This window comes from Suillus discolor (genome assembly GCF_016758755.1).
Source record: "Suillus discolor strain FC423 chromosome Unknown F5147scaffold_47, whole genome shotgun sequence".
NCBI classification, from domain to species: domain Eukaryota; kingdom Fungi; phylum Basidiomycota; class Agaricomycetes; order Boletales; family Suillaceae; genus Suillus; species Suillus discolor.
In genome coordinates this window covers 17,944-286,936 of record NW_024541294.1, presented here as the reverse complement: position 1 = coordinate 286,936, position 268,993 = coordinate 17,944, and the positions used below count along the sequence as shown (strand labels likewise).

Below are 268,993 nucleotides of genomic sequence, written 5' to 3'. Positions count from 1 at the left end.
GAACGACGATCGTATCATTCGTGGACATTTCTCCATCCACACTGATAGAGTTGAAGGAACGCTCGACTGCATACGTGAGTGCAGACTGTAGGGCTTGCGGAGAAACTGCAGCATCCGTCAAGATACAACCCAGTAACGTAGCATGAAGTTGGCCGGGGTTAGTGGGGGGACCCATGTTAGGATGTATCATGCCAGCGCCTTTGTCCATCCCAGCCATACGGAACGTCTGTCCGCCCAGGCTGAAAGTCCGAGCACGGAGTTTGGGGAATGTATCAGTGGTCATGAAGGCTTTTGCCGCACGCTCCCAGGCTGCGAAATCTGAGCCAAGACTCGAGGGTACAAGAGACGAAATTCCGGAGAGAATCTTGGAAATGGGAAGATTTTGGCCGATCACACCTGTCGACATTACGACTGTTTCGTGGATATCTTCGTTAGACTCTGACTTGGTTCGTTTGGGGAGAAGGGCATCGGTGGCCTTGACCATGGCCCAAGCATCTTCCAAACCCTGCTTGCCAGTCACTGCGTTGGCACATCCACTGTTAGTCACGATTGCACGGACATGGCCAGCACTTTTTTCAAGTACATCCTGGCTGACAAGCACCGGGGCAGCAAGGAATGCGTTACGAGTGAAGCATGCCGCTGCGGAAGTAGGTTTTGAAGAGGTCGAAAGTATAACTGTTAGATCAAGGACAGATGGATTCTTTTTCACGCCGCAATGTACACCAGTCAGGCTATAGCCAAGTGGAAAGGAAGTATCTGGAATTTGGACATGATGACGTGCTTTGGAAGGTGCAGGTTTGGCTACGAAAGTTGGAGACGAGGATGTAGAAGAGAAGCGCCGCCAAACTGAAGGGCCAACCCGATTCATTTGGCAATCAAACTGACTTTGAGCTCACTGAAGCCTTGGAAGAGTATATGTAGGGTGCTTGAAAGTCTGTTGCGGTGGTGTTTGGGTTATAAAGTCTCGACTGCTGTGAGCCTAGGATTAAGGGCCGGACCAAGGCCTAGGCGGCCGGACAATAAAAGAGCCAGTATGAGCATCTGAAGTCGTCATGTCTTATTGTTATTATTATTGAGTTTTGAACACGATTGGCCAAGATCCCGCGAAGACACATGATAAGTTGAGAAGGATGTAGTTTCATTCTGTGGTAAACTGCAATGCTATCGTAGAACAAGTTCTACTACAGTCAGCTGCTTATACAAAACGAAAGCTTCTATGTCCCATCGCTCCGTTACTCGACAATGTCTGGTAAAGACGTCGTCAAGTGCAGCACTAGACGTCTGCAACGATGACTAGTAGATCAACAAGATATTTGACGTCCTTTATACTTTGTGAAAAGTGACATGGTCACGTGTTACGTGTTACTACACTGTGACGTTGTCACGCTACCTTCCATTCATCCTCAAGTTCAGCGACCTCGACACGGCGGAAGATTTCTAGACGGCAAAATGGGTTCAACAAGGTCAGTATCTACTTAGCTTGCTTCGCTGTGTCGTATTTGCGTACTCCGTTGGCGAAGATCTCAGTGGATGGCTTGCAACAGGGTGGATGGCTTAGATCTGATACGGATGAAGTGCTTCTCGGTGCAAGGTCAAGACTGTACTCATGCTTCCTCTTGATGCACAGGCTCTACTCCAAAGGACGCGTCCTCAGCCACAAGCGTGCTAAGCGCAACACTCGCCCCAACACCTCCCTCATCCAGATCGAGGGTGTCACAACGAAGGAGGATGCCCAATTCTACCTCGGCAAGGTACGCATTCATTCCCCTTTTCTACATCCAAAGATAGACTCAGTTGTGTATACAGCGTGTAGCATACGTCTACAAAGCTAAGAGGGAGGTACAGGGATCGAAGGTTCGTGTAATTTGGGGGTACGTCTGTCCGTTATTTGCAACAGTAGTGCAGTTGGCCTCATAACTGTGTTTGTAATTGCAGTCGTGTCACCCGTCCACACGGCAACTCCGGCGTTGTGAAATCAAAATTCAGATCCAACCTCCCTCCACGCGCATTCGGTGAAAGCGTCCGCATTGTGCGTTCCCCTGTTTCCTCGTTGCCCAACCCTTATATTGATTCGAATGTAGATGCTGTACCCCTCGACAGTTTGATTGTACCACCCTCCTGCTTCGCATCTTACGTATTCATATTGCGTATGACATGTCATATGAGCCGCATGCACACTATAAAACGCATCCAAAGACACGTCTGATTGGAATTTAAGTTACAAACGGCTCCTAACCTACCCTTTTACTTTTTCTACAGCATGAAACGTTATCAAATGTGCGAACGTCCCTAAATTCATGTTGTTGGACCGGATAGTTCCTACTGCCCCCCTGCGGCAATCCAGCTTGTTATTCAAACGCCGTTTTCCAAAAGAGAATTGCCTGCACATGTATGACAATTAGCTGATGATCATGCCCACATTGCAGCCAGGAAGTCATCCGTGCCCAGTGGCGGTATTAGCAGGTCCAGTGGGCTGCCAAACACATCATAGCCGATAGCTTCGCCTGTTGAGTAATGACAACCGTCGTGGTTGGTGTTTGGCCTCGGCAGTGATCATGATCACAAGGCATTGCTCATTCTTTACCGGCACTAGGGCTGGTGTTTGGGATTTGTGCAGTGGCAGTGTATACTTGTGCGGTTCGCCCATCCAGCCGGAAGGAAACAATCTCAGCACAGCGAGTCGTCTGTTTGGAGGAAATGCCCGACTCCAGGAGACAAACACATTCGCAGATAGACGCTTGTAGAGACGCCAACGTAGGCGCCATAGGCGAATCAGGTTTAGGCGAGCTGCTTGTAGACTTTTGATAGCAAACGTCACTAATATTCAAGTTAGCGGTCAGTCCAATAAAGGACTAGTCGCCGCTGCGGGCGCAGGATACCAGCTTGGTGGACTCCGTCACTCCGTTTGAGAAAGCTCGCAAACTCTTCATTTGACATGTATGTCTCAATCGAGGTTGGCGTATTCTGGTATGTATTATGACGAGCGATTTTATGATGTCGCAATGGGAATTTAATTGTACCTAATTTAAGATGGCCTTCGGGGTTCATGCTACCATCAGTAAGAACAGTACTTATTCGTTAATGAAGGGCATCTCCACATCTGGGTGGAGTAATTGACCCAGTTGGTCTATTTTTGGCTCAATGACGGACAATACCTGCGGCTGCAGCGGGGTTGAGGGGGTCCGGAAGAATGCCCAGACGACTGTTGTCTAGCAAATCCATCACCTCCGGATTTTATCAAACCCACACGGTGTTAAAGGGTGTTGATGGCAGAAAAGACGCACGGAGAAATGGCTGCACTCGCAGAACGGAGCATTGAAGAACACCGCCAAGCCCAAAAAACCCTTAATTCACCGTTGTAAACGGGCATGAATAAATAATTGGGGAAGCGACCCCAAGAATGTTGGCGTGATGGGGCAGAGCAGCATCCACCAAAGTGCCACCCAGCCTTCATGGTTTGGATGGCGATGCTGCTTTGCATTCATACAAGGGCAGTGCTCAGCAATACTTTGTGAAGCTTGTTACTGACTCGGATTAGCCTGTGCCTGATTAGTGCACTTAGTTCCATCAGATTGATCTCGCAGTGACCAGCCCGATCACCTTCATATATGTTATCACCGAAGTATAACGTCCCGTATTCCACGGAGAATTGCAGTGCTAGCAATGTCATCCAACGCTGTTCGCCGAAATGAAAACATCATTTTGCTGCAAATGTGCCAATGGAGCATTTGAGGAAAATAAGACGCAGAACACCGTTGCGAGGTCAAGACATAATCACCTCCCAAATCAAAATGGACTGTCTCGGATCTTAATACGAACGTGGGGCGCCTGGCCAAAGATTTGATATAATGATTACCAATTCTAGTGTCCTCTGGTAGTGCCTTGTTCATTGGTTTGATGCACCAGCCAGATGTGGCATGAACGGCGGGGGTAGGACTCGGATCCTGTGGTCTCTAGACAAGTAGCATTGACTTGTGGTACGGACATTCCCACCCGCCCTTCAGAAGTTCAGCCCACATAGGGCATGTCCATAATTGAACCGCCTGGTAGCTGGCTATGAGGATCTGCGCCTAGTAGTCCATCCCATAACCAAACTCATCACATGTTTAGTAGTTTGCAACGGCCTGGACGTCGGGGAAAATTTGAACGATTGGATAGAAGCGGCAGCCTGAGGCAGCAAACAATGCGAAATGTTACTATTTTATCAATAGTGAGACGCCGTGCATCTCACAGTGTGATGCACATCAGTTGTCAGTGTTTTGGGGAGTCAATGGGGAGTTGTACCTGTTGGGCGATATGCTGGATGATCTAAAAAGCCGGTTAAGAGTGCTTTGCTTCGAACTTTGCCAAAACATTGATCCCGAAAAAAAATGAGAAGACTCGTCGTTCCTTTCCATCGCGATTTCCACTTCCGAGGGACATTGTTAAGATAGTGAGTTATTGTTCTGTAAAGTTCTCAAGGCAATGTCGTCTTGTCGTCTTGTGCATTAGAGCGCTTGAGCTCCAACGAGTGAAAAATGTGCAACGGTTTGCATGTATATTAAGAGTCAATTTTATGGTGTTAAGTTTGAGGGAGGTGAGTGCGAGATAGTGCACCATTCGTAGGCGCGAATGTCGGTATTTGCAATAGTTGTGCACTGGCAGTGGTGCAGTCACTTCACATGGCCGGAAGGGAAGAAAAAACCGCAGAAGCCGGGACAGCCGTCATAAGTGAAGCGACCAAGTTTGTGAATAATGCACTCGAGGTGCTATTTCTAAGGAATGGTGATCTGCGAATTTGTTAACATGGAACTTGCAGTAAGCCTCAAGTAGAGTTAGAGTCTTATGGAACGTACTTGGTTTTCTCTGGGACAGATGCCTCGCCAAAGATGGGCAGCAAGTGAGCTGCGCGAACGATCGTGTCGACATGCACTTCTGATTGGGAGCTCCGGAGTGTCCGGCTCTAAGTCGTTGAGAAATGATGACTTGACTATCTACATTCCATTCCAGGATCGGGTTCGTCAAAAACAAGCCTGAACAATTGTGCCGGAGAATAAGGCAGATATATCTGAATTACAGACATAACGGAAGGGGGAAAATGCATAGTACACGAGTGACTTCCGTGCCATGTATTCCATCCTCGCCATTAGTGACTATAAGCACCTCAGTCTCGACGGAACGGGCTAATATTGAATGCCTAGACACCAGTAAACACTCTTACAGTGCGTGTTAGTGTCTAGTGGTCGTAGCGAGACAATGGGATGGACGTACCCTCAGGTCTGAGTCTCGATAGAGTGGACTGAGTCGGAAGAGGCGCCGGTACGAAGGGAAATAACTATATATGGTAAGAGTCCGTGAAGTTGTCAATCATACTCCGCTACTGGACGTTATGTGTACTCATGCACCAACACTACTTGTTCTGTACTAAGCTATCCACGCAGATTCTTCCGTGACAAGTGAGGCCCATTTGTCTTTCAATGTGAAGGTACACTTGCACGTTTCGGTGCTAGTACTACAGGAGTTATCCACTATCCATCACGGTACGAGCGGCGGTATTATGTGCGGTAAGAAGACGTCTTTGTTCTTGTTTTCTTGATACCAGTATATATCATGTGAAATCAGAACCTGCACCCTCAGGGACCTCTAACAGTGACCTCATTCTACGGATATTCTCCTCTGCGGCTTCCTTATCTTCGTGCACGCACATCACCGAGCACGTATTCGGGTCGACACGGTACGCAATCTGCATTTTCCCCGTGATAAGATCGGGGGGATGAGCCGAATCTGCACCTAGCAGGATCCAAGCACCATCTTGGGAAGTGCGCGCAAGAATGTTAATATGCCCGTCAACATGCCCTGCAACAAACAAGCCTAAGTGATGTTCCCTAGTCCCATACGTGCACTAGAGAGAGACCTGATGCATCAATGATATACATGCTGCCATCGCCGAAGATATCCATTGCGCAGGGGTAGGGACCGATTGCCACGTTTAGGTCCAAAGTTGTGATAAAACGCAAACGGTCTTCCGGTACACGAACAGATGTAAAGGCTGCAGGATTGTGGCAGGAGCCAGGGTCCGCTAAAGCTTTCTTCGATCCTTCCCCGAGCACAAATTCGGCTGTAGTAAATAGGGAGGGATCTCCGACGCTGGGGGAAATTAGGAAATCCATACCACCTTAGACGCTGAACGGCTTACTGATCCCAATGGAGGTGACTCAAGACTACCACGTCAACGGAGGAGGGTTGAACACCACCCGCCTCCAAGGACTCTGCCACCGTCTGCTTTACAGTAGGCAAGAACCTTTCTGTTGCAGCAGGCGCAAACTCTTTTATGTCTCTGCGAATCCCTAGGTCGAAAACGACTCGTTTATTGCTCTTCGAGTGACGTAGAAAGAATGCAAGCGAGGGGCAAACTATCGGTTCGTCCGGTTGATCACCAGCAAAAATTAAATCCAAAGGAACGTGCATGTGTCCACCTTCAAGGGCAGATACATACATGTACGCCTGTTCATCAGATGGAGCGGGAAGTGAAAGCGTTTCTCCGGACATTGGTATCGAAGGCCAAGTTAGGAACAAGCAGAATCAAGACTCAAACGTGCCTTATAAGCAAGAGGTGACGTTAGCTGGCGGTGTCAGTGAAATCGCCGTGTCTCTACAAAGTCCAAACTTGACAGCATAATACGTTACACTAATAGCCTGTTTGACGCTAAACCAGGAACCCCAATCACAAACTGTTCAATTAGTCGAGTTGCGAAAGATGCGCGAAGTCCCTACCACCCTACGACCAAGGGAAGGGTGGTAGGACAAGCAGTCATAATAAGGGGAGATGAAGCGGTAAGCTGGAAGCAAGTCCACCAGAGACCAGGGAGAAAATGAAGCAGAGATAGGGGGAATGAATGATCTTGGCGGTGGAGAAAGATGTAAGACGTAAGGACAACAATCAAAGTAACGGATCGACGTCCAGCGCAAATTCAGGACACTACAGTGGACAATGAGAACCACACTTGGACCATTCATCCCACGAAATGACAGACGGCGACTCACCGTTGCTGGGCACCAGGCCACTCTAAGGTACTATGGAAGGAGCGCGCAGGCGAACAAGCAAAGCAGGCACCACAGGTCCCATCACAACTCCCAAGGTCGCTCGAGATGCGATACGGTCCAAACGGACAGCGGACATCCTTATCAAATCAGCAGATCAACGGCGAGTAGTTTAAAGAAAGATTAAAAACGGACGCCGATACCTTTATGACGAAGTCCCCTCTACCCGCCATATGACAGCGAAACCCAATAGTACTAGTATACCCCTGATGACGCCTACAGAACCTTCGGAGTTCGGCCAGAAGTCGATGCGACTTCTTCATTGTATTAATAGCTCCAAACCTGACCTCTGGTGCGAACCCTGATGGTGCTAGAAAAATCAAGATTGCGGGCTGTGAACACAAGAAAGACGAACTGGAGTGAATCAGGTAACACAGAGGCATAATGAATCACAGTCACTGTACAACAAGTTCTCAGTCAGTACATGCGCGAAAAAAACAAGTCCAAATACGCACTGCAGGAGTCGGAAATTCTTGGACGATTTGCACGAGCGAAGGCGTTTGTAGCCTAGCACGAGATGCCCACTTCTCGTCAGGCGCAGAATAAAAATGTTATATATATGCATCAATTCACTTTACTGAAGAAGACGCGGACACACCTGTGCCAGCTATTTGTGCATTTGGCCGCGATATGCCACGGACATGCACCCAACAACACAAAACGAGGAGAAGGAGATCCTAGATGGCATCTATGACTTGGCATGTGTTTAGGGTAAAATTAGCGAGAGTTCATGATGTGTTCTATTAGTGTGTATAAAGTGGTGGACAAAATGGTATGCTCAAATACGATGACGTAGCCTCAGTGCACGAGGAGGAAGAAACAGGAAAGGTCACGAGTGATTTCATATGCATCGACCATTGGGAACCTGTTCTTAAAAATAACAATAGTTTCAAGCATGGCCGCAGCCTTTCCCCATGGTGAGTGCATGTGTGCCAACTTGAATGGAATTGTGAGCACCACACCGAAAACCCACTGCGTAACGTATTTCTTGCCGTTCGATAGCTAGCGCAACAAAAGGCGTAGTCTGTCAAATCGCGCTCAAGTTCGCACATCAATGAACCACGCTAAAATCGTGCGAGGTTCTTCAAGTGAGACCCCATTACGGCTTCTAGTATGGTTTTGTAGAAAAGCATTCCCTGACTGAATCAGAATACCCTCATAAAAAGGCAACGTCAGACCATCGATAGTGCGCACCCAGATAATATAAAAGTTATGCTTTACTATGCTGACATGGACGACAACAATCCCTTCCAAACAAACGCTCTTGCATTCCCGCTAGCCTCGCTATATTTTGCCAGAAATAGCTCATCATTGGGTTCTGTTTTAAATTGTCAGACCCTCCCAAAACAAATGAACGAAGAAGATTACTCACTTGAAGGCACTGCCCGGTCCTTCATCCACACCTCGAAAACCGATGCTGCTTCGGGCACGCTCAGGCTAGCGGGTACTGCCAGCCTCTCGAGGCCGTGAGCGTATTCTACGAGCTCCGGTTGTCGCTTGACATATGATCCATAGGGTCGATCATGTTCAAGAGAAAGAGCTTCGCGGAGCTCTAGAGGTAATGGGAATGTTGTGTTGCTCATCGAGAGCGCGCCAAAGACTGCACCACGGGCCTAATTTTTATTCTATTCAGATAAAGAGGCGCCCAAATTTTCATAGGCACTTACAAATGACTTCTGTCCAGATGCGTACTCGAGCAGAAGGCGTGGCATTGAAAGATGGTACGACTTGATAGCCGAAAAATGTTGGTCACGATAGTGCGACTTGCAATATAATGCCTGGAAGTCATCAACCGCCAGAAGCACCGGGAAACTATGATCCATCCGTTGAGACTATGCTTGTCTTGGACACGGAGAAGACGAAATGGCTCACATTGTCTGCTTCCCAATTTCTTCTAGCACAGCACCAAGCACTGTCGGAGCATGACCCTGATCCTTGAGGCCAATATTAATGAGCTCCACGAGGGGTGTGCCAGGGGGCACCGGAGGGCGACGTTCTATTTCTATCTCGGTCTGGGTGCGTAACTGTTCGAGCCGGGGTGCATTGACCTTGAGAAAGCGCTGGAGAGTCTGATAAGCAAAGATTGGCTGAGAGTATGTTCGAGTTCGCATATCGTAAGTGTAGGCAGTTGTGGAGTTGACAAGATTAGTTGCTATGGGAGACATCAGGGATTAGCCTTGTGATAGAAGTCTGGAAAGCACAGACCTCGAGGGATGTAGAGGACTAGCCAATCGCGAGCATTGCAATATTGTAAGGCTTGTAGGAGAAGATAACTCTTTCCACAGCCCTGGGGTCCAGCTGAAAAGATGTCAATGAAAACCTGTGACAGGTATACTAGAAGCATACTCAAAACAACCCTAGACTCCTTGCTGTTCTTATCACTTGCCGCGTCTAACTTGCTAATTGCGTCGATTGTCACAGAACGTATAACGCTGCAGGGCTTGGAAAGCAGGCGGAACTAAAGAGTAAACTGATCAATTTACCTGTGCGTTAATGTGACATTCCACGAACCTCGACAAGGATATTTCTTGGCAACCCAAAGATACGGAAGGGATCATTTTCATTATGGGGGAATTTGAGTGCTTGAGACTCGACAACCCTCGTAAGCATTTCCTGTTAAGAAGCATCAATCCAACATACACGAAAAAGAAACCTGAAGCATACGGGATGGAATGACTGCAAGGCAAGGGTGTCTGGACAATCACTCTCAAATAACGGGTGCGGAAGTTGCGAGGCGGGCAACGGTTGGAAGGCCTAACGGAGGGAAGTCGGGCTATGATCAATATTCGAAGAACGAGAACAGACCATCATTTTCTTATCCTTCTTTGCATGTTCCATCTGACCCGAAGGAGTGTTCTTCTTCCCCTTGAATCCCTGCGCTATAGCCCACATGCATTTTGAACGTTCAATATTAAATTAACGTGAATGCGGACTTACAAGCCTGCTTTACGATCTGTCCTTTCTTTGGCTGTGTTGCATAGCTACGCGTCTGAGCGAGCGGACTCGTGGACGACGAAGCAAGCAGTTGGCAGGAGACGCGCTGGCAGCGCACCGAGAGCGTCAGCATTACAAGACGAGTGTAAGTATGAACTTCCGGTATATGAATTTTGTTGCGATCCGAGTGCCACCCCCCTTGAAGGGGTTATTTAAAATCACGTGTTCCGACGCGTCGCCAAAATGTTACTTGATTTCCCAAAGTGTTTGTAAGGCCAGATTCAACGTTTCGTAATGTCGCGGTTACCGCGCCTTAGGTCCTCTCCAGACCCGTCAGACCCGCCAATCCCTTCTATCGCTACTACACTGGGCTTCTCTATGTCGACGTCGACGTTGGGCTACAAACGCAAAGCAGAAGATGATCTGGATGCAGAGGCTCTTGATCAACCCCGCAAACTCCCAGCAATTGGTAATGGTGCCACAGCGCGTCCTCTAGCTGCCAGCCGAAGCGCTCTCAATAGACCAACTACAATTACAGGCCCTGTGGCGAAACAGCCGTCAGGTCCACAACGCCTCACAAGACCCGAACCACCGAAATTATCAACGTCAGCACCACGGCGGACAACTCGTGCAACTAGTGCACCACCAAAACAACTTGGTTTGTCAACAGGACTTATACGTCCTTCAGGACGTGTCGTTTCAGCATCGCGAGTCGCTAGCGGAAGCGAATTACAAACAAAAGAGTTCCGTGACCTGAAAAACCAGGTCGCTTCCATCGAATCCACACAGCTTGCCAATGCCGAAAGGCTAGCCCAAACTATGGATGCGGAGCGCGCCAAAGTAGCCGAGCTCGAAGCGAACCATCGTGCTCTATCACTCGAGCTCGCCAACGCCAAGTCACTTGAGCTTGATAAACGGAGAGAGTTGGTGAGCGCAAGCGATGAAATCGAGAAGTTGCGCATGAAGCATGCTAAGGAGATTATGGAGCTCGAGATGGAAGCAAAAAGTAAAGCTCGAGAGGCAAGAGAGCTTGCAGATGAGTTGAGGCTGGCGAAGAGTGATTTGGAGAGGGAGAGAGATAACGTGTCAAACCTCAAGGCAACACTATCACATCAGTCTACCTCACATATTGCTCTCAATGCGCAGATCAATGCTCTCCAGGCACAGAAGGCTGCTACGCAGATGCAGCTCGATGCTTTAATGACCACCTCCTCAGACAAGACGCTCGACCTCGAAACCGCGCATCGACGAATATTGGACCTCGAGCAAGACGCCAGGGAAAGCGAGATGGTACGCCGGAAGTTGCACAATATGGTTCAGGAGCTCAAGGGCAACATTCGGGTGTTCTGTCGAGTTCGCCCTGTCCTCACATCAGACTTGTCGCCCTCATCTTCGTTCACCAGCAATCTAACTCCTGATGACGAGGAAAAGGGACGGGAAGCTGATATAACATTTCCTGACAAAAGGGACCACAAGGAGATTGTCGTTTCCTCTTCGAGCTCCAGCGCCATGGGATCTGAGCGCAAAGAAATCTACAACTTTGGTTTTGACCGGGTTCGTTCTCTCCTAACAATGCTTGCACGATCTTGAGGTTGCTCTTCCTCAGGTATTCGAACCTGAATCGACCCAAGTCGAAGTTTTTGAGGAGATTTCATTCCTCGCTCAGAGCTGTGTGGACGGTTATAATGTCTGCATATTTGCTTATGGCCAAACAGGTTCTGGCAAGTCCTTCACTATGGAAGGCGGATCGGTATACTTTTTTGTTCGTGTAGGCTTCATATGTCTCACCCACTATTTTTTCAGACCGAGGCCACGACAGGTATGATACCTCGCGCAGTGAATCAAGTATTCAAAGCTGCCGATGACCTAAAGTCCAAAGGATGGGAGTACAAGATGGACGGCCAATTCCTCGAGATTGTGCGTATCTTGTCGTTATACTGCAGGGACCCAATTGAGAAAATGCACAGTACAACGAAACAATCAACGACCTCCTCGGCAAGGGTGAGTTCGACAAGAAGAAGCATGAGATCAAGCACGACAAGTCGGGTACTCGTGTCACTGATGTGAACGTGATGCCTTTGCAATCTCCAGCGTCTGTTACCTCCCTCCTCCGTGTCGCTAACTCCCGGCGCACCGTGGCAGCTACCCTGATGAACGAGCGTTCGTCGCGTTCGCACTCTGTCTTCACACTCCGAATCTCTGGTACAAACACCCACACCGGTGAGAGCTGTGAAGGCAGCCTCAATCTCGTGGACCTGGCTGGTAGCGAGCGCCTCAACTCGAGTGGGGCTGCGGGGGACAAAGACCGACTGAAAGAGACGCAAAACATTAACAAGAGCTTGAGTGCGCTTGGGGACGTCATCGCTGCACTAGGCGAAAAAGCAGAAAAAGGAGAGAAGCACATTCCATATAGGAATTCAAAGGTGATTTGCGGGCTTCTTGGCCCCATGCCTTCTGATCGACGCTGATGAGGTTTCTAGCTGACGTATTTGTTGCAAAACTCGTTGAGCGGAAATTCCAAGACCCTGGTAAGCGCGGGATCTGATTATGGAGATGTTAGTATGACATGATTTTGTGGCAGATGATCTTGAACCTCTCGCCGCTGGCGGCACATCTAAATGAGTCTCTCTGCTCCTTGCGATTCGCGACGAAGGTGAACCCCATCGTTGTTCCATGTGGTGACTTCTAAACCTTTTGTAGGTAAATAATACCATGATTGGAACTGCCAAGAAACAAATCCGAGGATCAAGTTAGCCGTCCGTCTAATGTCTGCCGCCCCACGTCATCGTCGCTGCTGTCGTGCAGGCGCGTTTCGTATTTTGTTATTCTATAATATAGCCGCCGTGTCGTACGCAAAAATTTTATGCATTTCGCTTAACGTCAAGAAAGTGATGGCTGCCGTGAAGCGTATTTGCCGTGCGCTAAAGGGGACAATATAGTCCCGGACCAGCAGCATACATAATGAACATATTATTATCATTATAGTCTACGCATCCGCGCGTCGAGTTGTGGATCATAGCACTCAGGTACAAAAGGTATAATCATCTTCGTGGATTTGTCGTGGATGGATGTCAGCCTCGTGGTTATATCGTGTAAACCACGCACCAAACACGTGTCTGATGCTCATGCAATGACACCCTAAAACAAATGCCTAATGAAGGACAAGAGCAACCGTGGCCCGAGGTATGTGTGTATATGCAACCAGTGTAATTTGCTTCGAGGCCGTTTTTGATTTCATGACGCGGAAAATTTGTCTTTGGCTTCCCGTCTGACGTCGTTGCCCCATTTAAAAAAATTGCATCGGTATCGGTGATCCACCTCTTCGCGAAGGCGTTCGCTTTTACCTTTGTCGTACCCCGGGCCGACAGGTCTAAATGAAAGGAATTAGATAGAGGCGAAATGAAGGGTCATGATGGGACAGACCTCGAACAGAGGAAAAAAGTTTTCCCCTTGTTTGAACCCGGCTTGGTAACGGTGTGCTCCTTTGCAGGTTCACCGTGTACAAGACAATTTGGTGGTTGAATGGGAGCCATCAGCTGTGACCACGCCGCTTTACTTTGCGAAGCTGAAGGCGTCGCTGAGGTAGCTAAGTCCTGTGAAAGCGGATTTTCAAGTGAAGCGGCAAGCTCGAGTGCGAGCTGATGGTCGGAGTCTATGTAGTCCTGGTAATCGGTGACGTCGCTTGGAGAAATTTCCTGGCTGCAAGGATGCGAGACTGTCGGTTGCGCAAAGAACGAGGAGATTTTGCTTTGACCACCTTTCAATTTCTTGGGCGCTTTCTTGGCTGCATTGTCTGATGACTTGCGTTTGGTAGAACTAGCTGGGGGCACAGTTTGGCGTGACGGAGTGGGATTTAACTGTAGCGATGGTTCGGGTGGCTGGCTCGTGGATGCGCACGCCGAATTACGAGAGCTCAGCGAGGGATTTGGAAGTGGAATAACAATGGCAGACTGCGTGTGATCGGGCTGTGCAGCACCAGAATAATCCCTGGGCAGTTGTGTGTCTGGAGTGGGCGAAAGCGGAGAATTGCTAGGTGGATGCAGCTTGTTCCCTTTCTCAAAAAACATGGACAGTAGTTTCTGCTTCCCGGAATACTCTTCCCATCGTCGTGCTGCGAGCCGAGGCAGGTCTTCCCGATTCCCGTTGATTGGCAAGACGTCACGAAGGAATAATCGTTCGCCAGCGTCAGTTGTTATTTCGTCATGAAGATCGATATATATTGGACAGTGATCAGAGCCTTTGAGTGATGGCTGAATGTCTCCGTGCTTGATCCAGGGAAGTATACCGGGTGTAACGAGAATGTAGTCAACCCGGGTACCATAATTGGTCTCTCGAGCTGAAATTTTCGTGTTCCAACCTAACATAAAAAGTATATTAAAGATGGGAAGAGATCAACCACACTTGCGTCTTACATGTGTACATTGCCTTTCTGCCAGGCCAGAATGTCCGCACGGCATCTGTCATGCAACCAATAGGACTCAACCACCTATGAAACCACGCACGAGCAGGATGGTCGTAGAAAGTTGCAGTGTTACTAGCAAGATGACCGTCGCAATGGTCCAATGGCGTTGCACAAACATTGATGTCACCGACGACCACAACTTCCCGGCCTTCATTCATGAGCTTTTCGACTCGATCTTGCAGCATGACGTGGAAATTTATTTTGAAAGGAAGACGAGCATCAGAAGTTTCGTTTGGACAATAGACGTTGATCAGTACGAATAGGCCAAAGTCTATGATCAGGGCACGGCCTTCACCATCTAAGGCAGCGAAATCGCTTGGGGTTGATCCATGCTCGTCCGGCATTAGTTCGATTTCATGTGCGCAGGGATATGAACGAGATATCCGATCATCCGACGTCAGAGGTGGTTTGGGCTGCAAGATGCCGGAGAGACCCTCCTCTGCCCGGAGTGGAATGACAGTGCGGGAGTTAGCGTAAACAGCGACACCACTATACCCTCCTTTATTCTGTGGGAAGGAGAAGAAAGCTTCAAAATCGTCTGGTAAAGCAACACAGCGTGACAGGTTGGAACGCGAGGTTTTCATTTCTTGGATAGATAAGGTTTGGGCATTCGACAGGGGAAGGTGAAATGAATGAACAACCCGCACCTTGAAAGCAGATTATATCTGCCTTGAGATGTTCCAGAATTGCCTGAAATGAAGTGAAGGTATTCCATCTACGGTTTTTAGGCCCTTGGAAACCAGGTGGAAATCATGGATAACTCACGGGTGATATTGAGGAAGAGTTCTAACACCATTCTGTCGGCCCAAGCAGAATGTCAGAGTACATTCTTTCGTGAAGGAATTGGGATCATTTCTTACAATGTTCCATGAAAGGATCCGCATGGTTCATGAGTGCGTTAAGGTGTCCTCTACTACGGATGAGTTCGACTGGATCTACTGTACTCAGTGAGAGAAGGAAGTAGTGGAAAGAGCAATCGAACTTCCCTTTTTTGGCATAACGAGCTGGCCAATGTCACATGCTCCGTCACATGTCCAATCGATTGAGACGACAACGATGCAGCACGCTCCTACCACATTTTATTGAAGATGGCACTATGGCAGAAATATTCGAGGGCCCTCTTACTTTTCCACTGAAACAACCGGTCTAAACGGTTTCGGCATATCTTTCACCAGTTGCGGACCACGTCATGGAGCCCTTTTGATACCTCACTCCGTAGCAGCCTGAGAAGTCTGAGATCATGGCCTCCTTTTACGGAGTTCTCCGCGCAGGAGATAGAGCCGTACTGGAAGCTATGATAAGGCTCTGAAAGTGTATGTCCTGTACGTGGTCGTTTGCTTCTGACTGAGCACTGACCATCGCGTCTCTGACAGCCATATCCGATTCCTGCAGGCTACCTCTTCAGTTCACCCCAAATATGTTAGTCCATTTAACAAAAGTTTCACCTCCGCGGCCACAGGCTTCCACTAGTCGTCCATCTATAGTCATCCTTTGATAATTCACTTACTCGCAAACACGTTGCTTCCGCACGTCTGATCCATCAGTACCCGATCACACCGTTTTTACGTCTACACGTTGCCCTTGAAACCCGTCCATATTATCTCGCCAATTTTTTTGCCCATTATTCTGTCCCGTGCTTATGTATTTTGAGAATGATTCACCGTAGATTCACTTATTATCTTCCTATCAGCTTGACAGCACTCTACTATAGATCAGCGCAGCTCCACGTCAGGGTCACCGGTGCTTCGTATTCTTCCTCGAGGCTGTCACGCTCCGAATCGCTGAGTTCAGTGAGTCTAGCGATAACATGCCGTCATCTTAAATAATTCCTCACTGAGACGTTCAGCGTATGAATTTCGCATTTCGCTTTCAAATCACGACTTCTACATGCGGTGCTCGCCTAGGCCGTTCTGCCGTTTGAAGCATATTTCAGAGCCTTACTTTAGTTCCCCATTTCAACATCAAAACTAGGATCCGATCCTTGCGCCTATAATACCCAGGGACGATCGCTGCAGCAAACACGGTAGTGTTTTCTCTCTATGTTTCGTGGTACGTCCTCCAGCAGAGCAGTTTTGACCATTCTCACTTATGTTGAAGGCACAGGAGCAGCACATGCTGCTCGTTCTTTCCATGACGCAACCTCAAGCCCCTACACTCGAAGTGAAGCGTTTACGGACCCGAGACGGAAGCAGACAATCATTAGTCTTTTGGATGTCCTGAGCGAGCTTAGCAACGAGGCGTCTTCAGACCATGGTCAGTCGTCCCCGCTGGCCATCATACACTGTTAATTGTCTATTTTAGATGCCAACCTTCCTTCTAATTTCGAAGATGACCGAGACGTCCGTGAGTGGTCATCAGCGCATCGCTCAGTCTTGGCCTGAGTTGTTTTCAGCTACTGTGGATGAAAAACTGCAAGTTGCAGGGTCAGAATTGTTTAATAAATTCGAGAGGTAAGACCCACATTGTTGCTTTGTCTCCTTGCACTGACTAGTCTGCACAGGCGAATGGATAATCTTGACAAAGAGGTACGAACAGGTGCAGCTCTCATGCTTTAGCGCTCACCTCCTATGTAGCTCCGGAACTTCGCTAACGCTGCCCGCCAACTTGGCAGTTCCGTTGGAATATTGTCCTCTGCTTTTCGACTACGGGAACGCCTCACAAAATTATTGTTTCTATTTCGCGAAAACGCAGCTACACTATTCCCTCGGAAAATTTCGCGTCAACCTCGGGAAACATTAGTTAACCCTAACTTGATGGACCGACGACGTACATGGAGAGGTCAACAACCCCCGCTCAGGCCCATACATGATGACGGTCTTGATCCCGAAAGTTTTCCTGGTCAATTCGCTAGTTTCGCAGAAGATGTCGTAACGTTCCTGAACTGCTTGAACGAGTTTCCGGAGTTTACAGATGAGGCAGTCAATACGTCAATGCGTGCTTTCGAAGTCGATCTCAAGGTGAACTCTTCGGTGTGTTACATTATTCTCCGTTAACCGTATTTTTTAGTATTGGGCCTCGTGTCTTCAGGAGTACAAAGGTAAGATGTCTGCATGGGGTTGCATTGGACAATCTTCTCAACTAGTTTCAGGTCAATTTCGGTATCCAGCAGTGCAGCGCTATATCCACGATTTGACATCGGAGATTGGGGAGCACATCGACAACATCACGGTCAATCTGTCGATGTTTATTGAAATCGGTATACATACAATCCATCCTTAAGCACTTCCAAACTTATGTTCTCCTCCAGGCGTACCGACGATTAGGTTCGCCCAGCAGCATGCAGCAGCAAACCTGCTAAACCTGTCGACAGTCGCGACGTTCTTCTCAGCTGTGACAGCAACGACCTTACAATTCTCATACCAGTTGACGGATGGAGTGCTGGAGAAGTCTGTTAATGCGTTCTGGTTCTCCTCGTTGGTTTTCAGTATAGCAGCCGCAGTGAACAGTCTTCTCGGTCTCACCTGGAAGCAAGCCATGTAGTAAGTCTGTCATTCGTCCTACCTGTACTCGTGTCTAATGACAGTCGTTCAGTCGTTCTCCGGGACATAGGGTACCTTGGTGGGTATTGATATGGATTAAGCGATCGCCTTTAGTCTTTCTCGTCATGTCTGTGGCATGCTTTTCCGCGGGCTTGATGCTTTTCACATACGCTACAGATCAGGTATGGGGTCTTATTCTGCTGATGAACGCGTGTCTAAGACGTCATATTTTGGTCAGGGTTTTGTTACGTCCACAATCACCACTGTTTTTACAGTAAGTCTATTGATAGCTCGGCGCTTCTGAATTGCGTGCTTACTTATTCCCAGGCTGTCACTTCCTTCGGCCTGGCTGCCGTCTCCGCTTGGTTCGCCTCAGAACGCTGGATATTCGTTCAGCACCGCGGTCATGTGTGGCTGGAGGATGTGATAAACGAAACAACCCACCGCATGCTCCTCCTTTCTGCTGTTGTGGAAGTGCGAAAGATCATCCATTACTGCAATCAACGCATCTTGGCGATCCGCGGCTTGATAAGACGAGTGTCTTTCAAGAAGGTAACCAATGCGATTGCGCGGTTCAGACATAAGCACCATACTCTTCCCACCACACAGGAGGGCCCGCAGATGCTTGAAATTTCTCGCCACCACGAACCAGCTTTATCTGTGTGCTCGGAATACACCGAACGTCCCAATTCTTTGGATGCACCTGCGAGTGAGGAGAGCGAGTCTTCCCGTCGATCCATTGCCCGTCAGCGCTTTAAGGGAGCTGTTCGTTCTGTCATCATGATGCAGCAACAGCAAGCGGGGCAGGTCCCGCTGTATCTACGGCCATTCATGCCGCCACGGACACCTTCCTTTGACCGGAACTCCACTGCGGGAATGTCTCCCACCCGATTCTCGTCCATCGGTTTGAATACCATTCGAGGACAGAGAGTTTCCACGTTGATACCAAAGCTGAGAACTTTGGAACCCTTACAGGACCTTTCCATACATACTGCCCTTGTTCGACATCTACAGTTCTCCCCAAACGGAAAATATCTCGCTACGTCAAGGTGCGTTATGATTTCTTTGTGGCTTCTCAGGCTGATATGCTGCGTCAAGTTGGGATAGGTCTTCTATCATTTTTCGTGTCGGGGTAAGCATATGAGGCATCGCGCTTTACAAACATTGTTTACATTAATCTTGCCCAGGAATCTTTTTCCACTCAAGCTGTTCTGGTACATGTGCGAGGTTTTATCGGCCAAGTTGCATGGTATGCAGCGAGTGTTTCACTATTTTTAAATGCAAATGTTCAAATGTGATCGGACAGGTCTGCGACCGGTACCATTCTGTTGACAAGATTAACTCGTGGAATCAAGGTCTGGACGGAGGATGGACTCAGTAAGAGAACAATCGACAGGCCGCACTCTGTGTCATCTATTGCATGGTTGCCTAACAGCGACAGTAATTAGTTTTATCGTCCTGTCTGGTTGTACGTTACTGATGCTTTACAACAGCGCATTTCTTCTCCGTCGAAGGTAGTGATGTTTTTAAACTGGTTAGCGCAACTGTCATTATTTGTGTATGCACTGATAAATCGTGAACTCTTTCTTCAGGACATCCAAGGAAAGGTGTGATCAAATTACTCGGTGTCAGCCGAATCCCGACTGAACATATTTCAAGGTTCTTGATTCGTATCACTTTGGTCGCATCCAGTTGCACAATGTGGCTGTGACTCCAGATGGTCAACGGCTACTGGGTGTGGGTCCACTCCTTGCCGCACCTAATGGATTGCATCCGAGCCGCACCACTAGGGTTGAAAAACGCATAATAGGTGAGCGTTGTGCATGTCCATAGGCCATCTGGTTAACTTCGTATACCCTAGTTTTCAATATTGAGACTAAACAATTCGAAAGGTGAGCTACCTTCATCTTTTCGAATATCTTTACTGATGGAGTTCAAAAGTCAGACACCCGTCGTGAACGACGTGCGTGACATCACGATATCCAAAAGGGGTGGAAACGTGCTGATTTCTTTTGAGCGCAAGGTACCGAGAGTCACGATACCTTTACATATTCTGATCACTTATATCGTATTCGTAGACACCGCCACAGTTGTGGAAGATGGAGCTGGTACGGGATGCCAGAGGTCGTGAACAACACTCGTTTGCACAAGTCGCTAGGCTACTTCTCCGTCATACGTATCTGCCCAAAGCTCAGGTGGATATCGCGGGCTCTAGCTACTTTGGCGGCAAGGAGGATCAGCTAGTGTTATGCGCAGGAAAAGGTACGTCTGTCGGCTTCGTCTAAAAACTGTACTTATGAATACTCGGACACAGCGGGCGATATCCACATCTGGGATCGCGATAGTGCGGCTTTACTCCATTACATTAGACCCCAAACATTCGGCGGGGACTTGACATGTGTTGCGTGGAATCATTCCACGGACGACCCATTCATGTTCGCCACGGGCAGCCACGACGGTACTGTGCGCATATGGACAACACCAGCGGGGGACCGCTCTTCCGATGACGCTTCCTATCTCGAGCGGCGCACTGATGCCGGTGCGACAAATTCGGATCAGTATGGGTCTTCGCCTATCCTGAGCCCGCCACCTGTACCTGGATCCAGTCGTCGAGAAAGAGCGCCGACCATACGGACCACATTCTCAATAGGGCCTCCTGGGTAGAACATCGCGGAGATTCAGCATGGGCACCATGTAATAGATGTGTGCGGGTCTGCATTTTCGCGTGTTCACCCAGATTTTATATATATTGTCTCTGTTAGTATCTTATTTAGGACGGCATAGTTTAAATACAACACTGTAATCACGCAACCATTCATCCTTAAGCTTAGACCCTCTTGGTGAAGACTACAGCTTGAAAATACAAACCCAATATTAACAACATGACACAGGATTCCAGTCGCTTAATTCCGACTAATTCTGCGATGGCGTGTATCTCCAACCTGGATGGATTTTCCAATCATACCGCGAAGAAATCGAAGAAGAGTACTACGTGTCGAACGAAAGGATTACCATATGGCATAAATGCAATTCATAGTAGGTGGTAGGAGGGAGGGACTAGGGGGCGTGTGAGTGTTGTACATAGAACGTTTGGTCTGATTTCAAGCTATGACCTGTCATGCGGTAAATGTGATGTCGAGTAACCGTACGAAATATCTTTGCATTTCAAAATGCAAGAGTGACTGCTCGCAGAGAGGACTGTATCTGGCAAGACGTAGCATACTTCAGTCTCTCTAGAAAGCTGAGAAAAAAGTAGTTAAGGATCGCAGCATGTAGCATCACCGACGACTTACTGGCGAGCCACGCACATAAGCTGGATTTTGTAGCTTCATCACATGCCTCCATCGTGGATTGTAACGTTGTGGATGCCTCTCCAATTCTACCCGCCCGCATGAGAGCGCGGTATAGTTGCTTGTGGGCGGTGAGCCACAATGACTCAAGATTCCACCCGAAGAGCTGCCAAAAAAAACACGCAGTTGAACATGAGGAAATACTGTTGACTTTATAACACCAACGTACCACGGTAAAATCCCCATACATACGATGAATTGGCGATTTGGAAAAGAAAACGCTAGCCTTGACAGCGGAAGTGAAATGGTTGACAGCTTCAAGCTTATGAGACCAGCTACTCAAGGCAATGTTGCCTAATTGGACGCGTAGATACGTCTGATGCGAAATCATCAAAGTCAGCACACGAAATTGTACTTAATACTCACTTCAACGACACGGCAAGCAAGAAGATCGGTATCAGGAAAATCATTGACTAGTTCTTGGACGCGCAGCATTGCCTCATCGTGTTTATTTGCATTAAACAGTGCGATAGCCTGTGACTCGTAATGAAGCGCGGAGTGTGCAATAAAAGAGCAACATGCCTTGATCAGGAAAAGTAAATGTGTTGTCCTTGCAACACCATCAGCCGATCTGAACGCAAGGTCAAAAACTTTCGTTGCGTCCCGGAACTGCCTTTTCCCATAGAGGGCAATGCCCTTTGCAATATAGCCTGTTAACGATGGATTAATGCGTATTGACTATGCCAGGATCAATGTTAGCCTATGTGAAGTGCATGACGGATGACTTACTCCATTTGCATCTTGAAGTGCACGGTCCCAGTTGCGTTTGCGTGCCATAACAAATGAGCGAGTGGCATAGGAAGTGTAGTCGTTGGCGTGGGCCGTGATCCCTTGCGTGGCTATCTTTTCAGCCGTAGGCAATTCCCCCAAAAGAAGGGCGTTCCGGGCACTCGTGGTGATGGTGAGAATCTAAGGTATGCTCGAATTTAGTTATTAGAGTCAATTGTGGAAATATGCCTTTGAATCAGAGCTTTGAGCCTGGAAACAGAAAACGAAACGAGACGAGATGAACAATCAGGACGGACAGGATAATAATGGGAAAATACCTTTAACTTAGCATCCTTGGGCAAAGCATCCTTGGGTACTGCCCACTCTGATATCTTCTCATCGTCACCTCCACTGAGTATATGCTTGCCATCCGTGGAGAATGTGACACAGCACACCCGGTCAGAGTGCTGGAAGATGGAGATAGTTCTTTGATCTGAAAGGCGCCAGAGACGGACTTGCTTGTCATCAGATGCAGAAGCGACGAGCGTTCCAGCAGGACTCGGATGAATTGCAATGACATTGACATCCTTGGTGTGTCCCACCCAGGCATCACCGACCTGCTCCCAGGTGGATGCATCCCACTCTCGTATGGTAGGATCCTCATAATTGCCTGATGAAAGAAGGCCTGTCCCATCGGGTGTCCAGGTGAGCGAACAGTTATATGAGCCGTGAGCATTAAACTTCGCGATACGGTGCCTGGTCCCCGGATTATAAATTTCGATGTTGCTGGCTGTCGCAATAGCAAGATGTTCGCCAGAAGGCGAGTAGCGAACGCAGAAGACACGATTACCACACGTGATCGGTCTTCCTTGTAACTGCCAGGTTTTCGTATCCCACAACTTCGCCTTTTGGTCCATTGAAACGGTGGCTAGCATTGTACCGCTGGGAGAAAAGTCCAGGGATATGATCCCGGACTGGCTTTTGATAGCTTGGATGAGAAATTCCCCAGTTGCTCCCTGCCAGGCGATGACCTCTCCCTTCTCATCACCGCTTGCTATCAATTGCCCGTCTCGCGATACCGCTAATGCCCACACCTCACTCTTGGTATGCCCCGCCATCATCTTCAACAATGTACCTGTCCTCAAGTCCCACATACGAAGCCAGGAATCCGACGAGGCAGTGACCATACGCTGTCTATCAGGGAGCACTGCGACGGCGAGCACCGCTTGATAGTGATCTTCAAACGCTCGAATGGGTGTAGTGCTGGGAATTAACCGATTCATTTTGCTGGAGGCTGATGGTATCGAGCACGGTCAAGATCGACTTGCTAGAGAGATTGTAGCGGTCTCGATCCAAGTCCTGAAGGTGCGTCCACCGAGCGTCTTTATACTGCTTCACAGCATCAGCCCCATCAGAACTCTCAATACATATAAAGCTGTGATTATAAGCGCCTTCGTGTTGCCGCTGATGAATCGACGAACTTTCTTGAACACCATATATCAACAACAAAGCTATCGAACAGACTCAGTTCTTCAACCGTCGAGACACCAACTTAATACAAACGTTCAAGCCCTTGCCAGGTCAAATGCACAATAACAGTCTTTCAATCTCCACTAGTGGCGCGTCCCGAGGCAGGACGCTTCCTTCCCACATGTTATAGTGATATTTATAATTGTTGAACAACAAGTAAGCCAATTGAAGTTATTTTGTCCTACACTAAAGTGATTCGACTGAACATCTCCGTCTAAGGCCCTTCACTCTTACGACTTCTATCGCATTCAAACGTGACTGTCACTATATATGGCTAGCGGTTGCGTCCACCACAGGCCAAGCATCTGATAGGTGAGTCAGGTGAGTGTGGGGCCACGGGCACTGAGTACCGCAGACATGAATAACCACCTCGTTTGTCTTCGAACTATCTACTGATGTAGCTCAAAACTCCAATTCCTCGCTGTCGACGACGGGCATGGCATCATGGAAATGTATTGATTTTGGTCGAGCACGCCGTAGCGAGGGTCATTAAGTACATCTATTCATGCAGTTTGCATTTGCGGAAACGTCCGCGGTAGGCTCACACGTGATCCTAAGGATCATGAGAACTCTTCGCAATTTGCGTGGCTAATTATGCGTTTCACGTATCTGCAATAGCTCACGGGATATTGCGGTTCGAGTCACGTACTTATGCAGGAAGGAACCTACCACCACGTGTGCGTACATATACATTCTATGTATGCTTGTAACGACGGGCGATGTCCATATCTAACGCGGTACTGCAACTTTGTTCCGCTACGTTGGACTTGTGCATTTTCATGAAGGAACCTTCTTCAGATACTTTGGCTCAATTTCTACTTGACAACCAAGGCCAGTGATGCGTAGTTGTTCTACGTATGTTCTCAGCCTTTTCCCACGACACTGGCTCACTTCCGGTGTAGATCCAAAGGCATTTGCTCTCCTCTCGTGCCATGAGCAAATACATATACCGTTGTGAATACGACCGACTGTTCACTCTTTGTTGGCACATTCATATTTACCTTCTCTTCCGACCGCAATCCACACGTTTCTGTTGGCATCATCGCTACATTGACATGTGCATATACTTCCTCTTTTCCCGTTCAATGAACTCCCAAGATGCACTTCTTTGCAACTTCCCATTACACTTTGTGCGATTCCGATCCGATGGACGCATGGTACTGAGCCTTACTGACCAGAAGTGGGTCTTTTGTTCTGCTTATCTAAGAGCATCCACTTTCAGAAACTCCTCAAGTGGTCTGTTCTTGCTGCGCACGCCACCTTCATACTGAAGATGGACCCAGGTGAGGACCAAGATGAAAGATTCAGCATCATACGCATACGCATGCTTGACCTTGCCTGCCATGACTTTTGGCGAGGGAAGGTTTACCGCCATGAATGGTACCTGCTCCTGTGCGCTCGAGGCCGCTAGGACTGTCTCGTTGAAATGACGATAAGTCGTAGTCTTTGAGAACGCCTATGAATTGACCGTGTACGCGGTATCCCATGAGATTGCTGAAACTGACGTTGCAGTGGCGTACACCCCTTTTTTCAGAGGGCGCGATGGCCTGTCAGAATATGGAATGCATGTACAAAGAGCATGAGAAGGAAAGAACACCTACACTTTACCATTTGCCACCACGCGGCGAGGAACTCCCTCTTGGTGAGCAACGTGATGGGGAGAAGCTTTTTGAACACCATAATGCCCAGGGCACGGCTGCTCCGTTCAGCGTCCTTGAGTCCTAGTGTGCGCCTGATTTTTGCCGTGGATGTTCCTTCAAGCTTGTCGAACAAGATCATCTCTGGATCAGCATGCCAGTGGCCCAGCACCTCTAATTGATCTTTTTTTTGCAATCTTATAGACTTCATCGAGGATCTGAGGCTCTCTCTGTTGTCTCCTCTGGCCAATAGAGACTTTTCCGTGCTGAGCGACCGCCAACAGTGTGCATATTCGCAGGATGGGAGGGAGGGTTTGGGTGGTTTGTAGTTTGATCGGAGAACTGCAAGGAAAATGAATTGGATAAGGAGATGGTGTTGCGGATGCCCACGGAGATCAGTACTGAAGTACTGATCAGTCAGAAGATGGAGTTGTATGCTTGAGTTGCGCTTAAATGAGATTGATTTCAAGTTGTATAAGGCTGGGACCATTCTCAGGAATCGCACTCCCCCATATCTCACTATGATGTATGAAACCGAAAGAAATGCGATACCCAATGTTCGGTGCGAAGCTGAAGCAGCGTACATTGTAGATATATTCAGATACTTGCGAGCTACTGAAAGTCGTGCGATGGGCAGAGCAAGAGGGGTTAAAGAAGAAGCTTGATCATAATGCAAGAATGATTCAACGACGGGGGACGAAGCGCACCAAACAATTTTCAACCGACACGTTGTGCAATGTCGGAAGCGAGATATGCAGCGAACATGTATGAATATGGAGCACGATGGTGGCGAACAGCAAAAATGGTGGGGCAATCATGAAGGATAATGAAGGCACCCGCAAACACGTAGAGTACATCACCAACTTATAAATAGATAATTATGGGTAGAGGTCCGCCTAACAGTTCAGGAGACATAAGATTTGACCGTTCTCCCGAGCTCCCCTTGGTCGAGGAGACGATAATTCGGATCCTATGAATGAACAAGCAAGAACATCTGTCGAGTGGGCCTTGCCTGCAGAAGTGGATCAGCGCCTCCGAGTCTTGTATGGTGATCGACAAGTCGCGAGTCTCAGCGCACTACCGTTTGACACAATATTCGTCCCATGAGCTCCGATGTGTAACCTTGAGGACTACAGGGAAGTAATTCTAAGGCTCATTGAAGGAGCAGGCGGGTCCTCTTCTCCCACTTTTACTCCATACAAGAAAGATCGCACAGCCAGCTGTGGAATGCAGACAGTGACTTCTGATGAGACATCCTGAATCAGATCCCTCGGTTATTCGTGTTCAAACTTAGAACTGTTAGAAGTGTTCGGCAAAATGGAAGGGTGATATTTGTAAAATCAGAATTGGTGGCAAAGGCTGCCGATCAGTGAAATTCTTCTACAAAATTTTCTTGTGCGACGCACGGGGTGTCAAGACGGAGCAATGAAATGTTCATTGAAGAAGGAAATCGTACCCGATAAGTGCCAAAGGCAACAACCACAGCATAATCCGAGGATGAGTGATTTCGATGCTCCCTGGGTCCTCGTCTCATACTCTGTTATAGAAAAGATCGCGCAGTGACTCCAGTTGTTCGGATGCAGAGAGAGATATCTAAAAAGAACATCGAGAAAGACCATCAGATTCCTTGATTACTCGGGTGTTCAACGTTCAGGGGGACTACTGAAAGTGACTTGTCGTCCGAAGGTTTGAAATTTGTAAATCAAAACGGAGGTAAAAGGCCGCCGTGAAGGTGACAGCTGTACAGCCTATGATTCTTCAACGCGCCCACAAGCCACTCCTTTGCGGAGTGCCAGCCTGAGAATCCCATGCGAGCCTTTCACCTGTATGGAGGTAAAACTTGATACCATAGCAAACCTTTTTTATCGAGATTTCAACCGATACGTGTTGGATACATGGCAAAGAAAACAACAGGATCAAGTAGGAAATTTAGGGATACATGATTTGGATTGAAAGAAGATTGAACTCAACCGGCGGACTTGTCGAAGGTGATTACATAATTGCCGGTGTTTACTGAACCGTGAGTCTGGCTCTGCCCATCAACTTCGTTCAACTACTTATCGATTATCAATTGTGGACCTTGACTTGAAATATTTAACAATGGTATTTTGCTAGTTTAAAAGCTGGCTCAGGTTTGCGTATTCTGATTCTCAACCCGCTTTCTTTTCCATCCGAGCCTCCTTAGGCCTCATCATCATGGCCGACAATGCTGACGCCACCGTACACAAGACACCTCCCCGTAACTCTACCTTGTCTGCCAATTCGGAGACTGGGCTCAAGTCTACCCCACTCGCAGTCGGTTCCGCTGCTGTCAGCGAACATATCAGTACTGTTGGCGTTGAGTGCGTCAATTTCCTTTTGTTCTCGCCACGATCACCCATATCAGTAAATTTCGCAGAGTCAATGATGTCCGCCCATGGATCGCGAGGGACGTCCAAAACTTTGAGAAGTGTAAGGCAGATACGATGCTGCAAGAACTCCTTGCAAGATGCACAGGTTCCTCTCAAAACCTTTCTGGCAGCCAGAAATCGAAGCTACTCGAAACTGCCCTCAATGCTGTCCTGCCTATCTGCAATGTGGGGGCTGTAGCGCAGGAGATAAAGGGACACCTGACTGATTTGTAAGTCAGCATTTCGAGCAGTGCGAAAGAAGACTGACGCTATTGTCAAGTTGTGATATCGAGCGCGAACCATCAACATATGCTCCTTTCGTCAAAGCCGCCAATTGTGCGCTCCGTGAACTAAGCAAGGTGAATGTAGATGGGATACCTGCATTCAAGGTCGACGACAAGACCAACGTTCTACTTCATGTCAATGATCCAAAGCCTATATACCAGGACCACCAGGACAAACAGTCCGAACGCAAGCCTGACCTTGTCGTCGTCTCTCATCAAACTGCCCTGGGTAAGAAATCACACGAAACGCAAGAATCCCAGGTTTTTACCGAGACGGCGTGCAAATCGCCCAAAGACAACTTTCAATGGACCGATGTTCGATCGACATTGGAGTTGAAACGCCCCCGGAAGTTTCTGACCCATCCGCCGTCCGTTTATACGACAGATTACGTCGTTCCTTCTCCTTCTGCGCAGTATATGGAATATAGGAAGGACGCGAACGGCCCTGCTAAGCCAACAGGTTCAATATCTGCTACTGGGTCTGCTCAGACCCCCCACGAAACATCACATGAGTGTAAGCTGTGGTATGTTCGCTTTCTGCTTTCTTGCTGACATGTGCGAGGTAGTAAGACCCTCGTCGCAATTGAGCAGAGGAGTCAAGCGCAAGCGAGATGAAGATCGGACTGAAGAGAAGGAGCCGATAAAACCCCCTCCTATTGTCCAGAACGGCCTCTACGTTGCAGAGATGTTCGCGGCTCATATCGCGCGGCAACACGTCATCTCCTTTATAGTGAACAGTAAGTTGTTGATTGGATGCTGTAACCTGGCGTCAAACTGACAACTCCTTCCAGACGACTATATCTATGTCTGGGTTTGTGATCGCGAAACCACGATTCAAGGCGCCGCCATCAACTTCGTTCAGGACCTTCCGCGCTGGTTGGTCTTGCTTCTCATCATGCAGCGGATGGGATACGAACAGTGGGGCCTTAACCGCGTGTTTGAGCCTGAGCCTGGATTTTCGGGTAAAGTGATGGTTGAGGTTGAGGATACCCAAATCGACCTTGAGTTGGATGTGAAGTCTAAGGAGCGCGTGACTCATTTTGGTATACGCGGACGTGCAACTACCGTGTTTCCGGTAAAGAGCGAGGCACTATCAGGTCTGCAGCGGGATCCCCGTTTTCCCAACGAATCTTCTGAACTGGTGGCCAAGCTCTATTGGCCAGAAGAGACGCGTCAGAGCGAGCCAGATATCCTCAACGAGGTCTACAAGATTGCACAGACAGATCCGGATGTGCAAGGCCACGTCCCAGAGCTGGTCTGGTTCCACAAATTCAAAGAAACATCCACGTCCAAAATCAGAGTCGCACTAGGACTGAAGGACGCTGAACGGGCCGAACAGGGCAGCCGCGTCCTGTACATCATCGTATTCAGAAAGCTTATCCCAATCACGACGCTTTCTGGCGAGGAGTTCATTGCCGCATGGTGGCAAGTTGTGAAGTGTAAGTTTTTTTCCCGTTCTCCTGCTCTTCATCATTCATCCACTACTCGACAGGCCATCGCGCCCTCTGGAAGGGAGGCGTGCTTCATCGGGATGTCAGCCCTAGCAATCTTATGGTGTACCGCTTACGCGGTCAATACATAGGCGTTCTCAACGACTATGACTTATCGTCGTTTAAACGTGATGGTCCCAGGGGCCTCGAGCGCACAGGAACGATACCATTCATGGCGATAGACCTTCTCACGCCAGACGCCATGGCAGGCAAGGTCGAGCATGTGTATGCGCATGATGCTGAATCGTTGATCTGGGTCCTCACCTGGGTCTGTCTTCGGTATAAAGATGGCGAACTCCTTAGCAAGAACAGACCACTAGAAGAATGGTTGAAATTGGATGCTATCCGATGCAGGAAGGAAAAGAATGATTTCAGATCATCGGAGCTTCCTACCATGTGTCCATCCGAATCGCACGCAGTGTCCTGGAAAGTTGTAGAGAAGTGCTTTGAGGGGATCTACTTGCTTTACCTTCCATCAGGGTACCGCAAACTCGCCGATGAATTGGCTTTTCAGTTGTTACTTGAGGGGCCTATGCTAGAGCATGAGAGTCGTAGGCGTACTTATAGTTGAGGTAGCGTGCCTCTCTTACAAATCGCTTTGTAGAATAAACAGTCGTAGGCGAGAAGCGGTCTTGGGTACCGCCATGACTTTGTAATGAATAGAATGGTGCAATACGACAATCATGGAGGCTAAGCTCGCGCATTTGAGGACACGTAGTTCCTCATACCCATTATCACTTATGCAAGGACGGGCTTTCGGTCATCTTTTACAGTAGCAAGTCAGTATTGACAACATAACACAGGGTTTCAGTTGCTTAATTCCGACTCAATGGCGTGTATCTCCATTCTAAGTGGATTGCCCAATACCGCGAAGAAATGGAAGAAGAGTACTACGTGTCGAACGAAAGGATTACAGTATGGCATAAATGCAATTCACAGTAGGTGGTAGGAGGGAAGGACTAGCCTAGGGCATGTGAGTGTTGTACATAGAACAGTTGGTCTGATTTCAAGCTATGACTTGTCATGCGATAAATGTAATGTCGAGTAACCGTACGAAATATCTTTGCATTTCAAAACGCAAGGGTGACTGCTCGCGGAAAGGCTGTATCTCCACGGGCAAGACGTAGCATACTTCAATCTTTCTAGAGAGCTGAGAAAAAAGTAGTTAAGGATCGCAGCATGTAACATCACCAACGACTTACAGGCGAACCACGCACGTAAGCTGGATCTTGTAGCTTCATCACATGCCTCCATCGTGGATTCGAACGCTGTGTATGCTTCCCCAAATCTGCTCACCCGAACAAGTTCGCGGCATAGTTGCTTATGGGCGGTGAGCCACAATGACTCAAGGTCCCACCCGAAGAGCTGCCAAAAACATGCAAATGAACATGAAAAAATATTGTTGGCTGTATGACATCAACGTACCACAGTGAAATCCCCATACATACGATGAATTGGCGATTTAGGAAAGAGAGCGCTAGCACTGACAGCGGAAGTGAAATATTTGACAGCTTGATCCTTGTGACACCAGCTACTCAAAGCAATGGTGCCTAGTTGGACGCATAAATACGTCTGATGCGGGACGCGTGGAACCATCAGTGCCAGCACGCAAAATTGTACTCCATACTCACTTCAACGACACTGCAAGCAAGAGGATCGATATCGGGAAAATCAGTGACTAGTTCTTGGACGCGCAGCATTGCTTCCTCATGCTTATTTGCGTTGAAAAGTGCGATAGCCTGTGACTCATAATGAAACGCGGAATGTGTAATAAAAGAGTAACCTGCCTTGATCAAGAAAAGTAGATGGGTTGTCGAATTGCCATCAGTCGATGTAAACGCAAGGTCAAAAACTTTCGTGGCGTCCCGGAATTGCCTTTTCCCACAGAGGGCAATGCCCTTCGCAATATAGCCTGTTAGCGATGTATGTATGCGTAGTGACTATGCCAGGATCGATGTTAGTCCATGTGAAGCGCATGCCGTATGACTTACTTCATTTGCATCTTGAAGTGCATCATCCCAGTTGAGTTTGCGTGTGTTAACAATTGAGCGAGTGGCATAGGAAGTGTAGTCGCGAAGGTTGGCCGTGATCTTTTGCGTGACTATCTTTTCAGCCGTAGACAATCCCCCCATAAGAAGGGCATCGCAGGCGCTCGTGGTGATGGTGAGAATCTAAGGTATGCTCAAATCTAGTTATCAGAATTAATGTGAAAACATACCTTTAAATCGACGCTTTGAGCCTTGAAATAAAAAAAGAAGGCAAGACGAGATGATAAACCAGGACGGCCCGGGCGGGATAACAATGGGAAAATACCTTTGACTTGGGAGCATCCTTGGACAAAGCGTTCTTGGGTACTAACCACTCTGATATCTTCTCATCGTCACCTCCGCTGAGTATATGTTCGCCATCCACGGAGAAAGTGACACAGCATACCCGGTCAGAATGCTGGAATATGGAGATAGTGTGTCCATCTGAAAGGCGCCAGAGACGGACTTGCTTGTCATCAGATGCAGAAGCGACGAGCGTTCCAGCAGGATGAATCGCAATTGAATTAACATCATTATTGTGTCCCACCCAGGCATCACCGACCTGCTCCCAGGTGGATGCATCCCACTCTCGTATGGTAGGATCCTCATAATTGCCTGATGAAAGAAGGGCTGTCCCATCGGGTGTCCAGGTGAGCGAACAGTTGTATGAGCCGTGACTGCTAAATTTTGCAACACGGTGCCTCGTCCCTGGATGATAAATTTCTATGATGCTGGCTGTCGCAATAGCAAGATGTTCGCCAGAAGGCGAGTAGCGAACGCAGAAGACACGATCATAACACGTGATCGGTCTTCCTTGTACTAACTGCCAGGTTTTCGTATCCCACAACTTCGCCTTTTGGTCCATTGAAACGGTGGCTAGCACTGTGCCACTGGGAGAAAAGTCCATGGATATGATCCCGAACTGGCTTTTGATAGCTTGGATGAGAAATTCTCCAGTTGCTCCCTGCCAAGCGATGACCTCTCCCTTCTCATCACCGCTTGCTATCAATTGCCCGTCTCGCGATACCGCTAATGCCCACACCTCACTCTTATGCCCCGCCATCATCTTCAACAATGTACCTGACCTCAAGTCCCACATACGAAGCCAGGAGTCCGACGAGGCAGTGACCATACGCTGTCTATCAGGGAGCACTGCGACTGCGAGTACTGCTTGATAGTGATATTCAAATGCTCGAATGGGTGTAGTGCTCGGACTGAACCAATTCATTTTGCTGGAGGCTGGTGGTAGTGAGCACGGTCAAGATTGACTTGCTGGAGAGATTGGAGCGGTCTCGATCTAAGTCCTGAAGGTGCGGCCACCGAGCGTCTTTATACTGCTTCACAGCATCAACCCCATCAGAATTCTCAATACATATAAAGCTGTGATTATAAGCGCCTTCGTGTTGCCGCTGATGAATTGACGAACTTTCCTGGACACCATGCATCAACAACAAAGCTATCCAACAGACTCAGTCCTTAGCTTCAACCGTCGAGACACCAAATTAATACGAACGTTCAAGCCCTTGCCAGCTCAAATGCACAATAACAGTCTTTCAATCTCCACTAGTGGCACGTTCCGAGGCAGGACCCACATGTGATAGTGATATTTATAATTCTTAAACAACAAGTAAGCCAATTGAAGTTATTTTGTCCTATACTAAAGTGATTCGACTGAACATCTCCATCTAAGGTTCTTCACTCTTGCGACTTCTATCGCCATTCAGACGTGACTGTCACTATATACGGCTAGCGGTTGCGTCCACCACTTAAGCCACTTTAATACGCATCTGATAGGTGAGTCAGGTGAGTGTGGGGCCACGGGCACTACCGCAGACATGAGTCACCATCTTGTTGGCGTCTTCGAACTTATCTGTTGATCTGCGCCCGTGGGTGTTCCTTCAAGTTTGCCGAGCCAGATCGTCTCTTGATCAACGTGCCAGTGGCCCAGCGCCTTTTGATCTTTTTTTTGCAAGCTTGCAGACTTCGTCGGGGATCTGAGGCTCTCTCTGGCGTCTCTCTTCTGGCCAATAGAGACACTTTGCAACCACGGCCAGTTCACGGGGTTCAGGGTTCACCAGAGATTCCCATAGCAGAGCCGGTAGCGCTTTGCTCTCCACTGGAAACACATTGGTCGCACATTCGGGTGCAAATGCAATTCATTCTGTGGTGGCGACTTGGATCTGAATTTGTAGCCATTGTCAAATCCGTGGTCTGCTTTTGTGTTACAGATGAGCTACCGCGATACGAGTACAATGGGGATACTTAGGTGTACAAAGGCAATGCATACATGACAAATAGACCTCCATGTTGCAATATGCATCATAATGCCTAAGAGCGGTAGCGTCATATCTGTCGATAGCGGGTGCGCTTCATTCAAATTCATCAAGAGTTGATGAAATATTTACGAGTGAACATCGTGGGCACGGGTGACATTATGAATCACTATATTGGGGCAATCAGCGCACAAGCTATAGCGGGTCTGCACGTTATCTCGACTGTGAACAAAGAGGTGGAGTCACGTATGCCAAGCACGAGCATGAAAGCTGCTCGGTAGCGCGAGAAGAAAATTTTGATCTGTAAGCCAACAGACTATACGAGCACAAAGGGCAAATTGTGTATACAAGTAGGTGACGTCAAGGTATGAATGAAAACAGCTCAAAGTACAAATTCCTAGGCGGCATAGAGCACGCTTCGCCTCCCATTGAGAGCTGAAGGAATTTCGGGTGAGCATCGTAGCACAGGTAGTGTTTCTGACGACTTGCCAGGGATCCAATCAAGGAAGATGGCCTTCGTGGGTTCATCACTCATGTCCATCACGTATCGGTATGCTTCGAAAGCGGCTCCAGCTTGATCGTCCAGGAGAAGTGCATGGCAGCGTTGCTGGTTTACGGTCTGCCACAAGGACTTGAGGTCCCAGCCGAAAATCTTCACAAACATACAGTTGAGCATGAAAAAGATTGTCGGTCGCGTCATATCAACGCACCACGACAAAGTCTTCGTACATAGAGTGAATGTCTAACTTGGCAAAGGAAACGCTAGCATTAACAGCGGCAGTGAAATGGCGAGCGGCTTCCCCGTAAAGGGCGCTCTCCATGGCAATTTTTCCTAGTTGGCCTCGCAAATATGCCTGATGTGCGAAGCGCAGAAAATGTAGTGAGTATACAAAGCCGAGCTTGATTGAATGTATGATACTCACTTCTACAACATGACAAGCGAGAGGGTCAACATTAGGACGGGCAGCTAGCTTTTGGACAGGAAGCACCACCTCCTCATCTTTATTTGCATTGAACAACGCAATAATCTTGAAAAACCGTAATGAAGCATAGTGTCAGAATAAATAAAAACACATGCCTTGATCAAGAAGAGGAAATAATTCGCCTTTAAATCGGTGTTGGTGAATGTGAACGCGAGGTCGAATGCTTTCGTGGCGTCCCAAACCTGCTGTTTCCCGCAAAGGGCAAGGCCCTCGGAGACATGGCCTATGAAGGAGGGCTCAATACTGACGGACTATGATACGATCCAAATTAGCCTGCATTAAGAGGCATCATGGGCCAGCGTATCTTACCTTGATTGCATCATTGAGTGCATGATCCCAATCTAGTTGTCGCGCCATGACGATTGAGCGATTGGCATAGGAGTTGTAGTTGTCGGCATCAGCATCAATCTCTTTGGTTAGCAGCTCTTTTGCAGTACGCAGGTCTCCAGCTATGCATGCATAATGGACTTCTGCATTTATATCGAGGATCTACGTAAAGTATGTTTGCATTAACTGTAAGAGAGCCAAAGGTGGATACATGCCTTGAAATCAAACGGACGTGAAATTAGATGATGAAGAGACGTCGAGATGAAAAAGGACGTACCTGATGTATCACTTCTTTGTTGGGACCATTCTGCGGCAAAGCATCCTCGGGTATCTGCCACTTCAATATCTTGTTGTCCGCACCTCCACTGAGAATGTGCCTGCCATCTGTGGAGAAGGTGACGCAGTGCACCTCATTGGAGTGCTTGAATACGGCGATGTTTTGTCGATCAGAGAGCCGCCAGAGGCGGACATAGTTATCCTCAGATGCAAAGGCAATGAGTGTGCCATTAGAGTTCAAGGCAATGGCCCTGATGCCGCGGGAATGGTCTTCCCAGGGATCACCGACCTGCTGCCAGGTTAATGAATCCCACTCCCATATGGTACAATCCTCCCCAATTTGGCTCAATGAGAGAATACGTGTACCATCAGGTATCCATGCGAATGAAAAGTTCTCGAATATTCCGTCTGTCTCCAACTTCAAGACCGCGACCCATTCGCTCGTGTTTTGGTTCCATATGTAGATATCACCTTCTGTCGCGATGCCAATATGTTCACCAGACGGCGAATACCGAACGCAGCAGACAGGATCCCCACATTCCAACAATTTTTCTTGCTGCCACGTTTTTGTATTCCACAGCCTCACTGTCTTGTCGTGTGAACCGCTGGCTAACATCTTGTCATCTGGGGAAAAGTCCAGCGATGGGATCCAATCGGTGTGGCCTTTGATGACTGAGTCAGTCAGAGGTTCGCCAGTGTCTCCATCCCAGGCAATCAGCTCTCCGTTCTTGCCGCCACTTGCTATCAATTTCCCATCTCGTGATACCACCAATACCAACACAACGACGCTATGCCGTTCCATTTTCTTCAATATAGCACCTCTTTTTATGTCCCACAGGCGAAGAATCTTATCTTCCGAGCCCGTCACCATCCTTCGTCTATCGGGAAGAACTCCAACACTAGATACAGATCCATGGTGACCTTCAAATTCTTGAACGGGTATAGTACTTGGAATGAGAGATGTCATTTTACTGGAGGTTGAAACGTTGACGGTGTAGGTTACCTTGCGGAGCAAGGTCATATAAATGTAGGGCAACTTCCTCATACGAAGGGGTGGACCATTTTGGTGTCATGTGACACCAAAATGGTCGTGCACGTGCAGGACCAATCTCAAGACCATTCTAAATAGTCACGTGACGTATGGTTAAAAAGGTAGAAGGGGGGACAGTAGCATGCTGGCGCTGTGGTAATGGGGGAAGGAGGAGCATAAAAGCAAAGGGAGAAGAGGCTAGATAGCGAGGAGATAGTGTAATGTACAAAATCTACCTGAATAATTACTAGCGAGGGGGAAAGGAAACAGTGAGTAACTAAGGAACCAAAGTGAGAGCGCATTTGAATTGAAAGATGTAAAAAATACTACGAGTCCCAGTGCTCCTGGAGGTACTCGACGCTGAAGATGCTTGATGCTGTTGTGCACAGTCAGCAGGGCATCTGGCGTCGACTCGTCGATCTCGAGCTCCTCGTATAGCTTGAAGAGCACCATGCCTTCTTCGAGTGTCGTGGACCGATCGAGCAGCATCATTGCAAATGCCTCCTGCTCGAGGGCAGGGCTTTCACCAGATGGCCAGAGGAAGACTTGCTCGTAGATTTGCTTGACGGTTTCGAGGAAGGCGTGCGGATGGAAGTGCTTGCCTTCGGAAAAAATGCCAGGCGGCTGTGGCCAGGGTGGAGGCGGCTCGTTCTTGGACACCTGTTTGGCGCCTGTCAGCGCAAAAGCTGCAGTCTGTGGTTGTACCCCGAGTTCTCAGGACCGGGGTACATGATGGTCTTGCAGCATGAGCACAGTGTGTGCCTTGCGAAGCTGTAGATAGAGAGTGTAAGTGAATGAATACGAAAATTTTGAGAAATAATTGCGCACCTTCTTGCCAGGCTCGGCCTTGACGAGCTCAATGACGTGACAGTGCCTTCTCCAGAACGTTTCCGAACCTGAGCGAGCTGTATTGTAGTAGTTAGTGCGTGAAATGAGATGCCAGCGAGCAGCTGAACTCACACTTGAAGTCGTTCTTTGCTACACTGGTTCATCACAGCCACCTTGATCTCGCCAAGCTTTCGGAGAAGGGCCTGGGGGTTCTTCTTCACTGTTTCGAGCCCAATAGCGCAGTTCTTCTCCTCGAGACGGCAGTTGTAGGTCTCCGTAGCTACAGCCCACTGTCTGGGCGTCATCTTGAAAGAAATCCATGTGCACTTGGCCCTCAAGTCCATGAACAAATGAAACTTGACGTCGCCAGAGATTTGCATGGCACGGGCATCAATCCTTGTTGCGATTGTGAAGAAATGTTGAGACTGTGTCATCCCAGGAGGCCTCAGGATGGGCATGAAAATGTTTGCGGTGTCCTCAGGTTGAGGTTGGCTGGGAGTGCCGGCGCTGGTGGCCATCAGTGGCCGTGAGAGAGCTTTTGAGTATGGCAATCTGCTCCTGGGCTTGAGGTAGTGGTCCAAGTTGAAGGTGGCTGGTGGAATCCCCTGTGATGCCTGTGATGCGTGTCAGTAAAGAATAAGAGGATTTGGAGGTGAGGAACTTACCTGACTCGAAGATGGAATGACTTGGACATCTGGAGCAGCAACTTCTGTAGGTGTGGCAGTCAAATGCCGCATAATTTTGCGGGGCGGCAGCTCGTTAGTTTCACTGTTGGAGATGACAATGGTGTCATCATCTGCCTTGCGCTTCCTCATTGCTTGAGGCTGAGCATCCGTTCCGATACTGGAAACTGGGGTGGCATGAGGGTGTGCCAGCAAGGGCCCAGCCTGTGCCTCCGGCATAGAGAGGAGCTGTGGGTCGATGTCGATTTCTTCAAGGATTTCGGCCCTTGTTGACTGCAGGACAAGGTCCACTGTGTCACTGTCATCGCCGAGCACCTCGAGCAGCTTGTTTCCTGAACATGTTGAGATCGACTGGTGAGTCTTCGGCCTTGACATTGAGTAACCTGCCAAATGTGGAGGCGAAGCTCAATTCGACTGAGCCCAAAGTGCTCGTTTGACGGCACGTCTTGGAGCTCTGGTAGGCAGCATGCACTAATGGTCTTCTCCTCGAGTCGGAGATGGTTGAAGAGCTTTGCGATTCCGTCCACTGAGGTGTACATGGTGCGAGCCGTGGTGGATGAGAGGAAGTCTGACTTTGTTGCCCTTGAGAAGGCGACGCGAATGTTGTGGCGGAGGACGAAGTCGTGGCAGAGCGCTGTGAAGGTCACAATCCCACTGGTGTGCACTCGCTGAAGCGAGTTCCAACCTTTGTGGGAGCCCTCCACATGACTTCCGTCCATCCGGATGTCTTGCCGTGGACGCTCGAGGCACCCTTTATGCACATGCTTAAGCTGCTCTTTGTGAACCTAAGTAATGTGGTCAGTGTTTTGAAACAGGCTTCGTATGTTACAAGGACTTACCTTGTGTGCCCCCGCTGACCATACCGTACCTTCATGTGACCATTTCTCAAATACGGAGGTGAGTCTTGTCTCTTGCTCGTGTCGGTCCCAATACTCTGCCGGGCTCCCTCCTTCAGCGTGCTTCTTCAGTATGCATGCAGAGACCTCCGCAACGACTTCCTTCCAGTGAGGGTTCTTTGAAGGATTGAGGATTACAGTCGCGTATCTTGTTGTGAGGGTTGGATTAGCTCAGAGAACAATGTACTAGTAGCACTCACCTCATAATAAAATGCCACACGTCCAGTTTGATGGTAGCGCCAGGGAAAACGACAGTGACTGCGCTGTGCACATGGCAGCAATTGTCGGCAACAAATATTTCTGGTGGAGGGACATCGAGTGCACCACAGTGTGTCTTGAGGCCTTGAAGGAGTTCGCTTATCTCAGCGTTTGACTGGCCATGACAGAATCACTAGTAATACTATTGAGTCAGTTGCACATGCTCAGATGCACTCAAATTGACTCACCCAGCCAACAATCTCCCCATTCTCATTCATCAAACTGATTATCCCGCCCTTCAGGACCCTCAACTTCTTCTTCTCTTGGCTCATTACAGTTGCTTTCGTCGCAGCGCGGAAGGTGTTGTCAAATGAGATGCTCACACCTGTGCATAAGATTTTAAGGTCAGTTTTTAAAACCAACGAGTGTAGTAGAAATGTTCTCACCTGAGAGTGTGCGAAGGTATTCTTCTGACTCACTTTCCTGCGTCGCTGAGACAAAGTCCTGGAAGACCTCACTGACCACATCGTTTGAGATAGGTCTGTCATTGTAGTTGTTTATGTCATATGGATCTGAGAATAGCCGAAGTGGGTTGGGACTGAAAAAGTCCATTCCATGTCAGCATCGTTCAATGGGATTTCCAAGCTTGAAGATAGCTGAGCTTATGCCTGTGGTACTCGAGAAGATGCAGTTCTTTAAGGTGCGTCAGATCACTAGCATTTGAGAGACGGACTAGCACTACTTACATTGGATGTTTTCAGCAAGAGATCCTGCTGTGGATGATGGGCGCATTTCGACTAGTAGATTGAACAAGTCCCAGGTAACCGCACATCTGTGGAAGAACACTGGTATGTCGCCTGCCCCAGCCTAGCATAAGAACTTGGCAATCAGACTGAACTAAGGAGCCCACCAGGAATGGACCAGTGGGGCCAGCTGCTCCAAAAGTCAGGGTTAGTTGTTGCGAAGCAATATCCTTTGAGGTCAGTCTTGACACTGCATCCATTGTCCAAGTCACTATGCTCATGCTCATGTTCCTTTCTTGTCGCATCGTTTTTGCAGTTCTCACAACGAAGCTGCGTACCTATTGCAGCCTCGTCAACCATCAAACCATGGACATCGCAAGGACCTGTGCCGGTCCATCCATCCCACTGAACGTTGTCGGTACCATTGCATCGCGGACACTTCGCAAGTTCGGGATAGTAGAACGGATGGATGGCACAAAGTGCTTTCAGGTATAAGATCTCAGGGTTGATGGCTGGCTCGGATTGATTTCACTTCCGGGCATGTAGGTAAGATGGCGGCAGAAAACGAGGGCCGAGGATAGGAACCTTGCTGTCTAGGCATGGTCGTGTAAGTGCCTTTGTTGACCGAGTGCATGTCTTGTCTGATATATAGTTGATATACTCGACTACCTCCGCCTCCCATTCATACTGGTGTCGTGGTTGTGGATTTGTCATGCGTGCAGTCGCATGTCCAGTCCATGACTCGACACATTTTTTGACCTGTGGTGATGCTCAGGTCAGTTCCTCTTTGTTTTCACATAGTACTAGCATCCTTCTGCCTGCTTACTGCGCTGTTCCAGCTTGCTTCAAACTTTTTCTGCGAGTTCTTCGGCTCCAGCGCTGACAGAAGTTTGCGCACCACAGCCGGTTCGTACACAGACATACTAGGAGGGCTAGTAGTTGACGTGTTTCTCTTGTCTAGGAGGGCTAGTAGTAGAAGGTCGCAGGAGGGCAATGAGATTATGTACTAGTGTATGTACGGTTTTGTGGCAATTAGGGGTCGAGTCTCTCTCTTTTTCCACCACGCTAGTGTCTAGCAATTAACTCTACCCGACTATTTACGAAGTCAAGTCACCGTCCTGTTGAAAATTTTCTCGCTTCCAGTGATTGGTGGGATGAAACAAATTGAATTTATTAGCTCAAGACTACTAAACAGTTCTACTAGTAGTTCAACAATGGCCCCGCACTTGCACCATGTCCCTTCCTCTGCGTCTACTCAGGCTCAGGCTGGGGGGAAAGCTACTGTTGTGATCAAAGATGAAGATAAAGAGAAAAGCATTGAGGTATTCAGTGGTGCAGACGCTGACGCCGTCAGAGTCCAACTGGACCCTCAGATCCACCCTGTGGATATTGCACAGTTTACGCAGTTCGGCTTTGACAAGCGGGTCAAACAACTGGCAAACCACTCGGGCTTTCAGCCAGTCATGATCCGTAATGTGTACAAGCATGTCAGCAACTTCAAATGTACCAAAAAATAGTGAAGGCCATGCACACTGCTGCCTTGGAATGCGCCAAAGCGGAGATTGAAGGGCAAGAAGTAGAGGAGTTGTATGCCAGTGACGAGTCCGAGAATGATGGCGCCGGAGTCATGAGTAAGAGTTAAATTGACAGGAAACATTAAATTGATGGAAACACGTACATGACTCTCTGGCGCATCAGCGGGACAGTAGTATCCGTAATGACTGTGCAACCGTGAACGGCAGATGCACAATCACATAACGACAGAGTCGGCATCAGAGAGGCACAGGAAGCGGGGTCTGCTGTCAATAAACTCATGTATAATTCAAACAGAGAAGTAGTAGTACATACATTAAATTTGACTGTCTTGAAAGCCTGAGACTCTCCAATGAATGTGAAGGTTGCGCCGTGAAGACGAAGAAGTACCTGTGCTTGTCGCACCAGAACCCATTCTAAAACTGTCTCCTCCATAACGGAAGGAGTGCCAGGCGTGTTAGATGTGCTTGGGGGCTCGATGAGGGAGGAGCGCTGCGCACGAGTGTCGTGTCGAGAGCGCTTCCGAATAATATCAGATTTCATACTAATGGGACAAGCAGAGCCATGAAGCTTATAGTAGAGGCCGCATCTGTATGTATATAAGAGATTGGTATGAATATAGAAGGAACAACAAATGAGAACTTACACATTGCAAATGGTCTTGCCTTCATCGTCCTTCCTCCACAAAGGAGTTGCAACCAGGACTCACCACCTCCATGACTCAGGACCGGTGTCGCAGAAGAAGAAGAATGCGGTGGTGCTGCAGCCGAGGACAGCGTGAACAATGCAGAAGCCAAAGATGACGCACCACCCGCGTCGTCCTTCTCCATGACTAGCATGCATGGACTTTGGACGTGGACATTTATGCTACCAAAGAGAAGAGAAATGAGATGTCCACTCAGCAAAGTCCATACGACGTATATAGATAAAATAATACTCACCAATTTACAATAGAGACCGCAAGCATGATGAGTTATGACACGAGTGACTACCCACTATAAGGGTACGGGTATGGGTATGGGTGTCCAAAGGTCATACCCCCACCCCTACCCACGAGGTACCCATACCTGCGACCCGTGCGGGTGGCCAGTACCCCTGTCATTGCCTAGCGCTATAGTACCGATGATGTTTGGATATTGAGTCAGTTGGATGCGAGAGCAATAGGGAGGCAGAGTACATACCTTCAGGCCATTGACTCTAGAATTACCCCTTCACACCCCTTCACGAGATCTCCGGAATCCGACAGAGCGACCCCTTTGCAACTCTCCTGCGAGCCTGTGGCGCATGACCCCTTTGTATGACCATATTTTCAAATGTAGCTGACCTGTGGTCACAAACAACACAACACATTCACGTGATCATCGCGACCATTTGACACCGCAATGAATTGCGGTGCATTGTTGATAGTTTGCGATGATGGTGACATGAGTTCTCATTACAGCGTAACGCCTACAGCATTTTAAATCATTTATAATTTTGTTGACACTACTAAATCCATCCAGCTATTACCATGTGACTATTGAGGTTCGCACGTTTGCAAGGCCATGTACCTGTGCGAGATTCGATAGGAATAAGAAAGGTAAGTGTCAACATCTCTTTGACCTTTATCATGATGAATAGCATTGGACGTCAAAGATTGGTTTTGAGCATCAATATCCAGACCATCAACGACCAGAATATCGAGTATGTCATATTTAGTTATTTGTCTCTATTGATCTCTATCCAAGATCTCGGCTTGACCAATCGATCTCAGTTGACCAATCGACTCCAGTGCATGTACTTGAAGTGAGGAACACAATACATTAAATCCTACACTGTGCTCAATCAGCCAATGTGAGATACATCCAATGACAAAATGTCTTGTCCATTGTCAACCGACACCGATGAAGCTACCCTTCGCCAGCTCAGCCGCGCACAGTTGCAAAAGGTCGCGAAAGTATGATTCGGATTACTTATTCAGGTTCATTTGCTCACTGAAGTACAGGAACACAAAGTGAAGGCAAATATGAAGAGCAAATTGATCATCAAAGAGATAGTAAATATGACCATTCCTGGTCCTTCGTCGCGAGTATCAAAGATAGCGGCAAAAGCAAGTGGTGAGAATCATGCGCGAGATCACTGTAAGAGATAGTCTAACATTTTTCCAGTGAACAGTTCTCTTGTCGAGGAAAACGACACCTCATCCAGTGCCGCACATGCAGATACAATCACACACTCTCTGACCATTGAAGAAATCATGGAGTTCGCGGAACACCTTACCATCAAGGACATAATCACTGAAGGTGGTCCCAATAGCTTTTCCTATTCTGCAAAACATTGACAAGCTGATCTTCTGGAAGTTGTACGAGGTTCAACTGAAATGCAAAAAGTGGTCATACGGTGTCTTCTTAGATAGATGATCTATAGATAAACACCTACAAAATCAAAAATCTCCATGGTCAGTGATTCAGACAAATACCAATGACTGATAACGTGGTTGTTTGTGGGTGGCTGTTTACACTTCCCCAAGCTATGTTCAGACAAAAGTACTTCCTGTGAGGTCAGTAGCAATACCAGTCAATCCAACAGTATGGACGCAATAGAAAATAAAATAAACAGAATGTAGTCAGCCCAACGGTATGGTGATGACAAAAAGAAATTGATTCACTCCAACGGTATGGCAGTGTTTAGAGAACAGAGAAAAGTCAGTCCAACAGTATGGTACTGATAAAAAAAAGAAATAGATTGATAAGGGAAACCCTTCCTTCAGTAACAATGCTTCTTGTAATAAATTTACTACAGAAAGTCGTGCGAAATTATAGCAATCACCCCCTCAGCACAAACAGGTAGAATCAAAGGTCAGGACTAATCAGTGATCAGTAGAACTCTTAGTTCACTATTGAACCTGCTGCCAAGGAACTCACGATGAGTATTAAACAGAATCAGGAACGGACATCCTTGGATTTCAGTACCAAGTCCCCTATTCAACAACTAAAGTCTAGCAGACAAAGAAAACCCTGGCTCAGTATCACTACTCAGATGAGTGAGGTCAAGCGTCACTATCAACTTCTGAAGTCTTCCCACTAAGCCGGTGCTTAGATGAACGTAAAGACAACACAAAGATCTTGAAACAAATTCAGACAATAACACTGAGACGTGAACGAACTGAACAGAAAAAGAGACAAATGAAAAGAAACAAACAAACAAAGAAACAGAAAAAGAAAGAGAGAAAGAAGAAAGAAAAAAAAGAAAAAAAAGAAAGAGACTAGAGGTTCACCAGTAGAAAATCAAAGAAAAAGTTTGCTCACTGTTGAGCACAGTGAGCTCAAGATATTTCACAGTTGTTGACGATGAGCTAAAGGTATTGCTGGATGTTGCTTACAATGACCTCTCAGTTAGTTGCTTAACAGCTCTTGTCACTGTTGTTGATACTGATCACACTTCACACTCAAATTTATTTTGTGGGGCTTAAAAGTTCCCTATATGCCTCCTTTTATTGGCAAAAAGTGGGGTCTTATATAGATAAATTATGGTGGCTGTGTTACTATTTCCCACGTTCTAAGGGGAATAGGCTTAGTCAGATTGTACCAATACTATTTACTGTAGTCATGTGCTTTATAATTTGTGTCATCAAGCTTTAGTCATCTCAAAAGGTTGCTTTGTCATGATTTGGTTTAGGGTCATAGGTCACCTGACTGTTAGAGTCATATAACTTAGTATCATGTGACAAATATTAAGTAACAGACTGATTATGTTATTTGTTGGTGTCTTGTTATGATGTTGCTTTATTGACCGTAGAAATGACGCGAGCCGTGTATTTAGAGTGTTAAGAAAGTTCCCACAAGGCAACTTATGCAAGAACTATTTTACACTGTTACTTGACATGTGTGGGATTCAGTCTGAGTCATTGTTATTGCTGACTAAGCAGAATTTTACCGCAAAATTAAATATACAAGAATATTCAGCCTATCTGAGTCTGTCTGAGAAATGAAAATACTATCTGAACTGCAGTCTGAACCATAAAGTAAAGGAAGATTGTTCATAATGATTTCTAGGGTATCAGGCTCGTGGGAGAGCATTAGTCATCCATGCACCGAACTGGTTTGGTGCAGGTCAGCGCGTTCCACCGAGTTTGTACACTGTTTCGAGGTGTAATCAAAACTGCATCATTCCAGGGTGATGACTCAAAATCTGGCACAATACATTCGTTATTGGTGAGAACGAGCCATTGGATTTCCACTAGGTTGTAGGAGGTACAATCTCCTGTTCTTGCTCTCTGAAGAATATCGTGCCACACAGAGTCCGTAATGTGAATCTGCTGGTGTAGTTCAATGACGGTGTCAAATTGAAGGTAAATGTTCCTTCCGAGCTGGCATTTAGATGTTTGGGGATGTTGAGAATATAATGCACAATTTTGACCTGCTACTGGAGGAAATTGGTGGAAGTCACCGATCAGAATGATGCTGAGTCTGGTGAATGGGGAATTTAACAGAATTGGAGGAATTCCTTTGAGCAAGGATTTAACCATTGAGTCAAAAATTTTGTAGACTTCCATTGATTTACCTTTGTTTGCCCGAAATGCTGTCACTACTTGTGATAGAAGCCATAGGAATTCAGTGGTCATGAGACTAATTTCGTCTGCAGCAAGGAGAAATTTGCCCTGCATATTGGCATTGCGGCGCTTGGCAGTCTCTGTTCCGGGACGAAATATCCATTTGTCCGTGTGGGGTAGGCCTTTTCCTGCTGGAATCGTTGCCCACGAATGAAGTGTCTGACCACCGATTTGACTAGCTGCAACACCTGATAGAGCCGTTTTAGTGAAACGGTCTTTACAGCCCATTTCATCGAAGAGGGAGGTGATAGCTTTCAACAGGCGCGTTTTTCCCATTCCACCTTGACCATGTATTACCATTAGTAGCTGAGGAGGGTTTTGTCCGTGTAGTTGTTGAAAGAGATGACGAGATATGATACTGAAAGCCATTGCTTGCTCTTTGTTAAGATATGCCAGTGGTTCAATAGTGGCAGGAAGTATGCATGATTGCTTCGTAGTTAGTCTTGACACGGATGATTCGATTTGAGTGATGGAGGGTTTGCCTATTGTTACAGAGCTCACACAGCTTTCTTCTGTAGGGAATGCTGATGGTGAAGTTTGACAAGGTTCGTCCGATTTTGCTATACAATGCTCCCAAGTGATGCTGTCCTCCAAGTTTTCTTTGGAAGCGATCTGGGCAGGTTTGTTGACAGCAGTAGAACAAGATTCTTCGCAGAAGAAGTTGAATTCTTCGGCTATGTTCATCGTGACATCTGCATACACCATCTCTTGTGTGTTCGAGGCTTCCTCCATTGCTCCTAAGATGTCGTCGTCTGAAATGAATTCTTCTTTCGAATGTCGTTGATCTTCTTCAAGACTGGATTCATTCTCTTTGACATCCTCGTCCAATTTCTCTCCTGTTTCTAGGTAAGCAAACGTGCTGCTGTTCAAAATACTGCTTTTTTCCTGTTTCTGATTTGGCTTTATCTGAACATTCATGAAAATACTGGATGTTAGTAATGATACGCAATACATCTTCTGAAGCTGATTCGAGAAATAGTTCGTAGACATTCAAAAATGTTTCATCTTCCTTTTTGAGGTCAAGGATACTGCGCCATGGTTTCAAGAGTGTGAGCATAGACGCACAGTATAGTGGATAGTGATCAGGATCATTAGCTTGAGGAAACCATTCTCCAGGGATATGTGGCATCATCTCATGTCCATCCGCTCGCAAGATATGAACATGACCACAGTGAGCAGAACCTTCTCTATATGGTATGCACACACTGGAACTGATTATCTTGTGCACAGTAGAAGGTTCATATTCCCCGTGAATCTCATAAGTGTTAAGAAAGAACTCGAGATAGCCATAGTTTTCCAGTTCATCTCCTCGATCGATGTATTCACGTACTTGATCTCATACTTGGAGAGAGCCTTCATGGAGCTCGAGAGATACATAATCTGTCTAAACTACATGTGAGTGTCATAGAAAAGAATTAGGTATAGTAGGACCTCGCCAGTATCGAGTGCATTATTGGATACTGCATTGTGTGAACTGTAAGAGATCAAGACTAGCGATCAGAATGCTACTAATGTGCATGGATTACTCATGACTTACCGAACATTTTGAAGGAAAGGAAAAGAGACTTTGAGCAACTTCGTGACGGAATACCAATGAATGGTGTGGAAGTGATGTGAAATATATCAGTCATCCCAACCAGCAAAATACAATACGACTTCAGGTGCACTAAATTCTTGTTCGCGACTAAGTGTGTTGGCACAACGCTGAATAAGTCTTTTATTGAGCACATGTAAGTCGGCGTTATGTGATTCGTCATGTCAATGGTAAGCGAGAGATTTTGCAAGTAAAGCAGATGCATTGGAGGAGTGTCATTGGCGTTTCGTAGCATAAGATGAGATATACCATGATATGTGCTTTGTTCCTTCTCCATTCGTCAGAAGTTTGACATCGTGATTGGACCGGGTTGCTAACAAAATCCATGGATTCCAGTTGTTGAGAAAAGGATAGGTTCTGCGTGGTCCCCAAGATCTATCTGTATTGATCCATGCTTCGGGTGATAGTGGAAAAGGAGCACATTGTTTGCACAATAGACGGCCTTTATATGCTTTCAGGCAGCCAGTTCCGCACTTGTGCAGTTGAACCGCATGAACCAAGCGCTTTTCGACAATTGGATGATGCATTTTGAAATCTCAAGAACGAGGATCCAAAGGTCGGGAATAAGAAACAGCTCTTTCACATGGAGAGTTCATTAATGACTCTTCCGTCAGTTCATCGTGATGAACATGGATATTGCTCTCGATATAAGCAGCAACATGGGCGCAAAAATCAGATGATTCCAGCTTTTCTTTCATGTTTGCAGCGGAAGGAGCGCCATGCAGCCACACAAGCATATGTAGATGTAGAGTGCCTCATCCTTGGGCTTCAACAGTTCCGATATATCCTTCCACAGTCCCAAAAATGCCTTCGCAACGTACAATATGTCCTCGCTTGGGTTTCCGGACTGTGATTCCCATCAACTCTTCGAGAATAGCACAGATGATGAAATGGAAGAAGTTTGCTGCAGCGTAAGGATCACTTGCCACGATAAGTGCACGATGCGAGGCATCAGGACCTGCAGTAGAGTCAAATTCATTGAGGTTAATGTCCTCTCCAGCGAGCACTTGCACGATAGGGTCATGAGTGTCCATTGGATTGATTGTGATCCACAATGATGGTGGGTTCTTCATAATTGTCATACCCCAAATATACGAGCAAATGTTAATTCTTGATTCGTCTGTGCCAATTACATTGGCTCTCACAGCTGAAATGTGCTTCTTCAATGAGCGGATAATGGGGTTGGACGGACTTTGTCTCTTCACCTCCTCGCAACTTGCAGTAGCAAGATCTTCCACTGTCAAACGAGCGAAAGCTGCTTCATTTTGATGGAAGGACATTTTCTGAACTTGTCGAACAGCTGCACGACACACCTGCCTCTTCTGTATGATGCCGAAGACTTGAAACATGAAGTGGAAGTCTTTTCTGAATCATTTATCACCATATTTCATCGTCCATTTGGCTTGAGCTTCATATGAGATAAATCGGGGATATTGAACCTCAAAGCCACTGAATCCAAAAGGAAATAGACAAGGAAATGCACCTAAAAGATGATTGGGATCATCTGTGCTTCCTGCAAATCATTCTCTGCTTTCATTGACATGTGGGTATTCATTTATGAAGCCTCCAGCATGTTGGACAAGGTAAGATTCCTCCTTTGCATGGCACGTATTTGCAAATGTGTTCGCAAGAACGTCTTGATTGGATAGTTGACATCCTTCAGCATCAATCACTCCATGAGCTTGAATAGGAATAACTCGTGGATCTAAGTTGACGACAATGAATGACGGTAATTACCACATCAATCCAGCTTACCTGCTGATACCTCCTCAGATATGTCTACCGTATTGGTAGTAGAGTCCAAAGTTTCGAACATTGGATCAGAATCTGTAGTTTAACTTAGCGTAATTCCGCATGACGGTCTGTTGAGTTGTTACCTGCATCGTCATCACCAATTACGTATCCTTCTCGTTCACGTTCGAGAAGAATCTGTTGATCAGAGTACTTGATTACTGTTAAGAGTTTGGATGGTAATCCATCTTCTGGCAAGAGTCGTAATTTCTCCTCCAAAATGATAATATCACTATACAGATGATTCTCCTTTTTCAGGATCAACAACATGTTCCTGACTCGACTTCGATTGACAGAAAGGAATGACAGTAACAATTTTACTGGAAGGTTGTTAGGTCCAATGATAGAGATTGTGATGGTTGCAGCGAGAAGAGCAGGAGGATGAGGGAGCAGTTTTCCTTCAATCATTGCTGCAATATCGGGTGTATTTAACTGGTAGGTTGAAACATTTCCGTGTACCCCGCTATTTAGTGCAGTAGGGTCCCAGTATTTTGCGCCTTTCTGCTGAGGATACAGCTTGATGACGTAAACCACAGGAAAATATAGGCCCACTAATAAACGTTCCGGTAGATTGAGAATTCGGAGTTCATCTGGCACTTCTCCTACCCAAAGGCCATTGACAAGAGATAACAAAGGAATGTTGCTGGCTTGAAGATCGTCGAGACAGTTTGAACAGATACCTCCCGACTGTCTGTCATCCGAAGTAAATATTCCTGGTGTGTACAGCAGCATGCCAGCTACAAGCTTTTGAGCCGGATGTTGGTAGACGGGTGTGAGCAAGTGTTAGTGAGGTATTTCGTCCAAATATACATGATTCATTTTGTCGATGAAGTGCTCTTGTGCGCAAGAGATGCAACTCGCTTGATGAGTGTGGTAGTTACCCGTACAATCAATAAACCTTGCCAGTGCCTGTTCCTTGACGGTCTCATCTGGATTATTAAGAAAATAAGAATTGGTAGTGCTGCACCGTCATTGAACTACACCAGCAGATTCACATTACGGACTCTGTGTGGCACGATATTCTTCAGAGAGCAAGAACAGGAGATTGTACCTCCTACAACCTAGTGGAAATCCAATGGCTCGTTCTCACCAATAACGAATGTATTGTGCCAGATTTTGAGTCATCACCCTGGAATGATGCAGTTTTGATTACACCTCGAAACAGTGTACAAACTCGGTGGAACGCGCTGACCTGCACCAAACCAGTTCGGTGCATGGATGACTAATGCTCTCCCACGAGCCTGATACCCTAGAAATCATTATGAACAATCTTCCTTTACTTTATGGTTCAGACTGCAGTTCAGATAGTATTTTCATTTCTCAGACAGACTCAGATAGGCTGAATATTCTTGTATATTTAATTTTGCGGTAAAATTCTGCTTAGTCAGCAATAACAATGACTCAGACTGAATCCCACACATGTCAAGTAACAGTGTAAAATAGTTCTTGCATAAGTTGCCTTGTGGGAACTTTCTTAACACTCTAAATACACGGCTCGCGTCATTTCTACGGTCAATAAAGCAACATCATAACAAGACACCAACAAATAACATAATCAGTCTGTTACTTAATATTTGTCACATGATACTAAGTTATATGACTCTAACAGTCAGGTGACCTATGACCCTAAACCAAATCATGACAAAGCAACCTTTTGAGATGACTAAAGCTTGATGACACAAATTATAAAGCACATGACTACAGTAAATAGTATTGGTACAATCTGACTAAGCCTATTCCCCTTAGAACGTGGGAAATAGTAACACAGCCACCATAATTTATCTATATAAGACCCCACTTTTTGCCAATAAAAGGAGGCATATAGGGAACTTTTAAGCCCCACAAAATAAATTTGAGTGTGAAGTGTGATCAGTATCAACAACAGTGACAAGAGCTGTTAAGCAACTAACTGAGAGGTCATTGTAAGCAACATCCAGCAATACCTTTAGCTCATCGTCAACAACTGTGAAATATCTTGAGCTCACTGTGCTCAACAGTGAGCAAACTTTTTCTTTGATTTTCTACTGGTGAACCTCTAGTCTCTTTCTTTTTTTTCTTTTCTTTTCTTTCTTCTTTCTCTCTTTCTTTTTCTGTTTCTTTGTTTCTTTGTTTCTTTTCATTTGTCTCTTTTTCTGTTCAGTTCATTCACGTCTCAGTGTTATTGTCTGAATTTGTTTCAAGATCTTTGTGTTGTCTTTACGTTCATCTAAGCACCGGCTTAGTGGGAAGACTTCAGAAGTTGATAGTGACGCTTGACCTCACTCATCTGAGTAGTGATACTGAGCCAGGGTTTTCTTTGTCTGCTAGACTTTAGTTGTTGAATAGGGGACTTGGTACTGAAATCCAAGGACGTCCGTTCCTGATTCTGTTTAATACTCATCGTGAGTTCCTTGGCAGCAGGTTCAATAGTGAACTAAGAGTTCTACTGATCACTGATTAGTCCTGACCTTTGATTCTACCTGTTTGTGCTGAGGGAGTGATTGCTATAATTTCGCACGACTTTCTGTAGTAAATTTATTACAAGAAGCATTGTTACTGAAGGAAGGGTTTCCCTTATCAATCTATTTCTTTTTTTTATCAGTACCATACTGTTGGACTGACTTTTCTCTGTTCTCTAAACACTGCCATACCGTTGGAGTGAATCAATTTCTTTTTGTCATCACCATACCGTTGGGCTGACTACATTCTGTTTATTTTATTTTCTATTGCGTCCATACTGTTGGATTGACTGGTATTGCTACTGACCTCACAGGAAGTACTTTTGTCTGAACATAGCTTGGGGAAGTGTAAACAGCCACCCACGAACAACCACGTTATCAGTCATTGGTATTTGTCTGAATCACTGACCGTGGAGATTTTTGATTTTGTAGGTGTTTATCTATAGATCATCTATCTAAGAAGACAGCGTGAGTGACAGAAAAACATAGCTTGCAGTCCAGTCAGATGATGTACATCTGTCCTTTGGAAGATTCCATTCACGGCAGTCCTCTTTCATCTTCCCAATGTCTGGCTCTTGCGCAGTTGCCTTTGAAGCTAACTGAACAATTGCCTACTATGATCCGCATCGTCAAAGGAATGCGAGTCATGGTCACACGTAATGTGTCAACATCAGCTAATCTATCTAATGGATCCCGTGGTCGTGTCGCAGAGATCATTTTAGATCCGAGAGAACCCGCGATTGGAGTACAAGCAGTAGAAGAAAAAAGAGCATACCTGCGTTACCCACCCGCAATTGTCATCCTTCAACTTGACTTTTGCGAATTAGCTCCATTACCTGGACTTGCGCGAAACCACGTCCCTTTATTGCCTATCCAATGCAAGTTCACCAACGATTCGACTAGAATATCTCAAAGACAGCTACCACTTACTCCTGCTTACGCGTTCACTGACTTCAAAGCACAAGGACAAACGCTAGACCACGTGCTAGTAGACATTGGCAGAACGACATGTTTTGCTTTGTCTCCATTCAATGTGTACGTGGCTCTTTCCAGAAGTCATGGACATGATTCCATTCGATTGTTGAGAGACTTTGATGACGCTGAAGGTACAACAATTCAGATGGTGAGTCTGAACAATGTTGGGTCTTGCAGAACCTAGCTGCTATTCGACCCTAAAGGGTTTCTGGACCAGGCTCAAGGCTCAGGGGAGAGGAAATGTCATAAAAACTGCTCAAGACTCAGACAGACTCATACTGGTAACTAGTGAAAAGATAACTTGATTATGTAAGCTACAAAAGTGCAAACATAACACTAAGGTAAAAACAGTCTCTACAAGCCCAGCCAGAAATGAATCCCTACATCTCATGGGAACTTTGAATCATGACTGTCCCCAGTCATCTACCTATGCAAACCAAAGCTAAGCTAAAAAAACTAACCTGGGGGTCCTCAAACACCTTTTGTTTCCTTGACGCGTATGCCAGGTAAACTGCGCCAGTGAGTGAGGGTCAGGCAATGCGATAAAACGATAATCTCCAGACTTTGCTTTGAGTACTGGAGGAGCAGCGACGATAAAGTGATGTAAAACGCGATGATGGTTGCATGGACGACGATGGGGAGTAGACGGATAGAAAGAGGCGAACGAGGGCTTCGAAATGAGTATAGGGTCGACTAGGATTGGTGGAGAACTGGGTGAGAAATGAAGGAAATGGTGGAAATTGGAGGGAAACGCGAGAAGTGCGGATTGCGGAGGAACGCGCAGACGTATCTGGAAGCGGGGCGGACGGATGGAAAGCGGCGGCGAATGCGGTCAGAACGAGTATAGGGTTAATAGGTGCGCGATCGAGGGGCGAGGAGATATAGATAAAATGGTGTAAATGTGCGATAAAATAGAGGGGCGGCGGAAAACGCGAATGGTGGGCGAACGACGGAGCGGATCGGGGCGGCGATGGGCGCGAATGAAAGCCATGAATGAGGGCTTCAAAACGGGTATAGGGTCGATGGGGTTCCGAGGCAAAATGGGCTGGTGAAAGTGCGAAAAAGTGCGGAGGTACAAGAGGGAGGAGGAGGAAGGGGTATGGTGCAGGGCAACAAGAGCTGGTCCTATCAAGAAGCAGATTGGGGCAATGGACAGAGCCACTGAAGGATAGTAAATGGCCAAAAGAGCTAAAAGACACAGGCCTTTGAGCACCCAGAAAACCCTTATCTCCCCTCAACTTCTCAAAAACACCAAAAACTCGATAACTCCACAACTACTGCTCCAAATTCGATGAGCGAGGGCTCAAAATGACCGGACGGACGTGGGGAATACGACCCTAAGTTTGCGAGAGATCCGCTCGAAAAACGCGTGAGAAAAACGCTTATCAATGCGCTGGGGAGGAGGACAAGATGCTGAAAACTTGGGAATATGGGAGAAGCTGATAAGGAATGACTGTGGTAGGATAATAAGCGAATTTGGGGGATGATTGGAGAGCTGGAAGAGCCTAGAAACACAAGAAACCCTCGCGGTGGGCTCCAGTTGAAGGTACAACAATTCAGATGGTGAGTCTGAACAATGTTGGGTCTTGCAGAACCTAGCTGCTATGCGACCCTAAAGGGTTTCTGGACCAGGCTCAAGGCTCAGAGAAGAGGAAATATGATAGAAACTTGCTGAATACTCAGACTCATAGTAGAACTGGTGAAAAGGTAACTTCATTATGTAAGCTACAAAAGTGCAAACATAACACTAAGGTAAAAACAGTCTCTGCAAGCCCAGCCAGAAATGAATCCCTACAACGCGCTTTTCATCTGACATCCATCAGAAGATCTATGAGTGGAAGATGAGAGAATTAAAACACTTGTGGAAGACACAGAGACACGTTTTTCTGAAGGTCAATATGGACTCGGTTAGTAGTCTTAGTACTATCCTCGGAGCATATGCTGATGTGGCTGAAATCTGACAATCAGGAGCCGGAACACTACCCTTGGACCCAGCTGACAGAAGAAGATAGTCGTTGAATACTCCTAGTTTGGGGTGGTCCGCAGAATATCAATTTATTGATGGGAAGAGGAAGACTGGATGGCAGCTCAAGCACAGTGGCATAGTCACCGGCGTGAATGCGTCATGGGGAATTAGGGAACAGAGATAGTTCAATAGACTGATAGCAGAACCATATGTATATTTGCAAATATGAATGCAAGTCATAGGTTGTTATGTTGCGATTAGGTAGTAGTGTTGACGCTGGAAGCGCAGCTGGTAATTGTCACGTGATTTATGATGCGGGACAGACTGAACATGTAAACATTGTAATGAGTTCATCTTTAAGACTTACCATCATTCTCTGGCGACGACAATCATGCCTCATACTACTTGCACTCTGCCAGGCATGTATTTGATAGGTGATGTACATTACTCCTTATAAACTTTGACACTGATTGGTCATCGATTTAGTTTTTAGACAATCACGTGGTCCACAACATATTATCCCCTATCACAGCTGCAGCTGTGTTGCTGCTACTGAGCAATCCCACACTGCCATCGACATAACTGAACTCGTGTGACAAGGGCTCGAGAATCATTGAGTTCTATGTAGGTCATTTCGGTCAGACATAACATATTCATCTAACCCTTTTTCAAACAGTTATAGGGTTTCTGAGCCACTTAATCTGTCTCGGTTTTACGCTATTCTTCATGGACGAGGAAAACTTGGCAGAAGAACTTGTGCGTGCATTCAATGAACACCAAACGTGAACAGCAACAACTTGTCCCTGATCACACGGAGCAGCAATAATAATGTTACTATATAATATTCCATGCTTCCTCTAATCAATGAAAATATCTTAGCATACATCATTGCAAGAAAGTTTTGAAAAAAGATTCCCACTGGTCTCCTTTCCTCCTGACCACCATGACTTTCGATCCTAAGACATATCACGACGCTCATTTGACACTCTCAAACCACATTTCCTCGCTAAACGTTCTGGACGGAACCATTTGGCAACATGGCGAATCTGGACTAGAGCTCATCAACAAAAACAATGAGCTTCCTGTCAAACTTGTCACAGTTGGGCGAGTTTCCACCTATCGGCTGAAATGTGGACCTGCAGGAAACCACATTGCAAATGGGAAGAGCCCTATTGAAAAAGCCAAATACCAGTTCCATATCTCGAGACCCACGCATCACGATGTCTTCTTAGATAGATGATCTATAGATAAACACCTATAAAACCAAATATCTCCACGGTCAGCGATTCAGACAAATACCAATGACTGATAATGTGGTCATTCGTGGGTGGCTTTCTTATGCTCCTAAAGTACAGTCAGCACAATGAACAAGAGTCAGTAATCAACAATCGATCCAACAGTATGGATATGAAACACAGCGATCAGAGAAACAAAGAACCAGTCAGTCAGCGATCAATAGCAACAACAACCAAAACAACAAAACAACAGCAACACGATAACAGGAAACACAGTCACCCTAACAATATAGAGATGACAACAAACAAACAGACACTCTTCCTAACACTTCACACAGCAACAAGGATTCGTACACAAACTTAGTGCAGCAAGTTGTGTGGAGTTACAATGAGAGTCCCCCTCAGTTACAAAAACAGGTGAAACTACCGTCAGACCTAGTCAAGCCTCTGTAGCACTCTTAGCCTAATATTGATCCTGCTGTCAAGGAACTCACAATGAGTATTCAAACAGACTCAGGAACGGGTGATCTTGGACTTCAATACCAAATTCCCTTTCAATAGCTAAAGTCTAACTCGCAATGACTACCCTCGACCAGTATGACACACAGATGTATGAGGTCAGGTATCACCGTCAACACCTAAAGTCTCCCCACAAGACTATCCTAAGTCTTCAGTGGACAAAAGAGACAACACCAAACTTCTGGGTAAGAATGAGACTGAAACTTTGGTACTTGAGAGAAAGTTGATAGGTCAAGACAATCAACAACACAAGACTGCTACAACAGAAACACTAATACAATCATGTTCACGTAGACTGTTAGTAACAATGATCACAACACACAGAGACAGTGATCACAGAGATGGTCAGTACAGTTAGTCACCAACACACCACACACACACACACACACACACTTGTGACAGAGAGAGACAAAGAGACAAAGAAACAGAAACATGAGTTTCAGTCACGAATCTCAGACACAATCTCAGAGAAACAGAGAAAAGAAAAACAAACACACAGACACAGAGAAAGACACAAAAAAGAAACAAAGAAATTCAGACAGACAATCAAGAGAAAAACAGAAAAAGAAAAACTAGTCTTGCTAGTCGTCAGACACAGTGAGCTCAAGGTATGTGCTAGATGTTCAGCACAGTGAGCTCAGAAGTGTGCTGCTGGTTGTTGAGCACAGTGAGCTCCAACCTTTTGCTACACTTGCTGAATGCTGAATCACACTTCACTCACAATTTTATTCTGAGAGTATAAAAGCAGGGGAATTGCTTGTTTTATTGGGCAAAAAGCAGCTCCTTATATAGACAAATTAGGTGGCTATACTACTAGTTTCTCACACTTAAAGTTGTAACTTTAGTTTGATAGTACCAAGTTACACAGTATCTTTGAGCCAAAAGTAAATATTCATAACTCTAGTTGGTATAATGATGAGTCAGCAAGAGCTGTGCATGGCCCATGTGTCAGGTGATCCCTTGATGACTCAGCTAGAGAAGAGTGAGAAATGATTACATAATGTGTGGATAGATGTTTGACATCTGTGGCTGATAAATTATTTGGTAGCATAATGACATAGGGTGTGTGTTTAGCAATTTGTAAGCTTTCCCACAGGGTAACCTTATGCAAACATATTTTTCACAGTCACCTGATATGTGTGAGAATGCTTCTGAGTCATCTTCATGGCTGACTAAGTAAAACTCATCGCAGAATTAAATGTACAAAAATATTCAGTCCACTTGTGTACAAACTTGTAAAATGAAAAAAATGCGAAAAAATATTCCCTGAGCCTCAGTTTGACTTCAGATCAAGAGAAAAAAATGTTCATAGTGATTTCTGAGGTATAAAACTCATAGGAAAGTATTACTGGTCCATGCACCGAACTAGTTTGGTGCAGGTCAACGACCTTGCAGAAGACTACCAAGCTGGTATTTCCACCCTGGAGGCGTTGCAGTCACAAGTCGCCACCATGCAACACCGAGGAAGTATGATCGTGGAGGACGTGACAGGGAAGATGATACGGTTTGTCAAAAATGTATTCACCTTGAGGGTAAGTGTCATATCCCGCATTCTGGACCCGGACCAATCACACATGTCATTTCCAGACTTCTGGATCTGGCCGACTTCTATCTATCGTCCAGATCTGAACCACGTCTATCTTCCATGCCTTATCCCTTTGTACGTTCCTTCTCCAGTTAGATTATACTCATTTTCCGTACCTTGTTTCATTTCCACCTTTATTTTCCTATGTCTTCATCTCCGTCTTCATTTACTATTTTCCAATAGACTAGTGTTTGACTTTTCTATATGTTCCGTCCACAGCCTCGCATATCTTCGGACTGCGCAGACTGACTCTCCGTTAAGTCCTCAGTAGTATATAAACCCTGTAGAATCCTTGTACTTCCTCAGTTCGAATATTATCTCAGACTCTGCTCATTCTCTTCTCCATCCGACTTGAGTTTCTCCTCTCGTCGTCCTCCGCTAGTCTTAGGATCGATTCCTATAGACTTCTCACCTCTGCCTCTACCTCTGGTAGTCCTCCGCTGTTTCCTTTCTAGTTTGGACATCATCCGGATTAGTCTTATCCTTCATTCCTGAACGTCCACCGGAATTCCTGCGCATCGGACATCGGACTCCGGACTCGTCCGACAACCTTTGGACATCGTCCAACAGCCCTCGGAAGTTAGGGGCACGTACTCAGGTAAGGGGTGCAGCGCACGAGCTGAAGCCAAGCCCTTCGGATCCGACCCTTGAGCATGTTCTTAACAGTAAGTGCACACGTTAAACAAGGAACTTGAGCCTGAAATCATATAGGAAAACACCATACCTGACTCCCCTCATGGACAGGCAGTCAAAGGAGCGCCACAGATGGACCAAGAAACAGCAAACTGGCCCATCCTGGATGAATTCACATTGCCCTTCGATAGCATCAAATACATCTACAAACCCACACCCCTTCCTGTCTTCTACGAAGGAGACCTCATTGATCCCATCCACACCAATACAGCTCTGAACGGATCTATAGCGAAGATTGAGTTCACTGTACGTCATTGGAAAATCGAAGACCATGATACTTTTCAAGCCTCAGCGGAAAAGATCACCATTCTGAGGCTTGGCGCGGTCCATCACAAGACTAACTATAAATGCCCACACGTTAACGACAACAAAGACCAACCAGAAAAGAAGAAAATTCATGGAGATGCTGACACGAATAGTTCAAAAGCCTAGGATTCCAGTGAGTGACTTGAAAACCAAGTTGTGACAAATCTGCTATGTTTGTTATTGTATTTTGATGTTGAGTTGATATCGTTCCTTTGATACATGTAACACTAGGCAACAAGCATGTAGTACAGAATAAAATCGGGGATGAGAAAAGAAAACGAATGTCAAGGTGCTGACCTACAGCACTCAAGACATTGGAAAACGCGAGAGTCACATGCAAAATTTCGTTTGACTTCGTGATGACAAACAATTTCTCATGCCTCGATTGTTGGTTTGGATGACCTGTGGTCGCAAAAATTAATATATTTTTGTTTGTTTATTAAAAATATAATAATCTCACTGCCAGAGGTGGCATGCTTGGTGTTGTTTATTTGTAGATATCACACTGAGTCATATCCGGGGCGGATGCTGGATAGGGTCGGACGGTCGGATATCCCAGGATTGAAATATTCTGAATCGAATGACAACCACGACAAACAAGCTACATACACCAAGTTACAGAACTCGTGGGAACAACCGGAGCAAGGTTATTAGTTGGCAATGCCGGCCCCTAGTTAGTGGATGACTATCCATAGGCTGAAATAATGCGGAATAAAATAAGATAGAATAAAAAAGACCATTTAAGGAAGTCGTGCCGCGATGCCACTGTTCATTTGCATCGAATTTGCAAAACATTATTTTTTGACCCCCTTACAGATTAAATCTGTTTTGGGCCACTACGCCTAAGCTATCTGCTGACTAATCCATGACTTGAGGTCCGCCTGACACATGTTCAGCATGGCGATGGTCGCCACCTGGTCCAAACATTTTCCAATATATGGAGTCCCATCCCTGAGCTCCCTGGCGAGGTTTTTAGCTGAAATTTGAAAATTGCTATCAGCAGACAACGCTGACACATACCACTGCAACCAGCCAGGGTACAAGGTGAGCAGTGCTGACACCATTCTCTCCCTATAAGTCTAGAATTGCGAAAACAACTCATTCCCCAAGCTACTGCGACTGTTTCTTTTTCATTAAAGACTTGATTTCATGTGTGTACTAACATATTCCTGCAACCACCGCTGGGCACGACAAAGGTACTACAGCCGCTTAGGGTTCCAAGTTTCAACACGATCAAGTCAAGCTAGCTCTATTCCAGCAACGAGTGTAGCTGCTAACATCCTCACATCTTCTTCATCATCAAGAAATGCTGTCTCTTCTCCATCATTCACCAGATTGTGGTACTGTAGTAGTAGCAGTCCATTCAGTCAATTTTGACGTAGAACCGGTACCCCAGACATGCCAAATGTCCGTAGATTTTGTCCAGCCGGTCACTGGCCGATGGTAGTAAATATATGTAGATATGGTACTGGCCAGTCCTGATTCTGCTCATGTGTCTTAGTGTAGCAGCAGGTCTGGCCAGGCATCTTAGACACCAGAACACTGGCCAGACCCGATGTTACATGTATGTATGATTGGTCTGGCCAGCTTTATATTTCCTGACCAGATTGTAGCACCAGGTCTGGCCGGTCATGCAGGGCCAGTTCTGGCCGGGCATAGATAAAATCACAATGTCAGCCAGAACTACTATAACCTATGGATAGAATAGGTCTAACCAGGCATCTTAGACATAAGAACACTGGCCAGACCTGGTGTTACCTGTGGGTAAGGCCTGTCCCGCCGGGTTCATATTTTCTTAGCACATACTGGCCAGACCTGGTGGTACATGTGGGTATGGCCCGTCCGGCCGGGTTTATATTTTCTTAGCAAATACTGGCCAGACCTGATGTTACCTGTGGGTATGGCCTGTCCGGCCGGGTTTATATTTTCTTAGCAAATACTGGCCAGACCTTGTGGTACATGTGGGTAAAGCCTGTCCGGCCAGGTTTATATTTTCTTAGCACATACTGGCCAGACCTGGTGGTACATGTGGGTATGTCCTGTCCAGCCAGGCTTATATTTTCTGAGTTCAAGTTGTAGATATACTATCTTAAACAAAGCATGCGCGAGATACAAGTATGCTAATATTTCATTGCTTTCTTGGAGGGCAGCCTAGCTCTGGAAGAGCGACGGATGTCGTCAGTCTTGGTGATCTTGTGTGGCTTTCCAGATTCACCCGACTTGCTCCTTTTTTTCCCCTTCACCTCCACTCTTACCTCTGCCTCCGACTCACCATTGTGCTCCACTTCCACTCTCTGTCTCTCCAGGGACTCATTTTCCTCCACGAGCTTCTTCGTTTCCTCCTGCAGCTTCTGCATATCATCCTTTAACCTCTTATTCCTCGATTTCGCCTCCTCCAACATCCTCAACTCTTCCTCCAGGTGCTGCCTGACCTCCAACTCGTGATCCCTTTCCTTCTCCTCCTGCTCTCCTGCAGCACGTTGCTGACCCTCCCTTCCCTTGAGCATTGGAAGCATCCTACCTCTGACAGTATCGACCAAATCTTCAACAAGGCTGAGGATCTTGATATCTAAGGTCGAGGCACCAAGGTAAGTGGGGGTGTTGTGAGGGGCTTCGTCCGCCTCATACTCGATAGCACGTTTAAATTCCCTGAGCAGTAAGCCGAGACCCAAAGTGATGCGCATTCCTGAGGGCAAGCTGGTGATCTTGGCAGATGCGATCATGTCCAAAAAATTTTCTACAACACCATCTTCGGAGTGCACAGCATTGGGAAGGTACGATTCTTCCCAAGACCATGTTGCCCAGGTAGGCCAGTCCCTTTGCTCCTCAGAGCTTGGTCCCTACACCATGTGAGTATTGAATTCTGCTCATTCAATGACGAACATACCTTCTCCAAGTCTCTGACCCCTTCAACCAACAGCAGGTATTTATCATTATTGCTCAGGGACTTCAAGAACTGCACGCGATCCTTCATTGGAACTGCCGCGGGTGCTCCTTCTTGAGCGCCAGATGGCCTAGCAGCCAGCCCTGTTGTACGTCCTGCAAAGGATGTTGTGGCTAAGTCATCTTCTGAAGAGTCATCGTCAGCTGGGCTGATGGTACTTGGTGCAAGGTGTGTGCTGGCTAGGGCGCTGGAGGCAGCCTTGGTCCCGGCCAGCCCTTTCATACGTGGTGTGGGGCGTGTGCTGGCCGAGGCACTGGAGGCAGCCTTAGTCCCGGCTGGCCCTTCGGTATGTGTCGTAGGTGGCTTGGCTGAGGTATCGTCCTCGTTTTCTTGACTGATTTCCACATATACCTTTTTGTCCCCCTTATAGGGAACTGCGTTCTGCAGGCTCTCTTTGCTCATATCAGCAAGCTTGCCTGCAAGGAAAATAATCAATCTTTGCTTGGCTGCCTGTCTGACTTCCCAATGGTCCCACAGCTTGGTGATGTCGTCAGCCCTCAAATGAGAGGGATCCCTCAACAAGAAACCCTTGGGGTGTTACGACAAACGGTCGTGTGCGACTAGGATAATCTAACAGCGACAACCACGACAGTGGTACCGAGTGCTGAGAGTCGTCGGCCTTTACAGACAAGCAAAGGTTGCGTACTCAAATGTAGCTCATGGTGGTTAACGAGGGGTTACACCGAGATGATAGCGGTTTACAGACAGTGAGAGGCGTCACTGAAGGTACAAGTCGATGTCGAGCAGGTAGCTTTAGCGGGACAAGGAGTTCAAGGGTAAACCTAGTAAGATTAAAGTAAGGAACGTCTACTTGTAATCTTCGACCTTATATAAGGCTATTCTTCGTATCTAAGCTCAGCCTAAAGCTGGGTTCTAATCTGCTTATCTACATGAGTCAGAGATAGCGTCCATGAGGCGGGCTTCTATCGTAGATAGCGTCCATGCGGTATGCTTCTATCAGAGATAGGATCCACGTGGTATCCTTCTATCAGTACATGAGGCAGCGCGTGGCTTGCCTTCTATCTTCTATCAGTCCTCGAGGCAGCACGAGGCTCGCCTTCTATCTTGATAACATTAATAGGTCTTCTAGACCTATGTCGTCATGTATCGTCACATGCGGTCCAGACCGCTTATCTAAGCCGGCAGTTGCCGCTTATCGTCTATCGTCATCTATCATCATCTGTCGTCACAGAGCTAGTGAGGCTCCGGTATCGTCTATAGAGCTGGTGAGGCTCTGGTGTCGTCTATAGCCGTGCAAGTGGCAGAGGGCTCTCTGCTGGTGGGGGACTCGTGCCATGTTACTGTAACATGGGGAGGCACTCCAGGTCCAAGTACAAACTTGGCTTAGCCACAACCTCACGCCAAGGTACTGGCTTGGTACTGTCAGTGAAAACTTCTACCCAACCAACCTTAAGTCCCATCAAAGCTGACCGAACAGACATTAACTCACTGTATGACACATGGAAGATCCGTTGGACTAATTCTTGCTGTCCTTTCGCATTGATACCAGCATGTGAAGGAAGCTTTGCATAGCCTGTCTTGTCTAAGACAAGTTCAGGCAACTTATCCTTGGTATCGTCCTCGTCGTCCTCATTGTCTGACACTCCATCAGAGTCCTCAGGGTCTTAAGATTCTTTAATTATTGTGTAGTCAATACAAAATGAAAACTCACAGAATTCTGACTTGGACCACTCCGCAAATTTTGTAAAACCATCAGATGTCCATTCTTTGTTGCCGTGAGAACTTTGTGTGAACACTTTTTTGCCATTCAAGGGCTTAGACTCATGGCTGAATAATAACATTGAGTTATTTTACTTCGATAAGACAATATCACTCACATGACGACACTTAGAGTCTGATCAGATTTGTTTTTGTGACTGACTAGCATCACAACCTGACACCCTATAGTACGACGAATTTGTTCTGTAAAATCGTCCAGGACTCTTTTGAGGTTCCTCTTCCGATACCTGCCAGTATATGTGTTACAGGCATCCGTAACACCTACAGGAGCCCCTGCTCTGCCTACACCTGCCCCCGCTCTGCTAGACTCCCCGTGCGGCGGTGCACCGCCTGCGCCTAGAAAGACAGTGGTCTGGACTGCTGTGACCCCGCCCCTGGCGCTATGACCCCGCCCCTGGCCTAGATGGCCTTGTACCTGATCCATGGAGGCTGTACGCCTCATGGTCACCCTAGATCAGCGCATGCATACCGCATGTCGCTTCATGAAGATATGGAGCGCTCTTGGCGCTTCCTGTACCCACGCGCAGCTGCCCTTGGCGCAGCATGCTTGATCAGAGGTTAAGCCTCATGTATCTTATCTGACCTCATGTCTTGTTATCATAGATCCTAGATATACTATAGATTACAGACTGAGCTAGAATATTTATATGTAGCACATATAAGTAGACAGATTATTGTACTTAGACTTTACTTTAATCTACTAGGTTCATCCCCAGAACTTGCTTATCTAAGCTTTACCAGCTTCCTTGTGTGAGACCGCACTTCTAAGTCGCCCCCATACGACTTAGCACGTATCCGCTAGCCCTGTATCTCGACGAGCACCGTCTTACCGAGATCACCGGAGGAACCCTTGACGTTCCGTCAAGCCGAGAACCACCCTCAGCTTCAGTAGACTCACTCAAGTCGTCGCTGAGAAGACCTATCCTAGTTCGCACACGCCGACCGACGGTCGACGTAACAATATGTAGTTATAGGAGATACTGAGTTGAGAATATAAATACTTACATTGCCTGCGCTTCTGCTGGTGCGCCTTCCCTATTCCACTTTTCCTTCGTGTCCTCTACCTCCTCACGTTGCGCAGGAGTCATATTGTTAAACCAGTCCCTCGCGTGTCCTGTACAGAATTTAATCAAATGTTTTCCCCCCAACTTTGATTGCTCCTCCTTGTCATAGTCATCAATTTCCTGCTTGAACAACTTCTGTGCGACATCCCAGTCAGTAATTTCCTTCTTGTAAAATGCGGCATCCTTTGGACGAGCTGCCATCTCCCTCTCCTCAGGGGATACACCAAGTGCTTCATTGTCCTGTTCATCTTCCAGGAACTCTCCTTCAGCTTGAATATCATCCTCATCGGTTAAGAACTGGAGATAGTAGCGCCTAATGGCCTTTTCATATACAGGCAAATAAGTACTATTTTCTATACAAAATAAGCCATACAAACCTTTCTTAAAGGCTTCGGCAAGGCAGCAGGATCCTCCAGTGACTTATGTTTTGTGACAATCTGATCGCGTATTGTCTTCAAAATACTTTGACGTGTTGGTGCCGAAGCAGTAACAAACTTGTCCTGGTGGATAGCTAGTATTCCCTCGAAAGACTCATACCATTTGTCCATGATATGTTTAGTAGTAGAAATAAGGATATGAAGTGTTTGCGACACGTAGTCAAGGGTCGGCCGCACAAATGTTCCAAACACGATCACATGTCAAAGGTGACATGTGATCGTGTTTGGAACATTTGTGCGGCCGACCCTTGACTACGTGTCGCAAACACTTCATATCCTTATTTCTAAACCTGTAATTAATGAAACCACTGATGAATGCACAAATGGAGGCTAACAAATCAAATCAATTGCAAAAACATCTATCTAAGTAACTAGTGTGAAATAATTCAGTTGCGCGCCTTCTTCCTAGTAGACTCAGTCTCATCTAAACTCTCTTTGCTACTCCTTGGACGTTTGGCTTGGCTGATGGAAGATGTGGCCGAAATAGGTGCAGACTGAACAGACGGAGATGGGAAGATGGCAGAAGGGGACTGAAACCAGCCGCTGTTCCTGCTCTTAGCGGCATTGACAAGGAAACCCGGAGGTTTGTCAATCTGGAACCTATGGGGAGACTTTCCCTGGCTCTTACCACATTCAGTATGTAAGCAGGTATATATGTACCTACTGACACCTGCGGCCTGGTCTTGAGCGGCGACACCTTGAGACTGTTGTGATGCTGTCACACTGACTTTCTCCGACCAACTATTGGTCGAGCCGCAGAGGGGACACTGTGAAGGCACCTCAATGCCCCATGGCTGTGTCTGTGGATGGGCGCGTGCGTAAGTTGTGACTAAAAGCCTGGGAAAATGGGCGGCGTTATCCCTGGTCATTGATATGATCTTGGAATGTAGTCCAAGGTGGTTGGAGAGGGAGAGCAGAGAGGGAAAGACTTTGTGGAGATCCAGCTGTTCGATGATGACAAGTTCCGCTAGGGCCAGTAGGAAGTTGGTGGCGACCAGTGGCTGGAACCTTTTGGCAGGAAAAATGATAGCGGATGCTACCTTGATGTCCAGGATGGCCTGCTTGAGCTCAACAAATGCGTCCTCATGTGTGACAATAGAGCCACACACAAGGAGCACCATGTTGGCGGCCTTGAGAAGAGGAAGATAAGGCCGAAATACAGTAGATAGTACCTAGATCACCAATTAGCCAAGAACTTGCAGAATAGATGGATACATTACCTGGGTGACGCTCATAGCAATATATCTACCATTTACCTTGCCCGCGAACAGCCACCTGCTGTCTTGTTCGGAATGGTTCGAAAAAAATGCAAAAATGCGTCCAGCTCATCCAAGGTGTTGCGTGAGTTGAGTGACACGCGCTTGCTGCATCTGAGTGTACGCGTCTATCTTCTTGTGTGCCGCGACGTCGAAGACAACCTCCAGGTAAGTGTACCCACCGTTGGGGAAAAGTGTTCCAAATAGTGCGACAGGAGGGGGACAGGCGTTATCACTTCATCAGTTGCACTGATGATGAAGTGAATGATGGTGACCGGCATGGAGGCCAACAACGTGCATGACGCGGCCTCAAACTTGCCATTGAGCCGGAGGAAATGAGGAAGGACAGGATGCCCTCCTCTGTCAGGCAAGTTGGCGCTGTAGAATCCCTGTAATCACATTAATAGCGTAGTCAAAAGAATTAAAAAAAGTACTTACAAAGTAGGGTGCCGGCTTTCTAAGACTGCGCAGAGAATGGCAGGATAGGCAAAGAAACAAGACGTCGACACCTTGTACAATGTTGACATAGCTGGTGGGGACTTCAATACAGTGACTGCACATAACGCGCGGGCAAGCATCGCACTTGTACAATACAACGTCACCTTCGGCGCCATCACGGCAGATCATACACCACTGACTAAATTAGCTAAGATAGACATTATGAAGGAAGAACTTACTAGGCTGTGGATCTCTGCAGGCAGCTCAGGTGCCGCCGGTCCACTTGGCAATAGATCCTCCACATATGGATTGGGAGAACCAAGGGGAACACTGACTTTGAGGGCAACACCCCCAGCAGCGCGCTTCTTGGCAGTGTTCTTCTTGGGTGGCATGAGCTGGGGCTATGAGATGTAGAAGTGGTACCGGCCGATGGATTCAACAATAAGAAATCGGACTTACAATAATTCGAACATGGGTGTCACATGATCGCGTGAAACCGGCATTGTGCATACAAAAAGACATGTTGTAAGTCCAATTTCTTATTGTTGAATCCATCATGTCTTTTTGTATGCACAATGCCGGTTTCACGTGATCATGTGACATATGGCACGCGTGCATTGTGGATGAGTCGTGTTTTAAACGCGTCTTGTTTGATCATGTGACCCGTGGCACGCGCGCATTGTGGACAAGTATTTTTTGTATTTTAAACGCGTCTTGTTTGATCATGTGACCTGTGGCACGCATGCATTGTGGACAAGTCTTTTTGTATTTTAAACACGTCTTGTTTGATCATGTGACCCGTGGCACGCGCACATTGTGGACAAGTCTTTTTGTATTTTAAACACGTCTTGTTTGATCATGTGATTACATGAAACCGGCATTGTGCGAATACAAACACAATCAAATATTGCGGCATATAGTGAGCAGGTAACACATTCCCACGGTTGAATTTCTTGTACCGCTCGCTCACCATTGCTCACCATGTGCATCCTCACTCCTCACCACACTTCAGCGCTCATCCCATTAGCCACTTACACAGTCTGCAGCTGTGTAAGTGGCTTATGGGTCACTGAGCATTCTACACTTCAAGGTAGATGTCTTCTTTTCTCGCGTTCCTTGCTGAATATGTTCTTTTCTACAGGTTATATCCTCTCAGGTGAGTCTTCTGTTAAGTTATGCGGCGCTTACCTTCTTTCTTTTTGATAGGATTCCTTCATCATCCGCCTCTTTACTCCACTCATTCACCAAGGTTCGTCTTATCTTGACGTCTCCTGCGCTGACTATTTGTCTATAGTATTTCATTATCATCCGCCCACTCTCTCACCAAGGTCTGTGTTCTTTTGAGCTCTCCTGTGCTTACCGTCTGTCTTCAGCATTTCACTCATTTGTCCTCCTTCAAGTTATGCACCCTCTCAGGTCTGTTTTATTTAGAGCTTGCCTGCACTTACCATTTTCCTTTTTTTTAGTGTTTTATTGCCATGCACAATATCTGCATGGGTCTTTGGGGCTGGGGGAGGTATAGTGTCCACACTGGTGCGCCTATCCTCCTCCAATATTTCCATGGGTCTTTGGGGCTGGGGGAGGTATAGTGTCCACACTGGTGCGCCTATCCTCCTCCAATATTTTCATGGGTCTTTGGGGCTGGAGGGAGGTATAGTGTCCACACTGGTGCACCTATCCTCCTCCAATATTTTCATGGGTCTTTGGGGCTGGAGGGAGGTATAGTGTCCACACTGGTGCGCCTATCCTCCTCCACCATTTACTTGGGGTATGGTGCTCAATGTGCGCCTAAATTCGCTTCCTCAACAAGATAGTTTCATTTGTATTCCCTTAGCAAACACTGACCACCGTTCATGCAGGTATTATTATATGGCGCCAATATCTAATAAAAGGACGGTTTTGATTATATTTGACTTTACAGGTACTGACCAATGTTTACAGATTGTACCTACTTTTATATGTACTGTAGTTAGCAGTACAAGACCGTTGTGGAGAGGGCCCCTCCACAGCGGCCTTGTATTGGCAGAATTTTTTCACTTTATTACTATTTTAAAATGCACAACATGTCTCAGTAGTTTTACCATTATAAAATCACATGCTCCGCTTTGAAATAAAATCACGTGACTTGTATACTCAGCGCCCCATATAAGTCTTTAGAGACTTATGCCTATCTGTTACCAACAAGTTTGCAAGATTTGCTTTGATTCAGGACGTTTGATTTGATTTGGAGGATGTTTTTGTTTCATTGATAGTTGAGCCATCGAGGAACCTAGTTACCTGAGCTTATGTGAGCGTAGATGGCCAGATATAAAAATTCAAAATTCAAAAGCCCGTATGCAACCGCCTAGCAGCCCACCTTTCTTGTTCAGAGTGCAATTGGGGACAAACCTTCAGTGCGCCCTAAGTGTTGCTTCACAGCTATACAGTAACTCCCCATATTTCATCACATATGCACTTCACTGAAACTTTTGTTCTGCAACCTTTACAACCGCCACCCCTCTTCATCCTTGTGACTCACAAGTAAAGCTCCCCCATTTCATCATGTATGCACTTCACCGAACAAAACTCCATTCTTCTGTCCTTGACTCCTTGCCTCACATCATATTCTAACTCACAAGTAAAGCTCCCCCATTTCATCACATATGCGCTTCACCGAACAAAACTTCATTCTTCTGTCCTTGCCCCCCTTCATCTTCTAACTCACAAGTAAAGCTCCCCCATTTCATCGCGTACGCACTTCACCGAACAAAGCTTCATTCTTCTGTAACCTTCACCACTGTTGTTTGGTGAAGTGCATGCGCAATGAAATGGGGGAGCTTTACTTGTGAGTTTTGTTCACCACTGTCATCCCTCTTCATCTTCCAACTCACAAGTAAAGCTCCCCCATTTCATTGCGCGTACGCACTTCACCAAACAATGATAGTGGTGAAGGTTATAGAAGAATGAAGCTTTGTTCGGTGAAGTGCATACGCGATGAAATGGGGGAGCTTTACTTGTGAGTTTTGTTCAGTGAACAGCCATCCCTCTTCATCTTCTAAACTCACAAGTAAATGTCCCCCATTTCATCTTCACCGAACAAAACCTCATTCTTCCGTAATCTATGCACTACATAGTACAAAACACCATTTATTATTACCCATCTTTTCATTGTTTTATTGTTCAGATCACCGCCATTCTTCAGTGCTTCGGTAACACCTTGACACATTTTACAGGAACCGGCAGGCCCAAAGTACCCTCTTCTAATGTTCGACAGAATTATGTAATTACCCATGGGGATTCTCCATTAGGCTACATTAATGTGTGACATGTTGGCATGTTCATTTATACTTCCGACGTGACAGGTTTGAAATTTTCCATCCACTCCGACTTACAATGGGGGATCCTGTAGCTTTACTAGCCAAAAGGCTCAGTAGCCGTGTTGATGAACTCCTGTGTGATTCCTCACCATTTGAATTGTTCACACAGAACAACATTGACGAAAAATTACTACAGAGAGCCAAGTAAGCAATTTCTAAGTTGTTTTTCTGCGCCACTCAACAGCCGTAATTTAAGGACCAGATTGTGGAATCAGTGGCAGAACATTCTACTGTTTGCTAGTGGCGATAGTGGTACTAATCTGACGATCATTACTGATATTGAAATTTCCAGGGCCGCAGTAATCATTGCTTACGCAGCAGTTAATAGTTGTACGTCTTTATTTGATTTTTCGACTGTACCCGAATTTGAATATTTGACTGCAGTACAAACAGATTGGGATGTTGATCGATTTTCGGACTCTGCTAAAGCCTCCCGAAATACAAAACAAAGAAAGAAACTAGCCAAGTATTTCAAAGCTTCTTCATTTGGTCACATAACCGAGCCCACCACATTGGTTGATAAGCATGGAAGAATCCTAGCTTGGTATCTCCCCAAGATCCTGATGCCCGACCGAATGGTACGACTCTCACGAATATGAAAACCCTATTTTAAACTGTTTATAATCTAGGAACACATCAACGAGTCCATCAAGATACTCAGACCTGTCCTTGATCACTCTTTGCCTAAGCCAACGGAACAGGCAAAACAGCCTTGGTGTTCACAAGGCTTTGTCATACCCTCTGGCGGAGGAGAATTTGGAGCAGGATGGGTGACTATGTGCCCTGGTGGTTTCATGCAACATCATGAAGTGAGATTTTTTTCATATCCGATTCACAAGACAAAAGTAACTCAATCGAGTGAGCGGCTTCAAGATCTTTTATATCAATCAACTTCTCTGTCGTCACCCATAGTTCAATATTGATTGTCTGAAATCACAGCAACTGAACAATTCTGGTCCACTATCACCAGTATTATTGCACCCCATCAGTATCTTGCCGGCATGCAATGTATTTCTAGCCTGAAGCAAGTGGTCAAGACTTCAAATCCAGTTGTTTGGCCCTCAGATTTTTCTGGAATTGAGGTGATTGTCAACCGGGAGACACTGTATCATCGCGATCCAGGAGCATCACCATCATTTTATGACCTTTTGGTGAGCCTCGGAAAAGGTCACCAGGCTATATTGGATCTGCCTGATGTGGGTGCCGAGCTACAATATGACCCTGGGAGCATGGTTTACATTTGTGGTAAGGTACTGGAGCATGGGGTCCCAAGGTGGCGTGATGGGGAGAGGATTGTAATCGCCCACTTTGTCAAGGACAAAGTTCATGATGGGCAGAGTATTCCTAGACCGATGTTTCCAACGGACTTGGAATTTCTCATCAAAGTGGGGGCAGGTAAAGGAGGAAAACCTGTTAGTAGGAAGAAGGGCAGAAAGAATGGGTTGAACAGGGGAGAGTCCAGAGGTAGTAAGTAGAGACAGTTATTCATTTGTGATAGCCAAGATTTTTGGATTTGATTAGACAAATTTTTGACTATACACTTCATTTCACATTATCATTCCTTGGTTGAAACATCATGTCTGGGCAGAAAAAAAATTGTCTTAAGGCTGTTTCTTATTCTTTCAAACACAGAGGTAGCCTATCCAAAAAGAAAGACCTGGACGTAGACTATGTTGCCTACAAGCCTACCAGAGACAAGAGGGGAAAGTCCTCATGGGTCGAATCCTGTGCAGATCCACTGTATGAAACATCAATGGACCCTTCCTCCCCCAGCAGCCCAAGGAAACGAATGAAAGAGAACCATGCAGAATTTGTGGATGTCGAAGCCTCTCAGGAAAGTTTGGGTGACTTCATTCTGGACACAGAGGATGGTCACCAACCAAGAAAAACAAAGGTGTGTCTAGTAGTTTCTAACTCACTGATAAAAGTTTTCTCATGCATGCTATAGACACAAAATGACTTCATAGCAGAATATCTTCATTATCGAGATGTATATCTAGATATAATTCTAGATTCAGAACAATTTGCCTGTGCAGGGATCTGCGAGACATGTCAGAGTGCTGAGGCCACATTCAATTGTGTAACCTGTGCTGGTGACCATGGGTGGTGTCGTCCTTGCTTGATCAGATCGCATCAGTCATTACCTTTCCACAAAATTCAACTTTGGAACAACATGTGCTTCCAGGACGTCACTCTTGCTGACCAAGGATTCATATGGTACTTAGGCCATGGAGGAGAGCCTTGCCCTTCATATGGAGCTTCGAAAATTCACGGGGATCAAGACGGGAGAGTAGATGATATTACAGAGACAGGCCCCTTACCTCAAGATACCACCCCTGTGACTATTGTACATTCATCAGGAGTGTTCACACACAACGTATCGTGGTGTCATTGCCAAGGATCCGATCCTCAGCACCTGCAGCTCCTGAGAGCACGGCTATTTCCTGCCAGCTCCACACAGCCCAGGACTGTTTTCACCTTCAAAGTACTGGATCATTTTCTCATTGACACCTTGGAATGCAAGACTTCAGCCAGGAGCTTCTTTGAGAAACTTACAAGGTTGACAAATAATGCATTTCCAGATACTGTACCAGTGAGTGAGAAATCTATATTTGTAGTTCAAAATTCCAATGGCATCTGTAGGATCATTATCGTGAACTCATGAGAGTATCTCGACTGTGGAGAGACTTGAAGAACCGTAAATGGTTTGGATTTGGCCATAATATGAAATCAGGACCTGGCCCAGGAGATCTTGCCCTTTTCTGCCCTTCATGTCCTCAGCCAGGAATCAACATGCCTCTTGATTGGGAGCAGAAGTATGAAAGGCAAGTCAATTATTATTACTGGTACAGCGAAACCATAGCTAGACAGTGGCCGGTTGGTTGCTACATGTCGTATACACTCATGGCTGTTGAGCAAGGTGAACTCTGGCCAGTACACATTGTACATAGGCCAGTAATGCTGCAGGCTGGACATATGTGTGTATTTACCCTGGCCAGTACACCTGGTACAGTGGCCAGTACAGATCTTGGCCAGGTTTTTCCTAAACCTGGCCAGCCAACGTATGTGTGGTGCTGGCCGAGGTCAAATAGCAGCAGAGGATGCTGGCCAGGACTGATTGTACAGCTAGTGCAGGTAGTCCAGCCGGCTGTCACCATTGTGCTACAATACTATGTGCCTTGTAAAGTGCACTCTGGCCAGACTGTCTTGGTTATGAAGAACTCTCCAAAGAATTATTATAGTTCAATAATGCTAATTTTGGATGTCCAACACAGGTGGCTTGTCTGAACATGAGACAGCCGAAAGAGGACATATTCCTCTCAGATGGTTTAGGTTATATGGTCACAAAGGGAGAATATCAAGCTCACTTGGCCTCAGCTACAGAGAGTAGGGAGGTGAGTTGGGTTGTGTTCATTTTACAAGTATGCTGAACAAGTTGGAAGAGGTCTACTTGTAGCAACCATCGTGCAGTCAATGCAGCAAATACAAACCGAGGAAACCTCAGAACTACAGGGGTGGGGGCCACTGCTTGTGCAAGGCATGGATGTTTCATTCCCCACTCTGTAGTAGACTTTCAGAAGGGCAAATGGCAAGTCTTATTTAATATACTACTGATTGACCGACTTGATGACAAAATCACGTCAAGCCACATGAATATAGATTACTCCATATGCAATGCTATTAAGCATGCTGCAAGAGGAATCAATGACTCCCTGGTAATTTATGATGTGGGCTGCCAGTGGAGTCTTCATTTTTCAGAATGTGTCAACAACTGCTCTAGCTTGACCCTCCCTGATGACACAGAGATTGTGGTTGCAGTGGGAAAATTTCATCTCAGCACTCACAAGCTTGCTGGTTTTCCCAGATACAGCCTGAACTTTATTATAGGAGCTGGGCAGGTTGATGGGGAAATTCTAGAGACACTCTGGGCTCCCTTCAATAAGATTTCTCCAACAGCACGTTCTATGAGCCAAGCCCACCGTCAAGAAATCCTTGATGATCACATGCATAACTCAAATTGGAAAAAACTTGTCCAAATTGGTGAGTGCCTATATTTGGAATCAATTAAAAATCAGTTAAACGGCACATACAGTTAAGACGCTCTTGCAAAAGTACAAATGTGCCAATAAGGGCATCGATGACACTAAGGTGCCATTCCAAGAGCTCACACATTCCTTGGAAGTCAGTAAAGTCTCCTCATGGGAGAAAGATGAAAAACGAGCTATGGAACAATATGGAGAGCATCTTGACATATACCAACTACAAATAGATAAAGGTGAGTTGTTCCTAGGTTCTTTTCATTTTCACATGCTGTTCATTCTGATGCGGTGATTGGAAGCCCCAACAATGGCAGAAATTTGGCTAAAATTAACCGAAACAGAATATGCTAATACTAGCAAATGAGGATCGATATCTTTACTCACCAGTGGTATCAATTTGGAGAATGCTCAGTATGTCATTATATCACCTTCATTTAAGGTACATCTCAATTTTGCTTTAGGGATGCTTTGAGGGGAGATATTCGAAAGCTTCCCAAAGATGCATCTGCCACTCAAAAGGCAGTAGTTGAAGAAAAACGACAAAAACTGGCAGCAAGGATCTCGAAATTTCATGAAATGGCTGATGCCATGACAGAAGGCATCGAAGTTGACACAGGTATGGAGCACATGGATGACGTCAGATTTTGTACTGCAGATATGGAGGAAGAAGAGAGGGAAGCAGCAGATCCCAAAGTGACTTCTGAAGAAATCTGTGAAGAAGTTGTTGCAGAAGCCATGCGGATCTGGATGCCTAGGTTCTCTACAAGCTGAAGAACTGCAGTTACAGCAGGGTCAGGCAAATGATTGCTTGGAAAAGTTACGGCAGGCTCTCGGCCACAAAGCCATAATTTACCGTCAACATTTTAGAAGTGCAGATTCCACGTGGGTGGGTACCAGGTCAAAGCAAGAAGCTCGACGATGTCAGATTAAAATCGATCAGTGTGTTCGAAGCTATCAGAGGGCCAGGAATGCACTGCAGAGACTAGAAGTGGATGAAGATACTCTGAAGAATGTTTATCAAGAGATTCAGCCAAGTCAGCTTAATGTGAACAAGGAAGTCACTGAGGAGAACAGATATGGGCAGGGATCAGACAGACTAGCTTGGTTTTGGAGGGTGAACAATGGTCATGATTCTCCTGAAGATGTATGGATGGATGAATGTGAGTCATGTTTCATATTCATTCATTATTACATGACAAGTATCAGTCTACAGGCTAAATTGGTTGAAAGCTAAGGCTCGATGGCAAAGGTGGGAGGAGGAGTTGAGTTTGGTTCAACATGAGATGGGGTGGACAGTGGGTTGGTTTAGATACAAGAAGGAAGAATGGGAATGAAGATACCATGAAGCCACAAAGCATGGTCATCAAGCCTATGCACAACGACAGGTGCTCCTGTGGGGAAGGTTTTTAGTGAATGCAGAAAATTCATTCAAGGACAAAATGGTTGTAGTCACTTAACAGTTGTATTCCTAGACTATTCTAACTGAAGTATGTGGCAGGAATATAATAGACATGGTGTACTGATGGTCCAACCGGACTGATTTTCCTTATGTAGACATCGGTCAGAACACCTTCTACAGCATACTGTACCCAATTACATGATGTACTGATGGTCCAGCTGGACTGCTTTTCCTCATGTAGACATCGGCCAGAACACCTTCTACAACATACTGTATCCAATTACATGGTGTACTGATGGTCCGGCCAGACTGCTTTGCCTCATGTAGACATCGGCCAGAACACCTTCTACAGCATACTGTTGCCAATTACATGGTGTACTGATGGTCCGTGTTACAAGTAACATCGGTCACGTGGCCCCCCTATCATTTTCCCTTCATCCTCGCCCTCACCATCTACCGGCTCGTCCTCCTTTACCGACTTTCCGTTGACCGGATCCTCGGGACCGTTCCCGTCCCTCGCATCACCCGCCTCTATGCACGTGCACGCACGTTCCTCCCCTGATTCGACCACCAATGTGGTCCCACACCTATGACTCGGTCTGACTCGTGCCACCAATGTGGCTTTCCTCTTTCTGTTCCCTCTGACTGCGGATTCCCGCACGTTGTATTCTTACCGTTGGTCCGTTCCAACGTTTCTCGGTCTCATTCCACATTCGACCACCCATCACTAATCCGGCTCTGTTGCCAACGCACCTATACCATTCTCGTTTCCCCTCTACCCTTACCTACTGTGCGGTAGCCTTGCCCTTAACCCTCTCCACTTAGTATAAGTAGTCGGTCACCATGTACTAGATTCCCTAACTTGAATCTACTCAATCTTCCCTGGAACATACTTCCCTCTGAACGCCCCTTTGGCTTCAGTCTCTAGTATCTTTTCTTAGTTGCTCATCGCGACTAAGTCTACTTTGATCGACCTCATCATACGGACAAGACAGTCCTTACCTTGAGCGACTTCATAGACATCCATCTTAGAAGTCACGTGACACGCGCGTACTGTGATCACTGCCGACTCGTCGTCGCCAGTATCACTTGCTATACCGGATCCTTCCGGTTACGTCACGAACATTAGCGGACGACGCCCCTCTTAGGGCTCCACCTAACAGATCTATTTGAGTGCGTAACAGTCCGGCCGGACTGATTTTCCTTATGTAGACATCGGCCAGAACACCTTCTACAGCTCATACTGTACTGTATTTTTGCTTGTATTATTCTAATTATAATAGTAAAAAACAAGTCTGATTGGCAAGCTAGTTGTTTTTTTTATTTATGTGCAAGTCGGCCAGGATGATATCTACAACTTATAGTCCTAATATAGTATTTCTTGCCTTGAAAGTGGTAGAGTAGCTCTTGGACACCACCTTCAACTTGCATGCTTACTATGTGCAATTGTCTAACCCCCATTCTGCATGTGTACTTTTGCATGACAAAGACCCAATTCTCACACTATCATCCCTATACACTGGCCAGCACTCACTCTAGGCATCAGCTAATACCTACCCTATGCACCAGCCAGCACCTGGCCAGCACTCACATTACATACTGGCCAGCACCCATTGTACATACTGGCCAGCACCTACCCTACAGACTGGCCAGCACCTACCCTACAGACTGGCCAGCACCTACCCTACAGACTGGCCAGCACCCATTGTACAGACTGGCCAGCACCTACCCTACAGACTGGCCAGCACCCATTGTACAGACTGGCCAGCACCTACCCTACAGACTGGCCAGCACCCATTGTACAGACTGGCCAGCACCTACCCTACAGACTGGCCAGCACCCACTCTACATACTAGCCACACCAACTAGAGGTATCGGCCACCACCACCACCACACCTCCGGCCGGTCACTATCTACATATACTGGCCGGTACACATTGTACAACCATTTGGAACGTCCGGAGTACCGGTTCTACGTGTGGTTCTGACTGAATTATGTGGTAGTAGATCGTCCATTGCAGTTTTGACTGAATTATTTTATTCCAGATGTGTTACAGTTGTGTTTTCTGTACAGATTATCTTTTGCAAATATCTTTCAAAGTCCGTTATAATCTATTCTGCATTATTTTGCCTACAGATAGTCACCCAGTAGTAGAAGGCTATGGATAGATCGTGGGTGTCTAACACTAAGCAGCAGTTGCGGTCATTGAGGGTTTTTTGGGCATCGTGAAAATGCTGCGCCACTGCTGCGACTTGCTGCGGCAACTGCCGCGACCGCTGCTGTGGTGTTCCCAAATGGTGTCTGGTGAGTGCACATTAACTACACTTACTGCTAATCACTGGAACCTCCCAGTGCTTGTCCTCCACACGAGCCATGGACTCAAGCATGCTCCAATTCCTCATATGTATATCCACGCTCCCAGAGTCATGGTCATGCAATATCACTGTAGAAATGCTTGATGAGTGGTGGACATGCTTGTAAACAGATACAGAACCTGAGTACTTGCTACCTCAACGATGACTCCCACACCCACATGGGTTCATTTTACTGCTCCAGGTTGGCCAAAAGGGAATATCATGGTTGCTACCAAACAGATATGTAGTACAAGCTTCACAGTAAGTTCATACAGTTGTCGATTGTCGGTCGATAGCCTTTCGTTCTGGCGATCACTTCGTCCATCTCCAAGTTTGCGACGTGTTCGCTCGTGTCTGGTTTCCATATTTGGATATTACTTTCTGTCGTGATGCCAATATGTTCACCAGACAACGAATACCGAATGCAGCGAACAGGATCTTCACATTCGATCAAATCTTCTTGCTGCCACGTTTTTGTATTCCACAGCCTCACTGTCTCGTCGTGTGAGCCGCTGGCCAGGATTGTGTCATCTGGGGAAAAGTCCAGCGATGGGATCCAATCGGTGTGGCCTTTGATGACTTCAGTCAGAAGTTCGCCAGTGTCTCCATCCCAGGCGATGAGCTTTCCGTTCTTGCCGCCACTTGCTATCAATTTCCCATCTCGTGATATCACCAATACCAACACAACGACGTTATGCTGTTCCATTTTCTTCAATGTAGCACCTCTTTTCATGTCCCACAGGCGAAGAATCTTATCTTCCGAGCCCGTCACCATCCTTCGTCTATCGGGAGAAACTCCAACACTGGATACAGATCCATGGTGACCTTCAAATTCTTGAACGGGTATAGTACTTGGAATGAGAGATGTCATTTTACTGGAGGTTGAGAGTCTGTTCGGCCACCAATATTTGCGCCAGTTTACAATCTATATTTTGCTTTCATAATCATAGGACCGTGCTGGTCACAGTGTGACCAACCTTATTAATCAATCAATACTAAGTAGTAGGCATGCCCGTTACCCATCTACAATCTATCCATCATCGCAACTCTTACAGGATGTCTCGGGGCAGAAAAAGTGCCCGTGGTGGTGCAGAGCTAACGGAAGCGAGAGATCAGTGTGTGTGGACGGAAGCAGACGAAACCATCCTCATCCAGTATGTCACCACCAACCGCTCACAAGGTGGTGATGGTATGAACTTTGATCACACGTTTTGGGTTGCTGCTGCCGCTGAAATGGAAAAACACCCCTGCTCGGGTGCAAGCAAAACAGCGGTAGCATGTCAATCAAAATGGGGGCGGGTATGTACTACTACTATATCAGCCTTGGTACCCTCACTAATGATCGAGTTTCAGCTCCGTGGTACATTCAACGTCGTCGACAAAGTGGCCAACGCTTCCGGACTATCTTACAGCATGGAACATGGAGCTTCAATCACTCCAGAGTCCGAAAACATGTGGACCGACTTTGTGAAGGTAAAGTGATTTTAATTCGCATCAAACTACTACGACAATGCTAATTACTATGAATCAATAGAAAAATCCAAAGGCCAAAGGCCTCCGGGACAAGGGTTGGAAGCACTATGAGGCGCTGAAAGGTCTCATACCTGTCAAGCCAGGTAACAACAACTCGTTCTTTGCCACCATCGTGACACCACCTCCCATCATTCCTTCGCCTTCTTCTAGCAGCGCAGTCACCCCCCTTTCCTTTGACAAGGTCCATATGATGGACCTTGGAGATGCGCTCGATGGGATCGAGTTCCCCGGCTCTATTTCAGGCGGCCAGCGCGCAACCCCCCTCACCCCAGAGAGCCTCCCTCCATTCGACGCTGCACAGCAACCCTCCCTTGAGTCGGTCCGTGTTAGTGCGCCATCATCAACAGCTTCCGGTAAACGGAAGCTGATTGATGATGACGAAAGTACGCTTGATATCGTTACCCGCCCCCCACATTCAACGAAATCGGGAGACTCGGCAAAGTCTGCACGCCTGACGATGCCTGTGGCCATCCAGCATATGGGGACTAATATTGGCGGTCTTAACACGACATTAGAGCGCGCGGCCAATGCTCTTGAGGCCAACACCTCCAACACCTTGGCGCGATCAGTAGATCCCATCCCTTTGCGCAGGCAGAAGGCGGTGAAAAAGTTGCAGAGTGAGGGTCTAGAGGACGTACAACTACTCAATATCTTGAATAAATTTCAGGCCGACATCGCTATCATTGATATTTATCTCGCTATTGAGGTAGATAGTCTTCGGCGGTTGTTTTTAGAGCAGCATTCAAAGTAGTGTTACATGTATTCTTGTCGTGTCGTGTTCTCTTGTATTGTACTTGTAGTAGCAAAGCAATATCACTATTTCTATGATCATAGTCATCGATAAGGGTCCGGTCTTGATCTGACAACAATGTCATCATTTGACGGAGATACTTTGGATCATAGTCATCGATGTGGGTCCGGTCTTAATCTGACAACAATGTCATCATTTGACGGAGATACTTTGGATCATAGTCATCGATGAGGGTCCGAACGGCTATGGTATTAACGCGACTACAGTACTAGTGGTTCTATGATTGCCTGCTCCCCCCTCTGAATCCTTTCCCTGTTGTAGGCCTCCCACATCTCACTAGCAATCTGGTCACGACGGAGGCTCGCACGAGTGCGTGCGTGCTCAGTAGGAGGACCGTTAGCAAGGTTTCCAGTGTCAGTGAGAATGTGCGCATCTAACACATTACGATAGTCCATCATGTCGTTTGGATCGTGAACTCGAATAACGTTGTGCACGAGACACAAGGCAGGAGGAATGCGCGCTTGAATGTCCATTTTGTACTCTGGCGGGAGGAGAAGGATACGAAATTGGCGCTTGATGACACCAAAAATGCGCTCAACAGCATTTCAAAGCATTGCATGACGCAAATTGAAAAGTTCTTTGCGATTACGAGGCCTATGTAATGATGTGAACATAAGTATGAATGGTACTAGCAGAACGCATCATACAAAGTATTAGCACGACCCCACTCTGCAAGATGATAACGCACGCCCCGAAACGGGACCAGAAGCTCATCGCACGAGCCAAATCCAGCGTCCGCAAGATAATACTTTCCCTCAGGGATATTGAAATCGGTAGTACGAGCATCGTGATAGACACAAGCATCTGCAGCTGACCCCTCCCAACCGCTCAACATGTAGGTAAACAAAAGGTTGAATGAACATGCCGCGAGGCAGTTTTGAGAGAAGTTCCCCTTGCGATCCCGAGCGGCATGCCGATCTTCACCAAAAGGATGGCATGCGATGTGTGTACCGTCAATGGCTCCGATAGCGTCAACAAAGAACGGGAAGAACTTCGGGTTTTTCGTGATTTCGGGGGGAGGAGGGCTATCTACGTCGGGCAGGCGGACGTATGTCGTATATATCGGTGGCGAGGAGAATGCGAAAAGAACCCGTTTAAAATACCTGAAAGAACATAAGCTTGATACCAGGACAGCAACAATATACGTACTTTGATATTGTTTCATTGGACCGCTGAAAGCGTTCACCAAGATGGCGAATCGAGAGACCCATGACAGACGCATAGAGAAATATAGCAAGCTGCTCTTCTAGCAGTACATGCCTGGAATCTCTGCATCCTGCTTGCCGAAGGAGATTGATGAGCACATAGAAAACGTGCTTGTGGATCCCGAGCTCGCATCTGATGCATTCAGGGTGTCCAGTGAGAAGTTCGGTGACCCATGCAGTCCCCGACAAAGCGGAGGTATGATACGGCTCTTTGTCGTAGTAGGTGTTTGAGTAAGCTTCGAGCGCGGTAGTTGTTGTGTTGAGGACTGTAATGACCGTGTGCATAGCATGCATGGCCATCTGCATGATGCATGCCAGATACTTCTTATCACTCTCCTCTGCATCGTTGTCCATATCCTCTGCCTCCACAAGGTCGTATTCGTCCTCGTTAGCGTCCTCGTCGTAATCAGGATCAAGAGGCATTGTATTGATAGTAGGATAAGGCATATGGTAAGCGTTATCGGAGCGTGACATCTTGTTCAAGCTCCGACGATTAGCAAAGCCAGAACCAAATTCTAACTTGCGCAAATAATGGTGGCCGAACAGACTCTGAAACGTTGATGGTGTAGGTTTGCTAGAAGGCTTTGGAGAGATCGTGGGTGTCTAACACTAGGCAGCAGTTGCGGTCATTGAGGGTTTTTCCTGATCTGGATTTCATTGTTATCATAGACGCCTTGGCATGTTCTTCGGATACCATGGTCGACTGTCATTGCAGCTGATGCAAGTGCGTTTTGTTTTAAAATCAAGCCTTGCCCTACGCGTGGTCCCAACTCGTGTTTCTGTGTCATAACAATTTCAAATGAGCGCCACCGATAATCTAGCCTTTCCGAGTCAGCCGTAGGTGCACCCGGCGGTGAACGTTTGAACCCTTTGTGATGCGGTATCGCGGGTACGTGACGCTATATAGAAGTGCTCGATGGTTGGCCAAAAGGGAATATCGTGGCTGCTACCAAACAAATGTAGTACCACAACCAGACAGATATCTAGTACAAGCCTCACAGTAAGTTTATATGTACAGTACTAGTTGTCGTCGGGTCGATAGCGTTTCGCTCATCACAACTTATTAGTAACATAAAGTTCAAATTTAAAGCCCGCGATTGTTAGTACCTCAGTACTGAGCGTAGTCAGCCCATTCAAAATCGTATATCTGCACTGGATTTCAGCAAACCACTATGCCAGCTACACGCAAAGTTATGCCTCGCAAGCGCGCTCAGTTATCCAATGAAGATTCAGAGCCCGAATCTCTTCACAGCGACGCGCTTGACGACCTGCCGCCCAAGAAACGCACGCGTTCTTCCAATTCCAAATCCAGCTCACCTTCGAAACCCAAGCCCAAGCGTAAGAAACGCAAAGCCAAGGAAGATGATATCAAAGATGAAGAGGATGTAGATGATAGCGATGTAGACCTGAAGGAGGGGCAGCAAGTTGTAGGTCGCGTTGTACAAGCTCCAAAGACAGGCTGGGGTAAGTCGGTCCTTTCCTCCCTCAGGGATGATCAACTTACCAGTTTTAAAGTACCTCCTGGTCAGGTTTCACAGAACACGCTTGATTTTCTAGCGAAACTCAAAGACCCTGCGTGTAATGACCGTGAATGGTTTGCACTTCTATCACGGCCCTCGTTCATCCATTATTGACTGAAAATAATCACGCGCTCCTAGGTTTAAGCTACACGGTATGCAGGGTTTATGCACTAGGCTGAAGCTCTGAGCTTATTTGTCAAACAGAACCAGTTTACCGTCGCGTAGAAAAGGAGTTCAAGGCGTTTATCGAGGCGTTCACCGACATGCTCACAGACGTTGACTCTGAGATCCCTCCGTTACCCCCTAAAGACGTCACCCATCGCATATATAGAGATGTTTGTCCCTTACATGTTTCCTTCCGTGGATCTGCGGACCTGATATCGTGTGCGTAGGTCCGCTTCAGCAACGATAAAACACCATACAAGAAGGGACTATCTGCGAGTTTTTCGAGGAGTGGCAGGAAGGGGATTTTTGCATTTTGTGAGTTTCGCAGCATTTTGCTTTCGCTGCAGATATCTAACTGTTCGTAGATCACGTGTACGCACCTCTTAGCATGAGGGTCGGATAAGCTGACTGGATATATGCACGTTGTTTTCTTACACAGAATGAGTCAGTCGTAGCTGGAAATGCTGGATCGGTATACGCTGACATGAATGACAATTAGTCAAGCCGGGTGACGAGAGCGTCATCGCTGCAGGTGCATGGTGTCCTGCGAAGAACGAACTCTCGACTCTTAGGTATGTCTTGTCTCACCTTTGTTTCCGTGGTTCTGTTCATGCTTTCCATTGCCTAACAGAAATCACCTACTTCGTTCCACACCCGCCGCTAAGACTCTGCACACAATCCTGGCTTCTAAAGCATTTACTACCCATTTTGGCCCTCCCCGTCCACACCCGAATGGAGATCGTCAGGGTGTGTTTGGGCATGAAGATGAATTGAAGGTGGCACCGAAGGGTGTGGATAAGAATCACAAGTGCGTGGAGTATCATTCGAGTCATAAAAGCTAATTGATACACTATGCTACGCATTTTCTAGAGATATAGCCCTCCTCAAATGCCGCTCCCTCGCTGTTTCCTATCGGTTCACAGATGCACAAGTCGTTGCACCCGGATCCGAGTTTATAGATGCACTACGTGGGGTTGCGGATGTGATGACGCCATTTGTCCATTGGTGAGTGCTGTTACTTACCGTTCCTGGATCAGAGGCGCCATTCGCACCGAGTGCTCCATTTTGAGTATTACTTTCGGAGTACATGGACTGATATCATTTGCTGTAGTTTGAATGATCTGATGACGCTTCCTGTGGACGACAGTTCTGATGAAGAGAACGAGGAAGATGATACTGGGGATCCGGAGGAAGATGAGTGAGGACGGAGATGTATAACGAACGGGAAGTTTGGATTCATTTACTACAGCTGAGCTGGCTGTTCAAATATTACCGGTGTTAATTTTCTCAGGTATCTTACTGTCATTTAGTATACACGATGTAACCTATTTTGCACATACACGATGGTGATTGTGTCCACCTCATCACTCACCGGCACCAGTCTGGTGCTGGGCTTTGCCAGATAAATAGTAACTTGACTGTCGGGGCAAGAGCCTTGCGGGGAAAGCCGGACGGATATCACTCGCCGTTTCTTGCACCCACTGAGCGCGCGGACTGTCAAATCAGCCAATGTGACCATTCTGTGACGAGATGCACGAACGTTAACTGGTGATAGAGCCAATGGCTTATAAGTAGCTGGTTTACTTATTCAGGTGATATGTCATCACACTATGCCAGGTACCGTCTCACTCCAACCCACTGCAATCCCAATTATCGACTTTGCATGCTTCGGGGATGGTACTTCCCCAGTACGTACAGTGCTCACAATGCACATGCGATGATAATAACTGAAGCTCCTTTTTTGATGTGCAGGAAGCGACAGAGATAGGAAAGCAACTAGTGAAAGCGTGTCGAGAAGTCGGATTTGCATACTTTCGCAACACTGGTATTCCTCAGGTGGAGGTGGATTCCATGTTTGAATGGGTGTGTACATATCACCGCGTGTGCGAGATTCACCCCAATGAATGAGTGTGCATCAAGAGCAGGAAATTATTCTCGCTTCCAATCGAAACAAAGCTATTGGCTCCGCATCCTAAAGAGGGATGGAAACACCGGGGATATAGCGGGGTATCATGATGTTGTTCTGCATTACATGGCAACATGTCCTAACGAATGTCTCATTCAGGTTGGTAGGGAGCAAATTTCACAAATGGTACGTCACAGCGTCATCCAAACTACCAATATCCTGACTCGCGTAGGTGTTCGACCCAACGCAGCTCGCCGAGATAAGGAAACAAACTCCCGATTTCAAAGAATCATTTGATATTGGACGCAATAATTGCTCGCACATCTCCAATGTGTGGCTCCCAGAGGAAGTCCTTCCGGGCTTCAAAGACGCAGCATCTACTTTCTTTGATACATGCCGTCGCTTTGAGATCGAGAAGTTGTTGCCTGCATTATCTCTAGGACTCGAGCTCCCTGGCGGAGGCAAATTCCTGGAGAAATACCACCAAGAAGCAGAGAATCAACTGCGATTATTGCATTATCCAGCTATGCCTGCAGAGGCATTCGCACGCGGTGAGAAAGGGAGAATCGGTGCACACACGGTATGCGATTATTTGACCAGCATTGATTGCGTGTCACCAATAATGACCGATAGGATTATGCAATGGGCACGATTTTGTTTCAAGATGATGTTGGGGGACTTGAAGTTGAGAGCCCTCATGGTTCAGGAGATTTCGTTGCTGTGTCACCCATTCCGGGCACTGTTGTTTTCAATATAGGAGACTTTTTGATGCGGTGGTCAAACGGTACGATTCTCTTGAGCGGCTACTCTTCGCCACATGGCTATATACTCTGTTTGATTCAGATACCCTTAAATCAACATTGCACCGCGTGCGTGCGCCCCCGAATGATGGAAAGTTGGAAATGATCAAGGAGCGCTTCTCGATCCCATATGTAAGCTTCCTGCAGACATATGATGTGTGTTTCATATTGATATTGGATTAGTTTATGTCTTCTGACAGAGATATTTTGATTGACTGCCTCCCTGGCTGTTGGGACGAAGACAGGCCGAAGAAGTACGAGCCTGTGACAGCAGGGGCGTATATTGACATGCGGCTTGATGCTACGTATTGATGATTTACCGGCATGGAATGATTCTGTCTGAATGTTGAATGGATGGTGAAGGTCTTTCCCTGGACCTTTTACTTATTCCGATTTAGCCATAACGTCTGTACCTTCTGATGATGTCATTCGTTGGTCATCTCGGTCATTATCTAAAAATGCTGGTGCGCTGCAATGATCCAATTTGCTCTGCCACGTTAATACCATCGAAATCATTTAGATATTCATATCACCGACCGATACATGGGCGCATTACTCCCCAGATCCCAATTTAATCGGCTACACTACTGCGCACGGCATATAGCGGGAGCCTTGTCAGTTTGTGGAATAGGTGGGCTTTGCAAGATGAAACAGATAGTACTACCTTGGGACTTGCACCGAAAATGCTAAAGCCACCGTCGCAAATGTAGCAGTGGTATTTCCAACCAAATCGCGCACCAGTGGCATATCGCGAGCATCCGATCGGCTGCCGGCAGCTCAAATTTGAGGTTTTCATTTTGTTTCACGAAGAAGCAGGGGAATCGCACCATGCACATTTCTATGACACTCGACGAACAAGTGGCGAAGAGTTTTCAAGCACTTGACCCAAAACGGGACACGAAGAAGGCATCCAAAACGAGTTACAAAGAGGCAGGGAAAGGAACGCCGGGGTACTACTACTTACCGCCTTGAAGCTCGAAGGCCGGATCGACTGTACCACCACGCTACGAGAGTAAGTGAATCATCGAGCTTTTACTGGAGGAGAACACGACTCGGAAGTATGATTTGAAATAGAAAAATAGCGGCAGGGCTAGGAGAGAATGATAAAACGAATGTAACCAGCGATAAGGCGAACACGCAAGCAGTACGACCGGGAGTAAGTATCATTGGTAGATCTTGAAAGGGGAGAGACAGGACTACCGTCACAGCTATAGAACTAATTACGTGGACAGCACAGCGTTCACTACTTAGTAGTACTGTTCGGCATGCATGTTTGAGCGAGCTAGCAAGGCAGATAAGACCATATGCTTCCCCGTGAAGAATCATGTCATCAGTACTCTATCGCGGCTGTGCGCACGTAAGTTCGTATGTAGTATTATGTAACATTGGTCTGTGCGCGCTGCGAGACAAGTTCGCACACTGGCAAAGCGGGTATTCGAATTCATCAGACGCAGTGATGTTGTCTCCTCGACGATACTAGTCAGACCTTGATATGCAGAAGCTTGGAAGGCGGTCACGGTCGTTCCTTCTTTATCGAGGCGGTGATGGGCTGTTCAAAATTCCCAATTGACTGATCCGATCAATGCCCCAAGGCATTCCGAAGCACTCCTCGAATCGGATCTGTTGACCCGTTCAAGATTCGCCAGTTGCAGCACTCTTAGCTGTCCGTCCCCGTTCGCAAAGCTTGGCATTTAATCTCGAGTGCTAGTGGCCCCGTTCCACATGCGGTTCCCTGTGATTGATTGATGGCAAGAGTACGTTTAAAAACCTCGGTTTCTCGATCCTGGTCGAGGGTTGGCAATGTTTACCGAATCACCGTCAGAACGCCAGCTCGATGGCATATCCCTCCTGAGCTTAACACTTTTTACAGCCATTTGCTACGGGACTGTATTGACCATCTACATCCAGTGCCTCTTTTCATTGGTCCACAGTCCAATGCGCCGGGCTCCCGGATCACGACTATTTTTCCTTGGCTATACGTCCGTCATGTTTATTCTTGAAACGTTCTATGCTGCTGCAAATCTTCAAAGAGTTTGGATAGCATTCGTTGTAAAGTGGGGCTCGCCCATGAATTCAACGAGTTACGAGATTGATTTATGGAGTGATTGGGCCAGTACAGCAGCAATGGCGTGCTATATCATCTCCAATTGGTTGGCGGATGCGCTTACGGTAAGTCTTAATACCTTCAGTGTCATGTAGGTCCTTGACTCATACCTCTCCTCAGCTTGTGCGCTGTATTATCTTGTTTCGAAACATGAAAAACACAAGATGGCTGATCCCTATCCCATGCAGCGTGTTCCTTGTTGTCATTGGTATCTACTACGATATAAAGCGTTGCCTCCAAAGTAACTGACAATACATTGACAGTGACTTCTATTAGTCTGTTTGTGAATACAACAGAAGTGACCAAGTCAATGGAAGCAATGTCCAAAGCCTACTGCATCTTTGTTGTGGTCGATCTCTCCTTTAATGTTATCACGACGTCATTGATAACCACTTGCATCATGATGCACCGCACGAAGCTCAGGAAATCGACAGGTAAGCAAGCTATGTTGTCTCATTACCCCGATGTACGTTCTTTGTCAGGAACTCATGACCATGGGAGGGAGTACATCAATATCATCGCGATGACCGCTGAATCTTGTATGATTTCCGCGATTAGCCCGATCGTCTATCTCGTCCTCTACGCGATGGATAACTTTGTACAGTATCCACTCATGGTCATCCAGAACCAAATGCAGGTGAGAGATCACACTACATCATGCCATATGGATTTCATTTTCAGCGATGCAGGTCATTGCGTTCTTTGTATTGATCTTGAGAATCATTCAAGGGAAAACGTGGACAAGACGGGCAGATGTTGATATCACTTCTCATTCGCTTCCAAGTGAAGGACTTTCCTTCCAGCGACAGCGGACTTCGTCTTAGTGTTCGTTCTTCTAAGGCATTCACTCTTGTGTTCGCTTACAGAAATCCAGATTACCACTAAATAGCTCCATCACGAGCCTAACATACTGTTACACCTACGTAATGTACAGAACTGTCAGAATATTCACACAGCCCTCTAGATTTTCGTCATGGACTGATTTCTGCAAGCGGCGGAGCAGAAGTAATCTGTTCCAGTCTGTGGGTAGCGTTGGCACATAATGCACCCAGGAACCAGTCCGAGGGTCACTGCTTCTCTGAAGAACATTTTAGTATCTCGTGGCAATCGATCTCCTGTGATCACTTACTCTCGGTGCCGTGTGGAGCAGTAATCTGTCTTTACCCCACCTCTATCAACAAAAGACGGTTTTCCACAGTTGGGGACGAGACAGACACCAGTCACATGACGGGTCGATGTGCTTTGTTTCAGCGGAGCGTGCACAGTCTTGACTGGTCGTGACGGAGGAGCTGGAGTAGGTTCTTCGTCGTCGTCTGATGGATATGCGTCCAAGTCTGTGCCTGTCCCCGTATCGTCTTCGGCCTCCTCATCAGCGTCAGCGTACTCATCGTCATCCTCGCTGGACTCATCTGCGAGTATAAGTAAGTATCGAAATCAGATGAGCGATAATGGGTAACCTTGGGCCACAGTTGCAACTGGGTGGCGCATTGCCGGTTTAGAAGTTTTGGCAGGCTGAGCAGTGGCAGGAAGGCGAACGCCATGCTTTGGAACCGATCGTCCGTGTGCAGGAGGCTGCGCAGAAGGAACGGCAGCGGCTTTCGACGCGCATGATTTACCGCAGTAATCAAAGTTATTGAACTTGGGCTTTTGCCCACAATACTGGAACGAGATGTGTTTCATGACTGTTTGATCATCATGATTCTGCACTCACGTCGCAGAGCCGTCCCGCTTTTTGGGCTGGTGGAGGAACTTTGGCCTTGGGGGTTGGTCCTGATTTCGCGCGATGCGCTGGTTGGTGTACAGTGGCAGCTTGAGCAGCGCACGATTTGCCGCAGTACTTATGAGTACCGAATTTCGGTGCCTTGTGACAGTTCTACGCAGGAAAATTCAAGGATGAACTACTAGTACCAGTAGGGACAGGGTGAGCAATCACTGACCTCGCAAAGTCCAGTAGCCATTGAAGTTATCTGAGCTGCTGCCCAGTTCAAAATTGCGTCGTGGTTTATAGAGGTGGTGGCCATTGGCATGAGGCTGCGGGGGCAGCCTGGGCGTTGGGGTGAGTGGTACCACACCACAACGTGCTGTCCGCATGTCAGTGCACGAGGCTATCTGTCATGGAACGGAGCAGTGGATCTAGCCCAAAGTGAGCAAAAAAGGGCACGCCCTCAGTGATTCTTAGGTCTTCTGTTTGCCTCCGTGCTCCATCGATCAAGGGGAGGCATTGCATGCGGCTAAATCATCATGACCCACATGGAGATCCAAACAGTTTCGGAAAAACTTGGTTTGCGCTCATTCAAGAGACTTAAATACATAAATAATGTCCAAACTAACGAGGATGAGGTTCAAGTCTGCTTCGTGTACATCACGATGAATCTAGGGATGATCGCATCTGACACTCGAACAACTACCCTGTCTCCAGCAACAACCTGCAGATATAACGTCAATGAGAGTTCTAATCTCAAGTTCAAGTCATTTACCGAACTGCTCTTGTCAAGGTGTTGCGGCAAAACAACATCGCAAGCGATCATGACGCGGTAAGGCGAAGATAAGCATGATGTGGCAAACCGATCGGCGGAAGCTGGGTTTCTAGAAGAGTACAGTCCCTTGCCTTGCCTTGACAACGAATAACGATAAATATGCGTCGAGTATGAGATGAAGATGGCTACTCACTTCCCTATACTGTATGGAACACCAAAGGCGACACCTCTAAAAGCGGAGCCCACGACATTGCAGATCCCGCACGAGTTCCACTTGCAAAGCGTGGGACCTTTAGTCCCCATGTCGCAGATACACTGAGATGCGTGAAATGTGCGTAAGATGTGGGCTTGGCCAGTAGCTTGTGAGCCTTGTCTATGGATAGTAACTAAGCCTAGCACTGGGTTCGGTGATAAAGGAGCCACTTACAGATACTTGTCTTGGGCATCGGATATACTCGTCGGATAAGATATTTCATATAACTTTTCTACCAACGCTGATCCTTCCAGGGACAGCCACTTGCTATTCCACTCCCTCACAACTTGAAAAGACGTCAATCAAATAGCATAAGCTTGATTGAAGACATCACGTACATTCTCGCCACACCGTCGCAGAACTGGGAATCTCAGACAAGTGAACAAGATCCGAGGGAGCTTTAGGCTTCGTACGCCCAGTATCAGTGTGGTTATGAGTGTGTAGTTGCGTCTTGGGGCTGGGATGAGCTGACGGGGGAGAAAGAGCATTCCCCTTCCTGTTAACTCTCAATCTCTATCTCAAGAAGCGTTTCTTTATTATGACTTACTTCGCATGGTCAACGGAACAAAACCCATTGAAAGCAGTCCCTGTGTTGCTGCACCCTCTGAGCAGGCATTCAGGCGCTACCTTTCCGACCCCAGTCCGAGCACACGAGCGACCACAATAAGAGTGCTGCGTTCCGCTTGGATCAACATATTTCGGCTTGATACCACATGCCTATCGCCGACAAAGGTTAATATCTTGATAGGAAGAAAGGTGGACCCTGAGACATACCTCACACATAATAGCATTTCGCTGCACAGTGTCTAGAATTGTAGCCATCGTAGGAAATGACGACCTCAGGATCACTCACCAAACAAGATAACTGGCTGCGCATATGGCCCACGTGTAATGCACACCCTACATGCGCGTGAAGCAGCGCCACTACGGCGCTGCTTCCAGCACAGACCATCACTCCATCACGGATCCAGCTTTCCTCGAAGCAGCAACGTGTCGGTAACACATGGTGCATGGGAATAAGAGGATCGCGCCCCATACATAAGTTTCTTCGTATAGAGACCGAAAAATTGTAACATAGTGACGAGTATGAAGCCTACCATGAACCAAGCGGCGACATTGCAATCACCTCGAAAGTCCCAGAAGGCACCGACGCTCAACAAGGACAACAGTACCCAAACAACACTCCTGACGCACTACATGGACCTTGCCCAATCATTTCGGGTCAGCTCAATCGAACCACAGAGTCCCCATAAACTTGACCGGATCAAGAAGGGACTCGAGGAGGATCGTGGATACCTGTCGGATGGCGGCAAAGTTAGTACTACCCCTGCACTGCCGCCCCGAACACCACGTGGGTTGCATCCCCCTCACGCATCGTCGGTGCAACGACCATCAACATCTCCTCAGTCATCCCCACTTGCTACCCGCCCAACTCCGCCTTCCAGTGCGACACTCTCAAATGGGAAGCCAAATAAAATTCTTTTCTATCATGCCCACGACCCATACTATGGGTTCACCAATTTCTCATCTGACCCCATTGATTACAATGGAAAGAAATACCCCACGAGTGAACACCTCTTCCAGTCGCTGAAGGTAAGTGGCTTTACGAACAGCATCATCATCTGATACACTACTCACCACTGCTATAGTTCATGGAACGCCGCCCCGATCTCGCAGAGCACATCAGGACGTGTTCCACGCGCCCGCGTGTGGTATTTGACGAAGCCCACAGGTTCAGTCCCGAAGTGCGATCTGACTGGCTGCAAGTGAGGATTGAGATGGTGAGAATCAGTATCGACTGCAATTGGGTTCAGCTGACGACACAAATGATCAGATGGACTTTGTTCTCTGGCATAAATTCTCGCAGAACAGACATCTGAAGGAAGAACTACTCTCTACTGGAGATGCAGAGCTTGTCGAGGTTAGTAGATCTAGACCGTGAGGGCCATGACGAAGTTTAATTATACACCACAGGATTCTGATAAAGACTCATTTTGGGGTATTGGAGTAGACCGAAAAGGCCAAAACCAGTTGGGCAAGGCTTTGGTGAGGCTTAGGACCAAGTTGAGGGACGAGCAGAACAATAGTGCAGGAAGCAAAGCTTTGACACTTTTGAGGAAGACTGTTGGACGTTGATATCGCATAGAAACGTTGAAATTGTATATCCTCATCCTGGTTAAAGCATATGGCTCTGTCGGCAGGCTAAATGGATCGCCCAGACGGTGAGATGACGTAGGGGGTGCAACTTGTAAACTTCAAGTACTTGAGTGGGCCCGTGGGGGCGGCCCCCACTCAAATGCAAGTGACAGTCAATTGTGATTACATAATAATACAGCCCATCGGACCCGAGCAACTGGAGGGCATCTGGGAATTCGAATTTCCGGGTCCGTCCGGCCGAGTCCGGCTGGATCTGTCCGGCTCACAATTTGTATTCAAAGCAGTCCAGAACTCGTGAGTCTCCCCCCTGAGGGTGCTTTATGTTGATTGCGGTGGTTTTCCGACGTTCTACATGGCTTTATGACTTTATATTTCAATATAACGAAAACATTTTCTATATATGATCATATATTCAAGTTGGCATAGATGACAATATCTGCGGCTCACCAGGACTGTCCTCTGATGGTATGACACTAATACATTACATGAGCAGGAATATGGACGGGAAAGCCGGTCAGTGAGTCTAATGATTGCTAGTAGGTGAGCACAAAACTGTAGCGGAGGAAAGCCGGCCAGCCCGGTGCACGAGAAGGACAGGCAAAAGCCCAAACCATATCTACAAAGCTGTAATCATCAGGCAAGGCAAGGCTGGGATATTGTTAAATTGATGTGTTCGAGACAGTAACAAGTCGTAAAAATGAGCTCATTGTATGATGCGACATCAAGAACTGACAAGTTGTGCGCAGACGGATCCGGACAGACCCGCACGCAGCCAGACGGAGACTGCCGGAAATTCGGATTCCCAGACTTTCTGAGCAACTCCGACGGCTGTACGGCCCGAAGTCAAATCAGTACATGACGCTAACGTCGTATCGTTGACCATCGTAGAAATTGAGAACCATGCAATCTAGATAATCAATTATCGACGATGGCAATTCAATCCCACGTCTACCAGTGGGACTCTGTGAGCATCGGTTCAGTTTGGAGTGCATCAGGGAAACATCAGCGGGTTGGATTGGGACGGATGGAAGGAACACAGTACTCGATTGAAGGTGTTTCAGAATTTGAACTTTAACGAACCACGCAAATGATGAGTGTAAGCATTGTAGATGAGTCCTGTTCGAGCAATCCCGTGTATGATACAAGCACAAATGTAATACAGATATTGTAAAGGTACGAATGAGAACTGCTCGAAGTGTCTCAAACAGTATGAGCATTGTCGCCATTGGAAGCATGGAGCACGCTTGGTCTTACTTGAGATCTAAGTGAAGTACTGTTAAGGATTGTAGATGGGATAACATTGCTGAAGACTTACCATTGAACCAAGCACGTAAACTGGGCTTCATAGCTTCATCACTCTTGTCCATCAGAGATTGAAACGCTTCGATGGCTGCTCCAGTTCTACCTGCCCGAATAAGTGCCTTGCACAGTTGCTTGTTCGCGTTTTGCCAAAACAACTTGAAGTTCCAGCCGAAGAGCTGCAAAACACGCAGATGAGCATGAAAAGCCCATTCGATTGCGTTATATCAACGTACCATGGTGAATTCCTCGTACGTAGAATGGATTTCCAATTGATGAAAGGAGGCGCTTGTGTTGATGGCGACATTGAAGTGGTCAATGGCTTCACTGTAGTGGGCGTTTTCCGAGGCAATCACCCCGAGTCGGACGCGTAAATAGGTCTAATGTACGAGAATCGGAAAAATCAGTGCCAAATTATGAAGTCGGGCTTCATCAAGTGCACGATACTCACTTCTACAATACGGCACGCAACAGGATCAACATTGGGAGACACAGCTAGCTCTCCAACGCGCAGCATCGCCTCCTCATGTTCGCCTGCTATGAACAGTGAGACGGTCTAAAAATCGCAATGAAGCATGCGATACATAAGAAGAAAGATGACTTGCCTTGATCAAGAAAAGGAAATGACTGGTCTTTAAATCTCCCTTCATGAACACGGAGGCGAGGTCAAATGCTGTATTCGCGGCTCGGACTTGCCCTTTTCCACAGAGGGCAATGCCATTGGAGACATGGCCTGCAAAGGAAGGCTGAATGCTGACGGACTATCCACCAAAGTTAGCTTGCATAATGGAGAAATATAGGACAGTATATATCACAAATATATCACCTTGATTGAATCAAGAAGGGCGCGGTCCCAGTCGGATTTTCGTGCCATAATGAATGCGCGATTGGCGTAGGATATGTGATTCTTAGGATCAGCAATGATTTCTCCATTTAGCGCCTTTTCAGCGGTAGGCAAGTCACAAGCTATACATGCAACGCGAACTGTTGGGCTCATGGAAAGGACCTGCGCGAAGTATGTTCACATTCCGTGTAAGACTCAGAGGTAGGAACATGCCTTAAAATCAGAGTAGGCTTGAGCCTTGACACAAGAAAGATGTTTAGATGACGAAAGGGCACAAAAATGAAACAAATTACCTGGTGCGCCGTCTGCTTCACGAAAAAATCCTTTGGACCACCCTTTGGACTATCATTTGGACTATCATTTGGACCATCCTTTGGAATCGTGTTTTCGGATAGTGGCCACTCTGAGATCGTCTTTTCACTTCCGCTGATGATGTGCCTGTCATCTGCGGAGAACGTGACGCAAGACACTTTGGAAGAGTGCTTGAATGAGACAATGGTTCGTTGATCTGAGAGCCGCCAAAGGCGGACACGTTTATCTGCAGATGCGGAAGCAAGGAGAGTGCCACTAGAGTTTACGGAAATGGCGCTGATATCCTCAAAATGGCCCTTCCAGGGCATACCGACCTGCTTCCAGGTCAATGGATCCCACTCCCGTATACTGGGATCAGAACGATCTCCAGCAGAGAAAAGCCGTGTGCCATCGAGCGTCCACGCGAGTGAGATGCCGAGGGAGTATTTAGTATGGTATCCTGAGTGAGCATTGAAGTTTGCAACACATTCCCTCGTGCTTGTATTATAAATTTCAATATTTTGGGATACTGAGATGGCAAGAAGTTCGCCAGACGGCGAATATCGAACGCAGTGGACATAATCAGCGTGAGTGATTGGATCTCCTAGCAACTCCCAGGTTTTCGTACTGATGAGTAACACGGGTGTACTTGCAGTTGCCAGCGTCGAGCCATCTGGAGAAAAGTCCAGCGAATGGATGTACTTGCCGGTTTGGATGGCATTGGCGAGAGGTTCCCCGATATCTGTATCCCAGGCCATGACCTCTCCACCATCAACACCGCTTGCTATGATTTGCCCATCTTGCGATACCGCCAATGTCTTCACCGCCCAACTGTAACGTCCCTCCATTTCTTTCAACACAACAGCTTCCACCATATCCCATAGAACTATTTTACCGGCCAAACCTGTGACCATGCGCCGTCTGTCGGGGAAAACTGCGACTGCATATACAAAATCACTCTCCTTGAAAACTCGAACGGGTTTGGGGTTTGGAATGCGCTGCGCCATTTTCTAGAAGTTGGTGGTGTTAAGCACGGTCTTACTGAGGCGTGTTTGTGTTGCTTCGTTGTGTTAGACGCCTAAGACACGAGGCTGCGCCTTGCTCCAGTTGGTTTGTCAAAATTTAACGCGTAACGGCCGATCCTGCAGCTTTTCATGCGGTGCTCCCTTGACTTTCCATTGGGTCGACATTCAAAGACCACCCGTGACTCATCTTGAGCCTTCTCTTCCCTAGAATTTCATGACAGAAGATAGGGAATCTCATCCGGGATTTGCGTTACAGGTATGTAAAACTCTGCTATTATGAATCACTGAATAAGCGTTCATCCGAAGAGTCGGTCATGTATTAACTCCAGTGGGATGTTTTTAGTTTTATCCTTTGATCAATCATCGTCTCGCCTGCTCGGGTCGCCCCACGTCAGTGTTCGTGTGTGTTTCCATATTCTCGACACGGCGTTCATGGATAGACTTGCGGTAATCCATTGCTGCTGTCAATCGCTTTGGAGATATTCCACGACAGCTTCATTCGCTAGCGAGCAGCTCAGACTTGTTTTATATATGGTTCGGTTTGGAGTGGGAGGCCAATTTGATTGGGACGAATGACGAGTGGAAGGAACACGTGTGCAATAAGCAAGGTCTCTCGATTGAAGATGTTCTAGAATTTGAACTTTAACAAATCGACGGTAATTTGGTGAAGGGCACGCTGAATGATGGGTGTAAGCATTGTAGAATCCAAGAATCTTGTCCTGTTCAAGCCAGCGTCTACATATAAGCACAAATGTAGATGTACAAATCATTCGATGTTCGAGTTCATGACTAAGCGCTAAGCATCCATTTGCTGATCCCCGGGACCCCGTCAGTACTTCCATCAACAAAAAAACCAAAATGGTGCATACCATGTAACACTCTGTAACAAGCCAGTAACAGCCAGTACAAGGTGCGCAATTGCTGCCATTCCCACAAACCTGTGACAGACTTGTGTTGGGCTTGCAAGTCACGAAGCATAGCAGAGCATGCAGCAAGGTTTTATACATACTATTACCGGCCTTGTTATATTTGTATCAGTTGGTAGATCCTTGTTTGAGTGATGTTCAATACATGCTACTGCAACTGTTGGGACAATTGTGCTTGCTGGTAGTCTCTTGTGTGAGTGATGAATTTGTTGCATATTGGTACGAGCCTTGTTATACTTGTGTTGGTTGGCAGGCCCTTGTTTCCGTCATGTTCAATACATACTACTACAAATCTTATAATGTTTGTACTTCCAGGCGGGCCTTTGTGTGGGTGATGAACTTCGATGCATGTTCCTACCAGCCTTGTGACATCTGTGTCACTCGGCAGACCCATGTTTGCGTCATGTTTGATGCATTCTACTATAACTCTTGTGACGTTTGTAATTCCTAATGTGTCCCTTGTATAGGTGATGAACTTCCATGCAACTTCCTACAAGCCTTGTTGTGCTTGTGTCACTCGGTAGACTCTTGTTTAGCATCATTCAATACAAACTAATAAACTCTTGTAACAGTTGCAGTCTCTTGTATGTGTGATAAATTTCTATGCATACTCCTTCCAGTACCATCGCTGCAACCGGCCAAAGTATGCCGGATATATCATATCTTAACTTTATTCCCCTTCGGTGTTAGCACAAGTGTACCCAGTGCATACTAGTCTCGAGCCCCGGCGTTCGGAGCACACACACGCTAACCTATACCTGTACTCGCCTATGACCCTGCATGCGAAGGACACCGGATGCTATTACTGCGGGTAGGATGGTACATGCAGATATTGGACCTGTTACAGACGCTTGCGGGGAGCGAACTGGCATTTTAATAGCTACGAACATGCAGAATATAATTTATGATAATTTTATGGGTGAAAAATATCTCAAGCCTGCGATGGTACAATGTACACTATTTTCCTCCGAACCATGAACCTCGCGATGGGTTTAGCTCAGAGTGAATGTCCCATCTATTGTCCATTTATCGACAGCACGAGCACCGGCAAGGTCACCTACAGCTAAAACAGCAGCAGAAGTTGATCAGCTCACAGACATGAAGTACAGATAATGATCTCACCACCATCACGATACGATAACGAATGCACCAATATTCTGTTTCATGCTTTGCTTTTGACTTCTTTTTTGAAGACCGGAACTTCTTTCCTCTGGCTGATGAACATATAAGTCAGTACATTCCGCAGAGACTACCACACAAACTGCACTTTGGCTGAGTCAAACACTGGGAATTAGAAATCAGCAAATTACAGTACTAAGTAAATATTTCGAGTACCTGAGTGAGTATTTTGCATGTAGCGCAGGCCCAAGAGCGAACAAGTGAGATACTTACCATTTGCAAGACTCGTGGAAGCTGCGGAGTCGAAAGTACGATCCCATGAACTGTTGAACAAAGGACTCGAGGATGATTGTGACACAGGATGCTTTAGACGACAAAAGTTTACTGTTACTGAATGGCCTGTATATAACTCTCCGGGGAGAAGACAAAAGAGAAAATATCACGCATGGAATGACGAGTGATGCTAGTGTAAGGGCATTTGGCCCAACTCTGACACTATACCCATTTGTTTAGGTTTGAATCTGTAAAATTTGAGTTCATAATGGAAGAGAGCACACATACTTCGGTGCCAGTCATCGTAGTTTGAGCAACTAACAGCTATTGATCCAGAACAAGTTGTAACGGTGCTTGCACATCAAGTCCGACTCTGACAACCTGCATTAGGACCTGTTATGCCCAGGTATCCCACAATGGCAACATGATTTGTGCTGTATTTTTGCGGTTGTTAGGATGGAGCCATAGATCAGACCCACCATTCTAAAGTCTTGGTTGATTGCAATGTCATGTGGGGAGCTGCAGCCATGGCGTCATCTTGTACTGATGCGTAAGTCTTGATTCTTTTGTGAGTGTTGGACGGGCTGAATGCATCATCGTTGGACTTACTCATCATGGTTGTACTGTCACGGTGTAGCATACCATAGTTGACACGTGGTGCCCCAGAGGAGGTATGGATTCTTACACGTTGAACCGAAACCTCATGGCTCTAACTCGTACTTGGCATGTACCCTGCACCAATAATAAGGTTCTTCAGGCTCATGCAAGGCGCAAATGACTAGCTGCAACTAACATAGATTGCATCTGAATTAACTGAAATGGTATGTCAATGGGGAGTCACTGCTACTGAATATGTACCTTTCCATATTGTTTTATGGGCCCGACGATTCGAAGTAGAAATACTAATCACGTACTGGGTAAAGTTTCCATGTCGAATGATCTACTCAGAGCTTATCCAGGAAAGAAATGTGCGAAACTAGCGACAAGTGCTTTATTGTAACAGCGGTAATCTGTACAATGAGGGACAAACTTGGTAGAAGTACAATTGTACAAAATTAGACAAACACCATATAGTTACACGATCCCGTATCATGTTTTTGGGTGGCCTGCACAATAATACTAATCAATGTATGAACGGTTAATGATCAGAGAGAATACATACTACAATTTAAGGCGAAATGACTCAATTATTTCCCTTTGTTATATTGTTCAGTATAGGGCCCATCATTGAGGCGCCGACGTTTGAAGGGGCTGCTTGGCATGGGCGCAGGTGGTGACAGGACAATGAGTTCTCATAGAATGGCATCAAAGATGTCGCGCTTAGATTTCTTGATGTGGTGATGGCAAAAGGCCATATGGACTTCAACAAGCACGCCCTTGAGCTTTGCTTCATACTGGAGTGGTGGGATGAGGACGTGGCTCTCATCATATGCTGGTAACGGGTGAATGTGATGCGAGGATACGATGTCCTGCAGATGGCCTTTACATCGATTAGTGTTACAAGTAACATCGGTCACGTGGCCCCCCTATCATTTTCCTCTCATCCTCGCCCTCACCACCTACCGGCTCCTCCTCCTCTACCGACTTTCCGTTGACCGGATCCTCGGGACCGTTCCCGTCCCTCGCATCATCCGCCACTATGCACGTGCACTGCACGTTCCTCTTCTGATTCAACCACCAATGTGGTCCCACACCTCTGACTCGGTCTGACTCGTGCCACCAATGTGGCTTTCCTCTTTCTGTTTCCCCTGACTGCGGATTCCCGCACGTTGTATTCTTACCGTTGGTCCGTTCCAACGTTTCTCGGTCTCATTCCACATTCGACCATCCATCACTAATCCGGCTATGTTGCCAACGCACCTATACCATATTCGCATCCCCTTTACCCTTACCTACTGTGCGGTAGCCTTGCCCTTAACCCTCTCCACTTAGTATAAGTAGTCGGTCACTCTGTACTAGATTCTCTAACTTGAATCTACTCAATCTTCCCTGGAACATACTTCCCTCTGAAGCCCCCTCAGCTTCAGTCTCTAGTATCTTTTCTTAGTCGCTCATCGCGGCTAAGTCTACCTCGATCGACCTCATCGTCCGGACAAGACAGTCCTGACCTTGAGTGACTTCCCACGACATCCGTCTACGAAGTCACGTGACACGCGCATACTGTGATCGCTGCCGACTCGTCGTCGCCAGGCTCACTTGCTATACCGGACCCTTCCGGTTACGTCACGAACGTTAGCGGATGACGCCCCTCTTAGGGCTCCGCCTAACAGATCTATTTGAGTGCGTAACAATTAGCAACCGGCCAAGTCGTGATGTCGTATTCAGATCCTAGGCCGTCCATGGGGGCTAAAGCAGATACTTATGTTCATACAAAAATGAAGATTGTTCCGAACTTACTGGCATTTGTTGAGCTGTTACTACTGTCATCGCTAGTATCATCATCTTGATCTCTGTCAGTGGCCTATTGCATTACAGTATTCAGTATCATTGACAAGTCAGTACAACTAACTTACTTCAAAGAGATGGTGAGTGAGCTTGATTGATCTGCGGCCAATAGTGTCCCGAATCACACTGAGGGTCTCATACAATATTTCCCTTGGAGCCAATTTCTCGAAGGCACTGAGATTGCTAATGACAGCAGAGAAGTTGTCCGACGAGAATTTGAAGGCCTTGCTACGACCTGCGGTGAGCTGACAGCTTAGCTTCAGGTCCTCTAAGTGGCCATGGAAGACATTTGTGGGATTGAAGTTGCCATCCGGTGTGAAACAGAAATCATCACGGCTGATTTGGAATACACCGTGGATGATGAATTCTTCGTCGTGGTTCAGACCCTTGGTGATGAGGATGTTACCATCCCTTCCACCTAAAAAATATTCAGTGTGATAAGCAAGCCTAGGCGTTGCAGCATAAAACCCTCCAGGAGACATCTTTAGCTTGTTGAGTACTGACACAGGAGTTTTGCGAGGACTCCAAGTCAGCTGAGTACTGGAGGATGATTTGGGTGTCAGTGTGGTAGTAGGCATGTTCACGTTTTCGGTCATACAGAATGATTTGCGAGCATAGTCTGGTGGATTATTATTTGGAGAAATAAAGATGATGATCTGTGCAACGTACACTCCTAAGGACTCGGAGGCGAGTGGTGGCACAGCGCTCATCATTACTGCGGGGAAAGGGCTTGAAACTTGAAAATCATATTACAAAATTGGCCTGAAATTGGCAAATGAGGGCAACATTAATAATGACATGTGCATGCTGTACGGGACTTCGTGTGAAAAATTGAGTCACGGTACGGTTTGCAGTTCTCGCCTAGCCTGTAAATGTAACACGTGAAGCCTTTACTAGGGATGGATAACACCATCAGCTGTCATTTGTTATGGGGTCGACTTGAAGAGTTGTCAAATTAAATTTCTCCATCTCGTGTGCCTTTTCTTTACCTAACTGTAGTCTTAAGCCGCGAGTCACTGGCTGTTCATGCATGGTTCATGTGTGAGGTAAGTATTGCTAGGGAGTATTTTGAAGCAGCGAGAAATTATGGTTCCGATATTGATATTTCGCTAGTGATCTATAGTAATGTCAAATATTAGGGCGATTCATTTTGAAAGTAGGTATCATCGATGCCGAGTTGAGAGTAGAACCAGTCAACCTCGTTCTTGACCAGCTCACGAGGAATGAAACCCTATCATCATGTTAAGATGACATGATGCGCAGTGAGGATTGACCTCAAAAGATACAGATTGCAGCACTTTAGCAGTAACATCGACTTTCACCTTAGCGCGTTGTTCATCTTTGCCATTAAATATAGGCGTAGTATAGCCAGGCAGGTTCCTGACGCGATGAAAGGATTTCTCGGTGGATGCACCGGAATCATGTCCATTGAGGAGAGTCATGTTGGAGTCACGGTGGATCCCTGAACTAGGGCGAGCAGGATGGCGTCGAGCACGTCGTTTAGTAGTGATTAAAGGTCTGTGATCTATAGGAAGGTCGTGGCCAGTTGTCAAAAAGATAAATCAATGCACGGTGAGGATGAACAGCGTATTTATATGGGCCGTGTGTAGAATTTAGGGCGTTTTGGCTCTACAGCCATTCACTGTCATTCGCATCGCCGAAACCATGTCTGCCACGACAGTACTGTCGCAAATTCGTACAAGTTAAGGTTCACCGATTCGTCATAGCTTGAGGTGGCATTGCGGATTCAATTGCACCACCATTCAAATGCGGTGAATAGATTGATACTTGGGAAGCGCCATTACTTGAAAACTGAGTGGTGCAACATGTGGCAAAGCACTACTTTCAGACAGATGCGATCTATGTTCTAAATTCGAACAATGAAGCTGACTCGGCTGGTAAACTTATGCCAGTATCCCCGATGGGTCAGTTCTGCGAAGTGTTGAGCACGCGGTGTAGAGACTCGCGCCTCTCAATGCGGAATATACGGCCCTATTACCCACATAATTCCCTACACGTTCCAGCTCTTATCCGAAGGATCAGTCATACGCGCTCTCACGCGCGCGCCCTACGTACGCGCCTCGCTCGCGCGCCTTACACGCACTCGCGCCTTTCGCGCGCGCTCGTGCACCTCCCCTTAGGCCTTCGTACCCTTGTCCGTCCGTCCGTCCTATGTCCTCGCTGATTTACTGGTGCGTTATTCTTATCCCTTTCACTGAATTGACGTACCTTCGGTCCGATCTCCGCGCTTACATATAGAAAGTCTATCATAGGCTTTAGAATATATTTAGAGTTGATATGGTTACTCGGTTCGGTACCACGCTCGCAAGCGCGCCGCATAGCGTAATCTCCCTTCTTAAATAGAGGGAAAGTTCCTTTTAACTTACTTCCTTCCCTTCTCCCTTATCTGAGTATACTGCAAATTGTATAAGTGCACCTTAGTACTTGAAATCCGATTATACTTCACTATTCTACCATTGCTCGCGCACCTGTTATACTTGAACACTCTCCCCCATCGCTCAAAAGCACGCTTCCGTATACGCGCGCGCCCCTCGCATCTTTCGCTCGCGCGCGCCCTTCGCGCGCCTTCGCATTTGCTTACTCGCGCCTACGCGCGCGTTATCTTCTCGCGCCTTCGCGTGCCTGTTACCACCCGTCTAGTTGGCGAAGACTCCCTCCATTACATTAAAGAGGAACTTCTCTCAGTAGCTGTCCTTTGGGTCGAGTCGTATTCTCGTATCCTGGTCTTACTGTAGAACCCCCGTTAGCTTTAGCGTTTCACCTATAGTCAAGATTCCTCACCTTCAGCGGGCAGAGGTGGGGATCTCTTCATCAGTCTTAAATGGCAAACACGTACTAGTAACAGTCCTACAGCATCAACAAAGGTGCAGACACAGGGGACACAGGACATGACAGATTGGTAAGTTCTGCGATTGAAGCGCAGATGTGGTTCCAAGTAGAACTCACAAGTCATGTGGATAAGATCTGCCACCAAACAAGTAAACTCGAACGAAATGTTGATATCATTTACTTACATATAGGAACAACAGTTATACATGGTGCAAACAATAGCGATAAGAACAACAACACTTTGAACACGTCTATTGTTCCACAGGAAATTGTGCCGCCTCTGCAATGTCTGTATCGTTGTGACCCATCGTAATATGTAGCATGACCTCAGGATTAGGCCATAGGTACGGAATCTCAGGGACACGACATCCAGCTTGAATTGAATCATCGAACCAATGAGGTGTGAGGACGGTCATGTGGGTACGTGGTGCGAAGTACATTGCAGTTTGATACTGCAAGGATAGCGCAGTGAATACTCGTCCCATTAGCATTATAGTTACAGTGCATGAAGTTTGAAAGAGAGCAAGCACCTTGTCACTCTGTTTATGCAATGCGAAGAGATGGGTTACATCGCAGGTAAGGGCCGTTCACCACTGCCCTCCTAATGAGGTGATACCAGCTGAGAGAACTTTGAGGTCCCACGGGGAGAGCTTGTAATGAATATTAATGTCACACCATCTGATGATCGACAGCTCACTCACATCAGTAGCACATGCGACAATGCCTGAAAAAATCATTGTTGGATCAGGTGAATAGTACTGCTCACTGACATGTTGACCGTCAATATCTACCAATGTGCAAGGGAGAGGAGGCTCACAGTTGATATTTTCTGAGGACTACACTCCATTGTACCCACCTTTCCGATACTACATGCAAATATTCCTGGTGTTCACATTGAGTGTATGATCCTGTAAGCGCAATAAGATGGGTATGTGGCAGTATGCTCGTTGCACCGTGGAGTTCCAGCAAGCCGGAAAGTTCCTCGCGACATTTCACATGTATTGAAGATGAGAGTACATAGCGTACACCGTTGAAGAGGGCCATACCACTAAAGCTTCAAGGTATAGGGTATTGATGTGAGAGGAAGTGTCATGCACTGGCAAGAGGTCAATGGAGCATCCATACGGCAACTATGTTACGTTTCTTCCCCAAAATGTGATGGGAAACTCGGCTTAGATGTTTGACATGCATGTTTAAGCTTCAAGTTTGATGATCAGCGTTATGTAAGTGTGATGGGTGATCCGGGCCTTCGATGATGTGAATATATCATTTTCGTTTTTCCTCTTCACCAGTGGGACCGAATTCAGGGTTGACAGTGTTCATCTTGCGGTGATGCCAACTCTGACTAGGCTGTAAGTAGATCTGAGAACAAGGCAAACAGGTCGAGCTAAACCAATGACAGCCAAGGGATTTAGACCGTCTCTGTGCAGAATCAAAAGATTCCCTTGGTCCGAACCTTCAGTTCGCCCGTGACATATAGACATTTACTTCTATTTCTGGTTTTGGCCTGGATCTTCGAGTTGAGCGCTATTGACCTTTCAAACTTCAACAGTTGACTGTCTAGATCCAAACACGCACCGGCCCACCATGACACCTGAACCATCCGACGTATCAGGAACATCAATCCACTTTCAAGATTTGCTCAAAGACCTGAGCTCTGGCGTGAGAGGTGGCTGTAGAAGAAAGTTTTGGTAACTTTCAAATTGTCACTGGTACATGTTGTCTCACCATCAGGCCAGTGGCCCAATTGAACCGTACTTACATGCAGCTCGATGGTTTCCTCTCGCGATTGACCCATTCGCTGTGCTTGAGGATGTCTTGTACGAGGGCATGGAAGCCGAGTTTTCTGAATTCCTGGCCGACACCTCAGATCAATCCGAAGAAGCTTCAGGTTCAGATAAGTAAGTCTGTGGCAACCTGAGATATTCAGCACTCTGATATTTTACCTGTGCAGTCGTCAGAAGGAGTTGTGTATAAAGCAATACAAAGAACTTGTGAAGCTTGTACCAACCTTCAGTGACGTCATATCAGGATTTGAAAAAGTTTCGTCGGCTATGGACAATTTTATCCATGTGGTAACACAATTATGTTCATCATTCATGTTTCTGTCTTACATCTAGCCAGCTTACCTGTGCCGCAAATGATGCACGATCCGATGATACTGGAAGCCTAACACAAGAGGGGCTGGTATATATGCTCAAGAACCCCGAAACTGACCAGTTTAACCCACCTCTACTCAAGCAGCACAGTAAAATCGCTCGTGGATGAAGCCACCCTCAGACCGCGCGACTACTGTGCCCGATGCGGATGCTCGACGTGTTTGACAAAAATCCCCAGTAAGTCGTGCTAATATTATTCATTTGCTCTCACATAGCCAGCTATAGGGACTTCGTGGATAAGGTAAAGGAAGGTCAGATCACAATTACAGTCGCAAAGCTTCCTGCATATCTATACAATGAGTCTATGTTGGACCCCGCCAGGAAAAATCGAGGTTGTCTTCGAGGATACTACCTCAAACGTGTATGCTTGTCTTTCTTGTCCTTGTTCGTTGAATACTATTTTACAATTTGAGCGGGTCTTTCACCACATATTCACTGGACCATCAAGTGCCATTTCTGCAACCGCTCACAAAGGCACCAAGGCTCCAAAAGGTCGAATTCATGGTATGACATCGCCACTACCACGAGCAATTGTGTACGCAGCCGTACAGGTAAGCTCTCATGCGAGATTCACGCGCTTTAACTGATCATCAACCTAAGGCATATTTCCAGCTTAGTTCTGCAACACAATGGCGTCAGCAAGTCGAAGACTTCGATCTTGTTCTATTGTATGATCAAGTAGTTGATATGTTCGAAGAAAATAGTACTAATAAGCAATGGGCGCAAGAAACACTCGACCATTGGAAATCGTAAGACTATTCGACTCTCCTTTTTTATATGCTGATCTATATTATGAATAGAGAGACTCCTGGACTCCTGCAGCATGGGCGCTCCAGGGCCAGGATAGATGCAGGACTTCATGCATTTGACAGCGAGGATGACATGGACAGTTTTTTTGAACCTGATGGGCATTCTCCTGATAATGGAGAACAGAGCTCACAAGGTAGGATCGAGAGCAGCGGCAATGCAGAGAACACACGTGGTATTCAATTTCCCTGTAATTTGAATTGTGCACATAACTAATGTACATTCTGACCCAGCGGTGTCAGATAATAATGAGTCAGCACGTCAGGTAGCTTCAAGGACAACAACACATGCATCACGCCAGAAGAGAAGACACCGCTGACTCCTCCTTGTAGTTGTCTTTCATCTTCAGTCTGTACTCTAGCTTACATCGCGCTTTATTTCTGACCTGTGTGTTCATAATTAAATGTACTCTGCATTGTAATTTGATTTGCTACTAGGAAGTTCAACTTTAAACTGCGAGCTGCATGAACAGTACTGCCTGCGTGCCATACCATAATTTTGCTCTATCAATTCTTTTGTTGTTGTCTACGAGATCTTTGTCGACAAACACAATCCGTACAATTTCTTTGATGATCTTTATGTCACAGTGTTTCTGCACACTGGTGCCGAATACTCACAGTGTCACACTGTTTTTGGAACCGAGCAATGTAAATGCGGGGTTGAAGGAGTTCTGAGTTCCGAACATTCTGACCAAATTCTGACCCTGACATTTTAAACCCGGGCAGACAGTATTGATTGGCACTATTACTTGCTGAGAGACCTACGTAATTCTGATCAACTCAGAATCGTCAGTAACTTGTTGTTGTGGCGCAAACCTTGCGGCAAATATCTCCTTTCATAATGCCCGTGCATTGGGAAAGTTACTAGAGCTCAGCCCCATGTAGCGAAGATCGGATCATGGAATGTTGAAACACATGAAGAGTCAGTATGAAGAGAGTCTAGAGAACTACACGTTACCATGCCCCACACTAGTGTTGACTCGGTTTCGCACCCATCTGACATTGACTATAGGGCAGAAGTTCTCCTCTTAGTCACTAAATTCGAGGCAGGTGAAGATGACATAGTGATATCTGCATATCCAAGCAGAGACTCTACACCTGACAGTCAACATAGCCATGATTATGAGCCATGCCTCGGTGGCAACTCGCATGGTCAAGGCGCCCCTGTGTACTCCTGTGGGTGCTACCGGCGTACGAAAGTTGAACATACAGACGCACCTGAACAACACCAGGGACTGGGGCTTAAACAGGTACAGTGGCTGCTTCGTCCTTTACACTCAGTTCCAATGTTGTTTCCAGGAGGTTGATAGTAGCGGCGAAATCTGGCCCCTGAAGTGCAAGAGGTCCAAGTCAACCTTCGAGTCAGACTCTCTAGGAGATATAGTCATGGTGAGCTGGACTTGTCGTTTCATCACCGTGTGGATCATTAGTTTAATGGCTCTATAATTCAGACGCCACACTGCTTTGGACGAAACCTGACCAATGTCCAACACGCTAAATCAGTGCTGGCACTTGAAGGATTGAAGCGCAGGAAGCTGGAGAAGGCCTTTGAATTAAACAGAAGCGCAACTCACGAAACCTTGATCCAGGATATCGTGAAACATCTCGAAGCTGCCATTGACAGACAGACGGAAGTGTTGTCCAAGATTTATGGTGTTCTGGAGAGCCGTGCTAAGTAAACTGCTTATGCATGTATGCAATACCTTCAGTCGTATGTTACGACACACAGTCGTGTGCAACTAGGATGATCTAAACAGCGACAACCACGACAGTGGTACCGAGTGCTAAGAGTCGTCGGCCTTTACAGACAAGCAAAGGTTGCGTACTCGAACGTAGCTCGTGGTGGTTAACGAGGGGTTACGCTGAGATGATAGCAGGGTTTACAGACAGTGAGAGGCATCACTGAAGGTACGAGTCGATGTCGAGCAGGTAGCTTTAGCGGGACAAGGAGTTCAAGGGTAAACCTAGTAAGATTAAAGTAAGGAACATCTACTTTAATCTTCGACCTTATATAAGGCTACTCTTCATATCTAAGCTCAGCCTAAAGCTGGGTTCTAATCTGCTTATCTACATGAGTCAGAGATAGTGTCCATGAGGCGGGCTTCTATCGTAGATAGGGTCCATGCGGTACCCTTCTATCAGTACATGAGGCAACACGAGGCTTGCCTTCTATCTTGATAACATAAATAGGTCTTCTAGACCTATGTCGTCATGTGTCGTCATGTGCGGTCCAGACCGCTTATCTAAGCCGGCAGTTGCCGCTTATCGTCTATCATCATCTATTGTCGTCTATCGTCATAGAGCTGGTGAGACTCCAGTATCGTCTATAGCCATGCGGTGGCAGAGGGCTGTCTGCTGGCAGGGGACTCATGCCATGTTACTGTAACATTGTACGCCTGTATTCAAGCTTGATGGAGACCATTCGGCACAAGACCATGTTCTCACTGTACTCTGAGCCTGACAATAACAAGTTATGAGTGCCATTGAAAACTTGTGAACGTCAGAAGTGTGACTTGAGTCGGGACGTGGACATAGCCAGAAACCCGAACAATTCGGAGTCTCGGAGCCATGCCATTAGTACTGACATTCAGAACCTGATTTCGAAATAATGGTACCTTTTTGAGGAGGTCGCCGTGATGTTAGTGCCAGGTAGCCCTTTATTATCATCCCCGGACGGTAGTGATGTTCCGGCCCAGCTTGGTTCAAATGCCCCGGCTTTGGCTCGGCTTCAGACGGCCAGGGCTTTGAGAAATTACAAGCCGGGGCCAAGCCCTCGACAATGGTTTGGCCCAAGCTGCGGCCTGAGTATGCAAAAAGGTGGGCAAATGAATTCAATGATTAGTAGGTAGATAAACACGCAACATGTGATAAAATTGTACAGGTATTGTTACGCTGACCGTCAGTTGGCGTGTGCGAACTTGGATAGGTCTTCTTAGCATCGGCTCAAATGAGCCCACCGAAGCTAAGGGTGTTCGGCGACTTGACGGAACGTCAAGGGTTCCTCCGGTTATCTCAGTAAGACGGCGCTCGTCGAGATACAGGGCTAGCGGATACGGCTAAGCGCGGGGAGCAACTTAGAAGTGCGGTGTTTCAGGGAAAACCAAGTGGATTAGACAAGGCTAACTCTAGGGATGACCAAGTAGATTAAAGTAGAGATCTCAGTACAATAATCTATCTACTTATATGTTCTACATGTAAGTGTTCAAGCTCAGTCTGTATCTATTAGTATATCTGGGATCTATGATAAGAGACCATAAGGTCAACCATGAGGACAGATAAGATACATGAGGCTTAACCTCTGATCAAGCATGCAGCGCCAAGTGCGATTGCGCATAAGTACATGAGGCGCCAAGGGCGCTCCAGATCTTTCATGAGGTGGCAACAATCAACATGTGCCGATCTAGGGTGACCATGAGGTGTACAGCCTCCATGGATAAGGTACAAGGCCGTCTAGGCCAGAGGCGGTGTCACAGCGGTCCAGACTGCTGTCTTTCTAAGTGTAGGTGGTGCACCGCCGTGTCAGGAGTCTAGCAGAGCGGGGGCTTCTGTAGGAGTTACGGATGACTGTAACAGGTATGGGTTGTATAAATGAGATGAAGAGCGCAGCACCAGAATGCCAACCAGGGAAGGAACGAGATGTCATGGGCAGCTGCGTGAAGCGCCGAGAATGATAAGGCATGGGAGGTGAAGTGAGCAGCGGGAGACTGGTAAGTCGCAATAGCAGAACCAGGTTAGCGGTCGCACGAGAAAGATTGTGGTCGAATGTACAATACCAGGTCATGAAAGGCGAGGAAGGATCCGCGTTGGCGTGCCAGGATAATGAGAGGTTGCAGGACGTTGTCCTTGAAGCGTGGAGACTGTGGCAGGTCGTGGCGGCGTATGGGACGTGCCGCACGAGGCTCGTTGGCATTGGTGAAGGTTGCGGTGTCTGAGCTGATCATTTGAATGTAGTGAGTAGATGGGTAAGGATGCACGTACAATAAGAGGTTAGCGAGAAATATGAGTTAGAGTCTTGACGGACTGTTAGGCCTCTAAACAAATGATAGAGTGAATTGAAGGATCTATTGTGACATTGGAGTGAGAAATGTCAAAAGAAACATGGCGACTCACTCGTATATCAACCTGAACATAAAAACCCGCATGTCTGGAGGATGCAAAAGTACTTCAGTGGTCGATTCTGACGATTCTGACATGTGGTGATGGTGGGGTGAAGCAGAAGACACAGGTAAAAATAGAATGTGTCCGAGGCGGTACTGTGTACATAATACCCTAGAAGCCCCGGCTTGGGCTGGCGGCTCGGGCTTTGCAAAATGATGGGCCAGGCCCAAGCCCTACGCAATAGGGCTCCGTGAAAAATACAAGTGCTTACTAACATCGGTTGTTATTGACTGGTCAATAACACCGAGGAAAGTCAGATGCACTTTTAGCCTGTTAATAATTGTTAACAATCATATATTCAATACAAGAGCCTCGAGCAGCTGCATCAGCCAGTGTCATGTATAATCTAGTATCTAAATCTTGTTTAGAAATACTTTGAGTGACAAATGTCTAGGGTTGACTATGTGTATCTAGGGATCCGCACGGGTAAACCCCGGGGTGTCAGAGACCTTACCCGCACCCGCACCCCAAGGTATACCTGCACCCCCATAAAGGGTACGGGTTTTTGGGGGGTATGGCAAACCCGTACCCTTACCTGTACCCATGCAGGGTTTACCCGCGGGTAATACATATAAATATGAAGTTAGAAATTGTAAAAATGAATGAGAATGAGACACTCACCTCCTGCAAATGGTGGGCAGCGACTTGAATCAGCGTGGCTCGAGCTCGGATGAGGATCGGCAGACTCACGAACTGCGAACGGTGGGTGATGACTTGGATCAGCATGGTCCGAGCTCCAATGAGGATCGACAGACTCACTCCCTGCGAACGGTGGGCAACGACTTGGATCAGCATGGCTCAAGCTCGAACGGGGATTGACAGACTCATGAACTGCGAATGGTGGGCAACAACATAGATCAGCATGGCTGTTGCTCCAATGATGATCGACGCACTCATGACCTGCGAATGGTAGGCAACGACTTTGATCAGCATGGCTGTTGCTCCAATGAGGATCGATGCACTCACTTCCTGTGAACAGTGGGCAATGACTTGGATCAGCATGGCTGTTGCTCGAATGAGGATCAATGCACTCACTTCCTGTGAATGGTGGGTGACGACATGGATCAACATGGCTCGAGCTCCAATGAGGATTGACTCACTCACTGTGAATGGCAGGTGACAACATGGATCAGCATGGCTTTTGCTTGAATGAGGATCAGCACACTCACATACTGCGAACGGTGGGTGACAACTTTGGTCAGCATGGCTCGAGCTTGAAGGTAGGTGTTGTGTCAAAGAAGACACTATAGTAGGCAGGTGTGAGTATTAGCAATAGGCAGTACAAGTGTAAGTACTTACCGCTATAGTTCTCGATTAGGTAATGTACCGGTCAAACCCAAGCGCAGGTGTGGGTGAGGGTCCAGGTACCCAAAATGCGGACCCACACACGTACCCGAGGGGTACCCACACCCGCCACCCGCATGGGTTTTCAAAACCCATGCATATGCATATGTGTATCTAGTGATGCAGAGGTTCAGTTCAGAACTGCGGTTCGAACCAGACTTTTAATGAACCGGACCGCGGTCCAGTTCAATGTTCAGAGTATGGGCTGAACTGGACCATCGGACCAGTTCAGCACATGACACCCACTGACATGCAGGTTCAGGCCTGCTCACTCACTCACTCGCTTTGTGTCTGAGTTTCATTGTTGGCGTGGACCTCCCAGGACCTTAGAGGACATCAGACATGACAGCTTCTCTCAGTGCAGGACTACTTCAAGAAAGCTTGGGGTCGCCTACTAAACCATCCAAACATCATTGGAATGTCTATCATGTCTCTGTAAGTCTGGCTTAGCCCGTTGTTGATGACCATGGGGGCTCACTGGGCACCACAATCATATGGTACTCACTCTTGTGTTCAGAATTCAGTGTGATGCTTGACTAGTGTAGTCTATGTGTTACAACAGTGTGGGTCAATCAAAATTGAGAACCAAGTGAATTTTAAAACATGGAGTGACATCATACCCTCTGAAATTTCGGAACTGTCCCACCAATTACCTCTGTCTTGTGTGTTACCTCCCACATGGCACGATCAAAGAAGGGGGCATCAGACATCATTCAAAAGAAGCCAAGGTGGAGGAAAGAATTAGCTATCCTGATTCAGCTTTGGCTGACATCCAGAAATGCAAGAAACTTGGAATTGAAACGCACCTCCAGGCAAACAAGACGAGGAGCAGTGATGCTGGCTATGTACGCCTGGGATGCGAGTGGCTTGTGAGCCATTTTGATGCACCAAGCTACTCTGCTGACAAGGGGGACTACTCAACCAATCCTCGAATATTTTTGAGGCCTGGCCAGTGGACAAGCATGACAGAGACACCCTTGAAGGAGTTCTGCAACTGCTTGAACTGCGGCAAATCTGGGTGGAGGTCCAGTGCACAAACATTGTCCTGGTTACCAATCCTCAGATATTTGTGAGGCCTAGCCAGTGGACAAGGGTAACAGAAACACCCTTGAAGGAGTTCTTTAACTACCTGGACTGTGGCGAATCTGGGTGGAGGTCCAGTGCACGCTCATTGTTCTGGTTGCCAATCCTCCAATATTTGTGAGGCTTGGCCATTGGACAAGAGTGACAGAAACACCCTTGAAGAAGTTCTTTAACTGCCTGAACTGCGGCGAATCTGGGTGGAGGTCCAGTGCACGCTCATTGTTCTGGTTGCCACTCCTCAAATATTTGTGAGGTCTGGCCAGTGGATGAGTGTCACAGAAACACCCTTGAAGGAGTTCTTCAACTGTCTGAACTGCGGTGAATCTGGGTGGAGGTCCAGTGAATGCTCATCGTTCTGGTTGCCAATCCTCAGATATTTTTGAGGCCTGGCCAGTGGACGAGCATGACAGAAACACCCTTGAAGAAGTTCTTCAACTGCCTGAACTGTGGTGAATCTGGGCAGAGGAGTGCATGAACATTGTCATGCTTGAGACCAGCAAGAGCAGCTGTCTTAAAGCTACCTTGCTTGAACCTGAGATTTACATGGATGTTAATATATAGTGATTAAGACAGGCTTGCTCACATAATCACTGTTGACGCATCAATGTTCACCAAAACCTTTCCTATGGTAGGGTGAACACTCCTATTGTATGTTGGTCAAATGTTTGTCACCACAGAGATTCTGAGCTTACTGGCAGTATTCATGCCACAGTTCTAAACCTCTTGTTGGCTGTGACCTCCTTGCCAAGGCCATAGCTGCCGCAGCTGGGAGTGAAAGAGTACTTTGAGACCGTCAAGAATGCTAACATGTTGAACAAACAAGGAAAGACAATCCAATAGATTCAAACCTATTCACTGGTGTTATCCTTGATTTGTTCAGTGTTTGTCACTGAACATCCCTCCAAGAATGAGAGACTGGGTCTGGTGTAGAGATACAACAATTGCTGGGCACTACATGAAGTAAGTAACCAGCAATATAATAATGTGTTGTGGTCATGCACAGCCTAGTCTGCTATACTTGCAAGACAAGTGCATTCGACCCGAGGGGTTTGCTGTATGGTATTAGAATAATTAGTTATATGAAAAGGAAGATAGTCCGAAGCGCAGGAAACAAAGTCTGAAGGTATAATTATGAGTCTGATGTCAAAAATGTTGGGTCCGATGTTTTTGGGTTTTGGGTTAACGGGTTTGCCTTGGGTTGCATCGGGTTTGTGTCGGGTTTGTGTCAGGAATATAGTGAATGTCGGGGATAGCGAATGGTGGGTTACTGTCAGATGTTTCAGATAAGGAAAGGATGATATTGCATAATTCAGCTAAGAACTACTAATATCAGATGACCTCCTCCTACTCGGAGGTAGAAAGGTAAGTAAATAGGTGGGAGGTATGCGAAATATATAGTGTCTATGTAGAATTTCGGAGTGCTATAGGCGAAAGTAGTAGCGCTGATTTTCGGGTCCAATGTCCTATGTAATAAGACATGATGTACTGCGGACATGTAATAACGTGTTCTACAATGTTAGCAATGTGAAAACAAGTAACTGCACACCTAGTGAGGATAGATACGACAGGACAAGACATAGGGAGGACAAGTGTGTGGGAAAAAATTGGGTCCAATGTGCAGGAAATGTCAGGTTCATTGGATTAGCGGATAAACATTGGATTGAGTGGATGAGTGTCGGATAACATCGGGAAGCCCGCAGTTATGTTTCTCTCTTTCAATCATCTGTTATCTACATCATAATAGCCAGAGCCACATTTAAATTTCTAAGTTCCGATGCGGACCCCAATTTAAATAGTCCCTAAATCATATTGTCATCTTTCTCTTTCCTCGACCAATCATTACACCGACGTCCTTGCTGCTTTCAATCAACCTTCAACTGAATCTCTACTCAATTCTGTCATGCTCTCATTACTGCAGGACACCCTCTCTTCAGACTCGTTGAAATGGTGCCTGGACCATGGAATGTTTAAACTTAAGGTCAGATTGTTTTTCTTGCTGCAGTCACTTGATATTGTTGTTAACATTGATTTAGATGCTAATTTAAATGTTGCCTGGACCTATTATCCATATCTGAATCATTCCACCTGGACCGACATTGTCTTCTGAATCCAAATTCCACCTGGACCGACGGAATTGTCTTCTGAATCATTCCACCTGGTCTGACATTGTCTTCTGAATCAACCATCACTTCAATTGTATTGAGGTTTTCCCGGGAGGCATTAGCGTTTAGATTTGAGCAAGGTATGTTTTCCTTTCAATATTCGTCTTATGCAGTGCATTGATATTGGTCTGATTCAGAGAACCAATGCATATTGATTCAGAATTTGGTGCAGACAAGCGAGATTCAGACCAGCATCATTATTATTGTTGATAGGCAACTGCACGGGTTGAAGTAACCCATGCGGGTTCAGGGTACGGGTATGGGTTGGAATTCTGTGACCTGCGCACTAACCCGTACCCCTGGCATACCCGTGCCTTCCAAAATGGTAATTATTTTGTAATCAATGTTTCTAACTTATCCACTGTGCCATCCTGGCCCCTCCCACATCATGCCGTCATCAAATGAGCCAGTAATAGGTACACCTTGGTTTTTTTTTTTCTAAAATCTATTTGACATTTATAACTACAACTAGGTATTTTCGAGCCTGTAACCATCCATCGTTTTGTGATGAAGGTTGATAGCACTGGGCACAGTCGAGGTGGAGGGATTCTGGCTGTCTTTCGCTAAGCTGCAGAGGTGTGTGTATTCACACCTCATATGTATCTACATGACTTACGAACATTTCCGCTTGGTTCATAGTCCTCCTTTCGCACTCGACACTGATGTTGACGCTGATGTTGCTGTGCCTGTGTCCCACTCTCAGGCTGTGCGTGACCTTGTCCTTTGATCATTTTCACTTGTTCTGGCTTGCTCTGACTTGTTCCGACTCATTCTTGCTTGCTCTGACTTGTTCCGACTTGTTCTGGCTCATTCCAACTTGTTCTGGCTCATTTCGGCTCGTTCTTGTTTGTTCTCACTCGCTCTGACTCATTCTCGCTCACTCTGACTCGCTCCAGCTCATTCTGACTCGTTCTCATTTGTTCTCGCTGTGCAAGGTATGTTATATATATATTATCTCACTACAAAATTTTAGGTAGTACCTGCAGGTAAACTCCCCACGGGTGTGGGTATGGGTCTAATATCCACATACCCGCCAAAACACCCGTACCCCTCGAGCGGGTGCGGGTTTTTGCCGGGTACGGGTGTGGGTATGACCTCTGCTACCTGGGGGTTTACCCATGCAGTTGCCTAATTGTTAATAGTTAAATTGATAGTTAAATTTGAATCCAGTATTAGCACCAAATTAAATAAATTGCAATGCATTTTATAAAGACAGTATTGGTGTTACAATATATTGAATTGACTTGCAATGACGGTTGTGACCATGATGACAATCTCAATTAACACTCGATGCAATTGTCATAGTCATAATTGTCATGACTCATCATAATTCCCATGCTATTGCAACCGAGCTCGCAACTGTCATTTAAATGATCATGACAATAACGACTCTATTATAGCAACCTATTTAAAGACACGCCCTGCATTTGGGCATTGAAACCCATTGCAGGGCATTGAAATCTAAATTAGGAATTTCCGACATACATTGACTTTCAGCATTCTGTGTGAGTTTGGAAATCAAATGAGTGTTTCTGCCTTTTGTCATGGGCAATGCATGCTGCTCGATTATATTGAGCGTGTTTTGTTGCCTCCATGTCTGTCTGGTAAGTGAATGGATCATGTGACCCTTTTATTAAAGAGTCACGTGATCATGCAACTGTTTGAACTTTGAACGACACTTGACGCGCATGACGACTTGACAACGAGGCTTCCTGCCAGGCTGAGTCTATGCTGGTGAAATCTTATGTCTACATTTTTTTTGTTTTTCTTCGTCATGAAAGCCACGTGCCCGAGCCTTGCCGATGAATGGATAACACAAACGTAATGATGCAGACATGGCAGTATAGTGTACGTCCTAGATAAAGACGACGGACCACAACTTCTGGGTTGGTCACCAGAAGGTAAGGCAATCACCACCATTGCGGCGGTGCCTCACAATGGCGCGTCTCTGAGGGTGATCAATAGTGAAAGTTTAACAAGAATATGATTGCGCAGTTCCGAATTATCTACCACTACATGGCGACTGTAAGAATATTGACCAATAGAAATTATTTAAGTGGCGGGACCCTTCCCAGATGCCGATTCACCGAAGGGACAGTTGATCTGGGAACCTGAAGGTCCGGCATGTGCAGCGGCGATACTTGGAACTGAAGTACCTGTGATTGTAGACGGACCTGGGGTGAAATTGAAATAAAGCTGTTCCATTGCCTGTGCCTGCCTGGCGCTCATGCCTTGACTGTATGGGACTGGATGACCGGCGGGGGGGAAGAACACAGCATTATTAAAATGAGGTATGGGTGGGTTGGGGACAACACGTTGCCGGATGGACTCATAGGCATCCATCAGGACGGCGGTACGATGTCCTTGTGCAGTCAACATTGCATCAGCGCTCCGGATCTGAGCCTCACGAGTCTGAGATTCGGCATGCAAGGCCTTCACCTCCTCTTGCAATACAGCGATCTCGGCACACATTTTCTCCATAGCTCGGATGTCAGTATCCTGAGCAGCAAGGCGCCCATTCATGATTTGAACCAACTCGGCCATCTGAGCGTTCCGAGTTCGGATGTCGGCCACCTGAGTCTGAAGGTCATTGATGGTGTCCTGAACCGCCGCAAGGGGCGACACCGAATCAAGTTTCACCTCTAGTGTCATGGCCTGCAAATCCTTTGCAACCGTGTCACCGGACGCGTCAACTTCCATTTCTTTGGCGAATGACGGAGGCGATTGAGTTGGATGAGGAGGCGGTGTGAGTGGAATTGCGGCGGTGGGAGTGTTCTTTACCGAATAAGATGGAGGAAGACTGAAGGCATTTTGGGAGCTTACAGCATTGACATCAGCCTGCATTGCCGTGCTCCTGGTACCCACAGGCTCAGGGGCGACCGTTGCCTTTTGTTCCGCCAACATAGCTTCACTGTGTTGCCAGTCGTGTGTGGCAGTCCTAGTGCTGGCCCTTTTCTGGAGAATACAGTAATGAGACAAACATAAAGATAGAATGACAAAGCTCCCGACCTGAACCTCATACCATGGTTTCCGTTGATCACCAGCGTTTCGCATCGGCGGATAATGGTTAGAGGCCTGTTTCGGCGGCCTGCCAGAACTCACATCTCTAGACTTCTTCCGCTCACGGTCCCACCAGTGTATCTCTGATGGCAATGTAACTTCCCTTCCCTTCCCTTGCCTATCCATTGGGACCTCGGACCCAGACGAGACTACTATCTCCACGCGCTTGCTTTTTGGCTTTGGCCTCAGTCTAGTCGGCGTTGTATTTGTATTGCCCGGGGCGACATCCTCAGCTTTGTCCACAATCGCTGGCGCGATGACCTTGTCTTCATGGCACATGGCGACCTCTTTGGATGCACTAGTAGACCTCCACTTCCTCTTGTGGAGAGCATCACTTTGGCTGATATCCCCAACAATTTCGACTTCGTCACTGTCCTCACACAAGTCTATCGGCATCTTCCGCGTGACAGATCTTCCAGGCGGCTTGGAATTTGCTACCACTGAAGGGACCGCCGGTGTATTTGTCGCCTTGACCGGTGGTGCATCTGGAGGTTGCGACATTGGTGCTGGGGCCGATACAGTAATTACCTTGTGAGCCTTGCCATATAACTGATGGCACTCGATGCGAGAGTCATTAGACTTGATGTTGTTCCACACCGGGACACTAAGAAACGATGTCTGACTAACATGATCTACATGCTCCATTAATTCCATGGCTGCCGAAAGCAAGATCGGCGGGATTTCAGTCGCCGACCGTGCATGAGTTTGAAATGCCGGAGTCTGTGCTTAATTAGGTAACAGTGCATGACTAATGAGGACATGCTGACCATGATGTTTGCCATCTCTGTGGCCATGTTCAGGTGGCCGGCGGGACCTTCGCTCGACTGCAAGGCTCTTGCCAAAATTTGGAGCACGCCGGCAGTTACCTCATTGAAGGCCTTGTTCGAAACTTCTGAGGATGGCATGACAAGCAGGGAATGTGAGCGTAGATAACAAAAATGGGAACAATTCACTTGTCATTATATGGCAGATGAACACATTAAAATTTCATGTCATAATACGAACTCGGCTCGGTCACCCGTACCATGTGGCGGCATGCGGATTCAGAAGCACTGATCTCTGACCACATCTCGGACCACGTGTCAACTTTCACACACACATAATCTATTGTCCTGGCTAAGTGTTTAAACCCCGCAGATGCGGCCACAACACTAATTGGCACATATTTAATGCTCACATCTTCGACAGTTCTTCCAATCACTCATCTGAAACCTCATTACTTTTTTCTACAATTTGACTAGCAACCGTCACGTCCATTTCGAGCTGCCCACAAACAGCGATACACCCTCCAACTCGCCAAATTCCAACACCGGCAACCAACCTTCAAGTACGTGTTTCTGTGGCATGCATGATTGTTAATTTATTTCCAATTAGGGTTCAACTTCAGGTTTGAGAATTCGCACAGCCATCTTACGGCAGACTTGGCGCGTATGAGGCGTACCGTACCCTGAACCTTCAATTTTGGGTTTCCGGTGTGAAAGCAAGTTACAGCGGAGGCCCTTGTGCTGGACCCGGCGCCTCAAACAGCTCTGACAACACCACAACCTCAAAAATTCAACTTTGGGTTTACGGCGACCAAGCAAGGCCCAGCGGCAATGGACCCTACATCACCTTCCCCAGCTCCAACAAAATTCAACTTTGGCTGGACCCAATCCCATTCCACAGAGAAGCTGGCAGTTCCGGCAGGCCAACCACTCAACACGTCAGGCCCAGCAGCAGTCGACTCGGAGCCCACACCATCTTCCCCAGCTCCCACAACATTCAATTTTGGCTGGACTCGGCCCATTGCCACAGAGAAGCCGCCGGTTCAGGCATCTCAACCATTCAACTTTGGAATGAATGTGGAGAGTGAGATTCTCCCCTCACTGCCCTCGCCACAGGATGTCCGGCACACCCGCCGTAGCTGTTCCAACACTCCCGACAATGGAGTGCCAGCGTCAGTGATCCCTCTCAAGAGACCCATGTCTCTGCCGCCGCCCTCAACTCCTCCTCAGGCACCGGCGGCCGAACATACAGCCAAGTTCAACTTTGGCTGGAAACAGCCACCTTCAACAACAGCGGCTGTTGCTACCCATGTTGGGTTTGACCAGAATAATAAATGTAAGTCGCTCATCTATATGCATGAGTTATCCGAAGATTAAACACCATTCTAGCATTCCAGTTCGGTTGTAAGGTCCCTCCAGCAAAGGTAGGGAAATGGACACCGGCGCCTATTACAGCCGCCGTACCACAAGCAGCACTGGTGCCAATGGCAATACCGGCGCCTAACATAGCCGCCGTGCCAGAGGCAGCACCGGCTCCTGAGTCAGACCCTTACACGCCAAAGGCCTTGCCGAACTGGGAGGGTGGTTTCCCCGCTGCCAAACGATGAAAACTCGGTCCCGCCAATCAAGTGACCCGCCAAGACACCATCGGACGCCTTATCGGTGACGCTGAGAAGGCTGCCATTGACATTGTGAAACGGCTCAATGGGGATGAATGTAAGTCCTGCAACTGACATGACTCTTCCAACTTTACTGACTTATTTACAGTTGATCGACTCGCCCAAACAATGCTGGGTAGCCTCATTAGGCCCGGTGATGATGTCCGAGATCCCATGCCAGAAGATGTCTTGGACAGCAACCGCGCTGTATTATCAGCGTTCTGTGAGTCCAGAGATCGGTTGACTAGGATCTTCAAGGATCTTATCACCCTTCATCATGCATCTGAGCACCACATACGCCAGATTTCGTTCATGGACTCTCTTGCAAATGAGGTTGAGACAGCAGAGAGGACCGCCGGTAGTCAGTAGTACATACAGTATATCTTTCAATTAGTCGCGGCTATTTCTTTAGTACCACCAATGTTATGTTAACGGCCAGACATTCACATTGCCGATGAGTCACACCGATGTGCACCAGCGGACAGTGTGCTTTGTATTTCATGCCGGCGTATCCTACAGATGTAATATGACATAATGATTACTTCCTGCCACGCTTAGCCCTTGAAGCTTCCGGCGCAGTGGTTTTACTCCTGGTTCGCTTTGCCGGCGTGTCACTCACAGCGTGAGTGCCACAGCGGTTTAAGTTCTTGGGAGGCTCATTTGATGTATATGCGACCTCCTTGCTTCAAGTTCCAGGCACTAACAATGTGGCCGGCGCCTTCAATGGTATTCCCTGTGACTTGAGAGGCTGTCCGGAGGGAATAGAACCTTTTATCGGAGGATTCAAAACCCCGCCGACCTCGGCGACAACTTGTCTGGTATCCCGGCATGAACCTGCAGCCTGCTTCTTCTTGGTCGGCAAGGTGACCTTTGGGGGCGGCGAAATCTCGGGCTCTCCACCAGTGGATGGTGCTTCCTTATCTTCACTGGATGGACTAACACCATCCTCTCCAAGATCACCGTTCAACTCGTCCTCTGAATTGCTATCCTCCGCCACACGGTGTTACGTCGACTGTAGGTCGGCGTGTGCGAACTAGGATAGGTCTTCTCAGCGACGACTCGAGTGAGTCTACTGAAGCTGAGCGTGGTCTAGCCTTGACGGAACGTCAAGGATTCCTCCGGCGATCTCGGTAAGACGGCGCTCGTCGAGATGCAGGGCTAGCGGATACGTGCAAAGTCGTATGGGGGCGACTTTGAAGTGCGGTCTCACACAAGGAAGCTGTTTAGGCTTAGATGAGCAAGTTCTTGGGAGAACCTAGTAGATTAAAGTAAAGTATAATCTACAACAATGTGTCTACTTATACAGGGTATGTGTATGTATTCTAGCTCAGTCTGTAATCTATAGTATATCGTCAATCTAAGATAACCAGACATGAGGAGAGATAGTATACATGAGGCTTAGCCTCTGATCATACATGCAGCGCCAAGTGCGACTGCGCAATCAACAGGAGGCGCATAGAAGCGCTCCGGATCTTCATGAAGCGACATGCTGTATACATGCGCTGATCTAGGGTGTCCATGAGGCGTACAGCCTCCATGGAACAGGTACAAGGCCGTCTAGGCCAGGGGCGGGGTCATAGCGCCAGGCGGGGTCATAGCGCCAGGGGCGGGGTCATGGCGGTCCAGACCGCTGTCTTTCTAGGCGCGGGCAGCGCACCGCCGCGCGGGGAGTCTAGCAGAGCGGGGGCAGGCGTAGGGAGAGCTGGGGCTCTAGCAGGTGTTACAGATCCCTGTAACACACGGCGGCGGTTAGCTTTAGGGTTGGCTTTGCCCTTACCCTTCCCTGTGCTCTGCTTTGTGGCATTGGCACGGTGAGCACTGGGTGGCCACAAGTCCGCCTCTTGCATCTCACCATTGGAATCTTTCCAGGCCTTGAATGAGAAGGCCAGTTGCATGTCGTTTTTCTGGCGGTCAAACCAGAAATCTAGTACGGTGGTGGCATCTGCTTTATTTATCTTGGATGGCTCCTTGAGCTGCACAGCGGCCGGCCAATGGGTGCCGTCAAAGAACGCCCATGGGTCATGGATTACATCTCCCCATGGCACCGCCGCTTTTAGGTTTTCTTCGCCGGAGCACATTCCTGTTAAGAATCAGAATGATGTACAATCTGACAGAGCAAAACAAAGTACTATAGAGCTTCGTCAAGAAAGACCGAATCATGTGCTGTTGTTCGGCTCATCTCCAACCCGTTGTGTCGGGCAGAATCGGCCACCCATTGGTGTCTTTGTCAAGTTCAACTAATTTCTTGGCAACTCATTTCTTTGATTTCACCATCTGGGGTTCCCTGTCGTCCCCATCTAAACATTCATTTGCCTCAGTGTGCTCGCCGGTAAGACATTCACATGGCCTCGCCAAATTGCTCCCCCGCATATTCCACCCATTCAGGCATGATGATGCTGTCCCAATCCCTTGTCTTGATAAAGCTCTCTCCATCCCCGAACTGTTCATTGAAGTCGTGGCTGCAGTCACTGTTGAATAAATCACCGATTGATCGGAGATGACACTCACCCTCCCAACATAAGCTTGCCTTGGCTGTCCTTCCAAGCTGATAGGATGCAGACCCTCATTCCAGCTTTCTTGAACATTTTAGTCGTGAAATGCTCGATCATGTTGGCGCCCTTGCTCTCGGCGACCTCGGCCTGAATATCCGGCGGCACCGCTTCGTTGTTCCACTTCTCTGCCATGGCCTCCGCTTCCTCTCTCTCCTCCGCCGACAAATGATTAATGACTGTCTTTGCTGCCTTCGGCCATCTGGTAATCATCCCCTCGCTTCCAGCCATCTCTCCCGTCTCCTGTCGAATCGAGGCTTTGTGTGTGTGAATCAAGACTTGCCTCGCCGTCCAATGACGGCCATACTTGATAAGGGGCTTTGCAGCTCCTCTCCGGCGAGACTGGTTCTGCAACCACTGCTCGTAAATCTTTGACAGACATGTTATCATGCTCCGGGATCTCCGATATGTTATAAACTGTTAAATACCTTTCGCCGAGCTTTCAACAGGGCCTTTTCCTTGGTGGGAGCTTGGAGGGACGCTTCCTTGTAGATGGCAAGCAGCACCCTCGATCTTTCTTTACCTTTCACAGACTTCCAGTCTTCTAGGTGGGCTCTGAGGACCAAGACTTCAGCCTTCTGCAAGCAAACCTTTTTTTGTGGAACCACAATAGGAGATTCACTTCTTGGCATGTTGTGTTATAAAGGATGGTGATGGTGAATCTTTCCAGACTTAACAACAGTTGGTTGACTGTCGTTAGTGTTCCATGGTTTTGTTCTGTTCTGCTCAGTTCATTCACCCTATATTACAGTTCATATCATGGATATATAGTGGATATGATTGCTGTGTTCTGCTCGGTTCAGCTTATATTATAATTCTTATTATGTACTTGTAACCAATGGTGATTAATTGATATGACCATATTGCATCGGTCAATTGAAACTTGTCATTCTTACAGATTCTTATACAGTACTGGGCTCAACAAATGGGAGGTTCTAGACTACAAGAGTGGACTCCAAAACATAAGTATGCAGTGGTGGAATGGCAGAGAACATATAGGACGAGAAAGGTGGTTGGCAAATGGGTGGAGAGACCTATCATTAGTAGATCAGTTCCAGCAACCCCTACTAAGTCTCCCTCAAAGCAGGAATCTTATGGTATGCTTTACCATGGGGGAGACGACTTTTCAGGCGACCTTGGTGATCACATGGTGACTCCACTGCACCTGCCAAAGTCCCTGGTGAGCCATCCACCAATATCACCTCTATTTCACCACTGATCTGTATTCAGAGTCAAAATGACTATATACGTCAATGGATCCCAAAGACCAAAGCATATCTTGACATACCCCTTGAAAGAGAAAATCCATCAGATAGGTCATGTATCATCTGTGGGACAGATGGTGTCTATAAATGCCATGGATGCTTCGGTGAGCCTCTCTCTTGCACAAGTTGTTGCAGAACCCAGCACCAGAGGCTTCCCTTTCATCGGGTTAGCCAATGGACAGGCTCATTCTTTGAGGAAAGTTGCTTGGTCAAGAGTGGGATGGTGATCTGGCTCGGACATGGAGGAAATGCATGCCCATGGGATGATGATGTAGGGGAGTCAGCTCTGTTCACTACAGGGGAAGGAGATTCCAATGATACGGATGCCGAGAGCATATTGAATGAACCAAATGCCGAGCCGAGCACAAAGGAGGCCCATGACCTACCGACCAGTGTGCCGTTCATTAAGAACAACAAGGCCATGACAACAATAGTCGACAAGTCTGGAGTACATACCCACATCGTCAAGTATTGCACATGCCCAGAGGCCGACACCGCCGATATACAGTTGTTTAACATGGGTTTGTTTCCGGCGTCATTCATAGAACCAAAGACAGCATTTACCTTCGATGTCTTGAATGACTTCTTACTCGACAACCTGGAGTGCGGGACTTCGGCAATGAATTATTACAGCAAGTTAAGGAGGATGACCACGAGTGTCTTTCCTCACTTGGTGCCGGTGAGCTTTGTGGTGCACCATCTGCCATTTCATTAATTGTCATAAAGGACTGTTACCGGGAGCTCATGAGGGTGGCAAGACAATGGCGGAAGTTGAAGCTCCTGAAGTGGAATGGCTTCAGCCATGAGGACAAGGAAGTGAGACCTGGCGATCTAGCCCTCTTTTGTCCGGCATGTCCTCAGCCAGGAACTCATGTCACATTGCCTGCCGGAGGCACCACCAAGGACATCGATGCTAACAATGGATCTGGACGAGAGACTCCGAGTTGGTTATACACAAGATCGCTTGTCACGGACGGAAACTTCAAAGCTGAGCATCTTCATGCCACAAATCCCGCCGATGAAGTGTCTCTCATGGACGGTCGTGGCTTCATGGTCGGCGATGCCTTGTACAAGGAGCATTTGGCCATTGCCAAGGATGCCATGCAACGCTCGGAGTGCAACAACCACCACGCGGTAAATTTGGCAAATGCATCTCGTCACAGATTGGAGGCCACCGGCATCGGCGGATGTGCATGTGCGAGGCATGGTTGTTTTGTCCCGCATGCCATGGTAGATTTTCAGAAGGGAGAAAGGTGTGTACAATCACTTGGACCGTGTGCATTATTGCCGACTGTCAACAGACAGATGAATATGGATTATGCGCTGTGCGAGGCATTGAAACTCAACGCCAAGGGCATCCGCCGTGTATTGACTTTCTATGATGTGAACTGTCAGTATCATAAGCACCTCCAGGACCGCATCGCCGACAGTCCATTGCTGAAGATGCATGATGAGCTGGAAATCACCCCCAGCATCGGACTATGGCATGTCCATGGCCATCAAGACAGCTGCTATGTCAGATATGCTTCCAATTTCATACAAGGCACAGCCAGGATCGACAGCGAGATCATGGAGACATTATGGGTGCCGTTAAATATAATCTCACCGGCGGCCCGTGGCATGGGAACTCCTCACCGAAAAGAATGCCTGGATTACCAAATGAATGATTGCAACTTCACGAAAATGATCAGAATGAGTGGGTGTCTCATTTATTCTGTGCATGAATCTGACAGCAGAGACCGTACAGGCAAATCGCTTTGCCGAAAATACAAGGAAGCTATGAAAGGGGTCGCCGACAGCAACATGGCATTTGAGCGGCTTGATGAGACCGCCGATGCCGATAAAGTCAAAGATTGGGAGGCCCAAGAGAGGTTGGCACATGAACAGCGGCGCCATGATCCAACAGCAATGGACATTTATGAAGTTCAACTGCGCAAAGGTATGTAGACTTCTCGTACAGACAGTCAGTTCTGATTCTTGCACAGCGCCGACAAGAAAACAGCAAGAGTTAAGGTTGTTAACGGCGCAAGGCCGGCGGCCTGGCGAGGCACGCCGGAGAGGTGCGGCAATGTGGCTGGCAGAGGGCCTTGCTATCAAGGAAGCCCAGGTCATGCTGCAGATTGATGTGAGAAAGCTCGGACATCGGGCAACAGATACTCAGTGATTGGCGATTGGTCGCCGACGGGATACTCTGCAACGGGATATCAATCGCTGGACGGCGGCCGGAGCAATAATTCTTGGCGAGGAATTAGGCAACAATGACATGCAGATCATGCAACCAGATCTGTTAATACTTCAAGAAGACACTGAAGAAGATATGGATGCCGAGCTTAGAGCGTTTGAGCCGGAAAAGGGGGTGATTCCTTTGCCTTCCAATTTGGGGCTAGAGAAATGTGTGGCCCTCGGGGTTGCTGATATTGCCGATCAGGAGCTCACGCTCCGGCAAGGTCAGGCGAATGGGGCCCTGCACCACATCAGGGTGCATTTGGCTGACAAGGTGGTCATTTTCCGGAAGACCCAAACTCGTAAGCGTGCATGAAGTCATCATCGAGGAGCAATAACCAGATTGCTTGCATCAGCTCGTGTCGACAATGACTGAGGACCTCAGCTGTCGCAGCCTTCTTGAATGTGTGTCGGTAGAAATCTTGAAAAGTGTCTGTAAGCTGGTGGAAACATGTCAAACATGGACAAATTAGAATGATGAAACTCATTGTACTACCTTCGGAATGTATGCGAGATGGTGTGCTGCAAATGATGTTGGCTTACTTCATACATATTTTGACTGATTCCCTAGGAACATATAAATGGGCCAGAGGGATGCAGTTCCAAAGCTTGTGAGATGGGTCGAGTCTGACCACAGCATCATTGCCGCAACCACGGTCTCGAGAGTGCAGCCACCCTCTCGGGGCCATGAACATATTTTCTCGTGTTCATTGATCATCGCTTGTGAATTGTAGATCTCTCCATAGATTTTCTCTGCAGGAGTATTGTCATCTGGCCGATAAAACATGTTGAATGGAGTAAAATGAAAGTGTTCTGCAGCTGATTCGTGGAATGCAGCTTTGATGACTTCAAGGGGCTTGCGATAGAATAGGCCAGGAACCTCGAACAGTGGAGCCACGTCTTCAGATGTATGTTGGACTCCGTCAGCAGGGATGCGAATCTTCACGCTAGTTGCTTTCCAACTGTCTAACAGCGAGAATGATGAACAGATGTCTTTGAGATCGTCCTGATAGTTGTCGAGGCGATTGCTTTCCTTCAAGGCCCGAAACTCCTTGAGATCAGCCTTGTCGAAGTCCTCTGCAAGGATGACCTCATTTACAAGACGATCTAACTCGGCCAAAGATTTCATAACGGAGCCACTGTAAAACCAACTCATGAGGTGAAATGTTGTGGCATTGAGAAATGGTATGAAGTAATTAGTTGGAGAATGCATCGAGCTACCAAATCCTGACCACCACGGTTTGGCCCCAAGGCTGTCCGGAGTCTTGATAAATGTCAGCGAGTCAGACAAATGTGCCATTGAGGTGAAGTTATCAGGATTGTATGATGGAAGGGAATGTGTGTATTGACAATACAGACCATAATGATCTGGTGCTGTGGTGAGAATGACGGGTTGGCTAGAAACTGGGGGGGGGGGGTGGATCTGGTATGTTTGTGTTGTCCGAGGTTGAAGGTGGGGCTACCACTGGAATAGGTGGTAAGTCATCACAGAATCTTTTCGGTAAGCGATGGCGGCAGTTTGGTAGACCTGAGGCCCAATATGCAGGTGGTGATGGAGACCATGAGCCTGGGTCCTGAATAAGTTGGATATGAAGACGACTCAGATATAATAAATGAATCAACGTACTAGTGGTAACCCTGGCTCAGTAAAGCCTTCATGTATGTCCTGGCGAGCTATCAGTGCTGCTGCCGCATCTTCCTGACGACGTGTTTTCGCTGATAGCTGGATTTCTTGGTTGTGTCTTCTCTTTGCTAGAGAAGTGGCGACAGCATCAGTTATTTTGCTTGAACAAAACCGCTTGTGGGTACTAAGAGCCCCATGAGAGTCAAATTCTCGATGATAGCCCCTACATATGTGGGTCTTAACCAGGGGCCTAAGATTTTTTTATGTCATTATCTTACGTCCCATCATTGATTCCCAATAAGTGGTAATTATAAAGGTGTTGACCAGTCAGTGATATGGTTGTGTCTGTCCCCACCTCCATGAGTTTGGTCCCTGCTGACTGGGCTTTGGCCACCACTCATCTTGCCAGTGACTATGTTTGCTGCCAGTTCTGTGCTATTGTTGGAGTGACGCCGAAGGTCCTCCCACCGCTGGAGCTTGATGTTGTTTTGATGCTAGGTTGCTCCCACCTCGCAAGGATCCTTGCCGATGCATATCTCAATCCTGGTAATGACCTTTCCATGCATCCGGCGCTAGCGTTGATTTGAATTGGCTTAGTCACTATCAACTTCGATATGACGAGATATTCCGAAGTACTGCAAAAGCAGGAGAGAGGTGTTAACCCTGGACGTGAAGAATTTCTCCTCACCCGATACCCGCCAGATCGTGAGATTATCCTGGAGCGTCCTGCAGTTGTCCTTGACAAATTTGGTCTTATCGTGCTATGGTACCTCCCCGGAGCAATTGATGCTGCCATTCAGGTAGACTTGCACAACTCGCCGATGATCTCCGCTCACTGTTACAGAATGACATGCTTTCGGCGATGATGATGATGTCGGGCCCGCTGGGCAAGAATATCACCCGTGGTACATCGCCGAAGGACACATGGTGTACGCATGAATCCAATTTTCAAATCAGCGAACATGGCCTTACCTCAGGGTGCATAAATCTATCGCCGGGGTGGTTCCTGCAAGCTCATCTGGTGCATTGACTTTTTGGAACAGAATATTCTTGCCTGATTTCTTCATAGGCTCCACAGTTTCAGCCTGAAGTGTCGGCTACCCTTAAAAGCGACGATGGTGCGGCTTACTGTCGGGCAATGTGCAGACCGGCGGCCCTTGTTGCCGCTGCATTGAGAGTCATGCACTCCGGTCTCTATTGGTCATCATTGACAACACAACTGGGGCTTGGGGTTTGGGCAAGTACTCATCAAACACAGACCATGGGGACTCAGCTCAGAGAATGGGCATCTGTCTTTACCGTCGTCGCCGTTATGTGCAACCAGTATACTCCCTTGCACCGAGATGCTCTATCCCACGCTCAATGGTTTGACATAATGACCAGCGTCGGTGGTTATACATCGGCACAAATGAAGATGCCAAATATTGGCATTGAAATTGCCTATGATGCAGGTGTCATGGCTGGCACCTCGGGAAGAATTGTTAGGCATGGGGTTAACTGGATGAACGGCGATCGAGTTGGCTGGGTGTGGTACATGAGGGATGATATTCATGAATTTGTAGATGTACCTCGAGGTGATTATTCAAGGTACAAATCTGTAGTTACCGATGCGATGGAATTCACATAGAATTGGGGTATATATAGTACATTTGGGGATTTCTTCAAAGTCATTGATCCCTCAGTTCCATACATGCATCGGCGAACTTCTGGACCCATCTATAGATGTATCGGCAATTGTCAATGCCATTCGGCGCCATATCGCTGGTTTAAGTTTATCAGTGGATGTTGTGCAGCCCACTGGGCCTGCCTGTTAATCCCGTTAGCCAAGACTGGGCCCGTTCTGCTCGTTAGATGTGATATGGGCCCACCCCTGATTTAAGATGTTTCCCCTGGGCCTGTGTGCTGATTTGGCTTACCCGGGGTGGGCCCATTGCATCGACCTGGCGTCATTGGGCCCACCCGGCCACTGCTATACAGGGCGTAGGCCTGACGGTATACACTCCAGACACCTCCGTGCCCGTGCGTCTGCCTAATGTCCCTTGGGGTTTCATTATGATTATGCGGGCCCATGAGCTCCGAGATAGAGAGCTGGGCCCAGCGGTGTTCATGAATGTGGTGCTCCAGGCCCACCCATCCGCCACACATACGGGGCCTGGGCCTATTCAATTTCAGGAGACCCGATATGGGCTCCCTCGGGCACCTTATCGCCATGGCCCCAGCTCAGCCACATATAAAGAAGTATCTGCTTGGGCCCACCACTCCATACATCCCACCAACAATGAGCCCATTGCTTTATTCTGCCTACCGTGTGGGCCCACCAGCTGCATCAAAGCATATTGGTAGGACCCGCCGGACTACATCGCCGGTGCGCTGAGTGATCTCCGCCGGCCGTTGATTACTTTTGCACGTCCGGTAGTCCGCTACATACGCCGGTGGTCGTTGACCTTATGATCCACCATCATTTCATCACCACTACATTCGCCGGTGGTGGTATTTCCACTCACTGGTTTACTTTTACATTCGCCAGAATGCCTCATTTTTTTGGCCGCTGGCAATTCATCGGCGCCAGTATTCCAGCCATCTCGGAAACTCATGGGCCCACTTGGAATTGTTGAATCATCCCTGTTCCTCATTACTGCGAGCCCAGCTGTAAACACAGTCTACTTCATCCAGACCCCTGTCAGCCCACTGCAATGTTTCGAAGAATATTGGCAGTGGGCCTGCCCATAACAATATGGTACACAGCACTGCCGGGCCCACCCATGTACACCGACATACACTCATAAAGTGGGCCCATGGTGGGCTGGCCCATGTCACATGGAGAAAATGTCAAGGTGGGCTGGCCAGTAAGTAAGGTGATATGTCACTGTATTATGTGCATGAGTCCCCTGCCACCAGAACAGCCCTCTGCCACTGCACGGCTATAGACGATACTGGAGCCTCACCACCTCTATGACGATAGACGACGATAGATGATGATAGAAGATAAGCGGCAACTGCCGGCTTAGATAAGCGGTCTGGACCGCATATGACGACACATGACGACATAGGTCTAGAAGACCTATTTATGTTATCAAGATAGAAGGCAAGCCTCGTGTTGCCTCATGCACTGATAGAAGGATGCCTCATGGATCCTATCTACGATAGAAGCCCGCCTCATGGACGCTATCTCTGACTCATGTAGATAAGCAGATTAGAACCCAGCTTTAGGCTGAGCTTAGATATGAAGATTAGCCTTATATAAGGTCGAAGATTAAAGTAGACGTTCCTTACTTTAATCTTACTAGGTTTACCCTTGAACTCCTTGTCCCGCTAAAGCTACCTGCTTGACATCGACTCGTACCTTCAGTGACGCCTCTCACTGTCTGTAAACCGCTATCATCTCAGCGTAACCCCTCGTTAAACCACCACAAGCTACATTCAAGTATGCAACCTTTGCTTGTCTGTAAAGGCCGACGACTCTCAGCACTCGGTACCACTGTCGTGGTTGTCGCTGTTTAGATCATCCTAGTCACACACGACCGTGTGTCGTAACAGGCGGGACCCTGCATGGGCGCACCACTGCTGACTTCCCCTGGAAAACACTCCCCAAAGAATTAGCTCATCTTGGGTATGTCCTTGTTAATTACCCTGAAGAGACTTTGATGCCCAGCGAGCTGTGACCAACTCTCTCTCAAAGCAAAGGCATCCATGACCTGACCCAACAACATTGCGTCAATCTTGTCAATTGTCTCAAGGCAGGCACCCTCACCATCCGAGCAGTTACAAGTGATGCTGCCCATACACGGCTCACCACCTCCAAAGACCCTGTTGTCATTGGGGACACCCCCTTGGCTTGCTCCACGCACTCCCGTGGGCGATGTGTTTTCGCTGATGGCCGCATTGACCGAAAAGGTCTTCCCCATTGTCATGTCCCTTCTTCTTCACCCGCCTCTTCTATCCAAGATCAGCCTCACTTACACACCTCTTCTTGTCATGCCCAAGTCATTGTGGAAATCACGCGGCCGCCACCTCGGCCAGCTTCTCGAGCACTCCACAAACCATCTACTACCTCTGCAAGAGATCTTATCCCAGCCATCGCTTCTATCCAGGGAGAATCCAGCTCTGAAGATGTTAGTACTAACGATGAAGATGATTATGAGGACAAGGATTCCCAAGTTAGTGAGACTGTTGTTCGTCCTGCGAAACACCTTAGACATCGGTAATACTAAACGTAAATAGTATATGTATGTAGCTCAAGAAAATCAGTGCTTGAGCTTCTGATCTAATTTTGTCCTCCCATTGACATGAAGTAAAGTTTCAGCATCATTATTTTCTCAATGCAATATTTAGTAACGAAAGTTCTTTCATTCAGAGCTCTCCGGAGCCTCTAAGAGGCCCACATTTCGCCCTCTACACCCTCCTCACCACTCTTGGGCCCTCATAATGTCTTGTACGTTGATTTTTGCTTGTGTATTTTTGCCTGTTGTCAACGTGATCTTTAGTAATCAATTTACTCTCATTCTGAGCCCTTGCTGAAGCCTCCAAAAGGCCTACAATTCGCCCTCTACACCCTCCTCAGCCAATACTCTTGGATCTTTGTAATATCCTGTACATTTATTTGTACTTCTATATTTCTGCTCGTTGCCAACGTGATGTTTAGTAATCAATTCTGAGTCCTCTCTGGAGGCTCCAAAAGGCCTAGAATTCGCCTTCTACACCCTCCTCAGCTACCACTCTCGAACCATTGTGATGTCTCATACATTTATTTTCGCTTCTGCCCATTGTTCTAACTTGTTTGGTCTGAATAAAATTAAAATCAGGCCGCTCATAAGTATCAGGCTTCATGCGGGTGCTTCATGCCCTGTTTTTTTTTTCACCCACCTTCCGGATTCCCAGTCGCTTACCTAGTGTTTTGTGCATCCATTCAAAATTTTGCCCTCTCAACCAGGTAAGCAATGCCCTCTCAGTTCTCATTTGCACGAGGCCTATACTTACGATGCACTTGAATATCAGTCTAACTTGTGTTACTTGCATTAGTAATATGTTCTTGTGTACTATTGGTGAGCAACAACTTCATGGTCATGTTGACCTCAGCTTATGTGCATCTACTTTTCGTAGATCACCTACTCATTTGGATCAGCAAGTCAGGTAAGTGTTTTCTTCATTACATGTCATTTTTTCTGATCTTGTGCGAAGGCCATGATGCTTAATCTATCAGATTACTACTCTGACCCTCCCGACGACCAGGTGTCCTCACCTCCCCCATACCTTCCTGCATCATCGCCTGCTACTATGGGTTCTGGATATACGCAGGAAGAATATGCGCAGGAAGAATATCTTCGGGAACAGTTTGGAGGTGGTCGATATAGGGATATGCCAACAGAACTCACTCCATCAAGACTGCATAGCACCATCAAGCCAACATCGCGGGATGTTGGTATTGCAAGGGATGCTGCTATTCGACGTCAAGCAGCTTGCGCCTCCAGTGACCAGACTGCTAATGGCTTTGTTGCTAGTAAGTCTTCATCAAAAACTTTTCTGCCATACTTCTGACCTTACTTTTGCTACTAGATTCCATTCACTCTGCTGAAAATAGCTGTCACAATACTCCTTTGGTTGAGGATGCACCTGTGCAGTGTTCTGTGCAGGTGCAAGATCTATTTGCCAACACTTTGGCACCCACTGGCCAGCAGCCAGCTATGCCTCAAAATACAGACGTATTCCACCAGCAGCCCCAGTATAGCGCTCCAAATTCAGACTCCATGGCTCTGTACAACCTCACGATACCGTCCAGAGCCCGGCCTTTGTGGTCTGTGCCGTCACCTCTGATGCAACACGAGGCTCCCAGCACCTCTCCCAGCCCTCTGGCTTCCTATTCTCAGTTACCAACATCGCCTCTTCTCATGCCTGCACTTGCAGGTCCAAGCTCTCAGGGAGGTCTGCAACCTCAAGTGAAAAATGCCGTGAATATGTGTGGGCCGGATGGGCCCTGGAATTTTTCATCCATAGTGCCAGTAAACTCCTTGCCAGCTCAAGGAGCTGTGCCAAGAACACATATTATCCCGCCAACTCCCATCAAGCCTGCAGAACTTTTGGCTCTGTCTGCTGCCAGTGGGTCAGGTCAGCATGCAGTCACATTCAGTACATCAACCACTGGAGGATCTCATATCGAGTCTGATTTCACAATGGACGATGATGGTGCACCTGTTGGTGGTCGACATTCAGCAGAGACGAACTCCACACTTGATGAGGGTTTTGCTGTATTGGATACCATCGTCATTAACACTGCAAAAAATACGAACATGCCTTCCTACCAGGTAATCAATCTGTGGATGAAGAGTCGAGGTCGAGCAATCAACTCTACCACCTACTGGAACCTTTATGTGGGGTACTTCAAGGACCGCATGCGCCAGGAACTTGCAAGGCTCGGTGAAGATGCTCCTCCCCAGGATGGTTCAATGACACCTAGTAAGTGGTCCATTTATTCTGTGTGCTGTTTGCTCAATGCTGATCATTGATTTGATAGGTGCTGGTGTTTGTCGTCGGTGCTACGAGCTCTTCAAGAAAACCTACCCCGATTCTTATCAGGACATCCTCGATACCTACGAGGAACTCAACATGCTGTCCGATGCTCCTCAAACAATTGTGCAGCGCACGCAAACATTCCAGAAGCTCTACAGGAGGGTAGGAAGTATTGTGAGTGATCTCATTCTGATTTCATAATATTTTCTTGATGAGCTGGATGTTCTATTTGCAGCTTGATGGAGCTGCGGCCAGGCAAGGTTTTGAGGCCACTCTCATTATGTGTGGTAATATCGTCAATGAAGACTCATCACTCGGCCATGTTCACATGACACCCGGCACTGGTGGTGTAAGTGTTGCCCACCTTGAAATCTTCTCATATTTATTAATACCCTCCATAGTTCTTTGAGAAGCGCTGCCGAGCCAGTAATGATGCCATCATTGGGCATATGAAAGCCCATGTATACAACACTACCTCGCTTGCTGCCGTGGAACAGGCCTTCAAGGCCACCGAAGGCGATCGAGAGCAGGCACCAATAGAGGTCTTGGATGTGAGCTCATCTGAGGCAGGTGAAGAGAAAGATGCATTGAAGTCGCTCAAGGCTGGGCTAATCAAACAAGTTGGTTCATAGCACATCACATCTCACAGTGAGATTCTGACATTTTTTTCTTCAGCGGACCTTGGTGGCAAGTTCGCAGATAGACCCTTCCCGTGGATCTTGATGGCCAGTTCACTCGCAAATGATCATCTACGCATCGAGGGGTATCCCGTGCACTTGAGTTCGATGCCGGGAGAGTCTCACAATACTAATTCATGAAGTAAAGGTGTTGCAGGACTTACACAATGCGAGGTCAATGTGCTCGCTCATGCATTGAAGGCAAAGACAATCCGTGTTGTCAAAGTAACAAATGCTACCAAAGGTATGTGCCAATATTTTTGTGGGATTGCTTTAGCTCATAATGACTTGACAGCTGCTATCATAGCCTCCAAAGAGCCTGTCATCATTGGCAAGGCACCTCCTGTAGGCTCTCCCTTTCCAAACGCAAGGTGGATGTTTGTCAACGGAACTTTTGATTATAATGGCCCTCCACGCCTTCAATCCAGCTCTGCTGCAACCAGGAAGAAGAAGCCAAAGGTCGCCTCATCATCTCGCACCCAGGATGATGATGGAGATGTCGCATCCATGGACTCCACGACTACCATACGTCCCAAATCCAATTTACATCTCGATGTAGTTGTACCTCCATCACATCCCTTCAAGCTTGCGAAGTGCCCCCCTACCAAACCAGTGCCAACTCCAATACAGGTCTTATCCAGTCCAGATGGTGTCAACAAGCCTGGTGCTGACCATCCCCTCGACATTTCTGATGGCAAATCCCCCAGCAAGGACGATGCGGACCACAATGATTCATCACGCTCACGCAAGCAGAAGTTGCAGGCTAAAGGTGGTATATGAGCTATGAAGAAACATGTACGATCGATCGAGTTAGAGGAGAAGACAGTTGTTGAGAAGAAACCAAGTGTGAAGGCTGCAGGCAAGGTTCGTGCCAAGGGAGGGCGCTTGTATCCTCTCATTGTAGAATCCTCAGGGGATGAACAGCAACCATCTCCTGGAGCCATGCACCCTGAGACCTCCGAGGCTGTTGATCGTCCGCCCTCTACACAAGTCACGGAAGCACCTATTCTTTCAGTGGTGCCATCTTCCCCACTCAAATCAGATCATCATGTGGGTCCTACAGAAGATAATGGGCAGTCTGTCCATGTCCCAGATGTCCCTCTTCCGCTACCTCAAAATCCATCATGCGCACCAAAGTTGGAGGACACTCATCTCAGTCCCTCCCTTTCTGGCCATGATGCACCAGACCCTCATGATCGTGATCCTAATAGAGCACACTCACATGAGCCCCACGACAATCAGTATCCTCCCAATTGTGGTCACTCCAGGGAGCCTCATCATGTGAGTGACTTCCGCGACCTCCCACTCAATAATGCCTGTGACCTGCGCCTTCATCGAGACAACTCTCCTGCACTGCATTATGACCGTCGCTACCCCAGTGATGAGCAACATGGTGGGTACATGTACCACGAGGAGGCAGACCGGCAGGCATATGCCAGGCGACCACAACTCGGAGGTGACTACCCTTATCCAAGGGAGTATTCATATTATGGCGACCATGGTGAAACATACCCACCAGGATATGCATATCCTGCTCACCACGAGAGCACAGGCTATCATGATGCCACTGGGTATAGGCGACCGTACAATTGTGAGGCTCGATACCCAGATCGTGAGCTTCTTGATGATTGCATGCGTGGACCTCCCCTGCTAGACATGCGTGGAGAATACTTGTATCCAAGCGGTCGCGAGGGTCATGCTGGCTATGAGCGCACATATCAGCGTCAGCCTCCTCGAGCAAATGAAACTCGAGGGAGTCGGAGTCCCATTACCAATGTGTCGCTCACCCTGCCTGCAGCAGAGCAGGAAAAGCATGAAGGAGCAACCATGCCAAGGTAAATGCGAGGTGTCTCTCATGCTAGTATGAACTTTTTTGCTTCTTGGGCCTGGTCTTCCCCTTGTACCATAAGTCACTACTCGCCTTCCTGCCTATCATGGACGATCCATCTGTGTTGCTACATCTTGTTTGTGCTACTGTGCACCCTCTTTTATCTCCAATGGACCCTCTTGTACCTTGTGTCCTCTCATACCTTGCATCCTCTTGTACCTTGTGTCCTCTTGTACCTCTTGTACCTCTTATACCCCATCTAGCGCGTCCTCTCATATCCTCTTGTTTTAGCACTATATGACACTTTCAAACCTATTTTTTTCATTGAGTGGCGTGCCAATGTGGGTGCTCAGAATATAGTGCTACAGATAAAATATTCATAAACCAAATTGCATTGTGAATGTAAGAACATGAATACGAGGTGGCAACATATTGAAAGGGTAAGATCTCCATAAACATAACATTTGAAACATAAATAATGGGGAGGCACGCAAGCCTTGGGAGGAGGAGGACACCTCCCACAAACAAGGATACCTTGTAGAGGTGTGCAAGAGGTTGCACTGTGCACAACCCTCCCAGGGAGTTTGGTGAGAACCTCTCTGGGAAGGTAGGTCTCAGAGGCCCATGAGAGAATGAGAGAGCACATACTATTATTAGAGGGTGGGAGGGGGGGACTCGGAGACCAGTTTCCCATGACATGGAAACCGGGTCTGTCAGACCCGTGCAAACAGTAGGAAAGTGCTGCCAAGGGTGTAGAATTCTGCTTGCCAGTGGTGACATATTGAACCTTCTAGCTAAAGGTCGTGGCCTCGAGGCTTCCTTAGTATGCAGGCAATTGATTGCTGACACGAATGATTGAACATTTTAGTGCCAGTAACAGATCAATCTGGATAACATTGTTGCGTGATGATGTGTCATGTTCAACAAAGACTTGAGTCAGTGAGTTCTACTACTATCTAGCTTGTCACAAAGATATATAAAAGTGGCATTCCTTGAATCGATACTATATTCAGCACCACATGTTTCAATAATCACTTTACATTTAGGAATCATGAAAGGATTGTTGTCTCTTGCTCTCGTCACCATTAGTAGTGCCACGGCTCAGCTACGGCTGGCTCCGGCTCGGTATTTACCAGTTTGCGAGAAGTACGGCGATACCCATTAGCCAAACCACCGGTCACTGACTTGATCCAATGTATTAGCCATGTGAACCAGCTACAACTTTCTTAAGCCAAAAATTTATGAACCGTGGCTTGAACCGCTTTAAGCCAGCTCAAACCAGCTCAAGCCACATGGCAGTTGCATAGAAGGACAGCTTTTTTTGTTGCCTCCAGACTCCAGTGTTGTTGGTCGGATTCCCTTGATTTCTCTACTCGTGGGCTATTGTATACACTATGGATAAGGTTCCCATTCGAGTTGACAGAAGATTCAGGCTAGGAGACATTTTGGGATCCGGCTCATATGGTATGTTATTTACATATCACGATTACTGACTATATGTTGAATTCGACATTTGGACCTTATTAGCTGTCGTGTATCGCGCACAGAACATCATAAAGAATGATGCAGTTGCCATTAAACTTGAACCCATCACCCATTCATCATCTGTCCAGCATGAATACAACATTTTGAAACACCTTGAAGGTGGTGTTGGTATTCCTCATGCCCTCTGGTTTGGTAGGGAGTCGACATATCATGCTCTCATTCTCGATCTCCTTGGGCCATCCCTGCACAGTCTCTTCCTTTCTCACGGCCAAAAATTCAGCCTTGAGACTGTCATAAATCTAGGAGATCAGCTGGTCAGTCAGTGTGTGCTACTGTGTGGGTTGCATGTACTGACCCCTTTCCCCAGCTTTCACGTCTCGAATACGTTCACTCACACAATTATATTCATGGTGACATCAAACCACAGAACATTGTTCTGGGTCTTGGCGATATGAGGCACACCGCCTTCATTATTGATTTCGGTATCGTGAAGGAATTCTGGAATATGTCAACCAGTGTCCATATACCGTTTCGCCAAGGTCAATGTCTCACTGGCACTCCTGCGTTTGCATCAATCAACAATCACTTGGGAGTTGAACCAGGTCGTCGTGATGACCTCGAGTCACTTACGTACATGTTAATATACTTCTTGCAGGGCTCCCTTCCTTGGTTAACCAGTGACCAAGAGAAACTTTCCAGTTCTTCCATACTCGAGCGCAAAGTGAACACTACTATCGAAGATCTATGCCGTGGAATTCCTGTCGAATTTGCAACAATGCTCATTTACACGCACTCTCTCGCATTTTCAGAGGATCCCGACTACAATCACCTTTGTTCATTGCTTTGTACACTTCGTTCTACACTACCCGCACCAGCTGCGTGCTTGCTGGATATAAACCAGCCTGGTGTACCTATCACGCATTCCCCTTCCCCTCTATTCTTCGATAAGCCCTGTGTAATTGAGGCAGTGCCTCCATGCCTGCCGCTTCGCAGATCGACTCGTGTGTGAGTAGTCCATTTATCTTAGTACTTATGAACTAATGCGATTTTAAGTTTGCGTCCACAAAATGACTCCCTGTTGCATCATGCACCCACTTCAACTCCACGCCGGAAAAAAGCTAGATCATGATACTGTTGGATACCTGTAGCCTGTAGGGAGTAGTTTGTACATGTACTTTGTGATATAGTAGCATTCGCGGCACCTACAGTATCATTATTAATTTCTCACAACGAGCTTTGTGTCACACATATGACGTGGTGGATGCAATAGTCACTCGAACCGGATATATTGATATTTGCAAATTTCTTCCACTCCCACGCAGCGCCTCTTATCTTTCAACATCCCCTGCAGGCTGCAGGCTACAGCCTTGAAATAACCTTTGCCGCTCGCGAGGGACTCATCGTGACTTCCAGAACCATCATAATGGGTAATTCAGCCATACAACATAATGACACGACTTAGGAAGTGCTTATCGATGGAGATCCAGCTTTGATTCCATTGATCATTCAACTACACCTGAGGGTGAAGACGTGCTTGACTTCAAGCCTTTTGGCCCTCTGGAGTCTGGAGTTTCAAGTTGGAGTTGATTCTCTCCAGGTATGCACAATTGTGCGAAATTTTTTCACCCCCCACTGACTGCTGAATAGATTTGACCTGCCTGAAGCATGCATGAGTTGCAGAGTCTGCCTCATGACAATCACCCTTGAGGCTTTTCCATCAGGGTCTCAGGATCACTGCACATCGACATGTTCTGGGGTTTCCCCAGATACCATTATATATGTACGCCAATAATTCTGCTGTTGGATCATCTCCACTACCACCGCCATTAACATGCCCCCTCGACAGAAGAACACCCGGGCTACTGCCAGAGTTGCTGTTGTTGTTTCCACTGTTGTTCCCATTCCTCTCGCTCCTGTTGTTACTGCTCCCATCTCTCCCGCGCCTGTCACTGTCCCCGTCCCTCCCACTGCCAGTCCTGGTCCAACTGCTGCTGCAGCGAATGCGAATATCCTTCGTAACCCTCAAAGGCATCGTCAGCTTCCTGCTCGATTTCGAGACAATGATGCAGATGAAGGGGAATCCTTCCACCTTGAGAATGTCTCTGGGGATGAGGGGGACGAAATTGTCAACTCACCTGCACCTGCAGTAGGCCTGCTGCAGGCCATAGTCCATTGCAGACTGCAATGAATACCGCTACAACTGACCCTCTGGCCACTGGTGGCCGAGCAAAAGTGCCGAAATCCTCTGCCGATATTCATTTCTTCTTCAGACAGGACCCTATCACTCTTTTGAATATCTGCAAAGCCTGCGAGTGAGTATTGTGTTTGGTGTTATCGTTCTCTCTGACATCCTTCACCAGAGCAATCCATAATCTCGATGATACTCACTACATTATGTCATACCTTCCTAGCACAGGCACTTCAGCTTGTCGTGCACACGCCTTCGCTGACCATATCGACATTTACCTGGAGGAGGCAGAGTGTCAGCACTGGCATGTCCTCCATAAGTCATCATGTTTGAAGACATTTTTGGATGAAGGCTGGACGGTCGTGACCATGTGTCAAAGGCTGAAGGATCCAGCTTACACGTTAGACTCACTCGGTACTCCCCCTAGTCCTGGCTCACTCCCTGGAACTAGCCTGTCAGCTCCAGACGATGTATTGCCTGCGTTTAATCTGGACGAGATGCATAAACAAATCGTAAAATTCATTGTTGCCGACAATCAGGTGAGTCAATGTACACTTTCTACACGCTATGTTTATTAACTGTCTTCAGGCAATCAATATTATTGAATGTCTGGAATTTCGTCGTTTGATCCGTCTTTTGCGGCCATCGGTGAATGAGACCGATATATATCACCGTACCAAAGTTCGTGAGTTAGTCATCGACACTTTCCATGAATACTTCAATGCTTTGAAGAAGGACCTTGCGGTAAGCCTACAGTTGTCAAGAGCCTTACAAAATATCTTATATCTTTTAGGCTGCCCAGGGAAAGGTCTCATTCACATCTGACCTCTGGTCAGATTCTAACCTTCGCCCGTTCATGGCCGTCACTGCCCACTGGATCACTAAGGCCGAGCAGAGTTCAGTACTCGTTTTGAGGGCTGCATTAATAGGCTTCCATCATGTTCCAGGCAGTCACACAGGTGACTTGCTAGCAACAGTCATCTTGCACCTTCTTGATTGTGCCGCTGTGACTGAAAAGGTCAGTGTTTAATTTTACCATGTAACACACTCTGACTCTGTTTAGACTGGTCATTTTACCTTGGACAACACTGCCAACAATCAGGTTTCCATGCGAGAGCTTTCGCGAAAGCTGGAGTGTCACGAAATCGATTTTGACCCCATTGACTGCAGAATCCCTTGCTTCCCCCATATAATCAATATATGCGTGAAGCATATTATTGATGATTACCACAACACCGACTTTTTGCTCGTGGACGAACAATGGGCAATTGGCGATCGCGATCGCCCAATCATCAAGGCGGATTATCTCGAAGCAGTGACAGGGAAAGCTCTCAGCAGAGCTAGGGACCTTGTGCGCACAGTTCACACATCGGACCAGCGACGTAATTCGTTCAAGGACACCATCATCACAGGTAACGAGAAGAAGTGGTTCCAAAATGACCTGGGCGAGACACTACGCCTCCCTGTTGTCGAACTTCTGCTTGATGTGGTCACTCATTGGGATTCAGTTTACATCATGCTCAACCGATTACGAACCCTTCGCCAGGTAAGGCATTGCATATGAAATATTTGTTGTGAACTAATAGTTGCCCAGGCAATAGATTTATTCTTCAGTTCTCCCACTCAATGCACTATCAGCAAGTTCAAGTTGAGCCCAATGGAGTGGCAGTTCCTACAGGATTTCGAAGTAATCCTAGAGGTTAGTTTTAATATCTTCGAAACTCATGTTCCATCTTATCATTTTATATTAGGCACCCCACGCTGCCCAACAATGCATGTCGGGCGAACGCACTCCCATGCTGAGTGGTGCATATCTGGCATTCAAAACATTGATTGAGCGGTGGAAATCGTTGGCCAAACACGTCCCACACTGCAGCCCCCTTGTTCAGATAGGGCTGACTTGGGCTGACAAGTATGATGACAGGATGGGCGCCACAAATGTTTATGCAGTCACTATGTGTGAGTCCGGCATTTTTTAAAAATATTTGGTTGCTCATGAGTCACAATTGCATCTATAGTTGTTGATCCGGCGATCCGAATGTCATGGGTTCGGAGTCGTTGGGAGGAACAACCGGTTGAAGATGTGCAGAAATACATAATCAAGCTGGTACGTCTATCAAACCAACAACAACACAACTTTGAACTAATATTATCACACGCAGATGCATCAAAAGTGAGCCACAAACAACTCATCGTCTATCGAGTCTCCAGCTAATGAAATAGCACCTCGACAACAACCCCGCACGCTAGGCTCGCGCCTTTATGGACTTCCTGATATTGGCATCCTGCCATGTAACAACAGTGGCGCCCAAACAGTCGAACAAGAATTTGAGGCCTACACCACGGCTAATCTCAGCGTCAAGGGAACAGATATACTTGGATTCTGGATGGTGAGCGTCCCATATCTCTACAAATTAAATCTTTATTATTGACCATGAGATGTTCACCAGGTCTCGGAGAACTTATTTCCGACAATTTATGGCATTGCGATGGACTACCTCCCGATACAGGCCTCTGCTGTTCCGTGCGAGCGAGTATTTTCATCCGGTAGTGAGACCGACACGAAGAAACGTAATTGCATGAGCCCAGTCCTGATGGAGGCCCTGCAGGTGGTAAAGTTCCTCGTGAAAAAAGAACGACTCAACTTTACGAAAGGTTGGGCAGCGTCGCAAAAGGATATGGAGTATGAGGTGTTGGGCAAAGGAGGGGAAACTAATGATCTTTTGACAGTTTCCAGCAGCGGAATGACAGGTGATGTATGCGACACTCTCCTCAGAGCTATTGCAGAGGAGGAGTGTGATGATATTGACGATGCTCCTACTACCTACGACTTGTGATGTTTGCTTTCCCTGCTCAATTGTTGTGGATTTTGTTTCACTCCCTCTTTACACTGCTGTTACTTCTGTTTGCCTGGCATCTTGCAATGTTTCTTGTGTCATATTATGATTTCAATTGTGAACTGTTCTCTCTTCCTTGACTATCTTCATTTGGTCTTAGCGAGCCCTCACTTGTTTGTGCCCGTCTGCACTTGTGCGTGCCCATCTGCACTCGTCTGTGCGTATCTGCACTCGTTTGTGCTCGTCTGCATGTGTGCATGCCCATCTTCACTCATTTGTGCCTGTCTGTACTCATTTGTGCTCATCTGCACTTGTGCATCCCCATCTGTGCTCGTCTGTGCATGTCTGCACTCGTTTGCGAGAGGAAAATTCTAGACCACTAGTGGTACAGCTGCCAGTGTCATTGGGAATGAAGCATTCTGCTTCAAATATTTTTTGCGTCCTCCTTACATCAATTACAGCTCAAACTCTGGGCCGCCTCGGCCATCTGGTAGTCAAGGACATACTTCTGAAGATTCATCTTTAGTGATCATGGCCAACATAAAGAATGATTTCCTCAGCAGAATACCAGAGGTAAGTGACCTCATGTCGTTCACCATAGGCGTCTGACCTAAGGTTCGTTTGTCAGGCGAAATTCCAGCTGTAAGTGACCTCATGTTGTTCACTGCCGGCTGACCAGGAGGACCATTCAGTATTCCACCCTCGTTAATTGGGAATCCCCCCAAACTCAGCAGAATACCAGGGGTAAGTGATCTCATGTCGTTCACCATAGGCGTCTGACCTAAGGTTCGTTTGTCAGGCGAAATTCCGGCTGTAAGTGACCTCATGTTGTTCACTGCTGGCTGACCAGGAGGACCATTCACGGTGATGGATATAGTCCTTGGTGTGTTTTCATGGGTCCTGCCTCTTTCCCACTGATGCACAGCACATGGATCATGGATCACGGAGTCCTCCATGCACCGTTTCACCTACCTCCTAGGATGAAGGACACGGTGATGGATATTGTCCTTGGTGTGTTTTCATGGGTCCCGCCTCTTTCCCACTGATGCACAGCACATGGATCATGGATCGCAGAGTCCTCCATGCACCGTTTCACCTACCTCCTAGGATGAAGGACATGGTGATGGATATCATCCTTGGTGTGTTCCTCACCCTTGCTATCATTAGGCTTGCAACACATTGTAAGTGCCCTGTTTTATAGGCTCTTGCACCTGAACTGAAACGAAGCGCATCTGATTCATTTGTGTAGGTTCGGCATTCAACCCTGGTCAAAATGCACCCTCGAACGTGCTGGCCTAGGTCATTTCTAACTTGTAACATGAGACTCTTAATGTAGCCTAATTCATGGAAGAAACCATCCGAAGGTGAGCGCTTGTACATATTTAAAATGCGAGGGGTGACCGTGATAATGGTTCAGGTGCGTTTAGATGCGAGAACAGGACGCCAGCTGAAGGCGAGTCTAGGGAGGTATGTGTGGGAGCAGTCAGTCTTTGAGCCGTTTTATCTTTCCTTTGGCTCGGGGGGCGTGACGTCCCCGAAGGTGGACTGTTTCGTCATGTTCATTGCATTGTTGGCATCGTGCCGTGGTGGACTTTGCAATTCGGTGAAAAAATTGGTTCAGTGGGGCGTGGCCTGCGTATATTGTAGGTACCATCACCATCTAACTTCTACACCTCGTATCAGGTTCACTTGCTTGCCACGACTCCAATTGCACGACTGATGCAGACACGCGCCTTATTCGCAATGTTCATGTCTAGGAAGTGGTATGTCATCCTTGAACGTCACTAACAATGTTGAGCTGCAATCTCGATGTACCTCCCACTCTCAGTATGTGCGTGTTCACTTTCGCTTCCAGGCCAACCTGCAACTCATTCCTCCCACCCCCTCCAACCCAACCTCCTCAAAACCCCGCATGTTACAGTAACATGGCATGAGTCCCCTGCCAGCAGACAGCCCTCTGCCACCGCACGGCTATAGACGATACCGGAGTCTCACCAGCTCTATGACGATAGACGACGATAGATGATGATAGACGATAAGCGGCAACTGCTGGCTTAGATAAGCAGTCTGGACCACACATGATGACACATGACGACATAGGTCTAGAAGACCTATTTATGTTATCAAGATAGAAGGCAAGCCTCGTGTTGCCTCATGTACTGATAGAAGGGTACTGCATGGACCCTATTCATGATAGAAGCCCGCCTCATGGACGCTATCTCTGACTCATGTAGATAAGCAGATTAGAACCCGGCTTTAGGCTGAGCTTAGATACGAAGAGTAGCCTTATATAAGGTCGAAGATTAAAGTAGACGTTCCTTACTTTAATCTTACTAGGTTTACCCTTGAACTCCTTGTCCCACTAAAGCTACCTGCTCGACATTGACTCGTACCTTCAGTGACGCCTCTCACTGTCTGTAAACCCTGCTATCATCTCAGTGTAACCCCTCGTTAACCACCACGAGCTACGTTCGAGTACGCAACCTTTGCTTGTCTGTAAAGGCCGACGACTCTCAGCACTCGGTACCACTGTCGTGGTTGTCGCTGTTTAGATCATCCTAGTCGCACACGACCGTGTGTCGTAACACCGCGCCACCATTTCACTACTGGCCGTCCACGAACATTCGCTGCTGCCCCCACCTCCACTAATCCACTGTTCCGTGAAGCCCTTGCTGGCTGCCCTGCCCTCCATCTCTCCATTTTCGCCTCTCTGCAGGCATCCTGTATCCTGCAGGCACGTGTAAGACTGCAATATTTCTAATTCAACTTAGCATTCGAACTAACGGAGAAATCAGCTGTCACTCACATTGTCTTGGGGGCCCATTGCGATCATGTTTGGATATGTGATAGGTGATTTCAGACGTAGTGTAGTTGTTGTAGAATCGAATCTGATTGATAGCACACAGCACAGATCGTTACTTTTTCGTATGAATTTATTAATACATGTATTCTAATTTAGCACACAATGTTATTTATATATTCTAATTTTAAACTAAGTTTGAGCTGGCTTAAAGGCCTGGAAACACAGCTTCACTGACTGGACCGGGCCGTGCATTATGTAATACATAGCTAGATACATGGCTTGGCTAATTCCAGCTCCGCCCACGGCTAAAGCCGGTCACAAGCCAGAGCCGCAGCAACACTAGTCACCATCGCTCTCTTGCCGCAGATGACAGCGGCAGCACCCATTGTTTGTTACCTCAAGATGCGGTGTTTGGGTAATTTTTTAGACAAGAAGCCCGAGTAAAGTATGTCCCAACTTTTCTGTATTATGAGCATTGAAAGAATATGTCGTTAATTCAGGAGGCTTCTAAGGTAAATATCTAGTGCTACTCTTGTTTTTGAGTGCTCTGGTACTTACTTGCCCCATTAAATACATAGTTCCTTATAATGCCGAAGGTATGTCTTCAGTACAGTATTGATTTACGGAAATCATTCTGACCTACAGTGGTTAGAAGCATAAACATGTCACCAAGTCCAGTCGTCTGGGTCATCTAAAGTCTGGGACTTGCAGGATGAATGTTGACATGGTCCAATAGCTACCAAAGTTTGAAGATGTTTTTTTATTCGTGTATGGTAATGTATTGCGCTGGTCGACTCTTTCGCGGCAGCTCAAGTTGTACTGGACTCCAAAGTGCCAGCTTTGAAACTGCCACAGCGCTGAATGTAACGCCCCGTGCGTGACTTCGAACGCTAATTGACCCACCTGCGTCCACCATGTGTGATCCGAAAAACTTTAGTATCCCACTGGAGTGAGCCTTGAAGCATGATGGCTTGGGTGAGAGATTTCTCAATGTTTAAATCACAGGCAATGAGCGCCCCATGTTCGTCGTCACTTGCTATCAATTGTCCATGCATGTCTCACAATATAATATCATCAATGCATTCACGTCGCTCCACTGATGCTCCTCCAATAGAACACTATCCCTCATGTCCGATATTCCATGAGTCTGTGATCGTGCGTCACCCATCGAGAAAGGCACTCGAACTATGGGTGTAGTGTTTGCTGGTGACATCAAATAAATTGAACGAAATTAATTCCAACAGAAATTGGAAAAACAGTCAATTGGTGGGAGCTAAAGTAACAAAACATGTGTCTAGAGCTAGTAAAGTAAGTAGTCGAATTGAATTAGTCTAATGAGTGCTGGATTGCTCATGGCTGCGAAGGTATTGGAGACTGCAGTTGGGCGTGACTTGGGACAAGAAGATATTGGTGTATGCATGATTGGTACGAGAGGGTGCAGTTGGCAACAATGTCAGAGATGCTTGACACCTGAATTTTGTGGAGGGCAAAGGGGACGATGAACGGTATAGGTTCTGGGCATAGTTTGTCAGCGTGCCTCAGTGTTGACTCTCAGACACTCAGTTTTGCACTGGCAAATTGGTGACGAAAATCAGTACCTGTAAGAGAAGTCAGCAAAGGCAAGGATGGCAAAGTATACCACAATATGAACGGAAGAGTGCTTGTATTTGACGGCTCGTCGAAGGATGAGGTCAGTGGAAGCATTCTAAGTCAGGTGCTTCAAGCTGAAGGGAAGATATAAAATGGTCAGTTCGAACAATTGCAACCTGCATACACCGGCTTGAATGTGCAGGGTCTTAAGAAGTAGCGGACTGGTGCTGGCTCGTCTTATTGTCATCAGTGGCAGCAGCCGAGCAGTAGAATCAACCAATTAGCATCACAAAAAGTACTTTGTAGGCCTTGTACAAAAATTAAATTTGCTCACCCGAAGATTTCGGCATGCTAACGTGCGTCACTGGGAGGGAATTTAAGTTGTTTGCGAGGACAATTTGCACTGAAAGCTGAAATAAAAGCAATGCAGCCAACCTGGGAGTCAGATGTATGGGTGGCGAAGGACATGCCACAGTTCGAATTGGTTCAAGTTCACCATGGGCCATGATGTGCGTCGCCGATGCCGCGATAGCCGCAGTACCGGTCAGGATGGAACTTCTGCTAAGTTAACTCAACCACTGAGTGGGCTCGCACTTGTAGTTCAACCGCCTTTGAATTTGAATGCACTGACGCAGGCGTGACACATGATTGAGATTTGGTGCAACATAGAGTGGAATGACGTGTCAGTGTGGCACTGATGCGGCATTGTCCACTAGCTGGGTCGGCCAGACAGCCCGGACCACCGTTAGAGTTGATATGAACCCCTACAGAAGTTTACGAAGTACTATACAATAACCCTACGGGTATACCTGGACCCGACACTTTCCAAACGTAACCCTTTCTCTCAGCCAATATTAATATCATTTTTTAATTCTGAATCCATAATTTCCATTTCTCCCCCATCCTGTTGTGTCACGTGCCTCGCTTAGTCCTCCACCAGACTTTCTTCGTATTCTCTATTTTCAATGCCCTTCCATCCAACTCCTGTCCTGCAATATCCTGCTATCCTGTCAGTGTACGTCTCTTCTTTATCTATATGACAACTTACGCCTTCAGCAGGAACGTCGTGAACACCTTGTCTTTCTCTGTCATGTTTATGATTTCTTGCTCATCCGTCTGCCTCATTTTCATCACTAAGATGTTTCCCTCATGGCGCAATCCGTTATTTCCCGTCGGGTTGATGGATTCCAATAGAAACCTCACTGTGCTGATACCACAGATTCCTGGCTGTCAAAAAATCAATCAGGGTCTTGACAATGCTCTTGGTAACAAGAATTGGTTGCATTTTTTTCAACGTCTCGTGAGTGGGTGACTGGTTATGACCGGTAAAAACGACACAAACCGCATCACAGATGTCGTCATATGAGGGAGGTAACAAGGATTGCACTTGAGGCGAGTCTTGCGGCCGAATAGCAACGTTCCCTTGGTTATACCATTGAGACGACTCCTCGCTCTGGCGATAGCCACCTGCTTGGAACTTGTACGAATAAAAATGGGTAACATGAGGCGCACGTGCACGCGAGACCAACATGAGGTCATACAGAGAGGCACTTTTCAGTGCACTACGGACAGCGTCTGGCAACCGCTCATGCATAGTATTGAAAGTTAGCTAACGAGTTGAGGTTGACGCGGTTGCTTGCATAATAAGTATCCACAACAAGAAGGACAAAGCAAGAGAGGCACCAACGACCAGCAATCAGTCATACCCTTAGGATACAAAATGGCGTGTTGATACAATTCGAAATCATAGGATCGTGGGAGTGTGTGCTCCGGCAAGCATTCATTTTGCAGGAGACTGAGAAGAAATCTGGATAAGTCAACAGAGACGAGGTCAGCAGCGCGAACATTATATGCACAAACTGCATAAGCGCCACGTTTCTGGTTGGCAGGGGACATCTTGTCCTGCCATTCAGCGATGATGTTAATCTTGTCAGCCATCGTGCAAATTGTAGGGAACTGAAGATCATCCTCCACAAGAGGATCAGAATCAAAGTCACGTCGATGGGCCGCAGAGTCTTGTTGACGAGTAACAATGCGCTCCGTGTCAGAACGAACGGCATGGGACTTGGCCTTCGCAGTAGCGCACGTCTGTTTGCTCGATTGAAGAAAGGGGTCAGGGAGAACTTCCGGGTCAAACGACGTCGCACGTGCAACAAATGCTTGAAGACAAAAAGTAAATTACCGCAGTGGTCATTACATATGTGAACTCGCAGCAAATCACGAACATAATCATGGGTGTCAGACGCCTTGACAGACAGCGAATGAGACCGAGCCAAAATCATCGAAATGAGCACAGGTCATCATGGGAAAATGATCAATGACATGGCGGACAGTCGGGGCTGACACCGCCAAGAATACTCCAGCTGGATACTGCTGAGAAGCGGCGAACCGCGCTCTCGATACTCCTTGATACTCAAACAATCTCCGGAGCAGAAAGGAAGACACAACAGAAACACCTTCATCAGCAATATGGTAATCTGCAATAACAAGAGATGCAGGTGGAACGAGTTCATGCGCAGAGGGCACAGCAGACGACGAGGAGGCGGCCATATCAGGTCGATGTGAAGATGAAAGAACATGAGGCCCCTCAATGAAGGGGCGAAAGGAGAGCGCGAGAAATTGTGGTCCTAAACAAGCAAACCGAGCGGACCGCTAACGGGCCGGTAGCGATCATTGGACAGAGGATTTTTTTCGTTATACCTGTACCCTAGTCGGGTCCAGGGACAAGATGGTCCAAACGTTCATCCTGTATGAGTCCATACATGCAAACTACTACTTCATCGGGAATAAGATCCCAATAGCAACGTTGCATGATACAGAAAGGTAAGTTATTTTGTGGTGGTGTTGGCACTCCATTTTCACCTGGCCCTGCAAGTAGTATGCATCCAAGTCATCACCTTCCTCATCCCATGGTCAACGACCTTCGCCGCACTTAATGCAGTGGTTCACGTGGCAGATACGAAGATTTCCTGATTCACATGGGTTATGCAACGAAGTTGTCAACCAAAGATGTCACGGTAAAAGTAGAATCCTACTTGCCAGTGGTGACATATTGAACCTTCTAGTTAAAGGTTGCGGCCTGTGTGGCTTGCGTAACGCCGAATGCTAGCTTACCCACCTGCGTCCACCATAATGTGATTCGAACAACTTCAGGATCCCGCTGGAGTAAGCTTTGAGGCATGATGGCTTGGGTGAGAGATTCCCCGATGTTTAAATCACAGGCGATCAGTGTCGCGTGTTCATCACCAGTTACTATCAATTGTCGCGGGAAGATTGTGGGCTTCACTGCTGTCTTACGCTGCTCCACAACGTCAGGCGCCTTGCTGCTACCTGTTGATTTCAAACTTCGATTGCAAAAGTCGACAACAAAATACGTGTTCCACCTAGCGAGACGTGGAGGTTATTCCTAGAATAATGTTCTTAGCAGAGATCCCCCGTGGATTCGCTTCAGAGATGTTTATTTTTCTAGCGAGGTCCCTCACCCATGACTCCACCCTGCTATCGAGATGCAGAGCTTCTTGAGGTTAGGAAACGAATTTTCGGAGTAGCAGAACAGACTTTGCGAGGCATCGGGACAGCATGGGACCAAGTCAAATGAAGTATTTCAAGTTTTCGAGTGAAGTAATGCCCTGTGTGATAATTCGGCTCAGGTAAATTACAACTCTTGCGAAAGAAGAACATACAGACCACCGATCTCTTCTCATACCCACCCAACATCACTCATCAAACGCACCCATAGCCCGCACACCCTCCACTAATCGTCTATACTCCCTCAACAACTCCCCCACCTCTGACACCCTCAAATCATCCTCCGTACACTCCATAAACCGCTTGCTAGGCGCAGGAAGCCGTATAGAAATGGGAGAAGGCGCACGCGATGATGGCGGTGAGTCGAGGCGATTGTGATGCGAGGGGAGCAACAGTGAGGAGCGTGTGATTGGGGGTGATACCGTCTGCGACAGGATGAAGATCAATGATTATAGATAGAGCACGTCAGCGATGACTTAAATGCATGAATAAGCAAAGACAGACCTTGTGTACATCCGTTCCTGACAGCCTTGAAAGCCCTGGCACCTGCGCCAGCCGGTCCGTCAAGCTCTTCCTACTGAGCGAAGCAAGTTTCCTCTTCTTTTTTCGTGCTTTCCCGCTATTCCCGCTCATCATGCTCTCGAAGCTTCGAATGCTTTTTGCATCATGAGCATGTTCTTCTTCCTCACTTTCATCTTCATCTTCCTCATCGTCTTCCTCATCGTCGTCACTTGCTTCACTCTCGTCTTCCGTCCCTTCCACCCCCACATCTTCGTTCACATAAATCGAACGTATGGAACCCGGGCGCGAGGATACCGCCACGAGCTCCCTCTGCCCATCCTCCCCCTCCCCCTTCCCATCTCCCTTCCTCCCTGGCACCAAACTCGCAATCGAGAACCCGCTCTCTCGCCTCAACAGCCCCATGTTCCACCGCGCGTCACTGGTTTCTGTGGTGGGGGCAGACGTGAATGTCGAGGTTAGGGCAGACGCTGGAGTCGGAGCAGATGCTGAAGAGGGGGCAGATGCTGAGGTGGGGGCAGATGGTAAGAATGAGCGAAGTACGCCGAATGAGCTGTCAACGACACCGAAGATGACTTTATTAGCAGACCCTGCGATGGCGTCGACGCCTTGTTCTACGCGTCCGCGGAGGCCACCAGGTGCGTCTACAGGCGCATCTGGTGGAAGTGTAGTACGCACGATTGGAATTGGGGTGAGGTGCGCGGTGCTGTGGAAAGAAATATTAGCGCATCGAATGGGATGGATGTTAGAACACAGGAAAAAAGAAACAGCGGTTTCAAGTAGGCAATCTATGATCGAGAAGGTGAAACACCCACCTAACAATACCAATACCTCCAACACCCACAGCACCAAGATCCACATTCTCCAGAAATTCCACGACAGCCATCAAATTGATCAAACAGTACCGCTCCTCTCCACCAGCGAATGCAGCATTACGATAACGCTGCGTGAACAGAAGGTGCGAGACCAGGCGTACGGGGTTTGATTTGACAACGGCAAATATGAGAAGTGGGAGGAGGACATCGCCTGATACTGTCGTCGGCTCTTGGACATGGGAGACGGTCGGTTGGGGCGAGGAAGCGCGAGGTGGGATGGGGATGGAGGAGAGTACTGTAGTCGAATATGGCGCCTGTGGGAATGAGATACTAGGCGAGAGAGACGACTTCTCGGGTGACCCATGAGCTGCATCCCCATCGGGTTGTAGATCGGGTGAGGATAACGCATCGGGAGAAGCAACGAGCGCGACATCCGCAACTTCGATCGATTCTGGGGGTGGAGTCGCTTTTCGCTGCAGCGGCGCGTGTTCCTCATGCTGTTTTTCGCCATTGCTGAGTTTAATCGGAGGAAGGCGGGAAAGACCATCTTTCCGTAATTGAAATCACATATCACGCATGCATATGCGCATCTCACTCACCTACTATGAGCTTGTGCACTGCAACCAGCACAGCTGCTTTGTCACCGGGAGATCTACAGGAAACGTCTAGCTGAGATAACGCTGTGAAAATATCAATGAATCATCAGTACATGTGGATGGATTAATAAACTTACTCTCTCCACACGCTCGGACTACGACGTCGATCTCGGACCCAGCGCTGCCAACATCGACATCAAGATGCTCGAGCCCCAGATCAAGAACGTTGAGAGCTGCAATGTGGCTTGATAGTGCTTCGTCATGCGAGGCGTCATCAGAGTGAGATGGAAGGAATAGTCTAGTAGGAATCAGCACTGGAACAGGAAAACTGACTCTTCCATACTATTCACGTACCGATCATAAAACAAGGTAGATAGAGCCCCCTCCACCACCTCAACGAGCTCCTTAACCCTGGACTCTTTTTCTTCTTCCGGTGCCTCGCCTTTCTCTTTCTCAATTTCAGTTCGTACTTCTCCCTCCAATTCCAGATAGAACTCCTGGAATTTCTCGGCCAATTCTTCGGAGCGATCTTTCCCTGCATCGAGATTGACGGCCCATGTTCCGTGTCTACTTGGGCTTGCGCCAATATCGTGAAGTTTCTTCTTCCCAGCAGGACCTCTCACAAACGGAAGCAATGGGGACGCAAAGGATTGTACGCGCTCGATGATCATTGCTGGGACACCAGCCGTTTCAAGAGTCGATGTGAGCTCGGACTTAAGCGCAGCAAGAACGTCTCGCATCACATCATGTCGATATACCGCACGGGAAATACTGAATGCACTGATGAGAATGGGATGATCCTCTGGGGGAGGTATTGATGGCGTCTGTATGGGTGGGAGGGGAGCAGCGATTGTTGGGGGTGTGGTCATGGGCTTGGCGCCAAATAGAGAAGCGAAAGGCATGGCGAGGCGTGAAGGTTGGGTAGCAGGTGTGGGTCGCGGAGGTAAGGGTGGCTTTGGTGGACGAACTTGAATTGGGATGGAGGTGCTGTGTGCTGGGACTGCATATGAGGGGTATCCAGAGTCTGATGGGATTGAAGGGAGTGGGGGAAGAGATGAGTGTGTGATATCGGGTAACTTTGTGGGCGGGAGTGAGGAGCGAAACGTCAAATTTTCGCTGAATAAATATATTAGGTCAAATTGGTACTGAGTAACGAAAAAAAGGAGGAAACAAACCTAGATAAGTGTCCGCGCAAGCCAGAAAGTGTAACCACTTGTGTATTTTCTTTGGATAAAGGATTGCATATGAGCACATGATCTGACATGAAATCAGGCGTGATCTTCTCCTGTCCTGAGGATTTCTCAAGTGGGAGCAGTAGAGACGCCTACGAAACTTTTCTGTGAACTGAATGGTCACAATCAATGAAAACGCACCTTGCCCTTGGTAATGGCACCCCAAATTTCAGCCCACTCTTCTGTCTCTCCATCTTGGCTTAGTTTCTCTAACATTACCCACCCAAGGCATGCAGCATCAAGGCCAATGTCCTGTGCTGCGGCCTTGAGGTTCATCAGCTGGAGCTTGCTAGTCGCACCGCCCGTGAGTTGGTGCTGCGGAGAGACTGAAACTGGCGGTTGGGCAGTGGTGCTGGTTGTAGGCAATCTCTGTCTAGGCGTGTATGGCACATACTTTGGTATTGAAGAAGACTGAGCTTCCGGTGTAGGACTTGGGGAAATGGTAGATGGACTGGAAGAGAGGAGTGGATGTGTGGCTAGATTATCACGAGAGCTGATCCTGGCAATAGATGTGCCCTGGACGCGCCCTATCGAGACAGCATGAAAGTGTGCCTCTCGTCGTGTAGTCATTACGGTGTAACACTGGTTGATGCAGTTGAAGCTTGAAGTCTATCGAAATAGTGCGATTGTGATTTCTCTCACATGCGAACGTTGCTATGATATCCTGTCAAGACTCGACGATCTTCGAACAAAGCTCAAGTCTGCCTGTGAACGCTGGTAACTAGAAATCTGTTGACGTGGACAACCCTGTGACAGAAGTTGGAAAGAGTTGGTGGACAACCTTTAAGCACTGCCGTCACTACCCTCGCCGAAAATAGTAATTCAACCCCTATGGAAACATGCTAACCCGCAGACGATATTTTGCGCACAATTTACAAAATAGCATAGTATACAGTGACTATTTCGAATACGTTCAATTGTTCACCGTGGTGTTTGTCATTATCACTGAGATAGAGCCGAGGGGATTCACTCGATCCAACATTAGGTACCTATATACTGACATGCACATACATAGTGAGGGATCGGAGTGCGGTACTATTGCTATTGTGGATATTATCCCCTGCAGCTGCGTCCACCCCCTCGCTTGATGTGGGCAGCGTGGGGTTCTTTCAATGGCGGAGACGGCCGGTATAGAGGAATGTGTGTGGAGGCCGAGGACGAGGACGAGGAGTTGGATTCTGTGATAGAAGCGGTGACCTCTCTCTTGGACTTGGGGGAAGATTTGTTACGTCTCCAGGGTGCCTTACCCTTGATGCCACCCCCTGGTCGCACACATTTGACTTTCGAGGAGGATGGGGGTGAGTAGGATGCTGTGCTAGCAGACTCAGACCCGGACTTCGCGAGTTTCAATTGACTTGCTTGATAATTCGCTTCTGCGAGGAAAGTGACTGCAACATCCTCGAATGTGACCTTTGGAAAAGCGGAGGGTGTAGTAGGAATGGAGGAGTTGTTGGCGGTGAGGTAAATCCCCATGGTTAGACTTCTATATACCACCCACTGCAGAGTATCCGGTAAGCCGTGCAGTAGCATCCAAATAGCTTCTTCGTCTGAGAGACTGACGCCCATCTCAACAAACCGGCGACGCCCGTTTTCAAAGACACTGAGATAGCGTAAAGCGTCGGCGGCATCCTTCAGCTTCTCAGAGAAGAGCTGGTTGCGCAATTCGATTTGGGAAGTGATGTCGAGGCGGGCAAATCGTTGATGCAGAATGTCCCATTGCTGACGAGCTGTAATTTTCTCGCCAAGCATGTTCTGTATGACAGGTGAGAGTCTGCATTCGATAATGATCTTTGCCTGCGCATCGTCCTTGATCCATTCCTTCATTGCAGCGCATTCTGCACTCGTAATCGTTCCAGGAGTGGCTGCTGTGGGCATAGTGCTAGCGTACTCTGCGACGTCATTGGGATCTGTACCATTGGTACAATGATTCCATAACCCTTTACTAGCTAGAGCTAGCATCACAGCACGGCGCCAAGCCCGGTAAGAGTCTGCATCCGTCAATTCTGGAATATAATCATATTTTCCCATTTTGCGTGATTGTGTCTGATCGAGCAAAGAGATGAGAGCAGTTCGAGTTCGGAAGTTTGAATATTCAATGTTTTATGTTCAGCCGTTGGATAAATGTGACTCGGAGCGCGGAAAGTTCTGATTGGTACGAGTCAGTAAATGTAACCACTATGAACTGTAAGACTGACATACCTCAGCGAGATGTGGAACAACGCTGAAGCAGGTACGACGAGACTCCGTACAATAAGTATCGTGTGTTATGTAAGAATCAGTGGCTTATGATGCAAAGCCATGGTACTGTACAGTATGTGCCAATTAGGTATCGAAGGTGCAATGTAGAGAACGAAGCAAGGATACCAACAGGACCGAGTTGATGGAAAGCTCGGCGGATCTGGTGGGGTGCAGTTGAAGGACAACCATGAGCGCCTGGTTGTAGGCGGCCGCGCTGGAATGTGGCCCTTGTCTGTTATAGCCAGAAGTTCCATGATCGCCGACCAGCGATAGAGACACGTTTATTCTGTCTTGTCGATTAGTTACTCCCATACTAACCCATTCTGTCTAGTTCGTAAAACACAGCAAGCAGCCTATTGGCATCCCTATAAAAACTGCTTGGAACTGTTGAACAGTCGATTCTGCTGGCGCATCCGAGATCGGCAAACTAGAGAATTCAAACTGTCACATACTGAGGTCTACGTCCGTCAGATCAAAACCCAAATTTGAGAGAACAGCAGCACGTGTTGTAAATTTCTTGTCGTCTCTATAGTACATAGAATCAACCTTGCAGGTGATTCTGTACCTTGAAAGGTTGTCCTCTGAGTTGATAGGTTTCAGAGTCGGTTGACGATTCAAGTTGCTCTGTGTTGTACAATGTAAGTTCAGCGGTGCTACCAGTAATGCAAGGCGGATACATACACTGGCAAGAGTCTGCAGCATGGCTACTCTGTGTGGCGTGCAGAGCTTGGGTAGGATCGCCTGATTCTGTCATGATGAGGATAAGTATAAAGCAAACCGTATGGGACAAAGACTAGTTGAATGTGTATCGGAATATTGAAGGCTAAGACACACGAACTTGAAGATGGGCTACTAGAATGACCGGTATAAGGATCCCGCTGAGCGTATTCTTTGTCCTCGGCTGCAACCTTCCGGTCACCCGAAATATTTGCACTGCACCCTCGCTATACGAGTTGATCAGGATTCAGGCTATGCATGACAAAGTATTTCATCGAGAATGTAAGTGACATTGCATGATATTTGAATGTCATCCCTGCAGAGGAACGACCTAGTAGGCTAGTACTGTTCGTGTGTTTGATGAGAGTATCAAGTGTTCGAACTCCGTCAAGACTCGTGACGACTGTCACCTCGGGCTCGGCAATAAATCATGTTGAATAACAAAGGATAAAGGATTAGAATTTCACCTCTGCCACATATACTGGCACATGTCGCTTCGAAGTTCACCCTAATTGCTATTCTTACAAAGCCAGGTCCATGGTTTCCTGCTAGACATGATGGCTTCAGCAAGTGGTCTGCGACAACCGAAAGAAGCGAACAAAGGGAAAAATGGGTTTCGCGACAGACACATCCCTCTCCATTCTACTAACCCAGACGACTTGGCCATTAGCAGGCATCACTTTGCTCAGTACGTCCTTGCATCCAAGGGGTCTTATAATGGTCCTTCGTAAGTTTTTTTATTACTTTGTGTGTGCTGGTTTAGGTTTCTGAGATTCTGCAGGTTGAAAGACCTCAAAGCCACTCCAAACGAAGCCCCGAAAGAGACGCTAGAAATTGTCGACGATAAGATAAAGGAGCTGAGGAGGCAGCATCAAGAAGATATTGAACTACTTACCGCGTTCCAGGCTGCAGAATACCGCCAAGAGGTCCTTAGCAAGTATAGCTGCATCGATGATTCAATGATGGGGGTGGATGCGGAGGACCTAACCCAAGTTGATTATCTTGCTGCCCTTAATGTACGTCTTCCTTTATCTGCAACTTTGGACGAGTCTGACAATGCTCTAAAGGAGCTGTACAGCGATGCACGGCCTATGAAGCGCTTCCAGCATGATATGGACGATTCGTTGTCTCAAATCCGCTACAACTACCTCAAATCCCTTCTCCCGCTCCTCACTCAGCGTCGCCAGTTGAAATGGCGAGAAAAAAGTAATCGGAGACATCGTGATGCGCAGTTCCCGCAGAGTATCGAAGAGTATCACAATATCCCGGACCGTGACGTTCAGCTGCGAATCGCGAGGTTCCTCATGCGTTCGACTTCTGAGAGGGACAGGATGATGGATGAGTATGGATGGGCATGGAGAGCGGTAGAACCGCTGCTCTTAGCATTCAAGGCGAATGTAAGCTATATTTCAAAGTGCAAGAGCGCTGACGTTGATGTTGATGTTGATTTGCAGGAAGGGTTCAGGAACGAGATATCGGAGTCACTCAAAGATGCGCAAGCTTTGGATCCTCGGCGTCGACCAACAGCGACCCCTGGATGGCAGCTGTAACTTGCATATCTTTGCACTATCTTCGTATCACGATTAAGATGAGATTGCTTATGTCCATTCCATGTGCCTGATTCGTTCAATAAAAGCGGTCTTCTCGCTGAGATTGAAGGCTCACTTGGTGTAGCTCGAGACACGGGCGCTACGCACAAATGAAGATAGATGGATGACAGTTTATTTATCTTGATGCGACAAAGGGTTTTCGTATGTGTGCTCCCCAGTGGTGCAATGGATTTACGATATATCAATTCTCATGGGTCCCCGTGTTTGAAATTTCTTATCACAGCGTACGTGGAGCAGGTCAAACATTTTGTTCGGCCAAATGATCCTATCCTGGATTCCTGGATGAGATTAAGATATTGTTAGTATGGGAGAGCAGCATTGCCATCACGATATCAGAGATATGGTTATGAGTATCAAGGGTTCAGCTGCTTGCAGGGTTCCACCCTTTGTATTCGTGTGATAAGGCAGTGGCCGGTATGAACTAAAAAGAGTTTTTCTCTTCACTGTTCACGGATCAATAGATGAGCATAATTCTGCGAGATGCCCGTTCACGCAAGGAAGCGGAGCTTCGCAGATTTTTGGTTTTCATATTTTCAATTCTGCGGTCTTGGCTTAAATTTGTGGAAGAATTACTTTGGCAAATCAGATGCAGGGTCATTAGACTTCTCGACAGTTGGACAATATTAATGGACGCTTGAAGCGGCCTCATCCGAGTCATTATGAAGGACAAAGATACTCGGTGCATGTTTGTACATGTTTGAAAGCGAGGCTGCTACCAAATGCGGAACACCATCTTATCAGATTTGCCATGATCAAAGGATAATAGTAATTCCGTCGTATTGCGGTAAGGCTAGCCCTGTTCGGCCTGGTAGGGGGTGTTGTGTTTTATAACATAGCATGTGTCGCATTTCACTGATCAACACGGCAGATTAGTATTAACCCAATGCGCCACCGGCACTGTTGGGCATGATTGACCGGGTAGTGAATTCGTCCCTCTGCATTTGGCGTTCACTGATTTGGGTGGTTAAACGCAGACAAAGCCCCACTTTCACTACAGCTCTGTGAAAGCAAAAAACAGTAGCTGACTTGAAGAACTTTATAACCGTAGATACACGTTTCCAGAATGTTGGGATGTCCTTCAGCCACCAAGTGACTGGTGTCAGGGTGCAACTGAACTGCCAAATGCGATTGTCGTGCTATTAGAATGTGGATCTCAGAGGAACTGGTTTGAACCATGATTTTGATTGGTGAAAATGGCTGTGCACTGGTAGATACAGTTTCAGGACGGGCATTTTGTCCGATCATTTCGTGTCCCAGCCTCAGGCCTGCCTTCTGAACCGTGAAGATCAACGTCGGTGCCGGAGAGTGTACACGTCCCCCCTGAGGGATAGTGATAATATAATATAATATGTGCTCCTGGATGTCCTGGCGACAAACGATGGTTGACGCTGATCTGAGCTAGTTTACTGGTCCAAACAAAGCGGTGCTGCTTACATAACTTTGGGCGCAGTGCCACGAATGGCAGTACTCACTGCTGTGTTGGTTACATGTTGCATTTCGTGAACATCGATATCGATTACAACTTTGATTGCGCGGGTGCGGTCAGTTGACATGTCCGGATCGTTTATTCACAGCTCGCGTACAGATGGCCGGGATCAATCAGTCTTTCATCAGGATAAAAGCGTAACGACTAACATCTTTCACACTCAAAACTTGTTCCTACTGTGCTATATTGACCTTCAAGCTGTAGCTCCCCAGTCTCACTCTCCTTGTTCTTTGCTAGCTGGTCTTGTATTCTTCTCAACTCCCTTGTTTTCTCTATCAATTATCTAAATCCGTTTGTTGACCAACTCGGACATGCATCAATATTATCCAACTTCTCCTACTACTGGGTTGGGAGCTTTTACTACGCCTACGCGGCAGGGCTCATATGCAAGCAACTACAGTGCTGTAAGTGCAGTATCGTGGTGTCATGTCTCCCATCCTCAATACCAATCCCCCACCCCCAGTACAGCGCATCAATTCCCAGCCCCCAATACAGCGCCTCCATCCCCAATTCTGTACACACGCTCATCGCATCAATGAAAAACCTCCAATCCACACTCACTCTATGGTCCACTTCACGAGCCTCCCCTGACACAGTCAGCGACGCCTACATGCAATTTGGAGTCGGATTTAACGCTGTCGTATGGGCATTTGAAGGATCAGGGGTCGACACGTCGTGCGTCTTTACCATACCCCTCTCTCATCAATGAGGCTATACCTGAGGTAAACAGAGATCTGCATCAAATTCCCACACGACTGCGTGCTGTGCTCGAGACATGCTTAGGCGAAGACCCTTGCCCTGCTGCACTGGAAATGTATCAACCACGAATCCGACAGCAGCTATACGAACTACTGCAGGGTCTAAAAGCAAAGCAGGGTGCGTGGCGCAGCGCTGTAGCTGCGGGACTCTAGATTGACGTCCGTGCAGGCTATGCAGGGTGGCAATGATGATGAGAACAAATTATGCAGTCCATTCCCGACGATGATCTGCGATCTTGATGGTATTGTATCCTCTTTATATAAGTATTGATTACGACCTTGATTCGATTGAGTATCGTTATTTTGCTGATTGCTAACAGTTAATGTATTGCCTATATATTCAGTACAGAAGCGCAGAGTTTACATAGTCCTTTGCAATGACTTGCAGTAAATCACACGAATAGAAACGCACTACTGTACAACTTTCTTCCATTATCTTCATGCATTACTTGGGATATCAGGCGTCTGGAAGTTCTGCTACACACTCGATCTCAACGCTTGCGCCCAACGGAAGAGAAGCGACACCGACGCAAGTCCTCGCAGGCATCGCATTTTCATCGAAGAACTATGTGACAAGGTCAAGCGGTTTAGCTCAAGTTGAAATATCCGTTGAGAAAAGCAAGACGTACCGCCAAATACGCTCTGTTCATTTCAGAAAAATCCGCCAGATTGGTGAGATAGACGTTCGCTTTCACAACGTGTTGGAGTCCAGATCCTGCAGCGTGGAGAATCTTGCGAATACTTTCAAGGGCAGCAACCTGTAACATCGTGTGACCGATTGGTTCATGAGAGATAGGAAGTATGAGCTTACTGTTTGCCCCTGCACTCCGCCCTCAACGATCTGGAAATCGTTTGTACATCCGATGTTGCCTGAGACGTACACGAACCCTTTAGATATGATGGCCTGAGCTGAACGAATGTATCGTCATAATCCAGTCACATCCGATAACACAAGTACTCACAGAAGGTTTTGAGGGGAGGGACAGCGTCTAGAGTGTACACGACCTCTTTGGGCATGGTAGGATAGTAGGTTGAGGTGGGGGGCTAAAGATGATTCCTATAATAGAGGAGATAAATAGCTTCTAGCTTTTGTTAGCACAGCGGACCGAATAAGCTACTATCAGCGGCCTAATCCGCTGACAGCTGCATATGTCAGATGAATGGAAGATCGGAGCTGTCAAGGCTCCTTCGCGCTCGCGAAGCTCCTTCCATAAGAAAGGCCTCTGAGGCTGTGCAACGGTAAACTTTCCGGCGCGGTTGAGTTCATCCCACGTTATGTTTGTACATGCTTGATATATATATCGTACAGCCAATATGGGCGGTGCAATGAACATGCAGGAGGTCTGGAGGCGAGACTTTGAAGGGACTGTAGTATCAAGGTGAGTCGACAATGTAATCACACGCCCGCATGTATTTGGCACAAAGAACGCACTGAACCCGCAAGTCAAATGGTGATTTCATAGATCAACGGCGCTTGGTACAAACAAGTATGAGCCTCTATGAACTGGGTGACACCAGCCGGAGGAAGTGGGAAATACAGGCACTCCCGGAGCAGGCTAGTCCCCACTAGGCGTACTAGAAGTTGTTTTGGGGGGTATGCTATCTATAGCCCGAGACACCAATTAGGAAGGTTGCTGCCGCTGGTCGACGTTTATATCGTGATCGATCGTTCGCTAGTCGCTGGTAGCCGGAACCTAGCTAGACCAATAGACGGGAGACAGTTGTTTTTATCATAAATCGAAGTAGTCGGCTTTTCATGGATGCCGTGAAGCAGGCTTATGATAGCCTCCTTGTCGCGTGCGATGGAGTGGGAGACCCGGAGTAACTGTGTTCGCGATGGTGAATCCTAGTGGCGTAGCGTGAAGGTGACGATGTTATAGAAAAGGCCGGCGATTGACAATCACCGTCGAGCACCAGGACAGTCAGAATCCTGATCGGTCATTACTAGAGCATGCAGCTGCGGACGCAGAACCTTGAGAGGTAGAAGTGTGACTGGGAGGTTTAAGATATATAGCCTTTGGTCCGCACAGTGCATTGAACACCATAAAGGCTATAACCATGCGGAAAGGAAGTGACTTGGTGGAAAAAGCCAGATTGTATCGCTAAAATGGTCAGACGCTGATCATGATGCACCAGGGAAAATGGATGCTTCCCATCAGTAGAACCACATTGATGGAGATACCTACAGTCACATCGGGCTGCTCCTACGTCCCAATCCTGCAAAATTTTGAATCGGGGAAATCTAGCTCTGGCCAAAAGCGTAGGTGCGGAACGCTGAGGCCGGAGAAATCAATTGCCCTCCTTAGAGACAACCCCACGAGGCTCATTGTACTGTTCAGAAACACGATGAACGAATGGTGGTGCAAGAAGTTCGATAACATGACAACGCCTATAAAGTCTAGTTCCACTAGAACAAGCATTGCTGGACAAGCCCTTCACGATCCCAATCTGTACAATCGGACAGTTCAGATACGAGAAACGAAACTTTCGGCTGCACCCAGATTCCAGTGCAATTCAAATCTTTGATTGACCAGACGCTACCACGGTATGGCAGTGCAATGTGCTAAATGCACTGTCTCAGCTTCGTGAAACAGAGTGATCAAGGGGAATCAACGTACTGTACTACGTGGCTGTCATGGCAGGGTCATCGGAGCTGGAAGTTTACATAAGTTGGAATGATGTGATTGTTTGTCAGTGCTTGTACTATGGTTGAGTTAGCGAGGTTGCGGCACCACTCCAGGGACGAAGTCCGCAATTTCATTATGATCAACTCTATTCCCAGTCCAGGACATCATGCCATCAACATCCCCCAGGGTCGGTGACGAGCGCTGCAAAAATTATTTGACAGGACCCGAGCATTGCCAGCTGGACACGAGTCGAAGTTGGACATCAATTGGTTTCCTGTGAAGTGGCAAGAGGAAGTTAAATAGTCTGCATAATAACAGTAAGTGGATGCTCCCTATGCAGCACATGGCGAATACGCTCCATCACTTGGACGTCTAATGATACAGGCTAACAAATATAAAAATTGCCTAGCACACCCACCTCTGCGGTTTTGAGCAAGACACTCACAGGTCTTAGCACAAGTCGGATCCAACTTTATCCAATTGGCGGAAGTAGTGAGGTAGTCCATCATCCCAATCACTACACCCTTTCGAACGTTGGAATTCATCAAAGAATTTGCCATCGTAGTTGCGGTGATCCCCGATAGTTGACTCTGGGCCCCTGGGAGGACACTTCGTCTGCGGAAATCGAAGGATTGTTTGTACATTCACCCTCACTCACCATAATGTGTCATGGGACTCATGGCAGTTCATATTCATCCAAGAAGGTTCGGAATGCCGCAAAGCGTTCAATGCCACATCCGGCACTTCAGATGAGCAAGCCGAATCCCGATCCTAATGAGGCTTTCCCAGGAAGGGCATCACTGCGTATGAATGAGACCCTACGTAGGAACGGAACACACGTCGATGCAGCATTGTGCGACTCGTATTGACTTTGTTGCTGTTAGTCATGCTTCCCCTGTATCATGATCATCATCTCGTCGCTTAACATCAAAAAACTTGATAACTCCGCATATATACAGAACGCGTTGCGCCCATCCTACCGACATTGTGGGATATAGGTAAATGGTTGAGCTTCAATCAAGGCCAAAACCCAAACCGCGACACGAACCAGACTGTCGTTGAGCAGGGATGATCGATCTTCAACTGTTCCCGTGTTCCCTGCCAGTGGTGATGATTCTTCGATGCTAATTTACGTGGGTCAATTTGACGTTTGTTTGCACACGGGATTTGACCCGCTACGCGCCTCTGTTTTTATGAAAATTACAGGGAAAATAATTGTTTTTGGGCGTGCAGTGTTCATATCAACTCTCTGACATACGATGGACAGGTTGGCGGTGATGAGAGTGTTCATCCAGTTTCTAAATCATTGCTGACACATGCCATGTATCACCATCTGAGTCGTTGTCTTAGGTGTTGAGGACGACTCGATAAATAGAGCTGACGCCGTGTTCGATGAAGTGGGCAGTGGACACTGAAGCTGATGCCGTTGTCATCATAAACTAGATCATTGTCGATGGGGTCAATGACATCGACTGATTCGCTCACTAGTAGGACGTGACTCAGGTCGATCTGTACATACTATAAGATGGTCGATGAGATGCATAACTCAACTCAAGGCATCTGAACGAATAAGCTTCAGCAACAACACTAGCCTGGTGTGGCTGTAGAGTCGTCACCACATCATTTGATATAACTTTGGATGAAGACGCCATTGACGCTCAGAAAATAATCTGAATTAATTACAGGAATACGGCGAACGTTAGTGGACATCACAAGGTTATGTTCTCCCGGCCGTACGACTGTGCTGCAGATTAGTTTATGACTTAATCTCGTGGTTTCGGAGGTCGCCTCGTGGCCCTCGTCACCATGTGAGCGGAAAAATTACTCCAAGCAATTGTGCAGTAACACCTTAGGCTTGATTCTACAGCGAGACTGTCGGCACAGGGACAGGCACACAATCACCATCAAAGCCAGACTCATGGAAGATCAAGGGTCAAATTTACGATAGGGTCTGGGTACGTAAAAACACCTACTTACAGCTCGCCTAGTACAACTTCTGACTTGTCTCAACAACAGTCATCTTTGTGGTTACCCTGCGTCTCTCTCTTCCAAAGAATTCGAGATGTCGTATTAACGGTGAAGTAAATGTGAGGTTTAGCTATAGTACTAATGGCTTTGTTGCCAATTGGGGTTCGTGCGGTGCTACGGCTGGGCAGAACTATTCCGAGTTTGAGGTAAATCTGCTGGCAGAACTGGCAGAGCCTGACATGTGCGGGAGTTCTGCAACATTCAAGTTCTGCCGGAAAGGTTCTGCCATCTGCCTGGTAGTGCCAACTAGCTATCATATGGCGATGTGCCGGGATTAATCGTAGATATGTATCCATTTGAAGGTACGTCCACGCAACAGTAATTCCAGAGAACAATATAAAAACCAGCCGTCTTCCTACTATTGCCTTCAGAATTACCTGAACCCACACACGAGTCGCAAACAATGCATTTCTCCTTTGCAACTGTCCTCGCCGTCATCGCTACTTTAGTAGCATCAAGCTCTGCCATCCCCTCTAGGGTACGGACGAAAAGTCGGTTGTTAATAACACTGCTAAAAAAGGTGTGTTATTAACATGTTTTTAATATGTTATTAACAGGCACACGGCCATGGGGTGGTGACATGGTGCTAATAAGTCTGTCGACCCCCATGGTCTTGGTGGGTCGCATTCTAAATTTCGAATCTTCCGCTGTTCCTCGCAGATCACTTTCGTGAACAGCTCGAAGACGGACCAGCCGACTGCTATCTCGCAGCTTTATGCTTAGATCCACGTATGTTTACTCACTCTTCACCTTTGATGAATGCTTATTCTTATCGCACATGAGACAGGTTATGTTCGCGGTGCAATCCTGCATAGCAGCATAACCCGCTCTCTCTCAAAATCAAGATCCCTCGCATTCCTTCAACAGCTGTGCCCGATATCCTCACATCGCCAACTTACGTCCGAGTTCTCAAGTACCTCAAGATTGTGATTGAAGCCGAGTTCAAGTCCCAACACAACCCCGCTCTCAAAGGAAAAACAGCTGCCGATGTTCGCGAAGCTTTCGTGCACCAGTTCGAGCGCTATGTGAAAGGACAGTACCCGTTTGACACAATGATTACCAAAGGCCTTGTTTAATGAACGCATGGACAGTCTTATCAACGGCTTTGGTAGTGCTCAAGACAATTCTGCGGAGGATGATGCTGACCTAGAAGGCATGGACACCGAGTGGAGCGAAATTTGGTAGTACCTGTAGCGAAATTTTCGATTTTTGGGTCACGTGATAGTTAATAACATGTTAATAACATGCTAGTTAATAACCCTACGCAAGTACTTGATTATTAACATAGGTTAATAACACCACGCTGACTTATCGTCCGTACCCTAATCCCCTCTATCAGTGATACAGATGGATGTGGCGGGTGGTGCAACAGCAACTCACAATGCCAAAATAAACGCTGTGCTCTGAAACTATGTGTGAGTATGAGCATTTCCTGGACCTGATAACATGACTCACCTGCATGACAGAGCGATCTGAATTTTTGCACAGTGAGCTATATTTTTGCTTTCGCATCGGTGGAGTATGGCCGTTGACACTGACGCGCGATATACTAGTGATTTGTGGAGTTGATCGACGCAATGTGCATTCAGTCCACTTGCAGCTCGAATAAAGTCACTCAGAATAAACTGCGCTGCTATTAGTATTTGTCCCATTCGAAGCAATCATATTTGCCGTGTTCTACAGATCAGATATATGTGCATGTCCTGCATCCACTATGAGAAAGGCAGGGCCGCATGTAAATATGCCTTCGCAGTCCAATACTGGTCCCTTCAGGCCCTTGGCTAGTACCGTAAGTCCACGACCAGCCCCTGTCGCTAAGAAAAGGAAGCCAGACAGCGCACCCAATGCAACTGCTGTTAAATGAGTGCGCCCACTGGCAGTGGTAGTGGGGTTCGTGCTACGACTGTACGGTTCATAATTGCCAGTTTCAATAGCACACAACAAACAATCAATCATCTCATCAACACAACAACTTGAAGTTGAAGCCAAAAGCTGAGTCCATTCTTGATCACGGCTGCGTTTACCACAGAACGTCTAACACTCTAGCCCGAAATATGCACCCCTGCTGTTTTATTTCGCATGTATCAATTATAACTTCGATCATCCTGCTTCCCGCTGACTTATGTAAATTGACAGGATCAAGTTGCTGTGGGTATTTTTTTTAGCGCTCCGCACGCCGTGCCACAGGGACTGATGCCAGTCTGCAACTTCAAAGGAGTACCTTGAACATACCGGGCTAATAGCACAGTTGCTAAGTACCTTCACAGTGACCCTCCACCTTCGAAAATTGAAATTCCACATCGCGAACCTTCGGACGATGGGTCACCTCTAGTCCCCCTGAACACGCGAGGAATTTGATGGTTTTTCTAGATGTCTTTGTCTGGATGCCTCCAAGCAACCCAGCTGCGCAATTTTTCGCTATAGAATGGAAGTGAGAGAGGGACACTCGGGAAGCCTCAAAATCACTCACCCTCGAAATATGTATTGTTGTTGTGGCCTTTGACATCTACTGGGTACGAGTTCCTTCACATTTGATAATTTGCTATGGGTCTATTTGATGTTCTCCACGTCGCACAAGAAATTTTCGCCAAAGTCCACTGACCTACTATATCTGCGGTCTTCATTTTTGATAGATCTATCGTCAACCATTTCTGATTATTCCCTGAACACACGGACAATTGAGGAATCTAACGGTCTTATCAGAAGTTGTCTGCTTTCCACAGTCGTGATATTTCTCCTGTGGAATCGAAGTGTGAAAAGAGGACCCGGTTGCTCCCTTGGTGAGCTTCAAAATCACTCGTCTTATAGTCCCTGAAATCGCGGGTCGGAGCCCACGAGGTGAATGTCGCGTCCAATGCGAGCGCGTCGAGACTTACGGCCTGCTGATCAGCACAAAAGAGGCGCAATTTTAGTCCTTGCCTTGGCAGGTACTAATGCCTAGTGCCCACTCGACAGGTGTTTTTGTTTGTCCCTCCATGGGATCATCGTCTTCTCGACCTACTTGATTTGCAGAAGATGCAGAGAGCTTGAGAGAATTGACTATCCATTATGCAAATATCTATCTACAAACATCATTTCATAAGTCATGATGGGGATGATGTGCAACGTGTTCTCAAATGCGCGCGCTTAGCCTCCATGATTGTCCTATTGCACCATTCTGTTCATTACAAAATCATAGTAGTACACAAGACCGTTTCTCGCCTACGACTGTTTATTCTACAAAGCGATTTGTAAGAGAGGCGCGCTACCTCAACTATAAGTACGCCTACGACTCTCATGCTCTAGCATAGGCCCCTCAAGTAACAACTGAAAAGCCGATTCATCGGTGAGTTTGCGGTACCCTGATGGAAGGTAAAGCGAGTGGATCCCATCAAAGCACTTCTCTACAAGCTTCCAGGACGTTTTGTGCGATCCGGATGGACACACATCTCCAATCTTCGCTGACCAAAAGCCAGCCTTTTTGTCTGCGCACATAGAAGCATCCATTTTCAGCCATTCTTCTAGTGGTCTGTTTTTGCTGAGGAGTATGCCCCCTTCATACCGAAGACAGACCCAGGTGAGGACCCAGATCAACGATTCAGCATCATGCGCATACACGTGCTCGACCTTGCCTGCTATGCCTGCTGGCGAGAGAAGATTGGCGGCCATAAATGGTACCGTGCCTGTGCGTTCGAGCCCCCTGGGACCATCACGTTTGAACGATGATAAGTCGTAGTCGTTGAGAACGCCTATGTATTGGCCGCGTAAGCGGTACACCATGAGATTACTAGGGCTGACATCCCGATGAAGCACGCCTCCCTTCCAGAGGGCGCGATGACCTGGCGAGTGGCGGATGAATGATGAAGAGCAGAAGAAGGGGAAAAAAACTTACACTTCACAACTTGCCACCATGCGGCAAGGAACTCCTCGCCAGAAAGCGTCGTGATTGGGATGAGCTTTCTGAATACGATGATGTACAGGACGCGGCTGCCCTGTTCGGCCTGTTCAGCGTCCTTTAGTCCTAGTGCAACTCTGATTTTGGACGTGGATGTATCTTCAAACTTGTGAAACCAGACCAGCTCTGGGACGTGGCCTCGCACATCCAGATCTGTCTGTGCAATCTTGTAGACCTCGTTGAGGATGTCTGGCTCGCTCTGACGCGTCTCTTCTGGCCAATAGAGCTTGGCCACCAGTTCAGAAGATTCGTTGGGAAAACACGGATCCCGCTGCAGATCTGATAGTGCCTTGCTCTTTACCGGAAATACGGTAGTTGCACGTCCGCGTATACCGAAATGAGTCACGCGCTCCTTAGACTTCACATCCAACTCAAGGTCGATTTGGGTATTCTCAACCTCAACCATCACTTTGCCCGAAAATCCGGGCTCAGGTTCAAACACCCGGTTAAGGCCCCACTGTTCGTATCCCATCCGCTGCATGATGAGAAGCAAGACCAACCAGCGTGGAAGGTCCTGAACGAAGTTGATGGCGGCGCCTTGAATCGTGGTTTCACGATCACAAACCCAGATGTAAATATTGTCGTCTGGAAGCAGTTGTCAGTTTTGACGCCAGGTTAACAGCATCCAACCAACTCACTGTTCACTATAAAGGAGATGACGTGTTGCCGCGCAATATGAGCCGCGAACATCTCTGCAACGTAGAGGCCGTTCTGGACGATAGCAGGAATTTTTGTCGGCTCCTTCTCTTCAGTCCGATCTTCATCGTTGCCGCCTCGCTTGCGCTTGACTCCTCTGCTCAATTGCGACGAGGGTCTTACTACCTCGCACATGTCAGTAAGAAAGCAGAAAACGGACATACTACAGCTTACACTCATTCGATGTTTCGTGGGGGGTCTGAGCAGACCCAGTAGCAGATATTGAACCTGTTGGCTTAGCAGGGCCGTTCGCGTCCTTCCTATATTCCATATACTGCGCAGAAGGAGAAGGAACGACGTAATCGGTCTTATAAGCGGACGGAGGATGGGTCAGAAACTTCCGGGTGCGTTTCAACTCCAATGTCGATCGAATATCGGTCCATTGAAAGTTGTCTTTGGGCGATTTGCACGCCGTCTCGGTCAAAACCTGTGATTCTTGCGTTTCGTGTGATTTCTTACCCAGGGCAGTTTCATGAGAGACGACGACAAGGTCAGGCTTGCGTTCGGACTGTTTGTCCTGGTGGTCCTGGTATATGGGCTTTGGATCATTGACATGAAGTAGAACGTTGGTCTTGTCGTCGATCTTGAACGCAGGTATTCCATCTACATTCACCTTGCTTAGTTCACGGAGCGCACAGTTGGCGGCTTTGACGAAAGGAGTATATGACAATGGTTCGCGCTCGATATCACAACTTGACAATAACGTCAGTCTTCTTTCGCACTGCTCGAAATGCTGACTTACAAATCAGTCAGGTGTCCCTTTATCTCCTGCGCTACAGCCCCCACATTGCAGATAGGCAGGACAGCATTGAGGGCAGTTTCGAGTAGCTTCGATTTCTGGCTGCCAGAAAGGTTTTGAGAGGAACCTGTGCATCTTGCAAGGAGTTCTTGCAGCATCGTATCTGCCTCACACTTCTCAAAGTTTTGGACGTCCCTCGCGATCCATGGGCGGACATCATTGACTCTGCGAAATTTACTGATATGGGTGATCGTGGCGAGAACAAAAGGAAAATTTGACGCACTCAACGCCAACAGTACTGATATGTTCGCTGACAGCAGCGGAACCGACTGCGAGTGGTGTGGACTTGAGGCCAGCCTCCGAATCGGCAGACAGGGTAGAGTTACGGGGAGGTGTCTTGTGTACAGTGGCGTCAGTATTGTCGGCCATGATGATGAGGGCTACGGAGGCTCAGATAGAGAAGAAAGTGGGTTGAGAATCAGAACACGCAAACCTGAGCTAGCTTTTAAACTAGCAAAATACCATTGTTAAATGTTTCAAGTCAAGGTCCACGATTGATAATCGATAAGTAGTTGAACGAAGTTGATGGCAGAGCCAGACTCACGGTTCACTGTAAACGATAAATTGACCGAGTTCGTGACAACGACAATTATGTAATCACCTTCGACATGAGTCCGCCGGTTGAGTTCTCAATCCAAATCATGTATCCCTCAATTTCCTGCTTGATCCCTCTTGTTTTCTTTGCCATGTATCCAACACGTATCGGTTGCAATCTCAATAAACAAGGTTTGCTATGGTATCAAGTTTTATCTCCATAGAGGCGAAAGGCTCGCATGGAATTCTCAGGCTGGCACTCCGCAAAGGTGTGGCTTGTGGGCGCGTTGAAGAACCATAGACTGTACAGCTGTCACCTTCACGGCGGCCCTTTACCTCCGGTTTGATTTACAAATTTCAAACCTTCGGACGACAAGTCACTTTCAGTAGTCCCCCTGAACACGCGAGTAATCAAGGAATCTGATGGTATTCGTCGATGTTCTTTTCAGACATCTCTCTGCATCCGATCAACTGGACTGCGCAATCTTTTCTATGACAGAAGTGTGAGACGAGGACCCAGGGAGCATCGAAATCACTCATTCTCGAATGATGCTGTGGTTGTTGCCTTTGGCACCTATCGGGTACGATTTCCTTCTTCAATGAACATTTTTCATTACTCCGTCTTGACATTCCGCGCGTCGCACAAGAAAATTTTGTAGAAGAATTTTACTGATCGGCAGCCTTTGCCACCACTTTTTATTTTACAAATATCACGCTTCCATTGCGCAGAACACTTCTGATCATTCCTTGAACGTACGAATAACCAAGGAACCTGATTCAAGATGTCTTATCAGAAGTCCCTGTCTGGGTCCCATAACCGGGCTGTGCGTAGTAGGGGTTAGTCAGACTCGCGACTCGTCGATCATCACACAAGAGATGCTGCTCCAGTTATGGCAGGCAAGGCCCAGTAACTCAACTTGACAACAGATGTTCTTGCTTGTCCATCCATCGGGTCCGAATGATTGTCTCCTAGACCTGCTTAATTTTGCAGATGGCAAGGAGAATATTTGGTCAAATCCTGCATGTTTCCTGAACCGTCAGTCGGATTTTTTTTATGAATTAATGATGTGCTCTCTCTACGTGTCTGTGGGTGCCTTCATTATCCTCCGTAATTGCCCCACTTTACCTGCGTACATTTGGATATCTCGCTTCTGAGTGCACAATGTGTCGGTTGAAAAACTTTGCGTTTGCTGTCGTGAAGCGGTCTTAGTAGCGGTAACGAGAATGAAAGGAAATGTTTGCTTTATTGAGCAGATAGCTTTTTGGGTGGAAGCCCCGCAGGGGCAACCCGGCCCCGATGGCGGCCCCAACCTGTGCGAGAGAGAGCCGAGGTGAGCTGCGAGGGCGGGTGGGCATCCTCGCAGCCTCAAACTCAGCAGGTCTAGGTACCAGCCATCCGGACCCCATGAAGAGGGATGTAGTACTAGTATGTAGTTAAAGTTGACTACCTTTAGGTACCAGTAGCAATGTAGGCTGCGAGGATAAGGGAGTGGTGGGTGGGGAAAAGAAAAGCAGAAGGCAGCAGGCACGTTTGAGCGTGGCGCAAGCACTGCGTGGTGCAGAGACAAGAGAGGCCACGTGCTGCACTGCCGCTGCCGCAAAGTCCTAATTCTAACCCTACACTCGTTCCTCGCTTCGGGGTAGAATATCAATTTTCGTCTCTCATCGTAGATTCATTCCTCATGCAGAAGAGGTCTATTGCATTCCTCGCATTGTGATCGAGCTGCTGGTTCGTTAACTCGCTCTGCCATCACATGACGACTTTGAATATTTCACAAGTATCTGAATGTATTTACAGCTGTTAGCAGTTGCGCTACGTTGGATGACTTCCTTACCACTCTCGTGCGTTACGTTACATTAGATGATTTCCTTACCACTCTCGCGCATCTCTTATCTTGTTCACCTTCGACACCATACGCTCTAGAAGCTTCTTGGAATCTGCACCGCATGACACTTCCGCATGTCGATCCTCCGGTACGACTTAGCTAATCACTACGATATGTATTTAGTCTTGCTCGTCCTCGTACAAACACCTCAGTTTTGTTTCATAACACTACTGAGGTATGCATCGTCTCCGTCTCGCACCTATCTTGTACTAACGTTACCTTAGCTTGTTGTTCTCTTGCTAGGTACTACCAATATAGTTTTGTTTCATAACACTACTGAGCTCGTTGTTCTCTCGCTAGTGTATAACAGCTACCTTCAAATCAATAGGCCAGAATCCATTTTTGTTCATTCACCGCTTTTGTTTAGTTGTGGAGCTGGCCAAACAACAGGGTCCTGCCTTAGGCTGCCTATTACGATACTTCGTCGGGGCGAGATACCCCAGAATGGCACTGGACCTGCGCAGCTTTCTCATTCGACACTGTCTTTGGACATTTTTGCTATGGCTGGAAATCACCATCACATTCCAGTAGCCATAAAGCAATAATATGTCACTATGTCTGCCCAAATGTCATCCAAGGCTGGTTGCTCGAGTGAAGCATGCAAGTACTACTTAATGCTGAGCTCACTGTGCTGGCATGATCCGAAGTAACAGAGACAATGTTAAATATACCATGATGAGTTGGTGATAAATAGTCATATCGATATTACCAGCAGTGAGCTCAGAAGGGTGTCAGACACAGCGTCAAATGAACCGCATACCATATCATAGAAGTTGCACAGTCCAGTACCATTCTGGGGTATCTCACCCGACAAAATATTGTAATAGGCGGGACAAAGGCGGGACCCTTTTGTTTGGCCAGCTCCACAACTAAACAAAAGCGGTGAATGAACAAAAATGGATTCTGGCCTATCAATTTGAAGGTAGCTGTACAATGTGCGCTGCTTCAGCTCCATACTGAACCCTGTGCAATGTGCATCCTCCACTGTACATTTTTTTTTCCACTACATAAATATAAATATGTAGATCTGCCAGCGAAGTATATCATACTCTGAGTAAGGTACATAGTGAGATATATAGGGAGACATAGGGGAGCCTGATTTCTTAGAATGGTCACAGGCCTCATACAAATCAATCTCATCCAAGCGCGACCCAACCACACAACTCCATCCTCTGACTGATCTCCGTGGGCATCTGCAACACCATCTCCTTATGCAGTTCATTGGCCTTGCAGCTCTCCGAACAAAGCACAAATCTCCCAAGCCCTCCCTCCCGTCCTGCGAAGATGCAAACCGTCGGCAGTCGCTCGGCACGGAAATAGTACATGGTTGACGAGCATGTGTCAATGAGCGTGAACATATGTCCCAGTCCACTCTTCGCGTGTTCCTTCGCATCCTCGTATTGCTCGTCTGAGCCTATCTGTCTCACGAATTGTTCTGGCTTCGATAACAGTGAACCGCTCAGGGTGAAATACATCCTTGGGAAGTTTGCAATGGTACCCCCGTATAAGTGACTCTCTACCGTCTCTCTATCAATCACTCCTTTGACCCCGATCAACCACGGTTGTTTGTTGACTATACACCCAGATTTGCTATAGAGAAACAGTCAAGGGGAAAGGAACAGGTGGATGAATCCAATGACAATGAATCCGATGCCCACTGCTCTGCTGCTCTGTATCCACACAATTGCTGACCCAATGACAATGAACACCCAGGAGAAATACGGTATGGAACTGACAATCTTCCTCAGCAAAAATGTAGTTGCAAATGGAACATCCGGGAAGTCCTTCCATCTGATGGCTGCCGCCTGACAGCCATCCAAAACGAGAGCTCCGTTCTCTGTTACACCAGTGACTTGGATCTCTGGAAGAATATCCCAAAGATTTGAGTCATAGATATCATTGTCAGTGTACCAGCATGCCCCTGGGGTGGTGGTTGAGGGAAACATGGACACCATGCGATCCGCGATGCGGTCGCTATCATTGGCCATTGACAACCTCGCGAGTGCACATAACTCATCTTTATCGTGGTTCGGCTGAATGTGGTGCTCAAAAAAGCCCATGAGCGCATACACATGGTCTGCTTTGTGTGGCTTATACCCCTCGCTGGTGACAGACCCCCCGCCTACCATGTATGACTTTGGCGGGAGAGGAGGGCCAGAAAGTGTTGGGAAACCTGCCATAGTGCGCCTCCATATGACTTGTTTCAACAGTGTCAAGTGCTCCAGCCTCTGAAGCGGATCCTTCCCACCAGTGTATGCATTGATAATTGCTTGTTCATCTTTGGAGTTCGTATATGCCAGGTTAGCCAGCTGAAACAACGACAACGACTCGACCTCTTCCCGATCCCGGAACTTGTAACAAAGCCAAGTGCTCAGGAGGGCTTCTGTAAAAGTCCATACCCATCCACCCCAGCTCATCCAGCACTCGTTCTCTCCAAGTCAGCTCTCCCGAGCATGATCAAAGTTGTCTCCGCTCTACGGTAGATGTCTGACATGCAATACACATCCAGATTCTCCTCTGATGGTGTCTCCCCTAGACACTCCAAGTCGAGCCAGTAGGCATTGAATTGCTGTCCGAGCACCACCGCACGAACATCATCTATAAACTGTGCCTTTTCTTTCTTCTCACCCAAGCCTCGAGAGTAGACGTCGGTTGCACGGTAAGAGATGGCGATGTATTTAGTGTGGATGATGATATCGCGATCTACGCATCGAACCCACTCATTCTTGTTTGGGTTGCGGATCATGAGAACTCGAGGGTAACAGGCATGTGTATGGGTAATCACATCAGCTTCCTCTTTAACGCACGATGAATGCTCCATGCGAGAACAAGCTGCCCATAGCTGACCCTGAAACTGGCGAAGATATGGTTTGTAGTATCCTGTGTTATATGACGAATCAGTTTCATCTTCAAAGTCACCACTACCATTGGAATAATATTCCACGATAAACCGGATGATTGGCCACAATAGCTTCAGTGCGAACCACACTGATTTTCTGATCCACTCGAAAATAATCCATTCTTTGAAGGGTGAATGGGTTAGCAGCCATATGGCGAGTTTGCTGACATGGTGGGCATGATCATTGAGGGGAACTTCGAATTTGCCAGAGGGTGTGACGGCTTGTACGATGAGCCTTAGGCAGATACCAGTGGTAGGGCTCATGTATCTCTGCTCTTGACTGTGCGTTGTCAATATTCCTATATCATTGGAGCAAGTGACGTCTGAGTCATGACTCACGAGTGGAAGCCAGTGCATTCTAACCGTTCCTGTAAAAGCGTCGGTCTGATGATGAGTGCGAAGACTACAGGACCTTCGAGCTGTGAACTAGACTCACAGTGAGGAGAGAATCACAAGCAGGGTGTTACTTCTCACAGTGATGCCCCAGTGTTACCTTTATATATTTCAGGTACTGCAACTCTGTCTATGTGTAGGTCACACATGACATACCACCATGGCAGTTGCAGAGTTAGAAATCTCTTCTGATTGAACCTTAGGATCCCGAACATGATACCGCCAAGCGGCGTCTTCTTCAAGTTGAAATGCCTGTCATATAGGAGTCACGTAGCTCTGAGAGACTTAGTTCCAACATTCTTGGGCGCAATTTTCATTTACCAGTAGCATCAGTGGGGTTAATGTTTTAGCTGCATATTTCCGTGATGTACAGCGAGGTGACAGACATAGATTGGTTGCAGCAGAAGACAATATGAATATCTGGACACGAGTGAACACAACCAGGAAGGTGGCACAGCAGCGAAAAAATAGTTGTCAATCTTGTGGCAATTTTTTTTTGATCTCTACAATATACCTACACTTTGAGTGTTTTTGGCAGATTAATGCTGTCCTGCCATTTGCCGTGACAGAGCTTGGAAAAACCTGTCAGTTGCAAAAGGTCTAAGGCAGAATTTGACAGAATTTGAAAAGGTACTTACCAACCGCCTGTGACACGCTTACGTGCCATCCACTTGACTTCAGGGATATTCTCAGATGGGTGCAATCTTATGCACGCGTAGATAGATGCGGCTGTTCTTATCTCATTGTAGATGTACAAAGATCAGTTCGAAATAGTTATCCTGTTGCCTACCGATGGTGACTAACCTATCGCTGTCAGAGTTTGGACTTGTCAAAAAACTATTGTTGAACATTGTATCCTTGTTTGATAGTTTCAGTCGAACGAGTGCCTCAGTGCTGATTCGTGGTGCTGGGGAGACCTGGCGAAGCCTAGAGAAGCATGCACATAAGTTGCGTCTGCGACATCAAATATTTCATCCTCGCAAACCATAACAGTGTCAATCAGTGCATCAGCACTTCAGCGGTGATGCAAACTTCTAAAAATGAAAGATAGCCTATTCCAAAATGATGTTTGACAAAGGGTGTATATGACGACCCGTCGTCACATGAACAAGTCGAAGGAGAAACTGTTTGCGATTTCAGTCTAGCTTGACTCGAAACGTGCTGGATTGAAAGAGAAAGATAAGGTGGTGCAAAGTAGGCAATGCATCTCTCCGGTATGAGAAAACTGAACCCCCACAAATTGCGTAGTTAGGATAGAGATGTCGATGAACAATCGCAGTGTGCTGTGGAAGGTATGCATTGCAATTGCAAAAGAAGGAGTCCATAGAGATGCGAAGAATGCATGGGACCTATGGCATTATGTAACATTAAAAATTTATTTCATTTCTGTACCTCAGCGTTAACCAACGTTAGACTAGCCCTCAGCTATGATGCGCCACTGGCATAGCCTCACTGCAGCACCTTGGCTCCATAGACGAACAAGGCAGGCGGACTGATATGGTGATAGTGACGAGCTGGAGTTACGCTGGGCAATATGCACTGTCTTGGCAGGTTCAACATCCTGACTGGTAAACTATGATAGGCTTGTGATTTACTACCACAGAATCCAAAAAAATGCATGTAGGCAGAATGGTTACAATTCACAAGTCTATGGTAAACAACCTGAGACGTCTCAGCTTACAATTTGGGAACAAGGGTTGACTGTTAGAAATTGAATATAACCCTGTCATAAAATTTGTGGGGTTTCTTTTCCTTGTGCCTAGTAAGTAGTATCGGACAGTGAAGTCGGTCTCCATTTTGAAAGGAAACTGTAGTCCAATACATACGAAATGCCAATGCAGGCTGCTTGGATCCATAATCTTCGCAGGAAAATGCATCTACAGTATTTCTATCGTCCTGACGTCCATCAAGTCCCGAACAGAAGCCCCATCTTTGACTTGCGTGATGATATCACGATCTGATGCGACCCTCTTGTATTCTCCGCTGCGCTGCTGCACTAGTAAAAATGCACCAAAAGGCTGCCCAAGAAGAACAAGTAACTGTAATGCTCGCGATTCTGGATCATCCACCTCCTGTTTTACAACAGAATGGCTAGGTGAGTTGTCCAATGGAGAAGAAGGTGGTGTCCAATAATCCCCTTCATTCTCCGTATTGTCTTGCAGATCCGCAAAGTCTGGTAGCTCAAGAAGAAACTGATCCCAGGGACGGACAAGCACCAAGGTTTGCTGATTGGGCCTTGTCTGCAAGAACTGAGCAATCGGCTCTTTGGTGGTGATCAGCAGGTCATCAAGCCCATCTGCCTTGACTTCATATCGAGTCTCCTGGGATGTACCGTAGCTCAGACTGACGTCTGTAATGCGGAATGTTATGCAAGGCAGACACAATCTGCAGTTTGTGAAATGAGCAACACTTGTGTTGCCAAGCTGGGTGTAAAGTTCCGAAGCCAAATCCACAGCTATGGGATTCTTTCGCAGGGAGGAGATAGCTGTCTGAATCTGATCTTTGGACAAAGATGGAAAGGTACGTGGAGGAGTGGCGTAAGAAGTAATATAGGCCGGAAGACAGCTGTTGAACTCGGAAGGTTGTCCGACCCAGTCGAGGACGGTGATGTCCCCTGACCGGGCCACAATCTCCTGCAAGAGTCGCCCGAGCATGTTCTGCTTCTTCTCGCCATAAATGACAGGTAGGTGGACACCGAAGATACCAAACAATGAGTACACGATGTCTTCTTGCAATGTGGTGATGCGAGATGACGCCCACTGAAGTCTCTGTCGAGCATCGCTCATCCCAGGACGAAAGGAGATCAGGGCCTGTGCATCTATTCCTGTTGCATTCTCTAACTCCTGCATGATTACGGGGGACTCTTTGTGGTTGGGAGAACGATCGTCAAGATATAATGACCAATCCTTTTGATAGAAGATAACAACTTTCGAAGCGACGAATTCTTGAAAGGTCCATCCTCGCTTGTTCCAAACACTCCTCTCCAGTGCACCGGGTTGGGATGAAGGAGGGACATCACAGAGGTAGACGATGGTAAGCGCTGAATGACGATACCAGATGAACATAGAGTTGACCGATTCTTGAAGCTCAGTGTTGCTCTTCTTGTTGATGCAGCATGTGTCCATCCAAGCCCAGCGATATCCAGCATCACAAGCGACATTGCAGAATGACTGCAATTTCGTGATCCCAGCAAGTCCATTCAACTCACGCACATCTTTATCTTGAATGTCATGGAGTAGCGCCTCCATCTCCTCCCACCTGTGTGATAACAGGACACAATGGAAGTACATTGCCACTACATCTTTGATGCGCTCTGCTCAGAGATTGGGATCCTTCATTGGAAATGAGACAAGCTCGTTGTACTCTGGACTCATCTTGAAGGCATTTATTTGTGCCCCTCTATCGCACAAAAGACCCGTGGAGGTATTCAGTAGACGTAACGGGGCATATTCGAGTTCAATCCGAACAACTCTTTGAATGGCATCTTCTGCTTCCGATGGAGAGACATACTGTTGATGCAAATCTACAGAACGAGATAGGCATTTTGAGATCATACAGAAGTTTCCCATGGCTTACCTCGTATCTGAGGTTCGGGAGAATCGTCCAACTTGGACAACATAATTTTGAAGGCCTCAGTAGCTTCGTCATAACGTTGCATGCCACGCAGTGCTGTATGCATCAACTCGTATCCAACGTGAGACAAAGGATCGAGTTCGATGACCTATGCATCACCGAAGTCAACATGGGCTATGGAAACATAGATGCCATCGCACCTTTTGCGCATCGAGAAGTGCTTCTGTCCATAGCATTTTTGCCAACCTTGCCTTGCTGCGCTTTACAAAGATGTCCTCAGATGCAAAAGTCAAGTTGATCACTGCCGAGTAGAGCGCAATTGCCCTATCATAATCACTTGCAGCCAGGGCAGTATCTCCATTGGTAAGGCAGAGCGCGCTGTATTCTTCCCTGAAAGCTGAGTAAAATGTGGGTGAGGATTGTAGCCTGTGTGATATTATAAACTCCAGACTTACCATTGGACCACTCAAGGTATTCGGCCTTGGTATTTTCATCACTCGAAATCATGATATACTGGTATGATCTCACGGCATCTGGAAGTTTATGTGCCTGAAGAAATGCATCACAACATTTATGGTGTGCAGTGAGCCACAGCGAGTTAAGATCCCAACCAAAGAGCTGAACAAGAGACCTGGTTATGAAAAGTGTATCAAATATATATTGATGTACCATCACTAAGTCCTCGTAAATGTCATGAGTGTGCGATTTTGATGATAAAGTACTGCAGTCAACAGCAACAGTGAAATGGTCAGCGGCTTTGTCGTGACATGTGTCATCAAAGGCTCTGAGTCCAAGTTGAACATGTAGATATGCCTAATATGCAAGTTGCAAAGATTAGCATTGATGCAGATGACCCAGCGTGGCTGCATGAAACCTACTTGCACAATACGACATGCGCGAATGTCGGCATTTGGACAACCGGTAGTGAGTTCTTTGAGGAGCAGGTTTGCCTTGTCATGTTGATCTGCATTGAAGAGCGCGATGGCCTGAAATACACGATGCGGGGGAAGTATGCGAGGTAAATGTAATATGCTTACCTTGATCAAGAGCAAAAAATGAACAATATCTGAATCTTGGTCTATGTACATGGAAGCAACATCAAATGCTACCCTCGCATCTGGGATGTGGCCTTTTCCGCAGAGTGCAATACCCTTGGAGATATAGCCTGTCAACGAGGGCTCAATGCTGATGGACTGTGTCACCATCGAGTTAGTCACTCATATAAGGGAGGGGGGCGATGATGGATCACTGAATCTCACCTTGATTGTGTCCTGAAGGGCATGGTCCCAATCATGTTTTTGCGCCATAATGAATGAGCGATGGGCATAGGAAGTATGGTTGTTTGGATCAGTATCGATATCTTTCGTGAGTAGTTCTTCAGCGGTAGATAAGTCACCGTCCAAGCATGCATTGCGGGCTGTCGTGATAGCTAGGATCTGCAGGGAATATGCTCGAATTGCGATGGTATGTGAGTCAAGGACAGAAACATGCCTTTGAATTGATATTCTGAGGTAATGCCCACTGTGAGATCATGTTATCACCACCTCCACTGAAGATGTGTTGGCCATTTATGGAGAAATTGACGCATGTTGTGAAGGATGAGTGCTTGATGATGTCAATGATTCGTCAATTTGAGAACTGCCAGAGAATAATGCGCTGGTCATCAAATGCGGATGCGACGACTGTGCCAGCAGGATTAATGGCGATGCCATTGGGTTCGCGAGAGTGGCCCATCCAGGAATTGCCAACCTGCGGCTTCCATGTTGTTGTATCTCATTCACACAGATTGTACACGCCACCTGTGAGAAGGCATGTACCATCAGGGGTCCATGCAACTGAGTTGTAACCCTCAATGGATGCAACACATTCCCTTGTGGCTGAATTGTGAATTTCGATAATGTTGTATGATACGGTGGCAAGAAGTTCTCCAGACAGCGAATACCGTATGCATCTGACAGAATGAGCACACTTAATTGGATCCCCTTGTTGTTGCCAGGTTTTGGTATTCCACAGTTTCATCACATGTGCACCAGTGACTAGCACTGTTCCATCGGGAGAAAAATCCAATGAGCTGATGTAATATTTGGAGTGGGCTTCGATTTTGGCGAGTAATTCACCAGTTTCTCCATGCCAGACAATGAGCACTCTGCTGTCATCACCGCTTGCTATCAATTGCCCATCTCGCGATAACGCCAACACCCCCACCATCTCGCGATGCCCCTCCATCTTCATTAACACAACACCTGTCGTCAAGTCCCACAGACAAAGTGTCTTGTCATACAAGCCCGTAACCATCCGTCGTTTATCAGGGAAAACTGCAACTGCAGTTACACGTTTTTCATGGCCTTTGAACTCTTGCAGGGGCATTGTGATTGGAATGAGGTGCGACATGGTTGATTGAGCATGGTCGAGGTGGACTTTGGAGGGGGGTTTGGTCTTTCTCTACATTGCAGAGGTGTGTGTAATGTGCGTTTTATGGTGCTTCACTGCCTCGACCTGCCTTGTTTAAATAGACGCCCAGGCTGTTTGCCTGCATCGCTGTTACGGCAAGAATGTGCCCTATTGTCATACTCGCCGTCCTCAACAGTATGCCCTCCCAACACCTCTGCGGTGCATACATCATGATGCGTCCCACTCTTTTCTTCAAAGCTTCCAAAATGTATCCCGTTGTATCCAATCAAGCAGTCAGTGCTTCCCAGCGCTTGAATCTGACTATCTATCCTGCATAATATTTGTTTTTTGTGTCAAACAGGTACTCCAGCACATCACCATGTCACTCCTTCGAATGCATGCACGCAGCTAATTGCAATATTACCATTCATTCAAGACCTGTTTGTGCACTGGATGCAGCCGAAGTTCTCTCAGTTTTGGCGTCTCAAATTCGTCACTAATTCTAAACAGGAGTCCAGTGCAACCCTTTCTAGCAATATTGCAACGAACCTTCTTGCAGCTCATTCCTCGGGCCGTTTGGTGTGGGGGTGCTGGATAATCCCTCTTGTACGGCTGTGATTGCACTAGGTTTTGACGAGGAAATAAGCATCACATCTCTTTTGTCTTCCTACTCTCAACCTCAGCCCTTAGACCTTCCCATATCGAGAGTATGAACGAGTGCCTCCAGAACAATCTCATCTAACCCAGGATAGAGGTCACAAAGATCACGAAACAACACAAGGTGCATCTTAGCATCCACCACAGCCATACTGGTCTACACATCAGCCGAGTCATGGAGAGCACCGATGGTGCGGATGACTGATGCATCTTCCACCTCTAAATGTGTCCTACACGGCTATGGGTAATACTACATATGGCTGATATGACTGCAGGCTAGTTTGTGTTATGTTTCACTCTAAGTCAGGAGATGGTGAGGATGAATTGGGCCGCCAAGATGTCTCGAATCACGAATATAGGAGTGAAGGCTCACCGAGCCTACCGCTTCTCGCCTGTGATGGTTTATTCTACAAAGCGATTTGTAAGGGAGGCACGCTACCTTGACTTTAAGTATGCCTACGACTCTCATGCTCTAGCATAGGCCCCTCAAGTAACAACTGAAAACCCGATTCATCGGTAAGTTTGCGGTACCCTGATGGAAGGTGAAGCGAGTAGATCCCCTCAAAGCACCTCTCTACAACGTCCCAGGACTTTTTGTGTGATCCAGATGGACGCACATCTCTGATCCCCCCTGACCAAAAGTGGGCCTTTTTGTCTGCACATGTACTAGCATTCACTTTGAGCCATTCTTCCAATGGCCTGTTGTTGCTGAGGAGGTTTCCACCTTCATACCAAAGACAGACCCAAGTGAGGACCCAGATCAATGATTCAGCATCATGCGCATACACATGCTCAACTTTGCCTGCCATGGCTGCTAGTGAAAGGAGGTTTACCGCCATGAATGGTACCGTTCCTATGCGCTTGAGGCCCCTGGAACCATCACATTCAAACGACAATAAGTCATAGTCATTGAGAATGCCTATGTATTGACCGCGTAAGTGGTACACCATGAGGTTGCTAGGGCTGACATCCCGATGAAGTACACCTCCCTTCCAGAGGGCGTGATGACCTGTCGAGTGGTAGATGAATGATGAAGAGCAGAAAAAGGACAAACTTACACTTCACAACTTGCCACTATGCGGCAAGGAACTCCTCGCCAGAAAGCCTTGTGATTGGGATAAGCTTTCTGAATACGGTGATGTACAGGGCACGGCTGCCCTGTTCGGCCCGTTCAGTGTCGTTCAGTCTTGGTGTTACTCTAATCTTGGACATGGATGTTTCTTTGATGTAGAACCAGACCAGCTCTGGGACATGGCCTTGCACATCTGGATCTGTCTGTGCAATTTTGTAGACCTCGTTGAGGATGTCTGGCTCATTCTGACACGTCTCTTCTGGCCAATAGAGCTTGGCCACCAGTTCAGAAGATTCATTGGAAAAATGGGGATCCTGCTGCAGACCTGATAGTGCCTCGCTCTTCACAGAAAACACGGTAGTTGCACATCCGCGTATACCGAATGGAGTCACGCGCTCCTTAGACTTTACATCCAACTCAAGGTTGATTTGGGTGTCCTCAATCATCACCTTGCCCGAAAATCTGGGCTCGGGCTCAAACACACGGTTAAGGCCCCACTGTTTGTATGCCATCCGCTGCATGATGAGACGCAAGACAGACCAGCGTGGGAGGTCCCGAACAAAGTCAAGTAGCTTTGCTTTCTCGCTGACAGAAAGGTATTGAGAAGAACCTGTGCATCTTGCGAGGAGTTCTTGCAGCATCATATCTGCCTCACACTTCTCAGAGTTTTGGATGTCCCTCATGATCCATGGATGGACATTATTGACTCTGCAAAATTTACTGGTATGGGTGATCGTGGCGAGAACAAAAAGAAGAGCTGACGCACTCAATGCCAACAGTATTGATATGTTCGCTGACAATGGCAGAACTGATTGCAAGTGGGTTAGACTAAAGCCCAGCCTCCGAATTAGCAGACAAGGTAGAGTTACAGGGAGGTGTCTTGTGTACGGTGGCGTCAGCATTGTTGGCCATGATGATGAGAGGCCTAAGGATGCTCAGATGGAAAAGAAAGTGAGTTGAGAATCAGAACACGCAGACATGAGCTAGCTTTTGAACTAGCAAAACACCATTGTTATATTTTTCAAGTCAAGGTCCACAATTGATAATCGAAAAGTAGTTGAACAAAGTTGAGGGCAGAGGAAGACTCACGGAGTCACGGTATCCATAAATTCACTGATAAAATGACAACGACAATTATGTAATCATGTTCGTGTATCCCTAGTTGATCCTTCTTGTTTTCTTGTAAGTACTATCCAACTTGTATCCAACACGTACCGGTTGCAATCTGATTATCTCAATAAACAAGGTTTGCTATCATGATGGTACAAGGTTTTACCTCACCCAGAGGCGAAAGGCTTGCATGGGATTCTCAGGCTGGCACTCCGCAATTGAAGGAGTGGCTTGTGGGCGCAGCATTGAAGAACTTGAATAGGCTGTACAGCTGTCACCTTCACGGCAGCCCTTTACCTCCAGTTTGATCTACAATTTTCCGGACGATAAGTCACTTTTAGTGGTCCTCCTGAACACACAAGCAATCAAGGAATCTGATACGGTCTTTCTTGATGTTCTTTTTAGATATCTCTCTCTGCATCCGATCAACTGGACTACTGCGTGATCGTTTTCCATACAACGGAAGCGGGAGAGAGGGACTATCGAAATCACACATCCTCGAATTATCCTGCTGTTGTTGCCTTTGGCATCTATCGGGTGTGATTTCCTTCTTCAATGCATATTTTCATTGATCAGCAGCCTTTGCTTCCATTTCTGATTTTACAAATATCACACTTCGGGCCATTTCGCCGAACACAGGAATAACCAAGGAATCTGATTCAAGACGTCTTATCAGAAGTCTCTGTCTGAAAATCTGATAACCGGGCTGTGCATTGTAGGGGTTAGTCCAACTCGCGACTCATCAATCGCCACACAAGAGATGCTGATAGTGACTCAACTTGACAACAGATATTCTTGCTTATCCATCCATAGGATCCGAATGATCATTCCCTAGACCTGCCTAATTTTGCAAATGGGTCAAATCTCATGTTTCCTGAACCGTCAGTCAGATCTTTTTATGAGTCAGTGATGTACTCTACATGTCTGTGGGTGCCTTTGACATCCTCTGTAATTGCTCCACTTTACCATTTTTGCTGTTCCCCATCATTGTGCTCGAGATGCGTACATTTTGACATCTCACTTCCGACTGCACAATGTGTCGGTTGAAACTCATCATCGATTCATTAACATTCTTCAGGCAGAAGGCATTCCTCGCATTATGATTGAGCTGTCGGTTCTTTAACCCCTCTCGCTCTGCCATCCAATGACGACTTTTAATAGTTCACAAGTACCTGGATGTAGTTACAATATTGTGCGCTGCTTCAACTTCACACCGACCCTTGTGGATCGTCAACTGTACAATTTTTTTTCCAATACATGAATATAAACGCATAGATCTACCGGAATTAGCAAAGCCACAAAAAACCCAAAGATACAACTGTATACTAGTCCATATTGTATGTATGGTCTACTATAGGGCGCCGCCCCACCGGACAATAAACAAGAACCCCCCCCCAAAAAAAAAAAAAAAAATCTACCGGCGAAGCATATCGTACTAGCAAGGTACACAGTGAGATATATAGTAAGACATAGGGGAGCCTGATTTCTGAGCATGGCAACAGGCCTCATACAAATCAATCTCATCCAAGCGCGACCCAACCACACAACTCCATCCTCTGACTGATCTCCGTGGGCATCCGCAACACCATCTCCTTATGCAGTTCATTTTCCTTGCAGTTCTCCGAACAAAGTATAAACCTCCCAAGCCCTCCCTCCCGTCCTGCGAAGATGCAAACCGTCGGCGGTCACTCGGCACAGAAATAATACATAGTCGACGAGTATGTGTCGATGAGCGTGTACATGTGTCCAGGTCCATTCTTCTCTTGTTCCTTCGCATCCTCGTATTGTTTGTCTGAGCCTTTCCGTCTTGCAAGTTGTTCCAGAGTTGAGAACGGTGAACTGCTGGGGGTGAGATACACCGTTGGGAGGTGTACTATCTTTGGAAAGTGGGCAATGGTACCCCCGTATAAGTGGCCCTCTACCATTTCTCGGTCAATCACTCCTTTGACCCCGATCAACCATGGTTGCGCAGTGACTATACGCCCAGATTTGCCATAGAGAAGTAGTGCAGGGGAAAGGAGGAGGCGAATGAATCCAAAGACAATGAATACAATGCCTCCTGCTCTGCTGGTATCCGGTATAATTCCTACCCCAATGACAATGAACGGCCAGGAGAAATATGGTATGGAACCGACAACTGTCCTCGTCAGCGAATATGTATTCGCAAATGCAACATCTGGGAAGTTCTTCCATCTGATGGCTGCTGCCCGACAGCCGTCCAAAACGAGAGCTCCATTGCCTGTCACACCAGCAACTTGAATCTCCGGAAGGATGTCCCAAAGATTCGCGTGATAGATGTCATTATCAGCGTACCAGCGCCGTGACGCGCCTGGAGTGGAATTTGAGGGAAACATGGATACCATGCGCTCAGTGATACGGTCGTTATCATTGGCCATCGACAACCTCGCGAGTGCCTGTAATTCATCCTCATCGTGATTTGGCTGAATGCGGTGGTCAAAAAAGCCCATGAGTGCATAAACTCGCTCCGCCTTGTGTGGCTTGTACCCCCCACCTAATACCACGTCCGACTTTGGCTGGAGAGGAGGGCCAGAAAGTGTTGGGAAACTTGCCATAGCGCGCCGCCATATAGCTTGTTTCAAGAGTGCCAAGCGCTCCAGCCTCTCAAGTGGATCCTTCCCATTACCGTATGCATTGACAATTGCTTGCTCATCTTCGGAGTTCGTATAGGCCAGGTTAGCCAGCTGAAACAACGACAACGCCTTGACTTCTTTCCAATCCCGGAACTTGTAACAAAGCCGAGAGCTCAGGAGGGCTTCTGGGAAAGTCCATACCTGTCCGCCCCAGCTCATCCAGCACTCGTTCTCTCCAGAGTCAGCTCTCCCAAGCATGATCAAAGTCGTCTCTGCTCTACGGTATACGTCTGACATGCAGTACGCATCCAGATTCTGCTCTGACTCAGTCTCCCCTAAACACTCCAGGTTGAGCCAGTAGGCATTGAATTGCTGTCCAAGCACTGCCGCACGAACTTCGTCTGTGAACTGTGCCTTTTCTTTCTTCTCATGTGGGCCTTGAGTGTAGATGTCAGTTGTGCGGTAAGAGATGGCGATGTATTTAGTGTGGATGATGGTGTTGCGATCTACGCATTGAACCCACTCATTCCGATTTGAGCCGCGGATCATGAGAACTCGAGGGTAACAGGTATGTGTACGGGTATTTGTCCCAGGTTCCTCTTTCAGACGCAATGAATGCTCCGTGCGAGAACGGGCTGCCCACAGCTGACCCTGAAACTGGCGAAGATACGGTCTGTAGTATCCTGTGTTGTACGATGTGTCTTCATCCTCCCCGGAGTTACCACTGTTGAAGTAGAGTTCCACGAGAAACCAGACAATTGGCCACAATAGCTTCAGTGCAAACCACAGTGATTTTCCGATCCACTTGAAAATAATCCATCCTTTGAAGGGTGAATGGGTTAGCAGCCATATGGCGAGTTTGCAGGTCTCGCTGGTGTTATCCTTGATGGAAACTTCAAATTTGCCAGAGGGTGTGATGGCTTGCACCTTGAGCTGTCGGCAGAGTCCAGTGGTAGGACTGAGGTATCTCTGTTCTAGGCCATGCGTTCTCAACCTTCCTATGTCATTGGAGCAAGTGATTTCCGAGTCTTTATGCGTGAATAGGAGCCAGCGCATCCTAACTGTTCCTGTAAAAGCATCAATGTGATGATGAGTGAGAAGACACAGGACCCTCGAGCTGTGAACTAGACTTACAGTGAGGAGAGAATCACAAGCAGGGTGTTACTTCTTACAGCGATGCCCCAGTATTACCTTTATACATTTCAGGTGCTGTAACTCTAGATCTTTAGATGGCACATCATGATATACCGCCATGGTATTGCAAAGTCAGAAACCTTGTCTGACTGGACCATAAGATCCCGACCAGCGGTGTTATCAGATGCCTGTTATATCATGATATCACGGAGTATAGGTACTGTAACTCTATATCTTTAGACAGCATATCATGATATACCGCCATAGTATTGCAAAGTCAGAAACCTTGTATGATTGGACCGTAAGATCCCGAACAAGATCCCACCTAGCAGTGTCATCAGATGCCTGCTACAGGACCTTCAAGCTGTGAACTAGACTTACAGCGAGGAGAGAATCACAAGCAGCGTGTTACTTCTTACAGCGATACCCCAGTATTAACTTTATACATTTCAGGTGCTGTAACTCTAGATCTTTAGATGGCATATCATGATATACCGCCATGGTATTGCAAAGTCAGAAACCTTGTATGATTGGACCGTAAGATCCCGAACAAGATCCCGACCAGCGGTGTCATCAGATGCCTGTTATATCGTGATATTACGGAGTAACATAGCTGTGAGCGACTGTAGAAGACAACGAGTATATCTGGACATCAGTAAACACGAGTATATGTACCATTCACTTCAGCGATATTCAATGGGCCCGATCTTATGCCTCCTACAGAAGACCCCCCCAACCAAGAGTATCAAAAATAGAGGTTGTTCTTCTTGTCTGATTGTACGAGATATTGCAAATGCACAAATGTCAGTTCGAAATAATAAGATCATGTTGCCTACTGAAGGTGACTAGCCTATCACTGTCAGAGTTTGAATCCGTCGAAAAACTATCGTCGAACATTGTATCTCTGTTTGGTATAGTCTCGGTCGAACAGCATTGAGCAAGGGACTCAGCCATAGTGTCATGGTGACTGCTATTGATGGTACTGGGGTGATCATGCGGAGCCTGGCATCAGCAAAAGGACTACACGAGTTAGCAAGAGAGTACTAAGAGTACGAACTACAAATAGTCGCCTCAGCGATGATGTTAGGACAACATTGAGGTGAAAACAGCGAAGGTGCCATGATAAGTAACTATGCGGATCTGTGGCTGAGTGTTGATACTCTATAGAACATACATAGCACCCCACAGCCATTATGCGCTTACTGACATAGCCTCACTGCAGGTCCACTCAAAACACCTTGAGCGAGGGTTATGTATTAGTACATGTATAGCAGCTCAGCCATGATGCACTCACTGGTATGGCCTCACTGCACTACAAGCGCTCCATTCACCTTTGGGTGTTACATTTGCTGTTATTTTTTTCCTCTTCTTCTCTTGGAAGTGCTGTTCGAATGTCTCAGCAACATCATACTCTTGAATGCGCGGTGTATAGCTGTCCGTATGTGAACGAATCTGTACGTAGGTCAAGCACAACTTTTCAAACATCAGCCCTTGACTACATACTTCAGTCACTTTCCTATGTAGAACCAGTGCCCCAGATGTGCCAAAACCCTATAGAATCATGGCCAGCCAGTCCCTGGCCGGTCTATGTAGAATACATGCTGGCCGGCCTCATATAGTTTACTATATATAAAACACTAGTAATGGTCCACATGTATAATACACTAGCTTATTGTAAAAGCATGACCAGCCAGAAGATGTAAGACAACTGCTGGCCGTAGGTATACCAAGATCAAGGCTTGCTGGTGTATTAGGATGTTGGCTGTTTCACATCTATATTTGTAACTGGCCAGCCTTGCTTCTACATAGGTAGGATGCAGGGTGGCCAATATGTTTGATTAAGACCTAGATGTGAGGTAGCTTGTATACTGGTATAAGATATACTACTAGGATAAGACCTACCGACCGGCCAGCCTGGACTCTACACAAAGTTCACTCTGTATCTAGTATGTCAAGTTGGTAGGTCTTATACCATTATACTGGCCACCCCATATCTACCTCAGCAGAAACCAGGCCAGCCAGTATGTAGGTCTTAATCTAGCAAACCGGCTGCCCCATATCTGCCTATATAAAGGCCATGCTGGCCAGTGGTAGGTCTTATCCCAGTAGCAACCAGTCACACTTTGTCTGGTATGTACCTAGAGGCCAAGTTAGCCTATTTGTAGGTCTTAACCTATCATATCAGCCACCCTGTGGCTACCTTGGTAGAGGCAAGGCTGGCCAGTTTATATGTCTTAACCTAGCATACTGGCCACCCTGCATCCACCTAAGTAGAGGTCTGGCTGGTCAGTTTGTAAGTCATAAACTAGCCTACCGGTTGTCCTGCATTTACCTGTGTAGGAACCAAGCTGGCCAGTTTGTAAGTCATAAACTAGCCTACTGGCCGTCCTGCATTTACCTGTGTAGGAACCAAGCTGGCCAGTTTGTAAGTCATAAACTAGCCTACCGGCCGTCCTGCATTTACCTGTGTAGGAACCAGGCTAGCCAGTTTGCAGATATTAAACTAGCATACTGGCCATCCTGCATTTACCTATGTAGGACCCAGGCTGGCCAGTTTGCAGGTATTAAACTAGCATACCGGCCGTCCTGCATTTACCTGTGTAGGACCCAGGCTGGCCAGTTTGCAGGTATTACACTAGCATACCGGCCATCCTGCATTTACCTGTGTAGGAGCCAGGCTGGCCAATATATATGTACATAGAGCGAGGAAAGCCAGTTTATACTCAAGTCTTAACTTATCACCAGCCAATGCCCAAGTCTAGACAAGCATATGCAATTACTGTACAAGATTAACTAGCAATGAAGACAATGAAGGATATGAGATCATATCTTCTGGTTTCTCTTAGAGGGTTGCCTTGCCCTACCTGATCTATGAACCTCAGGCTCAGTCCTAGGCTTCTTGGACTTACTTGATGAAGCATGGTGAATGGCTCTCTTCCTCCCTTTCTGCACCACCTCTTCAACCTCCTGCTCCTGCTGTTCTTCTCCCCCAACTACATTCTCCTCTGACTCGACATCCTTCTCCACCACCCCTTCATCATCTACCACCAACCTCACCTCATCATCCTCATCACTGAGTCCCTCCTTTGTCAGCCTCTCAATGTGACCAACGACTGAGCACAAGACTTCCCGGACAGCATCATCCAGAGTGACCAAGAACTGTAGATCAATAGCAGAATGAGGTAGGTAGAAAGGGGTATTGGGATCAGCCTCATCCTCCTCATACTCTATCACGCGCTTAGACTCCCTATAGAGGAGCCCAATTCCTAGTACTACTGGCATTGCAGATGGCGGTCCTGAGATTGGACATGTTTGTAGCTTGTTCAAGCTGGCCACCAATGTCATATATGATGTGTGAATGTCCTCAGGAAGATAAATTCCATTCCAAGACCAGTCAGCCCAGGTAGGCAAATCTTGGTGTCGCTCTGAAATTGGCTGTTGGACATATAAGCCATAAAATTGAAAACAGCACCAAGTGACACTAACCTTCTGATTGGCTAATATTGCCAGGTCCCTAGTGGCATCTACAAGCTCCAAGTAGTTTTCACTCTTGCTAAGGGTTTCTAAAAATGTGTATCGGTCATTGATGGCAACATCATCTGGGGTGGTCTCATGGGTGTGAGCGGCCGGATGTGTTGTACATTCTGTGAAATGAGAGGCAAAGGAAGCCGGCCGGTCTTGATCTTCTTCATCTAGGGCGCTCACTACTTTTGTCTTGGACTTCCCAGTGACCCGCATACCAGCATCCCTAGCCTTTATAAACACAACAAGCTTCTTATTTGCAGTAGAGGGTCGTTCCCAATGCATCCATAGACGATTTACTTCCTCTGTCTTCATATGAGAAGGGTCTTTGACCACAAATCCTGTGGGAACTGAACCAGGTGCCAAATAATTGGACGGACTGGCAGTTATCACGCCCCAAGGTACAGGTCTAGAGCCACCTGTGCAGACTTCTACAAACCATTGAGTCAATCAAATATCATGCATATATTGAAGACATTAGATCTTACTGTATGAAGTATGAAAGATACTTCTAATCAACTCCTGTTGGCCCTTGAGGCCAATACCATCACGAAGAGGAAGTTTTGCATATCCATCATCGTCTACTATGATTTCAGGTAAGACAGGTCCATCCTCACTGTCTGAAGCCACACGGTCTGAATCCTCTGAAGGGTCTATCAATTTAATAGTTAGTGAGCATGATATTTAAAATCAAATGAAACACGTACAAAATTCAGTCTTAGACCATTCTCCGAAGGATTCAAATCCATTCGAAGCCCACTCCTTAATACCACTTGAGCTCACAGAAAATTTTTTCTTAGCATTCTGAGGCGTAGTTTCGTGTCTATAGTTTAGTTAGTCTTGAGATTTCCTTGTTGATTTGATGACTTACAGACTAACAGACAATGTCTGACTAGCTTTTTTCTTATGACTAACAAGCATTACTACGCGACAACCCATGGTGTGCCGAATTTGCTCTGCAAAATCTTCCAGAGTTTTCTTGAGGTTGTTCTTACGGTATCTCAAGCCAAAGTGTTAGACTAGAATAACTGTAGATTTGAAGTCAAACTTACATTGCCTGAGTTTCTTCTGGTGCCCCCTCCTCATTCCATTTCTTCATGGCAAACTTGACCTCCTGCTGTTGTGAAGGTGTCATGTTGTTGAACCATTCCCTGGCATTCCCAGTGCGGTACTTGATTGAATACTCCAAGCCTTTACTCTGTTGTTGGGCCTTGTCATATGTGTCGATCTCCTGCTTAGATAATTTCTGTGCCACGTCCCACTCAGACAGGGGTTTCTTATAGAAAGATGCTTCTCTTGGGCGACTCGCTGCCTCACGTTCGTCTGCCTCTTCCTTGTCTTTCAGACTTTTGGCATAGTATTCTTTTATTGCCTGTAGGTAACATTTATGTATATCATCAGACAACTAAATACATGTACAGTATAAAAATCTTGTGACCTTTTTCAAGGAAGTAGGCAAGGCAATGGGTTCCTCTTGCTCATCTCGAGCAGCTAGTATGGCCCTCCAAATCTTCCTCACCACAGGTTTTCCAACAGACGAGGAACCTGCAGCAAAAATGGCCTTAGAGTGAAGGTCGAGAATTGGCTTAAAGGCAATAGACCAGTCGGTAGACATTGTAATTGATTCAAGATAAAAATTGCAGGTAGGCTGGTACAGGCGGTAGGAGGGTGGCTAGCCGAAATTAATTTGAACACCCATGTTTATCAACAATAACGCGTGACTTATGAAGTCACGCGTTATTGTTGATAAACATGGGTGTTCAAATTAATTTCGGCTAGCCACCCTCCTACCGCCTGTACCAGCCTACCTGCAATTTTTATCTTGAATCAATTATCAAATTGGATATATTGAGATGGTCAAATTCACATCAAGTAACAAGATTAAAGGCACATTATACTTCCATTGAGTGGTGGAGTTAGACTGTGTAGATAATAGACAAATTCACATCAGGTAAAAAGATCCAAAACACGTTATACTTCCATTGAGCGGTGTGTAGATAATAGATGAGGGTAATCTAATCAAGTAAGATGAAGAAAAATAAAACATGAAGGGATGTACGAAAAAGCTAAGACAAAATAATTGTATCCTAATCCTCATCCTCATCAGGGATACCAGGCATGGGCCTCAAGACAACCGAAATCCAGCAGGAGCCAGGTCTTTTGCCTGGCAAAAGGATCCTGGAATGAGGTGGTTGTGAGAATACATACTTTTTCCTACATTGGCCATTCTTGCATTCAAAGATGTAATCTTTGTGCATGTTGACAGAACACCAGGCATTACTCCACCCACACTGTGGGCACTGGACTGGCAGGTACTGACCCCAAGGGCGAAGTTCGGAATGCGTCCAGGCGAACTTGGTAACAGCCAACGAACCTGAGTTGTCAGGCATCAGCAAGAACACGTCAGTGTGGCGCCCAAGTTTGTAGGACTGGCCCAACATGTCAGGGAAGACGGTGTGAATGGGCAAACACTTGATGATGACCAGCTCCGCGAATGCAAGCAAAAGGTGCGTGGCGAAACTCGGCTGAAAACGAACAGCATTAAAGCCAATAGTGGCTGTGATGTGATGACTGTTAGGGTTAGTTAGTATTTGCAAAGATAAGATCAAATGGACTTACTCTATGACCGCCTGTTGCAAGCCTGAAAAGGAAGTGATGTTGTTGATGAGCACGCCACACGAAAACAGCCATAAGTATGATTCCACGGCACCATGAATCAGGGGATGCCAAGGTGAAAGCAGAACATCGAGAACCTTTGGTGTCAAATGAGCAAATACAATGTTAGTCAAAAAAATGCCACTTACAGAGTGAACACGTGCCGAAACGTATGACTTCTTGTTGCCCTCGTACCCAATAAATGGATCCCCATGCTCGTTGTTGGTGTGGTTAGTGATGGCGACGATGACACAAGCCCAGTTGGAGCTCATCAGCGACTGGACGATGGCAGTCGCCTGCAACCGGTACTCATCGATCTTTGAGGCATTGCCGATGTCGAACGCGACAGACTGAAATTCCAACCCTCCGCTGGGGAAGTATGGCCAAAGGAATTCGGAGGCCAGTTTGAAACAGCCGCCGGTGACGTCGTGGTCGACGAGGACGAGATGGAGCATGAGCGTGGGTGCCGAAGACAGTTGGGAATGGAGTGAAACCTCCAACGTAGCACGAATGTGGAGGAACGAAGGAAGGAGCGGTTGCCCCTTCCTGTAAAAACCCTATAAAATGAAGTTAATGTTAGTTAGCATGAAATAAACGAAAAAACTTACAAAATAGGGCGACTGAGATGCGCGCCCATGTCGTTCCATGCCAACGTGGCAAGATATGCAGATGAACGTGACGTCATCGGCCTGCACCGCGCGTGCACTGGCAGGCGGGATGTTCATGCAGTTTGAACACATCACCCGCGGACAGGTGCTGCAGAGGAAGAGGCAATCTTCCCCTACAGAACTGTCTCTGCAGATGAGACAAAACTGCAAATAAAGATGCATGTTAGTGCAAATAGTAGGTAACTAATCACTTACCTCGTTGTGTTCAGACAGCTCTCTCACATTCAGCTCACCCGGCGCAGTGACCACTCCAGTAGATGCCGGCAACGACAAGGCAATTCGTGGCGCGGTGCCACCGGTGGACTTCTTGCATGTTTGTTTAGACTTTACCATGGCAAGTAGTGAAGTTAAGACTAATATAGATATATCAAATTAGTAAATGACATGAACCAAATAACACTTACCATTATGTACTTTAAACAAGCGCAAAGAGAAGATGGACAAGTCAAAGTTTGAACGTTTGAACGTTGGTTGATTGTGTCACGTGTCAGTTTGTTGTTATTTGTAAAGTCACATGATGATCAACAATGAAACAATGAACTGTGCCACAGCGACACATGGCTAATCCACAATTCCACGCGTCGCGTCAAAAAATCCACTCAACATGTGCCGGTGCGCCGGCACGTGTTGATTTTGTGGATTTTTTGACGCGACGCGTGGAATTGTGGATTAGCCATGTGTCGCTGTGGCACAGTTCATTGTTTCATTGTTGATCATCATGTGACTTTACAAATAACAACAAACTGACACGTGCATATGAACAACAACAATCAGTTCTCACGGTTCAATCTCTCCTTTCGTCTTACCTTCATCATTCCCCTTCATTCCTACTTTATTTCTGTCAGTGCCGTTACTCAAGGGCGACTTCTGGCATACTCCTTTGGGTTCTTGCAGACTGCAGCTGCAAGAATTCAAAGGTACTACCCTGCAGTCGCCCTTCAAACATAGTAAGTTCAATTTTTTTTTGGCGCGCCTACTTACTAATTGTTTTCATTTACATATACTCTCTTTCCCTTGGGGTCTCGCAAGGTAAGTACTTCATTTCTCGCACCCGCTTGCTAATGTCTGTTATACATAGGATTTTTGATACTTAGGGATGGCGCAATGAGAGCCACCTTTCCTTTTGCCTGCAGTCGCCCTTCCAACATAGTAAGTTCAATTTTTTGGCACGCCTACTTACTAATTGTTTTCATTTACATATAATCTCTTTCTTTTGGGGTCTCTCAAGGTAAGTACTTAATTTCTTGCACCCACTTGCTAATGTCTGTCATACATAGGATTTTTGATACTTAGGGATGGTGTTACAGGGATCTGTAACACCTACTAGAGCCCCAGCTCTCCCTACGCCTGCCCCCGCTCTGCTAGACTCCCCGCGCGGCGGTGCGCCGCCTGCGCCTAGAAAGACAGCGGTCTGGACCGCTATGACCCCGCCTGGCGCTACGACCCCGCCCCTGGCCTAGACGGCCTTGTACCTGAACCATGGAGGCTGTACGCCTCATGGTCACCCTAGATCAGCGCATGCATACCACATGTCGCTTCATGAAGATCCGGAGCGCGCTTGGCGCTTCCTGTACCTATGCGCAGCTGCCCTTGGCGCAGCATGCTTGATCAGAGGTTAAGCCTCATGTATCTTATCTGAACCTCATGTCTGGCTATCATAGATTTACGATATACTATTGATTACAGACTGAGCTAGAATACTTGTAGTACTTCCCTATAAGTAGACACAGATTATTGTACTTAGACTTTACTTTAATCTACTAGGTTCATTCCCAGAACTTGCTCATCTAAGCCTTAACCAGCTTCCTTGTGTGAGACCGCACTTCTAAGTCGCCCCCATACGACTTAGCACGTATCCGCTAGCCCTGCATCTCGACGAGCGCCGTCTTACCGAGATCGCCGGAGGAATCCTTGACGTTCTGTCAAGGCTAGACCACGCTCAGCTTCAGTAGACTCACTCGAGTCGTCGCTGAGAAGACCTATCCTAGTTCGCACACGCCGACCTACGGTCAGCGTAACAGATGGCGCAATGAGAGCCACCCTTCCTTTTGAGCACCCCCTAGTTGCTCAATGGTAAGTCCTCCTTCTCTCACATCTGGTTGCTAATCTTTGTTCTATTTAGTATTATACTTACGGTTTTTGACTTGGGCTGGCCCAGTTAAACCTCTACTCAAACGGTAAGTCCTTCTTCTCTCACATCTGTGGGCTAATGTCTATTTTATTTAGTATTTTGCTTATTGGGACTAGCACAGTGCATGCCACTTGTCAGTGGCTCCTGCTTCTTGGAATTGGCAGTAGCGCAGTGCATGCCACTTGTTAGTGGCTCCTGCTTATTGGGACTGGGGCTCAGCGCAGTGCATGCCACTTGTCAGTGGCTCCTGCTCCAACTTTTTCATAGCCTGCTCCAACTTTTTCAATAGTCTGTTCCGACTTTCTAACAGTGGTAAGCGCTCAATTCCTGATGACCTTAACTGATCTGTTTTGTTCTCTAGACTGCTAAACCTGCCGGTACTTTTGTGTGGCAAGCGCTCTCTAGTTAAGTGTTAATCTTGTCTTAAATTTCGGTCTAACGTTTCTACAGGACAAATTTGTATTTTATTATATATATATTTGCTACATACATTTTCACCTGGAGTGTTGAGGCTTTGGTGAGGAGGGCCCCCTCATTGAAGTCTCGCCTCCCCTTTTGTATTTGTTACTTTATTTGTTTGCATACTTGTGGTAAAATTCACCTACTTGTGGTAAAATTCATTGTCACTCATACTTTGTAGTTGAAAATGTATGTTGATGGACGCACTTCATTTGCTGCTGGCTGAAAAAGTCACGTGACCGTGTGTATATTAGCAAAGAGCCTTATTAAGAAAGCAAGCGCAAAAGCACAGTAGTGTATAATAATAATAATAATAATAATAATCAAACACTGCACAGACCAAAGCAACAAAGCAACTATTATCTACTACATGTCTTAGATAAATAATGTGTTATGTAGATCTCAATTCTGCCTTGATGCGGCTCACCATTGACATGCTGAAGGACGCTATCATTGATTATTGTCTGCCAGTCAAAATATACTATTGGCATAGGCAGATGGTGGCAGAACACTAGGACAAGTAGCCATTACACCATATGATACAACCTTCCCTTCCTGGTCAGAAGGTTGATTCTTCTTTGAAATTGCCTTCTGCAGCACACTAGCATATTTTGGACTGACGGACATTCTCAATACCCTGCAGGCCGCTTAGAGGCTAGCCTGCCCTCAAAACTGTTCATGTTAAGAGTTCTGCCTCAGAGGTAAGTTGGCTACACCTATACTGCAGGGTATTGAGAATGTTGTCTTCGGTTAACAAAGAAAACATTTTCAATATCCTACAGTATAGGTGTAGCTAACTGGTTACCTCTGAGGCAGAACTCTTAACACGAACAGTTTTGAGGGCGGGCTAGCCAGTATATGTCTCAGGGGTAACCTCAGAGGTATCTCCCCTCCATGGTCAGAAGGGAAGAGTCAGCCTTCTGATGGTGCAGGGCAGTTTGTATCATATGGCGTCATTGCTACTTGTCCTGGTGTCCTGCCAACATCTGCCGGATGCCAATTTACTATTATACACTACTGTTATTGCAATTGCTTTCTTAATAAGTGAGTCCTTGCTGTCTCTCAAGGCGTTGAACTCCAGCTGGAAGTGTCTCCTGCTATTTGAGACAGGGATCCCACAGTGTAGTCCCAGATTCAGAATATCATTCATTCTTCTGTGGTAGTCTGCCAATATTAGTCTTCACTCTTCCACATCTGAGCGAGTTATTACAGTACTAATTATGTCACACGGATCATGTCACAATCTGGGCAAGACTTCATTTAATCCGTCTTCCATCAGTAGATTCCATTCATATGTCCAAATTTGATTGCGGGACAATTTTTTCGGAATCATTTCATATAAGTTAAATTGAGTCTTGATCCGAATGAGCTGGTTGAAAATTTTCCTTGCTCACCATGGACCAACAAATGAGTCAATCAACCAAGCTGAGAGCAGCTCTGACCACAAGGATCAAGGAAATTATGGGAAAATCATCAGCAACAGGGATCTTCAGAGGGGGGATATTGCAAACTCACCTTCTACACAAAGCAAGGTGAGGTTATATTTAGGGCCTTATTTGATCCGCTCTATTAAATGGTCTCACTTAAGATTAAGAATTGGACATGAGCTAGACAGTTGCTTAGCAACACATGATGTCAACTTCCATACTTCTGGGTCAATCTCAGAATATGAGATCAATCGAGCTGCACTGACAGTTGCCCATGCAATGGTAAATCCTTGTGAGTTATTTCACTCTGCAAGATATCACCTGGTTTTAAATTCACATCATTTGCAGATTATGTGGATTGGGATGTTGACAGATTTGCCAAAATGACCAAAGTCTCTACACCTAAATCTGATGGTCCCCTCGCTAATACCGATCAGCTACCAAAGTACTTTTCTGCAGCTATGATCGGTAAAATTTCAGTACCAGCTACTATTGTGGACCGGCAAGGTAAAATTTTAACAATTTACTTGCCAAATATTCTGTCTTCTTCTCGGGTTGTATGTTCATTCTTCCTTGGGAATTCCCCTCATCAATTGATAAATTAAATTAGGAATATGTGAACTCAGCCACTAAGGGTTTACGGACTTTACTTCTTGAAACAATTACGTCCTCCACCCAACAGTCTTGGCGATCTCAAGGCTTTGTTGTCCCAGAGGGGGGTGGGGAATTTGGAGCAGGCAGAGTCACAGTATCACCAGCATATTTTATGCAAAGACACGAGGTATAGGCCAAATTTAGTGGTTGTTTAGCTACTTTTGACTTTGTTTGATTTCATTTGCAGAGACTGGAAGACCCAATGGTGACCTCGGCTTCCTATAAGTCTGTGGAAGTCCAAGAGTGGCTAGCTACTTTATCAGCTACTGAATCTTTCTGGAATGCCATTACCGCTGTATCGGCTCCAGATCTATTTGAAGCAGGCACCTTGGCAATCACTCGCATTATTCAGGAGCTTCAAGGTTCTGATAGAACATCGCCACCCATCTGTCATTGGCCCTCGATCTTCTCAGGATTGGAAATAATTGCAAATCATACAACTTTATCACACAGAGATTCTGGTGGCGCACCTTCCCTTTTTGATCTTCTGATTAGTTTAGGCAGTGGCCATGAGGCTAAGTTGACGTTAGCAGATGTTGGGGCCGAACTGGATTATTACCCTGGGACAATGGTCTTCATTTCCGGGAAGGTTTTACAACATTCTATTGGTCCATGGGGTCCAGGAGAAAGGCTTGTTATTGCCCATTTTATGAGGGATAAAATCCACTCTAGAGTCGGGGTATCCAGACCCCCCTTTCCAACACAGGCCTATTTTTTGAAGATGGTGGGGCAGCAGGATAGTTCTTGGTTGTGACAAGTAGATGATAAGGAAGGAGTGGTTCTTGGAGGAGGAGGGGTGGAATGGGACAAATCAAGTGTTTGACAGTATACCTACTAGATTAGTTGATGCGCTCTAGTGATTCCTATGAATGATTTCAACTATCAAAAATAGAATGTTGATAATATCAATTTTTTCCCCCACACGTAACCCTATGTCTCCCCAGAAAAAAACTCGACTCAAGGCAGCTACATTTTCCTTCCAAGGAAGAGGTCGTTTGTCTAAAGGCAAGGACCTTGATGTTGCCTATGTGTCTCATAAACAAGTCATTGGAAAGAGAAGGAAGCCAACCTGGGTGGAATCATGCGCTGATAGCCTTTATGACACTGCCCCAACACCATCTCCATCCTCCAGCCCTCGTAAATGTATTAGAGAAGACACTCAAGGGTTGCAAAACAGTCATGAAGATTTTGATAGACAAACCCTTGGTGACTTTGTTTCTTATGTAGAGAACTCACAAAGAAAAACCAAGGCAAGCATAGTGATTCAGTGTCTTTTAATGATGTACTAAATAGAGATTATTACGACCAGACACAAATGACTTTATCCAAGAATATCTGCCTTTCCGAGACTTGTACTTGGATATTCTCCTTGACTTGGAGAAACCCTCCAATGTATCCCAGTGCCAGTCTTGTCAGATTAGTGAAGGGAAATTCCGCTGTTTGACTTGCAGTGGAGATCAGACATTCTGTCATTCTTGCATTGTCAATGCTCACCAGTTTTTGCCCTTCCACAAGGTTCAAGAGTGGACTGGGAAATGCTTCAAAGACACATCACTTGAAGAATTAGGTTTTATCTGGCATATGGGCCATGGGGGACAATCATGTCCATTTTCTGATGACATGCATGCATGGGAGAATATTCCAATGGACGCAGAGGCCGATTTCCCACCGACAGAGACAGTTCATGGTCCAACTATACCAACCAAGTTGACCATTGTACATTCCACTGGAGTGTTTTTGCATAACATTGTCTGGTGCAGCTGTCCTGGGGTCGATTGTCAGCAGCATTTGCAATTGCTGAAAGCTAAATTATTTCCAGCAAGTACCACTTGACCACAGACTGCCTTTACTTTTGATGTCTTAAATCATTTTCTAATTGACGCACTGGAGTGCAAGACTTCAGCATCCAGCTTCTTTGAAAAAATCTGTCGCATGACCAATAACTGTTTCCCAGATACTGTTCCTGTAAGTCTTATAAGTCTTCTTGGTGAAAGTTAAACTAACAGTACCAATTTGTTTTTCTAGAATAGATATCGAGAACTCATGAGAGTGTCTCGACTGTGGAGAGACTTGATGAGTCGAAAATGGTTTGGGTTTGCCCATAATGATGAGCAGAAACCGGACAAGGGTGATCTGGCTTGGTTTTGCCCTGCTTGTCCACAGCCTGGGATTAACCTACCTCCTGACTGGCAAGCCAGATATGAAAGGCAAGTCATTTATCTATGGTCTCATTCTAAGGAGAGGCGGCTTAATTTCCCTACTACACTTGAGAATATCATACTCACTGGCTAGCCCTACACTGCATAGTGTACAAGAGCTCCGGCCGGGTTGACTTATGTTCTAATCAAGCTGGCCAGCATGATATAGACTGGATGTAAAACCAGGCCGGCCAGCACATTAAATTGGCTTGCTAGCTTGACACAGATAGCATGCATAACCGTGCTGGCCGGTTAAACTGAGGTGCATAGATGTCACCCAAAGACATGCCAGCCAGAGTTAGTTCGGAGAGAAACTTCTACTTTATTTTTTGCACTTTTTTAACCTTATGCTTACCTGTTTGTACAGTTGGCTTGTTTCACAAAGATATGTGGTAGACGGGAACTTCACTGCTCAGCATATGGTAATAAGAAAACCACAGTTGGACATTAGTTTGTCAGACGGGCTTGGGTATATGGTGAAAGATCATGAATACCAGACTCATCTGTCATCGGCTGTAGAAAGTAAAGAGGTGAGTTGGCTCATGACAACCACTTTTCCTTATGGCTTCACTATCTTTGTAGCGGTCTTCTTGCAGCAATCATCGTGCAGTAAATGCAGCCAATATCAGCAGGAGCAATCTTCGAGCTACAGGTGTAGGAGCAACTGCTTGTGCTCGACATGGATGCTTTGTTCCTCATAGTATAGTTGATTTTCAGAAGGGTGAAAGGTCTGTGTATGTCCTCCAAATCAACATGTTATGCAAGCTCAGGTAATTTTTAGACACATGAATATCGACTACTCAATATGCAATGCATTGAATTATCATTCAGCTGGTATAGACTCTTCCCTCATCATTTATGATGTGGGGTGTCAGTGGAGCATTAATTTTCTACAGAGAGTAGCCCAGAGCAAGGGCTTGTCTGTACCTGAAAATATGCACATTGTTCCAGCAGTTGGAAAATTCCATCTTAGCGCTCACAAATTGGCTTGCTTTGCAAGGTACAGCCTCAACTTTATTCAAGGGGCTGGACATGTTGATGGGGAGATTTTGGAGACTCTGTGGGCACCATTCAATAAGATCTCCCCAACTGCTCGGTCAATGAGTCAGGCACACCGTCAAGAAGTTCTTGATGATCATATGCGAGACTCAAACTGGAAAAAAATAGTGGGAATAAGTAAGCACTCCAAATTTTGCATTTGATAAAGCTTGAAAATTGAGCTTCCAGTGAAAACTCTCTTGAAAAAGTACAAATGGGCTCTCAAAGGTGTTGATGACACAAAGTCTCCCTTTGACGAGCTCACTCTGTCTCTGGACCCTGAGAAGATTTTGATGTGGAAGATCGATGAGAAAAAGGCCATGGAACAATGTGGAGAGTATCTTGACATCTATCAGTTGCAGATGAACAAAGGTAAGTGAACTCTGTCTAGTTGTGAGGCTGCTATTCTTGTATAGACGTCTAATCAGTATTTGTATCTAGCTCCAACTATGGCAGAGATTAGACTCAAATTAACTGAGTCTGAGAATACTGACACTGGCAAACCTGGGACAGTCTCTTGGCTCATTACTGGCATCAATCTGGAGGATTTACAGTATGTAACCAATACAAATAGAGAAACAGTTTGACTTAGTACTATTTTAGGGATGGACTAAGGGCAGATATTTGACAACTTCCTACTAATGCAACCCCAGGACAGAAAGCTTCTATAGAAGAGAAGTGACAGAGATTGACAGCTAGGATTGCTAAATTTCATGAAACAGCTGATGCCATGACTGCTGGTATGGATCTTGGAACTGCAACAGTGCATTCTAACAATCCTAGATTCTGCTATGCAGGTCATGATGAAAATGTTTGGGGAGAGGTCTCAGATGAAGAGATCTCAGAGTATATTGATGAAGAAATCTTGGCTGAAGAGATGGGTATCTGGATGCCATCATCAGTGCCCTACCAGGATGCATTGGCTCTCGGACTGGGTCCCCTCCAAGTTGAAGAATTAGAACTTCGAAAGGGCCAAGCCAATGACTGCCTCAAAAAGCTCCGAATGGCCCTTGGTCATAAGGCCATCATCTATCGTCAGTATTTTCGAAGTGCTAATTCAACATGGGCTGGGACTAGGTCAAAGCAAGAAGCTCAACGCTGTCAGCTCAAAATTGACAAGTGTGTAAGAAGCTATCAGAGGGCAAGGTCAGCAATGGAAGGTCTAGGCATGGACAAAGCCACCTTGGGGAGTCTTTATCAGCCAATATCGCCTACAGAGCTCAGTATAGACAAAGAGGTGACAGAAGAACATAGATTTGGACAAGGATCAGACAGGCTGGCTTGGTTTTGGAGGGGAAATAATGCAAGCCAAGGTCAAGACGATGCCTGGATAGATGAATGTAAGAAAAAATATTTATCTCTATGATATGTCACTAAAGCTCCAACCGATCTAGTCTACAGGGTGAACTGGTTGAAGGCTAAGGCTAGATGGAATAGATGGCAAGAGGAATTAAGGCTGGTAAGACATGAAATGGGTTGGACCATAAACTGGTTCAAGTACCACCAGAATGAATGGGAGAGAAGGGGTGGCCAAGCCACCAGACCTGGTCATCAAGCCTATGCTTATCAGCAGGTCTTGATGTGGGGAAGATTTGTTGAGGAGGCGGAGAAAAATTTCAATGGATGTCAATTTATACTTTGATGTGGTATACTGTCTTTGCTAGGAAAAATATGACAGGATAATTCTCAATGCTAATGAATGACAAGGTAGCCTAGCTAGCACTAGCTCCACTCTATGTAGTCCACAGCTGGCCAAGATAATTGTATCTAAGATATGGACTGGCCAGATGGTTCCTACAGCATGTATGTACATGGCTGGCCCTTATAAGAGTATATAACTAGCTTATATCTACCCTATGCAGTCCATGTAATTCTGATACCAATAACTGGTTAGCCTTGATTCTACAATAGACAGAATCAAGTCGGCCGGTATGAAATGTTGAAACCAATAACCAGCCAGTCTTGATCATACATGTTGTAGGAACTATCTGACCAGTATACATATCTGAAACCAATGACTGATCAGCCTTGATTCTACTATTGTACAATTAAACCGGCCAGGATGCAATATTAAAACTGATAACTGGCCAGTCTTGATTCTACATGCTGTAGAAGCTATCTGGCCAGTATGAAATTCTGTAACTAATGACAAGTATAGAAATCTCAAACCAATACTTAGCCAGGCTTGATTCTACTGTAGAATTAAACTGGCCAGTCTTGATTCTACTGTTGTAAAATCAAACCGGCCGGGATGCAATGTTGGAACTGAAAACCGGCCAGCCCTGATTCTACTATTGTACAATTAAACCGGCCAGGATGCAATATTAAAACTGATAACTGGCCAGTTTTGATTCTACATGCTGTAGAAGCTATCTGGCCAGTATGAAATTCTATAACTAATGACTAGTATAGAAATCTCAAACCAATACTTAGCCAGGCTTGATTCTACTGTAGAATTAAACTGGCCAGTCTTGATTCTACATGTTGTACAAGCTATCTGGCCAGTATGAAATTCTGTAACTAATGACTAGTATAGAAGTCTCAAACCAATAACTGGCTAGCCTTGATTCTACAACAGACAGAATCAAGTTGGCCGGTATGAAATGTGGAACCCAATAACCAGCCAGCCTTAATTCTATTGTGGTAGAGTCAAACTTGCCAGGATGTAATGTGGAACCAATAACTGACCAGTCTTGATTCTATAAGCAATGACTGGCCAGCCATAATTGTACCTGTAGTAGAATCAAGCTGGTCAGTATAGAAATCTGACACCAATGACTGGCCAGCCTTAATTATACTATTGTACCATTAAATCGACCAGGATGCAATATTAAAACTGATAACTGGCCAGTCTTGATTCTACTGTTGTAAAATCAAACCGGCCAGGATGCAATGTTGGAACTGATAACTGGCCAGCCCTGATTCTACTGGTGTAAAATCAAACCGGCCAGGATGCAATGTTGGAACTGATAACTGGCCAGTCTTGATTCTACTGTTGTAAAATCAAACCGGCCAGGATGCAATGTTGGAACTGATAACTGGCCAGCCCTGATTCTACTGGTGTAAAATCAAACCAGCCAGGATGCAATTTTGGAACTGATAACTGGCCAGCCCTGATTCTACTGGTGTAAAATCAAACCAGCCAGGATGCAATGTTGGAACTGATAACTGGCCAGTCTTGATTCTACTGTTGTAAAATCAAACTGGCTGGGATGCAATGTTGGAACTGAAAACCGGCCAGCCTTAATTCTACTATTGTATAATTAAATTGGTTAGGATGCAATATTAAAACTGATAGCTGGCCAGTATGAAATTCTGTAACTAATGACTAGTACTAGTATAGAAATCCCACACCAATAATTAGCCAGCCTTGATTCTTCTATAGAATTAAACTGGCCAGGATGCAATGTTGGAAGTGATAACTGGCCAGTCTTGATTCTACATGTTGTACAAGCTATCTGGCCAGTATGCAACTTAATAACAAGTGACTGGCTGACTTGATTTTACAACATGTAGAACCAAGACTGGCCAGTTATCAGTTTCAACATTGCATCCTGGCCAGTTTGATTCTACAACAGTAGAATCAAGGCTGGTCAGTCATTGGTTACAGAATTGCATACTGGCAAGCTTGATTCTACCTGTAGTGAAATCAGGCCAGCCAACTAGCTAGCTGAATTCTATATCTTGCAGGCATAAAGCTAGCCACTACCACTGATGGTAATCATTTATATATATATTAACACTAAACACTAATTCTACATACTTCGGCCAGCTGTATTATACATTCTGTAGGCATAAGGCTAGTTATTGTGTTCACAGTAATTCTAATATGTATATATCTACACCAGTCAACACTGATTCCACATACTCCGGCCAGCTGTATTTTGCATACTCCAGCCAGTGACTGGCTGGCCATGATTCTACAGCCTTTTGGCACATCCGGAGCCAGGGTTCTACATGGAAAGTGACTGAAGGGTCTGCCTTGACATCCGTTGAATGTCGTCACATAAAGAGGTCGCAGGGGAAACTGTTTGCGATTTCGGTCCAGCTTGAAGGTGCTGATCCGATTGAAAGAGAAAATCATGCGAGTGCATCTATCCGGTATGAGGAAGCTGATGAGTGATCGCAATGCTGTAGAGGTCACATGTACGCATTGGAAAAAGTGGAGCACAATTTGCAAAAGGAAGAGACATGGCTGCAGGTCGGACCGTACTTATAACCCACGGTATAGCAGCTTACCGGCAGTGTTATAGAAAGCAGGATCGCTGTGCACCGATGATGATCTACATCTAAATCCCAATCAATTGTCCTTGAGTGGTCATAGCGAGCACGGGAGTAGAAGAAGACAAATATACATAAAACAAAAACTAACCAGAAAGTGCGGGATTTGGCCAGTCTGTGCATGAGGTCTATACAGACAAGTCATAGACTCTGTGTTGAAATCTGGGACAAGTGGTTGTCCGGAAAGTGCCGGACAGCAAAGCCTTAGTCTGCCGCGTATTATGTCATATGATTCTGGCGTCAGCCTCTCCCCCCACCGTCAGCTCTTGCCCTGTCAGTCTCTCCCGCCATTTGAATGAGGACGGGCTGCTCATCGTCAGGAACAGCGAGCTCGATACCAGGGCTATTGTTTCCGACAGACGGTATTCCTGTACCTCTTCTAGGGTACGGTCTCCCAGAAAAATTTCACCGTGAGCTCAATCATGCGGGTTTTTCCTGATGCAGTAGATTACGCCAAACCGGATGGTCTGCACATCCGAATATTCGTGCACAACCTTATTCCTTTGGATAAAGCCAAAGGATTTGGCACAGACGCTGCAGGATTTGCCTTATTGTGTGTCATTCCCCATTCTTTCAAGCATTGCATGTACGATGTTCACCTGCGAAAACTAGTCTTGTATCTGCAAGGTGATCTGTTATGACTCAGAACAGTTGCCATCAGAGGTACTTCGTTATGCAGGTAGTTCAGGATTCAGTATCGACCTATCTTTCAGCATACACCTGGGGAGTGCGGTACGTCGATTTGCTATCATACACGGGAAGATTTGTGAGACTAAATAGTATACTACTAGGTATGAGCAAACTTCAGAAGAGAAAATATCGGGCAAGCAATTTCACAAGTCTTCGTTCATCCATACTTGCTATCTGACAATCGTAGACCCTTTGGCTTGATTTTTGTGAGATTGATCTCAGTACACCGATGACAGTGTACATCTTCCAAACGAAGCAAATGGATAACGAGGCCATCATCAAGTATCTCAAACACTTTCGTGCAGATAACATTGGTGGGTATTTCCTCAAAACGCTAAGGGCCGCCAATGTTCACGCGAAAGGTAGTCAGACTGTGAGATCATCCGGCTAGATCCTGAAGCACGTAAATAGATGATCTTTGAGCAAAGTTTCGGAGGCTTCTGTGCCGCCACCTACCTTTTGTTCCACAGTGATGGTTTGAAGGAGATCTTCATCACTGGCGATATCCCACCCATGGTCGACTCTCCTGGTGCAGTTGACAAAGCCCTTGTTTGTGAGCGCCCAGTTGTCTGTCCTCATCTCAACTGACAATTCGTCTAGTGAAGGTGGAAGAATGAAACAAGGCTTACTATTGAAAGTATCCTCAAGATGTTCGAAATGTAAGAAATTCAGACAAGTCTAGTTCCACCAAGTTGTTAATCGGCCACAGGTTCATCGGATCTCAGGTTTCCTAGAAGGCGACAATGTCGTTATTTTGTACGGCGGGAATCTGACGGTCTCACGGTGGCAACAACTCAGCCTGCAATTTGGATCGCATGTTAGGTTTCGATAAGTAAGTGCGGCTTTACATATTTTATGCTTAGGCAGCATCGTTCGGGTTCACCATATGTAGTTTCGCTTCAACTTCGCTAACGAGAGCTCATTCATATGCGCCGAACTCCGAGCGATCACCGACTTGAGCACGTTTGGGAAGTCCTCATATGAAATTTTTGACACTGCAGAAAACAGAGCTCTGACACCAACCCAATTCACCCAGTGCTTCACGAGCCCATTGCCAAGGGTGATTTTGGTCACTGGCCCTATCGCACATTCCATCGCACACTTCTGGAGGTTGTTAGTATCAGGAATAGTTCACAAGTATCTGAATGTATGTATGTAAAATGTGCGCTGCTTCAGCTTCGCACCGAACTCTTGTGCATCGTCAACTTTACATTTTTTTTCCAATACATAAACATAAATACATAGGTCTACCGACGAAGCGTATCGTACTTTGAGTAAGGTAATGCATAGTGAAATATAGTGACACATAGGGAGCCTGATTTCTTGAATGGTCACAGACCTCATACAAATCAATCTCATCCAAGCGCGACCCAACCACACAACTCCATCCTCTGACTGATCTCCGTGGGCATCCGCAACACCATCTCCTTATGCAATTCATTGGCCTTGCAGCTCTCTGAACAAAGCACAAACCTCCCAAGCCCTCCCTCCCGTCCTGCGAAGATGCAAACCGTCGGCGGTCGCTCGGCACGGAAATAGTACATGGTCGACGAGCATGTGTCGATGAGCGTGTACATATGACCCGGTCCACTCTTCTCTTGTTCCTTCGCATACCTATATTGCTCATCCGAGCCTATCCGTCTCGAGAATCGTTCCGGCTTCGAGAACAGTGAACCGCTCGGGGTGAAATACATCCTTGGGAAGTGTGCAATAGTACCCCCGTATAAGTGACTCTCTACCGTTCCTCTATCAACCACTCCTTTGACCCCGATCAACCACGGTTGTTTGTCGATGATACGCCCAGATTTGCTATAGAGAAACAGTCGAGGGGAAAGGAACAGGAGGAGGAGTCCCATTACAATGAGTACGATGCCTCCTGCTCTGCTGGTATGCGGTATAATTCCTAACCCAATCACAATGAACGGCCAGGAGAAATACGGTATGGAACCGACAATCTTCCTCCTCAGCGAAAATGTAGTCGCAAATGGAATCTCCGGGAAGTCCTTCCATCTGATGGCTGCCGCCCGACAGCCATCCAAAACGAGAGCTCCGTTCTCCGTCACACCAGCGACTTGGATCTCCGGAACAATGTCCCAAAGATTCGCATCATAGATATCACTGTCAGCGTACCAGCACGCTCCTGGCGTGGTGGTTGAGGGAAACATGGACACCATGCGATCAGCAATGCGGTCGTTATCGTTGGCCATTGACAACCTCGCGAGTGCGCGTAACTCATCTTCATCGTGGTTCGGTTGAATGCGGTGCTCAAAAAAGCCCATGAGCGCATAGACTTGTTCCGCTTTGTGTGGCTTGTACCCCCCGCCGGTGACAGGTCCCCCACCTATCATGTGCGACTTTGGCGGGGGTGGAGGGCCAGAAGGTGTTGGAAAACCTGCCATAGCGCGCCTCCATATGGCTTTTTTCAACAGTGTCAAGCGCTCCAGCCTCTCAAGCGGATCCTTCCCATTGGCGTATGCATTGATAATTGCTTGTTCATCTTCGGAGTTCGTGTAGGCCAGGTTAGCCAGCTGAAACAACGACAACGGCTCGACCTCTTCCCGATCTCGGAACTTGTAGCAAAGCCGAGTGCTCAGGAGGGCTTCTGGAAAAGTCCACACCCGTCCGCCCCAGCTCCTCCAGCACTCATCCTCTCCAGAGGCAGCTCTCCCGAGCATGATCAAAGTCGTCTCCGCTCTGCGGTAGACGTCTGACATGCAGTACACATCCAGATTCTCCTCTGATGGAGTCTCCCCTAGACACTCCAAGTCGAGCCAATAGGCATTGAATTGCTGTCCGAGCACCGCCGCGCGAACGTCGTCTGTAAACTGTGCCTTTTCTTTCTTCTCACCCGAGCCTCGAGAGTAGACGTCGGTGGCGCGGTAAGAGATGGCGATGTATTTAGCGTGGATGATGGTATCGCGATCTACGCATCGAACCCACTCATTCTTGTTTGGGCTGCGGATCATGAGAATTCGAGGGTAACAAGCATGTGTACGGGTATTCATCCCAGTTTCCTCTTTAACGCGCGATGAATGCTCCATGCGAGAACGAGCTGCCCACAGCTGACCCTGAAACTGGCGAAGATACGGTTTGTAGTATCCTGTGTTATACGACGAATCAGTATCGTCTTCAGAGTCATCACTAGCGTTGAAATAAAGTTCCACGAGAAACCAGACAATTGGCCACAATAGCTTCAGTGCAAACCACACTGATTTTCCGATCCACTCGAAAATAATCCATCCTTTGAAGGGTGAATGGGTTAGCAGCCATATGGCGAGTTTGCTGGCGTCGTTGGTGTGATTTTTGATAGCAACTTCGAATTTTCCAGAGGGTGTGACGGCTTGCACGATGAGCCTTCGGCAGATTCCAGTGGTAGGGCTGATGTATCTCTGCTCTTGACCGTGCGTTGTCAATATTCCTATGTCATTGGAGCAAGTGATATTTGAGTCTTGATGCGTGAGTGGGAGCCAGTGCATTCTAACTGTTCCTGTAAAAGCGTCAATGTAACGATGAGTGCGAAGACTACAGGACCTTCGAGCTGTGAACTAGACTTACAGCGAGGAGAGAATCACAAGCAGGGTTACTTCTCACAGCAATGCCCCAGTATTACCTTTATACATTTCAGGTACTGTAACTCTGGATCTTTAGATCGCACATGATATACCGCCATGGTAGTAGTTGCAAAGTCAGAAACCTCGTCTGATTGGACCGTAAGATCCCGAACAAGATACTGACCAGCGGTGTCATCAGATGCCTGTTATATCATGATATCACGGAGTAACATAGCTCTGAGGGACTTGCAGAAGACAATGAGAATATCTGGACATGAATAAACACCAGTGCAGGCAGGTGGCACAGTAGCGAAAAAAATAGTTTGTCATTCTTTCATTCTTGTGGCAAATTTTTTGATTTCTGTAACACACCTACGCTTAGCAACCTGTGGCGCGTCACGGTTGAGTATACGTACCATTCACTTCAGGGATACTGATGGTGACTAGCCTATCACTGTCAGAGTTTGGACCCGTCGAAAAACTATCGTGGAACATTTGTATCTCTGTTTGGTATAGTCTTGGTCGAACAGCATTGAGCGAGGGACTCAGTCATAGTGTCATGGTGACCACTACTGATGGTACTGGGGCGATCAGGCGGAGCCTGGCAGAGCATGCACATAAGTTGCGTCCGCAGTATCGAATATTTCATTCCTCACATACCATGACAGCGTCAATCAATACATCAGCAAAAGGACTACACGAGTTAGCAAGAGAGTACCAAGAGTGCGAACGACAAATACTCACCTCAGCGATGATGTTAGGACAATGTTCAGGTGAAAACGGCGAAGGCGCCATGATAAGTAACTATGCGGATCTGTGGCTGGGTGTTGATATTCTATAGCACATACGTAGTACCCCATAGCCATTGTGCGCTCACTGGCATAGCCTCGCTGGAGGTCCAATTAAAACACCTTGAGCTAGGTTTATGTATTAGTACATATATAGCACCTCAGCCATGATGCGCTCACTGGTATAGCCTCGCTGCACCTAGGTTTATGTATAGTACATACAAGCGCTCTATTCACCTTCGGATGTTACGTTTTCTGTTTTTTTCTTCCTCTTCTTCTCTTGGAAATATCGTTCGAATGTCTCAGCGACTCGTCATACTCTTGAATGCGCAGTGTATAACTGTCCGTGTGTGAACGAATATGTGCGCAGGTCAAGCACGGCTTTTTCAAGCGTCAGCCCTTGACATCCGATGAATGTTGTCGCATAAAGAGGTCGCAGGGGAAACTGTGTGCGATTTCGGTCCAGCTTGAACGCGCTGATCCGATTGAAAGAGAAGATCATGATGGGAGGCAGACAATGTATCTCGAGGAAGCTAATGAGCGATCGCAATGCTGTGCAGGTCAGAGTCCGCATTGGAAAAAGTGGAGCACAATTTGCAAAAGGAGGAGTAGAGACGCGAAGAATGGCGGGATCAAACATCCAACCGTGTAGTTATGTGAGCGTAGATGCGGCGGCCAAACTTGAATAGCACCTCAGCGCTCAGCCATGATGCGCTTACATACTGGCATAGCCTCGATGCCAATCAAAACACCTTGGCCTAGGTTTACTCCACAGACGAACAAGGCAGGTGGGCTGATAGTAGATGTTTAGGCGAAAAAAGCGCATGTGCTGCATTACGTAACTACGACACCGCCGCCGACCCGCCAGTTCCGGCCATTTTCAACACTCATTTTGCAACACGCCTATGTCAAGAGTCAAGACCTGCAACAGTATTTGTTGCAGGGGCTAACCCACTTCTCTGGGCAGTGGGTCACTCGCGCATTTATGTCTGACCGCGACACTAATTCTCCCTAACTATGCACGGTCCGCCTTTTAACCTCTGAGTGTTATCGCTGTTGTCACGGTATCCTATACTGCTGCTCTGTTCTGTGCGTTGGCTTATCCTTTCCCGCAGTGTGCGATGTTCGTCTGAAAAGTCTCGTGCCGCTGTTGTCCACCATGCTATGCAGTTGCCCATACTACCTCAGGTTGCCCCATTTACTACGATGCACTTTCTTACTTTGAATGTCATTCGTTGCGCTTCGAATTCTCCGGTTGTTGGCTTTCGTGATCTTTCGTTGAGCACCGTGGTCATTGTGATTCGTGCACTGAGCCGTTTGCAGGCTGTGTGTGGTTTGATGGCGAGTCGATTGTGGTGACTCACAACAAGGTGTCTGTGGCATCATCTCTTCTTGTCTTTCAGGCATCCGATCGGACCTGTTGCGCTGTGCTGCATCGGTTGACTTCTTACCAATGTTCTGATGTGATGACATCTGCATCGTTTCCGGAAAAGCCCCACCGTAATCGCAGAACATTTGAGCGGTTTGATGGCCCCCCATTCTGGCTTTCTGCGCTACCTCTCTGTCCGGCAGTCGTGTTCGTCGCACAAAAGTGGCGACTTTTGCGTTATCTTACAGCGTTTTCTCGACCCTTCATGCACATGGGTGGTTTAGTGCTTTGTCGGTCGATGCTGTTTTGAAGTCATACTATCCAAGGCTATCAAACGTTTACTACCACATGATCGTCTTGTTGTCCATCCTCGTTCTCGTACTAAGCGATTGGATTTTCACATTTGAGAACGCCTTTTGTCTCTGCAGTCAGCTTGCTTTCAAATCATCAAGCGATCATTTTCCAAGCGAAGACAATATCATAGCGGAATAAAAGGGGCTGCTATATACCAGTTTCCTACAGATAGATTTTTAGAGAACAGCACGAAAGTTTGCTCAGACAGAACCCTCCCTAACTTATCATGGGAGTAGGGAATGTTGTACACATACTAATCTACATAGCCTAAAGTTTTGCCAGTTCTACCTCCTACACTAGATCATAACACGCGGTCAATCGCTATTGGGAATCTTCCCATACACTAGGATCGCGGGGAAGCGATAAAGCAGTACCTACAGCAAGAAATACAATTGCGGTGAAGAAGTAATATATCGACCATGCATCATGCCCTTTCTGCAATGAATAAGAGAAGACCGAAGATGCAGACGCCGGGCCGATGATTCTTGCTACCGCGACAGCCACCTGGGCAATTCCATTGGTTGCTCCGAGCGAGGCACGATTGGGAGCAGCTGCTCTGATGAATAATACCATGCAGGCTATGGGTCCTTCTCAGTTCAACAGAACGCAGAAAGTACTGGATTAACATACGGAAGCACATGCTCAGGATAGTCTTCAGCATGAGCTGGACGACAACACACAGCCACACCGCCATGCCTATTCCATAGGCTCGAGCCAAAGCATTGGCCACTGGGAATAAAATGACCATGGGTATGCCGGAGCTGACGCCGGTGATGTGGATAGCTCTTGCACCGAAGCAATCAATTAAACGAGTGTAGAAAAGTAGCTGAAATATTCCGTGTATGACACTTGATGCCGCAAGTAAAGTGCCGATGCGAGGAGGGTCAAGGGAAAGACCACCAAGTTCAATCGGTGTGGCATAGAAAACAGGTAAGACCGAATTGAACCCCATTTGAAACAGGCCCGTGGTGGCATAACTCGCTGTCACGCTCAACACTTTCGAGGTTAGTAAAGCACGCAACGGAAGCGGCTTTGATTTGGCTTCGTCAGGATCAACTATAACATTGCTCAATGGTTGGCGAGGTTCTTGTCCGAAGAATCCTCCTTTAATGAGCTCCCAAAGCGGTGTCTTGGTAGGAACGCTCTCGTAACCACACTTAGTGTGATTCAGAGATGGGTTTTCAGCATCGCGCTCACCTCTTTAAGACGGATATACGTGACTAGCCAAATTGTCAATATAAAAAATGCCGAAATAGAGCACGGCAGGAGATATGGGTAGGTTTTCAGGAGTTCGGATCGCCCAAAAATGTCAGGGAATCTGTCTGCTGGTCGGGAGAGCGATCCCCCAATGAGTGGTCTAAATGCCGTCAACCTCAAGTGCGAAAGATAATGTACAGTATACCTACCCAACTGCGCCTGCGATCGTCCCCGGGATTGGTAGATAACTGCATGCCTTGGGCATATTGGTTGCGTCAGTGATGTCCATCAGCATGCTCTTGGCCATACTATCGCTCGCATCGAATGCTCCGCAGACAACACGACTGGTCGAGAATGTCAGGAATTGATGGTCACAGCTACTATTTTGAACACACTGACCTGACCACCAGAGCGAAGAAGGTCTTCGACAGCCCAAACGAAAACATAGATATAGAGATTGCTAATAAAGCTGTCAGTATTACAGGCTTCCGCCCGATGTGGTCGGACAGTTGACTCCAATAAAAAATAGTCAGGGTATGAGCTGCATAGTATGATGATTGCTGAAGAGAATAGTATCATAGATGAACGAAAGGGCAAAAACGATGAAGATATGCTTACAAGGATGCCGGCATAGTGACCGACCTGGGATTCGTCTCCGTGGGTGACTCCAATGTCTCTAATGAGCTTGACAAAGTCCAGTTGTGGTTAGATATAAGTCCAAACAAACACAATATTCTCACTTGAGGAATAAACGGGGCAAGGGTCCGAGAAGAAAGAAGTTCTGGCATCTCCAAGAGTAGTAGAATCCAAATTTGATCCCATGGAAGAGGTGTCTTGGCCATTGGCTGCTCTGGTCGTTGCAGAAGAGGTGTCTCCTCATCATTCTGCTGCGCATTCATGGTGGTGTGAGGGAATGACTCGGATAAAAGATGCAGTTCGTTATACTACGTGAAGTCATTCCAATGAGGCGGTTGCTGACCGGCTTGTTGGCTAGCTAATCGATAAGGCCTAGTTGAGCTGAGATAGAATCAGTCACACGGCACCTCCTGTTATGTAACACCCGGGTATAGCCGTCACAATTTAACATCGTTTATCACTGTAGCTTTATCATCGTAGCAGTGTCAAGGCTGCGAGTTTTCTTTGGTTAATAAAATTTCTGATTTGCGCTGTAAATACGGTCAGATCTTCAGCCTAGGCCATGTCATATTTTCCAACAGAGCCTGATGTACTGTGTCCCAGAATTGCATCTTTGAACACTGATAAGTTGCCAGAAGAGACTGGCAGTAGGGGTTAAATCCATACAACAATAGACTACATACTGTCCAGCATAGGGCCGGGCCCGCCCCACTGGACAATAACCAAGGATAAAAAAAAGGGGTTAAACTTCCACTTCAAGTCTGCTTTCACACGAAACATTACTATTCCCACGCTCCCAGCCTCCCCTACTGAATCAACCTCGGCACGCCCACCGGTATCACCACCGTCTCCAAATCCTCAAGAAAACGTCAAGATGGTGAGTCTCGCTGCCAACTCGACGCCCGATAGGTCTTGGCACATGCGTGCTAGCTTCCTGGGTGAAAAAATGGGATGGAATTGGATGTTTGATGGGTGGATGGAGACGATTTGTATTGGATGACATTTGTGTCAGTGGGAGTGGTGGACGTTATTTCGCGTGTCTGGCTGATACACACACTACTTCGTATTTGCTGACGCACTTTTTATTCTCTAGACGAAAGGTTCGTTTGGTTTCGATTCGATTGTTGGGGATTGGATTTGACGAATGGCTTTTGATCTTGGATCTTCTTGCTGTTGATTAGGTACTTCGTCCTTTGGGTGCGTAGTGTTTTCCCTTCGATCTGCAGTATCTCTCTCATGCGGTTTGATTTGAATCGTGCAGTAAGCGACACACTAAGTCCCACACGCTCTGCCGGCGCTGTGGTCGTCGTGCGTTCCACAGGCAACACAAGAGTGCGTTCTTACACATCTCTTTGCGAGACGGCATCTGACCTTGCATTTGCTCGTCCCTGTCCTGTCACCACGCCCTCCATCCAAATCTACGCTGAACGACCCGTTATTGTCATAAACTAGCCTGTGCCCAGTGCGGCTACCCTGCAGCAAAGTTACGCTCGTATGAATGGGGCCAAAAAGCTAAGCGCAGAAAGACCACCGGTACCGGGCGCATGCGCACGCTCAAGGACGTATCGAGGAGATTTAAGAACGGATTCAGGTGCGTTCCATCCATGCCATGCCCATCCCAGCCATCATATTAATCATATGATGTGTGGACTTTTGCGATACAGAGAAAACACCGTCGCGAAGAAGCGTGTCAGGCCATCCGCGGAGGCATGAGCGTGAGCGGAAACTTGCATATGCCGATGTCGTGTTTGCATGTTGTTTTACATACTTGAGAATTTTTAGCCTATGCTGCTCGCATCATTTTCTACGCACGCACAGAATACATGATTCATGCCATGCCTCCTTGTTGAGCAGAGGAGCTGAGTGATAATACTGAAGGTCAATTGGTGTCTCCTTTGTCTGATGGGCCTACGATTCATCAATTGACGCCCAGTGGTCTCTTCCACTCACTTGAAATTCTCATTCGAAATGTACTCGTTCATTCCCTTGTATTGATAGCTCTACATTGACTAAGCCGCGCAATAATCCGCAATTAACTATTTATCATGTGTAGTCCCCGTTCCAGCCGATGGGTATCTTCAACGCATGTACAATGAACGAATGCTGAAGACCGAAATAAAAAAAGGCAAAATACCAATAAATACTTCTCGCTCGGTCTCCCGTCTGCGGTGCATTCACCACTACTGCCCACAACACGACGCCCCCCGCGCATTCCTCTTCCTCTTCCCATCCTCCAATCCTAACTTAACCGTATTCCCATCACTCTCATCACTCACATGAAACGTCCTCGCCTCCACAGCCTCTTCATACTCCCACTTCTTCACCACGCGCACCGCGATATACTCAAATGCGTCGCTTACACCCGTTCCGGTCTTTGCGGATGTGAAGAAGAGCTTTGGACCTGTGTCTGGTGGGTCCGGGAGGCTGGAGGGTAGGGGAAGGTCTGGGTCTGGGTCTAGTTGGGGTGGGGTGGGCGGTGTAGGTGGACGTTGGCCCCTCGTGAATAAACTCGGCGTGATAGTAAGCGCAGACGAAGAAGACGTTGTAGTAGTCGTAGTAGTCGTACTAGACAAACTCGTCATTCTCCTCACTCGTGCTGGTGATTCCGGTTGGGACCCTGGAAGCGGAGACGACCGTGCGCTTGTATATACATCAGAGAGGGAAGAAGAGGGGGTATGGAAAGAGGTGACGCCGGAGCGGAAGGTTCCGTATAGAAATGTGTTCGCGTGGGATGTACTTGAGGGGGAACGGGATTTTGAGGGCTTGCGGTGGTTTTGGATATCTATTCGCGCAGAGGGGGCGAGGAGGGATGGGTCGGCATCGGCATCGTATTCGTATTCGTGCTCGTGCTCGGGAATGATATCTTCATCTTCCCTTGAAACGAAGTCTTCTACCACGATTTCTCCCTCCTCGCGCTCTACAGGCTCTGGTTCAGAAATAGGCACAAGTTCCTGCACGAATTTCTTCGCTTCCTCCGCAGTGACGCCCATCCCAGGCTGTAACAGATCCATCTTATTCCCAACGACCACACAACAAAAGTTATCAACCTCTTCATCACTAATCGGTGCTCGGTGCTTAAACTCCTCCCACCATTTCGTGAGCGCGTGCATAGTCTCGGGTGCACTGACGTCGAACATGAGTAGGACAGCGTCTGCGCCGCGGAAGAATGCGGAGGATAGGGATGAGAAGCGTTCTTGGCCTGCAGTATCCTGTCATATGCGTGAGCGAATAGCAGGTATAAAGGAAGCTCGAACCAGACCTACCCATATTTGAAGAGAGATGGCCTCGGTTGGTTTTTTTGGGTCAGGAAGAGATTTCGTTATGAAATCTGCACCGATTGTTGCGCGGTAACCGGTGGAAAAACGACCTGATATGTACTGCGCAGCGGTAGATAATAAGTAATGCTCGAGATAATGTTGAAAAGCGGAATACTGACCTGACCACGCAAAGAAGTCTTGCCTACGCCCGAAGCACCGATGACGACGAGCTTGATAGTTCGCATTGCTCCCCGTGTACTGCTCGTCGTTGAGCATTAATGATCTATAACGTTCGGCGGCCAATTGCGCCATATGGTGCTCTCTTCTAAGTTCACCGGCACCGGTCGTTCTCACTCAGCACCAAACCAAACAAGTACAAACCCTTGACATGAACTTTAATCATGAACGAGTCAACGCCTCCAGTGTCCACCATCGTACCCTTCAACCAGTGGACCAACGAACATTACTGAGACTGATATGACTACTCAACTGAATAATGTTATCAACCCTTGATATATTCCAAGAACAAGGTACGTGCAACATAACGTAAGAACGTAATGACAAGACCTCGAAAACCTCGTTAGCTCTGACTTACCCGAGTAGTAGGAACAGGGACGGAAAAAGTCTCTTGACCATAAACAGGAGGCGCTCGCCGACGCCGACGCCGACGCCAACAACGACTCGTCCGCACTGTAACGTCTCAACTAGGGTTGTTCATTACCCATCATTCAAGTTTCATCAGTGCGGCACTGATGAAACTTCACTCGTCCGTCACTTTCGCTGCCCTCGTCCCTCTCCGGTGATCGAAAGTGTGCTTTTGAGCCTACGCTTTGTATGACCACCATCGTCTTTCCCCACCAAAGCTCGCCTTCCCTCCGCCAAACTCATCTTACATCATTCCGCAGATAACGCCAGATACGCCGTCATCGAGTTATTCAACATTGATATCTTCGACCTCAACTGTATCTTCGAGATCGTACCGCTCGCATGTTATCGGTATCACCATCGTCAGATATTTCAAAAGACAACCTACGCCGGTACCACCATCCACCATCATCCTTGCACTTGTAAATGGCAAGAATCACTTAGACGTGTTGTCCGCTTCGGGATCCTTCGTTGAATTTGGAGCCGCATAGAGACATGTCTCCCTCATTTTTGTTTTGCTTTTTCTTCTCATATCTCCTCATCTTGTATGTCGTGTTCTCTAAATCACCTTCCGTCTCGTGCTATCTACTAAGCAGAATAAGGCTAAACAGACACTCCATTGTGACTAGGCGAATGCAGGAAGTGGCGGGAGGTCACGCCCTGGCGCGGTGGCACGAGTCAACGCGAGGTTTTGATGTGTGGAGGTAGTAACGCCAGGCTTCATTAGGTCGGGCGTGGTGGGCAGTAGCACACACGATTGCAAGATGCTTGACCTTATACATGAGCAGAAACTTCCTTACAGAGCGGTGCTGGAGGTCTTGACGAATGCCAAACGGAGGTAATGCACGTTCCTTGTTCTTAATATCTGGAAGCCGGAGTACTTACTTCGGAACGGTAACAGGTCACCTACGACACCCGGTGCCCCTATGTGCGAAGAAGCCGGGCACTTTGCTGCAACTTAAGCTTATCCGTAGGGGCCATATACGTACGTCTGTAGTCATGCTGTCCTATAAAAACCATCACTTTACCATAACGTTTTGACTCTCAATCGTCACCAGCATGTCCCAGCTCCAATCGAATGCCGCAGAGGACCTGATCAACGCCAATGAGAGGTGGGCACGAGACGTAATCAAACACGATCCCAATTTCTTCAAGGACTCTGCTACTTATCCCCAAAGGCCCAAGGTAGGCTCCGTGCCTCATCGCACGCCCCTACGTTAGCTGTCTTCTTACTGCCATTTAGGTCCTTTGGATTGGCTGCTCTGACTCACGAGTGCCGGCCTCTGTCGTCACAGCGTCCATGCCTGGCGATATCTTTACACACACAAACATCGCAAAGTACCCACCATTCATTCAACTCTGAGAAGTACATCATACTCACACTCACTATCCCTACAGCCAATTCCACAGCTTTGACGACAACGCTAACTCCGTCCTATCCTACGCTGTCGACCCGGTCGGCGTCAAACACGGTCAGCCTCTTGTTCTTTGATAATGTTGCGATTGTCCCTCTAACAGGTTTACACTTTTAACAGTCGTCCTCGTCGGCCACAGCGTCTGCGGAGGTGCCCAAGCAGCGATACAGGCTGCTGAAGAAGGGCCCGTCGAGCCCCACAACCCACTCACGCGTTGGTTGGTCCCCCTCATCCAACTTGTTCGAACCCTCGACCTCCACGGGTTGCCTGAGAATGAGGCGGTGGACAAGGTCGTTGAAGCCAACGTCCTCAAGCAGGTTGAAAACATTTGCCTCTCGGAGCCCATTGTTAGTGCGTGGGCAACCGGGAATAATGTCTCTGTGCACGGATGGGTGTACGATCTCGCTACGGGACGCATCAGAGAGCTTGTCGTGCGATCCCCTCCGCGTGCTAATTTATAGATACGTTGAAGATGTAACTGATCAATATGTACAACTTTATATCACGTTGCTTCCCACATGTTCATTTGAAATGCGGCACTGCCAGAGCCTGCAAGAGTGTTCCGTTGTATGTAAGTGGATGAATGGATATTTATAGATAGTAGTGAAAAGGAGTTAAAAGAGACAGGACATTCTGAACATTTTCAGCACATCGTTCAGTCGGACTATAGTAAATTCAGGCTCAGTGATAGGACAAGGGTCTGAGGAGTCACTAGTCAGGCCTCACTAGTGCACTGTCCAACAGGAGCAGTAAGGATGAGAATAAAACCAACTCACACAGTTCATAATGTACATCAGAACAAGGAAGGCAACTCGAAGGTCTAACTTGCGGACAAGCCTCTTCTCCACTACCTGCCTGTTCTGTTCATCGTATCCAGGAAGCACGGGACTATCGCTTTCGCAACAGCTCAATGCTGCCCTGGATGAATTAACAGTGAAAGAGATCATAGCTGCAGTACGTGACGACAACTTGAATAGAGCTGAAAAACGCAAGCGCAGTGACTTAATTAGTGGCTACCGTGCAAGTTTCGACGGACACTCATTTGCCGATCATATCAGCAGCGAACAACAACTTGAAGGCAGCGCAATCTCACGATGTGCTCGGACGTTGAAAATGGTCACTGTACCGCCGGAAAAATCCGAGACCATGGCAAGCAAGAACGGAGCATCACTAGTCACTACTAGATGGTCCCACGAGTCCGTGTGTCCCAAGAGTCCGCGCATTGACTCTAGCACACGCAATTCTGCACAGAATCCTTATCCATGATAGATCTGGATTCGCCCAAACATAATACACACTCCCATATTTTTTTTTGAAGAAAATCGAAGTAGATCTTGTTCCATGGGCAACTTATCAGTGCGAGAGGCATAGAAGGCTCACTCTAAAGGTCAGATCTCCACATATAATTCTGGAATATTGTGAGATGGTTATATACATGATTAGAGAATACTAAAACAAATTTATTCGGGGCACATGCTTGTCAGGATCATCTGCGATAAAGAAATAAGCCCCAGACGTGACAATCTGCCCAAAGCGTTACATAGAGACTGGGTAATCAAAACTCCGCAATGCCGAAATGCTTTACACATGCACAACTTCACAACATTTAAACGGTGCGAATTCTGCGGAGCGTGAAAAGGCATCGCGGCAGACGTGTGACATAGTGTGATGAAGTGCGCGAACTCTAGGGAAAATGCACTTTTCTGCGCGGTAACTCTCCGCTGGACTCAACACGTCAATTTTCGAAAAAGAAACTAGCAGACGTTGTACTTTCGATGTCACGCTATCGAACTGTCAAATAATTAATTTTGTTTGTTTGTGCGATGTGGAGTAATAACCGTTTTGCCAAAAAGGCGCGAACTCCCGTGGACATCTAGTAGGTATCAGTCTAACTTCGAGACACCGCATCTAGGCCTGGAAAAACCAAACAAGTCCATATCTTTGACTTGGACCCGACTTGGGCTTGTTAAGTTACAGCCCTTGAATAAACGTATTCGAAGTTCGAACGCGTCCAAACGCTAAACGCAAATAGTAAGATTATCATCTAACTGATCTATTGTGATGAACGCCAGTCCAGGACTGAATTTTTCCATCATTAGTACTGCGGCGGCAACGCAAGTGGGATGCGTGTGCCAAGGCAGCCTCGTGTCTGGGGCGTCTAATGAGGCACGAGTTGGGCACGAGGCAGAGAAAGATCGATGAATATTGTAATTCAAATCCGCATAAGAACGCCCAGTTCACGAACCTCTGCAATCTAGTGCAAGACGCTTGCACTCCTTCGACCAAGTCTACCTCGATTGTACCCCATAAGATTGACCTCCAATCAAATGGCGTCGCTCGCTCCAAGCACCACGCCAGTTCGAGTGTTTGAAGATCATGAAAGGCGTATAAACGCAGTTGCGGTTTTACCTGATCAACGGCGCATGGTCACAAGCTCGGAAGATAATACGCTTCGTCTGTGGGACTTGAAGGAAGGTGCTGTGTTGAAGAAAATGGTGGGGCATCGTGCCAATGTGAAAGCATTGGCGGTATCACAAGATGGGCGATTAATAGCAAGCGGTGATCTGGACGGAGAGCTCAATGCTTGGCATGGAAACACCGGAGATTCTCTCACCCCAACTATCAAAGCTCACCAAAATATCTATTCCCTGGATTTTTCTCCAGACGGCTCAATGCTAGCAAGTGGTTCATGGGACGACACGACCAAGCTGTGGAACACAACTACGTGGCAACCGTCAGGAGCACCGATCAGTTGTGGCGCAGATGTCAACTGCGTTCGGTATTCACCATCCGGCGAACTGCTTGCCATTGCAACAGACCACAATATCCAGATTTATAAGTTACTAGGTAAGCGTGACTGCATCGCGAAGTTTAAGGGTCACGCGGCATCCAGCTCAACATACAACTATTCTCTCGCCTGGACGCCCGATGCTACACGCCTTCTTTCAGCGGGCAATAGTAATGATTGTACCATACGGGCGTGGGATTCATTGACCTGGGAGCAGGTTGGTGATCCATGGACAGGTCATACCGGTGCTATCAACTCCATTGTCGTCGATGCTTCTGGCACGCTCCTTGCATCTGCATCCAGTGATAAATTTGTACGCCTCTGGCGGCTCTCGGATCGGCCAATGAAGCACTCCAGCGACGTGCAGTGCGTCGCCTTCTCCGTAGACGGCAGGCACATCCTCAGCGGAGGTGATGATCTTAAGATCTCAGAGTGGGAATTACCCAAGGGACTGTCACTGGTAAGTGCCCGGTGATTTCTTATCCTCAGTTTCATCTCACAGATTTGATGAAAAGGCTCAAAGCTCTGGTTTCAAGGCATGTATCTACCTTTGACTCTTGTCGTACAACGCGAACATATTTCACGTAGATCCTTGTTATCAACGCGGCAGCCCGCAATGCATGTATAACTGGGGACCTGCCTGCTGCTATACAGTTGTTCACACAGAAAATAGACGCCGATCCCAACGACTTTGATTCCTATGCCAATCGTTCATTCGTCATGGCGAGACAGTTTGCCTGGAAGGACGCACTTCAGGATGCAACCAAGGTAAGATACTCCGACCCATCTCGCTCCACTTAATACGGGCTAACCTGGATGGTGACATAGTCGGTCAGCATCGAGCCCTCCTTGATCGGCCATATCTCCAAGGGCCTCTCCCTATGCGGAAACCAGCAGGTGCAAGATGCGATGGTAGAATTTGACCTTGCGTTCGCGTTCACGAACGCAGACCCAAAGACAACTCATTTCCTTTTCTTGATCAAGGTAGGTGATTTCGGAATCATACTCTACGCTTCATCATGGTTTTTCAGGCCATCACATTGTTCAATACCAATCCTTGCGAACAGACCATGCTGCCTATCCAAGAGTTAGCTGCTCGTCCCAATGCCGATCCTCTCGCTTGTCGTGTCGTGGAAGTGAGTGTGATACATTCCGTTAATATCATGTTCGTGTACTCACCGAATTTCTTAGGCGTATATGCAAGTCCAGCTTGGGACCATTGCCATGGATGGCGCGCTTCACAGAGATGCTGCCGGCCACTTTACTGCCGCGGTCAACGCTGGCGCTTTCTTTTCAAAATTGGACATCCATTCTATGTACGAGGACTTTGTTGTGGTACGTTGATATGATGTAACAATCTGATTCATGCTCAACTGCGTGCTTGTGCAGCTTTTCGGCTGGGACCTCAAGTCCTTGTGGCAAACCGCAAACCAACAACGCTGTCACGCACTTGTTCGGGCAGGTAAAGTTGGGGCTACCCTCGAAGCGTATCGATATATGATGGACATGAGTGACGAACCCACGAAGGCCATCTTCCGTGCTTGGGTTCCTGGCAAGTCTTCTGCGTGCCATTCATACTACAATTCTCACTTATGTGTCCCTCAGCTCTCGATGAAGAATAGCTAAATGTCCACAAAGGCGTTGCCCTCGCAACGAGTACTATTCCAAAAAAAACCAAACTATTTCTATGTAGAGCGCTATATTCGATAAACAATAAGTACTTAAGTACTCGGAACATCCAAAACTTAGATAAAAAATACCACAATAAAAACCTTCCCGCTTCCTGCAGAATAGTAAAGAGCAATGGAAAAGGCATCCTTCGTCTGTCATTATACCAGCGTGCAACATACCGGAGTTCCGTCACTGCTGATGATCTTGTCAGAATTCAGACATGAGATGAGTCGATCGGCAGGTTCTTATGTCTCCGCACATGCGAGGTGTAGCCACTGAATGATATTCGAGGACACTTCGAACATTTTCAGTACATCATTCAGTCGGACTATAGTAAATTCAGGTTCGGTGATAGATATAAAATCGTCAAGGGATCAAGGGATCAAATCGTACACTCGATATCAATAAAACCATCATTTAGCACGCGGAGCTATATCACAGGATTAGCGGAAGAAACTGTACTTATGGAGAAGGCCACCTACACATTCACCGCCCTCGCGATCTGCTTGTCGAGAACTTCACCTGACAAGGGAGTTGATCACTTGATACCAAGACATCTCAGTTAACCTACTACACCTTTATCCAACACAATAGAATCTTAACCGATCACCGCCACCTTGATCAACGAGTGCTATAAGAGATATCTGAAGCCTTTGAGCAGCCCTAGAGCCTGCTCTTCAGCTTCAGCAGCTCTATTGCACCGTGACAGGTGCCCTCTAAATACCCAAAGCATCGCAATAGACATGGTGCTTGTCAAGATGCATATGAGAAACGAGTTCGCGTATGATGGCCCCCAACGGGACGGCCAAAAGTACCTGCGACATATCAGCGGCACCACGGAGTAAGAGTAGGCTATGAACTGACGATGAACCGATGTAGCCAAGTGATGACATGGCATTGATTAATGCGATGGCCGCAGCGCGTTTCGACTGTGATTGGGAAAATGTGTTCATGACCCAGGTCAAAGACACGATATGTGCAACTGGGGCCTGAGCCATAAAGAATCTTCACAGAAAACGTTGAGATTGTGGGATCACGAGACGAGGAGAAGGTTCATACAGGGACAAATATCGAACAGCCGCATTCATAGTAGAAGTTGCAATCATGAACCCAACGATGGCGACAAATAGAGGGCTAGCGATATGCCAGAAGCGATCGCCAGTAGCATCGGAGTGCCTTGGCCATTGTTAATTCACCATTCCGGACTTTCAAGTAGATACTGACCTGGCCACGAGAAACAAGGTTGCAGTTCCCAAAATCCACGGAGGTGCACACAATAAGAGGGTTATAGTCGAGTTGTAACCCATCGTAGCAGATAGTGTCGGGAAAAAAATGTAGAACGACAAAGAAGCCTCCATCAAAAGAAGGGCAGCGCCAAGCCACCATACCCTCCAATCTGCAAGTGCATCGACAAGGCCAGACCAACCCTCCACAGGCGCGTCTTTGTGCTCATTTGCGACTGCAACTTCCTCCTCCATCCGTCGTTTGGCCAGGGCCTGTTCATCAGGTAAAAGCCAAACACTGGGCGATGACGGAAAGTCTGGTAAAATCCAGATTGCAGACACTGCAACAACAATTGTCAAAGTCCCCTCTATAAGGAAGAGCCACCTGCAGCAGCACAATCAGAGCGATTCTACTTTGAAAGCATACATATTTCGCCTCTTACCTCCAAGCCGCAAAACCTAGTGTACTATCTAGGCTTCCCAAGATCCCTGATGCAAAAAGAGCACCAAAAGCATTGCTAATCGAGGCGCCGCAAGCAAGAAGTGCTGTCCGTAATCCTAGTTCGTTGCGCTTGTACCTAGAAAAAATTCAGGATATGCTGTTCGGAGGTATTGGGCAACTATACCATCGTGAAAGAAGGAAAATAGCCCCAGGAAAAAATACTGCCTCAACAAATCCAAGCATGAAGCGCAAGATAAGAATGGCATGATACCTAAAGCAGCGTTAAGTCAAGGCCGGCAAAAGAATGGATGCTAACGTTTGTGCTACGCCTTTTCATGACCCTCGTTAGGCAATATCGATTCAGTGAATGGTGTACGTACCGATGAACACAGTGATAGCACCCCATATTGCCATGCAGTTTGAGAGGTACAGCGATGGCCTCGTCATACGGTCTAAGAACATGTTGCTGTTGAATTCTCGGATGGGCCACGGCAAGATAACGTGCTGATACATACGAAGGAGCTTGCGTCAACAAATACCCCACGTAAAAGATGCTCATGAGCGTGTTAAACTGATTCCCCGTCATACCAAGGTCCTCCTCGAAACCACGCAGCCTTGCAGCACTATTTCAACCGAGAGGTAATTGAACCACACTATTCCAATCGCGAGTTCGTACGTACGCTGCATTAGTGCGGTCCATCTATGCAAGAAATTAATGCAATAGCAGAAATACTAGATACACCGACTCACACAGTTCATGATGTACATCAGAACAAGGAAGGCAACTCGAAGGTCTAACTTGCGGAGAAGCCTCTTTTCCACTACCTGCCTGTTCTGTTCATCGTATTCAGGAAGCACGGGACTATCACTGCTGTTAGAGGCACCATAGTGGGAACTGTTGCCAGCACTGAGCAAGGGGTGATCTGACATTCCTATGGAGCATCATGCATTACTGACAGCCTGAGTACCGACGTACCTACAAGTGATCATGTGATGATGCTTACCAACTACGTCCCGGGACGACGTTTTGATCTGTTCTGCACTTAGCGGCTAGCCTACCTCAAGTAAACATGCACTGCTTGTAGTACACAGCCCAAGGTATCTGTTCGCACTTTTATTTTTCTTATCGAACTGACATCTACTTGCTTACCAAATTTGTGCACCATGCAACGTGGCACTTTTTCCTCGAGTGGTGACGTCACTCAAGGAAAAAGTGCCACGTTTTTCATCATGTGACTGCGGGGCCTCTAAAAATAGGCCTGCGAAAACCAGACAGTCCAAATCTTTGACTTTAACTTGGACTCGACTTTCGTCATGGACGAGTCAACGCCTCCACCGCCAGATATCGACGCATACCCACCCCCACCCCCACCATCAGCACCAACAGACACACCAACAGATTTATTGAAAGGCGTGGTCGGGAAAAAGGTCTAGCGATGTAGAGAGGGGCTGCAATGGTGCTGAGGTGCGCAGAGGTACACGACATCGGATCTTGGCTTTGAACGTATGCAGCAGAGGAGGCAAAGGCAGATGAGACTTGGTATCCAGTTGAACCAGCGGCGGATTGAAGTCCTCGTCGCATGGGGTGAGCTGCCGTTTAACTTGAAGCGCCAGGACTTCTTCGAGATCTAGCCCGCATACAAGCAAGGTGCACGAGTTTCCACCAGAGTGTTCTTGCATTATCGGTGCTTCGTTGTTTGAATTGACCGTCTCAGACACGAAGATGAGCACCGATGTAGGCAGCCTAACGCTTCATATATCGTGTCAGCCACAGGAGACACGTATGGATTCATAGATGGAATAGAAACATTTGTCCCGCGTAAGTCTTGTAGCATCAAGATATCTGCGTCAAAGATATTGATATAAAACTTTTCATATATTGTGCTGCTGGGCTTCCGTCCCATTGGATCATCTTTACTCGAATTCTCTCTCCTATTGTCTGTAGATTGACGAGGTAGTCCTATGGGATGGAAGTTCATTCGTTGTACCTGACATTCGTCAGGTGCTGGTATGCCGGCAGGGACGAGCGAACATTGCTTAAGCCTGGTTCTGGACCCAAGCATGAGGAAGCGTCTTAGTTTTTCAGAAGAAACGTATCGAATTGGTTTTCCAAGGGAACAGAAGAAGGCGATCAAGTACTTTAGCGAGAACGATATCATTCTCGAGTACGATGCGTTAGTTGTGTAATCCGGTGTGGGGAAAATCAGAGAGGTATTTGCGAGTGGGGTTACTTTGGGAAGGCGGTTGTGCATAGAGAGCGAACCTTGAATAAATGATACACGAAGAAAAAGCATATGACTCATGCGAATCGTAGCTAGGAGTATTGAGCATCGCAAGTTTCTATTTTGGTAGTGGGATGGCGGTAGTTTGGCACTCATTAGGCTTTAACTGAGGGGAGAACCCAGTGGTGTGATGTGAATGCACGCATCTGGTACGCGCTTTTTGTGAGTGTCACGGACGGAGACTGGAAGTGTACCTGTAGACATGATCAAGACAGGGAAAGAAGATAGCGCAGCGGAGCCATAATTAGATCCGGTTTGGACCGGACTCAGGCTTATTCGACTAATAAAGTATCTGCCTCGAGCAAGCCTTGAGGCGTGCCATAATGGTTTTATATAAATGATGTGGGCCCATATTTTACTTGTTCCCACTGTTTATTGCAAATCGCGATGACTCCGAGGAAAGGCAACTCATCGAAGGGTTCAACTCAAGAAAATCACACATCTAGTCAAGCAACAGCTACTGGAAGCTCGGTACGTGGCTTATGAGGATCACTTTCTTTAGTCCACTCCAAAACTGACATTGACATATCCTTCGTCTAGCATCGGCCCCGTAGCTCAATCGGTCAGTTTCTGAAGAAGCTCAGGGAAGATGCGAAAAAGTTGAAGCCGGTGAGTTCACAAGAATGCATAACGAGTCTCCTGGAATGCGACTGAGATTGCAACAAGCGCTTGAGGGATTCTCGCAGCCTTAGCCCTGCTCCCCTAAGTGATGAACCTTTATCGACCCCGAACACCGAGGTAAGTCCTCATACTTGCCCTTTAGTCTCTGTCTCTAAATTTTGGTGTTCGTGCACGTTCAGGCCGCTCCGTCTGTTGTGGAAGGGGAAGCTGATACCGAATCGGCACTTCAGGATGCACAAGAGGATGTAAAGCACATTCATCTACTTTCGGGACCTGTGACAACTGCGGCGTCTGTTACCAAAGGTGCACAAGAGGATTTGCATGATGCTAGCAGTTTCCAGGAGACGTATCTCCAACCCCTCAGGATATTCGACGATGTCATTGGGAAGATCGCGGATGTATGGGGTTTCCTTTCAATCGGAACCGAACTAACCTAGTTCTACAGCTACATCCATATGCAAAGATGGCATTGGGCGTGTTATCTTGGACAGCCAAAGTATGCTTTCTTTTGATCTCTTCCTATCTCACACCACTCATCAATCATCTGTGCAGATTATTCTAGCTCAAGCGGATCGCGACAAAGAAACACTTGCACTTCTCAAGAAGTTGTGTGACATTTACGACTTCATGACACAAGACGAGAAGCTTAACCAAAAACTGTCTATGCGTGCTATTAGTGTCCTCGGAAAGATATCTAAGCAGATCCGTGAATGCGCCCATTTCATTAGCAATTATTTGGAGACTAGCAACTTTTGTGAGTGTCACTCGCTGCTGCGCTCTGTACCTTCTCAAGCTTCTACCATCATCACAGGGAAGAGACTCGGAAAGAACGTCGTCTCAGAAACGACAGATACGATCCAAAAGTACAATGACGTGTTAAATAGTCTCATGCAAGACTTCCGGGACCAGGTTTTGCACGATATAGCCATACATGTCCACGATACAGGTGAGGATTCGGACGTCCTTGCAACTTGACATATATTCATATTTTTTCAGAAGAAATACTGGTGCTCAGTGATATGACCTATGCAGAGTGCGCGGGACTAGATAGTAGGAAAGAGTGCCTTGAAGGAACGCGCACGGAAATCCTTTCCGAGATCACGGATTGGGTCAGGAGCACTGGGGACGACGTTCCACGCGTGCTGTGGCTATCTGGGCCTGCAGGCAAGGGAAAATCGGCGATCGCCCACACCATTGCTAAGTGGTTCGACGACGTGGGGGGGCTTGGTTCTTGTTACTCTTTTGACCGCGAGCGAGAAGCAGATCGTCGCCACGAAAAGATCTTTTCTATGATTGCGCGCGACCTGGCCGACCGTGACCCGCAGATGAGGCGAGCATTGGCAGATGCAGTCCAAAAAGCAAATTCGCTAAAGAAGACCGCGGATATCATCCAACAGTGGCAGAAACTTCTCATTGAACCACTGAAGAAGTCATCTGGGTCGACTAGAGAACCCATCGTGATCATGATCGATGCGCTGGATGAGAGTGGTGAAGCAAAGACACGGAGAGACCTCCTCCATATCTTAGCTGACAAACATAAAAAATCCGGCATTTCCAGAATCACAGACCTCCCAGACAACTTCCGCTTCATCGTGACCTCTCGCCCGCTTGATGACATCAATAACGAGTTTCGCGGTGTTCGACATATTCGACCGATGTCGATGGATGATATCCCACCAACATTCGCAGAGCGCGACATCCGTGCTTACGTGTCCAACGAGTTGGAAGACTTGGATTTTCAGGACAGAGAGTTTGCAGTCCTCGCTGAGAAAGCTGATGGACTTTTCGAGTGGGCGCGTCTCGCTTGCGAATACATCAAAGAGTCCCATACTGGGCTATCTCAAATGGATTGCTACGAGGCTGTGGTGTCACGTGTTTCCACTGAGCGAAGCGTGCTGTTGCACGATATGTATCGCCTCATTCTAACAGATATCATGCACAGGGATACATCCACCAATGTCCAGCATTCACAGAAACTGCGTTCGACTGCGCCAGCAAGATTTTGCTCGGTGATGGCACAAATACTAGGCACAGCTGAGCCTCTCACTTTAGCTTCCCTGAACGCCATGAGGGACCATTTTCCAAACTCAGAGGATCATCTCGACGTGGGGCTTGTGGTAAAAACCATGGGCTCCCTCCTCAGCGGCACCACCAATGCAGATTCCCCAATTCGACCCCTTCATGCATCCTTCCGCGATTTCTTGACAGACAGATCATCCAGTCAAGAGTTTTTCGTCGACGTATCGATGGCGCAACGCGATCTTGCATTTGCGTCACTCCGAGTAATGAAACATGGTCTTTGCTTCAACATCTGTGATTTAAAGTCGTCGTATCTACCTAATAGTGAAGACCCCGGACTGCAAGAACGAGTCAAAACATGCATCCCCCAACATCTGTCGTATTCCTGTCGATTTTGGACTTCGCACGTACTAGACACAACTTTTGACAAGGAGCTCGCGAAAGAGATAGCATTGTTCTTCGAGCACGAGCGGGTCTTTTTCTGGCTCGAGTCACTGGCCCTGATCGATACGCTTAGCAGTGCAGTTACTGCCCTTCTGCTCGTTTGCCGCTGGCTAAAGGTCAGTACATTACTACGGAAGGTCAGATAAAAGCGCTCATGTGCATCCCCAGGACCATTCCGAATTCGCAAATGTCTCATCGACTGCAATGGACGTACAGAGGTTCATTCAAGTCTTCGGCAGCATGATTCTTCACAGCACACCACATCTATATGTATCAGCACTCCCGTTTTCGCCTGCCAGTTCTCCGTTGTGGAGAAAGTTTTGTGCACGATTTCCGAATGTTCTTCATGTGGTATCCGGACGTGATACGGACTGGCCAGCTGCTCAGACCTTGCTCATTGGGCACACTGATTCAGTCAACTCGGTCTCGTTCTCGCCGGACGGCACTCGCATCGTCACCGGTTCTTGGGATCACACCGTTCGGCTGTGGGATGCAGGGACGGGGAAGCCAGTGGGTGAGCCCTTGCGGGGGCACACTGATTCAGTCTACTCGGTCTCGTTCTCGCCGGACGGCACTCGCATCGTCACCGGTTCTTTGGATCACACCGTTCAGCTGTGGGATGCAGGGACGGGGAAGCCAGTGGGTGAGCCCTTGCGGGGGCACACTGATTCAGTCAACTCGGTCTCGTTCTCGCCGGACGGCACTCGCATCGTCACCGGTTCTTCGGATAACACCGTTCGGCTGTGGGATGCAGGGACGGGGAAGCCAGTGGGTGAGCCCTTGCGGGGGCACACTGATTCAGTCTACTCGGTCTCGTTCTCGCCGGACGGCACTCGCATCGTCACCGGTTCTTTGGATCACACCGTTCGGCTGTGGGATGCAGGGACGGGGAAGCCAGTGGGTGAGCCCTTGCGGGGGCACACTGATTCAGTCAACTCGGTCTCGTTCTCGCCGGACGGCACTCGCATCGTCACCGGTTCAAGGGATCACACCGTTCGGCTGTGGGATGCAGGGACGGGGAAGCCAGTCGGTGAGCCCTTGCGAGGGCACACTTCTTCAGTCAACTCGGTCTCGTTCTCGCCGGACGGCACTCGCATCGTCACCGGTTCAAGGGATCACACCGTTCGGCTGTGGGATGCAGGGACGGGGAAGCCAGTCGGTGAGCCCTTGCGAGGGCACACTTCTTCAGTCAACTCGGTCTCGTTCTCGCCGGACGGCACTCGCATCGTCACCAGTTCTTTGGATCACACCGTTCGGCTGTGGGATGCAGGGACGGGGAAGCCAGTCGGTGAGCCCTTGCGGGGGCACACTGATTCAGTTGAGTCGGTCTCGTTCTCGCCGGACGGCACTCGCATCATCACCGGTTCTCAGGACACCACTGTTCGGTTGTGTGATGCAGGGACGAAGCAGCCATTGCAACAGTGCGCCCAGTCGGATATTCCAACATTATCAGATGAACGTCACAAGATCGAGGCCACCGCTACCATGAAGTCGAACAATCGGAACAATCACTTCATTCGCTTCTCGTCCAACTCTATCCACGCTCTATGCAATACCTCTGAGTTAACGGAGGGAGCATCCCATGACGACCACAGTTCGACCCCTTTGACCTCCTTTTTTCTGAATCATGACAGTGGATGGGTAGTAGGGCCCCAAAACCAGCTCTTATTCTGGGTACCCCCTGCTTCTCGACACGGATTTTACAACCCTGCAACTACATTAGTGATACCCAGAGGAGGTTCCGAGCTTGATTTAAGGTGCATGGCACATGGACGGCACTGGCAAAAGTGTCGAGAGGAGTAAGTCTTCTCAAAGCCCTTTCCGTCCCTCGCACTAAAATCAACACTTGTAGGCCTTAGTAATGACGCTGATTGCAGCAATTGATCCATTATGGACATTTCAGATACGATTTAAACGTGACACCAGTATACAGTGTATTATACCTCGCATTCTATTCTATACTCAATATCCAGTCCAAGTCCAGGGTTGTCTGACCGAACGCCGGCTTAGGCTTATTGGAGAGCTGACTGTCGGACTCCTATGATGCATGATGTTCGTGCTGGTTCGTGAGAGCGTGCAAAGACAGACAAGGCATTATAGTATCACATCGGTGCTTCCACGTTGCATACTGAGAAGCTGAACAGAACGACGTCGTGGTTGTGGACATTCGTCATAATGCAAAAGGAAGAGTCTGCGCCGCAGCGCTTTGTATTTTAACTGGCTTCGCTGGGATTTCAGTGTGCTTCTGATGTCACGTGGACGTTATGCCATGAGTCCACCATATACAACACCCGTTGGTCGTGACAAGTGCGAACGATTGTTTCTTATCGTTGAAGCACTGCCTGGAAAACTAGGTAAACGTCGGATACTCACGCTTGCAAGTCACGATCTATGGTCAAAATTCACTTAGCACTACTCCAAAAAAACCAAACTGCATCTCTATGTAGAGCGCTATATTCGATAAACGATAAGTACTCGGAACATCCAGAACTTAGATATAAAAATACCACAATAAAAATAAACCCTCCCGCTTCCTGCAGAATAGCCCACAAGTACAAATCATATCGAGTATCTCCCATGCTACACACCACCGCCATTTGATATATGCACGCGCTCCTGGAAAGACATTGGAATCATGCTGGGACCTGCATCTGAATCGGCCATGAGCCTAGTATGATATTCTCGCACACTAAGGATCAGGCGTGGTCCCAGCACAAACATCTCAGCAAGCGTGAAAATTTGGAGAAAACCAAGATAAATCTGAGTTCCCGGGGAGTATTTGTCCTACAGAAATGATGACTCGGAAATGTGGTCACATGCAGAGATCAGGGATAGATCGACATACCGCTGAGATCATTGGCGACATATAACCGAGCTTCAAGCAAGCAGCAGGAAGCATGCTAACACATGCAGAACTTCAGCGGGAAAAGATGATCACGTTCATATCATGAACTCACCTCGCAAAGTAACCCACGTGAGTTTTCAACAATACCGTGAAACAGTCCCTTATAATTTGGCCTGCCGAATGTCTTTGTAGTTCACGGAAGTGCTTTACAGCGATCCGGACAGCGAGACACAGAGTGAGGACCTCCCATGCAATCCCGAGTGTCCAAGCTACGGAACCCAGAAGGACCACATCTTCCTCAAATTTAATAGCGCACTGATAGGTCCCGGAGAGAACAAGCTCCTCTGGAATCAATGAGCCGGATGCGCTTTGAAAGTCTGTCATCTATAAGCACACTTACCTCCTGAAAAATGCCTCATCGTTATTGCGACCACCACTATATTGACAATACCAACAGCCAGAAAGGCGATAAGCAGAATTATCAGCACCGTTCTGGAATGCTGATACATGGCGTGCAACCGAGCAATCATGATGACTAGCATGATGTTTCAGCCAAGTCAATATCACTGAGGTATTACAGCTGCATATCTCACCTTCCAGCATTGTAATTACGATCACGCCTATCCAATTTAGTGCAGCGTACATAATCTGGCCTGAAACCTCAAGTAAGCGCCTGACCTCGGATGATCACATACTTGTAACAGACTCACAACTGCGACAGTCATTATGTTTGAACCAAAAGGCTGGTCAAGGATCCCACCCACCCCCACACAGCGTAACAGTTAACCCGACGGGAATGGCAGAGATTAGCGCAAAATACTCACTACATCTGTCACCAAGATTGGAAGACTCACTGTATGGCGCAGGTCAGAAGAAAAACACACAGTAAATGTGAGGAGACGTACTAAGCATGTTGATACTGATCGTGAGAGATAACCGATTAGTACGACATCGTTTTCTTAGCCTTACAAACATACACGGCATGAATTATTCCAACATAGCGCACCTAGGATATCTTCGAGTCAGCACAACTTAGCGATTTGTGATGCGATTTACAAACGCTGAGATACAGAAAAGTCATGAGGGACCAGCGTTGCCTCTGTTGTGAATGAATTGTATTTTTGCATTGTTCCTCTAGTGCGGGACTCTGCTCACCCAGATTAGTTCGACCTACGAAAATCACTTAGCCAGTGAGCCACTCCATTACTAACGGCACCAACTAACCTCTTGTCCGAATGTCAGTGCTAGAATTTTCATGAGCATATCAGCGGTCCTGTAATACTATATTGCTCACCCCAATCATACATCAACACAGCAGAGGAGGCAACTGCGAAACCGCAGCCAGGGTTAGATTTATGTATCACCCTCTTCGTCTATGATTTAACTGGTTCTAACTGATCCTCCACGAACCTGCAAAACAACTAGCAATGTGACTCGCATTGATAGAAGGCCACGAGCTGGGATCATTTGAGATTAGGGTCATTCTGTTTTAGACCGGGTGTGAGGAAGCGACAAAATTGATGGAGTACGGCAATGGCGTTTGTGATAGATATATCACCTTTGAGCGCTTTTTTGACCGAAAGTTACATGCTAGTATCGGCGATGAATTTGCAAAACAGTCCACGTGGGCGGAGTGTTTCACTGCAAAAGTTCAACGATCTACTAACGCTCCCCTGAAAAGATGGGATAAGCTACTATCGAAGAGATCTTCCATCTCGATCGGCATTGGCACTCTCTGCCTCGGCCCCTGATCTTGGCTCTGGGGACGTAACAGCTCTTTCGCATTCTGTCGGGATGATGCTAGTCAGAGATGGAAAACACAGCAAGTCCACATGAAGCTGGTCTGGGCTGCCAAGACATCACTCAGCCTGTCAAATCTCCTTGCTCCTCGGCGACGAGCCCTTGTCTAACTAGGATTCCAAAAGTATCAGTAAGCGTGAAACCTATCTATATCGTGCACACCATACCAAATTTGTGCAGTTGAAACTTGATGCGGTGATGATGCCATCAATTTTCACATGATACTACGAGCCATTTCATAGCAATATGGGATTGGTATCTGGTGAATAGTGTACCACGCAATCAAAACCACAAGGTATGAGTTGATACTAGCGGCTGTGAGCGACGACATGCCACAAGGATGCTCAGGGCATTGATACGATGATCGCGAGAATCGCGATGCACTAGTAGTAGCGGAACCAAGTATATCTGAAGAGTTAGAGTCCAACTTATGTTCCAAATGAACGGTAAGAGTCGGAGGTGTTTGTGCTTGTTGAATTCAAAGGCTTCCGACTTAGTACACGTGCAACTCTTCCTCAAGCACAGCCATTTCCAATGGAACCAGTAGGACAAAATTACTCTCTCTGGGCATGAGAAGGCGAATCTCTACGCTTTCTCCTTTAGTTGGTCCTTCCGCAGGAGCGGAATGACCTCCATACTCTAAGTTCTCTTCGATTATCTCCCAGTCAAACAGGCTTTTTATCTCGAGCCCACCATGCGCGTCGCAAGGCATTTCATTGAGTGTGTATTTGTTCATGACTTCTGCTCTTACCTAGCACTGAACATCGCTTCTCAGCACTGTCATCCTATTGGAGATATGGGATTGTCCAGGAAACGTCACCGTCGACACACCCGGTCTATCTCTCGCCGATGTCTCAACTATAGTCTTTGTCATACACATTCGAGTACGTATACTGAATCTATCTGCCGACTATCATCCTCATCTAGATGCACAGGGTCTCTACCAACATCCCATCTCAAAGCTCGTAGAGTTCAGTCGATGTGTACCAAATCAACCCATACATAAATTTTAAAATATTTGCACACAAAGCCGAAAGGCTTCAAGAGGACAACAACATCGGTATGCCAGTTCCGCATACATTATTTGCTCGTGAATGAAACAGCACGCAGGACACTTCCGCCAGGTACATGAATGCGTCATGGACCGCCTCAGATGAATCTCCCGAATTTGAGCAATTCCTTCTCCCTCTCACCTCCATATATGACCACTCTGTTCGAGAGGCGTTCTCGCGTGCTTTATAAACTGATCGATCCCCTACCATATCTCGAAGAACTGTTAAATATATTTTGCTCTGTACGTGCCTTCATTGCTATCTATCCCCACAGGTACATCTCATCACTTGCAGAACACAGCATCTCCCAAAGCTTTCCTATTCGATACATCCAGTAAAATCCACGTTGCGACAGATGCCTGTCGATTGTCCCCAACGCTAGCACCAGCGCCGCCACCCATAGCCACGACATCAACTCCCACCTCTGGCACCACTCCCGCCGGAAAATCGCCACTCACCTCATCGACATCCCTCATACCAGGAACTACGTTCACGTAACATCTCGTCATGCCGCACCTTGCATTTCTGGCACTCCTTCCAACGACGGTGTATGATATGCGCAGGGGTTTAGTCGAGTGGAATGTTGTATGGCTTAGGGTGGTGTTAGGGAGATATGGGAATCTAGGCTTAGGAACGAGCCATAGCTCTGGTGATAGCTCTGTTGAACAGTGGTATCAAAGAGTTCCTGCACCCGTTTACTCGTGGTCTCTTTTGTGAATCCCATAGTTATAGCTTACTTGCTGTAACATGGTCAGACCGCCGCCGCGCATAACCGTTACACCAAAAGGTGAAATACTGAAAGCTTATGTTTCAGCATCAGCGACGGTATATGTACTGATTATGAGAACTCAGGTAGTAAGCCAGCGTGCTTACACTTGCTTTCCGACCACCCATCTTTAATTTCTTTTCGCCATACGGACTACCATTATCCCCAGCCATTTACATAAATTGGTGACTATATTCACATGGAACGACATGCAAACCTCTGCAGTTTGTGCCTATAATCTCGGACCTAGTCCAGCCTTGGGGTCGCATTTACGTTTTCATTCTCTAGCCGTCCAAGCCGGATTCTTGCAATTGGTACCGATTGTGCTATTTATAACGGTTGGCATTCTTCATACTCGGCTCATACGATAATCGTGTCGCCTTCTCAGATGTACTCATGCTATGTCATATGTACCAGCAGTACGGATTGCTCGAGTGCCGTGGACAATTGGGCAGCCTTACTGTCATCATTGTTCTGCTACCGAGACTGGTGCGATTTCTTCACGAATTTCATTGATACGTGCGCAATCTTCCACGAAATGATATAGATAACAATAAAAATACGGGTTGGAGTGTAGATCGTGACTATCGTGAATCGTAGACATCAGGATATGAAGTCGTAGATACATATACAAAGAACGGGATGAAATCAACGTTTACGAAAAAAAAATACCTCTCCACACTTTGCGCTATCGTACATCTGGACGTAATGAGAGGAAGTGACCATCTTAGGGACTCTTGTGGATGCGCATGTGTTGGTTCAGATTGTCACGGCGGCTGAACTCCCTTTCGCACCCCCCGATCGGGCAGACCCACGCTATGTCAGTTAAAAAAATCAGTCACTCTGGCATGCAGGATAAGCAGAAACGTCTGCCTCACGTTTATCGTTCGTGTGAATGGACCGGATGTGCCTTTTGAGGTGCTCGCTTCTGACAAAACACTTGCTGCAGCCATCGACGTGGCAGGTATATGTCCTGGTGCCCTTCTTCGACCTGTCTTTGCTGCGTGCGTAGACGGGACCACCCCCTGAAGAGACTGGAACCTTGCGTCCGCGGGACTTCTTTGTCAGATTGGGAACAGGGATTGGAAGACTGACGTCCTGGCGTCTGCGACGATGAGGCGGTTCTGGCAAAGACTGAAATAGGGGTGAAGCTGGATCAGCTGAGCGGCAGACGGGAGAGTCGGATGCGTCAGAGGGGTAGTATAAGTCTCCATCGCTTTCGGCGTCAGAGTCTTCTTCGAATAGCTGGTTGCCCTGGCGCTGCCAACGAGGAGCACGAATGGGGGGAGAAGGCATGGAAGGCAGATTGTCCGAGCTAGGCTGGGGCGGCGGGAGGGATGACGGAGATAATGATGATCCGTTGGGGATGACAACGTCCGACATACACACGGTACGAAGAGGTGCTTGTTCCACGAGGATCTGCGGTGAAGGGCGTTCTGCACGCACGAAGCCTAGGGCATCAAACTGTCCTTCTTCGTCACTGCTGAACCACTGAGAGATACCAAGCCCGTATGCGGGCTCGACCGAGGGTTGGAGTTCGAAGCAGTCAGATGCAGGAGAGCTTGTGGAACTGCTTCCGATACTGGGGGACATAGTATTGAAATCCGAGTGGTATCCGAGTCCATCGGTGCCATACATGGTGGAATAATTGTCAGGGGCATAAGACGCAAATGAAGTGTCAGCCATCCACAGGTCGGGACTGCCGTCAGGACTGGAGATATCTTCATGGAACATCCCAGCAAATTCAGTCATGACGGATGTCGTACTGAACGAGATATAAGGGGGAGTCAAGGGTATTGTGTACCAGCCAAATAACTGGAAACGAGTATAAGTACTCGGTCTGGAAATCAATTGAATGGGAGTCCATGTTCGCCGAGCCTACCAGTTTAGAACAATTGAATGGCGGTGGCTGACATAGTCTGGAGCCATTTTGTGCCGCTGAGATCTAAAATCAATAGAATGATCTGAGGTGAGACATTTGGAGGACTTTGGGGTACATTTCGAATTTGTCATGGACTCTTGTTCACTCTAAGATGAAATTTTCGGAACTTTATCAGAGTCAGAGTCATTGTACCATCCACGGAAACAAATAGAAACGACCAAGAGAAGGCGCACCAGACGACATCTGCAAATCTTATGGATGGACGTTTTAACACGTGAAAAAATCGCACGTGTTTGGTTCAACACTGCACTGATTGGACCCCTCTTAGTAGATGAATTAAAGTATTGATCGACATATGAGTTCAGACGTTTAACAGCAGTGCTATCTCATGAGAGGGATGTAGAGAATAGTAATTTGGCATGGTCATTGGTCAAGCGCATGAAGAGTGGCGGCCACTGACGTTGACAAGCCGCGGTAGTATTTGGTCAGATGATTAACACGTGAAAACGTGTACCCCAATTATTGTCACTGTGATAATCTTGGTCTGCACGTGCAATTGCGAGTGTCTCTTCTCTAGCATCTCGCTTTTTCTGACAATACTTATTCCATCCTCAACATCGTTCTACGATGTGCGAAAAGTCTTCACCGCCGTCTTTAACTGTTAGCAAACACATGTCATTTGAAGATGAAGACGAGAGTGTGCGCATAGCCGTGAGCGCGCTGGGCGATATGAGGAGTGGTGCCAGAGCTTCTGGAAGCAATGGTGAGTAGACTCCACGCACTTGACAACGATGATATAGATGGCACACATAAGCCCAAATTCCTGCATCAGCTTCGAGCGCGCTATCGACCCCATCCCCTTCTCTGCCGCCGGATACGACCTCTCCAGATTTTGTAGCCAGGGTGTCAAATTTTCCGCTTTTCAACACTGCTCTGCGAGCATATGAACATGGTAAAGCCAGTTCTCGCGTTGTCAAGGTGAGCTTCTTGAAACCTATGCGCGTCTTTATTGACCCCAATCATTCTTTAGTATGGCGCTGAGATAATGGAATCATCAGTTAAGACCATATCCCGTCCTGTAATCGATAGGCTACCCGTTGATGTCAATCAACTGGACGAGTTTGCCTGTAGGCAACTCGACAAAGTCAGTATAGTCTTTTTTGCGCTCAAAATTAGCTTATCTCCGTTCATTTTCGCAGCTCGGTAGATATGGTCCATCGTCAAATACTGACCTCGAACGGATGCAAGTCGATGAGACATCTAGAGAGCGAATACTAGGGGAAGAGCAGACTAGTCGGGATTTTTTTAGCTCACGGCAGGCACACCAAAGCACGGACCCACAACCATGTAATTGCATCATTACATTCTTTTATCATATCATCTCATCTGTCATTATAGCTCGTAGTCCATCCCCTGTTCATCCATATTCGAACGATAACAAAACACCATCCCCACAAAATCAAATCACTACACCTGCTGACCTTCAAGGTCAGCAAGCAGTGGTACAGAGGAGTCGCTGGCAAGCTGTCCTCCTAGAAGCAGGAGGCATCAGCGCTGCTGTAAGCGAAGAAAGTATGCGGCGTCTCAAATACTGTCTTCAATGGCTCCAGGTTTGTCCTTCGTTTTTCCTCCAGATCTCATACGCATGTGATTTCCCACCAGTACGCCACACTGCATATTGATGCCCAGATCCTCATTCTCAGGGATTTTATCGAATCCTTGCATCCATCGGACTCTTCATCCGGCACCGATATCCTTATCTCGCCTTCGCATATGCGGACGCTAACCGACGTTCGTCGTGATATTGTGCAAACCATTCGCCAAGTGGTTGATATTGTAAGCAAATATGCCGGCAGTGCTCTCCCGGAGCCCGCTCGGTCACGTGTCAGGGGCTTCATCTTGCATCTACCTCAGCGCTGGGCAACTGCCAGTGTTAATTCAGCTCCTGGTATTGCAGACGGTGCCCCAGGTGCTAGTTCAGCAGTTGGCGCTGCTGCTGGCGGTGTTGGATCTATGAGACGTGCACGGACCACCAGACATAAGGAACGCAATGCTGGTGGCCCTGACCGCTCCCAAGCATGTACACCTACATCCTCTCGAGCATCATCCCCTTTGTCCTCTGGACGTGTAGGCTTGCGGCCAACGACAAGTGCTGCCACACAGGCTGCACAGCGTGTTTTGGCACTTGCCACAGAAAGTCTAGACATGATGCGTGGTGTTACCGGTGTCGTCAAGGACAGTCTGGACCGTGCTGATGCGTATGTCAAGTTCTTTCGCATAATGTCCTTGTTAACTAATGTATTTCCAGATGGGTTGAGCGTCTGCGCGTTGTTGGCTTACAGCGCCAGCAATCTCATGATGATTCAGAGCCCTTTGACCCTGCCTCATCACTATTCGCACAACACCAAAGGCAGAGTTCTATTCCAGGTCTTTCATCCACTTCCTCGACACCATTCTCTTCTATACCCTCAACGCCTGCGGCTAGTTATTCTACACCAGCCACGCCCGCTGCTTATTCCTCTTCTGATGCCCTTGGAATGGGTCTCCGGTTGGGGGAGGCGAGCGCTCGAACGTCATTGAGCGAGCTCCAACTCGATGGAGAAACATACGAAACGGCGCGTAGTGCGCCGAGAGACTTATGCGAGGGAGAGCCGCAACGACGAAAGCCCGATCGCATATGGGAGAGGCAGAGCCCCGACAATGCTATACCAAGTGGAATGATAGTGGACGGTGTATGAAGATCTGGTACTATATCTTTTCTCTATTCCCCTATCTTTTCTATATCCATGAACCTTATATGAAGCTCCTTTATTTAGTTACGTGCTTGCGTGCTGGCAGGATCTCTAATCGTCTTGTATACGTGATGTACTAGTACTTGGTATTACTCATCCTAATTTATGGCTAGGTCGCTTGAAGGTTATCCCTAAAGCAGGTTCAACGACGTCATCACGACACAACAGTACTAGTGTAACAAAGATAGGGGCGACAACTCGAACTTCACCAAATGTCAACCCGTCCTCGCAACCAACCAGATCTTCCCCGTATAAAGCTCGAGCTGAGCGAAGATGCATTAAAAGCAATCAATGCACGCCTCCTCAAGCTCGATGTCGTCAAAAACACTCAAGCCATCCATTTTTCACCCATGTTCTCAATCTACGCCACCACTGTCCTGCTCGCAGCTATCATAACAGCGTGCCCGGACCTCCTTGATCAGAGGTATGCACGTGTGGAAGAAGCGATGCAGGCGCTGTGCCAGAATTTGAGATTGCAAGAGGATTTGCGGGAGGCGATTGAGAAACAGGATTTTACCGATGTGTTGAATATCGGTGTGTCTTGTGTCGTTGTCGGAAAGCTGAGACTAATCAAGATCATGTAGAAATGCTGCAGAAACCTGCTCGCGCGAACAGTATGTTTCGCTGTGCTCTCATCATCATGCCTGCTTGTCTCATATTTGTGTTTTCGAACCAGTACGTTTGCTTAACAGAAGGAGAACATTATAGGGGCAGAACGAGGTGAAATAGTGTAAAAGTACACCTGCAGTATGCAAATCAGCAAGGAATCAGAGTTTCAGGTCGGAATTGTAACCCAATGTATACACCCACTAATACTTATCACTTTTTCTGACTCTCTTCATGACCGCCTCAACATACCCATCCATATCTTTCTCCCAGCGCTTCACAGCACCATTCCGAACAACATAAAATGCCCTCTCCTCCTTCACATCACTTTCATCATCATCGACGTCATCCTCTCCCTCCATCAGTTGCTTCATGAACCATACGTCATGGCTCACCAACACCAAAGCTCTCTCGAAGCCCTCCAACGCCTCCACCAGCCTATCCACAGTGCCCATGTCCAAATGATTCGTGATTTCATCAATCACAAGCACATGAGGTGCATCATACACAATGATCGCAAACGCGATGCGGTTCCGCTGTCCTCCACTGAGGTTTGCGATTTTCCGCAGAACGGTATTCCCACTCACGCCGACAGTGCCAAAGTGCGCCCGACACTCTTGTTCTGAAAGCCCTGGATGCCGCGAGCGCATCTCTTCAATGGGTGTACGGGTGAGTGTGAGCTGATCGACAACGTGCTGCGAGAAGTAGCCGATGCGGAGCGAAGGGTGTCGGTATACTTCTCCCGTTGTCGGCTGCGTCACCCCCACCATCATGTTTAGCAGCGTTGTCTTCCCGCACCCATTCGGGCCAAGCAGCGCTATGCGAGCATGGGGCCCGACATCCAGGCTGACGTTTGTCAGTACATCCTTGCTCGAATTTGGATAGCGAAACGATGCATTCTTCACAGTGAACACAGATCCGTGGTACCGCAACGGAGGAGGATCTGGAATCTTGATCGACGCCGTCTTCAAGGCCTTCTCAATCTCAATCTCCGCGCGCGCTGACGTGTGGTACCCGGCCCAATAAGACACTTTGAACCGCTTCCCGTCCTCCGTCTTCTCCATTCCAAGGCGTTCAAGCTTCTTCTTCCGGCTTGCTACTTGCCCGAGCCGCTTGTCATCCCCTGTCGCACGAGCCTGCTGTACATTGTGCTGGATGCTTGCCACGAGCTTCGCTCGCTTCTTCACCTGCACATCCAGTAGAGCCTGCTTCCGTACTCGCTGCTCCTCGCTTGTACTTTCGTAATCTGCAAACGACCCCGCGTGATATTTCAACACTTTGTCCCGTAGAATGATCGTTTCCGTTGTCACCGCGTTCAAGAACGCTCGGTCGTGCGATACAATGACAAGTGTCAGCCCCGCTGTTTCATTGATCAGATATTCTTGCAGCCAGAGGATCGCAGGCAGGTCAAGGTGGTTCGCTGGAACCATGAATAAGTGGATATTATGTCATATAAAATGACTTACTTGGCTCGTCGAGTAGGAGGATGTCTGGACCAACAAATAGCGCTTTTGCAAGCGCAATCTGCATCCGCCATCCACCGCTCAGGGTCTGTACCCTGGCATCGATTTGAGCCTCCTCAAATCCAAGCCCTCGCAGGATCTTCCTCGCCTTTGCTTTCCGCGCATCGAAATTGATCAGCGCGAATTTATCAAAGACGTCGGTAATGAGTTCCGTCGCCATGTCAGATGAGATGTAGACTTGTGGATCCTGAGCCTTCAGTGCAGCGAACTCGGTTTCTATCGCGAGCTGCGCCTGACGGGCGTCATGTCCACGTGTGCCAGAGCGTTTCTGTGCGAGTTGTTGTGCGGTGATCACGCGAGCTTCCATTCGAGAAATGAGAATGCTGTGAAGCGCAACATTCAGCTGGGCAGTGTTTGACGTGGTGGACTGAGGTGCATCTCCGAGTATTGCATGCAAGACTATGGGAGCGGATTTTAGCTTGCGCAAACTGTATAAGAGACAATTTACCTTCATATTCGCGCAAAACCTTCATGCATTCTTTGTCTGCTTCAAGTACTTCATTCAACACAGTGGTGTTCTCGTCAAAGGTCTCGAGCTGCGCGATATGAAGGATATTGAGATTGCTTGGCATGGCAAGAATATTATCCGCCATGCATCTCATTAACACTGTGTTATCCACATGTAAGCACGTTTATGTACCACAAAAGAGAGCACTGACTCGTCTTTCCGACCCCATTCTGCCCCACGAGACCATATCGCACGCCATCCTTGAGCCGCAGATGTGCATCGACGAGGAGATCTAGGTTGTTGACGCTAATGTTGACGGTATGCATGTCAATATCTTTAGACGATGTCTCGAGGGTCTCGCGGTGAAATCGGCTCTGCTGGGCAGTTGCTACAATTTTGGGCTCTGCTTCTGTAGGTTGTGATGGTGAGGCGGAGGCAGCAGCAGCCTTCTTTTGCGCGCGTTTCATGCGACGGGCTTCGATAGATGACATAGGTTTCGGTTGGCCAAGAGGTGGAGCATCATCCGTCGAAGGGCCAGACGCCGATACTGACATCGAAGTCCTTCATCAATACTACCACATCAGACTCAAAACGAGAAAGTGAAAGCTGAACGCAAACCCTGAAGATGTCTTCACATTTCCCTTGCCAAGGGTAGCATAAAACTGATTGATCTTCTCAGGGTCCACCTCAGCCTCGTCAAGAAACATCTCCGTGGCGTCTCGTATGTCCTTGGCTTTATCGGACATGGACATGACGGTGAGCATGGATGTGAGGTAGTTGAGCGCGCTGGGCTCCAGGGAGATCTGAAAGTCATCTAGATGGGCTTTGAACTGGGTTATTAGTGAATTTGAGGCCATGAGGATGTTGCTTGAGTCGTAGGTCTATTCTTGATGGGCCCATGTTGTCCTAGGTATTAAAAACTTGGTGACGACTCACATCTAGTTCGACGTTCTCTCGGTACCGTCTCGCATGCAGTGCTATTATTAATTTTGGCGTGGATCAAGCAGACTGTTTTGGGTTTGGCACCGGAATTTTGCTATTCCTTGTCAAGTTACTACAGCCACCTGCAGGCCATGGTCGTAGTCAGACCTTGAAGATAATACCCTCGGGACCGAGAACCGCCTTTGTGACGTGGTTTTCTGTTCAAAACCAATCATGGGCTGATACTATCGGACGCGTTACTAATGGTCAACATCAAGAGCTCAAGCTTCAAGCTTCAAGACTAGCCGCTTAAGCATCACTTCACGCTGTTTCATCACCTTTCATCGCGCGAAACCGACGAGAATCTTGGCAGGACCCATGCCATACGCCAGGATAACGTTTCATCTGCGGGGTAACGCATGCGTTGTAAATGGACCAGATCAGACCCTCCTCAGGACAAATCGAGTCGTCAAGACAACTTCAATCACACCGAGTCCAGTTTTGTCATTGAATACACGTCTTCCAACAGGTATAATCCGTTCGGGATACTTTGCAATGCAGTGTCCATTCCATTTAGCGGCCAATGAGGTGTGCAGGACAGCAAATCATCATCCATAACGAGTGAAGATAACCTATGTATCGGTGACCTCAAATAACAGGTGCAAGAGCCACCTGGAACCAATCCACCGTCTCAGTCACTTTGACATTGTATACTCCTCCAAGCAAACATGTCTCTTCCCGAGAACACAACCGTGCTTATTGTCGGTGCAGGCCCCGCGGGTCTCACAGCTGCTCTTTCTCTCGCCCACCACAGGTGCCATGATTTCGTTATCGTGGATGCCGTAGCCGAAGGACTGAGAATGTCGAGGGCGGTCACCATACACTCTGCAACCGTCGAGGTAAGCTATCTGTGCGTTCATAAGAACGCCTAACTGATGTTCTCATGATCTTAGGCTTTAGCCAGCATCGATGCAGCAGATGGCTTACTGTCTCAAGCCATCAGGGGAAAGGGCTTCAAAATCACATCCCGCAGTTCGCAAATTTTTGTGGCCAAATTTGACTCTTTAAAAAAACATTCCGCCCACCCTTACGCGCTCTATATCCCTCAAAATGTAACGGAGCTTGTACTTGGGCAGAAGTTGCAGAGCCTTGGTGTTCAAGTGCAACGTCCGCACAGGGTAGTAGGAATGAAACAGAACGAGAAGGACTCTCGCGTCACCGACGTGTCCTTTGAGGACGGTCAAGTTATCAGAGCTAGATATATTATCGGCGCAGATGGTGCCCACTCAATTGTGAGACCTCAGTGACCGCTAGCTTGGCTTGGTGGAATGTCTGATGACCATTTCCAGATCCGTACCATCGCCGGTATGGGGTTCTCTGACCCAGACGGCCCGAACGCAGCCGAAAACGCATTGGTTCAAATGGTCTCTGCAGATGTCACATTTGAGCCTGAACCTGTCGATCCATTCACCCTCAAGGGCTACCTCAACGGCACGGTTTTTTCAGGCAATTTCTTTTTTTTTGTACCGTTTGGCAACAGCTTCAATGCCGAGCTCACAGGAGATGGAAAGCCCACTACGAAATCAATCTTTCGCGTAGGTTGTGCCATACCTGGAAAGAACGGAGAGCCCCCCCGTGCTCCACCAAAAGAGTACATCCAGAAGCTGATTGACACATACGGGCCAGCATGCATAACATCAGATCCGTCCCTTAACCCGAGACCTGTCAAAATCGATCAGCTGGTCTGGTCAACACGTCACAGAAGCCATTCCGCCATCGCCGATCGTATCTTCACGCGTTTTGGAGCCGCTATTTTTCTAGTTGGCGATGCAGCCCATATACATTCCCCTGCTGGCGGCCAGGGCATGAACCTGGGCATGAGGGACGCGATCTTCCTTACAGAGGCTATCACGAAGCATATTCAAGCTTCTGCAGAGAATCCCGATGGGGATGATGCCATTTTGCAGGAAATTGCGGAAGCTCGTCACGCACGAGCACTAGAAATCATCGGCTTTACCAGTACACTTTCGAATCTCGCAAGCCTTACGTACGATCCATATGCTTGGTGGATGCCGTTCAGTGGGGCCTCCTTCCGCGATTTAGTGCTACGGATATTGGGCGGATTTGATTGTGTGCAGTCGAAGGTTGCATGGGGCCTGAGTGGGCTTGGAAGACGGTAATCGCATATTTTTGGATGTTTTTATACGATAATTCACGACATTTGTATTTCATTTCTCAAGATAGGATAAACATAATTCTATCAAATGTTCCAAACTTCAAAGTGGTGTACTTATTGGCTGCGGTCATTGAACGAACTTAAATCTCTTAAATATGCTCTTGAATCTTGATCAATTAGAGGGTGCCAGACTGTAGGCTGATCGTTATAAAGACAGTGAGCGCGATTGATACCAAAGCACACATCCTAAGTTACTATTATAAGATGAAGCAATATATATTGGGCTGCAATACGAAGACGACGGAACGGGAGTTGCGCAGACCTGCGCGAATATACTAGTAGGACGCGCCGGCTTGTCAGCGAGGTCGTATTTTACACGCCTCTGGTAAAATGAAGCAATCAAACCAACGTGTCATGCATCTTTGTGGTTACCCTGCGTCTCTCTCTTCCAAAGAATTCGAGATGTCGTATTAACGGTGAAGTAAATGTGAGGTTTAGTAGTAATGGCTTTGTTGCCGATTGGGGTTCGTGCGGTGCTACGGCTGGGCAGAACTATTCCGAGTCCGAGGTAAATCCGCTGGCAGAACTGGCAGAGCCTAACATGTGCGGGAGTTCTGCAACATTCAAGTTCTGCCGGAAAGGTTCTGCCATCTGCCTGGCAATGCCAATTCTGCCCACAATACTAGCTATCATATGGCCATGTGCTGGGATTTATCGTAGATATGTATCCATTTGAAGGTACATCCACGCAACAGTAATTCCAGAGAACAATATAAAAACCAGCCGTCTTCCTACTATTGCCTTCAGAATTACCTGAACACACACGAGTCGCAAACAATGCATTTCTCCTTTGCAACTGTCCTCGCCGTCATTGCTGCTTTAGTAGCATCGAGCTCTGCCATCCCCTCTACCAGTGATACAGATGGATGTGGCTCGTGGTGCAATTGACTCACAATGCCAAGATAAACACTGCTTTGAAAATGTGTGAGTATAAGCATTTCCTGGACCTGATAACATGACTCACCTGCATGACAGAGCACTCTGGGATTCTGCAGTGAGCCATATTTTTGCTTTCACATCGGTGGAGTATGGCCGTTGACACTGACGCGCGATTTACTAGTGATTTGCAGAGTTGATAGATGCAATGTGCATTCAGTCCACTTGCAGCTTGAGTAAAGTCACTCAGAATAAACTGCGGCGCTGCTATCAGTATTTGTCCCATTCGAAGCAATCATATTTGCCGTGTTCTACAGATCAGATATATGTGCATGTCCTGCATCCACTATGAGAAAGGCAGGGCCGCATGTAAATATGCCTTCGCAGTCCACCTTTTTCTCTGCGCAGGTACAAGCATCCACTTTCAGCCATTCTTCTAGCGGTCTGTTCCTGCTGAGGAATTTGCCCCCTTCATACCGAAAACAGGTCCAGGTGAGGACCCAGATGAACGATTCGGCATCATGCGCGTACACGTGCTCGACCTTGCCTGCCATGAACTCTGGTATGAGAAGGTCTAACGCCATGAATGGTACTGTCCCTGTGCGCTCAAGGCTGTTGGGACTGTCTCGCTGAAACAACGATAAGTCGTAGTCATTGAGCACGCCTGTGAATTGACCGTGTGTGCGGTATCCCGTGAGATTGCTGGGGCTGACATCCCGGTGATGCTCACCTATCTTCCAGAGGGCGTGATGGCCTGTCGGAGTAGTGAATTGATGATAAAGAGCAGGAGAAGGGAGAGAGGGAGAAACGTACAGTTCACAATTTGCCACCATGCGGTAAGGAACTCCTTGCTGGAGAGCTTCGTGATTGGGATAAGCTCTCTAGACGTGATGATTGTCAAAATACGGCTGCCTGGTCTGACCCGTTCGACGTCCTTCAGTCCTGGTGCAATGCTGATTTTGTACGTGGATGTTTTTTTAAACCGGTAGAACAAGACAAGCCCCCGGGGATGGCTCAACGCATCGATATCTATTTGCGTAATCTTGCAGACCTCGTAGAAGATCATTGGCTCGCTCTGATGTGTGTCTTCTGGCCAATAGAGGTTGGCAACTAGCTCGGGGGATTCAAATTGGCTGCAGGCCCGATAGCGCCTTGCTCTTAACTGAAAATACAATAGTTGTACGTCCGCGCATACAGATACAAGTCATGCACTTATCAGGACAATTTTAGTACCCTTGGCCATCGCATCGCCCGAAAATCCGGGCTTATGCTCGAATGCACGGTTAAGGCCTGTTCACCTTGCCTGCAGCTTCTGCAGTATGGCGCGTGCCTTACATTTCCCGAACTTATGGACATCTTGCGCGATCCATGGCCGTATGTCATCGACTCTGCGTAATGACGAAGTTTAATACAGGTGATGCTGGCAAAACAATTTGAAAGGAAGGGCTGACGCACGGACTACTTATCATGTACCGTGAATGTCTGGGGCGTTCGGCAAACGCGGCTGACCGGAGCTGAGTTTTAATTGTATTTGGTCACGTGTTTGCTTCCAAAATTCAGGTCACAATATATAAATTGAACTCCGAATTGAGCTCCGCACGGGTCAGCCACAGTCCCAGACTGGATGTCCTCGATGTACCGGACTTTGAAAAACAATGAGATATAGTTAGAGTTGCGCACCTTTTTCGACACACTTTCTTAGACTGGTGACCTACATACTAGTCGGCCTAGCCACTTGTACAGATCAATTCGAACTGGAATGTAATTACTTACAGCAGCGTCACATGATGGCATGATAGACCTGGTTACTCTGCAGTGCGTCTTGATCAGACCAAGATAAGCGAAAGCTTCGTCGCGGCCAAGTTGCTGTATTATCAGTCCAGATATCCTGCATGTATCCGCAGATCAGTACTGTAAGCAAAACCGAATTCAGTGTTCGTACGTTGGTGTCAGAACGTGACACAAAACTGGCCCGAAACACAGATGTACGCTCCATTTGCATGCTATCTACTGACTTGTATCTAAGACTAACTTCTGATTTTCATGCAGGTCGTCATCACACTTGTTCCGTCGCTTGGGGATAGGAAGAGTGTGATGAGTAATAGCTTTAGTCCAATACCTTGGAAGGTACGCAGCCATCACCGTAATCTAGAGTCAAGACAGGTAGTTGACGCGTCATTGTTCCAGATCCTTACGTTCCCAGCCTATAGTGAAATAATATCTTTCCCGAACTTGGCCTGAGTACTTAAAACATTGCTGTGACAGGCACTACATACCGTTCAGTTACTATACACTCAGAGTAAAGGGGTATCATTATTTCCTTATTCCATTGACTGATGGAAATTTCAAGGATTGCCGTGTGCACAGTCAAGGAAAAGGAAAATGGTGTCCTGATCCCCCAGCTTAGTGAAATACTTACGGTATGGCAAAGTTTGTGTCACCCGAATGCTCGTTTTCATGCTACTTCCTGAAGAAAGGTGGCGAAATCGTACTCAAGTTGGCGCAGAAGGAAGGCGGGTTGTATTGGGAGTTAGCTTTTCCTCCTCCGCCTCATATTGAAAAGAACGTCCACGATAGTAACAGGAGCATCACTGGAGAACCAGTATATGTCTCAACCGATTTCGGGGATAAGCACGGTGACCGACGAGTCACGGTCGCCTCCGATGTGTTGCAGCAGACTGCACGAACTCAAACTACACCTGCATTTGCCAAGGACAATTTCATAATCAAGAATGAGTACGAGGATACCAGGCTTGCTCTATGCTTAACCGAAGAGGACGGTCAACGTCTGCTTATCGTTGATTTGGGCACACTCCCGTCTGTTCCTGTGCGACTTCTTAGTGACTGAGCTGACGACACCCCTTGCAGAAAGAATAAAAGATTCACAATCAGTGGGCCGTTATATCTACAAGCCTACTCCATGGCAGAACAAATGGGTGCGTTTATGTGTATTTACAACAAGGAATTACCTAAATCTCCTCGTTGTCCCCAGTGGGAAAGCCGCTCGATTTGACAGATTGTGCTCCATTACTGGGACCTATGGCTATAGTCGATCTCCCCGAGGTGTGTTTCATCCAAGTATTGCTAACGCTAAGCATTGTTATTCACGTCATTGTTATGAAGTCTGCATTCATACTTTATACCAAGCGAAACGGGTCAACCATGCTTAAGCAGCCCTAGTGTCTTGCATTTCAAAATGGAACAGCACAGAGGTTCGCAAATAGCGATGGGCCGCCACCGTTGTTACATACCGGATTTCAATGCGATCTAAGTTAAAAATTACCATCCCTTGCCAAATTTTCGTAAGCGCTGCCTCAAATAGCAATCGAAGATCATAGATATGGATCAGACTCGAAGCCAACGAAGGTCCATCTGGGGTGTACCCTCCCCAGCATTCTAATAATGTAGAATACATCCTCGATGGACAGTGGTCAACCAGAGTAGATAATGTCGGATTTTTTGGCTAGCAGTTTACAAAAGATACATCAATATAGCACTATGGGCTACTGAAGTCTTGAATGAGCCTGCGCTAATGGCACGCCTCGAGGCAGACTCGGATACTTCAAGTTAGTCAGTGCTGCAAGCGCTAACACACCGGCGGTTTAGGAATTTCTCACTATGCAAGATTTTCTTTTAAATGTTCATGATAGTGATAAAGTTGGCATTCTCACTATACATTCTGACACAGTTAATCAGTTCTACATTTGACTTGCAAGTCTTGGATCGAAAACATGAAGTAGGAGGAGCACAACACCCTCAGCACTAAAGTTCGAGAGTGTCCGCCGAGAAACAAATGTATTTGACAAGCCCGGCGTCCCCAGCTGAAAAGCTCTGGGTCACTGGGGCTAAAAGTACAACAACATTTAAATTTGAAACAAACCTTGCATAGTGAAAAACTCCTAAACCACCAATACAAGCATTCGAATTTCGACCGCATCTGACTTGGAATCGTGCGCGCTGAATCTGTGGGTCAAGTTTATATGAGTACCGATAGTCTCTACTAGCCAAAGAAATTTTATTGCTATTTGCATAATTTGAATCTCGAAAAACCTCGCAAGATGATGCTCTCATCCAAATGTTATATGCGCTTTAATAGAGCTTGCAAGTCGGCCCAAAGACCAATAAGATCATAATACCCCCTCCAAACATTTACACTCCACAAGTCTCAGGACAACCACGAAAGATAGAACCGCGAGATATGGCTGATGAGTGCGTCATAGGAGTGTGTATGATGGAAAAGTACTGATTTTGGAAGCATGTGGCAAATTTGAGGAAGATGAGTCTCCCCAACCAGGGGCTAGGCAGGGTAAACGAAGAATATTAGCACTTTATTCCCAGTCAGTTACAGGGGGGTTGGATGCTGGCCAACATCACAGGCAATGGAATTCCGAGTCGTAGTTCTCTGCTGGCTGAAAAATGTGCGCCCATTAGAAGTTGACGTGCTCCACAGACTCGGAGGGTCATATTCAAGCCCGGTCCTGAACCCAAGCTCGAGGAAGCGTCTTAGTTTTTCAGACGAAACGTATTGAATTGGTTTTCCAAGCCTTAGAAAGGGAACAGAAAAAGGCGATCAAGTGCTTTAGCGAGAACGATGGCATTCTCAAGTACGATGCGTTAGTTGTATAATCTGTTGTCGGGGAAATTGGAGAGGTATTCGGTATGAGGAACGAGTGGGTTTGCTTTTGCGATGACAGTATGGGTGCAGTTGTGCATCATGATAGAGAGCGAACCCGATGGTGAATAAATGATGCGCGAAGAAAAAGCATGTGACCGATGCGAATCGTAGCTAGTACGGCAATGAGTAATGAGCATCGCAAGTTTTCTGTTTTGGAAGTGGGATGTGGCACTCATTAGGCTTTAACTGACCGGGGAAGAACCTAGTCGTGTGCTGTGGGATGCGCGCATCCGGTACGCGCTTTTTTCGAGTGTCACGGACGGAGACTGGAACGTGTATCCTGTAGACATGATCAAGAGAGGAGAGAAGATAAGCCAAGAGGTAGGGGAAATTCAAATATCTGATATCAATCTGGACAAACTTCCCATGCCACCACCACCACCGTCACAGTGTTATGGTCACGCTAATTAGACCACCGAATGCTGAACGCAAATACTAAGATTGTCATTTAACTGATCCATTGTGATGAACGTCATTCCAGGACTGAGCTTTTCCACCACCAGCACCGCGGCGGCAACACAAATGGGATGCGTGTGTCAAGGTTTTTACCTCATGTGTGGGGCGTCTAATGAGCCACGAGTTACGCACGAGGCAGAGAAAGGTCGATGAATATTGTAATTCAACTTGTCCGCATAAGAACGCCCAGTTGACGAACCTCTGCAACCTAGTGCAAGACGCTTGCAATCCTTCGACCAAGTCTACCTCGATTGTACCCCATAAGATCGACCTCCAATCAAATGGCGCTGCTCGCTCCAAGCATCACACCAGTTCGAGTGTTTAAAGATCATGAAGAACATATAAATGCAGTCGCAGTTTTACCTGATCAACGGCGCATGGTCACAAGCTCGGCAGATAATACGCTTCGTCTGTGGGACTTGAAGGAAGGTGTTGTGTTGAAGAAAATGGTGGGGCATCATGCCGATGTGAAAGCATTGGCGGTATCACAGGATGGGCGGTTAATAGCCAGCGGTGATCTGAACGGAAAGCTCATTGCTTGGCATGGAAACACCGGAGATTCTCTCACCCCAACTATCAAAGCTCACGAAAATATCCATTCCCTGGATTTTTCCCCAGATGGCTCAATGCTAGCAAGTGGTTCATGGGACGACACGACCAAGCTGTGGAACACGACTACGTGGCAACCGTCAGGAGCACCAATCAGTTGTGGTGCAGATGTCAACTGCGTTCGGTATTCGCCATCCGGTAAACTGCTTGCCATTGCAACAGACCTCGATATCCAGATTTATAAATTACTAGGCAAGCGTGACTGCGTCGCGAAGTTCGAGGGTCACGCAGCGTTCAACTCATTCAACTATTCTCTCGCCTGGACGCCCGATGCTACATGCCTTCTCTCAGCGGGCACTACCATACGGGCGTGGGATTCATCGACCTGGGAGCCGGTTGGTGGTCCATGGAAAGGTCATACCGATGCTATCAACTCCATTGTCGTCGATGCTTCTGGCACGCTCCTTGCATCTGCATCTAGTGATAAATCTGTACGCTTCTGGCGGCTCTCGGATCGGCCAATGATGCACTCCAGCAAAGTGCGGTGCGTCGCCTTCTCCGTAGATGGCAGGCATATCCTCAGCGGAGGTGATGATCTCAAGATATCAGAGTGGAAACTACCCAAGGGACTGTCACTGGTAAGTGCCCGGTTATTTCTTATCCTCAGTCTCATCTCACAGATGTGATGAAAAGACTCAAGGCTCTGGTTTCAAGGCATGTATCTACCTTTGACTCTTGTCGTACAACTCGAACATACTTCACGTAGATCCTTGTTATCAACGCGGCAGCCCGCAATGCATGTATAACTGGGGACCTGCCTGCTGCTATACAGTTGTTCACACAGCAAATAGACGCCGATCCCAACAACTTTGATTCCTATGCCAATCGTTCATTCGTCATGGCGAGACAGTTTGCCTGGAAGGACGCACTTCAGGATGCAACCAAGGTAAGATACTCCGACCCATCTCGCTCCACTTAATACGGGCTAACCTGGATGGTGACATAGTCGGTCAGCATCGAGCCCTCCTTGATCGGCCATATCTCCAAGGGCCTCTCCCTATGCGGAAACCAGCAGGTGCACGATGCAATGGCAGAATTTGACCTTGCGTTCGCGTTCACGAACGCAGACCCAAAGACGACTCATTTCCTTTTCTTGATCAAGGTAAGTGATTTTTGAATCATACTCTACGCTTCATCATGGTTTTTCAGGCCATCGCATTGTTCAATACCAATCCCTGCGAAAAGACCATGCTGCCTATCCAAGAGCTAGCTGCTCGTCCCAATGCCGATCCTCTCGCTTGTCGTGTCGTAGAAGTGAGTGTGATACATTCCGTTAATATCATGTTCGTGTACTCACCGAATTTGCGCTTCGCATACCAGGCGTATATGCGAGTTCAGCTTGGGACCATTGCCATGGATGGCGCGCTTCACAGTGATGCTGCTGGCCACTTTACTGCCGCAGTCAACGCTGGCGCTTTCTTTTCAAAATTGGACATCCATTTTATGTACGAGGACTTTGTTGTGGTACGTTGAATGATGCGACAATCTGATCCATGCTCAACTGCGTGCTTGTGCAGCTTTTCGGCTGGGACCTCAAGTCCTTGTGGCAAACCGCAAACCAACAACGCTGTCACGCACTTGTTCGGGCAGGTAAAGTTGGGGCTACCCTCGAAGCGTATCGATATATGATGGACATGAGTGACGAACCCACGAAGGCCATCTTCCGTGCTTGGGTTCCTGGCAAGTCTTCTGTGTGTCACTCATACTACAATTCTCACTTTTGTGTTCCTCAGCTCTCGATGAAGAATGAGCTAAATGCCCACAAAGGTGTTGCCCTCGCAACGAGCACCCTTCTGATTTGTACCCGGAACCACTTATCACATTTTGTGCTGTATCACAACACGCAAGTAGGCCCAAGATCATGGAGTATTCCCTACGGACTTGATAGTATTCGCAGTCAAGAGTTTCAAAGTCGGCACAATCCGCTACTTGCTTATGGTTATTGCCGATGATGCTAGTAATCGAACAAAGCTGACAGATAGATATGAATATCACAAGGGTTTGAGGATGGAAGGAACGTCTTGTATAATCTGGGATTGGTATCTAGTGAATAGTGTACGACGCAAACTATATTGAGTTAAAATCAGGATTCGGCGGTTAGAACTTAGCGATAGTTGGTAATGCCAATCATAAGGTATGTGTTGATACTAGCGGCAGTGAGTGACGACATGAAACAAGGATACTCAGGACATTGATGCGATGATCGCGATGCTACTAGTAGTAGCGGAAGTGGGTATATCTGAAGAGTTGGAAATGCCTTGAGTCCAACAGTTACGTTCCGGACCTTTCGGTTGGGTCGGACAAGAGTCGGAGGTGTTTGTGCTTGTTGAATTCTCAAGTTAATACACGTGCAACCTCAAGCACAGCCATTTCCAATAGAACCAGTAGGACAAAAATACTCTCTATACGCTTTCTCCTTTTGCCGGACCTAACTTATCACAGGAGCGGAAAGACCTCCGGACTCTAATTCTTCTTCGATGATCTCCTAGTCAAAAGGCTTTTTATCTCGAGCCCACCATGCACGACGCAAAGCATTCCATTGAGTGTGTATTCGTCCATGACTTCTCCTCGTACCTAGCACTGAACATCGTTTCTCAGCGCTGTCATCCTGTTAGAGACATGGGACTGTCCAGAAAACGTCGCTGTTGACACACTTGGTGTATCTCTCGCCGATTTCTCAACTTAGTCTTTGTCATAGACATCCGAGTACGTGTGCTGACAGCCTGAATCTATCCGCTGACTACCACCCTCATCTAGATGTACATGGTCTACCTACTCAAAGCTTGTAGAGTTTAGTCGCTGTATACAGGACTTTGAATGCACTGAGATGCATACTACAGTATCTCTAGTACCCTGATGTCCATCATCTCGTTGATGGAAGCCACGTCTTCGACTTGTGCAATGATATCATGATCTGACGCGATTCTCTTGTATTCTCCGCCACGCTGCTGTGCTAGTAGAAACGCGCCAAAAGGCTGTCCAAGACGGGCAATCAATTGGAACGCTTGCAAGTGAGACTCTGATTTGGTCCAACATTCTCCAGGAAGCTTGACGGGTAAATCGTCTGACGGAGACTGAGGCGCGGACCAAAAACCTTCCTCACTCTCCGTATCATCCCAACAATCTTCCTCGCTTTGCGTATCCTGCCAGCAATCTTCCTCGCTCTGCATGTCGTCCTCAAAACCTTCATCGCTCTGCGTACTGTCCCAAATATCAGACGGTTCTGCGAAGTCAGGCAAATTGAGGAGGCGCCGATTCCACGGATAGACTAGCAAGAATGTCTGCAGGATGGGCTTTGCTGGTGAAAATTGAACTAACTTATCTTCCGTGGTGATCAGCAGATCATGAAGTCCGTGTGCCTTGACTTCATACGTGAAATAAGTATTCTCGCCTTGATCCTGTCTCCGTCTGAATTCTGTGACAGGGAATGTGATACATGGTAGATGAAGCCGACGTTGAGAGAAACGGGGCGCGCTCAAGTTGTCAAGCGCGCTGTACAATCTTGAAGCCCAATCTACAGACACGGCATTCCGCAGCGAGGGAATAGTCTCCTGAAACTGATCTTCAGATAAAGATGGTAGAGTGCGTGACGGAGCTGTATACGAGGCAATTTCGGCCGGCAGACAACTATTGAACTCGGATGATCGTCCGGCCCAGTCCAGGGCAGTTATATCGCCCGACTGAGCTACAACCTCCTGCAAGAGCCTCCCGAGAGCGTTCTGCTTCTTCTCACCGTAGATTACGGGTAGGTGAATGCCGAAGATGCCGAATAATGAGTATGCAATATCTTCCTGTAACGTGGTGACACGCATCGACGCCCATCGGAGTTTCTCTCGGACGCCGCTCATCCCTGGACGGAATGCGACGAGGGTGCGTGAATCTATACCTGTCGCATCTTGCAACTCCTTCATGATAGCGACAGAGTCTTTGTGGTTGGGGGAGCGGTCGTCCAGATAAAGGGTCCAGTCCTTCTGGTAAAAGAGCACGACTTTGGGAGCCACGAGTTCCTGAAAGGTCCATCCTCGCCTGTTCCATTCACTCTTCGCCAATGCGCCAGACTTGGACGAAGGTGGAACATCCGAAAGGTAGACAATCGTGAGAGCTGAGTGGTGATACCAGGTAAACATGGAATTGACTGATTCTTGCACCTCTGCATTGTTAGTTTTGTCGATGCAGCATGTGACACTCCACGCCCAGAGATATCCCGCATCATGAGAAGCTTTGCAGAATGACTGCAACTTGACGACGCTATCGACTGGATTCAAACTGTACACGTCTTCCTCCTGGATGTCCCGCAGCAGCGGCTCCTCTTTTTCCCACCTATGTGATAGCGTAACATAGTGGAAGTACGGCGCCACCACGTCTTTGATGCGCTTTCTTTGAAGGTCTGCGTGCTTCGTAGTTGACGATACAAGCTCCTTGTACTGTGTGCTCGTTTCAAAGGCGCTTATCTGCACCTTTCGATCACACAAGCGCCCAGTGGAGGTGTTAATTAGACGAAGCGGGGCGTTCTCAAGTTGTGATTCAATAATCTCCCGAATAGTAACTTCCACGTCAGATCGATCGACGTACTGCTGGCGCAGCTCTGGATAAACAGCTAAGTATCCTGTCATATGGGTCACATGTTCGGCGCTCACTTTGTATTTGTATGTCGGGGGAATGTTCCAACTTGGAGAGCATGTTTTGGAAGGCTTCGATTGCTTCATCATAGCGTTGTGCGCCACAAAGCGCTATATGTTTCGCCTCGTATCCACGATGAGATGAAGGATTGAGTTCAATGGCTAAGTATCGCCAAAATAGGCATCGGCGACAAAACAGTAGATGAAATCGCACTGCTTGCGCATCGACAATGGCACCTTCCCATAGCATTTTTTTCGACTTCGCCATACTGCGATTCGCATGAATAGTATCAGTTGCAGAATCTAGGTCGATCGCCGCCGAGTATAGTTCAATAGCCCTGTCATAATCGTCTGCAGCGAGGGCGGCATCTCCACCTGCAGCAAGGACGGTATCACCGCTCGCAACGAGAGCAGCATCTAAATTGGCAGCATAGCGCACACTGCAATTTTGCTTAAAAGCTGAGTTAAATGTGGGTAAGGATTGTAACCTATATGACATTGCGGAAAACTTGCCAATAGACCAATCAAGGCAAGCGACCTTCGTAGTTTCATCGCTCTTATCCATCATACATCGAAATGATCTAACAGCTTCGATAAGTCTACCCGCGCAAAGAAGTGCCTCACACCATTTTTGGTGTGCAGTTTGCCATAAGGACTTCAGGTCCCATCCGAACAGCTGTATAAAGCACGTAGTTTAGCACGTAGAGCACGTTCGGTTGCATCATATCAACGTACCACAACGAAGTCCTCGTACGTAGAATGAATGGCTGATTCAGACAAGAAACCAATGGCATTAACAGCATCGGCGAAATGGTCAGCAGCTTCGTTATGATACCCACCATCCAAGGCATTGGTACCCAGTTGGACAAGAAGATAAGCCTGAAGTACGAATGAAGAAAAAATACTGTCAATCGATGCAAGAACCTGCATTTTGCTAAATGTAAGATGCTCACTTCCACGACGCCATACGCAGTATCATCTACGTTAGGACAAGTGATGGCAAGTTCTTGAAGGTGCTGCATTCCGTCCACTCGTTGATTTGCATTGAAGAGTGCGATGACCTGGAATTCGGAATGAAAGAGGTAGTATGCGAGTGAAACTAAACCTGCCTTGATCAACAGAAGTAAATGAACAGTCTTTGAATTTTCGTTCGTGAACGTGAATGCGAGGTCAAATGCTTTTATCGCGTCCTCAAATTGCATTTTCCCGCAGAGTGCAATACCCTTCGAGATCAAGCCCGATAACGAGAGCTGAATGTTCACGGACTGTGTCACCATGAAAATTAGCCTATCCGAAGAAGTGTAGGGTGTGGTATTTCACCTTGCATGCATCAACAAGAGCACAATCCCAATCAAGTTTTCGCGCCATAACGACGGAGCGATTGGCATAGGAGTTATACTTGCTACCGTCGGCGTCGATCTCCTTTGTCAGCAGCGCTTCAGCAATATGCAAGTCTCCGATTAAGCACGCATTGCGTATTGTCGTATTCATGGAGAGGATCTGCGTGGAACATGGTCACGTTGCATGATCACAGTCAAGGATGAAAGACATACCTTAGGTTCTAAAGCTTGGGGCTTTACATGAAAATTAGAGAATAGGACAAAGGGACAGTAAGTCGGTGCAAACCTACCTTGTTGTTCCACTGACCACCTGGAGTGTCTTGCTGCAAAGTGTCCTTGCACAAATTGAGCTGCCGAAGGGACAAAAATAAGGGGGTCTAACGATGTTCAATGAATGTTCCATAGGAGCATACACCGACAAAGCGTCTTCGGGTACTGTCCACTCTAAGACTTTTTGATTATGACCTCCACTCAAGAGGTGCTTTCCATCTGCGGAGAAGGTGACACTGCACACTGCACCGGAGTGCTTGAATACGGAAATAGTTCGTCGATTCGAGAGACGCCAGAGACGGACATAGGTGTCATGAGATGCAGAGGCAACGAGCGTACCAGCAGAATTTAGGGCAATGGCGTTGATAAATTTGGTGTGCCCGCTCCAAGGATCATCAACCTGATTCCAGGTCAATGAATCCCAACAACGTATGGTGGGATCAGAACCAGAACCCGCCGAGAGAAGCTGTCTGCCATCGGGCGTCCAATATTGTTTGCTGGACTGATCGCCGCGTGAAAGTTCGCGATACAATCCCTCGTGCGCGGATTCCATATTTGGATACCACTAAATGTCGCGATGGCAAGAAGTTCGCCATCTGGCGAATACCGAACGCAATAGACTGCCGCACGACAGGGGATTGGGTTTCCTTGCAACTTCCACGTTTTTGCGCACCAAAGCTTCGTGGTTTGGTCCCGTGAACCAGTTGCCAGTACTTTGCTATTGGGAGAAAAATGCATCGAGAAGATTGACCAAGAATGGGCTTTAATGGCGGTGAGAAATTCACCAGTGACGCCGTGCCAAACGATGAGCTCTCCCTTGTCATCCCCGCCTGTGATGACTTGCCCATCCCGTGATATCACCACTGCCCACACGCAGTCACGATTGCCCTGCATATTTTTCAACATCAGGCCATTTTTCAAGTCCCACAAACGAAGGGTCTTGTCTTTCGAGCCCGTCACCATACGACTTCCATCAGGGAAGACCGCGATTGCGAGAACATTGCTTTTGTGATCCTCGAACGCTCGAATAGACGTGGTAATGACGGACTGCCCTGGGCTTTCCGCCATTCTGGGAGAGGTTTGGCTCATGGCCTGTAACAAGTTGCGTGCGCTAGTCTCGTGAAGCCGCCTTGTCTGAGGAGGGAATAATGTATCACACATTACAAGGCGGCTGGAGAGTATGCGCGCGCCTAGCTATACGTAGTTTCGCGTTTATGTCCCAAATTCCCACGAAACAGTGTTCTCACAGCTCGGTCTTCTTGGTTTAACACTCTGGCTGGCCTCGGGCCTCAAATTTCGCCCTTCTTCCACTCCATGTGTGTAGACTCTAGACGGACTGGTCTAGAGTCTATGTAGCTTGCGTGCGCTATTTGACCTTTCTGCATTCTCACCCCCTGTAATGTGGATCAGCATTTCTTCTTTGCATTCTGAAAATTTTGTAGGCAGCATCGAAGTGACCAAGCCTCCTATCTGTGCTGTGTGCTAGCCATCGACGGGATTCCGTGGTTGTGGCCTTCTCCACTATTGACGCACCCGTTTTCCATCTCGGAATCCTCCGTCTCAGACTGGTTCATCATCCAGAAGCGTGTTGCGCACTAATGTATTTTAGTCAGCACCAAGAGATATGAGCGCTCAAGGCTTAAGCATCGTCGCTTCACCCTGTTTCTTCGCCTTTCATCACGCGAAACGGACGAGAACTTGGGCAGGACCCACTGTGCCATACGCCAGGATGACCTGTATGACGTTCCACCTTCGGAAAAGCTTATGTGTTGTAAACGGACCGGACTAGACCTTTCTCAGGACAAATCGAATCGTCAAGTTCACCAAGATGGGACGCAGTCCGAGTCCAGTTTGTTTATTTTCCGACAGTTGCAGTCCGTGCGGAGTACTACTGTGTAATGTATGTCTGTTCAGTGGCTGATCAGGCGTGCGGTATAGTAAATAATCCTTCATAGGTAACCTGTATATCAGTGACCTTAGATAACAGGTGCAAGAGCCATTTGAAGCTAAACCATCCTCCCAGTCACCTTATCATTGTTTACTCCTCCAAGCAGACAATGTCTCTCCCCAAGAACACGACCGTGCTTATTGTCGGTGCAGGCCCCGTAGGTCTCATAGCTGCTCTTTCTCTGCCCACCACAGGTGCCATGATTTCGTTATCGTGGACGCCGTAGCCGAAGGTCTGAATGCATCGAAGGTGGTCACTATATACTCTGCGTCGGGGTGAGCTACAGGTTGCACGGGGCCTGAATGGGCTTGGAAGACGATGTTTGCATATTTTTGGATGGCTTGGTCGTCGTATTTTGTATACCATAATTCACGACATCCGTATTGCTATATTCAGAGATAGGATACTTCCTAGCTGCAGTTATTGGACGAACTTGAATATATACTTGATCAATGGCAGGGAGGTGCCCGACTGCAGGCTGATTGTTATGAAGACAGTGAGCTCGATTGATACCAGAACATACATCATAAACTTGAAATAGACATGTACGATAATGTGATGTGGCACCCAATTACCTTCATGCGTGGGTTTCATCTTCGCACCCTTAATAGTTAGCATCCTGTTCAATAAGCTCGACAGCTTTCGCAGAGCGGGGCTTGATAGAACACTTGAAGGATTTCGGATGGCTGAAATCGTGTCTATCCAGACCAGCGTTGGATGCGATAAGATATGTGACATACCTGATCGTGCCTAATGAGCAATCAACCTCAGGGGTGATCTCAACACCGTTCTCGACGACTTTGGAGATATCGAACACAGCCAGTGACATCACAATGGAGATCCAGATGGAGGCTTCAGCGAGGTGCATACCTATACATCACAAACAAGAAACATCAGAATATTTATCGGAGCTTTCTGTGAGTTGAGCATACCTGGACAGATGCTGCGAAGTACAAAGTTAGCATTCCAAAGGTAACCAACTCTGTGCTCACCGTCTTCCAAAGCCAAAGCAGATTTTCCGGGGGTCGGTCTCAGGCTTCTTTCCATCATTAGACAAAAAGCGTTCAGGGTTGAATTGCAAGGGACTAGCATATGTTTGCGGGTTATTGAGCATGAACCTGTAATTACATTACATTCTGTTAAAACATCAAATGTGGAGAATGGGTGTACCAACCAAATGTTAGGTATTACCAAGGAACCTTTTGGAATGAAATACCCGTCATGGATGTCATCCTCAGTGACACGATGGGGGACACCTGTCATTGAGATACCCTTCAGCAACTGAAGAATGTGATAAACAAGATACACGGACCGATAGGGGTGACAACATTCCATCGTAGTACTTCTGTAGCAAGTGCTTCGGTATAGGGGAGAGAACCTCTGTCGGAGAAGGAGGGAAGACGATCAGGACCGATGACAGCATCTATTTCGGCCTGAGCCTTCTTCTGTACGTCATGGAATAGTGTCATGGCCAGGAAGAACGAGTAGATTGCAGAAACAGTCTGAGGAAAGCAGGGTAGTACTCTTAGAAATAATGATTAGCAATGGATAGGGAAGGACTAACCGTGTCGGCACCGCCGGCGTATAGAGATGCAGCAGACCACTTCACAACATTCTCGTCTTCTACGGACAAAGTACGGTTTTCCAACAGATTTGAAGTAAAAGACTCCGGGGCAATTCCAGCAGCCTGTAAAAATTAAACTTCTACACATGATCGCAAAACTATGGCAGATGTTGATCACCATCTGATCCTTGACGAAATTGTACGGTGTAAAAGCCATCTTTTCGACGGTCTCACGCCATTCATGGACCAGGCGCTTGAAGCCAGCACCAGGGAACCATTCGGGGGCTTTGATCACTACAAATGGTGAGGGAAATAGAAGTAAACATCTGGATGATATAGCTTACAAAATGGCATAGAATCAGCCACAAAGGCACCAGGAAGAGTGAAACACGAGAATAGAACTACAGCGCGATCCACAAGGTCAACGAAAGGATCGTCGTTCTTCGTCACTTCATAACCATAAGAGATGCGCAGGATGATGGCACCAGCGGTGCTATAAAAATCAAGATCATGTCAATGCAAAGACAAATAATACATACTGTCGGACATGTGCCTGTAGTTGGCCAGGTTTTGTGAGCACACGCTTAAGGAATCGGCGAGTCTCGACCTCTTCGATCTGGCTGTATATGCCTACTGCGGCTCGGCTGCCAATCACGCGGTGGATGTTCCTGCGGTACCGGCGACAGCGGTCACCGTCAGGGACAAGGGCTAAGCTGTGTTTCCAGCCAACAAGTTCACCGCCAACAGGAAAAATAGGACGGTCAGAGTACAGTGTGCTCTTCTTGTCCAGCATGTCTATCGCAGCCTTGACGGAGTTCAGCACCACGGTGTGTTGACCCATAACTTGGATGTGCGAGATGTTACCTGCAGACAAGACCTTGAAAT

At 47.2% G+C, this 268,993-nt stretch overlaps 75 protein-coding genes across 75 annotated transcripts in view; 37 read left to right on the top strand and 38 right to left on the bottom strand.

Moving 5' to 3' along the window:
* F5147DRAFT_707429 (arginine biosynthesis bifunctional protein ArgJ beta chain) overlaps window positions 1-1,284 on the bottom strand; it is a 2,150-nt gene extending 866 nt beyond the window's left edge. The window contains exon 1 of the mRNA XM_041438062.1: window positions 1-1,284. This exon is cut by the window's left edge and continues 161 nt beyond it. Within this exon, the coding sequence (XP_041290246.1) occupies window positions 1-868 (868 nt within the window). The 5' untranslated portion in view covers window positions 869-1,284.
* Window positions 1,285-1,401: 117 nt separating this feature from the next.
* Window positions 1,402-2,330, top strand: F5147DRAFT_290176 (ribosomal protein L35A). Its single transcript, XM_041429058.1, has 4 exons — window positions 1,402-1,751; window positions 1,807-1,871; window positions 1,936-2,029; window positions 2,082-2,330. The coding sequence occupies exons 1-4, from the start codon at window positions 1,620-1,622 to the stop codon at window positions 2,103-2,105; spliced, it is 315 nt and encodes a 104-aa protein (XP_041290245.1). The 5' UTR covers window positions 1,402-1,619; the 3' UTR covers window positions 2,106-2,330.
* Window positions 2,331-5,514: 3,184 nt separating this feature from the next.
* On the bottom strand, window positions 5,515-6,528 carry F5147DRAFT_754311 (beta-lactamase-like protein; the record flags this gene model as incomplete). The annotated part of the gene is made up of 4 exons (XM_041440283.1): window positions 5,515-5,611; window positions 5,634-5,835; window positions 5,894-6,126; window positions 6,176-6,528. The coding sequence occupies 4 exons, from the start codon at window positions 6,526-6,528 to the stop codon at window positions 5,515-5,517; spliced, it is 885 nt and encodes a 294-aa protein (XP_041290244.1).
* A 1,274-nt stretch (window positions 6,529-7,802) lies between these two features.
* Window positions 7,803-10,151, bottom strand: F5147DRAFT_707421 (mitochondrial ribosomal death-associated protein 3-domain-containing protein). Its single transcript, XM_041438061.1, has 10 exons — window positions 10,018-10,151; window positions 9,886-9,959; window positions 9,745-9,834; window positions 9,592-9,693; window positions 9,427-9,538; window positions 9,286-9,378; window positions 8,953-9,232; window positions 8,748-8,892; window positions 8,453-8,693; window positions 7,803-8,398 (listed from the first exon to the last, which is right to left on the bottom strand). Exons 1-10 carry the CDS (start codon window positions 10,145-10,147, stop codon window positions 8,301-8,303), a joined length of 1,365 nt encoding a protein of 454 aa, XP_041290243.1. The 5' UTR covers window positions 10,148-10,151; the 3' UTR covers window positions 7,803-8,300.
* Window positions 10,152-10,288: 137 nt separating this feature from the next.
* Window positions 10,289-12,902, top strand: F5147DRAFT_707417 (kinesin-domain-containing protein). Its single transcript, XM_041438060.1, has 7 exons — window positions 10,289-11,568; window positions 11,621-11,764; window positions 11,818-11,931; window positions 11,982-12,437; window positions 12,495-12,542; window positions 12,596-12,667; window positions 12,715-12,902. The coding sequence occupies exons 1-7, from the start codon at window positions 10,309-10,311 to the stop codon at window positions 12,766-12,768; spliced, it is 2,148 nt and encodes a 715-aa protein (XP_041290242.1). The 5' UTR covers window positions 10,289-10,308; the 3' UTR covers window positions 12,769-12,902.
* F5147DRAFT_707411 (Endonuclease/exonuclease/phosphatase) lies at window positions 12,896-15,440 on the bottom strand. Its single transcript, XM_041438059.1, has 6 exons — window positions 15,337-15,440; window positions 15,242-15,273; window positions 15,124-15,191; window positions 14,427-15,062; window positions 13,438-14,371; window positions 12,896-13,384 (listed from the first exon to the last, which is right to left on the bottom strand). Exons 1-6 carry the CDS (start codon window positions 15,358-15,360, stop codon window positions 13,249-13,251), a joined length of 1,830 nt encoding a protein of 609 aa, XP_041290241.1. The 5' UTR covers window positions 15,361-15,440; the 3' UTR covers window positions 12,896-13,248.
* Window positions 15,441-16,575: 1,135 nt separating this feature from the next.
* On the top strand, window positions 16,576-20,460 carry F5147DRAFT_810202 (WD40-repeat-containing domain protein; the record flags this gene model as incomplete). The annotated part of the gene is made up of 20 exons (XM_041443437.1): window positions 16,576-16,729; window positions 16,778-16,819; window positions 16,869-16,926; window positions 16,977-17,001; window positions 17,050-17,433; window positions 17,483-17,513; window positions 17,565-17,672; window positions 17,724-17,955; window positions 18,008-18,137; window positions 18,194-18,229; window positions 18,283-19,004; window positions 19,054-19,087; window positions 19,143-19,204; window positions 19,262-19,395; window positions 19,495-19,562; window positions 19,615-19,765; window positions 19,817-19,847; window positions 19,897-19,978; window positions 20,034-20,217; window positions 20,270-20,460. Coding segments are annotated over 20 exons (2,859 nt in total), but the record flags the coding sequence as incomplete, so codon positions are not given.
* A 4,247-nt stretch (window positions 20,461-24,707) lies between these two features.
* On the bottom strand, window positions 24,708-25,391 carry F5147DRAFT_810196 (uncharacterized protein; the record flags this gene model as incomplete). The annotated part of the gene is made up of 3 exons (XM_041443436.1): window positions 24,708-24,999; window positions 25,049-25,090; window positions 25,152-25,391. The coding sequence occupies 3 exons, from the start codon at window positions 25,389-25,391 to the stop codon at window positions 24,742-24,744; spliced, it is 540 nt and encodes a 179-aa protein (XP_041290239.1). The 3' UTR covers window positions 24,708-24,741.
* Window positions 25,392-27,194: 1,803 nt separating this feature from the next.
* Window positions 27,195-30,149, top strand: F5147DRAFT_615986 (uncharacterized protein). The gene is made up of 6 exons (XM_041432532.1): window positions 27,195-27,522; window positions 27,579-27,800; window positions 27,851-28,368; window positions 28,421-28,591; window positions 28,646-29,295; window positions 29,349-30,149. The coding sequence occupies exons 1-6, from the start codon at window positions 27,377-27,379 to the stop codon at window positions 29,913-29,915; spliced, it is 2,274 nt and encodes a 757-aa protein (XP_041290238.1). The 5' UTR covers window positions 27,195-27,376; the 3' UTR covers window positions 29,916-30,149.
* A 6,358-nt stretch (window positions 30,150-36,507) lies between these two features.
* F5147DRAFT_776313 (uncharacterized protein) lies at window positions 36,508-39,477 on the bottom strand (the record flags this gene model as incomplete). Its single annotated transcript, XM_041441845.1, has 12 exons — window positions 36,508-36,537; window positions 36,588-36,953; window positions 37,014-37,031; window positions 37,089-37,106; window positions 37,157-37,165; window positions 37,223-37,702; window positions 37,754-38,095; window positions 38,155-38,556; window positions 38,611-38,815; window positions 38,868-39,040; window positions 39,114-39,250; window positions 39,312-39,477. The coding sequence occupies 12 exons, from the start codon at window positions 39,475-39,477 to the stop codon at window positions 36,508-36,510; spliced, it is 2,346 nt and encodes a 781-aa protein (XP_041290237.1).
* Window positions 39,478-41,588: 2,111 nt separating this feature from the next.
* F5147DRAFT_560501 (uncharacterized protein) lies at window positions 41,589-42,109 on the bottom strand (the record flags this gene model as incomplete). The annotated part of the gene is made up of 4 exons (XM_041430580.1): window positions 41,589-41,730; window positions 41,788-41,845; window positions 41,870-42,008; window positions 42,083-42,109. Coding segments are annotated over 4 exons (366 nt in total), but the record flags the coding sequence as incomplete, so codon positions are not given.
* Window positions 42,110-42,996: 887 nt separating this feature from the next.
* Window positions 42,997-43,461, top strand: F5147DRAFT_655016 (uncharacterized protein; the record flags this gene model as incomplete). The annotated part of the gene is made up of 3 exons (XM_041433929.1): window positions 42,997-43,077; window positions 43,126-43,261; window positions 43,289-43,461. The coding sequence occupies 3 exons, from the start codon at window positions 42,997-42,999 to the stop codon at window positions 43,459-43,461; spliced, it is 390 nt and encodes a 129-aa protein (XP_041290235.1).
* A 21,058-nt stretch (window positions 43,462-64,519) lies between these two features.
* Window positions 64,520-65,130, bottom strand: F5147DRAFT_776304 (uncharacterized protein; the record flags this gene model as incomplete). Its single annotated transcript, XM_041441844.1, has 2 exons — window positions 64,520-64,903; window positions 64,960-65,130. The coding sequence occupies 2 exons, from the start codon at window positions 65,128-65,130 to the stop codon at window positions 64,520-64,522; spliced, it is 555 nt and encodes a 184-aa protein (XP_041290234.1).
* Window positions 65,131-65,405: 275 nt separating this feature from the next.
* Window positions 65,406-67,235, bottom strand: F5147DRAFT_776303 (uncharacterized protein; the record flags this gene model as incomplete). Its single annotated transcript, XM_041441843.1, has 6 exons — window positions 65,406-65,636; window positions 65,688-66,191; window positions 66,458-66,664; window positions 66,714-66,908; window positions 66,953-67,114; window positions 67,173-67,235. 6 exons carry the CDS (start codon window positions 67,233-67,235, stop codon window positions 65,406-65,408), a joined length of 1,362 nt encoding a protein of 453 aa, XP_041290233.1.
* A 459-nt stretch (window positions 67,236-67,694) lies between these two features.
* Window positions 67,695-68,438, top strand: F5147DRAFT_655011 (uncharacterized protein; the record flags this gene model as incomplete). The annotated part of the gene is made up of 5 exons (XM_041433928.1): window positions 67,695-67,763; window positions 67,855-67,869; window positions 67,920-67,962; window positions 68,008-68,041; window positions 68,180-68,438. 5 exons carry the CDS (start codon window positions 67,695-67,697, stop codon window positions 68,436-68,438), a joined length of 420 nt encoding a protein of 139 aa, XP_041290232.1.
* A 3,615-nt stretch (window positions 68,439-72,053) lies between these two features.
* Window positions 72,054-74,401, top strand: F5147DRAFT_580984 (uncharacterized protein; the record flags this gene model as incomplete). The annotated part of the gene is made up of 5 exons (XM_041431580.1): window positions 72,054-72,662; window positions 72,713-72,946; window positions 73,345-73,464; window positions 73,513-74,110; window positions 74,163-74,401. Coding segments are annotated over 5 exons (1,800 nt in total), but the record flags the coding sequence as incomplete, so codon positions are not given.
* Window positions 74,402-82,604: 8,203 nt separating this feature from the next.
* Window positions 82,605-84,298, top strand: F5147DRAFT_581041 (uncharacterized protein; the record flags this gene model as incomplete). Its single annotated transcript, XM_041431585.1, has 8 exons — window positions 82,605-82,875; window positions 82,927-83,029; window positions 83,113-83,266; window positions 83,324-83,411; window positions 83,596-83,668; window positions 83,728-83,904; window positions 83,967-84,101; window positions 84,208-84,298. The coding sequence occupies 8 exons, from the start codon at window positions 82,605-82,607 to the stop codon at window positions 84,296-84,298; spliced, it is 1,092 nt and encodes a 363-aa protein (XP_041290230.1).
* A 408-nt stretch (window positions 84,299-84,706) lies between these two features.
* On the top strand, window positions 84,707-86,114 carry F5147DRAFT_580979 (flavonol synthase/flavanone 3-hydroxylase; the record flags this gene model as incomplete). The annotated part of the gene is made up of 8 exons (XM_041431578.1): window positions 84,707-84,784; window positions 84,849-84,959; window positions 85,017-85,103; window positions 85,162-85,188; window positions 85,235-85,582; window positions 85,636-85,786; window positions 85,846-85,934; window positions 85,986-86,114. The coding sequence occupies 8 exons, from the start codon at window positions 84,707-84,709 to the stop codon at window positions 86,112-86,114; spliced, it is 1,020 nt and encodes a 339-aa protein (XP_041290229.1).
* Window positions 86,115-87,244: 1,130 nt separating this feature from the next.
* Window positions 87,245-88,865, top strand: F5147DRAFT_707344 (uncharacterized protein). The gene is made up of 5 exons (XM_041438058.1): window positions 87,245-87,971; window positions 88,027-88,114; window positions 88,170-88,340; window positions 88,389-88,543; window positions 88,596-88,865. The coding sequence occupies exons 1-5, from the start codon at window positions 87,603-87,605 to the stop codon at window positions 88,728-88,730; spliced, it is 918 nt and encodes a 305-aa protein (XP_041290228.1). The 5' UTR covers window positions 87,245-87,602; the 3' UTR covers window positions 88,731-88,865.
* A 1-nt stretch (window position 88,866) lies between these two features.
* F5147DRAFT_746814 (uncharacterized protein) lies at window positions 88,867-89,864 on the bottom strand (the record flags this gene model as incomplete). The annotated part of the gene is made up of 5 exons (XM_041439886.1): window positions 88,867-88,984; window positions 89,036-89,315; window positions 89,364-89,565; window positions 89,618-89,779; window positions 89,844-89,864. 5 exons carry the CDS (start codon window positions 89,862-89,864, stop codon window positions 88,867-88,869), a joined length of 783 nt encoding a protein of 260 aa, XP_041290227.1.
* A 308-nt stretch (window positions 89,865-90,172) lies between these two features.
* F5147DRAFT_707338 (uncharacterized protein) lies at window positions 90,173-91,591 on the bottom strand. Its single transcript, XM_041438057.1, has 8 exons — window positions 91,490-91,591; window positions 91,411-91,442; window positions 91,184-91,353; window positions 90,975-91,132; window positions 90,811-90,922; window positions 90,577-90,756; window positions 90,384-90,519; window positions 90,173-90,332 (listed from the first exon to the last, which is right to left on the bottom strand). The coding sequence occupies exons 2-8, from the start codon at window positions 91,417-91,419 to the stop codon at window positions 90,249-90,251; spliced, it is 849 nt and encodes a 282-aa protein (XP_041290226.1). The 5' UTR covers window positions 91,420-91,442; window positions 91,490-91,591; the 3' UTR covers window positions 90,173-90,248.
* Window positions 91,592-91,656: 65 nt separating this feature from the next.
* Window positions 91,657-92,882, top strand: F5147DRAFT_289683 (uncharacterized protein). The gene is made up of 3 exons (XM_041429056.1): window positions 91,657-92,229; window positions 92,286-92,417; window positions 92,471-92,882. Exons 1-3 carry the CDS (start codon window positions 91,723-91,725, stop codon window positions 92,576-92,578), a joined length of 747 nt encoding a protein of 248 aa, XP_041290225.1. The 5' UTR covers window positions 91,657-91,722; the 3' UTR covers window positions 92,579-92,882.
* A 7,960-nt stretch (window positions 92,883-100,842) lies between these two features.
* F5147DRAFT_776292 (uncharacterized protein) lies at window positions 100,843-101,725 on the bottom strand (the record flags this gene model as incomplete). The annotated part of the gene is made up of 3 exons (XM_041441842.1): window positions 100,843-100,916; window positions 100,968-101,031; window positions 101,084-101,725. 3 exons carry the CDS (start codon window positions 101,723-101,725, stop codon window positions 100,843-100,845), a joined length of 780 nt encoding a protein of 259 aa, XP_041290224.1.
* A 425-nt stretch (window positions 101,726-102,150) lies between these two features.
* F5147DRAFT_776291 (uncharacterized protein) lies at window positions 102,151-102,457 on the bottom strand (the record flags this gene model as incomplete). Its single annotated transcript, XM_041441841.1, has 2 exons — window positions 102,151-102,246; window positions 102,302-102,457. The coding sequence occupies 2 exons, from the start codon at window positions 102,455-102,457 to the stop codon at window positions 102,151-102,153; spliced, it is 252 nt and encodes an 83-aa protein (XP_041290223.1).
* Window positions 102,458-105,452: 2,995 nt separating this feature from the next.
* F5147DRAFT_655002 (uncharacterized protein) lies at window positions 105,453-107,047 on the top strand (the record flags this gene model as incomplete). Its single annotated transcript, XM_041433927.1, has 9 exons — window positions 105,453-105,527; window positions 105,600-105,766; window positions 105,820-105,940; window positions 105,990-106,052; window positions 106,146-106,201; window positions 106,250-106,385; window positions 106,438-106,575; window positions 106,637-106,773; window positions 106,825-107,047. 9 exons carry the CDS (start codon window positions 105,453-105,455, stop codon window positions 107,045-107,047), a joined length of 1,116 nt encoding a protein of 371 aa, XP_041290222.1.
* Window positions 107,048-107,789: 742 nt separating this feature from the next.
* F5147DRAFT_655001 (uncharacterized protein) lies at window positions 107,790-108,509 on the top strand (the record flags this gene model as incomplete). The annotated part of the gene is made up of 3 exons (XM_041433926.1): window positions 107,790-108,080; window positions 108,130-108,219; window positions 108,282-108,509. The coding sequence occupies 3 exons, from the start codon at window positions 107,790-107,792 to the stop codon at window positions 108,507-108,509; spliced, it is 609 nt and encodes a 202-aa protein (XP_041290221.1).
* A 1,814-nt stretch (window positions 108,510-110,323) lies between these two features.
* On the bottom strand, window positions 110,324-110,771 carry F5147DRAFT_776289 (uncharacterized protein; the record flags this gene model as incomplete). The annotated part of the gene is made up of 2 exons (XM_041441840.1): window positions 110,324-110,534; window positions 110,599-110,771. The coding sequence occupies 2 exons, from the start codon at window positions 110,769-110,771 to the stop codon at window positions 110,324-110,326; spliced, it is 384 nt and encodes a 127-aa protein (XP_041290220.1).
* A 6,858-nt stretch (window positions 110,772-117,629) lies between these two features.
* F5147DRAFT_776288 (uncharacterized protein) lies at window positions 117,630-119,542 on the bottom strand (the record flags this gene model as incomplete). Its single annotated transcript, XM_041441839.1, has 2 exons — window positions 117,630-119,357; window positions 119,405-119,542. 2 exons carry the CDS (start codon window positions 119,540-119,542, stop codon window positions 117,630-117,632), a joined length of 1,866 nt encoding a protein of 621 aa, XP_041290219.1.
* Window positions 119,543-120,232: 690 nt separating this feature from the next.
* F5147DRAFT_776287 (uncharacterized protein) lies at window positions 120,233-121,428 on the top strand (the record flags this gene model as incomplete). The annotated part of the gene is made up of 4 exons (XM_041441838.1): window positions 120,233-120,737; window positions 120,791-120,982; window positions 121,043-121,117; window positions 121,169-121,428. 4 exons carry the CDS (start codon window positions 120,233-120,235, stop codon window positions 121,426-121,428), a joined length of 1,032 nt encoding a protein of 343 aa, XP_041290218.1.
* Window positions 121,429-122,651: 1,223 nt separating this feature from the next.
* Window positions 122,652-123,137, bottom strand: F5147DRAFT_776286 (uncharacterized protein; the record flags this gene model as incomplete). Its single annotated transcript, XM_041441837.1, has 1 exon — window positions 122,652-123,137. The coding sequence occupies one exon, from the start codon at window positions 123,135-123,137 to the stop codon at window positions 122,652-122,654; it is 486 nt and encodes a 161-aa protein (XP_041290217.1).
* Window positions 123,138-123,397: 260 nt separating this feature from the next.
* F5147DRAFT_776285 (uncharacterized protein) lies at window positions 123,398-124,240 on the bottom strand (the record flags this gene model as incomplete). Its single annotated transcript, XM_041441836.1, has 3 exons — window positions 123,398-123,518; window positions 123,568-123,977; window positions 124,037-124,240. The coding sequence occupies 3 exons, from the start codon at window positions 124,238-124,240 to the stop codon at window positions 123,398-123,400; spliced, it is 735 nt and encodes a 244-aa protein (XP_041290216.1).
* Window positions 124,241-124,844: 604 nt separating this feature from the next.
* F5147DRAFT_580924 (uncharacterized protein) lies at window positions 124,845-127,037 on the top strand (the record flags this gene model as incomplete). The annotated part of the gene is made up of 5 exons (XM_041431577.1): window positions 124,845-125,552; window positions 125,600-126,126; window positions 126,175-126,569; window positions 126,621-126,812; window positions 126,859-127,037. Coding segments are annotated over 5 exons (2,001 nt in total), but the record flags the coding sequence as incomplete, so codon positions are not given.
* Window positions 127,038-129,999: 2,962 nt separating this feature from the next.
* Window positions 130,000-130,278, top strand: F5147DRAFT_545215 (uncharacterized protein; the record flags this gene model as incomplete). The annotated part of the gene is made up of 1 exon (XM_041430313.1): window positions 130,000-130,278. A coding segment is annotated over one exon (279 nt), but the record flags the coding sequence as incomplete, so codon positions are not given.
* A 4,958-nt stretch (window positions 130,279-135,236) lies between these two features.
* Window positions 135,237-135,736, top strand: F5147DRAFT_542648 (uncharacterized protein; the record flags this gene model as incomplete). Its single annotated transcript, XM_041430271.1, has 3 exons — window positions 135,237-135,398; window positions 135,460-135,573; window positions 135,626-135,736. Coding segments are annotated over 3 exons (387 nt in total), but the record flags the coding sequence as incomplete, so codon positions are not given.
* A 309-nt stretch (window positions 135,737-136,045) lies between these two features.
* On the top strand, window positions 136,046-136,681 carry F5147DRAFT_581007 (uncharacterized protein; the record flags this gene model as incomplete). The annotated part of the gene is made up of 1 exon (XM_041431583.1): window positions 136,046-136,681. A coding segment is annotated over one exon (636 nt), but the record flags the coding sequence as incomplete, so codon positions are not given.
* A 2,442-nt stretch (window positions 136,682-139,123) lies between these two features.
* Window positions 139,124-140,223, top strand: F5147DRAFT_746813 (casein kinase I isoform delta; the record flags this gene model as incomplete). Its single annotated transcript, XM_041439885.1, has 4 exons — window positions 139,124-139,193; window positions 139,257-139,528; window positions 139,582-140,059; window positions 140,090-140,223. The coding sequence occupies 4 exons, from the start codon at window positions 139,124-139,126 to the stop codon at window positions 140,221-140,223; spliced, it is 954 nt and encodes a 317-aa protein (XP_041290211.1).
* A 9,571-nt stretch (window positions 140,224-149,794) lies between these two features.
* F5147DRAFT_580991 (uncharacterized protein) lies at window positions 149,795-150,163 on the bottom strand (the record flags this gene model as incomplete). The annotated part of the gene is made up of 1 exon (XM_041431581.1): window positions 149,795-150,163. One exon carries the CDS (start codon window positions 150,161-150,163, stop codon window positions 149,795-149,797), a length of 369 nt encoding a protein of 122 aa, XP_041290210.1.
* A 2,005-nt stretch (window positions 150,164-152,168) lies between these two features.
* F5147DRAFT_289610 (uncharacterized protein) lies at window positions 152,169-156,097 on the bottom strand. Its single transcript, XM_041429055.1, has 9 exons — window positions 155,464-156,097; window positions 155,266-155,414; window positions 154,445-155,206; window positions 154,228-154,388; window positions 154,094-154,174; window positions 153,495-154,041; window positions 152,665-153,385; window positions 152,316-152,585; window positions 152,169-152,261 (listed from the first exon to the last, which is right to left on the bottom strand). The coding sequence occupies exons 1-8, from the start codon at window positions 155,890-155,892 to the stop codon at window positions 152,349-152,351; spliced, it is 3,087 nt and encodes a 1,028-aa protein (XP_041290209.1). The 5' UTR covers window positions 155,893-156,097; the 3' UTR covers window positions 152,169-152,261; window positions 152,316-152,348.
* Window positions 156,098-158,726: 2,629 nt separating this feature from the next.
* Window positions 158,727-160,106, top strand: F5147DRAFT_639186 (uncharacterized protein). The gene is made up of 4 exons (XM_041432999.1): window positions 158,727-159,004; window positions 159,059-159,293; window positions 159,345-159,674; window positions 159,732-160,106. Exons 1-4 carry the CDS (start codon window positions 158,832-158,834, stop codon window positions 159,825-159,827), a joined length of 834 nt encoding a protein of 277 aa, XP_041290208.1. The 5' UTR covers window positions 158,727-158,831; the 3' UTR covers window positions 159,828-160,106.
* Window positions 160,107-161,797: 1,691 nt separating this feature from the next.
* F5147DRAFT_580915 (uncharacterized protein) lies at window positions 161,798-162,284 on the top strand (the record flags this gene model as incomplete). Its single annotated transcript, XM_041431576.1, has 2 exons — window positions 161,798-162,048; window positions 162,104-162,284. Coding segments are annotated over 2 exons (432 nt in total), but the record flags the coding sequence as incomplete, so codon positions are not given.
* On the bottom strand, window positions 162,251-163,554 carry F5147DRAFT_289581 (Endoribonuclease L-PSP). Its single transcript, XM_041429054.1, has 4 exons — window positions 163,094-163,554; window positions 162,943-163,040; window positions 162,761-162,889; window positions 162,251-162,696 (listed from the first exon to the last, which is right to left on the bottom strand). Exons 1-4 carry the CDS (start codon window positions 163,146-163,148, stop codon window positions 162,589-162,591), a joined length of 390 nt encoding a protein of 129 aa, XP_041290206.1. The 5' UTR covers window positions 163,149-163,554; the 3' UTR covers window positions 162,251-162,588.
* A 3,635-nt stretch (window positions 163,555-167,189) lies between these two features.
* F5147DRAFT_776272 (uncharacterized protein) lies at window positions 167,190-167,862 on the top strand (the record flags this gene model as incomplete). Its single annotated transcript, XM_041441835.1, has 5 exons — window positions 167,190-167,277; window positions 167,344-167,379; window positions 167,447-167,515; window positions 167,574-167,585; window positions 167,654-167,862. The coding sequence occupies 5 exons, from the start codon at window positions 167,190-167,192 to the stop codon at window positions 167,860-167,862; spliced, it is 414 nt and encodes a 137-aa protein (XP_041290205.1).
* A 2,022-nt stretch (window positions 167,863-169,884) lies between these two features.
* Window positions 169,885-172,766, bottom strand: F5147DRAFT_289470 (uncharacterized protein). Its single transcript, XM_041429053.1, has 6 exons — window positions 172,439-172,766; window positions 172,159-172,380; window positions 171,591-172,108; window positions 171,359-171,538; window positions 170,658-171,305; window positions 169,885-170,604 (listed from the first exon to the last, which is right to left on the bottom strand). Exons 1-6 carry the CDS (start codon window positions 172,582-172,584, stop codon window positions 170,036-170,038), a joined length of 2,283 nt encoding a protein of 760 aa, XP_041290204.1. The 5' UTR covers window positions 172,585-172,766; the 3' UTR covers window positions 169,885-170,035.
* Window positions 172,767-175,703: 2,937 nt separating this feature from the next.
* Window positions 175,704-177,798, bottom strand: F5147DRAFT_810176 (uncharacterized protein; the record flags this gene model as incomplete). Its single annotated transcript, XM_041443435.1, has 3 exons — window positions 175,704-176,225; window positions 176,328-177,018; window positions 177,114-177,798. 3 exons carry the CDS (start codon window positions 177,796-177,798, stop codon window positions 175,772-175,774), a joined length of 1,830 nt encoding a protein of 609 aa, XP_041290203.1. The 3' UTR covers window positions 175,704-175,771.
* A 7,484-nt stretch (window positions 177,799-185,282) lies between these two features.
* Window positions 185,283-185,555, bottom strand: F5147DRAFT_528067 (uncharacterized protein; the record flags this gene model as incomplete). Its single annotated transcript, XM_041430037.1, has 1 exon — window positions 185,283-185,555. A coding segment is annotated over one exon (273 nt), but the record flags the coding sequence as incomplete, so codon positions are not given.
* A 67-nt stretch (window positions 185,556-185,622) lies between these two features.
* On the bottom strand, window positions 185,623-186,303 carry F5147DRAFT_776266 (uncharacterized protein; the record flags this gene model as incomplete). The annotated part of the gene is made up of 1 exon (XM_041441834.1): window positions 185,623-186,303. The coding sequence occupies one exon, from the start codon at window positions 186,301-186,303 to the stop codon at window positions 185,623-185,625; it is 681 nt and encodes a 226-aa protein (XP_041290201.1).
* Window positions 186,304-188,415: 2,112 nt separating this feature from the next.
* On the bottom strand, window positions 188,416-190,377 carry F5147DRAFT_776265 (uncharacterized protein; the record flags this gene model as incomplete). The annotated part of the gene is made up of 1 exon (XM_041441833.1): window positions 188,416-190,377. One exon carries the CDS (start codon window positions 190,375-190,377, stop codon window positions 188,416-188,418), a length of 1,962 nt encoding a protein of 653 aa, XP_041290200.1.
* A 2,867-nt stretch (window positions 190,378-193,244) lies between these two features.
* On the bottom strand, window positions 193,245-195,592 carry F5147DRAFT_776264 (uncharacterized protein; the record flags this gene model as incomplete). The annotated part of the gene is made up of 8 exons (XM_041441832.1): window positions 193,245-193,315; window positions 193,365-193,890; window positions 193,942-194,408; window positions 194,466-194,630; window positions 194,685-194,800; window positions 194,849-194,977; window positions 195,030-195,349; window positions 195,416-195,592. 8 exons carry the CDS (start codon window positions 195,590-195,592, stop codon window positions 193,245-193,247), a joined length of 1,971 nt encoding a protein of 656 aa, XP_041290199.1.
* Window positions 195,593-196,064: 472 nt separating this feature from the next.
* On the bottom strand, window positions 196,065-197,707 carry F5147DRAFT_654980 (uncharacterized protein; the record flags this gene model as incomplete). The annotated part of the gene is made up of 7 exons (XM_041433925.1): window positions 196,065-196,155; window positions 196,186-196,548; window positions 196,597-196,730; window positions 196,782-197,189; window positions 197,241-197,444; window positions 197,496-197,624; window positions 197,705-197,707. 7 exons carry the CDS (start codon window positions 197,705-197,707, stop codon window positions 196,065-196,067), a joined length of 1,332 nt encoding a protein of 443 aa, XP_041290198.1.
* A 5,695-nt stretch (window positions 197,708-203,402) lies between these two features.
* F5147DRAFT_551132 (uncharacterized protein) lies at window positions 203,403-203,579 on the top strand (the record flags this gene model as incomplete). Its single annotated transcript, XM_041430404.1, has 1 exon — window positions 203,403-203,579. A coding segment is annotated over one exon (177 nt), but the record flags the coding sequence as incomplete, so codon positions are not given.
* Window positions 203,580-203,591: 12 nt separating this feature from the next.
* Window positions 203,592-207,199, top strand: F5147DRAFT_654978 (uncharacterized protein; the record flags this gene model as incomplete). Its single annotated transcript, XM_041433924.1, has 14 exons — window positions 203,592-203,748; window positions 203,926-203,936; window positions 203,997-204,112; window positions 204,537-204,699; window positions 204,752-204,897; window positions 204,951-205,345; window positions 205,397-205,579; window positions 205,649-205,760; window positions 205,991-206,547; window positions 206,587-206,832; window positions 206,915-207,010; window positions 207,070-207,096; window positions 207,119-207,136; window positions 207,189-207,199. The coding sequence occupies 14 exons, from the start codon at window positions 203,592-203,594 to the stop codon at window positions 207,197-207,199; spliced, it is 2,238 nt and encodes a 745-aa protein (XP_041290196.1).
* A 2,711-nt stretch (window positions 207,200-209,910) lies between these two features.
* Window positions 209,911-210,795, top strand: F5147DRAFT_776261 (uncharacterized protein; the record flags this gene model as incomplete). Its single annotated transcript, XM_041441831.1, has 5 exons — window positions 209,911-210,115; window positions 210,168-210,220; window positions 210,366-210,551; window positions 210,590-210,731; window positions 210,779-210,795. 5 exons carry the CDS (start codon window positions 209,911-209,913, stop codon window positions 210,793-210,795), a joined length of 603 nt encoding a protein of 200 aa, XP_041290195.1.
* Window positions 210,796-211,404: 609 nt separating this feature from the next.
* F5147DRAFT_289339 (uncharacterized protein) lies at window positions 211,405-213,938 on the bottom strand. The gene is made up of 2 exons (XM_041429052.1): window positions 213,734-213,938; window positions 211,405-213,665 (listed from the first exon to the last, which is right to left on the bottom strand). Exon 2 carries the CDS (start codon window positions 213,652-213,654, stop codon window positions 211,534-211,536), a length of 2,121 nt encoding a protein of 706 aa, XP_041290194.1. The 5' UTR covers window positions 213,655-213,665; window positions 213,734-213,938; the 3' UTR covers window positions 211,405-211,533.
* Window positions 213,939-214,711: 773 nt separating this feature from the next.
* F5147DRAFT_289327 (uncharacterized protein) lies at window positions 214,712-215,316 on the bottom strand. Its single transcript, XM_041429051.1, has one exon. The coding sequence runs from the start codon at window positions 215,155-215,157 to the stop codon at window positions 214,831-214,833; it is 327 nt and encodes a 108-aa protein (XP_041290193.1). The 5' UTR covers window positions 215,158-215,316; the 3' UTR covers window positions 214,712-214,830.
* A 1,245-nt stretch (window positions 215,317-216,561) lies between these two features.
* F5147DRAFT_754300 (MFS multidrug-resistance DHA1 sub-family) lies at window positions 216,562-218,449 on the bottom strand (the record flags this gene model as incomplete). Its single annotated transcript, XM_041440282.1, has 7 exons — window positions 218,178-218,449; window positions 218,056-218,121; window positions 217,837-217,997; window positions 217,647-217,781; window positions 217,438-217,597; window positions 216,871-217,384; window positions 216,562-216,818 (listed from the first exon to the last, which is right to left on the bottom strand). Exons 1-7 carry the CDS (start codon window positions 218,334-218,336, stop codon window positions 216,562-216,564), a joined length of 1,452 nt encoding a protein of 483 aa, XP_041290192.1. The 5' UTR covers window positions 218,337-218,449.
* Window positions 218,450-219,326: 877 nt separating this feature from the next.
* Window positions 219,327-219,786, top strand: F5147DRAFT_580983 (ribosomal protein L37e-domain-containing protein; the record flags this gene model as incomplete). The annotated part of the gene is made up of 3 exons (XM_041431579.1): window positions 219,327-219,405; window positions 219,526-219,664; window positions 219,738-219,786. Coding segments are annotated over 3 exons (267 nt in total), but the record flags the coding sequence as incomplete, so codon positions are not given.
* A 467-nt stretch (window positions 219,787-220,253) lies between these two features.
* Window positions 220,254-221,575, bottom strand: F5147DRAFT_746807 (P-loop containing nucleoside triphosphate hydrolase protein; the record flags this gene model as incomplete). The annotated part of the gene is made up of 3 exons (XM_041439884.1): window positions 220,254-221,282; window positions 221,337-221,450; window positions 221,510-221,575. 3 exons carry the CDS (start codon window positions 221,573-221,575, stop codon window positions 220,254-220,256), a joined length of 1,209 nt encoding a protein of 402 aa, XP_041290190.1.
* Window positions 221,576-222,791: 1,216 nt separating this feature from the next.
* F5147DRAFT_289147 (carbonic anhydrase) lies at window positions 222,792-223,915 on the top strand. The gene is made up of 6 exons (XM_041429050.1): window positions 222,792-222,813; window positions 222,877-222,960; window positions 223,034-223,160; window positions 223,219-223,313; window positions 223,374-223,447; window positions 223,511-223,915. The coding sequence occupies exons 3-6, from the start codon at window positions 223,035-223,037 to the stop codon at window positions 223,849-223,851; spliced, it is 636 nt and encodes a 211-aa protein (XP_041290189.1). The 5' UTR covers window positions 222,792-222,813; window positions 222,877-222,960; window position 223,034; the 3' UTR covers window positions 223,852-223,915.
* Window positions 223,916-227,402: 3,487 nt separating this feature from the next.
* On the top strand, window positions 227,403-227,804 carry F5147DRAFT_654971 (uncharacterized protein; the record flags this gene model as incomplete). Its single annotated transcript, XM_041433923.1, has 2 exons — window positions 227,403-227,513; window positions 227,568-227,804. 2 exons carry the CDS (start codon window positions 227,403-227,405, stop codon window positions 227,802-227,804), a joined length of 348 nt encoding a protein of 115 aa, XP_041290188.1.
* Window positions 227,805-228,480: 676 nt separating this feature from the next.
* F5147DRAFT_580899 (MFS general substrate transporter) lies at window positions 228,481-230,444 on the bottom strand (the record flags this gene model as incomplete). Its single annotated transcript, XM_041431573.1, has 10 exons — window positions 228,481-228,664; window positions 228,714-228,854; window positions 228,909-229,025; window positions 229,074-229,457; window positions 229,516-229,650; window positions 229,699-229,785; window positions 229,891-229,980; window positions 230,030-230,137; window positions 230,195-230,214; window positions 230,265-230,444. 10 exons carry the CDS (start codon window positions 230,442-230,444, stop codon window positions 228,481-228,483), a joined length of 1,446 nt encoding a protein of 481 aa, XP_041290187.1.
* A 359-nt stretch (window positions 230,445-230,803) lies between these two features.
* Window positions 230,804-231,811, bottom strand: F5147DRAFT_707191 (uncharacterized protein; the record flags this gene model as incomplete). The annotated part of the gene is made up of 1 exon (XM_041438056.1): window positions 230,804-231,811. One exon carries the CDS (start codon window positions 231,806-231,808, stop codon window positions 231,194-231,196), a length of 615 nt encoding a protein of 204 aa, XP_041290186.1. The 3' UTR covers window positions 230,804-231,193.
* Window positions 231,812-232,024: 213 nt separating this feature from the next.
* F5147DRAFT_762472 (uncharacterized protein) lies at window positions 232,025-233,164 on the top strand (the record flags this gene model as incomplete). Its single annotated transcript, XM_041440589.1, has 6 exons — window positions 232,025-232,267; window positions 232,337-232,405; window positions 232,463-232,534; window positions 232,597-232,815; window positions 232,863-232,913; window positions 232,970-233,164. Coding segments are annotated over exons 1-6 (690 nt in total), but the record flags the coding sequence as incomplete, so codon positions are not given.
* A 3,201-nt stretch (window positions 233,165-236,365) lies between these two features.
* F5147DRAFT_581027 (uncharacterized protein) lies at window positions 236,366-236,683 on the top strand (the record flags this gene model as incomplete). The annotated part of the gene is made up of 1 exon (XM_041431584.1): window positions 236,366-236,683. One exon carries the CDS (start codon window positions 236,366-236,368, stop codon window positions 236,681-236,683), a length of 318 nt encoding a protein of 105 aa, XP_041290184.1.
* A 3,516-nt stretch (window positions 236,684-240,199) lies between these two features.
* On the top strand, window positions 240,200-241,175 carry F5147DRAFT_707179 (uncharacterized protein). The gene is made up of 5 exons (XM_041438055.1): window positions 240,200-240,245; window positions 240,301-240,409; window positions 240,461-240,585; window positions 240,636-240,819; window positions 240,872-241,175. The coding sequence occupies exons 4-5, from the start codon at window positions 240,658-240,660 to the stop codon at window positions 241,073-241,075; spliced, it is 366 nt and encodes a 121-aa protein (XP_041290182.1). The 5' UTR covers window positions 240,200-240,245; window positions 240,301-240,409; window positions 240,461-240,585; window positions 240,636-240,657; the 3' UTR covers window positions 241,076-241,175.
* F5147DRAFT_776251 (uncharacterized protein) lies at window positions 240,220-240,538 on the top strand (the record flags this gene model as incomplete). The annotated part of the gene is made up of 3 exons (XM_041441830.1): window positions 240,220-240,245; window positions 240,301-240,409; window positions 240,461-240,538. 3 exons carry the CDS (start codon window positions 240,220-240,222, stop codon window positions 240,536-240,538), a joined length of 213 nt encoding a protein of 70 aa, XP_041290183.1.
* F5147DRAFT_707177 (uncharacterized protein) lies at window positions 241,065-241,461 on the top strand. Its single transcript, XM_041438054.1, has one exon. It carries the CDS (start codon window positions 241,085-241,087, stop codon window positions 241,292-241,294), a length of 210 nt encoding a protein of 69 aa, XP_041290181.1. The 5' UTR covers window positions 241,065-241,084; the 3' UTR covers window positions 241,295-241,461.
* Window positions 241,462-242,164: 703 nt separating this feature from the next.
* F5147DRAFT_707174 (uncharacterized protein) lies at window positions 242,165-243,257 on the bottom strand. Its single transcript, XM_041438053.1, has one exon. It carries the CDS (start codon window positions 243,093-243,095, stop codon window positions 242,178-242,180), a length of 918 nt encoding a protein of 305 aa, XP_041290180.1. The 5' UTR covers window positions 243,096-243,257; the 3' UTR covers window positions 242,165-242,177.
* Window positions 243,258-243,780: 523 nt separating this feature from the next.
* F5147DRAFT_707171 (transcription factor Opi1-domain-containing protein) lies at window positions 243,781-246,193 on the top strand. Its single transcript, XM_041438052.1, has 7 exons — window positions 243,781-243,988; window positions 244,040-244,203; window positions 244,256-244,369; window positions 244,425-244,572; window positions 244,624-244,835; window positions 244,888-245,483; window positions 245,534-246,193. Exons 1-7 carry the CDS (start codon window positions 243,853-243,855, stop codon window positions 245,961-245,963), a joined length of 1,800 nt encoding a protein of 599 aa, XP_041290179.1. The 5' UTR covers window positions 243,781-243,852; the 3' UTR covers window positions 245,964-246,193.
* Window positions 246,194-246,229: 36 nt separating this feature from the next.
* On the top strand, window positions 246,230-246,601 carry F5147DRAFT_776247 (uncharacterized protein; the record flags this gene model as incomplete). The annotated part of the gene is made up of 1 exon (XM_041441829.1): window positions 246,230-246,601. One exon carries the CDS (start codon window positions 246,230-246,232, stop codon window positions 246,599-246,601), a length of 372 nt encoding a protein of 123 aa, XP_041290178.1.
* Window positions 246,602-246,643: 42 nt separating this feature from the next.
* F5147DRAFT_838724 (P-loop containing nucleoside triphosphate hydrolase protein) lies at window positions 246,644-249,451 on the bottom strand (the record flags this gene model as incomplete). The annotated part of the gene is made up of 5 exons (XM_041444178.1): window positions 246,644-248,043; window positions 248,090-248,545; window positions 248,595-248,753; window positions 248,806-249,155; window positions 249,213-249,451. 5 exons carry the CDS (start codon window positions 249,449-249,451, stop codon window positions 246,827-246,829), a joined length of 2,421 nt encoding a protein of 806 aa, XP_041290177.1. The 3' UTR covers window positions 246,644-246,826.
* A 433-nt stretch (window positions 249,452-249,884) lies between these two features.
* F5147DRAFT_288857 (uncharacterized protein) lies at window positions 249,885-251,796 on the top strand. Its single transcript, XM_041429049.1, has 3 exons — window positions 249,885-250,414; window positions 250,469-250,807; window positions 250,865-251,796. The coding sequence occupies exons 1-3, from the start codon at window positions 250,244-250,246 to the stop codon at window positions 251,693-251,695; spliced, it is 1,341 nt and encodes a 446-aa protein (XP_041290176.1). The 5' UTR covers window positions 249,885-250,243; the 3' UTR covers window positions 251,696-251,796.
* A 1,313-nt stretch (window positions 251,797-253,109) lies between these two features.
* F5147DRAFT_528339 (uncharacterized protein) lies at window positions 253,110-253,379 on the bottom strand (the record flags this gene model as incomplete). The annotated part of the gene is made up of 1 exon (XM_041430042.1): window positions 253,110-253,379. A coding segment is annotated over one exon (270 nt), but the record flags the coding sequence as incomplete, so codon positions are not given.
* Window positions 253,380-254,292: 913 nt separating this feature from the next.
* F5147DRAFT_707155 (uncharacterized protein) lies at window positions 254,293-255,893 on the top strand. Its single transcript, XM_041438051.1, has 9 exons — window positions 254,293-254,612; window positions 254,677-254,754; window positions 254,815-254,836; window positions 254,893-254,926; window positions 254,978-255,047; window positions 255,101-255,444; window positions 255,496-255,563; window positions 255,620-255,690; window positions 255,751-255,893. The coding sequence occupies exons 1-9, from the start codon at window positions 254,520-254,522 to the stop codon at window positions 255,805-255,807; spliced, it is 837 nt and encodes a 278-aa protein (XP_041290174.1). The 5' UTR covers window positions 254,293-254,519; the 3' UTR covers window positions 255,808-255,893.
* Window positions 255,894-261,201: 5,308 nt separating this feature from the next.
* On the bottom strand, window positions 261,202-261,537 carry F5147DRAFT_654960 (uncharacterized protein; the record flags this gene model as incomplete). The annotated part of the gene is made up of 1 exon (XM_041433922.1): window positions 261,202-261,537. The coding sequence occupies one exon, from the start codon at window positions 261,535-261,537 to the stop codon at window positions 261,202-261,204; it is 336 nt and encodes a 111-aa protein (XP_041290173.1).
* A 5,611-nt stretch (window positions 261,538-267,148) lies between these two features.
* F5147DRAFT_838718 (cytochrome P450) overlaps window positions 267,149-268,993 on the bottom strand; it is a gene marked incomplete at its 3' end in the record, with an annotated part of 2,152 nt that continues 307 nt past the window's right edge. Inside the window, exons 2-11 of the mRNA XM_041444177.1 lie at window positions 268,648-268,972; window positions 268,453-268,601; window positions 268,287-268,402; window positions 268,109-268,231; window positions 267,857-268,046; window positions 267,719-267,800; window positions 267,537-267,662; window positions 267,477-267,487; window positions 267,285-267,414; window positions 267,149-267,230 (exon numbers count right to left, since the gene is read on the bottom strand). Coding sequence (XP_041290172.1) covers window positions 267,149-267,230; window positions 267,285-267,414; window positions 267,477-267,487; window positions 267,537-267,662; window positions 267,719-267,800; window positions 267,857-268,046; window positions 268,109-268,231; window positions 268,287-268,402; window positions 268,453-268,601; window positions 268,648-268,972 — 1,334 coding nt within the window. The remainder of the gene's footprint in view (window positions 267,231-267,284; window positions 267,415-267,476; window positions 267,488-267,536; window positions 267,663-267,718; window positions 267,801-267,856; window positions 268,047-268,108; window positions 268,232-268,286; window positions 268,403-268,452; window positions 268,602-268,647; window positions 268,973-268,993) is intronic.

Coding starts and splice junctions, on each gene's coding strand:
- F5147DRAFT_290176 (XM_041429058.1), top strand. CDS start 1,620: ATGCACAGGCTCTACTCCAAAGGACGCGTCCTCAGCCACAAGCGTGCT. Junction 1,872..1,935: donor AAGGTTCGTGTAATTTGGGG/GTACGTCTGTCC, acceptor TTGTAATTGCAG/TCGTGTCACCCGTCCACACG. Junction 2,030..2,081: donor TCGGTGAAAGCGTCCGCATT/GTGCGTTCCCCT, acceptor ATTCGAATGTAG/ATGCTGTACCCCTCGACAGT.
- F5147DRAFT_707421 (XM_041438061.1), bottom strand. CDS start 10,147: ATGCTGACGCTCTCGGTGCGCTGCCAGCGCGTCTCCTGCCAACTGCTT. Junction 9,960..10,017: donor ACAGATCGTAAAGCAGGCTT/GTAAGTCCGCAT, acceptor TGTGGGCTATAG/CGCAGGGATTCAAGGGGAAG. Junction 8,694..8,747: donor CATCTGGACAGAAGTCATTT/GTAAGTGCCTAT, acceptor AATAAAAATTAG/GCCCGTGGTGCAGTCTTTGG.
- F5147DRAFT_707417 (XM_041438060.1), top strand. CDS start 10,309: ATGTCGCGGTTACCGCGCCTTAGGTCCTCTCCAGACCCGTCAGACCCG. Junction 11,765..11,817: donor TCACTATGGAAGGCGGATCG/GTATACTTTTTT, acceptor CTATTTTTTCAG/ACCGAGGCCACGACAGGTAT. Junction 12,668..12,714: donor CCTTGCGATTCGCGACGAAG/GTGAACCCCATC, acceptor AACCTTTTGTAG/GTAAATAATACCATGATTGG.
- F5147DRAFT_707411 (XM_041438059.1), bottom strand. CDS start 15,360: ATGCGGATCCTTTCATGGAACATT. Junction 15,192..15,241: donor ACTCTTCCTCAATATCACCC/GTGAGTTATCCA, acceptor TAAAAACCGTAG/ATGGAATACCTTCACTTCAT. Junction 13,385..13,437: donor ACTTTTTTCCTCTGTTCGAG/GTCTGTCCCATC, acceptor CCTTTCATTTAG/ACCTGTCGGCCCGGGGTACG.
- F5147DRAFT_615986 (XM_041432532.1), top strand. CDS start 27,377: ATGGCCGACAATGCTGACGCCACCGTACACAAGACACCTCCCCGTAAC. Junction 27,801..27,850: donor AAGGGACACCTGACTGATTT/GTAAGTCAGCAT, acceptor GCTATTGTCAAG/TTGTGATATCGAGCGCGAAC. Junction 28,592..28,645: donor CATCTCCTTTATAGTGAACA/GTAAGTTGTTGA, acceptor AACTCCTTCCAG/ACGACTATATCTATGTCTGG.
- F5147DRAFT_707344 (XM_041438058.1), top strand. CDS start 87,603: ATGTTTACCGAATCACCGTCAGAACGCCAGCTCGATGGCATATCCCTC. Junction 87,972..88,026: donor GGTTGGCGGATGCGCTTACG/GTAAGTCTTAAT, acceptor ACCTCTCCTCAG/CTTGTGCGCTGTATTATCTT. Junction 88,544..88,595: donor TCATCCAGAACCAAATGCAG/GTGAGAGATCAC, acceptor TCAGCGATGCAG/GTCATTGCGTTCTTTGTATT.
- F5147DRAFT_707338 (XM_041438057.1), bottom strand. Junction 91,133..91,183: donor TGTTCCGTTGACCATGCGAA/GTAAGTCATAAT, acceptor GAGAGTTAACAG/GAAGGGGAATGCTCTTTCTC. Junction 90,923..90,974: donor TGCGACGGTGTGGCGAGAAT/GTACGTGATGTC, acceptor CGTCTTTTCAAG/TTGTGAGGGAGTGGAATAGC.
- F5147DRAFT_289683 (XM_041429056.1), top strand. CDS start 91,723: ATGAAGCCTACCATGAACCAAGCGGCGACATTGCAATCACCTCGAAAG. Junction 92,230..92,285: donor ACCTCTTCCAGTCGCTGAAG/GTAAGTGGCTTT, acceptor CCACTGCTATAG/TTCATGGAACGCCGCCCCGA. Junction 92,418..92,470: donor TGCAAGTGAGGATTGAGATG/GTGAGAATCAGT, acceptor ACAAATGATCAG/ATGGACTTTGTTCTCTGGCA.
- F5147DRAFT_289610 (XM_041429055.1), bottom strand. CDS start 155,892: ATGACTACACGACGAGAGGCACACTTTCATGCTGTCTCGATAGGGCGC. Junction 154,042..154,093: donor AGTGCACAAGCTCATAGTAG/GTGAGTGAGATG, acceptor AATTACGGAAAG/ATGGTCTTTCCCGCCTTCCT. Junction 152,586..152,664: donor CAGGAACGGATGTACACAAG/GTCTGTCTTTGC, acceptor ATCCTGTCGCAG/ACGGTATCACCCCCAATCAC.
- F5147DRAFT_639186 (XM_041432999.1), top strand. CDS start 158,832: ATGATGGCTTCAGCAAGTGGTCTGCGACAACCGAAAGAAGCGAACAAA. Junction 159,294..159,344: donor ATTATCTTGCTGCCCTTAAT/GTACGTCTTCCT, acceptor AATGCTCTAAAG/GAGCTGTACAGCGATGCACG. Junction 159,675..159,731: donor TCTTAGCATTCAAGGCGAAT/GTAAGCTATATT, acceptor GTTGATTTGCAG/GAAGGGTTCAGGAACGAGAT.
- F5147DRAFT_289581 (XM_041429054.1), bottom strand. CDS start 163,148: ATGCCCAAAGAGGTCGTGTACACTCTAGACGCTGTCCCTCCCCTCAAA. Junction 163,041..163,093: donor CCCTCCCCTCAAAACCTTCT/GTGAGTACTTGT, acceptor ACATTCGTTCAG/CTCAGGCCATCATATCTAAA. Junction 162,890..162,942: donor GCGGAGTGCAGGGGCAAACA/GTAAGCTCATAC, acceptor ACGATGTTACAG/GTTGCTGCCCTTGAAAGTAT.
- F5147DRAFT_289470 (XM_041429053.1), bottom strand. CDS start 172,584: ATGGCCGACAATACTGACGCCACTGTACACAAGACACCTCCCCGTAAC. Junction 172,109..172,158: donor AAGGGACACCTGACTGATTT/GTAAGTCAGCAT, acceptor GTTATTGTCAAG/TTGTGATATCGAGCGCGAAC. Junction 171,539..171,590: donor CCACGAAACATCGAATGAGT/GTAAGCTGTAGT, acceptor TGTGCGAGGTAG/TAAGACCCTCGTCGCAATTG.
- F5147DRAFT_289339 (XM_041429052.1), bottom strand. CDS start 213,654: ATGCACTGGCTCCCACTCACGCATCAAGACTCAAATATCACTTGCTCC.
- F5147DRAFT_289327 (XM_041429051.1), bottom strand. CDS start 215,157: ATGTTTGATCCCGCCATTCTTCGCGTCTCTACTCCTCCTTTTGCAAAT.
- F5147DRAFT_289147 (XM_041429050.1), top strand. CDS start 223,035: ATGTCCCAGCTCCAATCGAATGCCGCAGAGGACCTGATCAACGCCAAT. Junction 223,161..223,218: donor CTTATCCCCAAAGGCCCAAG/GTAGGCTCCGTG, acceptor ACTGCCATTTAG/GTCCTTTGGATTGGCTGCTC. Junction 223,448..223,510: donor CCCGGTCGGCGTCAAACACG/GTCAGCCTCTTG, acceptor CACTTTTAACAG/TCGTCCTCGTCGGCCACAGC.
- F5147DRAFT_707179 (XM_041438055.1), top strand. CDS start 240,658: ATGCGTCATGGACCGCCTCAGATGAATCTCCCGAATTTGAGCAATTCC. Junction 240,820..240,871: donor TGTTAAATATATTTTGCTCT/GTACGTGCCTTC, acceptor CATCACTTGCAG/AACACAGCATCTCCCAAAGC.
- F5147DRAFT_707177 (XM_041438054.1), top strand. CDS start 241,085: ATGCCGCACCTTGCATTTCTGGCACTCCTTCCAACGACGGTGTATGAT.
- F5147DRAFT_707174 (XM_041438053.1), bottom strand. CDS start 243,095: ATGACTGAATTTGCTGGGATGTTCCATGAAGATATCTCCAGTCCTGAC.
- F5147DRAFT_707171 (XM_041438052.1), top strand. CDS start 243,853: ATGTGCGAAAAGTCTTCACCGCCGTCTTTAACTGTTAGCAAACACATG. Junction 244,204..244,255: donor CCAGTTCTCGCGTTGTCAAG/GTGAGCTTCTTG, acceptor ATCATTCTTTAG/TATGGCGCTGAGATAATGGA. Junction 244,370..244,424: donor CCTGTAGGCAACTCGACAAA/GTCAGTATAGTC, acceptor TCATTTTCGCAG/CTCGGTAGATATGGTCCATC.
- F5147DRAFT_288857 (XM_041429049.1), top strand. CDS start 250,244: ATGTCTCTTCCCGAGAACACAACCGTGCTTATTGTCGGTGCAGGCCCC. Junction 250,415..250,468: donor TACACTCTGCAACCGTCGAG/GTAAGCTATCTG, acceptor TCATGATCTTAG/GCTTTAGCCAGCATCGATGC. Junction 250,808..250,864: donor CAGATGGTGCCCACTCAATT/GTGAGACCTCAG, acceptor GACCATTTCCAG/ATCCGTACCATCGCCGGTAT.
- F5147DRAFT_707155 (XM_041438051.1), top strand. CDS start 254,520: ATGTATCCGCAGATCAGTACTGTAAGCAAAACCGAATTCAGTGTTCGT. Junction 254,613..254,676: donor AACTGGCCCGAAACACAGAT/GTACGCTCCATT, acceptor ATTTTCATGCAG/GTCGTCATCACACTTGTTCC. Junction 255,445..255,495: donor GTTGATTTGGGCACACTCCC/GTCTGTTCCTGT, acceptor CACCCCTTGCAG/AAAGAATAAAAGATTCACAA.